At 47.3% G+C, this 244,405-nt stretch overlaps 2 protein-coding genes, 1 long non-coding RNA gene and 1 pseudogene across 5 annotated transcripts in view; 2 read left to right on the forward strand and 2 right to left on the reverse strand.

Moving 5' to 3' along the window:
• AQP8 (aquaporin 8) overlaps positions 1-8,165 on the forward strand; it is a 10,646-nt gene extending 2,481 nt beyond the window's left edge. The window contains exons 2-6 of the mRNA XM_081889006.1: positions 742-1,004; positions 2,638-2,764; positions 3,948-4,162; positions 5,273-5,407; positions 6,983-8,165. Coding sequence (XP_081745132.1) covers positions 754-1,004; positions 2,638-2,764; positions 3,948-4,162; positions 5,273-5,407; positions 6,983-7,025 — 771 coding nt within the window. The 5' untranslated portion in view covers positions 742-753 and the 3' untranslated portion in view covers positions 7,026-8,165. The remainder of the gene's footprint in view (positions 1-741; positions 1,005-2,637; positions 2,765-3,947; positions 4,163-5,272; positions 5,408-6,982) is intronic.
• A 36,082-nt stretch (positions 8,166-44,247) lies between these two features.
• On the forward strand, positions 44,248-228,928 carry PRKCB (protein kinase C beta). 2 transcript variants are annotated; one of them, XR_014163016.1, is made up of 18 exons: positions 44,289-44,632; positions 48,230-48,261; positions 113,932-114,014; positions 138,006-138,117; positions 142,219-142,347; positions 155,188-155,344; positions 156,804-156,938; positions 162,619-162,715; positions 166,008-166,154; positions 173,282-173,455; positions 176,195-176,286; positions 176,509-176,571; positions 183,325-183,463; positions 191,873-191,953; positions 192,723-192,830; positions 204,924-205,064; positions 218,446-221,012; positions 221,053-226,897. XR_014163016.1 is itself a non-coding variant. In XM_081888979.1 (17 exons), the coding sequence occupies exons 1-17, from the start codon at positions 44,442-44,444 to the stop codon at positions 228,383-228,385; spliced, it is 2,034 nt and encodes a 677-aa protein (XP_081745105.1). In that variant the 5' UTR covers positions 44,248-44,441; the 3' UTR covers positions 228,386-228,928. The 2 variants fall into 2 exon arrangements, 1 of the variants encoding a protein (XP_081745105.1); XM_081888979.1 differs by lacking the exons at positions 218,446-221,012; positions 221,053-226,897 and adding an exon at positions 228,233-228,928 and having other exon boundaries at positions 44,248-44,632.
• LOC309357081 lies at positions 84,068-86,403 on the reverse strand. The gene is made up of 3 exons (XR_014163026.1): positions 86,327-86,403; positions 84,422-84,587; positions 84,068-84,236 (listed from the first exon to the last, which is right to left on the reverse strand). It is a non-coding gene; the product is annotated as an uncharacterized lncRNA (long non-coding RNA).
• On the reverse strand, positions 134,875-135,663 carry LOC309357035 (myosin light polypeptide 6 pseudogene; annotated as a pseudogene). The gene has a single exon. The product of its transcript is annotated as a myosin light polypeptide 6 pseudogene (transcript).
• Positions 228,929-244,405: the final 15,477 nt, after the last annotated feature.

Below are 244,405 nucleotides of genomic sequence, written 5' to 3' on the forward strand. Positions count from 1 at the left end.
CCCTGCTCCTGCCCACCTAGCAGTTCAAAAGCACGTCAAAGTGCAAGTAGATCAATAGGTACCGCTCCAGCGGGAAGGTAAACGGTGTTTCCGTGCGCTGCTCTGGTTCACCAGAAGCGGCTTAGTCATGCTGGCCACATGACCTGGAAGCTGTACGCCGGCTCCCTCGGCCAATAAAGCGAGATGAGCGCCGCAGCCCCAGAGTCGTCCATGACTGGACCTAATGGCCAGGGCTCCCTTTACTTTTACCTAATGGCATCTCCAGGTAGGAATGTTCCCTGCCTGTAACCCTGTAGAGTTTCTTTCTATCAATGCAGACAGTTCTGAGCTCAATGGATCAAGGGGCTGACATGATAGAAAGCAACTCCTCTTGCTCATTTCCCAAAACTCTGGCTTGGCTGCTCTGAAGAAACGGAGTGCAGTGCCAGATGGACCTTGGCCTTATCAATGGAGGCAATTGTTGTGCCCTATTATTAAGAGGAGGGTGACTAAGTTTCCCTCTCCCTTGCGGAAGGCCAGCTCTCCTGTGTGGTGGGAGCCAGAGAGGGAACAATGGGGATGCAGCCTTGCCAAGTCCTTGCCCCGAGTCCAGAACGGAGCGCCCCATGGGAACAGCACATACAGTGGCATTTGGATTTAAGTCTTCATTGTGTCACATACCAGGGTCAACCTCCGTTCAGCTGACCTGGGAGGGCTCACTAGGTGCTGGCTGGTCACCAAAGCCTGGCTCTTCTCTTCCAGATTTGCCCAGGCATGACAGACGTGGAGTTTGGCCGGATGTCAGTCAAGGAGCTGGATTTAGAGGGCAAAAGCAGCCCCCCGCAACCTCACTGGTTTGAGCAGTACGCCCAGCCTTGCATCGGAGAGCTGGTGGGGTCAGCCTTCTTCATCTTCATTGGCTGTGCGTCGGTCATCGAGAACACGGATGGCACCGGGGGGCTGCAGCCGGCCTTGGCGCACGGACTGGCCTTGGGGCTCACCATTGCGGTTTTGGGGAACATCAGGTGAAGGAAAGAGGGAAGGTGGACTTGCAGCAGGGGGAGCGGGGCAGGAACAGGACTCTTGGGTTCTATCAGTTCCCAGGGAAGGTGGCTGTTCCTGCAAAGGCTTCTGGGAGTTTTTGCAAGGCGTAGGCATCTCCAGCCAGACCTTTTTTGGGGTGGGGTGGTGAGAGAAAGGAGGGATGGAGAGATGTGTCAATTTCTGTTGAGAAGATGCTCAACCCTGCCTCCAAGGTCTGAAGCAGAAAGGAGAGGAAGTGTTGCCTATCAGGCAACCTTGAGATGGTTGGGTACCGATGAATCCCAATAGGAGGCCAGGAGCTAATTTGGAAGGGTCTGTGGTCACCTCTGAATCTGATTGAGGTGAGGCTGCGTTCTGGAATGGGGACAGTCATATTCCAAATGTCTCCAATTCGAACTCCAGCTCCCCAGCTGGAATGGCAGTAGGGTGACTGGCCCTAAAGGGTTAATCTTTTTGCCTCTTGACGCAAGGGACATTTGCCCTTAAAACTTTGCTCTCCTTGATTAATGGAGTAAACAAGTCCCTTTCAACCAGGATGTAGGGCTGCCATATGTCCGGATTTTCTTGGACATGACCAGGATTTCAAAGGCAGAATTGACATCTGGGGGGAATTTTTTTGAAAGGTGGCATTTTGTCCTGGATCTTAGGCAAGTCAATAAAAATAAAGAAATCACTTTTTTTGGCATTTTTTGGGGAAAACCTGCTCAATAACTTTGGGGTTTGTCTTAAAAAAAGCTCAATCATTTTCAGGTCCCCACCCCAAAAAGCTTTTACTTTTTGAAATATGGCAATCCTAAACCCTAGTCACCTGTAGTTTACGATCTGTTTCTCCCTCCCTCTTTATCTGCTTGTCGGTAACATCAGTGCAGAAGGGACTTAGTGCAGAAGTGATTCTTGGGCCTCACAACAGGGGAGGTGAAAGCTCAGGTTATAAACTGTTTATGTCCTCTAAGAAGTAACTGCTGGTAATGATAACGTTATGTGCAGAGTGCACTGTGATCTTGGAGCAGCAAAGGTTGTGTGTGTCCATTGTGTGTGCCTTCTCAGCACACATTCTAGCCTGTGAATGTCCTACTTAAACTGTGGTGCCCAGAGCTAGATGCAGGACTTCAAATGGGGTCTGACCAAGTCAGAATAGAGTGGTACTATTACTTCCCTTGATCTGGACACCAAATATATTTGGATGCGCATGAGATATTTTTGCTGCAGCAACAGACTGGTAAGCTTGTTGTCTACTAAGATCCCTAGGTCTTTCCCCCCTCTCCTATATTTGTGCATCTGTCTTTCAGTAGGATAGAGTACACCAGAGTTCAGCAAACATTTTCAGCAGGGGGTCGGTCCACTGTCCCTCAGACCTTGTGGGGGGCTGGACTATATTTTGAAAAAAGAAAATGAACAAATTCCTATGCCCCACAAATAACCCAGAGATGCATTTTAAATAAAAGGACACATTCTACTCCTGTAAAAACACGCTGATTCCTGGACTGTCCGCGGGCCAGATTGAGAAGGCGATTGGGCCGGACCCGGTCCCTGGGCCCTAATTTGCCTACCCATGGAGTACACTATTCTTTCTCAGGAGCCCTCTAACAATGCTCTCTCTTCTCCCCCCTATAGTGGTGGCCATTATAACCCTGCGGTCTCCCTCGGGGCCTGGCTCGTGGGTGGGCTGAACATGGTGATGGTCATTCCTTACTGGATCTCCCAGTTGTGTGGTGGGCTCATCGGAGCCGGGCTGGCCAAGGTATGATCGGTGATGGGGCTGGATAGGGGAGGGGGAAGGACAGCATCTGTGAATGGGTGGGTGTGAAGGTTTGCTTCTTGGGATGGCATGGCATTGCCATAATCAGAGGCAGCAGCAGATGGCAGGTCTCTGTCATTCTCCCAAGCATGCCCCTCTGAAAAATGCCCAAAGAACATCAATTATGATATCTGTTAATGCAGCAGGAGCTGGGGCGGTGTGTGCTTAGGATTCACAGCTAAGGATGGAAGGACCCTTCAGTTTTGGTTCTCCCACTTTCTCATTTTCCCAGTTTGAAGTTCTGTTTTCCAGATTTCTGCAGCAATTTGTGAATTTCTTTTTTTTTTTTTAAGAAAATTTGTCATGAAAATGGATCAGCAATTGCTTGCAAATTTCTCCTAATAAACATGTTTTCAATGCAGTTTTGACACACATTTTTGCAAGTAGTATAATGCATGTTATTTTCACCAGTGTCTTAGCTTCTATGCATACTTTCCCCTAATGTGTGCAGTTTTGTAGGGTTGCCATATCTTGAAGAGCAAAAAAGAGGACAGCCTGAGCTGGGGAATGAGGCACATGGGTGCAGGTGCACGGGGCCGCTGCTGTGCCTACATGCCTGTTTCCCCAGCTCAGGCTGGCAGCAGCCATGGCATGCAGATAAGTCCAAGTCCAAGCCACCTGCACCCGAGCCCAAGTTGCCTATGCCTGCACCTGTGCCCACACCCTACCCAAGCCCATGCCGCCTGAGCCCCACCAAAACAATACAAAAATTTTAAAAAGCAAAACCCCAAATCCCGGACATTTACTTTCATATGTGAAAATTCCCCTCCCCAAGATGGTCATATTGGCCCCCCAAAAGAGGGCATGTCCGGGATTTCCCAGACGTAAGTTTTGCAAACATCAGTTGTATGGAGAACTGCGTCGCAGTATTTGGATCAGTGCAGATTTGGAAATATGGTTCTGTATTTCATTTCGTGTGTTGTTTGCCCCACTGTCAAAGGACTTCCAGTGGCAACGGTATGAAAAACAACCAACTGGTCTTAGAGACGGAGTCCATGCCATACATGATGGGACTAAAATGTGTGTGTGGGAGGGACCCAATATGTCCACATCTACTTTTGTATCCCTTGTGCATCTGAAATTAAATTTGGAAATTTTAATTTAGAAACCTCTAAATCTGTTGCAGGTGATGACCGTCTGGGAAAGGTACGACAATGCCACAGGAGCGGCGTTCACCTCCATCACCTCGGATGACCAAATCCCTGCAGCTCTGGTGGGTGAGATTGTGATGACCATGTTCCTGGTCATGACAGTCTGCATGGGGGCCATCAACGAGAAGACCAAGACCCCCCTGGCTCCCTTCTGTATCGGCTTCACCGTGACGGCGGACATCCTGGCAGGGTGAGTTTAGCTGGCATTCCTGCAAAGGGAGCTGATGTAATTCATCCCTCCCCGACTAATACATGGACTGGAACGTAATTATCCTTCGGATTTCACAATACACTGAATTTTGAGGTGCAATTCTCCTCTCAAAAGAACATACCAAAATGCATTTGTTTGTATAAAAAAGCATCAGATTGAGTCATCGCTGAAAAATTGGCTTGAGAATGAGCTATAAGGTGTGTTTGGATAGATTCAGCACATGGTTTCCTCAACCTGCATTTCAATGCTCACATTCCTTGCAAAGACATTTAGGGTTGGATCTGTTCCTGGTTGATAAAGCGGAAAGCTATCAGCAAGGGCTGTGTTTTCCCTCCACTGTCAGAGGCAGGATTCTGCTCAGTCCTAGCTGCTGGGACTTGCACTCTGGCCTTGCTTATGGGCTTCCCATTGGGGCATCTGCTTGGCCACTGTAAGAATGGGGTGCTGGACTAGATGCCTCCCCCGGTTTGATCCAGCAGCCAGGCTCTTCTTATGGAACCTCCAGGTCCAGAGGCAGTCTACCTTGATTCTGAGGTTCTTAGGAGTATTTGGCCACTGTGAAAGCAGGAGGCTGGACTAGACGGGACTGTTTTGGCCTGATCCAGCAGGGCTCCTTACGCACTTTTGTACTCTCAAGCCAGCCTCAGTGCTGACACCACACGCTCAGGGCCAGTGTCCTTCATGCAAATCCTGACAGCCTGCAGCAGATTGCCTGTTGGGTCTCCTTGAATTGCTTGCATCCGCTAACCAGAACGGACAGTTATCAAGGCAGAAAGGGTTATTCAGCCACCAGCCCTGCTCCCCATCTTTAGTGAGAGATGAGGCTTTTGCTTAAACACTGAGAGGGGCTTCAGACACCAGGATTGCTCTGTCGCTGACAGATGGGTGTAGGGATAAAATCCTGCAGCTTCCCCGTCACATATGGTTGTCGGCAAATGGTAAAGAGCTCTCGCATCCGGCCCTGAAATGTGCCCCCCTCTTGGGAAACGGCAGCTCTGCTTTCACAGAGGCTTTGGGATATATTATGGGATGTTTGCTCAGCATTGACCTTTGATACACGGCTGCTCCTTTTCTTTTCCCGCCATGCAGGGGAGGTGTTTCGGGAGGCTGCATGAACCCAGCCAGAGCGTTTGGCCCTGCACTGGTCGCCAACTACTGGGACTACCACTGGGTGTACTGGGTCGGCCCTATGGTGGCCGGACTCCTTGTTGGTGCATTGATAAGGTAGGTAGATGGGGTGTGTGTGTTCCATTTCCCAAAGTGAGGGGGCGGAAGTGGGAATGTGAGTGGATGGAAAGCTCTTGTTGTGTTGAGTGCAGGTCTTTAATGATGATGATGATGATGATGATGATGATGATGATGATGATGATAATAATAATAATAATAGCAGCATTTATATCCCACCTTCCCCCCCCAAGGAGCTCATGGTTCTCCCCCTCCTCATTTAATCCCCACAACAAGCCTGTGAAGTAGGCTAGGCTGAGGGGCGGTGACTGGCCCAAGGTCACACCCAGTGAGTTCCATGCTAGAGTGGGGATTTGAACCCTGGGTTGGATGTACACACAGGAAAAAAATGCTATAAATAAGCCAGAAATTAAATTGTTGTAACAAAAAAAAATTCTATGTAAAAATCGCATAGAAAAAATTTGTTTGCTCTCTGGTGCCATCTGGTGTTGCATGTTTGTAATGCATTCAAAGCATTTTTTGACTAATGTAGCTGAGTCCCTGGTCTCCCACCCTGTTCTGATTATGCCATACTGGCTTTCTCTCACAGAGCTTGGGGCCTCTGAATCAATGTCACCAGCTACTCATTGGGGGCCACGTCATGCTCCCAACTTCACCAGAGATTGCGCCACCCATGATTACACTGAAATGCTGAGTTCCATTCTACAGTCACAGTGCAGCCCAGCCATCCCCAACCTGGTGCCTTTCAGATGTATTTAATTTAATTTATAAACATAATTATGAAATGCTCTGACTTTTGTTAAAACAAAAACGAAAAACGGAGCAGTTTGCCGTTTTACAATTCTACATAAAACCAGACAATAAATATCATATAAAAAAGTTAAAATGGGAAAATTAGCTCGCTGTTATGGACAGATGTATTCTTAGTTGCCTGCTGATGTCTGATAGAATAGAAAAGTTTTCAGTAGGCATTTAGAAGTTGAAACTGTTGCTGAACTGCAACTCCCATCAGGCCCCTGAATCAAAGCCAAAGCAGTGCTTCTGAATGTCAATTGCTGGAAACCACATGAGGAGAGGGTGCTCTGTGTTCAAATCCTACTTGCTGGTTTCCCCCAGGTATCTGGTTGGCCACTGTGACAACAAGAGGCTGGACTAGATGGGCCCCCTTTGGAGGGGGAAACTCCCTGGCTTCTTCAGCAGTCTGCCTCATCTCTATCTCTTGAGGCCTCCACTCCTGCTTCTCATTTAGGACTGCTCTCTGCCACAGACTCTTCCCGCTCACTAAACCATTACCTCTTCTGTTTCCGGCATCTCCTCCTCTCAGTCTGCTACCTCTTCTCCCTTTGTCCACTCATCATCATCCCACCACCAACCCCCTGGTTCTGAGCCTTCCTCCCCTGGGGGTTCCCTTGGGGGTTCCCCAACCAGTCTCTCCCACCGCTCCTCTACATCCAGCCAGCCCACGACATTGGGCCACTGACCTGACCCAGAAGCCTGTTCTTAGATTCTTATGTTTAGAGTCACCCATCCTCCCCAGCTGCTATAAATGGAGCCTAGGAATGCCCTCCCCCCCAAAGTACTGATTCTAACTGGTTCATCCTTTTGTTCCTTCAGGACTCTGATTGGGGACAAGAAAACCCGCATCTTCCTGAAATGAGCATCCTCTGAGCAGGCTCCAGCGCTGGGCAGCACAACATCAACAGACCACTGCTCCAGAGCTCTCCAACAACCCTCCACTTTTCAACCTCTGCTTCCCCGTTTCCTTCGTGGCCAAAGTCTTGGGCGGCCCCCACCTGGAGGAGACAGGCAGGTTCCTGGACCGTTCTGTTGAGTGCTGCTCTCTACTATTTAAAGCAAGGGGGCTCCTTCTCTCCGTGCATTGCTGCTAGGGAAACCCAAGCAGAGAGAGTTGCTGCTGTTGGGCTCAGGGTCTGCATCGGCCGGCCACAGTGAGACCAGGATGCTAGGCTGGGTGGCCCCTTTCAGCCTGACCCAGGAGCTGGGCACTTCTTACGGTCATATGTTCTCAACGCTGTTAGGATATTGGACACAGACACCATCAGCGCCCTCATTGATCCAAAGGGTGCCTCTCCCCTGGGCAAGTTCCACTGGAATACCCTGGAGCTCTTGGGCAGCACCTGGGAATCTGCTAGCCCAGCTCACCCTCATTCCACTGGGGCTTGCACAAGACCTCGTGTAAATTGATCAGTGCGAATTTTAGTATGGATTTTCCCCACTGTACACATTTTCGGGAAGCAATTTCCCCATATATAATATTTTTGTGTGTTTTGTTTTCACTGTAATATAGCATATGCATTATTGTATACACTACAGAACAGCACTGCAAAATTCAGAGAGGTGCAAATTTCAAGGGATAATTGAATCTGTACATTTTGGTGTCTCTCCGTTTCTCCAGTTTTAGATTCAGATCTTTGCATTTCCAAATCATTCTGCATTTTTTAAAAAAAGTCCTCATGAAAATTCACCAGCGTTTTAGTGTGAATTTCTCCTAACGAGCATGTTTTGTATGCAGTTTTGCTTAATGTACACATTTTTGCAGAGCGATTTCCCCCAATACAGTGCATTTTTTGTATGTTGTTTCCCCTATTATATGCATCCCTATGCACACTTTACTCAAGCATATTGCTTTATTGATGATTTGCTAACCATTTCATATGATTTGTGTTGTATTTGTGATGTTCCAGTATGTTTTGTTATTGTTATTGTTGTTACTGTTTGTAAGCTGCTTTGAGAGTCATTTGAATGAAATACAACAAATCAGTTCGAATCAAGTGTATGCCTTTTTGTACACATGACTTGGCCAGAGAGCTGGCTTGCAAAATTTGGAGAAGTGCAAATTTCAAAGGATGGCTGCGTTTCTGTTCACAACTTGTTTTGCAAAGTACAAATCAGGTGAGTCTGCTTTTTAAATGGAAGCTGAGTCAAAGTTCTCTTCTGTCCTTACACAAGAGAACTACAGGTGCATCAGGGTGCCCTGATGGTCAGGAGAAATCTCTTCAGGGAAGTTTTTAATATTTAACGCTGTACTGTTTTTAAAACTTGATTGGGAGCTGCCCAGAGTGGCTGGGGAATCTCAGCCAGATGGGCGAGGTATAAATTTTATTATTATTATTATTATTATTATTATTATTATTATTATTAGCTTTCCTCCTCCAGGGACTCAGGCTCTCCACTTCCTTGGAGGGCAGATCACATTTGTGGAGGACACAACAGGGAACAATTTCCCCAGAGACCCGTCTTTCTCTCTCTGTCCTTCCCCAAAGCACTTCAACCCTCCCTCCACGCTGGTTGCCAAGAGTTGCTCAGAGACAGCAGCTGTAAGCCTAATAAGGTGAATCAAAGCAGAGCCCAAGGCGTGCAGATTATAAATCATCCTCAGTGACAGTGCTAATTGATTTCCGAAATCCAGGGCTGGGGGGGGGGGGAGAGACCATTGCAAATCAGGCACCACTATGGAATCGATGAAGAAATTTGGATTTGCAACAGCCTGATAGAGGGGAGCAGCAGCCCCACCACTTTAGCCCTCCTCGTGGGTCATTCTGCAACCTGGCTTTCTGTGGGTTGTTGTTTCCAGTGTTGCACACTTGCCTCATAGATGGGGGTGGAGAAATACTCCCCTTCCCTGGCAAAAATGAGCCAGTCCTCAGAACCATTTAGGTGCAATGCAAGAAGAAGAAGAAGAGGAGTTTGGATTTGATATCCCGCTTTATCACTACCCGAAGGAGTCTCAAAGTGGCTAACATTCTCCTTTCCCTTCCTCCCCCACAACAAACACTCTGTAAGTTGAGTGGGGCTGAGAGACTTCAAAGATGTGTGACTGGCCCAAGGTCACCCAGCAGCTGCGTGTGGAGGAGCGGAGATGTGAACCCAGTTCACCAGATTACGAGACTACCTCTCTTAACCACTACACCACACTGGGGAATCCTTCAACAGGCCAGGAAAAGATCTTGGGGTTCGTGTTGCCCTGAAATTGTGCCACTTTCTGAGTGGCAAGCTCTGAGACCTTGTTCCAGTTGTCTGGTGGCTGACGATGGTTGCTCCCAGATTATGCCTCTAAAATTCTTGTATGCCCTACACAACTGCCTGAGAGGCACCAGTCTGATAGGTCCAGCTTCTCTGAGTAAAGAGATGGAGGTTGCGGAAAGGTTTCAGCAGCTGAATGGCTAACTGGCTGTTTAAAGGCATGAGAGGCCCTAGCTGCAGTAGTGGGCACATAGAAAACCCTAGGCTGCTTACCAAAGAGGAGAGTGCACTTCTGATATGGGCAGAGGCTCTTTGAGATGGTCATCATTTTCCATCTTTCAAGGCAGAGCTGCTGTATTCAAAACAGATGCCCTGGCTCTACCCTTGCTGATTTTTTTTTATATACAGGAAACTTGCATCTTATGCTTATTTTACTTACACAATCACAGCTTTGTGTGGGTGGGGAAAAAATAAATCGATAAATGAAGGAGGAGACCCCTTCCCCATTTACCTGTACTTGTAAACCACTTAGAAGCCTGAATAAATAAATAAATGCAGTCCAGAAATGCACATCCTGTTCATGTCTTCCAAACAAATGCAGAGCGAGTTCACCTAAGCAGCAGAGTTTCTTTGAATAAGCAAAAGGGGGGAAGTGAGGGTGTGTGTGTGCAGCTTTTAGACTGCCTGGGCTGGAATTACCCAGATTTCATTCACACAGAAAGTGTTGTTTGGGGGGGGGGATGTTCTGATCAAATGGAAGGTGCCCAGGACCAAGACATTTCTTCCATTAAAAAGAAAGTCTGCATGAAAATCTGCCTGCGTTTACCTGCCCATTTCTTCCAATCGATGCATCTTTGCCTAGCCTAAGCATTTTTTCAAACAATTTCTCCAGATGTAATGTAGTTTTGCACATTGTTTTCATGAGTTTATGCATATCTGTGCGCGAATTTTGTTTGGAGAACTGTTTCACAAAGTTCAAAGTGCTAATCTCAAAGCACGGCTCTTTCTCCGTTTGCTTACGGGTGAATTGCAAAGGTTCGCCTTAAAATGCAATGTGAGCACATTTCTCTCCCTACCCAGAACCTTAACACTACCAAGGGGGCTGGGCACACCTAAGCCCCCCCCCCCCATAATCACCTAGAGGGAGAGAGCTAATGAGTTGTCTCATGAGGAGATGACTTTTCATCCAGATTAGCTAATAGATAGGTTTGTTTCCTTAATGGTCTTTGACAGCCTTGGACTGCTGCTGGCAACTGGCTATGGAAAATATCCTGCCTGATTGGGGCAGAAGCAGCCTGGCAGCTGGGTTGAAGCCAGAAAGAGACATCTGGTTGGAAAGAAGGGGCCGGGGATCGGTGAGGGAATCTAGAGAAAGGTTTTCTGGAGGTTTGGTTTTTTTTAATTTTAAAAAATGAGTTACGTGTGACAGCAAACACTGCATGTCCATGGGTCTCACTTCCTGTGTCTCTGTGTGTCTCAGCTCCTTCTCCCTGCTCAATTTGGATTATGGCAATTAAATACATTAGCCCACAGATCATAGCAAGAGGTCTTCTCTCTGCCTCTCTTCTTGGGGAAACAGACGCCAGAAAAACCTGCTGCTCCTGGGGTTGTTTATTGCTTGAGACAGGGCCAGCCCACCCATCAGGCAAGGTGAGGCGAATGCCTCAGGCGGCAGGATTCATAGGGGCAGCACATCCCAATGTAGATCTATGCGAGGGGGGGAATGAGATCTGTGTGACCCATGTGTGGGTAATTAATAAAAGAATCAGCCAGATACCTGGATTCCAAAACACGGGGCTCTGCTCACATTCCAGTGGGAGAGAGTCCCCAGCAAAGTTTAAAACAGTCACAGAGTTTAAGCAGCAATATAGCATGGGAATATAAGTTGTTAGACCCCTTTTTATATCCAATTTAGTTTGGCTACAGTGCTTGCCCCTCACTCTTCCCTTTTGGGGAAACAACCCCATCATGTTTTGGACCGTGAGACCAGGTGTCCAGGGCTCTTTCAACACTACCCATGCCTGAAGTAAGATTCAAATTCAGGCCAGCACAGGATAGCCTGCCTTTGCCACACTCAAGGTCCAGCTGGCTTCCAACATATGTGCAAGAACCAGTCCACACACAGAGAAGAGGTCCCACCATTAGGTGGATGGGGCAGCTTGTCTCATGCAGCGGGCTATGTTATCTCATTCAAGGCAGAAAACTGGTCAGCTCTCTGTTTCCTGAGATACGAGTTCATGTGGATTTCCTGCTCCAAGGCAGAGAGATAAACCTCTCTCTCTCTCTCTCTCCCCTCTCTCCCCCTTTCCTCCCTCCCTCTTTCCCCATAGGGCTCCCCCCATCCTGACCCCATGCCCCTCTGTTCCACAGCTGAGGACAGCACTGAGGCCACCAGCTCAAACATCTGCACAGCTGACGCTTCGAAGACAGGAGGTTCTCCTAGATGTTTTTGCCGCAACCTCTCCAAACTGGCATTGCAGCAGTCTGCGTGCTTTTTGTGTGTGCACAAAAACGCTTCCTCATCCAGTTGACCAAATACATTAATGTGGCCTTTCTCCTCCTCCCACCCCTCACTCGTCAGGTTGAGGGGGATCCCGGAGGGAGCGTGGCTAGAATCCGAGTCTTTTTGGCACGGTATTTTTAAAAGCATCACCATGGCAACGCATCCAGCTCGCTCGCTAGCATCTTCCCACAGTGTGTCCTTGGTGCTGGAAAGGGTTGCCCCCATCTCCCTCACAATGGAATAGCTCTCGATTTCTTGACAGGTAGCCCCAGACTAGGATTGCAAAGAAATGAGAGGGGAGATGAAGGACCCTCTTCACCTTGTCCCTAGGCAGAGTTCATCCTTTCAATGCTCTCAAAGCAAACAAGATTGCCCCCAGCACGACAGACCTTCAAGACCCCTGAGGGTCAGTGCTGGATAGACTCTAGGCTTCTTGGGTCTACAGTGGTACCTCGGGTTACAGACACTTCAGGTTACAGACTCCGCTAACCCAGAAATAGTACCTCAGGTTAAGAACTTTGCTTCAGGATGAGAACAGAAATTGTGCGGTGGCAGTGGGAGGCCCCATTAGCTAAAGTGGTAACTCAGGTTAAGAACAGTTTCAGGTTAAGAATGGACCTCCAGAACGAATTAAGTTCTTAACCCGAGGTACCACTGTACTTTGTCTTTTAAACTAGAACCTCAAGACCCACCAATCAGGTGCGGACGTTATCATGAAAGAGCAGGGTGCCTCTGAGCACAGGGAATTGTTTTCAGAGCCAGCTGAGCATTCCCGACCTTCACACAGAAGTCCGCTCTAGGAAACCTAGCTGCATTTCAGCAGTGTGGTGTAGTGGTTAAAGTGTCGGCCTAGAACTTGGGGAGCAGGTTCCCAATCCCCCCTCTTGGCCAATGAAGCTGGTGTCGGGGGGGGGGCAGCCACTGTCTCTCTTCCAGTCTGTGTCAGGGACTGGACTGAGGGGGGCGAGACTGAGGAGGAATTTTGGAGACCGCCCCCCTCCTCCTGAAGCTTCCAGAGAAGAGGAAGGCAGTATTGAATTACAGCAGTGGTTTGAGGATGGTCACAGCTTAGAGGCAGGCGAACAGAAGAGTTGGGAGGTGTTGGGAGAAGAGAAGGGGAGACAGAGCAGCCAGATGACACGCTATCACTGGAGAGTATTTCTGACCCCGCTTCTCCCAGAACCCGACATGCATAGAAAGTGGAAGAGCAAAGAATTGAGGAGCTCAGTTGGAGCAACGCCATTAACCTACAGAGGCCTCTCACTGTGAATATTGAATAAAGACTCGGTAAGAGCTTCCTGTCTACTTCCTTGGCTGTCTGCCGTGGGAGGGGGGAGGACTGGAACTCACTGAAACCTGACAGGGCTGACCTACTCCACAGGGCTGTTGTGTGGCTAAAATGAAGGCTTCGGGGAGAACTATGTTATGCCACCCTGAGTTGCTTGGAGTAAAGGAGGTGGAGTGTCAATGTAATAATGCATTGTTATAACTTGGGGAGGGGCAAGAGTCCTCTAAAATCTCTGGATTCAATAAAGGGTTAGAATTAAAGCAAATCCCTAAATTCCTGGGTCTACCTGGGGCTGGTGTTGAAACCAGTTTTCCCATGCCTGGCCAGAAGAACCATCAAGAAGGAACCATCGAGAGGTAATCACCGGAATGGCTGAACCATTAACCTAATGAAAGACAGAGAGAGATGCTACCAGCGAAGCCAAGGTGATATGTCATCTTGGGATGTGAATGCTCTGCACTCTCTCCATCTAGACTCGTGTTGCATATATGAGTAAAAGGTAAAGCTAAAGGATCCTTGGATGGTTAAGTCCAGTCAAAGGCAACTATGGGGTTGTGGCGCTCATCTCGCTTTCAGGCCAAGGGAGCCGGCGTTTGTCCACAGACAGCTTTGCAGGTCATGTGACCAGCATGATCTGGCACAACAGAACACTGTGATGGAAACCAGAGTGCATTTACCTTCCTGCTGCAGCAGTACCTATTGATCTAATTGCACTGGTGTGCTTTCGAACTGCTAGGTTGGCAGGAGCTGGGACAGAGCAATGGGAGCTCACCCTGTCTTGGGGATTCGAACCATAAATAAACCCTGTATCATAAAGACACCACAGCTGCTGTGCCTCATTGTCCGAAAGGAAACCCAACCCCTGGCTAAGCAGCTGAAACTCCCTGGATTCTTGCACTGCTAGTGGAGATCAGAGGTGGCATGTAACAGCATAAATCAAGAACAATAATTTAGGTGGGGAAAGTCGTTTTGTTGTCGTCGTTGCTCTGCCTGATCTCTCGGAAGTCCGAATGCCTTTGCAATCCACCGCAGATCACCCAAAGAGCTTCCAGGGGATCCCAAACTACCCCCTGCCTCCCCCCCACATGGTAGGTGCTTTAAGTTGTCTTTCATCTAATTCCTCTGGTTATCAGTAGTGAAAGCCAAAGCAGTAACACGTGGGCAGAAAAAAAAAGCTGTGAACCCCCCAAGCACAGCATTTCGATTAAAAGAGAACATCCATTCACTTCAAAGGAAATCAGAGTTCACGGGGTATCTGAACATGAAAAGGAAGACGTATTCCAAACTGGCAAGAAGGTAGAAACACAAGATCCCAGAGGCTGTGCTGTCTCAAGGCACTGGTGGGAGCTCTAGTCTAAAACATCTGGAGGGCACCAGGTTGGGAAAGGCCTGCTCCCAATGGGCCAGTGGGCGGGTGTGCCCGAGGCTGCATCATTGGAGGAGAGACGCACCTTGACATCAGCCAAACGCACTGAGAGATGTGGCAGGCTGCCTTATCTTCTGCAGCAGCAGGAGGAAGGCAGTGACTCAGAGACAGAGGAGAACGGTTTGCGCTGCCCACACAGTAGGAAATAAGAATATCAGAAGAGCTTGCAGGGGGCCCATCTAGTCCAGCATCATGGACTCACAGTGGCCAACCAGATGCCCCAATGGGAAGCCCAAAAGCAATAGGTGAGAGCAATCGCCTTCTGCCGCTCTCCTGCATTCTAAGGTAGACTGGCTCTGTCCCAGGAGGTTCACTTTAGGAATCATAAAACACAAAGAAGAGCCTGGAAGCAGCTGGGTCGGGTGAAAGGGGAAGGGGTATCTAGTTCAGCATCCTGTTCTCACAAGAGACCCCAAATGGAAGAAACCCACAAGCAGGGCCTGAGCACTATCGCCCTCTCCCCTCCTGTGGTTTCGAGCAACTGGTATTCACAAGTACTGCTGCCTTCAACCATGGATGCAGAGCATACCCATGATAGCAGTAGACATTGATAGCCTTATCCTACATGAATAGCCTTCTCTTCCATAGCATAAGAAGAACTTGGCTGCTGGATGAGCCCAATGGCCCAATGGCAAGGAGACCAACAGCAGGTGGCGCCAGAGCCAACTCATTCTAGTGTTGTCCTTCTCCCTGCCAAGTTCTGCAAGGAGGAGGAAGAAGCAGGCAGGCAGTGCTGCCCCCTGAATAGGTTGTAAGCAAGAAAGCAGGCAGGCGGGGGCTGACTGGGGGTAGACTGAGACTGGTGAGCAGCGGCAGAGCAAGCCGATCGGGCACCTGAGGCAGTACTTATGCCCTGCATCCAGGGGTGGGGCCAGCCAACTGTGGGGCAGGGCGAGCTGGGGCAGGACCCTCTGTGGGGCCTCCGAGGAGTCTGCCTGCCTCATCCCACTCAGCCACCCTACAGCTGAGGGGGAGGCAGTGGGAGGACCATTTGGGGCAGTGCGGAGCCTGCGGGCACCCAAGCCACCAAGTCACTCCCAGGAGAGATGCGTGGCTCGGGTGCCACCTGGAATTTTGTCACCCCCTCAGTGGTGACACTCAGGGTGAACCACCCCCACCACACCCCCTTCCTCTGCTCCTGCTGATGGGGCAGTGCCCTGTTTGCCCCATGGATCATCTCCCACCACAGTCTCTCCTAGAATCCGTTTCTGCAATAAGCAGATTGAATGTGCTTGTGTTTTATTCATCACACGTCTCCATGTCTTTGCTGTTACCCACTACCCTGATGCTGTAATAGCATTCTGGAGTAGGATAGGCAGGCATTTAATCTGACACATGAATGGCTGCTGAGAGAGAGAGAGAGAGAGAGAGAGAGAGAGAGAGAGAGAGAGAGAGAGAGAGAGAGAGAGGCAGGCTCTGGAAGTAGGGACTGACAATGTTTCTGATTTGAACATAAAATTGCAAGCTGCCTCCCAGTCCAGGGTGTGTGAACAGAGGTGCCACATTTAAACTGAGGCTGGGATGTCTCCATAGGGTTGCTGTGTTTCAAAAATTTCTTCCCAGAAACTGCTTCTGACTGCCATATTCCGCCTATTCCATTTATGTCTGGGAAATCCCTGGCGAATGGCAACCCAAATTAAGGTCATGCCTGCAATAGGACCCTAGGATCCTACTCAGAGCAGACCTATTAAAATCAAAGGGTAAGGTTTTCTTCATTCATTTCAGTGGGTCCATTCAACCCAAAGACACCCCTGGGCATGCGCTGAGTGCTGTTCTGTTAGCACCAGGCAATTGCAGACTCTCCCCCCAAACCCCAGTTAGCACGAATGGAGAGGGTCTCCTAACAGGATGGATGGTAAGATTTCCAGTGGGGATGCCGGAACGGCATATCTGCCTTTGTCAACATTGCAAGAAAAAATGGTTTGGCATTTCTAAAGCATGAGGTGGTGCTCCAGTAGCATCACTGATGCTCAGTTTCTCAAGATACCCATCCATGCTGGCTAAAAATATTAAATGATGGGTAGGCAAACAAGGCCCGGGGGCCGGATCCAGCCCAATCGCCTTCTAAATCCGGCCCACAAATGGTCTGGAAATCAGTGTTTTTACATGAGTAGAATGTGTCCTTTCATTTAAAATGCATCTCTGGGTTATTTGTGGGGCATAGGAATTCATACACCCCCCCAAAAAAATAGTCCGACCTCCCCACAAGGTCTAAGGGACAGTGGACCGGCCCCCGGCTGAAAAAGTTTGCTGACCCCTGTATTAAACCAAGCCTGCTTCTCTGGTCTAGCACCCTACAGATCAGTGATTCTCAGAGTGGACTGTGGGGTAGCAGAGGGCACTGGAAATGTAAATGACTATGCCTTTATCAAGTTCATTGCCATATGTCCTCTTTTTCATGGGTAGAGTCGTCATAGCGATCCATCGTTAAGAGTAGAAGCTGATAAACGTGTCCTCTTTTTTGCTCTTCAAAATATGGCAACTCTATTGAAGTACCTTGAATTGAACTACATAGTTTTAATTGGAATTTGAATAAGTGTGCAACTGATTGTAACTGTTTTGAATGGGCTTTGCGCTATTCTCTTCCTTGATTGCGCAAACTGCTATTCTGAATATTTGTATAGGATGGGGTAGCGGATAGTGGGAATGAGTTTATGGGACCAGGGGAGAAGTGACCTGAAAAGGTTTGGGAACCACTAAACTCAGTGTTTTGGATTACAACTCCTAGCAGCCTGAGCCAGCACTAAGGTGGATGGGAGTTGTAGTTGAAAACATCTAGAGTGCTCCAGGTTGGGGGAGGCTGAACTAAGCTAGCCCTGACTGTGCCCCTGTCTGTTTTTGCTGCAGTGAGGTGCCTGGTGACGGGGCCTTGTTTTTGTTACGGCTGTTTAGCATTCATCAAATAACAGATTCTCCGCTTGCAAGAGGCACACAGACGGGCGGCTTAATGAGCCAGTAAATGCAGCCTCCTGTTGCGCCAGTTTGAAAACCACCTGCTACCTTGAGCCTCAGGAAAACGCAGCTGCCCTTCAGTGTCTGGGGGCCTGGAGCAGGAAAATCAAAGCCCAGCCCTGTCCACGCTCAGTGCCATTTCCCTTTCTGTGTATGGGGTCCTGACCATGGTAAGGGTCCTCTGCCCTAGTGCAGTCATAGGAGCACTCTGCTTGCCTCCGTTGTTTTGGAAATTCCTTGCAGGGTGGCTCAAACAAAACTCCCATTCTAGAGATGGGGAGCTGAGATTTCTGTGCTGCACAAACTTGCCCAAGGCCACCCTCTGCGGACAGGTAAGAGGTGCGGCTTGCACCCTCAACTCCCAGGTCCATCACTTTAGCGCCTACATCACATAGCCATCTGCACAGGACCACAGTAGGATGTCTCAGACTCCATCGTTCTGCTGCTGGCCCTATTTCAATTGCATTCCCAGATGCGCATTCGGGCCCCATGGAAAAGGAGTCCAAGGTCTCTGGGGCCCTGCTTTGATCAGAAAGTGCTTCAGCCTTGAAGCAAAGTGCTTTTCCTCTGAGATTGTGGGGGTTGCAGAGCAAGTCCCAGGTATGGAGGGAGGGAGAGCGAGAGAGATGGAACAGGAAGGTGCAGGAGGAGAAAAGCCATTCTGCTATTTATTCTTCTGTTTTTCTCCAGCCTGGCAGCAGGGAAAATATCCTGCCCTTGTGATCTATTGCCTGCCAATGGCCCTAATTGATGAATGGGTGGGCCTCTCCTTTCACCTGGCTGTTTGCAAAGAGCAGCAGGAGGAGAAGGTCCAGCTCAGGGCTGAGTTACGGCCTGGCGCTTACAGCTGGTTAGGAGAGCCCATTAAACTCGGGGCCAGCGGTGTAATGGACAAGAGGCTCTCACACCTGCTCCAACAGCAAAATGCACAAGAGAACTCACTTGTGTCACCTTGCTGGACTTTTATGGGGGGGGGGCATTTTTATGTTCCATCCCTGTGTGGATCTGCAGGTCCTTGTGGGTGCCTGTGTATAGGAACGTACACACCTATTTATTACATTTATATGCCCCTTGATGCCAAAATAGGCTTCTAAGCAGTTCACAAGTACAAAAAAACCAATTACACAAACATTAACACATCAGCATGCATAATTAAAACACACAATAAAGGAATCTATTTTTCTTTTAGCACTCTCAGGATGAGAAACAGAGAGTGGAGATTACACCCTACCTTTTCCCCTTTTTCTGTATTTTTAAGAGTATAGTTGCACCTTGGAAGTTGAATGGAATCTGTTCTGGAAGTCCGTTCGACTTCAAAAGCATTTGACTTCCAAAGCACAGCTTCTGATTGGCTACAGGAGCCTCCTGCAGCCAAGTGGAAGCCGCACCAGATGTTCCGCTTCCGAAAATCACTTGAAAACTGGAACAATCCCTTCCGGATTTCGATTGTTTGCCTCTCTTTGCTCCATGCTGTTTGAGTATGAGTTCATCCTTCACCAATGTGGTGCCATCCAGATGTTTTGGACTACCATTCCTATCAACCCTGACATCATGCAGTTGTGCAGGCTAGGGTAGACAGGAGCTGTAGTCCACAACATCTGGATGCCCCAGGATGGTGAAGGCTGGTGTGGATACCCCTGGCAGGCAAGACTATTCTTAATGAATCCCCCTGCAGCTGGATCAGGCCAAAGGCCCATTTGCTCCAGCATTCTGTTCTAACAGTGGCCAACCTGATGACACTGGGAAGCCTGTGAGCAGGACCTCAGTAATCACATAATCCTTTTCTAAGCGCTCATGGACTGCATGGCCATCTGTCACGGATGCTTTAGTTGAGATCCCTGCATTACAGGGGGCTGGACTAGATGAGCCTCAGGGTCCCTTCCAACCTAACAATTCTAAGATTCTCTGTCCTGCAACAGCCAACTCCCTGCCCTTGCCTCTCAGCAACTGGTCTTCAGAGGAACAACCCCTCTGATACCGGAAGTGGTACACAACCACCACGTCTTATAGCACATTGATGGCATTGTCCTCCATCAATTCCTCCAGAAGCCTTAAAAAGCTGTTCAAGTTGATGGCCGTCCCTATCTCTCGCAGGTGCAGATTCCATAGTTTAATTTTGTGATTTGTAGGGCTGGGCGATATATCAATATATCATCCAAAAGCCTGTTTGAAGTCCATATCACAATATCGATTTCATAATTTTTGACCTGGCAACATATCACAAACTGTGATGTATGTGTGTGTTATGCAAAAACTATGATGCAGGAAAAACTGTGAAGCCAGCCAATGCCTCTACATAGCTCCATCCTTATTTCAGACATTGTGATATATTGGTATATTGAGATGCTTAGCTGGTGATATATCACAATGCAGAAAACCAGATATTGGCCAGCCCTAGTGCTGTGTGAGGGACTTCCCTTTATCCTGAGTGCAAGGTGTATGGTGCAAGGTGTGGGACCCGATCCACTTCTCCCACACCTTGCACCATCTTATATACCACAGTCACGTCTCCCCCTCCCCTACCTTTTTTCCAAACTACAAAGTCCCAAATGTGGCAACCTTCCCTCGTAGGAGAGCTGCTCCAGAGTCCAGACCCTTAATTGTTTTGCTTGCCTTTTTCTGAACCTTTCCCTGTTCCACAGCATCCTTTTTGAGGTGCAGCAACCGGAACTGTACACAGTATTCCAAGCATTGCCACGCTGCAGCCTACTCCTTGTGCGGCAAGCTGCTTCGAGACTCCTGAACGGTACAGCCAGCCAGCCAACCCCTACCGCCCATCCCAAATACACACACATTCCTTTCCACTCCTCTGCATGGCAAAGGAGCCCGTGGCAATGGATTCGGGGCCCACCTTGCCTTCTTGGCTGCGCCTTGCCTTGTGACCATCCTGCGCTCTTCCTAATCTCAGCTCGGAGTGATGCAATTTTTCCCTCTGATGGGTGAGAACAGATTGCCGCGGACATCTGCAGGAAGCGGAGCTGTTATGTAACTCCTTTCAGAGAACTGCCCTCTTTTCTTCCCGCTCCTGCGTTTATTTAAAGTGTTCAGAATAGTCCCTTTAAGGCGGAGGAGCAATCTCCAATCGTTGTTTTTTTCCTGGGAGCTGAGCTGCTGCTTGGGTGGGGAAGAATTCTTTCTGCCACAAGAGAACCAGCAAAGGGGCAGGGATGGAGAGAGAAAGATGGACAGGCAAGGATTCTAGACCAGCCTTCTCCCCAGGCCTGGGGGATGTTTTGGGCTACAGTCTTCATCAGCTCCATCCAGCACAGCTGTTCTTCCTTCAGCGGGGGGGGGGGGGGAATGGGAGTTATTACCATCTGCACAATCTTATTTGGCCATATACCCAAAGGGTATTATTATTATTATTATTATTATTATTATTATTATTATTATTCCAGTAGTGAGTTTGGACAGAGGCAAAAGCATTTTTTGTTAACAAATCTTTTATTGGTTTTTTAAAAAAATACAAATACAAATACAATAATCATTAGACACTTATCCAGCAGTACATCTAATGGTGTTTGTTTTATCCATTGTCTCTAGACATACATTCAACCGTCAAAAATATCACTTAGAGTAACATCTCCACTGAGAATGTGGAGCGGCTGGTATAACAAGGTCTTGATTTGGGTCATTAACATAGTTAAAGAAAGGGGGTCCATGTTTCTTGCAAGGTGTCTCTAATTGTTATGCCTCTAATTGCCCTCCTGTGTCTGGTGAGATGCTCAGACAGTGCTGCATCCCAGATATTATTCTCCCATACAGTCAGGGGTGTTTCAGTCTGGCTCTTCCATTGTTGAGCTAATTTTGCTGCGGTCAGTAAGAAGTTGCAGGGTGGAATCCAAGTCTATGTCCAAAGATAGTAGAGCTTCGGCAGGATTTGGAGAAAGGGTTGGCCTGTAATGGCGGATATAATGGAGAATATTCCAAAAGTTCTTAACACGGGGGCATTCCCACTAAACATGAATAAATGAACCAAGCTTTCCACAGCCCTTCCAACATAAAGGGAAAAGGGAGGGGTTAATTTTTGCCAGAGGCAAAAGTGGGTGGGGCCTGGAATGTAAATTTTATCTGTGTATGGTCAGCTAGTTTCTACATGCACTTTCTCTCTCCTCCATCTGGGGAAGAAAGAGTTCAAGGATAGATGCTGAAGATGCACCTCTTTGCCCTATCTTTTGACACTAGAGAGGTATATTTTTAGGAACCACCTTATTTCTGTAGTTCTAAGTTGTTGCAAACTGTTCTTAACATTGTGCAAGACTGCATTTTCATGTTAGCTAAAGGTAAAGGGACTCCTGACCGTTAAGTCCAGTCGCGGACGACTCTGGGGTTGCAGCGCTCATCTCGCTTTACTGGCCGAGGGGGCCAGCGTTTGTCCGCAGACAAGTTTTCCAGGTCATGTGGCCAGCATGACTAAGCTGCTTCTGGCGAACCAGAGCAGTGCACAGAAATGCTGTTTACCTTCCCGCCGGAGTGGTACCTATTTATCTAATTGCACATTGACGTGCTTTTGAACTGCTAGATTGGCAGGAGCAGGGACCAAGCAACAGGAGCTCACCCCATCGCGGGAATTCGAACCGCCGACCTTCTGATCGGCAAGTCCTAGGCTCTGTAGTTTAGACCACAGCGCCATCCACATCCCATAATATTATGTCATGCCATAATAGTTGCAACTCACCCTGGGACCTTAGAGTGAAGGCAGAGAGTAGTAGTAATATAATAATAATAATAATAATAATAATAATAATAATAATAATAATAATTATTATTCCAGCCAGGCAAAAGACTCAAGGAGGATGTGTATTGGAGTAATATGGTTCAATTTCCTATTAAAATCCTTTGGTATGAGTAGCATTTGGTAGTGAATCATCATTAGAAATTAGACCTTCAGTCGCACACACAGATGTTTGCAGCGTAAGAAGAATAGCAAGTAGTTTATTGCAAGACGTACACAACTTGGCTAGGAAAATATCTAGTTCTAACCTAACCAGCTAATCTAGAGAAGAACAAGACAACCAAGGTATGACTGTAGTTAAATTTGCCCATCCCTCATCACAAGGACACTGCAAAGAAAAACTCATCAGGACCCTGGGACCAGGAGGTTGGCAACAAGCACTGTTTTGCAACTTGGATGTCCTGCTTTGTTTCAGCAAGGTCTCCTCTGCCTTTAAGAACTATCTAGAGTCAGAAATAAAGGAGCTGGGCTTTTCCTGGGGATGGAAATGGGCAGGAAGTGGCTTTTCATGGCTGAAATTTTGCCTGGCTGTGAAGGCAGGTAGGTATGCAGGTGTGCACAGGATGTGGTCCTACCAGGACAAAAGTTGTCTGCCTTTCTAATGACTAATGGAATAAAGTGTTACCTCCTTCTAGAAGCATCAGTCCCATAAGAAACAGGTCTATTTGCCTTCATGTCTCTTGCAAATCTCCAGGGATTCATCTTTGCAATAGTTGTCCTGGTGAGACAAATGCATTTTTATAGTCCCATAAAACGACCTTTATTGAGTTTCAAATAAGCCAACAATATGAGAGGGGAGAGCAAAGATATTTGCTGGCAGACATTATCCTCGGGGGAGCCGAAAAGAGGCATTGTGGGATGCTTCCTTCCCCCAAGGAATGCTGGGATGTTCCAGACTTTGTCTTGCTTGAGTGGAATAAGAGAATGAGTAGGAAGGATCACTGCACGGCCCGTAATGGTGTTTTTGAGATCTCTCACGTGCACAGCTGTACCTTTCTTAAAAAGGGGTGAGAGGTGGGGGAGTGGCCTACGAGTTTTCCTCCTTGTCCCAAACTGTGAAGCCAGCAGATATGCAAAGTGTGAGCAGACACATGTGGAAGGGAAGGGAAGCTTGACCCTACAGAGAAGCCAGGGGCGCATCACAGCGTGTGCCGTTGGAGAGGCATTGAATTATGCAGGGTTTTGCTGCTGGAATTACTCGGGTACCAGGAATACTAATGAGCCGTTGCCAGTGCAGCTTCCCTCAATTAGCATAGAGGCACAATGAAGACGGATGAATGCAGCTAGCAAGATGCAGGCGCAGGAGGTTTCTCCCAGAACTCAGCAGGCCTGGAAACCAAGCTTGTCAGCAATAGGGTAGCTTTGCTTCCATGATTGGACATATTCAGGGAGGAGAGGGTTGCTGAGCCATGATGGCTTTGCTCTGCCTCCACAATCAGGGACAGCAATGCTTCTGAACACCAGTTGCTGGAAACCACAGGAGGGGAGACTTGGTCTTGTGCTTGCGTCCTGCTTGCTGGTTTCCAACAGGATGCTGGACTAGATGGGCCATTGGCCTGATCCAGCAGGCTTGTCCTGTGTTCTTAAGGTGCCTGAGCACAGCTATTGGGAGATTTGGCATGAGACCTAGTGTTGCTCAGAGGCAGGGCTTTCCACAGCATGAGTGAGGCACCTCCACACCAGCCCTTAGCCTGGAACTATAGAATCCAGAGTCTAGGGACTGGTCCACATGTTAGAAAATTGCTGTGATGTATTATGGAGATTCTCAGAGCTACTTTTTAAATTTTCTCAGTCGGTTACACCATGGTGCTGATAATGCTGAGATTGCAGGTTCAATCCTTGTATGGCACAGCTGCATTTTCTTGCATTGCAGGGGACTGGACTAGATGACCGTGAGGACCCCTTCCAACTTTACAATTCTATATCCTCCAACACCTTCTCATCTAAATCCTGGGAATCCCTCTGCCCACCATGCTGCCTTCTCCCTGCCTCTGCCAAAACAATACCTTTTTGGGGTGTTGATGCTATGAACCCCTCCATTGTAGTCTCAGCTTGTATATATGTGTAAATAAACCGTATATCTTAAGGACACCACAGTCTCTACTGTGCCTTATTCTGAAGGAAACATGGATCCTGGAGAAGCGCCTGGAACCTCTGGATTCTCACAGCACTCAGAGATTAGGATGGCATGCAACAGTCTAAGCTCGATTTCCCCAGGCATATTAAGGCCCATCTGGCTGGTCTCTGGAGTGTCTGGCAGGGGGCCTCTTCCATTATGCAACCCTTCCAATCGCAGATTGAAATTGCAGAGCCAGTGTGGTGTAGTGGTTAAGAGCGGTAGTCTTGTAATCTGGTGAACTGGGTTCAATTCCGCTTTGAGACTCCTTAAAAAGGTAAAGGGTAAAGGGACCCCTGACCATTAGGTCCAGTCGCGGACGACTCTGGGGTTGCAGCGCTCATCTCGTTTTGCTGGCCAAGGGAGCAGTGTACAGCTTCTGGGTCATGTGGCCAGCATGATTAAGCCACTTCTGGCAAACCAGAGCAGTGCACGGAAACACCGTTTATCTTCCTGCCAGAGTGGTACCTATTTATCTACTTGCACACTGATGTGCTTTTGAACTGCTAGGTTGGCAGGAGCAGGGACCGAGCAATGGGAGCTCACCCCGTCATGGGAATTCGAACCGCTGACCTTCTGATCCGCAAGCCCTAGACCCTGTGGTTTAGACCACAGCACCACCTGTGTCCCTTTGAGACTCCTTAGGGTAGTGATAAAGCGGAATATCAGATCCAAACTCCTCCTCTTCTTCTTCTTCAGATGCCAGAAATTGACCCTGCTACCTTCTGTGGGCAGAGCTGCAGGTTCTGCCTGTTAGTGGTAGCCTGTCCCCCAAAGGAGAAAGTCCAAAGAGCTTCTCCTACTTGGCAAATGCCAAATGGCAAAGAGCCCTTTTAATTACTGCACAGTATTTACAGCATAGCTTCCTAATTTGGGAAATGAAAAGGAGCACCCTGGCAGGATAATTGATGCTGTGCACACCAGGACGATCCCACTTATGAAGGGGAAATTTGGCAGCTTAAAGGCTGACAGGGCTGTCCCTTGAGCCATGATCTCAGAGCCTCCCTACAACTGACAGCTGATGTGCTGCAATGGCGCATGCTGGATTTTGGCCCCACTTCAAGGGCCTGCTCAGCTTTTTGGGTGACTGTAGGGTAGCCCCCCCATCTGTTCTACCTCACAGGGTTATTGTGAGGACAGACTGGAGGGAGGACCTCTGGAGCTCCTTGGATGGAGAGTGAGATGAAAAATGTAAGTCTTTGACCCAGGGGTCCCCACACTGATCCGCGTGCAGAAAAGAGGCGTCCCCAGGCTCTGCACCATCACTCTGCCAAAGAATAACACAGCATCCTTGAGAATGTAAACAAAGATGTACAAATGATGGGAACAACCAATAAAAAAGGAGCTATTAGTCACACTTGTAGCTCTCGGAAGAATCCTTTGCATCTTGCTCTTCTTGGCAGCTTTCCTTTCTTTTTCCCATCGGACGCCAGCCCTAGGCAGCTGCCGCTTCTGTGGAGCAGGAGGGGTGGGGAACTTCTTTCAACCTAAGGGCCACATTCCCTCATGGGAAATTTTCCGGAGGGCCACAAGGCAATGTTGGTGTGTCCATAGTGAGAAGAAGGAAAAAGCCCTGCTAGGATGCCATCACCGGCTGAATGACCATAAAGGTAAATGGACCCCTGACCATTAGGTCCGACTCTGGGGTTCTGGCGCTCATCTCGCTTTATTGGCCGAGGGAGCTGGTGTACAGCTTCCAGGTCATGTGGCCAGCATGACTAAGCTGCATCTGGTGAACCAGAGCAGCGCACGGAAACACCATTTACCTTCCCACCGGAGCGGTACCTATTTATCTACTTGCACTTTGAAGTGCTTTTGAACTGCTAGGTTGGCAGGAGCAGGGACTGAGCAATGGGAGCTCATCCCTTGGCGGGGATTCGAACCGCCAACCTTCTGATCGCAAGTCCTAGGCTTTGTGGTTTAACCCACAGCACCCCCTAGAATTAAGGTTAGTGGTTTGTTTGTTTTTTAAGGCTCAATCAAAAAAAGTTCAGCACCAAACCCCACAAGTGGCCCTAGACAGCAGTCTTCAACTGGCCCAGAACTGAGACTCACCTCTGACTCCCAAGCTGCAACATGGGACCGGTTTTCACTTGTGGTTTATACTTAATAAAGATAAAGGTAAAGGACCCCTGGATGGATTACCATATTTTTCCGTGTATAAGACAAGGCTTTTTGCTTTTAAAAAAATGGGCAAAAATTGGGTGCCGTCTTATACACAGATAGTGAACGCAGAGGGGGGACATGCAATCAATGGCAGCAGCAAGCAGGAGATTGGCAGCAGCAATTGGGCGGGTGATTGGTGGCTGCAGCAAGGCCTGCTGGCCATTGGCTGTTGCTGCAGGAATTGGGCAGGCGATTGGCAGCTGTGGCAAGTGGGCGGGTGGGCTGTTGGTGGAGGTGAGCAGGCAGACAATTGGCGGCTGCGGCCAGGTGTGCGATCGGTGGCTGTGGCAAGCGATTGGCAGTGGTGGGCAGGCGGATGAGTGATTGGCAGAAGTGACCTCCCCCCCCCAAAAAAGCTAAACAACTTAATTTATTAATTTTGAGTTAAAAAAAGGGGGTCGTCTTATACATGGGGGCGTCTTATACATGAAAAAATATGGTAAGTCCAGTCAAAGCTGACTATGGGGTTGCGGCGCTCGTTTTTAGGCCAAGGGAGATGGCGTTTGTCCACAGACAGCTTTCTGGGTGATTCAGGCCAGCATGTCTAAACCACTTCTGGTGCAACGGGACACCATGACAGAAGCCAGAGCTCACAGAAATGCCATTTACCTTCCTTCTGCGGTGGTACCTATTTATCTACTTGCGCTGGCGTGCTTTTGAACTGCTAGGTTGGCAGGAGCTGGGACAGAGCAACAGGAGCTCACTCCATTGCGGGGATTCGAACCATCGACCTTCTGATTGGCAAGCCCAAGAGGCTCAGTAGTTTAGACCACAGTGCCACCTGCGTCCCTTATACTTAATAGTCCTAATAATATACTTAATAGTACCAATAATGCATGTTGCATATCCCAAAATGGCAATTCGTGGAACAATATGCATAGTCTATGAAGTGAGAAATAGTCCTGCCAGTGGCAAGAGAAAGGCATAGGCATGTGGCTGGCCAGAAATATTTATCTTATTGAAAAAATGGCTTGTGCCTTTACCCCTGTCGTGTTGCAGCACTTGTGGAAATAATGGATAATGGCTATCTGGTCTAGCATCCTCTTCTCACAGCAGCCAACCAGATGCCCCAGTGGGAAACCCTTAAGCAGCATTCAAGCACAAGAGCCCTCTCCCCTCCTGTGGCTTCCAGCGACTGGCATGCAGACACATTGTTGTCTCCAGCTGCGGAAGCAGAGCATAGCCATTGTGGCTAGTAGCCACTGACAGCTGTAACCTCCATGAATTTGTCTAGCCCTCTTTTAAATCCATCTAGGTTGGTTACCATCACTGCCTCCTGTGGCAGTGAGTTCCATAGTTCCATCAGAACATGTCCTAGTCCAGACATCCTTTGGTCTGGTCCACAGGGAGTTTCACAAGCTTTGAGGTTTGTGTAGGATTGCAGGATTCCTGAACTTATCCTAAAACAGGGTTTACTCTGATTACGATTATTATTATTTTATCTCATCCACTCATGGCTTACTCAAATTTTACCCCAGGATTTTATGAGTGCTCATTTTGTACTGCCTTATACTGCACTTTCATTTTTCTGTTGTGTCAATAAAAGAGAAATAGAGCATATTGTTAGAAGTTATCTCATTTCCCTGCCAGGTTATGATAATAACGTGTTAACTGCCATTTGTCATTTTAGACGTGGGAGACTGACAGCTCTGACAAAGTTTGTTTTGCACTGAAATGGTTTCATTAATTATTTGAACCAAAGATAGCATTCCTTATCCGTTCAAGACAATTGTTTCTGATTTCAATATAGCGTTCTCTTTCTTCCTAATATGGACACAATGTTTGTATGCTTGTCTTACGAAAACAACAAAGGAAGAGTTATAAAAAAAAACCTTATCCAATGTTAAAATTTGCCTCTTAAAGATTTCTTTCCTCTCTTAATTTATACAGCTTAGAGTTAGCATTTGTAATCCTTGGTAATGTTGAAGGAGATGTTTTCCTTTTTGTTGTTGTCGCCTTCGGCTAGAGCTGTGTTCTGCTGATTTTCATCTGCAACAAATGACCACAAACTGGAAACTGAGGGGAAAGAAGCATACCTGAAAGATAACTGATGGGAGTTCATTTCTCTGCATACACTTTGGAGCAGCCTAGTTAGCTGCTTCTGATGTAGCACAGCATTGGTGCAATGAGGGTGATAAAACTGACCTAACTTGCCTTGTAGGCAGTGGCGTAGCGTGGGTTGTCAGCACCCGGGGCAAGGCAAGTAATTTGCACCCCCTAACCCGTGGATTTTAGTAGGGGCAGGGAGCTGCGAGTGCGAGCGCCCCCCCCAGATGTTACGCCCGGTGCGGCCGGCCCCCCTGCACCCCCCACGCTACGCCACTGCTTGTAGGTGTAACAGAGGCAGCACAGGAGAAAGGCTTTCCATACCCCAAAACTAAAAGGTGCAAACGACAAGTATTATTGTTAGTATTGTTCCTGTCACAGGGCCATCTGCTGACTGGCTGTGTCTGAAGGGGGCGGGGGTTCATCATGCCCCAACAATCCAGACTTCAATGATATTTAAGATCCACAGTTTAAGTCTTCCTGGCCCATATTTTGTCTCAAGCCCCACACTCCTCTCAGAAGCAAACCTCCATTCTTGGGTGTAGTCAGGATTTTTGTTAAGGGAGGCAGGCCTTTTGGGGGGGGGGCGAGCCTCAGTTTGCTATGTATTTTTATTGATTTAGAGGGGCAGCTGCCCCCTTGCCCTCCCAGGCTACGCCCATGCCTCCATATCATATGGAAGTGAGGCAAGTTAACCCAAAGAGAGCCTGGCCAAACCATTCCCTGCCCAGAGTGCTGCTTCCCCTGTGCCAACACCTCCCTTGGGTGCCCCCTGCTTTTAGTCTTTCTTCTGCCCCCACCTTTTCCACCACCCTCCTCCTTATGAAGCGCTTCTGTTGCTATGGAGATGCCGATGTCATGAATACAAGTAAAACCAGGGTTTCAAATGTTTGGATGCGTGCTTGTAATTTCTGAGCAGAGATTACAGCAATAGAGGATGAAGGTCAGGGGGCTGGATTAGGCATAGAATGGTAGAATAATAGAGTTGGAAGGGGACACGAAAGGCCATCTAGTCCAATCCCCTGCAAGGCAGGAATCAGAGCTAAAGGATCCCTGGCATGTAGCCACCCAATGGCATCTTCAGGTAGGGCTGAGAAAGACTCCCGGCCTGAAAACCTGGAGAGCTGCTGCCAGTCAGTGTATGTAATACAGTGGTCTAGATGGACTCGAGATCTGACTCAGTACAATGCATAATCTTCCTGATCCAGGAGTGGGAAGGAAGTGAGGCAGCTCCCTTTAGATAGAAAGCAGAACGTTCATTCTCACCCCTCGGAGAAAGAGGTGGGATACAGATGCATAGACAGACAGACAGCAGATTAGGGTGTGCAATTTAAAGCAGGCAAATTGGGTGACTTTCCCATCTTAGTTTATTTCTTCATTTAATAAAAGTTATACACTGCTTTCTTGTAAACAAACAAACAAACAAACAAACTCAAAACGATTTACAAAAAAATGGCATAGCAATAAAGTTATCAATATGAAAAGTTAAGAACAATCATTTAAAACTTTTAAAATAACAATAAACTAAGAATAAATTTAAACCACATCTACCTTCTGAACAGGCTTGCTTAAATGTTTTCAGCAGCTGCCGAGAAGAGTCCAGTGAAGGCACCTGTCTGATATCAACAGGCAGGGAGTTCCAAAGTGTAGCTGCTGCCGCCACACTAAAAGACTAATTTCTTACAAATGCAAAACATTGATTATGCGGCACCCGTGGCAGTGCCAGTTCCGCAGATCAAAGCTGTTTGAGTGGGCATATACGGGGTAACTCTCGTGCCATGTCCAACCACAATAGTCTGCTGCTGCACACCTAACTTTGAGTAAGGTTCGAGTCTTCAGTAACACTCCAAACACTTGCAACTCTCCTGTGATCACAGGCATTATGCAAAAGAAGAATATCAGAAACCATTCATGGAGGGTATTGTGACTGTCCTGCCTGTCAGCGAAGGCAAACTAATCAAGCCATAACGAGCACCTCAACTGAGGGCGTTAATTGGTCCCATGTTGCCCGTCTTCCACAATCTACATGTGGCTGTTATTGTTTTGCATATGTCGTGTCATGGGATTTCTGATGCTCAGATGATAATGGCCCAGGCAAGCTTAATTTTTTCATTGCATGGTGGGAAGGCAGGTTCCACCCCTCCCTCGCCATTTCCTATTCTTACAGCTCACCCACCCACTTCCCACCTCTGACTTTTTAATTCTGGCCTCTCCTCTGTTTCCTAGAAAGAGCAGGTAATTAGAGAATTAACTCCCTTATTTAATTATTGACCCAGAGCGTCAGCGAAGATCTTTATAAGAGATCTTTGCTGGAAAACAAAGCACGGCTGATTTTTCTTGAAGGCAGGCGGGCTGCCTTCTCTTTCCCCTAACAACCAGTGCAACATGCTGCCTTTGTCAGATTGCCGCCTTCACATCAGAAGCGGGTCAGGCACAAAAGTTCCCGGCACTTTGACGAAAAGCAACAGGATGATTTAATTATAAACAAACTCCCGCAGAGAGGAATTCACCAGGCATTTTCACCAAGAGCCGGGGAGAGAGAGGATGGGAGGCAGTTTGAAATGCAAACAAAGGTCTGGAGAAGAGCAAAGGTTGCCAACTTTCTTCCCCTGTTTTGTTTACCAGCCCGTCTTCCTGTGCAGCTCATTGAATTGCAGCTTGACCTGCAGGCCTGAGCAGATGATGCTGATGTTGTTCTCGATGCCAGGAAAAGTTTATGCATCTAGAGTTAAGCCGCTCATCAAAGGCATAGGAACAGGCCAGGCCAGTTTTTCTCCTAGTCATTTGGCAACACAAGGAGGAGCAGATGGACACTCACATACTGAGCTGAGAATTTGGGTGGCTTGCCTTCAAAATTTAGTGCAATGGGATAAGTGTCAAATGGCCCTTAAATTGCACCTGACTGTATCCACTTTTTTTGCCTTGCTCAGAAGTCCCAAGGACTGGACCACCTGGTCATGATAGTTTGCCTTTTATGGATGTCATGTACCGAATGCAATATTCCACACACTCTACTTCCCTAAGGAAGTTCCACTTAAAGGAACCTTAAGGGAACCACTTTCCATGTTAGGAGAAAGGAGGACTTCCTGGATTTTATTTTTTTTGTCATAGCTGCTGAGTTGCAGATGCACATGTTGCAAATGAGGGAGCAATCACCAAGGGCCTTCTGGTGGTTCCCTCATTGCGAGGAGTGAGGTTACTGGAAACCAGGCACAGGGCCTTCTCAGTAGTGGCACCCGTCCTGTGGAATGCCCTCCCACCAGATTTCAAGGAAATAAATAACTACCTGACTTTTAGAAGACATCTGTTTAGGGAAGTTTTTGATGTTTGATGTTTTATTGTGTTTTTAAATATCCTGTTGGAAGCTGCCCAGAGTGGTTGGGGAGGCCTGGCCAGATCGGCAGGGTATAAGTAAATAATAATAATAAAAAAAAATTTGTTGTTGTTATTACTGAATCTAGTCCCAAAGCAGCAGCAAATGCCCTTGAACCTCACCCCAATGACCCCTCATTTTTTGCAAAAAAAATTCCCTCATACCTATTCAGGAGCAGAAGGAACCATATAGTCCATCATTGGCCCTGATTATTAGGAGGCAGTATGAAGCATTTGGAGAGCACAAGGCCAGATTTGCTGCAAACCAGCTTACACCAGCCTTGTGCTCTCCAAATGCTATCAGGCCCAGGCAGCACAGCTGTAGCCCAAACCATCTGGAGGGCACCAGGTTGGAGAAATCTGGTTCAAACTTGAGGGTGTTAAAAAGGGACCGAATTTTCTTTCTGTATGCAACAACGGCAGCAAGGATACTCGTAGCTAAGCACTGGAAAACCCAAGATTTACCCACACTGGAAGAATGGCAGATGCAACTGATAGAATATATGGAACTGGCTGAGATGACTGGCAGAATCCGAGACCTGGGAGAGGAGAGGGTTGAAGAAGATTGGAAGAAATTCAAGATTTACCTACAGAAACATTGTAATTTGGTTGAATGTTAAGAAGGATGCTAGATCATAAATAATTTGGCACCATTAAATTAGATGGAGGCATGAAGATAAGTAAGATTTTGGATAATTATCGGATCATATTTAAAACTTTAGGGATTTGAACATAGGGTATCTGAAATTAGAGAAGCAACAAGAAAAAGTTAGATACGAAGATTGGAAATAAGGTGATAAATTGCTGGGAAATATTATTGGGATGAAAGTGGGAGCGGGAGACGTGAGGGAGTCCAAAGAAGCTATGAAACTATGTCAAGATATATGTGATATTGTTTACTTTTGTGTATTGTATTTAAAAAATGTCAATATATATTTTAATAATAAAAAAAAACTTGAGGAGCCTGGCCCTCTACCTTTCCCTTCCAGTACCAACAAGATGACTTCAGGCAGCACAAGTTGCAGAGAGCCCCACCCCTTCAGTGTGGGTTTGGGTATGTCCAGCCCCTGTTACCCTTAGGCAGGCAGGCAGGCAGGGCTGACCACCAGCCAATTCTTCCCAGGCTGATAACAGCAGATGTTTCCTTAGCAGATTGAAGGGCTGCATGTTTCCCATGCAGTGCCCTTTAAACGGAGATAATCCCTGATGGTAAATTGTGAGGTGGTGAATGAGGAGAGGCCAGTCCATTCCCTATGCCTGGCGCCTGGCTGAGCTTTGGGCATGGGCTGAGAGTGTGGCTGAAAAATGCAGTGAGAAGACATGAAACTGCCAAATGGTCATAGTAAATAATTTTGGCAGAAATAGATGCTTTGGACTGGACTCATCTTCTAGCAAGCTGGTTAACAAGAAGTCCATGGCCACAAACTTTCAGGGTGTGATTCTATGTTCATGGTTTGCTGTTGAAGGGGACATAAAATCTTCTGCCTAAGGAATGCCCATTATGTCAGTGAAGTTCTCCTTTCTATGCTCTACGCATGCCCTGGGGCCAGGAAGATAGTGCACCTTCCTGTCACTCTCTTCTCTCCCAGGGTGGCATTTATATACTGGAATTGGTGTGCTATTATTTGAGCGCTGACAAGTGACAGACACTTTGTGATGAACACCCCAGGTTGAGCAAGCCCCAGATATTGGGGCGGGGTGGGTGGAGGCTGCCTGCTCTGCTGATATAGCAGCAGCAGCAGCATCTCTCTCTCACACTGCCCCCAGTTTAATTGGAGGACACGCTTGCTTGCGTACTTTGCACAAAAGAAAAGAAACAGAGAGAGAAAAAGAAAGCCCTCTTCAGAAATGCCAGGATGCGAAATTGCCATGTTTTCAATTGGTAGAACGGAAATGTTTTAAATCTTTTCTTAAACACAGAAACAACAATCATGGGCCTTTTTGCCGGTAATGTAAAAACTGACATTTTCAGAGGGAAATTAATGTTTGAGGTGACATTTTGAATTGAGGGAAATCTTGGTGTACTTTGAAATGTCACTTTCTTGATCCTCCCCTTCATTTTCTTCCTTGGTTAAAGCAACTCCCGCAGGGGGACTACATACATTGCGCTGAGTGGTCACAGCCAAGTTCCCTCTCTTAGCATCAGTTCTTTCTGCATAAGTAAATTGGGATCCCTTCCTCACAGTGTAGCCTGGAAGATGATCAAGAGAGGAACCAAGGCAGCATTCAATTGCATCTTTCTAAGAGTCCAGTTCCAAGGGCTGCTTGGACAGAATTTCTGCTGGGCATGCAACCAACCTTTCATGTCTGGTATTTTATTATTAATAATTTTTTTAAATAAAAAACTTATTAAGAATTTCAAAACAAATATTTTGGGAAGATTTGGGAAGAAGGCATGAGGCTCTGGCATGGTCCTAGAGCCCTCCCACCTCCTTCCCAAAGCTGAGAAAATGCTAATAGACTTTGGGAAGGAGGCAGGAGGCCTCTAGGACACTGCCAGAGCCCCTATGCTTCCTTCCCAAAGCCCAGCACCTTGCATACCAGGCTTGCATACAAGGCAGCGCAACCCTTGGGGTGGGGGCACATCAAATTTTGCTGAGGGCTGTAAAAAATGCAAGATCTCATTGCCGGCATATGTTAGGGTACTTTACTGCTGCGAATGAGCAAATCCATCAGTTCTAAATTTCTGAGTTTTCCTGTTTTCCACATCCATTTGTGATTTTTTAAAAAAGTATTCGTGAAAATTCAGTAGCTTTTTAGTGGCAATGTCTCATGTACACATTTTTTAATACAACACAGTGGTACCTCGGGTTAAGTACTTAATTCGTTCCGGAGGTCCGTTCTTAACCTGAAACTGTTCTTAACCTGAAGCACCAATTTAGCTAATGGGCCTCCTCCTGCCGCCGCACCGCCGGAGCACGATTTCTGTTCTTATCCTGAAGCAAAGTTCTTAACCCGAGGTACTATTTCTGGGTTAGCGGAGTCTGTAACCTGAAGCGTATGTAACCCAAGGTACCACTGTACCACCTGCTGTACACAGTTTTGCAAAGTAATTCCCCCTCATATAATGCATTTCAGGGGGTATTATTTTCACTATTATATGCATTTCAAGGACACCTTATTCTACTACAGTGGTACCTTGGTTCTCAAACGTAATTCGTTCCAAAAGTCCGTTCAACTTCCAAAACGTCTGAAAACCAAGGCACAGCTTCCAATTGGTGCAGGCGCCCTGGAAACAATAGCCGACAACTGCATTGGGCTTCCAAAAAAAATGTTTGAAAACTGGAACACTTACTTCTGGGTTTTCGGCATCCAGGAGCCGAAATGTTTGAGTACCAAGGCGTTCAAGAACCAAGGTTCCACCATATATGCATTTTCACGTGCATTCCCCTGCAAGAGAGCTGTGCTGCAGAGTTCAGAGAAATGCAGATTTCGATCAATGGCTCTCTTTCACTTCAAGTGTCATTTGGAAAACTCTGAATTTAGGAAGATTCGCCTTGAAAAATTGCAGACTGAATTGACTACCTCCTCCACCCCTATTTGATGCAGCAGCCCAACAGCATGATACAATAACGAAGCGGTGCAAGGTGCTTGCTCTTGATCCTAGCATTGCTCTGCCTTGACTGCAGACTTGGAGAACAGCACAAGAAAGAAATATTTCAGCTGAAGAACACCCTGTTGACAACATCAGGCACTGAATGAGGTTTATTCCCCCTCCCACATCTTCTTCCACCTCCCAAGTCCATAGTTGCCCTGTGCTTCACCTATTGGTGTTTATGTCTTCCTCTGAAGAATCATGTATGAGTTGTTTTCTGAGGCAGGAAGAAGCCTGCCTAGATGGATCAATAGCCTCATCTGAGATGACAAACCCTTTATTCCTATTATCTCCCCCGCCTCCCCTCTCTCCCTCAACGTTCACCAAGAGGATGGTGAGAGACGATGACTTATCCTGACCTTCCCCTGTGAGATCTGCCATGTCTCTTTCCTGTTTCTACTCACTTTCTCCCTTCCTGTTCTTCGATGGGTATACAATGCTGCTCAGGATAGAACTAGATGTAATGGAAGTCATGACACTGCCACTAATTTTATTTATAAACATATTTGCAGACACCCACACACACCAAAGTGGTTTACAACAGCCAGAGAGAGAGAGAGAGAATAAAAACCACGTAAAAGATACAAAACTGGAGATCAGCTATTACAGAAATACATTTTCTTAATTGCCTTGTTCATAAAACATTTGCATGCCACTATTAATTAAATGTTAACAGTCAAAATCAGAAATCAACTATTTTAGAAATAAATCTTCTTAATGGCCTTATTTAATTATTATGATTTTTTAAATAAATAAAAGAGCAAAATTCTCATACCTAGTTCTTATCATAAGAAGAGCCGGCCTAATCCAGCTCCCTTTCTCCTACAACAGCAAACCTTATGAACAGACAAACTTAGTAAGAGTCCTGCTGGATCTGGCCAGCATCCTTTTCTCATAGTGGACAGGCAGATGCCCCAATGGGAACCCCACAAACAGGGCCTGAGCACCACAAGACCTCTCCCCACTCATCCTCCGCAGCCACTGGTCTCCAGAGGTAAGACTGCCTCTGATCCTGAAGGGATCCTGACCTTCCTCTTTTTCTCCCAGCCGCCACAGTTTGAGCCGCAGGGGGCTGCTGAGCACCTTTGCTTTGCTTCTGGACAAGTATTGGTGGCCATTATAATGGAAGAAATGTGCTGTCTTTGCTGATGCTTTCCTGCCTTACAGGCATGCAGCTGCTGCTGTCACCGTTATAATAATAATAATAATAATAATTTATTATTTGTACCCCGCCCATCTGGCTGGGTTTCCCCAGCCACTCTGGGCGGCTTCCATAAAAACCAGGAATACACTAAAATATCACAGATTAAAAACTTCCCTGAACAGGGCTGCCTTAAGATGTCTTCTGAATGTAAGGTAGTTATTTATCACTTTGACATCTGATTGGAGGGCGTTCCACAAGGCGGGTGCCACTACCGAGAAGGCCCTCTGCCTGGTTCCCTGTAGCTTTGCTTCTCGTAATGAGGGAACCGCCAGAAGGCCCTCGGCACTGGACCTCAGCGTCCGGGCAGAACGATGGGGGTGGAGACGCTCCTTCAGGTATACTGGGCCGAGGCCGTTTAGGGCTTTAAAGGTCAACACCAGCACTTTGAATTGTGCTCGGAAACGTACTGGGAGCCAATGTAGGTCTTTCAAGACCGGTGTTATGTGGTCTCGGCGGCTGCCCCCAGTCACCAGTCTAGCTGCCGCATTCTGGATTAGTTGTAGTTTCCGAGTCACCTTCAAAGGTAGCCCCACGTAGAGCGCATTGCAGTAGTCCAAGCGGGAGATAACTAGAGCATGCACCACTCTGGCGAGACAGTCCGCGGGCAGGTAGGGTCTCAGCCTGCGTACCAGGTGGAGTTGGTAGACAGCTGCCCTGGATACAGAATTGACCTGCGCCTCCATGGACAGCTGTGAGTCCAAAATGACTCCCAGGCTGCGCACCTGGTCCTTCAGGGGCACAGTTACCCCATTCAGGACCAGGGAGTCCCCCACACCAGCCCGCCCCCTGTCCCCCAAAAACAGTACTTCTGTCTTGTCAGGATTCAACCTCAATCCATTAGCCGCCATCCATCCTCCAACCGCCTCCAGGCACTCACACAGGACCTTCACCACCTTCACTGGTTCTGATTTGAAAGAGAGGTAGAGCTGGGTATCATCTGCATATTGATGGACACCCAGTCCAAACCCCCTGATGATCTCTCCCAGTGGCTTCATATAGATGTTAAAAAGCATGGGGGAGAGGACGGAACCCTGAGGCACCCCACAAGTGAGGGCCCAGGGGTCTGAACACTCATCCCCCACCACCACTTTCTGAACACGGCCCAGGAGGAAGGAGCGAAACCACTGTATAACAGTGCCCCCAGCTCCCAGCCCCCCTAGACGGTCCAGAAGGATGTTATGGTCGATTGTATCAAAGGCCGCTGAGAGATCCAGCAGAACTAGGAAACAACTCTCACCTTTGTCCCTAGCTCGCCGGAGATCATCAACCAGCGCGACCAAGGCAGTTTCAGTCCCATGATGAGGCCTGAATCCCGATTGGAAGGGATCCAAATGGTCCGCATCCTCCAGGCGTGCCTGGAGTTGTTCAGCAACCACGCGCTCAATCACCTTGCCCAAGAATGGAAGATTTGAGACTGGGCGATAGTTGGCCATACTGGCCGGGTCTAAAGATGGTTTTTTAAGAAGCGGTTTGATGACCGCCTCTTTCAGCGGATCTGGGAATGCTCCCTCACAGAGGGAAGCATTCACCACCCCGCAGAGCCCATCGCCCAGCCCTTCCCGGCTTGCTTTTATTAGCCAGGATGGGCAAGGATCCAGGAGACAGGTGGTTGGTTTCACGCGTCCAAGCAGCCTGTCCACATCCTCGGGGGTAATGGATTGAAATCGATTCCATGCAACTTGACCAGGCAGAGCTCTAGCACTCTCCCGCCCCAGCCCTGCTCCCACGGTGGTGTCTAGCTCCTTCCGAATATGAGTGAGTTTATCCGCAAAAAACTTTGCAAAATCGTTGCAGGAGATCTTGGGGTCTTTACAAAGCCCCGGTGGTAAAGGTGGTTCTGTTAAATTACGAACCACCTGAAAAAGTCTCCTGCTACTATTTTCTGCAGATGCAATAGAGGCGGTGAAGAAAGTCTTCTTCGCCGTCACTATCGCCACTTGGTAGTCTCGACGTTGAGCTCTAACCTGTGTCCGGTCAGATTCGGAGTGAGTTTTTTGCCACCGACGCTCTAGCCGTCTCAGCGATTGTTTCATCGCCCTCAGCTCCGAAGAAAACCACGGAGCTGTCCGGGCTCCATGCAATCGGAGAGGGCGCTTCGGAGCCAGACAGTCAATAGCCCTGGTTAACTCCGCATTCCAGCGGGCCACCAGGGAATCAGCTGAAAGGCCATCAACATGGGATAAGGCATCCCCTACCACTCTCTGGAAACCATTTGGATCCATTAAGTGGCGGGGGCGGACCATCCGAATTGGTCCCACCTCCCTGCAGAGGGGAAGGGTCGCGGAGAAGTCCAGTTGCACCAGGAAGTGATCTGACCATGGCACTTCTTTTGTTTCACTTTTACTTAGTGTCAGATCACCCACGTCACTAGAGGTGAACACCAGGTCTAAGGCATGTTGCCTCATATCCTTGTGCAAGCAATCAGGTTGCAGGGTTGGTGCACCTGCAGTTGGAAGTTGAGAGCATGCTCTTAAATGCCAGATTCTTCTGGCAGCAGCCAGTGTGGGACAGCAATGGGTTCTTGAACAAGAAGCACCAATTGCACCAATATAATTTTGCCCCTTTGCTTAGACTCCAGCAAAACTCTGCCAGTTCAGCAGGCAAACCTCTTGCATTCCAGATTATCCAGGGACACCTCCCTTGCAAACTTCCCTCCAAGACCCCCTTTGGGATTCGGTTTGTTCGAAAGAGAGCAAGCGCCCGAGTCGGCTTTGTTCCTTCTCGACTTTCAAGGGAAGCTTGCTAGAAAGGCCCCTTCATTATTTATCGACTAGGATGGAAGCAGCTGAACCCAAGGCATAATCACAATGCCTCAATGAGATGGCAAACAGCGCTTGCTCTTTTAACAAACAGTCTCTCCTTCCCCGGGCACATGGGCGCTGCTGTGCAGATCAATGGTGGGGATGGTGGCAGTGAGGAGAAGAGAAGATCTCGTAGGCTGAAATTATCTCTCACTCCCACTCAGCAAAGTGGAGCTGTCAAGAGAGTTCTTGCATCTATGAGTGTGCTTTTCTGTGATAATGCCATGATTGTCATTCTCAGTCTTTTGTCTTGAAGGCTGCTTCAGGCAAGGGAGGTCAATCTTGCGGAAGCCTCTTTCTTCATCCTTTTAGGCACCCCCCTTAGGACACCTCTAAGCAGAGCTGCGTTTGAAGGAGGAGGGCTGCCAACTATCCCCACACCCCCAAAATATGGTCTCATACCCAGGGGCGGAGGAAGGGGTGTGTGGTGCTGGCGGGTAGCCCCAGGTGTCAACACTGAGGGGGGTGACAAAATGCCGGGCAGCACTCCTGGGAGTGACACGGTGGCTTGGGCACACGGAGGCTCCGTGCTGCCCAAAGGGTCTGCCTGCTGCCTCCCCCCCCCAGCTGTAGGGCAGCTGAGTGGGAGGAGGCAGGCAGACTCACCGGAGGCCCCACAGAGCATCCTGCCCTGCGGGCAGCTGGCCCCACCCCCACGGGTAGCTGGTACCTCCCCTGGCGCAGGGCCCATGCGCTGCCCCAGGTGTCCAATCAGCTTGCTCCGCAGCTGCTCATACCCTCCAACATTACTCCAATGAAAATAGGGACGTCCTATTCCATAACAACAACATTTTTTTTTTTTTTACTCTTCATGCCCCACTCAGATGACTGCATCTCAGATGACTGCATCACCCTAGCCGTTCTTGGCAGCTTCCAACATATATAAAAACATAAAACATTTTCTTAAAAAACCCTTCCCTTTACAGGGCTGCCTTAGATGGCTTTGGGATTGCATAACTCTATACCTACCAACATTTCTCCAATGAAAATAGGGACTTCTCAAGGAAAAGCAGGACATTCTGAAGTCAGAAACTGGGACAGTGTCTGTAAATCCAGGATTGTCCATGTAAAATATAAGATTCTGTGGTCACCTGCTCTAAGCAACAGCTCAATCTTCATAAAGCAGGAAATGCACCTCTTCATGGTGATAACCTTCATCACCTGTAAAAATTGGACAGGCCAGGCCAGTAAAACACCTGGGGACCTTCATAAGAACATAAGAATTTGCCCTGGTGGATTAGGCTAAGGGCGACCTCTCTGATAAAGTCCAGTATCCTGTTCTCACAGTAGCCAACCAGATGCCCCAAAGGGAAGCCTGCCAGCAGGACCTGGGCACAAGGGCACTCTGCCCGCCAGCAGTCCCCAGCAACTGGTATGTGGAGACATGATGGCTTGGCAGCAGAGGTGGAGTCAACGAGAGCCTTCTCCTCCTAGTTGCCATCAATGGCCTTCTTCTCCATCCTCTTGTAAAACAGATGGCTGCTTTTCAATAAGCATATTGCGATCCAAATTTTGTTTTGTCACTTGACACACGGAGGTCATGGGCTTCTTGCAGAACTATGGGTGGACACGGACATGTGCACTCCCTGCACGTGCAGATCTAGCCCACAAGGCTAGATGAAAATGGGACCTGCTTCACACATGCAGATAATCTGAGCATTTAGCTTGCTCCTGATAACATCAGTCCTCCAATGAAGCTGAATGTAGGAAGTTTCAGGGCAGACCAAAGACAGTCCCTTTTCATGCAGTGCCTAGTTAAACTATGGAACTCCATAGCGATGGCCACCAGCCTGGATGGCTTTAGAAAAGGATGGGACAAATTCATGCAGGATTAAGCTCTGAATGACTTCTAGTTATGCTGGCTATGATTTCCCTCTAGTGTTGGAGGCAGTAACGCGTCTAAATATCAATTGCTGGAAACCACAGGAGGGGAGAGCTGCTCTTGTGCTCAGGTCCTGTTTGTGGGATTCTGGTTGGCCACTGTGAGAATAGGATGCTGGACTAGGTGGGGTCATGAGCCTGATCCAGCAGGTGAAGTTCTTATGCTGATATTGAGATGTATAGGACTTGATGGATTGTTGGAGCGAAAGACTTTGTTCCAATACGCGAGATTGGATGCCAGGCCGAGATCAGCCAGCCCTTATGGAAGGAAAAAGCCTCAGCCAAAAAAGATGATAAAGAAGAAGACTGGCAAAATAAAATACTGAATTTTGCAGGACAAGTTATTACAACTGTGCAATGCATATTTTTAAAGCTTTGTGTATAGATTCTTACATTGGTATAACTTTTGAAAGTCACTTGAAATAAGATGAAGATTTTAAAATTGGATTGTTAAGTGTATAAGGATTTGTGGACGTGCATATAATGGAACCAAGGGGGGAGTGGAAGGAAGTCAACCAGACATTTATGGTTTAATATGGTTATGATTTTTTTCCGGGGGTTTTCCCCCCTTTCCCTTTTCCATTTTGTTATATTTGGAAAATCAATAAAATGTTACCAAAGTAAAAAGGGGGGAAAAGTTCTTATGCTGATATGAATAGGGAATGAGGGATACAGCGGTGCCTCAAGTTGCATACGCTTCAGGTTACAGACTCCTCTATCCCAGAAATAGTACCTCGGGTTAAGAACTTTGCTTCAGGATGAGAACAGAAATCAGGCTGCGGGAGGCCCCAGTAGCTAAAGTGGTGCTTCAGGTTAAGAACAGTTTCAGGTTAAGCACGGACCTCCAGAATGAATTAAGTACTTAACCTGAGTTACCACTGTAATGCCTTTGAGCCTACCAAACCCTCCAGCATCCAGAGACCAGTGGAAGTTGGGTCACAGGGTTAAGGAAACATACTTTTCTCTTGCAACTAAGAAACAAGACCTGTGGCAAAGTTGTAGCTTTTGCTGCACAGTACTGTAACAGAATCAGATGGAGTTTCTGTTCAGGGGGTTGCCAACCAGGTGTCCCAGACAGCCGGGTAAACAGGTGCAGTGTTCCTGCCCCTTTAATTGCTTCATGCTACAGACAACATCACCTGTTGCATAACTGTCTGTCTTGAAGCATTCCAAGGTGCAGGGTGTAGGTTGGCATCCCCAATGAAAAACAGCCATTCATATCCTGGGCACTGCTGCTGCTCATGCAGTGGGTCTCCTGTGTAGCCTGCAAGGAACAGGTGGTGGGAAGCATCCTGCACCAGTGACAAAGTAGTGCAATGAGCGATAGCCAGCAAGTGGAATATTAGAAGTGCCTGCTGGATCCGGCCAAAGTGGAAAATGTGGTTCACATGAGACCCAGGACTTATTCACACATGGCAAAGGGGAGTGCAACAGTTATATTGGGGTTTTTTTGGGGGGGGGTGTGTAAGCTGTTCTGGGAACTTGTCTGAAGGGTGAACGGTTTTACTTATTATTTGTTTCATAAAATGTATGTACCATTTGATTGTAAACAGATACCTCAAAGTGGTTTATGAAAAAGAATGAAACAGTGAACTTGTCAGTAATTAATTAAAATTATTAATAAGCTAAAACAATAAAAAATGGTGTCAATGGGCAGGGAGTTCCCAAGTGTGCGTGCTGCTAGTCTGAAATATATATTTCTTACCCACTGTAAATCATTCCCTTCCATTGCCAATGTCTGGGGTGTGAATGTTTTGCTGCTTAGGCAGCCAAAACAGCTCTGCCCTCTCACAAGAAGTGGCATGCAGCGGAGAGGGTGAGGCCCAGCTGGCATGAGAGGCTCAGCTCGGTCCTCCCCAGCTCTGGCCGGAGTTGGAGTTGGGTTGTGCAGATCCAGCACCAGCAGACTCAGTTGGGGTGTTTAGAGTATTGAGAAAGAAAACCCAAACTGCAAAGGGGAGGGGAATGGAATGTGGACTGGCTGTTGGGAGAAGGAAAAGGAGAAAAGAAAAACTGTGTGTGATTTGGGAGATGGAATGGAGTATCCTGGAAAAGGCCATGTCTGTGGAACAGTGAACAGCAATATCATCAAAAGAGCCTGGCTGCTGGATCAGACCACAGGTCCAGCTAGTAGCCCAGAATTCTGTTCTCAGCGGCCAACCAGATGCCCATCATGGGAAGTCCCAAAGTAGGACCTGTGTACAACAGCGATCTTCCCACTTGTGATTCGCAGCTCCAGCTCTTCAGAGGCATTGAATCATAGAACTGTAGAGTTGGAAGGGACCCCAAGGGTCATCTAGTCCAACCCCCTGCAATGGAGGAACCATGGCACCTCCAAGGTGGGAGGCAGCACATAGCCTCACTGCAACATTTTGTTGCCGTTTCCTCTTGCAAAGAGACACATTCTAAGAAGCTCGGATCCCAGGGCTCAAAACGCAGACACTCTCCCTCTCTCTCTCTCTCCTTCCCAAAAGCCCTTGCTGCTGTGAGAGGTGCACTCTGCATGTGCTCAGAGGCACTCGGGGTCTTCCAACACCCTGCCCCTTCTGGGCATCCTAATATTTTGAGCCTTTGAGAAACAGGCCTTGGAGGAGGAGGAGGAGGAGAAGGAAGATAAAACAAGAAGGGGCCCCCACCGCCGCGCATCCGGAGGACGATCAGCAAAACGTAGCGAGGGGGCGTGGGCGGGGCCGGCACGTCTAGAGCTAGGGTGGGCGTGTCCTCGGGCCCCGCGGGGCGGAGCCTGGCGACGCCAGCCCCACAAAAAGCGAAAAGGGAGCGAGCGAGTGGGCGGGGCCCGGCATGCAGAGGAGGGGGCGGGGCCGGCAGGCGCGATTGGCTCCGGCGCTGGCTCTGCCCAGCTGTGGCCAGAGGTGTCGCGCGCCGCAGCAGCAGCTTCAGCACCAGCAGCAGCAGCAGCGCGGAGAGGAGGCGCCGCGGCATCCTTGCAGCAGCAGCGGCGGCGGCGGCGGCGGAGGCAGCAGGCTGGGCTGCGGGAGGGACCATGGCCGATCCAGCGGCGACGGCTGCGACGGCGGGGGCGCCGTCCGGGTCCGAGGGTGAAGAGGGCCCGGTGCGCTTCGCCCGCAAAGGCGCGCTCCGCCAGAAGAACGTGCACGAGGTCAAGAACCACAAGTTCACCGCCCGCTTCTTCAAGCAGCCCACCTTCTGCAGCCACTGCACCGACTTCATCTGGTGAGCAAAACCGACCTTCCCCCAGGCCAGGAGGGCAGGAGGGTGGGGAACCCCACTTGCTCGGCATCTCCCCCCTCCCGATCTTGGGCTGCGCCACCCCTCCCTTGCCTTTGCTGAGCCCCCTTGGCACCAGGCACCCTGGAGGATATGAAGAAGGGCTTCCTCTTCCTCTCTTCCCCGCGGTCCCAGGGCAAGCGAGCTCCTGTCCCCACTTAGCCCGGTCTCGGATCCTCCCCCTATCTCCCCTGTCCCCCTTTTCAGGGCTGCAGCCCCCGAGCCGTGTGATGCGCTTCAGACCCCCCACCCAGCGGACCTCGCTTGCAGCTTTTAGTCATCATTTCTCCTTGCCAGCTCCTTTTCCGGGGGAGGGGGAGCTTCCTCCCAACTTGCACCAGTCGTTGTACTCCAGGGTTGGGGGAATGCCTCCCCCCCGTCCCTAAAATCTCCTCCCCATATATGAGAAGACGAGCACCAAGCTCTCTCTCTCTCTGTTTCACACCCTGTCAAAGGGAGATCGCCTTCCTGTTGCAACCTTTAGCTGGAGTTTTTCTCCCTGGAGGGCCCCTTCCTGCAGGATTCAGAAGAGTCCTTTCCACCACCCACCTACCTTTGCTGCCTGGGGCCCCTTCAGATAGGTACCACCTCCACCAGCTGCATGAATGCAGCAAGCCGCCTCTCAATTGTGTAGTCTCTGTGACTCTGTTCACTGGCAAAGACCCCCTAAGTAGATTCTAAGACCCCCCACCCTCTTCTTTCTGTTGAGAGATTCCCCCTCCATCACCGTTTTCAAAACATGCATCCCGTCCCGGCATAAAAAACCTCAGCAGAGAGCCCCTTTCGTCCTCTCTGTCAGATACCACTGAGAACTGAGCAACCCAGGTTTTTTATTTTTACTGCCCCATCCATACCACAAAACATTTCTCACAATCTTGACCTTTTCCATAAAGTGCCTTCCTGCCTCATTTGTGCCCCTCTTCACATTTCAGCATGCAAGGGCATCCCCTCTCTAATGATATTGGACCTGACAGGATATCTGCAATAAGGCCCCCACCCTTCCATCATTATTGGATGCCCCACCCCATATCCTACTCCACAGTTCCATGCACCCCATGGAGAAACTTCCAGTGGCCAACAAGTAGCTAGCCATGGTGAATCCCATCCACTTTCTACCTCTCTCCATCTGTTGTGGAATTAGCTTAACAAGGTCTCCTCTCAGTCATGAATTCACAAGGTGGCCAGCCATAGGCAAGCCACTCCCTTTAACACACACACACACACACACACACACTATGTGAGTAATGACTCTGACCTACTTTATAGGGTGGTTGTTGGGGACACACCACAATTGTGTGTGTGAACACTTTGGCTATTCTAAAGCACCATACAATGCAATAATAGAATTCTCGAGTTGGAAGGGACCCAACGGGCCATCTAGTCCAACCTCAGCAAATCACAATGGCCAAGGTGCTTATCTGGGGCCCCATCTCTGGGGGGTAGTGAAACTGCCCTCCATCTTTGCAGATTCCAGGTATCCCTGAATTCTGTGGGGTGAAAGTCCCACTGTGGGAGGAAGGCAGGGAAGGGACAGGGTATGCAAAAATTGAGAGTGGGGTGTTATTGAGCATGTCCAGAGTGCCTTTATTTTTCCACCAAGTAATGGCACCTGGCATCACATGGATCTGGGACTAGGGAGAGAACAGTCGTGGAGCAGGGGCAGATTGACTTCAGTCTTGTAAGAAGGATTCATTCTTTTTAAAAAACAAAAAAACCACCCACACTAGAATTTTCGTGGTCCACCAATGTGTGGTGTATTTGCAAAGCAAGAATGAATATTTGGGATATGCTAGCAGTTAAAGCATAACAAAGCTGTGCTCAGTGAACCTAAGTATGGAGGACACCAAGGTCCACCATTCACAGAATCATAGAATGGTAGAGTTGAAAGGGACCTTGAGGATCACCATCCAATGCAAGAATCTCAACTAGGTCATACATGATAGATGTCCATCTGTCCTCTGCTTTAAAATTTCCAGGGAAGGAGAATCCACCTCTCAAGGAAGCCTGTTCCACTGTTGCATCTCCTTCCTTGTAACTTGAATCCATTGCTTTGGGTTCTGGAGCAGCAAAAAACAAGCTTGCTCCATCTTCCACGTGATGGCCCTTAAGATATTTGAGGTGGCTATTGTATCACCTCTCAGACTCCTTTTTTCAGGTTAAACATTCCCACCTCCCTCAACCGTTCCTTATAAGGCTTGGCTTCCAAACGCCTACTCACCTTGGTCGCCAGCTACTACATACATTCCAGCTTCTCAATACCCTTCTTAAATTGTGGTGCCCAGAACGGGACACAGTATTCTAGATGTGGTCTGACCAAGGCAGAATAGAACAGGACTATGACTTCCCTTGATCTGGACACTATGCTTCTGTTGATGAAGCACTAGAATAGCATTAGCTTTTTTCCTGCTGCATCACACTGTTGACTCATGTTAAGCTTGTGGTCTATATTGCTGGGTGTGAATGTGAGTCTTATTTTAGCAAAGATCCCATCAAGTGATGTGGAACAAGGTCTTCTCTCTGCACAGGGTCTTGGAGAGCTGCTGCCAGCTAGAGTATCTCAGGCTGATGAAAGCTGTAGTCCCAAACAGCTGGAGGGCACCAGGTTGTGGAAGGCTGGCATAAACACCATCTCTGACCTGGCAGTTTCCTAGGTGTGCTAGGCTAGCAAGTGGGCCTCGATCTCCCTCCTGCCAGCTCTGCTCTGGAGCAAAGACTGTCAGTTCTGGATAGACTTCAAACCCTGCAAAGGCCCCAGGAGGCAGTGATGGCCACCAACTTGGATGGCTTTAAAAGAGGATTGGACAAAGTAATGGAGAAAGAGAAGGCTATTGGTGGCTCTTAGCCACAATGGCCATGACCTGCCTTCATAGCTGGAGGCAGCAATGCTTATGAATGCCAGTTGCTGGAAACTACAGTAGGGGAGAGGGCTCTTGTGCCCAAATCCTGCTTGCTCGTTCAGCTACTGAGAGCAGGTTCCTGGACTAGGTGGGCCACCAGCCTGATCCAGCAGGGCTCTTCTGATGCTCTTTTGGAACCTCCAGGCTCAGAGGCAGTCTATCTTGGTACAGTATATAGATTTTCAGAGGCATTTTGCCACTGTGAGAACAGGATGCAGGACAAGATAGGCTATTGGATTGATCCAACAAACCATCCTTATGTTATTAAAGGCAATTCCAGTTGCACAGTCCTTTTCTGGGGCATTCACCCTACCTGGAGGCTCTGATCTCTTGGTGAGCATGGGAAACCAGGCACTATGGTTCTTCTTTTTTTTAAAGCCCCCTGGTGAGAAAATACTTTTCTTTCTATCCTCCGCCCCATCTTCTTTATCTCCCCATCCCACCATCAGTGTCACTAGAGCTTGAGAACTTCTGTTGGGCGTTGTTAGGGAACAACAGGTCTCCCTTTTTTTGGAGTGGGGAGGGCAGTTGCTGCCTGGAAGCCTGGAGGTTGGGACTGCAGTGCTTGTAGTAGAAAAGTGAATGTTTGGTTGTGTGGGTTTGTGCACACACACACTCCCTAACTTGGTGTTTTTCTCTCTTGCAGGGGGTTTGGCAAGCAAGGGTTTCAGTGTCAAGGTGAGTTACACACTATATGCATATGTGAGTGAGTGAGTGAGTGCAAGTCTTGGATGTGGTGTCCCCGAAAGACCTGAGTTCAAGTCCAGGCTTGCTGGAGACAGAGCCCCAAACCTCTTTTAAGTGGTGGGGCTCATCAGGTGTTGAAGAAGAAAGGTAGAAGCAAGCCCCCATAACCCTGTAATTTGGAGTCAAGGTCTTACTTCTTAGGAAGGAAGGAAGGACTCATCCATTCCAGATGCTGAGTGCCTCTGCGAGTATGATTGGTGTGCATGTGTCTCTGTATTACACCATTTGTTTCTACCCTATAACATAACCACTTGTCTTCTTACTGTGGGAAAAGGGACACCCACTTTGTGGGTGCTGTGTCTTGGAAGGCTAATGTGTTGTACACCCCCCCTCGTATTGCAGTATATATATATTAAAGGTAAAGGGACCCCTGACCATTAGGTCCAGTTGTGACCGACTCTGGGGTTGCGGCGCTCATCTCACTTTATTGGCTGAGGGAGCTGGCGTGCAGATTCCGGGTCATGTGGCTAGCATGACTAAGCCACTTCTGGTGAACGCTGTTTACCTTCCTGCCGGAGCGGTACCTATTTATCTACTTGTACTTTGACGTGCTTTTTAACTGCTAGGTGGACAGGAGCAGGGACCGAGCAGCAGGAGCTCACCCCTTCACAGGGATTCGAACTGCTGACCTTCTGATCGGCAAGTCCTAGACTGTGGTTTAACCCACAGCACCACCCGAGTCCCTAGTATATATATTAAAAGGTAGAGGTACCCCTGCCCGTACGAGGTATGTAAATAAGTAAGAGTCCTGAGCCAGCTTGCCTGCCCCTTCAGCACCATATCAAAATCGAGTGGTTTGCAGAGTAACTAGATTGTGGAACCACCACCACACAGGACTTAGCCCTGGAACCTGTTTGAATGTTGTTCCTTTTTTATGAGTGTTGGCCTGACTGAGATTCGGGTTGCAAGCTGGGGTGCCTCTCCACCCCCTTGAGCTCTCCTGCATGGCAACCGGCAGCCCCCGTTCTTCTGCACCCTCCATGTTGCCAGCTCCTGGGCCGTAAGAAGTGACTGATTGGCTGCCGACACCCATCAGGATGTGGGAGGCGGGTGGTGAGGCTGAAGGGGGAAGTGGGTGATGTGTTGATGTGACAGTCCAAATGTTGGGCTTCCTTTTTTCTCGGTGTCAAATCGCGTTGCAAGGGGGGCTGCTTTGAACGTGTTGTACTTTTGTTTTATTGGTCTTTCATGAGGAAATGGGTGATTCTCCTTCCGTTCTGCGGAGGGAAGGGTCCAAACTGAAGGTCTGAAAGTCTCAAAAGAGAAACCGACAGCTTGCAGGGGTCGGAGTGACCTTTAGGGTTTTCGTTTTGCTTTCCAAAGGTCTGATTTCCATTTCCGATTGTTTTGAGGTAGCGTTCAAGGTGCAGTTGAGTGCAACACCAGAGGAAGCATGAGCTGTATATCCTTAGACTGTGCAGTGCACAATGCAGATTAACCCTATTTCATTATACTCTTTTTTGCCTCAATCAAACCATCCCCAACCTGGTGCCCACCAGATGTTTTGGATTGCAGCTCTCATCTGCCCCCAAACATCTGGAGGGACCTGGTTGTCTTAATCAAATCCTGATAAACCTCACAAGGTGGTGAGTTTATTTTATGTGGCTTTCACTTTGCCTGCTGTTCGTCTCCGCTTCATTGCAAGGTGATGATTTTGTTCTGTTGTGAGCTGCTTTTGAATGGTATGTGGGTGAGAGGCAGGGTATACTTTCAGGAAATAAATAAAGGGATGGATTTCCTCCAATTTTCCAGCTGCAAGTTCATGGATGAAGTATGAATTTTAATCAGAACGAGTGTCTGCAAGTGTGGAATTACAGAGGGGTGGTTGATCCAGAAAAAAGCGGCCTATTATAAATCTGGATGCATGCAGAGGGTGTGGAACCCTATTTTATCTAAGGAAGATCATGGGTTCAAATAAGATGCAACATGTCAAAGTATGCAGAGTGATCTGTGTGATAACTTGTCAGGAGGTGCTGTTGCCATTTAACAGTATATCCCTTGGAAGAAGAAAAGTCATGAATTAAGAATTTGTAGGTCGCAGAAGGTTTCTCTTTTCATATGTAATCTACTTTGGAAATATTGCTTTAGCCACAAAATGGAGGAAATCGAGGTTCTCGTCTAAACAAAGACAGTAAGAATGCTGTATTTAAACACAGTAAATAGTTTTTATCTCTTCTCCCGCACCCCACCAGGTGTTTAAGGAGATTGGGCAATGCTTTTAAATCAATAGCTTTCCAGTTTTTGTTACTAGAGCTGAATGAATGCAGCTGAATCACTTTATGGATTGTGTGTACAAAACTGGGTCTGAATAAGATGCTTTGTGGATTAAATAACTCAATGTTGTCCTACCTCCACTTCATGCAGTCTTTAAAGACTTGAAAGGCATATTAAATTTCGACAGATTAAGGTCTGCTGATGCTTAAAAATAAGAGAGTTTCTACTGTTTTAAATGACAGAACTATCATCTCTTTGAATGATATGGCTGTGATTTTTTCATGTGTTCCGGGATTGATGTTGTATCTTCATTATTCAGTGAAAGGAGCTGAATATTTGATTTTTTTGGGGGGTGGAGTCCTTCTTATACCCAGTTACAGTTTTGAAGCATTGTTTTGGGGCTTGTTTTAGCTTCACTCCCCCTCGCCCACATACACACACCTGATTTGAGATTTTGTATAGCTTTGACCCATCCCTGTTGAATGACTGTTGAAGCCTGGTTGTGGGTGGCTTTGAGATAAGAAGGTGGATGTCATATTTTGTCCCCCACCTTGCTGCTGACCTTTCTGAAACCTTGAGCATCTTCCACAGACACAATTCTCAGAAACTTGCACGCCATACAGTTGGGTCCAGGATACCTCATGGACTGCCTAATCCCTTATATTCCATTCCAATCACTCAAATTTTCAGGGGAGTCACTGTTAGTGGTCCCCCGTGGCTCGGATATGTGGCTCATACCCACCAGGATAGTGGGCACGGTTTTATGGTGCTCCCCAGTGCTTTTTTAACCTTTAAAAATGTTTAGGGATACTCTCATTTTCCTACTCATATTGAAATACTGACCCTCAATGCAGCCAAACATAGATTCACAAAATGTTTAGGGGTATGCGTATCCCTGCGTACCCCCAGAAAAAGCACTGGTGTTCCCTTCCAGTTGAAATCAGACAAGCGTCAAAAAGCGGCAATAGGCGGGCAATTCCAAAGTTTTGGTGCTTCCGCGCTAAATGATCTTACAGCTGTGGAATAAGTGTTACGTTGCATCTGTAAGAGTGCCAGTTCTGCAGTTCAGAGTAGTTGAGTGTGCACAAGCCAGCCCTGCAAGGAAACCCTTTGGAGGGAATCATGCACCCCCACCCCCAAATCTCTTCATCTCCCAAATCTTAAATGGAACCTCGGAACACAGTTAATTTAAAGGATTGTGAGCTAATACAATGGAAGCAGGCTGTGTCTTTTGAGTGCCTGCCTTGCTGCCTGCCTCAGCGTAACTCCTTTCTGGTGCTGTCATTTGTCCCCGAAGTAAAAGCCATGGATCAGGGAGCTGATGGTTCCCAAACATCTTCTGGAGAACATGAACGCCAAAACGATTCCAGCAGGGGCCAGTTGTGCGGAAAGCTGGTGCAACCCAATTTCTGCGCATATCTCTGTATATCTTCCTTTGAACCGTATTTAATGCCTAGGACCAGGCGCTGTGCTGCTTGAATCAGTCCATGGGTTGCCTCCTTGCAGCAGCCTGGGTCAAGCACAGCAAGGATGGAGTCCGTAGCATCTGGTGGGCACTAGGCTGGGGAAAGCTGCCTTAAGAATCTGAATTGCTATGATCATTCAATTAGCCATCGATTTAAAACCAGAGTCTATGGTGTCAGCTTTTGTGCTTTACCTTTTGAGGAATTAAACAATGGGGCTCTTGGTTAGAGGAAGGGGAAAAGAGCTGTGTTTATTCACAGGTGTGGGAAGATGGTGGGGCTGCTAATGCAATTTCGGTTTTCACACTTTCTGAAACAATATGCAAACTAAAGATTAAGAACCTACAAAGAGCTTGTTGAATCCAGCCAGTGGCCCATCTAGTCCACTATCCTGTTCTCACAGTGCCCAGCCAGTGGCCAAAGCACAGCTCTCCTTGGAAATTCACCCCTCTCTGAATTTTGTCTTGCAATTTTCCAACCAAAGAATGTGTGCAAAAATGCATCCGTTCAGGAAAAGAACATATCAGGTGTATTGTATTGGGGGAAATGTGTGCATTAGGCTGAATTGCATACAAAGGTTTTTATTTGCACTGAAATGCTGTCAAATGTTCATGAGGACTTTTGAAAAACTGTGACTTACAATTTGATGCGGAAATGTGCAGAACTGAACTTTAGACTGGGGGGGAAATGAGAAACTGAAATAGTTGTCCATGCCTAGCTACGAGTGCTGTCTGGGTAGAGGAAAGGGGTCCAGCTCCAGAGGTGTCCTGAGAGGTTCTTCCCAGCCTTTGATAGTTCCTCACTTCCTCAGCTTGATGTCTTCCCTGCAACCTTTTTTCCTGAAGGCTTCACTGTCTACTTTCCCTCAAGTTCCATTTCCTGCCTACTTAGTCCTCCTGCTACTTAGTCCTCAATTGCTTCCCCACCTCCTGGGACTTCTTCCTACACAGTTTCCAGCCCTCCATCTCACTGCCTGTCCGTAAAGCCCATGCGAGTGAGGCTTTCATGCCAACCCAGCCAAACTGACGATTCACTTCCCTGGTAAAAGCCTGGGCTGTTCGCAAACATGGTGGTCTTGGCAGTGTCATGATCCCTCCAGCAGAGTTTTGTGAACATTCCATGACATCACAGCAGCTCAGCCGGTCCTTGCCCTTGGATTACCTAGAGAGGCATGTTGTTCCCGCACTTCCCCGAAACTATTTTTCTCAATCCATATTTTATTATTAATTTCGGCTGTATTTCTTTCATATCACATGTTATATTTTTCATAACAGGAGTTCAGTTGGCATCAGGGGCACACTATATTTCTTTGCCTTTTTCTAATTGCTTGAGCTTTGGCCTCTCTCTCAACCAGAAGGCCCAGCTTCATTTAACATTTTGAGGCTTTTAAATTCTCATTTTGGAGCCATTAAGGCTGTAGCTTACTTTGGATAAGAATGTGAGCTTGCTTTGAGGTTTAACCTGTGCATCTCACAGAAGCTTTAAGTGGAGTGGTCAGGGAGGTCTCGGTGTGGTGAAATCGGTCAAATGAAAAAGCAATATTGGGGTTGTCAGAAAACAGCATGTGCACATTATTGCTCTGAGACTGCTCTGTTTGCTGACAAGGGCTATGCTGTCACGGGGATGCTGAGACTGGGTGGGGTGCAAACCTTGTAGAATTTCATAGAATCATAGAATGGCAGAGTTCAAAGGGACGCCAAGGGTAGTCTAGCCCAGTGTTTCCCAACCGGTGTTCCGCGGCACACTAGTGTGCCGCGAGACCTTGCCTGGTATGCCGTGGGAGGGAGGCGGGCGAGAGGCGGGGCGGCGGCGGCGAGGATCCGCGTCGAGCCGGGGGCGGCTCCGCGGTGGCGGTGCCGAGGTTTCTCTCTCCATTCTCCCCTCACACACACACACAGGAAATAACACAGGATCAGCTGACAGGACCCGGCCAATGGGGCGGCGGCGGGGCAGCGCGCGCAAAAGGGAGGAGCGCGAGACAGCGGACGAGGAGGAGGCCGGCATGTCCGGGCAGCAGCATGGAGCCTTGCATGTCCTTTCAGCCCTGCACCCACCGCAGACCCCTTCCTATGCCACTGGTAGCTAGGTGAGGCGGGGGGCACTGGGCGCCACACCTCGGCGCCTGCAGCGTGCCTGAGCCATGCGTCTGCGGGCGAACTGCCCGCAAGCTCCGCTCTGGCCTCTGCCCACCGCCTCAGCCTCCCTACAGCTGAGGGGGAGGCTGCAGCGAGGCTCCACGCAGCACGCCCTGCCATGGCTCGCCCCCATGGCACTCGCCCCTGGCTGCAGGACGCGCGCGCCGCCCCGGGCTCCTGAGCGGCTAGCTGCGCCGCTGCGCTGAGCGCAAGGAATACGTCCTCTCCGAGTTCGGCGTCGTCTTCGTGGGCAGTGCGAACCGCATCTCCAGCTTCGGGTGGAACTTTGGCCAGGTAGGGGGAAGCCTTTGGGCGGGGGGGGGTGGAGACCGGGGTGGGGAGGGGTTAGGAGAGACGCTACCGGCGCCGTCCAGAAATGCCCAGAGCAACTGGAGCTCAGCTACGCGCACACATGCGCCCTCCAAATCCCGTTTCCCACCCCTTTCTCAAAAGAAGAGAGAAAAAATGGGTCCTGGGTGTGAAACCAAAGGACCTTTCCAGCTCCTCCTCAATTCCAGGTGTGGATGGCAATGCCTCGTGTCTCCTCCCCCGCGACCAGAGCACACTTCCTAGGCTGGTTGGACGGTCCCTGGGGGTCTTCGGGTTGCCATATTTTGAAGAGCAAAAAACAGGACACATTTGTCGACTTCTGCTTTTAGCTATGGATCAGTGGCCTAGCGTGGGGGGTGCAGGGGGGGCCGGCCACACCGGGCGCAACATCTGGGGGTTAGTGTTAGGGGGCGCAAATCAACGGGTTAGGGGGCGCAAATTACTTGCATTGCCCCGGGTGCTGACAACCTACGCTACGCCACTGCGGCCCTGAACGAGCAGGAGAAGGAGCTCAAGTGACGCTGCGCGCTGACGTCACGGGGCTGTAATGGTGGTGTGCCTCGATATTTTTTTCATCAAACAAGTGTGCCTTTGCCCAAAAAAGGTTGGGAAACACTGGTCTAGCCCAACTCTCAGCAGTGCAGGAATCACAACGAAAGCACCTCTGAAAGATTACCACCCTACCTCTGTTTACAAACCTCCTACAAAGGAGAGTCCATCACTCCACTGTTGTTGAAGAAGAAGAGGAGTTTGGACTTGATATCCCGCCTTTCATTCCCCTTAAGGAGTCTCAAAGCGGCTAACAATCTCCTTTCCCTTCCTCCTGAGGTGAGTGAGGCTGAGAGACTTCAGAGAAGCATGACTAGCCCAAGGTCACCCAGCAGCTGCATGTGGAGGAGCGGGTAAGCAAACCCGGTTCCCCAGATTACGAGTCCACCACTCTTAACCACTACACCACGCTGAACAGCTCCTACCATCAGAATCTAATGTTCAGTCAGAATCTCCTTTCTTGTAATTTGGATCCATTGGTTTGCATCTTCTGGAGCAGCAGAAAACAAACTCTGCTTTCCACCTTTTCTTGTAGAGATTTGGGTCCTTGGGGACGCAATACCTTCAACTGCCTTCTGTGGGTGGGAGATCAACATAAGAACCTGCTAGATCAGGCCAATGGCCCATCTAGTCAAGCATCCTCTTTTTACAAGAACCAACCAGATGCTCATGGGAAATGAGTAAGCAGAAGAGCAAATATCCCCTCCTGTGGTTTCCAGCAACTGGTATTCAGAAGCATTGCTGCCTTCAACTGTGGAGGCAGAGCAGAGCCGCCATGGCCAGTAGCCATTGATAGCCATCTCCTCCATGAATTTGTCAAATCCCTTTTTTAAAAGCCTTCCAGGTTTGTTGTCCATCTATGCCTCCTGTGGGAGAAAGTCTCATAGTTTAACTATGTGCTGTGCTGAGAAGTCTTTCCTGTTATCTGTCCTGGACCTTCCAACGTTCTGCTTCATTAGGCGGGGTATGCAGAAATTACATCTGAGGAACTGAAAATGGGAGCTTTGTTAGAGCGCTTTCCCCAGCCCTTCAGATCTTTAGAACTACAGTGGACGCTCAGGTTGCGAACGTGATCCGTGTGGGATGCACGTTCGCAACCCACAGCGTTCACAACCCACGTCTGCACATGCATGGGTTGCGATGTGGCGCTTCTGAGCATGCACACAATGCAATTTAGCGCTTCTGTGCATGTGCGGCCGCTGAAATCCGAAAGTAACCCATTCCGGTACTTCTGAGTTTCGGCAGTCCGCAACCCGAAAAAATGCAACTTGAAGTGGCTGTAACCTAAAGTATGACTGTACTATTCCCTTTAGCCCCAGTCAGCATGGCTGTGGGATGATGTGTCTGAGGGGAGCACAGCTGTGCTGGCCATTAGGGCTGAGCGATGTCTGGTTTTCAACATCATGATATATCACGAGCTAAATATCACGATACTGTATACTGAAATGTCACGATGTCTGAAATAAGGATAGAAATAATGAGGTGAACTGAGTAATATCCTGGCAACTGCTGCTACTTAGAAGTCTAAAATGGATACATTTTTCTGGAAGGGAGAAACCTCCTCTCCCTTGTGCATCTATCAATATTTTATATTTTATTCTATCTCTGTTTCCCCCACATCATGATTTATTTATTTTTTACATAGCATGCACGCACACATCGTGATTCACGACATATCACATGCCAAATATTATGGAACGTTTACCACAATGTGGACTTCAGACCAATTTTGCATGATGTATCGATATGTCCCCCAGCCCTAACTGACCAGGGCTGATGGGTTGTAGTCCTAAACATCTGGAGCATTCCAGTTTGGGGAAGACTGTGTTAGAGTATGCTGGTGGCTGTGATATTTTTGCTTCTCACCTGCTTTACAGAGAACTCACCAGGTTCTCTGCTTTGAAAAGCATCCTTTTCAAAATAGCTGAAGTCTCATGGAACCTCCAGGTCCAAGGCAATCTTTCTAGATTCCCAGGTCCTTCGGGGCATTTGGCCACTGTGAGAACAGGAGGATTTGGCCTGATTCAGCTGCGCAGCTCTTCTTAGGTCCTTATCTGGATGCACCCTCACTTAGTGCGAGAAGCTGAGGCATGAGACATGAGACTAGCAGCTACCTGGGAGTATTGGAGCACCCTCTCCAGGCATGGAGGGGAATGGAGTGTGCAACATCAGCCACCACCACCCCGACTGACAGACAGTAGAAACCTTTTGGCTAGTTAGACTGGGTATAATTCCTCCAGGAGCCTTCTGTTGTTCTAGCCCGGCCACCAAATCTGCTTCCTTTTGACTTCCAGCTTGTTCATTCACCCCTGGGTAAGATTTCAGGTGCAGTTTCCTGGGTTTTCTCCTTTCCAGTTTTGCTTTTCTGGGACATCCTTGTCAATAATGAGGTTGCTAATTAGCTCTTAATACCTGTTTAAAGTCTCTCAGTTGAAACGCTGGAGCAGATTGGGTTGAAACGGAAGTAATTGGAAGCGCTAATAGGTTGCTGCTAATTGCTGGCCCATGTTTGCAGTGAGCCAGGTAAAGTGTGGAAACTGTGGGGGGGGGGGTTGGGGGGAGGGGGCTTTGTGGTGTTGAGGGCAATGCCAATATGAATTTCATTTCAATTTAAAATGCAGTAAAAGAAGTAGTTCTTTGCCTACCATGCTGTTGGCTTCCATAAATTTTCTGCGATTGCACTGCCTGTGAGCAGAATCTTACCTATTATCTCCTGTGAGTTGTGCCATATCAACACAACTCTGAAAATAAAATGCTGGGGTCCCAGCTAAAGAGCTGTAGTCTGAGCTGTGCATTGGAACCAAAGTGCCATATCTGCTTCTGTGGGTCGCTGGACTGTGGGTAGCTGATGCTGTGGGGAGCTGAAGCATGAATCCCAGCAGGATTGGGACCAGAGTTGGAAGCAATGCTGGTGAAGCTCATAGGCAAACTCCGGCCCTCCAGATGTTTGGGACTACAATTCCCATCATCCCTAGCTAACAGGACCAGTGGTTTGCCTATGTCTGGTCCAGGGGTGCCGACTTGAGCAAGTTATTGGGCAGGCCAAGTAAGCCCTGCCCCCCACAATCAATCACATGACGTGGCGCAAAGACACAATTTGAATGGCAATGCCCATCAACTTTGGGGAGGCCCAGCCCCCTCAATTATTTTATGGGGCTGGAGGTGAAGGGATCTTGGCCCCTAGGAGTTGGCTCCTACAGGCAGATCTTCATCTGGCAAGGCGGCATCAATTGAGGGATGGTCTATAGCAGGTCAGGATGTGCAGAGGAAGTCTGTCCAAGGAGGACTGTGAGGGAAAAATATATATCGATGAGGTAAGTGTGCATTTGGGAAAGGGAAGAGAGCCTCAGAGAGAGCCTGGTCCATCTAGCTCAGTACTGTCAACACTGAGTGGCAGCAGCCCTCCAGGTTTTCATACCAGAGCCTAGAGCTACCAGGGATTGACCTTGGGGGCTTCTGTACTCAAAGCAGATGCTCTACTATTGAGCCACAGGAAGAACAGATGGTCTGGAGCAAGACTGGGGAGCCACATGTGCAGAGTGCCGCTGCCATCTGTATAGAGGCCAAAGCCTGAACCACAAGTATTTTTAGCCAGAGAGGAGTCATGCCAAGGCCACGGCAAATCTGCCTCTTCTCCTCCTTCTCTGCATCCATGAGTGATTCTCCAATTGCGCTAGCGAGCAGCTTCCTGCTTTTAGGGTCCTGGCCAATCCCAGCAGTTAGGAGGTCCTGAGTTATGAACTTGCCTCATTATTCCCTCTACTAATGCCTTTATTTTTTTGGCATGCCAGACGAGGGATCGTGTAGCGAGGCGGAAGCTAAGCCTCGCCTCGCCTGCCAGCCAGCCAGGCAGGCCTCCTCGGATGCTCACTTGTTTTCATCCTTCGTTCCAGAGCATCGGCGCATGCCTGAGATGCTCTCAGCCCACGTCTCAGGACTTGGCAGGTTGACAGCCGTGTCTGTGCTAATATACAACACGTTGCATTTTTTTTGACACAGCTGCTTTCCTTGGAGAGGGGGGAAAACCCACCCAAACAGTCCTCTTTGGCAAGATCCCCTCCCGCCCACAGACGGCGAGTGAGCGAGCCTTCCTTACGTACACCACAAATCCCACAGGCGGGGGCGGGAGAAAACTCGCACTGCCACATTTTGGGGCGGATGGGATTTCTAGGTTTGTGCACTGTTGAGTCCAAAGCGTTCCGCTGAGGATGCTGAATGGAGAGGCAAAACTTGTTTAAGGCCAAAGGCCGTATTCCTTTATAGGCAACCGTGTGTGTGTCACATGTCAGTGGTAGGTGGAGCCAGAGGCAGAAGTGGGCAGAGCAATGTATTTATGTATGTGTGTATGTATTCATTTTTTGCTTTACACAGAAGACTACTTTCTACTCACAATCATTCACCCCCTCTGTTCTCCATCAGCATTTAAGTGAGGCAAAAATACTCAAGGTAGACAAAACTGAGTAGATGGTCCAATGTAGACCCTTCAAGTGTCCCTATTTTCCAGGGACAGTCTCAGATTTACAGAAGCTGTCCAGGTTTCTGATTTGATCCTGGAATGTCCTGTTTTTTCTTATGACGTCCCTATTTTCATTGGAGGATATGGTAGGACATCTCGATTGTCATTGGAGTAAGGTTGGAGGGTATGGAGTTATGCAATGCCCGATCCAAGGAGATAAGTAACTATGCAATCTTTAGAAGACATCTGAAGGCAGCCTTGTATAGGGAAGTTTTTAATGTTTAAATGTTGTTGTTGTTTAGTCATTTAGTCGTGTCTGACACTTCGTGACCCCATGGACCAGAGCACGCCAGGCACTCCTGTCTTCTACTGCCTCCCGCAGTTTGGTCAAACTCATGCTGGTAGCTTCGAGAACACTGTCCAACCATCTCATCTTCTGTCGTCCCCTTCTCCTTGTGGCCTCCATCTTTCCCAACCTAAGGGTCTTTTCCAGGGACTTCTCTTCTCATAAGGTGGCCACAGTATTGGATCCTTAGCTTCAGGATCTGTCCTTCCAGCGAGCAATGTTTAATTATGTTTATATAAATGTTTGAAGCCACCCAGAGTGACTGGGTCAACCCAATCAGCTGGGTGGGGTATAAAACTATTATCATGATTATGGAATAGGGCATCCCTATTTTCAACGGAGAAATGTTGGAGGGTATGTCAATCGTCTGGCTTGGTATAAGGCAGCTTCTTGAGTTCCTATTTAAACTGGCCATTTCTGCAGAACCATGAGAACATTTTTTTAAAGGAGAAGGAATACAGGTGAGTTGTAGAACACATCATTTGCATGCTTAAAGTCCCAGGCTAAATCCTCAATGGCCTCTCCATGTAGAACTGGGAGAGTCTCCCTGGCTGAAACCCTGGAGAGATGCTGCCAGTCAGGGTGGACAATATTGTCATAGATGCTCCAATGGACCGATCCAGTAAAAGGCAGTTTTCTACATTCCTCCACTTCCTTTGAACCACCATGACGCCTATCCACAATGTTGTAGCTCCAAACATCTGGAGAGCCCAAGGTTGGGTAAGGCTGAGTTAGTTGGAGGAGTGCAATGGGGCACAGCAGCGCCTGCTTCCCCTCGGCTGCTCCTCTTCACCCACCCCATTGCTTCCTGTTTTAAGCAGGCTTTGAATGAGATGGTTCTGCTTGATGTCTGTTGAGCATCTTCTGCTTTCCTGATGAAGGTGACTTTTCCTTTTTTTAAGGGAAAGAAAGCTTTAAATTGTGCAGAATTGGAAGCCACCTGGAAATGTTTCCAACTGGCTCTGTCTGCTTCCTCTTTCTGTTTCCACCACTTGAGTTGCCTGGGCCAGCAGTGGGTGCAAAGGAGCCAACTCCTGGGGGCTGAGGTCCCTTCACCCTCCAATAAAACATTTGAGGGGGCAGCCCCTCAGATGTTGATGGACATTGCCATTCAAATGGTGTGTGTGCCACATCTTATGGCCAATTATGTGGGGTAGGGCTTAAGTGCACCCCCCAATATTTTATTCTAGTTGGCACCTTTGAGTGGGTGACAAAACCAGTGCAGCCAAGTGGAAGGAGTTTTGACTCGGGGGCAAGTGTGCCTGGGTCCAAATGTCTGTTCACCTCTCTGTCTCACTTCTGCAACTTCAGTAGAAGGGAACTAAGGGTTGCCTGTACCCCTTGTTCATCACTGGAGGCTCCTTCCAGATACCAAGAAGAACATAAGAAGCACCTGCTGGACCAGACCAATGCCCCATCTAGTCCAGCATCCTGTTCCCACAGTGGCGAATCAGATGCCTCAATGGGAAACCTGCAAGCAGGACCCCCAGCACAACGGCAACTCTTGCATCCTGTAGTTTCAGTTCCAAATGTGGATGCAAAGCATAGCTGCCATCATAGCTAGGAGCCATTGATAGCCCTCCACGAATTTGTCTAATCCTCTTTTAAAGCCGTCCAAGTTGGTGGCCATCACTGCCTCTTGTGGGAGTGAGTTCCAAAGTTTCACTATGTGCTGTGTAAAGGACTTTATGTGTGCTAAATCTTCCAGCATTCAGCTTCATTGGATGTCCGTGAGTTTTAGTGTTCTGGGTGAAGGAGAAAAACTATGCTCTGTTCACTTCCTCCCTGTCACACATACCATATTTTTCGCTCCATAAGACTCACCTGACCATAAGACGCACCTAGATTTTAGAAGGGGAATGCAAGAAAAAAACTATTTTTAAAGGGAGCGCTGAGCAGAGCCTGTATGCATCCCAGGATCTGCTCGGCGCTCTCTTTCACGAGCCGTGAGAAGCATGTGTGTGGCGCTTGCAGGCTTTTCCCCAGGAGGGAGAAAAGCCCCCAAGAGCCACACACTCTTTAAAGGGTGCATGGCTCCTGTGGGCTTTTCTACGAGGAAGGAGAAAGGACTGACTGGCCCCGTCAGTCCCTTCTCCTTCCTCGGGGAAAAGCCCGTAAGAGCCGCACGGAGCATGTGCGGGCTTTTCCCACCTGCATTCGCTCCATAAGAAGCACACACATTCCCCCTTACTTTTTAGGAGGGAAAAGGTGTGTCTTATGGAGTGAAAAATATGGTAATTTCATATGCATCAACCATGCCACCTCTTACTTGCTTATTCTCTAAACTAATTAGATGGGGAAGGGGCTCTTGCTCTTAAAACTTTGAATATGAGATCCCGTCAACAGGGAAGCTTTTGACCTTGGTGGTACCACTTCGGACATGGTTTCCATGGTGATCCCATGTTTCTTTAGGACATGGGTAGGCAAACTAAGGCCCAGGGGCCAGATCTGGCCCAATCACCTACTAAATCTGTCCTGTGGATGGTCCGGGAATCAGCGTGTTTTTACATGAGTAGAATGTGTGCTTTTATTTAAAATGCACCTCTGGGTTATTTGTGGGGCATAGGAATTCCTTCATTCCCCCCCCCCAATAGTCTGGCCCCCCACAAGGTCTGAGGGACAGTGGACCGGCCCCCTGCTGAAAAAGTTTGCTGGCCCCTGTTCTAGGAGAACATGTGAAGTTGCCTTACACCGAGTCAGACCACAAGTCCATATAGCTCTGTGTTGTTAATGCTGACTGAAATGTGAATGTTCCTAGGTTTAGGAATTAAATCTGAGCCTTTAGCATGCCGTGCAGAGACTGTGCCCCTGAGCGATGGCCGTCTGAGGAACTCAACATGCTTTGTGTCTTTGGCTTCTTCCTCTTTGGAGGCCCCTGCGGGGGGGGGGGGAGGAAAAAGTGGGTTTCGGAAATCTGATGTTACTGCTCAGAACTCTTTGTCTTTGCTTTGCACACTCTGGGGAACCAGTCATGTGAGAGCAGCTGCACAAACCCCTCTCATCTCGTGGGCAGAACTCAACTGGCTCTCTCCTTTGTCCTTCTCTCCAGAAAACCCTGCCTTTTTCTGTGAAGGGGGGAGGGGTTCAGAGAATTATTGGCAGGCACCTCAAACTACAATTCCCTAGGATTTTGAAGAAGAGAACTGTAGTGTAGGTTTAGCAGATGATCATGAACCAGGGGAAGATGGGTGTGCCACTGCTGCCAAACTGGAGACTAGAAACATAGAAAGGATGTACTTGATAGTCCTAAGAGCATAAGAACAGCCCTGCCGCTGGATCACGCCAAAGGGGGTCCATAATTGCTCAGCATCCTGTTCTCATAGTGGGTGACCAGATGCCCCCAAAGAAAAAACCTAAAGCAGGATGGGGGGGGAGTGCTTTTCCCTCCTGTAGTTTCCAGCAACTGGTACTCAGAGGCATTCTGCTTCTAACAGTGGTGGGAGAATGTATCCATCAGGCTCGATAGCCTTCTGCTCTGCTCTGGGAGCCAGTGTGGTGTAGTGGTTAAGAGCGGTAGTCTCATAATCTGGGGAACCGGGTTCGTGTCTCCGCTCCTCCACATGCAGCTGCTGGGTGACCTTGGGCCAGTCACACTTCTCTGAAGTCTCTCAGCCCCACTCACCTCACAGAGTGTTTGTTGTGGGGGAGGAAGGGAAAGGAGAATGTTAGCCGCTTTGAGACTCCTTAGGGTAGTGATAAAGCAGGATATCAAATCCAAACTCTTTTTCTTCTCTGCAGCGAATTTGCCTAACCCTCTTTTAAAGCCATCCGAGCTTGTGCCTCTTCTTGCCTCTCGTGGGAGCGTATTCCATATTGTAACTTTGTGCTGTCTGTGAAGAAGGATTTCCCTTTGTCTGTCCTGAATCGTCCAACATTCTGCTTCATTGGCGATCCCTGAGTTTTAGTGTTATATGATCATAGAACTATAGAGTTTGACCTTAAAGTGCCATTTAGTCCAACCCCTTGCAATGAGAGAGCCAAAGGCCAGGCTTCTCTGGATTTGCCCTTGATATACATCATTTCAGTATTATTATACTGAAGTAATAGAACAAGGTTATGCTAATAAAGGCAGTCTTTGTTTAGTCTAGCCTTCTCCAACCTAGTGTTTTGGACTACAACTCCCATCAGTTTCAGCCAGCACATTCAAATGCTGAAGTGTGTTTATATCTGTTATCTTGGGCAACCAGCTGGAGCCCACGGCAAGGCTATTTCCTGGGCTGTATCTCTTCAGCGGTAATGGGGGGGGAAAATCACATGTCTGTTCCCTTCTCTGGGTTTGAAAACTGGCAGAGCAGGGAGGCAAGCTCAGTGGTTAATTTTATTTTTTGGATGCACAAGTGAGGTTCTTCTTCCTCCTTTCACTGCTGCTGGGGAAGGGCTGTGGCTCAAAGGTAGAGAATCTATTTTGCATGCACAAGGTCCCAGGTTCAAACCCAGGCATTTCCAGGTATGCTTGTGGGCAGTGTTAGAAACTCAGATATGTAACTTAGGCACCAAATGGCTCCAAAGACCAAGGTTACAATTGCCAGAACGGCATATCTAGGTGCCATTTTGGGGTAAGGCAGCTCTAAAGTCTTATTTTTCAAAAGATGAACTGATTGTATTTGATTCTCAGTTAAGCATCTGGCTAGTTCAGAGGACAACCTTGCGCTAGTTTAAGAACTTTGGGAATTTAAAGAAAAGTCACCCTAAGATCCCAGGGCAGGTCACAACAATTAAAACACAATATTAAAAAGTAGTTTTAAACAACTTGCAATCACAGAAATATGGAAAAGCCAGATATTCCAAGTGTCCAAAACCAGGCTACAGAGTTTGGTCTGTAGCTGGGTGGGTGAGGTCGATGGATGGATGGATGGATGGATGGACCAGGCCTACTTCCCACCCCCACAACTGGAAATGGTACAGGAAAAAGGATGGGCAATTGATCTGGTTAAATGTATAAGGTGCCATTTGGTAATGAAGCAATTGTTGTTGTTTAGTCGTGTCTGACTCTTCGTGGCCCCGTGGATCAGAGGGCGCCAAGCACTCCTGTCTTCCACTGCCTCCCGCAGTTTGGTCAAACTCATGCTGGTAGCTTCGAGAACACTATCCAACCATCTCATCCTCTGTCGTCCCCTTCTCCTTGTGCCCTCCATCTTTCCCAACATCAGGGTCTTTTCCAGGGAGTCTTCTCTTCTCATGAGGTGGCCAAAGTATTGGAGCCTCAGCTTCAGGAGCTGTCCTTCCAGTGAGCACTCAGGGCTGATTTCCTTAAGAATGGATAGGGTTGATCTACTTGCAGTCCATGGGACCCTCAAGAGTCTCCTCCAGCACCATAATTCAAAAGCATCAATTCTTCAACGATCAGCCTTCTTGATGGTCCAGCTCTCACTTCCATACATCACTACTGGGAAAACCATAGCTTTAATTATACGGACCTTTGTTGGCAAGGTGACGTCTCTGCTTTTTAAGATGCTGTCTAGGTTTGTCATTGCTTTTCTCCCAAGAAGCAGGCGTCTTTTAATTTCATGGCTGCTGTCACCATCTGCAGTGATCATGGAGCCCAAGAAAGTAAAATCTCTAATGAAACAATACTTTTTTTAAAAAAACTAATGAATTGGCACCAAACTCTCCAGCTGAAAGCTCCAGAGCTAGATCAAGGGGTTAAGTTAGATTCCCTGAAACGATGGAGAGACTTTTAAAAGTGGAAGAAAGACAAGTCTAAGTTCCTTCTTGCAGTACAAGACAGTGTGTCTAGCACTGCAGCCTCTGTCTCTGGAGAAGTCAGTTGCCTTCTGCTGTTGGCACCCAGGAACTGGGCTTCCTTTGTCTTCTACATCTTGGCGGTTGCTCCACTGCAAGAGGCATTGTCTGTTGGCTGCAGCAAAAGGACTGCAGAGTATTAATCATTTTGAGGCTGGATGCACCAGCAACCACTTCATTGGAAACTTGACTGCAGATTGTTTTGATCTTTGCTGACCGTCTCTCTAGATCCTCCCTTCCCTTCTCTTTCTGCTGACTGGACTTGGCCTGCGTACAACTTCTCTTTCTAAATAGTAATAATTTCCAGAGAGGTAGCCACAAGAGATATATAGATATTCATTTTTAATTATATTTCGAACCTGCCAGTGTCGAACAGGTGGTTAGAGTGTCGAACAGGTCAGCATGCGGCAAAGTCTGATAAGCTACAGTATCTCAGATTTTACTTGACCCATCTACATGGCTAATCCAGGAAGAGAATAAATCATAGTGCAGGTGGGTGGGGGGAGCTTGAAAACCAATGTCAGCTAATGGGGTTGAAAGGGGGAGTTGGGGAGGAATATTTCAGCTTCTAAAAGGCTTAAAAGTTTGGGGTGGGCTGCTTGAGGTTTCCCCAAAGCTCCTATTGGCAGTGAAAGGACGGAGTGTTTCAGAAACTTCAGGCAAGATGCTAAATCAAAGAGAAAACATCAACAAATATTCAAGATGTGCCAAACGTTTCAATTTCACCCGGCAAAACTTTAAATATTAAATATACCACAAACACTAATTAATTGTTCTTAATTATTTCAAGGTTTGGCAGGTACCTGCTGTGAAACCTCAGAAGATCATCATCACAACAGTAAAAAATAAAAAATAAACTTGCTGTCAAATGCTAAATGCTACTGCGTACCAACTGTCAAATTCTGTCAGATACAGCTGGATGTCAAATACAGATGGGAATATTAGAATATCTGATAAATATGAGGCAGCAGCGTTCTTAGGGGTGTGTGGAAATCTAGGAACAATCTTTTTTATTTATTTTTTTATATCTACCTGTTCTTCTGCAATGGAGCTCAGAATAACTTCCATTGAATAGAAGGGGAGCACTTTTCAGCTAGTCTCCATACAGGAACTGAACAGGCCCAAATTCCTTAGCTCCAGCAAGGAAGCTTCATTATGTTGTTTTGGCGCTATTAAATACCAGCATTGAATTTGGGAGAAGCTTCTGTTCTTGTTGTTGGATTAGACAATTAGGTGTCTGTTGACACCTAATTAGGGCTGGCCAATAAATTGATACATTGCCCAGAACCGGTTTGAAGTCCATCTTGTCATATTGGCTTCGTAATTTTTGACCTGGCAATATATTGTGAATCGTGATGTGTGAAGCCAGCCAATGCCTCTACATAGCTCCACCCTTATTTCAGACACTGTGATATATCAGTATATCGTGATGTTTAGCTGGTGATATATTGTGAAGCTGAAAACCAGATTTCACCCAGCCGTACACCTAATTAGGGGACTAGTCATCAGGGTTTCTTTAGATGTAAGAAGAGCTTGGTTACTGGATCGGACCCAAAGGGGATCCATCTAGGGCAGCATCCTGTTCTCACAGTGGCCAGTCAGATGCCCCGCTTGGACACCCAGAAACAGGACCTGAGCACAACAGCCCTATCTTCCCAGCAACTGGCATTCCAAGCCTCTGAAAGTGGGGGTGAAATCTAGCCATCATTGCAAGTAGCCATTGATAGCCTCATCCTCCATAAATGGTCCCATTCTTTCTTAAGGCCATCCAAGACAGGGGTCTCTTGTGGGAGTGAATTCCATAGGTTTGTGGGGCGCCTGGACTTCCGTTCTAATTCTGGGGTGTCCAACATTGAATTTAGCATGTTAAAATATAAGCCAGGCTGGCTTCCTGGTGAAGTTATCGCCTGCAGAGATGGACCATTAAAAGAGCTAAAAGAAATGGGTGATGTACCATTAAGAAGGCCATTAACAGAGAGCCTCTCCCTGAGTCTAGACTCAGGTAGGTAGTCGTGTTAGTTTGATGCAGTCGAAATAAAAAAATTGTCCAGTAGCACCTTATAGACCAACTAAGTTTGTTCTGGGTAGAAGCTTTTGTGTGCATGCACACTTGAGAAATAATTAACAGAGACAAAAGGCCAGAGTTTCAGGAGGTAGGGGCAGAATTGTAGGGGGCGATGAGGTAAACAAACAGGAAAAAAGTGTCAAGCTGGAGAATGGGGGTGCAGAGCATGGGGCAGGCTGTCTGTTTTATGCTGCAGAGAGGGTCAGACACAATATTTTGGGTCTCTTCATCTATATATCAAACTTTTTTTCGGTCACAGACCAGCATAAGAGAAGACATACGGATAAAGTAAACACATAGGATTTAAAACAGGTAAAGGAAAAAAACTAGTAGTTAAGAGGTGATTATATCATACATAACTTTAAAAAGTTAGAGACAAGGACAAACGGTTAAAAGTGACTATAAGGGAGGGAGTGTGAAGGAGCACAGGTCTTGCATTTTGGGTCTAGTTTGTGGCGCAAACCATCCTTCGATGATGGTTACAGCTGTTACAGCTAGGTATGTATCATTTGTGTTTTCATCTTGAAGTAGTGGGGAGGTATAAAATTCTTCTGTGTGACATGGAAATTTATGTAGTATAGGCGAGATGAACCTAGCTCATATATCTGTATAGTATTGGCAGTGAAAAAAGGCATGTTCCATTGGATAAATGTGTAAACAAACCATATATCATAAAGACACCACAGTCTCTGCTCTGCCTTATTGCCCAAAAGGAAACATAGACCCTGGTAAGCACACCTGGTACCCCTGGAATCTTGCATTGCTCAGAGATTGGAGTGGTGTGTAATAATAGTTTAATTCTGGGCTGTGTGGAGAAGTCCATTGCTTTGTCCTGTGTGTTCCCATATTTAGCTTCATTCATTGGATGTCCGCAGGTTCTAGCGCTATGAGAGAGGGAGCAAACACTTTCCCTCCATTATTTCATGATTCTGGAGGAATGGCCACCATGGCGTAGTATTTTCCAACCCTGCTGTCTATTTTCTGCAGGGCTGACTATCTCTTGGCCTTGTGGTGGCCATTTTCTACGTTGGATGGATTTTTGTCAAGTGCCTTTTCCAAGAAGGTGATATCTTTGACCTACAGGTATCTTGTCTTTTGCAGCAAAGCGAAAATCCTGCCAGCTCAGATGCCTGTTCCTATCTTTGTGTTCCTCTGGAGGGACATTTTAAAAATAGCACTATGATTTTCGTTCCTTCCTTCCCCACTCCACCTCTCGTTCTTTGTCTCATAACCTGCTTCTGGGAAGAATCAAAGTTTGTCTTCAGGCAATTTCTGTGAAGCTTAAAAGGGCCCCTGTGCCCAATTTGCTGCCCTGGAGGAGACATGCTGTCCTAGTACTGTGCCCTCAAAATTTCAAAAACAAGGGAGCACTTTTTGTGTGATAGGATGTTGAACCAAAGGGCATGCTTGCAGGAGACTTGAAGTGTGCATGAAATATGCATTCTTTAAGAGGAAGAAGACAGACCAGTAGGCAATGGTTTAACATCTGGGGGCCCAGACTCAGTTCCACTCTGTGCCATGATGGCCTCTTCCTTTTCTTAGTGCATGGGGCTGCAGGCTGTGATCTTGACCCAGCGATGATTCTCAGAAAGGGGAAGATCTGTGAATTAGGCAGCGCTTCCATTGCTCAGACCAGCTTTCCCTAGGCTGGGTGCCTCCAGCTGTTTTGAACTATTTATGTACTATTAATTTCATAAAATTTACACACCTTGTAAAAAAAAAACCCCTTTAACCCCCCCAACCTACCTCAAAGTGGTTTACAAAAAAGGTGAAATGAAAAAAAACAACAACAATAATTGTAAATGTTGAAAAAGTTACAATATCAATAGACTAAAAGCAGATTAAAACTTGCACCTACTTTTTAAACATCTGTGTGGCCTGGTCTAGACAAGGATGTTTTCAGCAGGGACCAAAAAGACTAAAGCGAAGGCACCTGCCTGGTATCAATAGGCAGTGAGTTCCAACGTGTAGGTGCTGCCATATGAAAGATCGGGTTTTTACAAATGCGAAGCGAGTATTATGTGGCATCAGACTACAACTCCCATCAGCCCCAGCAAGAATAGGAGATGCAGGTTGCTTGTACCTTTTCCCATACACCTGGGGTAGCAGCTTTAGGGATGGTGTGTGTGATCTGAACAGTGGCTACTATTTTTATTTTATTTTTTAAAGTTAGGAGACTATTACAGGCATGTCCCAAGTCTTGCTATGTCTGATCCACAGCAGATCTCTTTCCCAGAGCTGCCAGGGACTGCTCCTGTGGCATTCAACATGCAAACTGCCTGCAAACTATTGCTGGACCCTCCAGAAATCAGAGACCATTTTGCTTTCAGTGGTGGGTAGCTTGCTTGGCATATTCTGTACATGCATCCCTGCTAATTTTCAACCAGACTTGGGTGAGAAGAGGCAAGTCTTTACTTTTGTAGCATCCTTCATGCCGGGGACTTGCTTCCCTCCCCAGTCAGGTGGTTTAATGTTACATCAGCTCTCCTTGACATTTGCAATAGCCTCCTTTAAATAATGTAGGAGTGGAAAGAAACATGGGTGATCTCCCCCTCCTTGGAAATGCATCAGCGTGGCTGAATTTAGCCATTAGCGTAAATTTACTCTAACCTCAAACTTTCCAGATCAAAATCTCCTCCTCCTCAAAGGAATGTTCTTTTCAGCAACCCACCTTCAAGGGGCTAGATTGGATGGGGAGGGGGCTATACTTTGACACACACTAAAAATGGAGCAGTTCTGCTTTCTTCAGGACATGGTTGAAGCTGTATGCGATGCGTGAAACTGTCTCTCTGAATTTTTCAAAATGAAGAAGTTGCAGTTGGTCAAAGCCTGTTTTCATGTTTATATGCCCAAACACTACCAAGGCCTTCCATTTATTTATTTGTTCATTGCATTTTTTCTGCTTTGCTAAGAGCAGGGGAGCAGGATGCAGCTTGCATGCATGCTGAACCATGTAGTTGTAATGGCACCCTGTGTACTACAACTCCCATTAGCCCCAGCCACTAGTACAAGGTGTGCAAAGGGTGCCAGGTTAGCAGAAGGTTTACCCAGTCAGTAGGTGCTTGCTTCAGTGCTAGCCATCGCAGGCTTGTTGGCATCATAAAACTATAAGATTGGGGGATTTTTGATCACGTCTTTTACATTTATAAAGATAGCCTCCTGATCTGGACCCCAAAACTAGGATTCCCAAACATTTTTTGGTCCACTGCCCCCTTGGTCCCATAAACACATCCACTGTCCTCTACCTTGCCCTTTAAAATGCATAGCGGTTTGCACAACCCACTAAGGAAGATAACAACACAATAAAACTCAAAACCATTAATTTCTTCTTTGAAGACATGCATATTTCTTCAAAATCCAGTTAAAATGATTTAGTTTAATTAAATTTATAGGCGCAAGGGCGTGACACTGATGCACACAAAAAGAAATATACGCTCTGATCTAACCTCGTAGCTAGAAATAGAAAATGCAGCAAAGAAAACGACAGGATAAATCTTTTTACTCATCCTTACTAACAAAAACTTAAGGGCTGAGGAAATTCGAAGCATAAAATATTTACATATAGCTACTGACCAAACATGCATAAACCTTCACTTACCACAGATGTATGGTAAGTAATTTATAAGAAAATCAATAGCTATTACGAATAGTCGGCTATCTTGTGACAACTCAGAATTGTAAATACAAACAAATGTGATAAAAGGAAATAGCCTTGAAAGCGATAAGAACAATGAAACTTTAAATACAAAACAAGGAAGGTGTTCCACTCTAGCCTGGCACTGCCAACATGGGCTGTCATACATCTGGATTTTCCCAGACATTTTACCAATTTCCACCTGGGAAACCGTGTTTGTATGTGTGTATTTAGTCACTTTCAGGGGGGGTTGTAGATTTTAAGAATTGCAGAGAAAGGGGCTTACATTTAAATATTAAATAGCCAACTTTCCCCCACTTTCCTTTTAACTGCTGATTCAATTACCATTGCCATTCTTTGTTCCCAAAAACACTCCCCCCTGAGAATGAGAGATGTAAGTGCACTGAAGACAGTGTGGCTCAGTGGAAAGAGAGAGACTGTAAGGATCCTGGGTTCGAGTTCTGCACCTGCAGGCAGTGGGAGAGGAGGCAAGCTTCTGAAACTTCAAATGACTGGTAGAAAATGGAGTCTTTTGTTCTCATTCTCCTGCGGTAAATCACTCTTCTGCCAATTCCCAACTGTGCAATGGGATCAACGGCAGTCTACCTTGCAGGGTGGTGGGTAGTGTAGAGGATTGCAAATTGATTCAAATGCGTGGGAAATTTTGCATAACATTATCCTGGCTGGCATGAGGAACAGAATGTTCTCTTTGCTGCAGAATACTTTAGGGACAGCGTGGGATGGACAGGTTGTACTTCAGAGAAGTCTCTTTCCCCCCTTAGTTTTCTTCTTTTTTTCGCTATCCTTTTTCCCTGTAGGTCCTTTCCTGGGTTTGGGTGGGCTGATGGCAGGAAGATGCTATGCTTAGTTTTCCAGGCTGATGCGCTGGATCCCTGAGGATCTATCACTCTTCTTGTGTCAAAAAGTTCTTACGAGGTTTTTCTTGGGGGGAGGACGGTGTCTCCCTTAAAGCAGTGACAGGATGAATTAAGGGATTCTTTGTGATTTCTACATTACATAGGGTTAGACTAGTTGATACTTCAGGTTTCTTTCAGCTGTACAATTCTATGCTTTCTATATGATATACCCAAAGCAACTACAGTGGTACCTTGGTTTTCGAATGTAATCCATTCTGGAAGACCGTTCGAATTCCAAAACGTTCAAAAACCGAAAGCTCAATACTGAAAACTCAATGCGAGGGGCTGGCAACGTTTTTGGGGCATGAGCCAGTTCGTGATCCTGCAGACGCTATGGTGGGCTGGAGTGTGCGCATGTGTGCGTGCGTGCGCACGCACGCACGCACGCACAAAACCATTTTCAGCACAGAGGAGGCATGTGCAGCTTCCCATTGGCTGCAGGAGCTTCCTGCAGCCAATGGGAAGCCGCCCAGTGTCGTGGAAGGCGGTCCCCACTCTGCTCTGCACCGGTTTAGCGTGGTGAATGGGAGTCAACCGAGTGGGCAGTGGGGGTCCATGGGCTGGTTAAACGACCCCCATGGGCCACTTCTGGGCCATGGGCCTTAGGTTGCCTAGGCCTGCTCAATACGGAAGTTGTGTGGCATGTTCGACTTCCGAGGTGTGTTTGAAAACCGAAGCATTTACTTCAGGGTTTACAGCGTTTGAAAACTGAAATGTTTGTCAATGGAGACGTTTGAAAACTGAGGTACCACTGTACGCATGTGAGAGTGACATATGAAAAACCATCTGCTTATTGACATCAACAACCATGGTTTCCTGATACAGTACATGAAAGTTCTCCAAAACTGCTGAGTAACAGATCAAAGTATTTCAGGGCCGTATGTTTGAGGGATGGGAGGCACAGAGTGATGAGCTGGATTCGAAACTAGAACCTTTTCAGAAGTGTGAATTCTCTGAATTTAAATATTCTTTGCCAAATATTCTTTGTCAGAGGTGGGATGTCTCTGAATGCTGATTGATGGGACTCAGAAAGTGGGGAGCACAACTACTCTTGCGCTCAGGTCCAGCTTGTTCCTGCAGGAGGCAGTGATGGCCATAAACCTAGATGGCCATAAACACAATCATGCATGTTAAAAAGCACAAAATACATAACAAAAACAAATACAAGTCAATAACATCCCCCTCAAACATTGAACATTTGTGATTGTGGGTGGAACGTGATTGTGTTGTGAGCTACAGGCCTATCTTTCTCTACCCCATTGCTGGGGGTGTATCCCCATCTCTCCCTCTGCCTTGCAGGTTAATGGAGGGATCACTCAACTGACTTGCATAGGGGGCAATAGATGACCGCAGCTCCAGAACAGCTGGTTCAGGGAGAAGCTCAGGCCCACCAAGTTGTTGAGGTTTTCCCCTACCACCAGCCATTTCTCTGGGTAAAGGTAAAGGGGCCCCTGACCATTAGGTCCAGTCGTGACCGACTCTGGGGTTGTGGCGCTCATCTCGCTTTAATGGCCGAGGGAGCCGGCATGCAGCTTCTGGGTCATGTGGCCAGCATGACTAAGCCACTTCTGACGAACCAGAGCAGCGCATGGAAACACTGTTTACATTCCCGCCAGAGTGGTACCTGTTTATCTACTTGCACTTTGACGTGCTTTCGAACTGCTAGGTTGGCAGGAGCAGGGACTGAGCAACAGGAGCTCACCCCGTTGCGGAGATTTGAACCGCTGACCTTCTGATTGGCAAGTCCTAGGCTCTGTGGTTTAACACACAGCACCAACCCTATTCTCGGGGTACAACTTCTCATTTTCCGCACACAAGGCAATGGAGTGATCTGTTTGCCCATTAACTTGCATTAACCACCTGTACAGGTGTATATGGAGGCATCCAAGGAAGGACGGGGAAGTGATCCTTCAAGAATCACCCACTTCCTGTGCAATTGCCACTTGTCACAGTGATGTTTGCTGCAGAGTCGTATGCAGAAGAGAAGGAAGGAAGGTCATGGGGACTGAGGACCCTCCCAACACTTTATTGTACTTTGCAGGGGTATGTGGGGTGGAATGGTGTTCTGAAAGAGGGAAAAGAGGCTGCATTGCATCTCCTTGAGAGTGACCCACATTGCAACTGCAAAGAATGTGTTGAAAACAATGAGAGCCTTCAGGGATGGATTGCGCTGCTGACTCCCTTCAAAGGAAAAGAAGCCAAACAGGTCCAGTCTCCATGGCAAGAGAGCAAGAGTGCAGTCCTGTGTGTGCATTCGGCGAGAAAAAGGAACTCTTTCCCAGAAGTTCCGTGTGAATCAGTGGCGTAGTGTGGGTTGTCAGCACCCGGGGCAAGGCAAGTAATTTGCACCCCCTAACCCGTGGATTTGCGCCCCCTAACCCATGGATTTGCGCCCCTAACCCTAACCCCCAGATGTTGCGCCCGGTGCGGCCGGCCCCCCCTGCACCCCCTACGCTACGCCACTGGTGTGAATTGATGAGGTGCACTGTAATTGTTGAATTCTTGTTAGATTCTCCTGCTTCGTTCCCGGGCAGGCATTCCCAGGAGTGTTGTGTAACTGCTCTGCAGAGTGGGCCTTCTTATTACAAAGTTTAATTTTTAATCTCCCTCCTCATTGCTTTTTAATTCCCCCACCCCTCTCAAATGCAGCTCAGAGGCTTGTCAAGCAGAAATCACTCTTACCCCCCAGCTCATCTCTGGATTGCCCAGGCAGACTCAGAACGCATCGTCCTCCTTGGAGAAGTCCCAACTGAGCACACAGTGCTCTCTGTCTCTCTTAAACTTGCATCCCACTCATCCAGAGTGTGCTGCAAAATAGGATTCAATTGGGCATCTCTGAACCCCCTTTTTCTCCTTTTACCTAGAGGAGAAAATTCAGTACCCTTTAAGGCAAACTTATACAAGTGAACCAAAACATAGCCACCCTTCAAAGCTCACAGTTGTTCAATTTTTGTGATGCGGTTCTCCAACTTTGAGGGGGGGGGGACTGTGTACAAGAAGGAGGATGTAATATGCATAAGGATTCATGTGTTAGTGAGAACATAGAAAAAAATGCACTGCGTTAAGAAACGTTGCTCATCCACACTTACCTTTTGCCCCAGAGGTCTGCGCTTTCCCAGCTTTCCCCACGGAAACCCACTCTTCTAACACTGAATTTGGGTTTTCCCTGGATTGCTGTTTGCTCCAATTCAGCAGTAAAGAGCAGATTTTCACAGGGAAAGCGGCAGGAAACTTCAAAGTGCAGACTTGTGCCTGGAAATGCAGAGCAAAGAGAAGTTTGGGTGAGCCCACTGTTAGAAGAGGGAGGAAATCACTAAAATGCTGGTGATTTTTTTGTGAAGCCTTAAAAAAATAAAGATGTGGAAATGTGGTGAACTGATTGGAAAGTGAGAGAGACTGAAACTGACAGGTGCTGCCTGGAAAAAGGAGAAAGGAAGAGAAACTGAAATTGACAGATGCCTCCGTTCTTAGGTAAAAGGCAGGTCAAGAGCTTCTCACGTTGCAGGAGGGAACAACAGCTTCTCTCACTTTACAGCCAACAAACTAGACTGGATGTAGAGTCCTCCCTGTTTTCATGGACTCCTGGAATTGCAGAATTGGAAGGGACCTAGAGGGTCATCCAGTCCAACTTCCTGCAATGCAGGTGTCTCAACTAAAGCACCCATGACAGATGGCCATCCAAACTCTGTTTAAAAACCTCCAGAGTTTTGTTTTGTCAAATAAAATCTAGCCATCAGGGCAATACAAAGTTGGTAGGGGTAGGCATAGGGAGGGATTGCTTTTAACCCCTTTCACCTTCAGGGTTTCTTTTTTCTGTACCTCGTTCCCCTGTGTGGGGGAAAGTTAAGGAGAGGAGATTTTATGGCGGAAACTGCCTCCCTGTTAACCACCCTAAACCACGAGAGCCTGGCTTCCTGATGCAGAATAGAACATCCCTATTTTTCATTGGAGAAATGTTGGAGGGCATTGCTGCCTCTGTGGAGGCAGAGCAAACTCATCCTGGCTAGTAGCCATCAATAGCCCTCTCCGCTATGGATTTGTCTAATCCTATTTTAAAGCCATCTAGATTGGTGGACATCACTGCCTCCTGCAGGAATGAGTTCCATAGTTAAGTAGGTGCTCTTGGCTAATGCTGTCACAGTCGCTGTCTTTTAGAGCCACTGCAGCTTTCACAACAGCAATGAACTTTCAAACTGCAGAGGCATTATTGAGTGTTCTCATCCAGCTATTATTGTGGGACTGGATTGAGGAATACTCTGTGTGGCTTGCAAAATGGAGAAAAGGGTGACTTAACATGTTTTGCTTCAGACTTCAAGGAACACAGAATTTTGCCTGGATACTTTTCCTTTGCAAGTGACTAAGGGCAGTGGCGTAGTGTGGGGGGTGCAGGGGGGCCGGCCGCACTGGGCACAACATCTGGGGGGGGGGCGCTCGCACTAGCAGCTCTCTGCCCCTTCTAAAATCCATGGGTTAGGGGGTGCAAATTACTTGCCTTGCCCCGGGTGCTGACAACCCACGCTACGCCACTGAGTAAGGGCTACTTTGTTTGTGAGCCTGTTCTCATGCTATCCTTGACCATGTGGCCAAGTTAGTTCTGGTTTGTGCTTAAGAATTACATTCATATAATTTCTTCCCCTGCCACCCCAGCTTTGATTGTGGGACTGCAAGTCAGGTATATCCAGGTTTTTGAAAGGCTTGCTGCATGTGCAACAGAAGCAGGATGCACAGACAATCTTGTGTGATGTTAGATCAGAGAGGGCTTTCAAAAGAACTGAGGTCTTGCAAGGAGCTCACTGCTTGCACAGGTTTTGCAAAGCTTAGGCGACCAACAAACTTTTTCCTCCACAGACCTTGAAGCTGCAGTATCCCTTTCAGCCTTCGCCTAAATACCCCAAGTAAAGGAGAGCCCATCACCTCCTGAGGCTAACTGTTCCTCAGCTGTGCTTAGGGATGTCAGAGAATTCCATTGGAAAAGGAACAGAAATTGCTGGTGTTCTCTTATCCATCGCATGTCTAAAACCAGACATCAATCCAGCAACTACAATTGGTATTTGCTCTTGTTCTTGCTTCCAGCCTGCAAATGGTACACAATTAATTACTTCCTTCTCCCTTCCCCTTGCAATGCATTTCCTTTGCACGAAAAATAGTGGAGCGGAATAGCAGAAAGATGGCATAACTTACATCATGAATCATATAAGTGTAGCAATTTTGTCACAATGGACAGCAAGAGGAAGAACGTAGTTTGGGGTGGAAGATGCACTGCAGCAGAAGGAAAATGGTGCTTCAGGTGACAAATGCAGGGAAGAATGGAAAAGGAAGCCTTCTTATGACCTGAGCTTCTAAATACCAGTTGCTGGAAACCCCAGGAGGGGTCATTCCTCTTGTGCTTGGGTCTTGCTTGCCAGCTTCCCAGCAGAGCCTCTGGCCAGCCACTGGGAGAGCAGGATGCTGAACACAGAACTCCAGATTGCACCTCCAGGTTGTACAAATCTTCATCCATAACCCCAAGCTGAGGCTTTACAGTTTTTGCCTGTGGAGTCTCAAGGCTCTACCTTATCCTTTTAAGGTCTCAGATGTGTGTGTGTGTGGTTGTGGTTGCTTTTTTTTATAATCAAAGATTCAAAGAGGAAGCTTGTTTCCTGCTGCTCCAGAGGAAAGGACCTGAACAAATGGATTCAAATGACAAGAAAGGAGATTCCAGCTAAACCTTAGGAAGAACTTTCTGATGGTAAGAGCCATTTGACAGTGAAACGGACTCCCTCGGAAGATGGTGGCCTCTCCTTCCTTGGAGGTTTTTAAGCAGGGGTTGGGTGGCCATCAGTCAGGAATTCTTCAGCTGTGATCCCTGCATTGCAGGGAGCTGGACTTAGATGACCCTGAGGTCCCTTCCAACTCCACAGTTCTAAAATGTGCTTGCCAATGTCTTCTGGCTTTTGGGTTGGGTTGAAGTCGCCTGGTGTGATTCATTCCCTACCTTCCACTCCAGTGACTCTTCTGGCTGGTTTTTGCCACTGCTTCATTTTGCAAAGACTCCGTATTGCATTTCAAGTGGCCATTCTGCTAAATAATAAAAGCTTGGCACCTCAGTGGGCGGTGGAGGCTGTTGACTTAGTTTGGTGTGTGTGTGTATGTGTGTGTGTGTGTGTGTGTCAGTCCCTTCCCTTCTGACTCTGTAGCAGTTGAAAGTCACAGGCCTTGTAATAAGTTGTATACATCATTCAGTAGAACTGGCAGAGTCTGTGGCAAGTGGCAACATCCGGGTTGCTGTCCTAAAGCATTGCTGCAGGGGTTAGGCCAGGTGGTGTCTCTCCTTTCTGATGACCACAGCAGATTGCATTTGCAAAGTTAAAAACCCACAGATTTGTGACATTAAGTGAGGAACGTAAACATCACGTTCTGATATCCTCCTTCTCTCATAGAGGGTGGCTGGGAGGACTCATCTTGCACAGCTGGGGAGCAGGTTGAACATCTGTATTCATCAGGAGTAAAGATGAGGATCTAGTGTGCATTCTGGATGAACTGGGAAGAACCATCATTGCTCAGTGATGGAGTACCTGCCTTGCAGGTAGAAGGTCTCAGGTTCAATTCCAGCAGCATCTCCAGGTAGGGCTGGGAAAGACTTCCTGTCTTCCTGAAAAGGATTATTGTAGAGTTGGAAAGGGTTCAGAAAAGGGCAAATAAGTTGCAAGGGCATAGCATGGGTTGCTGGCACCCGAGGTGGGACAAGTGTTGTTGTGCTGGTCCCGGGGGTAAGGTACCGTGGGTGTAAGCAGAGTCCACACGAAGAGGGGCGAGGTCCGAGGCAGAGAGCCGGGCGGGGAACAGGAACGCTGGAACAGGAGGCTGAGCAGGGAACAGGAACACCGGATGAACAGGAACAGGAGGCCGAGCAGGGAACAGGAGCACCGGATGATCAGGAACAGGAGGCCGAGCAGGGAACAGGAGCACCGGATGGTCAGGAACAGGAGGCCGAGCAGGGAACAGGAGCACCGGATGGTCAGGAACAGGAGGCCGAGCAGGGATCAGGAACACAGGAAGGTACGAAGCCAACAACGACGTTGCTCCCGCAACCTGGGGCCGGGCTGACTGGGCTTTTATCCTCTTCTAAGGCCGGGGGCGGTCCCGGCCCCCAGGAGCCCCGCCTCCTCTGGCCTTAAGGCGAGCACTCCTCCTGGGGGCAACCAGTTCCCTTCGCCTCTCTGCCCTAAGCCTCTGCAGATCAGGAGAGGCCGAAGGGTTACTGGGCCCTGGAGGAGGCTCACCTGTGGCCACTGAGTCGTCAAGCCCCTCTGGGGCCAGAAGGGCTTCACCTGGGGCCAGCTCCTGAAGCTCTGACACAGGTGCAGGCTCTTCAGCATCTAGGCCTTGCCCCAGTTCAGCCGGCCCTGGAGGCGGGGACTCCAGTGCAGGCTGGGATTCCTCTGGTTCATCCTCTGAATCGGAATCCCAGGCCATCACAGTTGTGCCGCCCTGGATGACTGCACAAAAAAACCAAGCGTGCATGTGTAAGCTAAAGCAAAAAAAAAAAAAATTGCATGAAAAGGCTGATTTGAAAATTCAATTTAGGTGAATTGTAATGTATTCAGCATCAAATGCTAATGAGTAGAAACAGACGGAGTAGCTTGCATAAAGCACCCATTTCCAAATACATCCTTCATCAGTGTACATAGATATTGCTGTAAGGCCAAACACATAAAACAATAATTAATATCTGTTCAGTATACCATCCTGATGAAGGATGTATTTGGAAACTGGTGCTTTATGCTAGCTACTCTGTCTCTTTTTGCTCATTAGCATTAAATAACAGACAGCATGACCAATAACATAGCATTTAATGGAAACTGCACTGCAGCAGAACTGAAACAGCTCTGGCTGAGGCAAAGAAGGGTTGCAATGGGAATCTCTGCCTTCTTCCATCCCTAATGCAGGTGCAGGGCTCTCTTGATGTCCTTAGCAACTGTCATGGTCTTTGGTCCAGTCTAATTTTCCTGGCTGCGTTTGGCTCACCTCCCATTTATGCCTGTTGTGTATAACTGCTGTATAAATGTCATTCTACCAGCTTCCCATGCTGTGGGTCAGTCATGAGGCGTCCTCATACCTGACTGCAGATCTATGCCCATGTTGTGTGGCTGAGCAGGCTGGCTTCTCAATCCATCCTTGCAGCCTGGGACTGCGCCAGGCTCTGAGCTGCCCTCGTGACGCAATTAGCATCCTCCGTGAAGGCTTGCAGTCCTTGTTGACAGTGCGAGGATGCAACTTCCTCTCATGAACGCGAATGTAATTACCCGGTGAGTGCAAGAAACAGGAGCGGACCTTGGCAGAACGCCTTGGGAGCCAGGAAATCCCTCTGGCTCCTCCTATGCCTATAGCATCGTAGAGTTGGAAGGGATCTGTGAGGGTCTTCTTTTCCAAACCCTGCATTGCAGGAATCACTACTAAAGTATCCCAGAGAGCTGGCCTTCCAACCTCTGTTGAGAAATCCATGATGGAGTCTCCACCACCTTCTGAGGGGTGTCCATTCCACAGTTGAAGAGCTCCTACTGTCAGGAAATTCCTCCTAAGGTTTGGTCATCATCTCCTTTCTTGTCATTTGAATCCCTTGGTCTTCCCCTCTGGAGCAGCAGAAAACAAGCTTGCTCTCTCTTCCACGTGGCAGCCCTTCAGATATCGGAATATGGCTCTCATATCACTCTTTAACTCCCACCAGGCTGTTTTAGATTGTAAGTGAGCCTCTTGGGTGAGCGGGGGACCCGCTTTTATGTTCATATCAATCTATAAAGCATTATGCCTATTGAAAGCCTTTCAAAAATAGCTTATAATGATGATGAATTGAGCAGATGTGGGGCTTTATAGATTTCAAAGAGCAAACTAGTAGGAGCTCTTCGATTAAAGCTTGGCTGTCCAAAAGCACCTAGCTCAATCTGGGTTTTTTTACCCTAAATGAAACTTAATTTTTGCCCTTGTGCGTATGGTGGGGGCGGTTGAGGGGGGTTCTATCTCTTCCTATCCTCCTCCCAACAACATGGTGGTCAAATGGCCATACTATTTGTGTGCAACAGGTTAAAAGCCCAGCATCTCCAGTATACAGCAGTCTTTCCCATCCAAGAAGCTTTGGACTGCAAATCTCAGGAATGCCCAGGATTGATGGAGGCTAGGGAAGCCTGCAGAGACGCAGGTGGCGCTGTGGGTTAAACCACAGAGCCTATGACTTGCCGATCAGAAGGTCGGTGGTTCGAATCCCCGCAACGGGGTGAGCTCCCATTGCTGAGTCCCTGCTCCTGCCAACCTAGCAGTTCGAAAGCACCTCAAAGTGCAAGTAGATAAATAGGTACTGCTCTGGCAGGAAGGTAAACGGCGTTTCCGAGCGCTGCTCTGGTTTGCCAGAAGCGGCTTAGTCATGCTGGCCACATGACCCGGGAGCTGTACGCTGGCTCCCTCGGCCAATAAAGCGAGATGAGCGCCGCAACCCCAGAGTTGGTCACGACTGGACCTAATGGTCAGGGGTCCCTTTACCTTTACCTTTACCTTTACCTTTACCTAGGGAAGCCTGTGCTACTGGTTCCTTTGGATAAAAGAACCCTTAATGTGGTTTAGCTCTTGACTGGTTCCCACCTACTAGGCTGGATCAGAGGCTAGAATGAGTGGCAAGGGACCTCAGAGGTCTTGTAGTCCAACCTTCTGGCCATGCTCCTGCAGCATCCCTGAGAGGTGGCCAGCCTTTCTCTCTTTTAACAAAGGGGAGTTCACCGCTTTCTGTGAGGGAGCCTGCTCTGTTGCCTAGTCAGAATTCCCTTTCTCGGGGATTGAACCCATCGGTTCAGGATCTAGCTTCTGGGGTAACAGAAAACAAATTTGAGCATGAGAAGAATGGCAAAGAGGAGTTGTCCATTGCCTGGAGGGCATGGAGTGAATGTGGAGACCCCCTGAGGGCTGCAAGGGGAGTGGGGATGTTGTGTGCATCTGACTGCCAAACTCTGCACTGCCTTGATCAAACTGTCAGGGCACCATGAGAAAGCAACCCTACATGCACTTCTAGGAGAGCCAGGGAGGTGTAGGGTTTGCATCCTGGGCTTGAATTGAGGCAAACCTAGGTTCATATTCCCACTCGGTCTTATGCTGAGTCAGACCATTGGTTCATCTTGCTCAGTATTGTCTATGCTGACTGGCATCTTTCCAGGATTTCATTCATTTCCTGGGACATTCCCACCCTACCAAGAGACCCCATGGGGAGGAGGGGGTTGAATCTGGGACCTTCTACAGGCAATCCTCTTTTAAAGCCACCCAAGTTGGTGGCCATCACTGCCTCCTGTGGGAGTGAGTTCCATAGTTTAATGATGTGCTGTCTGAAGGACTTTATTTTGCCTATTCTGGCTCTCCAGAGTTTCAGGAAGGGGACATTCCCAGCCCTACTTTGAGATGCTTATGCACATTGAACCTCCAATCTTCTGCAGGTAACGTGGGTGTTCTTGCCCCTGAGCTACTGGCCTTCCCTTTGAAATGAGTCCTGTGCAGATGTGTCCAGGTGGGTCAGTCCACATGGGCCAGATCTATCCGTCTGCCTCTTGCACCCTGTCAACTCAAACAACACCTCCAAACTGTCCTCCTTGCTGTCCCCCATAGCAAGGCAGCTTCTGTTTCTAAGCAGGAGAACTGCAAAGATGTTCTGGCAAGAGTTCTCCCCTCCGATTCTCTTTTTCCTCCGACTTAAATGATGTTGTGTGTTTCTAAATTAGGTTCTCCCCATTGTCAAAGCTGGAGTGAGCGCTATGACTAAAAGAACTTCTAATAGCAGGAATTGCAATTTTGGGGGGGTGAGGGTGAGGGGAAGCAGCAGCCCCCTCTTCTGTCAAAAGATGAGAATGTGCAGGTGTCAGAGAGTGTCACTTAGAACTGCAGCTGACGGGGGAGGTAATATTTCAGGAGATGATTTTGCAAATTGAACAAAGTGTATCAGGCTCTTCTCTCCCCAACCCCACCCCCCAAAAAACCCTCTCTCACACGCACACTTTCACCCAGTGCTAATGGAACCGTTTAATGCAGTTTCAGAGAGAGCGGTGAAGATTGGTGGAGCAGATCTAACAGATGGGAGATTGAGCAGGATGATGTGGCAAGATGATGTGAGCCCCAGGTGGGATTGCGAAAGTGCCAGGGCAGTGGGTGTGTAGCAGAGGGTGACAGAGAGAGAGAGAGAGAGCCTGGGAGGATTCTGCAGTGTTTGGAGGCTGACTAGGAGGCTCTGGGCTGGTCAAACCAGCTGGTTAGACCCAGTCTCCCAGCTGTTCGTTTATCACGTTTGTAGCCTACAGGGTGGCGAGGGCTTGTTCTGGTTTTATAGGGAAGGAGACACAACTGAGTGATGAAACACATGCTTGAAGCTCTCAGTTACAAGGACTGCAGGCAAGAGGGTTAGGAAAGCAGAGGCCATGGAAAGCCACTGCCAGGCGGTTCAGACCCAGCCTCCCAACAACCTGATGTCCTCCAGGTTTGGACTCCATTTCCCATTAGCCCCAGCTAGCTTGGCCATTTGGGGCTGATGGGAGTTAAAGTCTATTGAAGATATTAATATTGTGCCACTTGAAGAGACTGGATGCATAAGAAACTGACTCCTTTAAAGCATTGTCAAGGCCCATAAGTTTAATTACAGCTTTACTTGCAGAACTTTCTACAAAACAGAACAAAAACAGTAAACAATGCATTCAAAATATCTGTAAGATCACGGGCAAGTTTGTCATGAACTAGCAGGAGAAGGGGGAGTCAGGAAAGGATCCTGGCAAGCGATGTAGCTGGGAGCAGGACACACCGGAGCAAGCTAGGGATCAAGCCCACTTGCTGCAATCAGCATGCAAACTTTAAAAGGGCAGCAGAGCTGGGATGTTGAGCCTACTCAACTGCCCATGGTGATGGACCTCAACTTGGATGCTCCAGGATCTCTGTGGGACGGAGCTTTGGTTTGGACTTTGGACATGTGGATTGACCCTGGATGGGGAATTGACATACTGACTTGCTGCCAAGTAGGCCAGGGGTTCTGGATGAGGTCCAGCACAGGCTCAGTTTCCTATAAAATATGAAGTACAGTGGTATCTGAGTTTTTGAACAGAATGCGTTTGACTCCCGGAACCGTTCGTAAACCAAAGCACAGCTTCTGATTGGCTGCAGGAGTGTCCTGCAGACAATCGGAAGCTGTGGAAGCTGCACCAGACTTTTGGCTTCCGAAAATTGTTTGTAAACCAGAGCACTTACTTCCTGGTTTGGATTGTTTGGAAGCCGATTTGTTCAGGAGCCAAGGAATTCGGTTTCCAAGGTATGACTGTACTCCAAACAGATCTAAAATCACAGGTCTGTTTCTCCTTACAGTCTCCATTTTGCCTGCAGCTGTATTCGCTCACTGGAGAGTCATTTACACATCCTTACTTCCATAGAGCATGAGAACATAGATTCAGAATGGAGATTTGCAAACAAATACCTTCGTCACCTGATCTAAGGTTAAACACTCACCTGTTAGCTAGCAGAAAACAACAATAGTTAATTATCAACCCATCAAAGAGTTCATAGACCACTTAGTATACTCCAGTGGAATTTTCCCCCATTAAAGCCTCCAGTAATACACATTTAGACATCCCTCATTTCAAACCTGGAACCTTCTGCATGCAAACAAGTGCTCTGTTCTTGAGTAAAATGTGGTTGTTACAAGTTGGGTTTGAACTGGAGACGTTGTCCTGTGCCTGAAAAGGTGGAAGACTCAGTCGACCATCCCTTACTGGCTCTGGGCTTGCATTTCAACAGGTGACCACTGTTATAAACTTCAATGCATGGAAAAGTTTAATTAGAAGAGTTTTCTGCTGGGGTAGGAAGGTGGCCATTTCTGAGGCTCACAGAGCTCCTCACTACATACACACACTGAAGTCTGACAATGCAGAACCTCCCTGGGGACTGTTTTGCATACACTTTGAGCCTCTTCTCCCTCAAAGGGAAAAAGAGAGTTGACACTACAGCAAAGGAATCGGAAATGCTGTAGACTAAAATAGCCTTTGATAGAATTGAAGAGCCACTTCCTTTTGAGAGCCTCAAACTCTCTCTCTCTCTCTCTCTGTGTGTGTGTGTGTGTAGTGGGGATAGTGAGGAAAGAGAACAAAGGTGTTTGGGAGCTAGAGCCAGGTGTGAAACCTTACGCTTGGGGAGCAAATACAGCTCTCTAGTACTCTCTATGTGGCCCCGAACCCTCCCTTCCTAGGCCAGGCCCCCTCTCCCCAGCCACACCCCTCCCCAGCCTTGCTCCACCCTCTCTTTGTGAAGCCTTAATTAGACATACTGCTGGGAGGGGTCAGGCAGAGTGAAGATGGATGCAGACAGATCCCTCTAGGACTAGGTTCATAAGATGCCCAAATCTGGTCAAATCCCCTGCTGACCCCCCCAAAATCAGATTTGGGTTGGGATCCATGATTTGGCCCGATCTAGTGCACAACCCTAGCTACCACACAGGGAAAGAAAAATCAGTAAAATGTAAAGCACAATTAAAACATCCATTATAATCAATATACAGTTTTGTTCTGATTGGCACCAAATACAAGGGGAGAACCAGGCAATGAGGTGCGTCTGCCGTCTGCCCCCGGCATAGCAAAAGCCTGTTTTTAAAAAAGAGGATTGGACAAACTAAGGGAGGGCAAGGCTATCAATGGCTACTAACCATGAATGGGAATGCTTCTGGAATCCAGTTGCTGCAAACTGGAGGAGGGGAGACCGCTGTTGGGGTTAGGTCTTGTTTGTGGGCTTCCCTTTGGGGCAACTGACTGACCACTCTGAGAACAAGATGCTGGACTGCCTGGGCCAATGCTCTGATCCACCAGGCTCTCTTTACCTTCTTATTAATGTTGGGACTATTTGTGCTTGCAAGGGAAGGGAGAGGCCCTGCTCTGGTTCCTGCACAGCGAGCCCCTCTGCCAGTCTCAGGTGGTCTTGATAGAGAAAGGGGTACATTAGATCGCTCGGCGTTGGGCAGCATGTATGCCACATTAATGCCCACCGCCCCATTTCTGTGTGAAAGAAGCTCCATTCTCCTCCCAACCCTCTATTTCCTCCTCCTCCCTGCCAGTTCCCACTGCCCAGCTAAAGTGGCTCCTTGCTCTGAAATTCCACCCACCAACTTACCAAACTGTTTTGCTCGCTGAGGGCTTCTGGGTCTCCTAGCCTACACAAATCCTTCTGCCATTGCCGCTGGGTTGGTTTTCGGGCTGTGAAAAGACCGAATGTGCCACTTGCTCCCTTTTTAAACAACCCCCCCATCCACTTCCTTTTTTCTTCAAAAAAGGGTCCTTTTGTCCCCTTTGAAAGGGCTGTTCTTCCAACGGAGGTATAATTTCCGAGTCCCCTGTGGTGGCCATACAAATGAGCCCAACAGAAGGTGTGCATTATGGAAATGTATAGTTTTCCAGAAAAGATGGAGGTTGCTTCTGTTGAGGGTGTGTGGGAGGGATGTAAATAAAACAAAAGCACCAAGGAGCCAAGTGTGAAGGTGCTGGGCGTGGGTCTCCTTGAAGGGCTAGGGGGAACGCTAGAGAAATGCCCAGGCTTTGGGAGGGGCTGCCCAATGACTTCTGGTTCTCATCACCTCTCCTTGGCTGAGGGCAGCCCCTCTGGGTCTAATGAGACCATAAAGTGGGGTGGGTGGAGCAATGATTGATGGTTTCCCCACAGATGTGCCTTGCTGGCACCCCACTTCCCTTGCCAGTTTTTTTTCCAATGGACAACAAAGGATGCTCGACTGGCGGGAAGCGGGGGGGGGCACCAATTCAGCCCCCTATTTCCCCCACCCCCATGCACCACTGCTTCCCTGAACTCCTGTTTGCTGGTTGCTGCAATTGTGCAAAGAAAGAAACGGCCATCTCTCTTGCCCCCACCCCAAACAACAACGCCTTATTTGCATGAAAAGAGCGGGAGGCCTCAGCGGCAGGAACTCAGCTTGCAGCGCTAATGGGGAGCTCAGATTTGGAATAGCGGAAGGCAGCCAGCGTGCTATTTTTAAGGAACTGGGTGGGTGGGTAGGGGGATCAAGATTATTGACTATTTAAAAGTGAGAACTTCTGCACAGCTTTCTTTATTCAAAACTTTCCAAGGAGCTGCTTTTCCTGCTTCACAGAAGTGTCCTCCTTCTCCTTTCATGGAAGCCTTTAGCTGGGTCTGCCTGCAATAAACCAGAGGATTGAGTTGTGGGGAAGAGCAGCAGAAGCACCTGGCTGCTGGATCAGACCCAAAGACGACCCATGTACAGTGGTACCTCGGGTTAAGTTCTTAATTCGTTCCGGAGGTCTGTTCTTAACCTGAAACTGTACTTAACCGGAAGCACCACTTTAGCTAATGGAGCCTCCCACTGCTGCTGCACCACTGCCACACATTTTCTGTTCTCATCCTGAAGCAAAGTTCTTAACCTGAAGCACTATTTCTGGGTTAGCGGAGTCTGTAACCTGAAGCGTATGTAACCTGAAATGTATGCGGTACCTGAGGTACCACTGTAGTCCAGTTTCAGGGCACACCTTAGTTTCTTAGGGGCAAAATGAACAACACAGTGTCTCAAGCCACTTGTTAAATGCAGGCCCTGACAGATTCCTGTCACGTTATCTCTGGGAATGCATGTGCACAATTTAAAGTGAAGCATGGGGTGGAAGCAGGGAGGTCAAACCTAAGAACATCCTCCTGGATCAGGCCAATGGCCCATCTAGTCCAGCATCCTGTTCTCACAGCGGCCAACCGGATGCCCCTATGGGAAACCCAGAAGCAGGACCCAAGCGCAAGAGTGGCTCTCCCGTCCTGTGGTTTCCAGCAACTGGTATTCAGAAGCATTGCTGCCTCCAGATGTGGAGACAGAGCCATCGTGACCATCAATAGCCCTCTCCTCCTCGAGAACTCTCCCCCCTCCCTGTTTTGACAGCTCTATCCAGGCACACACCTGTTCTTAAATTTGCTTTAGAGATTTCATTATTGCTTTTGAAATCTGCTTTCATTTTTAATTCTATTCCTTTGGGAAAATGACTAAACACCAAGAAGAACTTTCTGACAGTGAGAAAGTGGGAAAGTGGTGGCCTCTCCTTCCTTGGAGATTTTAAAGCAGAGGTTGAATGGCCGTGTGATTCTTGCAATGCTGGGGTTGGACTAGATAACCCTTGGGGATGCCTTCCAACTCTGCAATTCTATGAAATAATAGATCCCCCTTTAAAACAATCACACTGATCTTTCGGCACTTAAGTCTTTTGTACTGCAGACTCCTGAGCTATTTCGGTTTGATGGCTTCATTTCCAGGTGCTTCCGAGCACAGAAATGTTCCTCATTCTGCCATGGTGTATCAGGGGCTGCTAGATGAAGCTGTCACTTTTTGTGAACGCCCCCCCCCCCTTTCCTGGCTACCCAGAGCCTGTAACTTCTCTTTCTGGCTTGCACAGTCTCAGCGCAGCTTAGAGGAGCTTATTGGTGGGTGAGCAGGCGGGTGGGGGGGGGTCCTCATTGGCTCCCCCCTCCCTTCTTCTTTTGCATAAGAATCCTGCTGGGAAATGGCTGTTTATGCTTCAGGGAGGCTGATGTTTAAGGAGCGTTTGCAAGGGCTGATGGGGAAATGCTTCTCTCTCTTTCTCTCCCACCACCAAATGGGTGATGTATTTTTATTAGACTTGATATATAATGGCTGCTAATAAGAACTATTCCAGCCTTCCTTTCTGCCGGGGCTGTCACAGCTTCAACCAGCAAAAAGGCTGATTAAGCAAAACATAGGCTGAGGAGAACATGGGGTGCTGCCTTATACAGAGTCGGACCAACAGTCCATCTAGTCCAGTGCTGTCTACACTGACTGGCAGCAGCTCTCCAGGGTTTCAGACTGGGACATCGCCAGGCCTACCAGTGGGGAGTGCCTGCCAGTGGGGATTGAACCTGGGACCTTCTGCATACAAAGCAGGTTCTCTGCCCTTGAGCTGTGCGCCTTCCTTTACGTTAGACATAGGAAGCTGCCTTAAATGGAGTCAGACTCTTGGTCCATTTACGCAGCTTAGTATTGCCTACACTGACTGGCAGCAATGGCTCTCAGTTCAGACAGGGAGCCTCTCCTAGCCCTACCTGGAGATTGCACCTGGGACATTCTGTATGCAAAGCAGGTGCTCTACCACTAAGCTGCACCTCTTCCATTTAGGATGATAGTCCTTCTTTAGACTACCTGCTACAGTGGGTAAAGTGACTGTGTCCCTCTGCCCCTGGATCTCATTAGGGGGCACTTACACCACATCCACCTGCCCAAAGCTAACCTAATAAGCGAGGTTTGCAGGCCCCGTTAATGATCAACTGATCCTTGGGGCTTGCAAAGTGCCTGCCAGCTTGGAACCCTTGACATCTCCCAAGAGAAATGGGGAATTCTGGAACACGATAAAACTAAGCCCTTACAGCCAATAACCTTTAAGATCTTGTGTGTGTGTGTGTGTTTGTGTGTGTGAGAGAGAACGAGAACATTTCCGTGTTCTTATGTGGTCTTTTAGCTGGTGTGAGAGGCATGGGCATAGCCAGGATTTACGTTAGGGGGAGCAGGTTTCATATTGGATAGAGAACCTACAAAAGGACTCTATATGGGCTCTTGGGTACCCCTTAAGAGAAAATCAGTTTCCTCCCCCTCATAACAGGGACCAGAAACTCAGTTATTTAAGTATTTTTATTGAATTGCAGCTGTCCCCTCCCCGTCCCACATTTTTCATTAGGACAGTGGCACATGCCAAAACATTCCTAGATCTGGAAAACCAGCCAAAAATTCTCTTTGCAGAGTGGTATGTAAATCAATCTCTTCGATTCTTCAGAGCCTGCCCTCCTTCTGAGAGAGAGAGAGAGAGAGAGAGAGAGAGAGAGAGAGAATGAGAATGGTACCATTGTGGAACCAGAAGACCTGGGCATAAGACATTCTCTAGGCTGGCTTATTTCCTCCCTTAGCAGAAGGGATCTGATCTAGAGAGGTTTTATCTGAGATTCCTTCTCCTCCCACTGTGCAGTTTGATCTCCTGCCACCCTGCTTCCTCCCTCCCTCCCTCTGGCCCCCACTGTCCCACAGCTTCTTCCAGACGAAACTGGCTTCCACAGAGACCCCCCAAACTACTTATGTGAAGATTAAGGCAAGCTTTCCAAAGGTTTGGTTTGCAAGGTCAGGGGTGGGGAACTGAGGGCTCCTCTACAGTTCCGTTTGTTCTGTGATTTTCAGTTGTACTTTCTTTCTTTTTTTAAAAAATGCTTTTTATTGGTTTTCCTAAACAAAATTAAATAAAACACAAACTCTTACATTCAACATTTTTGTATCTTCTTATTTCCCATGTTGCACTTTCTACTGCTGAATCAGAACGAATATCAGTCAGGTTTCTTCCATTCAGCAGTAAACAGCCGGTTTTCCTAGGGAAAGTGGTGGGACAAAACTAAAACATCTCAGATCCATGTCTAGAAGTCATAGGACAAATCTGGGAGAAATCAATGGACAAATAGTAGTGTTTGGATGAGTCCTAAATCTGGCCAGTAGACCAGATCCTGGCCTCCACTACCTTCCTGCAGGCCTTTATTTTTTTCTTCCTTGGCATCCTTCCCTGGCATTTTGAAATCAAGGATTTGGTTGACACTCTGAGATTTTGGATATTTGATTTATTTGGGGATTTAGGTGCTGAAAACACTTAAAAACAATTATGTGGCAGAAAATAAATTGCTGTGCCTGCGTATTTGTCGAGGAAAATGCTAAATCCCATTAGCTGCCTTTGGCAACTTTTCTTGTGAGTCCTGCTGTTCTCCTTTCACAGCAGCCTGAAACACAGAAGTGGAGGAGGCAGAAGCTTTTCCTGTGTGACTCCATTGAACTCGGTGGGACATACTTCGGAGTAGATTAGTGGAAGGGTCTCTTTTTATTGAGCTTGTGGCTCTGCTGCTCAGAACATGTCATTCTTGCTCCAAGGAGCTACAGAGTTCGACTAAAATCATTGAAGGTTGGAACAGGTCCCCTATGAGAAAAGTTGGGGCTTTTTATTGTTGGGGGGGTGGAATCTGAGGAAGGGGCACATGATTGCAGAGTCTACAAAATCATGCAGGGTGTAGAGAAATGGATAGAGAGATGTTCTCTTCTCCTGCCCATGATTCTAGAACCCGCCCAATGAGGCTGGATGTTGGGAGATTCAGGACAGAGAAAATAAAGTCCTCCTTGACATGCAGGAGGCAGCGATGGCCTCCAACCTGGATGGCTTTAAAAGAGGATTGGACAAGTTCATGGAGGAGGAGGAGGCTATCCATGGCTACTAGCCACAGTGATTATGCTTTGTAGCCATAGTCATAGGCAGCAATGCTTCTGAATACCAGTCACTGGAAACCACAGGAGGGAATGGGAGACTATGGAATTGGCTCCCAGTGGAGGCAGTGATGGGCTCCAACTTGGATGGCTTTCAAAGAGAATGAGAAAAAATCAAGGCTATTGATGCCTACTAGTTGTTGTTGTTATTATTGTTGTTATCCAACTTTTCCCATGACACAACTCAAGGTGGCTTGCAGATAAATGTCTATGTACCAACTCCGGTATTGCTGGACTAGATGGGCCCTTGGCCCAGAAGGCTCTTTTGGTGCTCTTATGTTCAAGCTATCTGACTTTGTCCTTCTCCTTCCCTGGCCCTGGATGAGCAAGCCATACTACTTCCCCTTGCACAGTGTCCCCTGTGAGCAGCACATGAGCCCAACCACAGATGTGTCCCTCTTGGCTTCACCTCTGTGCCTGTCTCCTGCTCCTCCTTCCGCTTCCCGTCATGTAGCTGTGCTCACTGTGCTGCCAGGAGGCATCCCAGACATCTTCCTTGGGGAGGGGAGAGGGTGGGAGAGGGTGACTGGAGACAGTGTTGTTGAGTAGAGAGCACCCCCTTCCACACACGTACCAGCTTCCATCCAAAGGACTGTGAGGAGATCCATCTGTTGCCCAGCATATACCACAACGGTGTTATCCCCCCCCCCCCCATAAGTCTTAATTAGCTGTGACAGGTGTAAATAATTCACAGCCTCCTGCTCTTTTTCATGCCTGGCAAATTCATATGCATGCAGTAAATACAGCCTTGGGTTTCATTCCCACATATTCTCCACTGCAGCTCCGATATCGGCTCCATCCTTTCCAGGAGTCCTCAGAAAATCACTGAGCATGAATTGGCCATGTTCTCAGCCCTCCGTATGTTTTGGGCTGTAGCAGGTCGAGGCAGATGGGAGCTGAGCTGCATTGGCTGGTGCTGAGGGGAGCTGTAATCCAAGGCATATGGAGGGATCACCAGGTTGGAGGAAGCTTCTGTAGACGCTGCTTCATCTCCCACATCTAGGATCATAGAATTGGTCTTTGCAATTCAGGAATTACATATGAAGAATCCCTGACTGCTCTGGCTAACGCATAGGCTACAGGCTGCCTACAGCCATCAAGGGGCTTTAGTGGTCTCCCATCAACACCCCCTATTTGTAATTTAAAATAATCATATTTTAAAGCAAGTTTTGACTGCTCCTATGGGTCCCCTGCTTTGAAGCTATTTTCTCTCTCCCACCAACCCTCAACTTTTTAACAAAAATGTTTTTGAAATTCCTGACTGCTCCCCTTTTTATTTTTTTTATAAATTTTTATTAATTTTCAACATATCATTTTCAACAGTAATTAAACATATTTTGACATCTTATACAATTTTTTTGACTTCCATCAATCTCATCTGAAAATTTTCCAATCTAATCTCTAAATACACATTTCCCACTTCTTCAATTACATTTAATGCATAACTAGTATCACTGTTCTGTTTCTAATTTCCAATGCTTCATAGATTTCCCCTTGTAGCCCTACTAGCATAATTTGTTGGTTACCGTTGCTCTTCAAATAGTTTGTATATTTCTTCCAATCTTCTGTAATCTCTGGTCCCGCAGGATTCGAATCCTTCCTGTCATTTTATCCAATTCTGCATAGTCCATTAATTTTGTTTGCCATTCTTCTTTCATCGGCATCTCCTCTTGTTTCCAGACTGCTCCCATTTTTAAATCACCATCATTTTAAAAAGTACTTTTATGGAGCACTCCTGCAGTTCCCCTGATATGATACCAAAATGTTTCTGTGATACCCACCCCCCCAGAAGCATCCACCTCCCTAATGTATCATTAAAAAACCCTTCAGTATTTCCAGTTTGGCACATGGGGCCTTCAGTGCTGACTCATGGGCCAATGTGAGCCTCAGCCTGAAAAAGCTTCGCCACCCGTGGTCTAAAATAGGGGTGCTTTCCAAGGATACAGAAGTATTTCCACTCTCTGCTGTCCAGTGTTTGGGCTTCCTGGCACGATCTGCAGCAAATCATTTGGCCATTTTGTGAGTTAGAAGGCAGGTGTGTGCATTCTGGGGGCTCAGCTCAAATGTGAGGGTGTCTGTCATTTGGCAAGGACCCTCCTTAGTTGCGAGTTTCACACTTGGTTCCCCACAAAGACATTGCTTTTGCAGCTTTAGAACTGCTGTTGCCTTAATGTTAAATTGTGGTATTCCGTCCCGCAGGAGGCAGTGGTGGCCCCCAACCTGGGTGGCTTTAAAAGAGAATGGGGGAAATTCATGGAAGAGGAGAGGTCTTATCAATAGCTGCTAGTTATGATGGCAGTTCTCTGCCTCCATAGTTGCAGGCAGAAATGCTTCTCTGTACCACTCACTGCGGAGGGACGTGGGTGATGCTGTGGCTTAAACCACAGAGCCTAGGACTTGCTGATCAGAAGGTCGGCGGTTCGAATCCCCGCAATGGGGTGAGCTCCCATTGCTCGGTTCCTGCTCCTGCCAACCCAGCAGTTCGAAAGCATGTCAAAGTGCAAGTAGATAAATAGGTACTGCTCTGGCGGGAAGGTAAACGGCGTTTCCATGCGCTGCTCTGGTTCACCAGAAGCGGCTTAGTCATGCTGGCCACATGACCCAGAAGCTGTACGCTGACTCCCTAGGCCAATAAAGCGAGATGAGCATCACAAGCCCAGAGTCAGCCACGACTGGACCTAATGGTCAGGGGTCCCTTTACCTTTACCACTCACTGCAAAGTTACCACAGGAGGCGAGAGGGCTTCTTGTGCTCCAATCCTGCTTGCTGGTTTCCCAGAGGCATTTTGGTGGCTACTGTGAGAACAGGATGCTGGACTAGATGGGCCATTGGCATGATCCAGCAGGTGCTTCTTATGTTCCTAATGTCCTTTTGCTAATCATCCTAGCCACTGAAGTGTTCTTTAGGCAATGGGTGTGGGATTTTTAAAATATTTTTGCTGGGGCGGGGAGCTTGAATCTGGAAAATAGAAGTGGCCTGAGTTTTTATGTGGCTGCTTAATCAGCACAAGACACACACACACACACACACAGAAAGAGAGAGAGAGAGAGAGAGAGAGAGAGAGAGAGAGAGAGAGAGAGAGAGAGAGCGAGCAATTGATCTGTTTGTTACCAAACCCACAGTGGAAATAAGAAGGAAAACCCTGAAGATTTATTTGAAGTACCTGCTGGGTATTTGGCAGAAGCAACCCACAGTGCATCTTTTTATTTGGATGATGGAAGCATGGGTGTAGCCAGGGGGGCAGGGAGGGGCAGCTGCCCCCCCTAAATCAATACAAATCAATAAAATACATAACAAACGGAGGTTCTGCTCCCCCCCCCCACAAAAGGCTTCTCTCTCCAACAAAAATCCTGGCTGCACCCATGGATGGAAATATCTGCAATAAAAACTGAACAGATTCCCCCCACCCCTGCAGCTAGCATTCTCCTCATTATGTTTAGACACTTAGCTTTCTCTGGTCTTGGTCACAGAGCACAGCTGTAGCATTTGATTGTTAATTTGGAAATCTTCCAAGCTCAAAGCTGCAGCGCAGTGGCAGATCATCTGCATTCCCAGATAGAACCCCCCATAGCATCTCCAGGTAAAAGGTAAAGGTAAAGAGACCCCTGACCATTAGGTCCAGTTGCAGACGACTCTGGGGTTGCAGCGCTCATCTCGCTTTATTGGCCGAGGGAGCCGGTGTACAGCTTCTGGGTCATGTGGCCAGCATGACTAAGCCACTTCTGGCGAACCAGAGCAGCGCACGGAAACGCTGTTTACCTTCCCACCGGAGTGGTACCTATTTATCCACTTGCACTTGGACATGCTTTCAAACTGCTAGGTGGGCAGGAGCAGGGACTGAGCAACGGGAGCTCACCCCGTCACGGGGATTTGAACCGCCGACCTTCTGATCGGCAAGTCCTAGGCTCTGTGGTTTAACCCACAGCACCACCCGCATTCCAGATCTCCAGGCAGGGCAAGAAAAAAATCCCCTGGATGAAACCCTGGGGTTCAACCACACTTATGGTATATTTTCCTTTGCGCTTTCCCAGTCCATGCCCCAATTCTCTTACCCCACCCCCTGCCCAGCTTTCCCCAGGAAAGCCCACTCTTTATTGTTGAATTGGAGCAAATGACCATTTGGGTTTTCTGCAGATTGAAATTTGCTCTTATTCAACAGTAAAGAATGGATTTTCACAAGGAAAGCACCAGGGCAAAAAAGAAAAAAAGTTGTTAGACATGGACCTGGAAAGCCCAGATCTGTGCCTAGAAATGGGGAGCAATGTTAAGTGTGGATTAGTCCCTGGAGAGTTGCTGCCGGTCAGTGTGGACAGTGCAGACTTTACTGAATTGTATTAATTGTTTTGTTGAATTTGTTGCTGTTCTTTGTTTTATTCCTAAGCTATTGTGTTTGACATTATAATGATTGCAACATTTGTGGGGTTGTTGTTTTTTTAATGCTGTTGTGATTATTGTAAGCCACTTTGAGCTCAACGTTTGTTGTTGGAAAAGTGGATTACAAATATTAAATCGAATCAGAGCTAGGTGGTCCCAATGATCTGACTTGGTATAAGGCAGCTTCCCTCCCACTTTTCATGGCTACTAGCCCTGATGGTTGTGCTCTGCCTCCACGATGACAGACAGCAATGCTTCTGAATGCATGTTCTGGAAAACACAGGAGAGAAGAGGGTCTTTCATGTGGTATCTGGGTAGCCACTGTGAGAGCAGGATTCAGGGCTAGATGGGCACCTGGTCTGACCCAGCAGCCTCTTCTGATGTTCTTGTGGTTGCTCAAGTAAGGGGCTGGGGTTGTCTCAGAGTTACAAAGGACCTGCAACAGCACCCAAGTTTAAGAACACCCTGGCCTGCAGCATCTCACCAGACAGGAATTTGCCATGATTTTCCCTGTTCCCGGCTAAGGTGGATTCACCGTGACGCGAGATCTGAAGTGTGTGTCTGCAAGATGGTTCCCTTACAGGAACACGATATGACTGAGGAAGTTCTCATCTCGGAGAAGCATCTTGTTTCCCGGGAGACGCGGCGCTCTCAAGTTCTGCAAAGGGCAGGAGGCTTCAGCTTCCGAAGTCGGCACGACTGCCTGCTTGGCAGCTGTCCTTGGGTGACTCGCCAGCAGAGCTTCACCTCGGTTCCTGTTTCTGGGTCTGAGCAGGCGGCTGTGTGCTTGACTTGCATGGCTGCTTTCTCTCTCCCCTCTTTGGGGAGTGTGGTAGCAGAAACATACGCCCTGAAGGATGAGCAGCCTCAGCCACTAAGGGCAGCATGTTGGAAGTGCTCTTCAAGGAAAAGCAGCTCCAGAGGACTCCCCTTTCATTCTGGGTGGCTTCCAACATCTGTAAAAACATAGTAAAACATCAGAACTTCCCTACACAGGGCTGCCTTCAGATACCTTCTGAAGGTTGTGTGGTTACTTATCTCTTTGGCTTGGGGATCGCATAACTCTGTACCCTCCAACGTTTCTCCAATGAAAATAGGGACATCCTAAGGAAAAGGGGGACATTCTGGGATCAAATCAGAAACTGTGATAGCTTCTGTAAATCCAGGACTGTCCCTGGACACTTGGATTTCGGTAGTGGCACCCGCCCTGTGGAACGCCCTCCCACCAGATGTCAAAGAGAAAAACAACTACCAGACTTTTAGAAGACATCTGAAGGCAGCCCTGTTTAGGGAAGCTTTTAATGTTTAATAGACTATTGTATTTTAATATTCTGTTGGAAGCCGCTCAGAGTGGCTGGGGAAACCCAGCCAGATGGGCGGGGTATAAATAAATTATTATTATTATTATTATTATTATTATTATTATTATTATTATTATTATTGGAGGGTCTGAGCTCAGCATCCTAACTGTGGCTTCCAGGCACTGGCATTCGGAAGCATTGCTGCCTTCAACTTGTAGCAGCAGAGCATAGTCATCACGGCTAGTAGCCATGGATAACCCTCTCCTCCATGAATTTGCTTAATCCTCTTTTAAAGAGATCTAGGTTGATGGTCGTCACTGCCTTCCTGTGGGAGTGAGTTCCATAGATTAACAATGCACTGTGTGAAGAGGGACTTTCTTTAATCTGGCCTGAATCTTCCAGCAGCTGACCAGAGCACAACAGCACCACTCTGTTTGCCTGTGATTCCCAGCAACTAGTATTCAGAGGCATGTTGCTTCTGACAATACAGGGAGAATTGGGCTTCTTTAAGTTTCCCATTTTTTTCTGTTCTTAAGCTCGGTTTTGCCACATTTCCAGATCAGTTTGCAAGCATTTATCAAAAGTACTCCCGGAGACATGTCAGTATGTGTGTGTGTGTGTGTGTGTCCTGAAATACACATTTTTTATTGCAAGCAGTTTTATCCAATATAATGCATTTTTGTAAGCTGGTTACACCCATGGATGCTTTTTAACGTACACCTTTGACTTGTACATTATTGTATGCCTGTTTTGTTCGGAGAACCACGTTGAAAAATTCTCACTGCAGAGTGAATTTTGGAGGAGCGCCGTGTTTCATTCTGTTTTGTTTGGGGAATTGCAATCAGATGAGTTCCCATTAAACTGTGAATGGAACCAAATTTCTCCCCCATGCCAATTCAGGGGCTCATTATGTGGACAGACAGAGACTTGTTTCGTTGCCAGGCGATGAAGATTTCCAGAGGCGCAGCAGCTGAGCTAGTTTCTTGCAGCAAAAGCAACAAAGACTCTTAAGGCACTTTAAGGACTAAGACCTCATCCACACTGCCACTTATCCCAACACTTTCCCCTTGGAAAACTCGCTGGTTACTGCTGAATCAGAACAAATGCCAATTGGTTTTTCTGCAGATTGACATTTGTTCTGATTCAGAGGTAAACAGTGGGTTTTCCCATGGAAAGTGGTGAGAAATGAAAAACCACTCAGACCTGTGCCTATAAATATACTTGGTACAAGCGGAAAGTATAATCAACTGTTTTTATTATGTAGCAAATAACTTCCGGATGCCTCATAGGAAGCCATTCACAAATGAAATAACTATTAGAGGCGACCAAGCAACTTTCTTCTGTCCATGTGCTGTTGCTTCATCTCTGATGCAGCAGAGATAAACAAGAAACAAAAACCTGAAAACCTTCTCTTGGGGCAGCAGCAGCAGCAAATGGCAATCCTCCGTTGCTTTTTCCGTTCATCAATCAACTATATGCAAACCCATCAAACCATATCTCCACCAGAGTCTGTAATGTGCCCCTTATGTAGGAACTGAGCACCCACACCAGCCTGTTGCCTCCCAGATCTTTTGGACGAAGACAGTCATTAACATAAGCACACAGGAAGCTGCCTTCTACTGAGTCAAGCCACTGGCTCTGCAGGGTTTCAGGAAGAGATCTCTCTCCAAGCCCTACCTGGAGATCCCATCGGGGATTGAACCTGGGACCTTCTGCATGCAAAGCAGATGCTCTCCCACTGAGCTATGGCCCTTCCCTGCATTACTCCCAGTCAGCATGGCTGTATGATGCTGGGACTGCTGGCTGGGGCTGATGGGAGTTGTAGTGCAAAACATCTGGCATCCACCTGGGTCGGGAAGACTGGCATATCATGTTGAATTGGGAGGGCTCATGGCCATGCTAAGGTATGGTGAGGCACTTCAGTACTTATGACTTGTACTTCCTGATGAATAAAGATCAAGCCGTCTGCCTGCTTAGGACTGCGTGTACAGGATACAACCAGCCTTGGTTTTCTATAAAATGAAATGAAATGTGGGCAGCAGCTGTTGCCTCATCATCCCAGAACCCCAAGTGTATAACCTGATATCTCAGCACCTAGGAGGGACTCATCCAGCCTGCAATGTCCATTCAGGAACTCAGTCTATAAGCAAACCTCACAGCAACAACACTCCACCTAATTGCTATTTTTTTATCACCCTGGCCTTTCAAGCAACCACCACTCTCTGCTGTGTTGTATGATCTCTCCTGACTGAGAGTTCTGCAGAAGTTGGAAACTTGCCACTTTGGGGGGATGTTTTAGCTGGTCCTCTGCAATGTAATACCCAGCTGTGGACTTTGATGGATAACTTTAAGAAATGCTCTGAAAAATGCATTGTGTGTGTATGCTCATATATCCAGGAGCAGGCCTCTGAATCTTGCTTTGAGATTTGTCTCAAACCTAAAATTATGTCCCTGCTTTCAGATCCCTGGCCCCTTTGTATTTCGGAGCTACATTTCCATCTGCTTTGGCAACTTGGGCTGATAACCTTTCTGGTGCCTGCTGAATTCTGAAAGCCTTAGCATTTTGGGAGTGAGATGTCTGTGGCAGTGCAAATCTGTTAATTTATACCCTGCAAATATGCACCTATTCCCCCAGCCCTGTATCAAGCATTGGATAGTCTGGTGGCGTCTGAAATTAGCAGAAGTCTGTTCAGTCCTTTTAATTTTGGGGGGAAACTGCTATATTTTTACTTTTTACTCAGCATCTTTTTCAAAGGGGAAATGGTCTGGAAATGTTGCTTGCGTGGGTCGATGAAGAGAAAAGCTTGCATGAAGCAACTGGTTAGCGGCTCTTGAGTTTGAGGAAACCAGGCAGTGTGTCCCTTGATACCACGATCTGCATCTTAGGAGTAATAGCAAGCAAAGAGACTCACGCTCTTGGATGCTTGTGAAACTCTCTAGGTCCCTGGGTGGTCTTAAGGGGTGAGGAGGATGTGCTTAGGGATTGGGGGAGGGGAAGAAAATGTGGGTTAACATACTAAGCACATTTACTAAGGCCCATTGAGCAAAATGAGCCTTGCTTTTAAGTAAATAGACATAAAGAAATAATAACAATAAAATAAATTATATGCCACCCATCTGACTGGGTTTCCCCAGCCACTCTGGGCAGCTCCAAACAAAATATTCAAAACACAGTAAAACATCAACCATTAAAAACTCCCCTGAGCAGGGTTGCCTTCAGATGTATTCAAAAAGTTAAAAAGTTGTTTATCGGTTTGACATCTGATGGGAGGGCATTCAGCTGCATCAGGCTAATGGCCCGTCCAGTCCAGCATCCTGTTCTCATAGTTGCCAACCAGATGACACTGGGAGGTAAAGGTAAAGGTAAAGGGACCCCTGACCATTAGGTCCAGTTGTGGCCGACTCTGGGGTTGCCACGCTTATCTCGCTTTATTGGCCAAGGGAGTCGGCGTACAGCTTCCGGGTCATGTGGCCAGCATGACTAAGCCATTTGTGGCAAACCAGAGCAACGCACGGAAACGCCGTTTACCTTCCCACCAGAGTGGTACCTATTTATCTACCTGCACTTTGACATGCTTTCGAACTGCTAGGTTGGCAGGAGCAGGGACCGAGCAACGGGAGCTCACCCCGTTGCAGGGATTCGAACCGCCGACCTGCTGATCGACAAGTCCTAGTCTCTGTGGTTTAACCCACAGCACCACCCGCGTCCCTGACACTGGGAGACCCACAAGCAAATTCAAGCACAAGAGCCCCCTCCCCTCCTGGTGGTTTCTAGAAACTGAGATTCAGGAGCATTGCAGCCTCTGACAACTAGCCCTCTCCTCCAGTCTTCTTTTAAAGCTATCCAAGTTGGGGGCCATCATTGCCTCCTGTGGCAATGAGTTCCATTGTTTAGCTATGCACTGTTGCACTTTGGATTTTCAGGGCAGCTAGCTGCCTTTGTGTGATGCTCTTGTGACAAGTCCCAGTATTGCTCATCTTCCCACTGTACAGAGATGGAGAGGCTAGTGGCCCATAATCCCCATATCAAATCGAGGGCAGAAAAAGAAACTCTAAATGACTCTCTCCCAAACTGCAATGTTCTGCCCACTAGATCACACTCTCTCACAGCACCTTTGCCTGCTTCTGTTTTTATTTTTTGCACATTACAGGACGGCTCTTGGGTCTTCACAGTCAACATGTTCTCATTTCCCCCAGGTGGAGTTTCCCCAAGGGGATAGCGTTGGTGTTCATGCATTTGCAAGTCTGAACAATGTTGCTTTCTTGCTAATTGGTCAGTGACTGAAACTGTCTGTGAGTGCCTTAGAGTTCTCTCTTTCTCTGGCCATGCATTTGGAGCACATAGCTTTCCTCCCAAGAATACTACAGTGGACTATTTATTTTTTTAAACCCTTCCAGGGTCAACAGTTGAAGTGTCCTTTGAACCCCTCTTTGCCCCTACAGCAAAAGGAGAATCTGAAGGAAGCACCTGTTGCTCCCTTGGGTATTTGTTCTGTGAGGCAAACCTTAGGTGGCGCCTGTTGACAGGAAGCGGCAGAGAAAACTAGAAGCCTGTCAGTCTCTTCTCCTCAAATCTGTAAGCTGCTTCCTGACCAAGTAAGCCCTCCACCTCTCAAAATGTTTTACAATAAAGCAACGAAAGCCATATAAACAACTGAGCCAACTAACTTACTTACTTTCTTTCTTTCTTTCTTTCATAAAATTGATAACACAGATTGATGGGGGGGGGCAGCCCTCAGCACAGTTCGCAAAGAGAACAAAACAAAACAAAATCAGTAAAAAACAAACCTTAACTTATGTATTTACTTATTAAATTTGTATACCGCCCTATACCCACAGGATTCTGGGCAGCTGGAACATAAGTCAGCAATAAAGTAAAAACAGATTAAAACATTGATTGACAATCTACATGTCAGGGTAGGCTTGCCTAAACAAAAGTGTTTCTAGCAGCTATCAGAAAGGTGGCAGTGAAGGCGCTTTCCTGATATCAATAGGCAGGCAGTTCCAAAGGGTAGGTGCTGCCACACCAAAAGATCTTTTTATTTATATACAAATGCAGAATGAATATGATGTGGCACTTGTAACCATGCCAGTTCCACAGGTTCGAAGCAGTTGAGTGGGCAAGGAGTATGCAGTAAGGAGATCTTGCAGGTCTTTGAGAAGACAATCTTGGGTGCCCTAGTGGATAAGCTATGTCACGACTCCAGCTTTGCCCCTTTGGCTTCTGGGGTTTCACAGGGCTCCACACTGTGGTGGCTGGTGCCCACCGGGACTGGCAGGGTGGAAGGCTAGGAGACCAACATTAGGTGGCACCAGAGCCAATGACAAGCAGAGCCAACTACTTCTCATTTTGTCTCCTCCCTCCTCTCTGTTCTACAAGGGCAACACCTGAGACAGAGGAGGAGGAAGCTGAGAGCCAGGCTCCGCCCCCCTGAACTGGCTTTAAGTAGGCAGGTGGGGCTGCCCTCATGGAACAGCCTTCACTGGTTCCACCATGTCCTTCATGCTATTTAACAACCAACGTGAAACAGCTGGGTGAGTTCATCCAGATTTTTGGGCTGAAGAGTCATCAGTAGGCAAGTGACATACTGCTCCACATCTCTTCTTGTATTAACCAAGAGAAGTAGGGGAACTTCTAAACCAGTATTTGCAGACAGTGAGAAAAACCACCCTTTGAGAAAAAACTGCTATCTGGAGATGTAATTGTTTCCAGCGTGAATCAATCCATTGCAAACGGGAGTAACTGCCAGCGGATTCCTCAGGGATCCTTTGGGATGTTGCATGTGCTGGCGGACGTTGAACAGCCTTTGTCGGAAGCTATTCACTTTCTCGGAAAGCTCCAGTTCCCTGGAGGGTGCAAGAATCAGAATGGATGGGAATAAGGACTTTCTCACCCGGCACACTGTTAAACTATGGTATCTGCTTGCACAGGATTTCATGATGGCCACCAGCTCAGATGGCTTTGAGGAGGGGATATGGAAATTCATGGAGGATCAAGGAGCACTGTGTTGCATTCATGAACTGCTTGGGGGCTTCCCATCAGGGCATCTGGTTGGCCACTGTGAGAAGAGGGAAGAGGGGACATGATAAAAGTTTAAAAATCACACATGGCAGGGAGAAAGTAGATAGAGAATTTTTCTCATGAATGTCCAATGAAACTGTATGTTGGGAGATTCAAAACACAGAATAATAGAATGATAAAATCTTAGAATCCTAGCGGTGGTAGGGACCCAAGGGTCATCAAGTCCAACCCCCTGCAATGCAGGAATCTCTACTAAAGCATCCATGACAGATGGCCATCCAGCCTCTGCCTAAAAACCTCCAAGGAAGGAGAGTCCACAACCTCTCGAGGGAAACCGTTCCAATGTCAAACAGCTCTTATTGTTGCTCTGCTCAGGCTTGCTCTTGGCCCTGCCTACCTCTAGCATGAGGCCCCTTGAAGGTTGTGTAGAAAGGAAGGTGGCCCCTCCGGCTGAAACATGCTCCCCTCTCCTGCCATTCACACATTCTTTGTGGTTCCTGCATTCCAGGGGATGGACTAGAATCAGCAGTTTTCAATCTGTGGGTCCCCAGATGTTGTTGGACTACAACTCCCATCATCCCTGAGCTCTGGCCTTGCTAGCTAGGGGTGATGGGAGTTGTAGTTCAACAACATCTGGGGACCCACAGCTTAAGAATAGCTGGAATAGATGATCCTTTGCCCTCCCTCCTGGTGCCTCCATTTCCTCTGATTCAGCCCTTCTCATGCCTCTATTTTCCCAGCCCTTCACTACACCTCAGCTGAATTCCAGACAGCCGGCTTGGGCAGGGAGCCAAACTACTTTGGCGTGTCTCCTAGACTCATCACAACAACACATTTATTATTATTGGTTGTTGTTGTTTATTTACAAACATGAACACACACACACATATGTTGGCAGTGACTGCCCTGTGGCAACACTGGTTTCGGAAACACAAGAGCAGTGCCTTAAGCAGATCCTTTGGCAGCCAGCTTCAAAAACTCCACATTGTGGGCAAATTCAAAGCTGCCTGCATGAAGTGAGCCCTTCTCTGGGCTTGGCTTTCTGTAGTTAGCATGATCAGAAATTGAGGTGAAGAGAGGTGCCGAAAGGTGAGCCCTGAAATTACACAGTTAATTGCCAGCTTAGAGTGGAGTCATCTGAGATGCCTGACAGCCTCTAGTGATGAAATGAATTTTGACATGAGGGTATGAAAAGCAGGCCTGGCCTTCCAGCCGCCCTCGCTGAGACTCTGTCACAAACTCTCTGAATAAAGATGCCCATTGCAAGTGCTTCTAAGAACATGAGAAGAGCCTGCTGGATCCGGCCAATGGCCCACGCAGTCCAGCATCCTGTTCTTGCCGTGGCCAGTCGGATGCCATGGGGAAGCATGCAAGCAGAACCTAGGTAAGAGGGCCATTCTGGCTTGTAGCCATTGTTTGTTTCTCCTCCATGAATTTATCTAATCTCTGCCTCCTGTGGGAGTGAGCTCCACAGTTTGGCTATATTCTGGGTGAAGAACGACTTTCTTTTATGTGTGGGATCACGGCTGGAATACTGTATCCATTTCTAGGCACCACAATTTAAAAAGGATGTTGAGAAGCTGGAACGTGGGCAGAGGGGGCAACCAGGATGATCAGAGGTCTGGAAACCAAGCCTTATGAGGAACGATTGCTGGAGCTGGATGTGTTTAGCCTAGAAAAGAGGAGACTGAGAGGAGATACGATAGCCATCTTCAAATAACTGAAGGCATGGAAGATGGAGCAAGCTAGTTTTCTCCTGCTCCGGTGGGTAGGACAACCAATGACTTCAAGTTACAATAAAGATTCTGACTAAACATCAGAGAGAACTTTCTGACAGATGTTCATTTGCTCACACACCCATTTTTCAAGCTCCCATCCAAGCCACCAAGGAGTATTATCTGAATTCAAAGCCATGCTCTAGACAGGCAAAAGCACTCAGCAGGGTACAAAGCAAGGGGGAGGAGCTGTGGCCTTGGGGAGTCGGAAGGGCCCGCTAGAGAACCCCCAGAGGAAAGGCTATACCTTTTTCAACCCTTTTCAGCCATGGGCTGGTCCACTGTCCCTCAGACCATGTGGTGGGCTGGACTATATTTTTTTTTGGGGGGGGAGAACGAATGCCCCACAAATAACCCAGAGATGCCTTTTAAATAAAAGCACACATTCTACTCATATAAACACACCAGACAAGCTCCACAAATAACCCAGAGACGCATTTTAAATAAATTTTACAGCATGTAAAAGCACGCTGATTCCCAGACCATCTGCAAACCGGATTGAGAAGGTGATTGGGCCACATCTGGCCCCTGGCCCTTAGGTTGCCTACCCCTAGGCTATGCTCTGCCTGCACCAGTTTGAGGCAGCAATGCTGTAAACCACAGGAGGTGACAGGGCTCTTGTGCTCAGAGCCTGTGACAGGCAGTTGCATTTCAATGCTTGGAAGAATGGGAACATCAAGTACAGTTGAAGTCAGAGATGTGTGAACCCAGCAAGTTTGTGCTCAGGACTTGGAATGGATAAAGCTATTCTCAGCCGCCCTCTGCCCCCTCCTGGGAATCAAAAGCAGAGAGCTGCAGGGATCTCCGTGGAATGAAAGATAAACAGATGACATGTGTGGGTGGGTGCAAACTCAGCCGTGTCCCCAATGACAGGGTTTTATGACACTGTTTACGAGCAGCTGGGAGTGATGGAGGGAGGACCACGATTTGTGATACTGCAGAAGACCCAGTGCGCCAAAAATGGCCCAGTCAAGGGCCAAAGGGCTTAGAGCAGGTTGGACCATAGGAAAAGGAGATGGGGGAGGAGCCAAAACAGATAGGAGGAGGAGAAAAGAAAGCCTGCATGTCGTCAACTCAGACCCCTAGCAAGCACAGTCTGTCCCTCCCTGGCAAACTGAGTGGCACAGAGAGAACAGGAATGAAGGGGTGGGGGCAAAAAGAGAGGTGTGACCCCACCCACTTTTTACTCTGGCTTATGACCCACCCACAGCAGACAAGTATTATTTACTTGTTTATTTGCATTTATATCCAAGGAGCTTGAGGTGGCCTACATAGTTCTCCTCCCCCTTTGCCCCCCACCCACGACAACCTTGCAAAGTAGGTTAAGCTGAGAGTGAGTGACTGGTCCAAGATCACCCCATGAGTTTCATTGCTGCGTGAGGATTTGGTCCCTGGTTTCCCGGGGTCTAATCCGGTTGATTCAAAAAACCAGTAAGGGCAAATGTTAACGTTCTAGAAAATCAGTAATCATACCAGTTTTTCTCTTAAAACAGGGAGTGTGTTAGTGTTATTATAAAAACTAAAGAAAAAAAGGGAGAAGCAGAGTTTGATCAGGATTTGGGGCTTTCTAGTTTAGAGAAAAGGGAATGTGATGGCAATGTATAAAATTATGCGTGGCATTGCAGAAAGTGGATGGAGAAAAGCTTTCCCCCCTCTCTCATGACACTAGAACTTATGGCCATCCAATGAAGCTGAATGTTGGAAAACTGAGGACTGAAAAGGAAGGATCTCTTCATGCAGAGCAGATTTAAACTATGGAACTCACTCCCACAGGAGGCAGTGATGGCCACCAACTTGGATGGCTTTAAAAGAGGATTGGACAAATTCATGGAGGAGAGGGTTGTCCATGGCTATTACTCATGATGGCTATGTTCTGTCTCCATGGTCAGAGGCAGTAGTGCTTCTGAATATCAGTTGCTGGAAAGCACAGATGGGGAGAGGGCTCTTGCCTTCAAATTCTGCTTGTGGGATGCCCATTGGGATGGCCACAGAACAGACACTGGATCTGATGGACTACTGGTCTGATTGAACAGGGCTCTTTTCTTCTGTTTTCTTATGGTTTATTTATGAATGGTTGGGTTCCAGTTCAGGTCCATCTGCATCTCATGTTGTTCATGCCAGAAAAGGCCCCACAATGGCTTCATTGATCTCTGGAGGGACACTAGGGCTGAATCTAGACTCATTGAAGAAGCGTTTCATTTCAAAGCGTTGTAAATTTAAACAGGGAAAACCGGTAGAGAAAAAACGGGACTCCACGTCGCCATCTGGCGGCTCAACATTATATTGCACATACAAGACATATCAATCGCTTTTTCTTTACCAGTCTAGCTGAGTCCTAAGTTGGGGAAGGCTGAAGTAGAAAGACAGCCAGTTGCCCTCTGCAGGCCTTCTGAGTGAACGCAGGTGGGCTAAAAGCCGGCGATTGTCCCTGGGGTGCTCATGTGGCTTTGCCCCCAGACATCCACACAGAGGCTGGCTCCACTTCAGACTTTTGTACATTGAGAAGGAAGGTCCAAAGAGAGATTCAAGTGTCCTTAGCTGAATGCATTTGGATTTGGCTTTCAGACTGTCAATGCAAGAAGGTGGATCTGGTGTGTGTGTGTGTGTGTGTGTGTGTGGACACTGGGGGCTTGCCCCAGCCCCCTCCCACCTTTAGCAAATTCCTGGCTAGGACCAAATGCATTACGGGAACCCCTATGAATAGCAGAATAAAATAAGAATGAAGACCCTTAACTGTGGGCTGCAGATAAATTCCAGCATATAAATCTTTCTTGAAGCTTGACATTGTCTGAAGACAAAAAGCTGTAATGGGATAGGTTTAATTTTTTAAAATTTCCACCCTGGAATTAAGCATACTTATATGTTGCAGTTTCCTTTTGTTAGATGTTCCTTGCCTTCGCATATTCTTTCTTGGAACATTTTGTTTTTACGGGTTGGTGTGCAATGCTCCAATTAAGAAAAACAACCAGTTCCTGAAAGTAGGCTGGTTGTGGGGTGACTTTTCTGAAGATAAATTAATGTTATAGTACTCTAGTTCTGGGGGGGGGGTTGCTTCTGCAGTACTTGAATGCAACAGCATCTCTCCCCAGGAACTGGTATTCAGAGGCATAATGCCCCCAACAGTGGAAGGAAAACATAGCCAGCAGGACTAGTAGGAGCAACCTTTGAAAGTCTTCTCCTCCATGAGTTTAAGAACAGGCCAGTAGCCCATCTAGTCCAGCATCCTGTTCCCAGCCAGATGCCCCAATGGGAAACCCACAAGCAGGATCCAAGCACAAGAGCAGCTCTCCCCTCTTGTGGTTCCCAGCAACTGGCATTCAGAAGCATTGCTGCTTCCAACCACTGAGGCAGAGCAGCACCATAATGGCTAGTAGCCTTCAACAGCCCTCTCCTCCATGAATTCGTCTATTCCTTTTTTAAAGCCATCAAATTGGTGACCATCACTACATCTTGTGAGATCAAATTCCATGATTTATGCAGTGTTCACATTTACCGTATTTTTTGCTCTATAAGACGCACCAGACCACAAGACGCACCTAGTTTTTGGAGGAGGAAAACAAGAAAAAAAAATATTCTGAATCTCAGAAGCCAGAACAGCAAGAGGGATCACTGCGCAGCGAAAGCAGAAATCCTTCTTGCTGTTCTGGCTTCTGGGATAGCTGCGCAGCCTGCATTTGCTCCATAAGACGCACAAACATTTCCCCTTACTTTTTAGGAGGGAAAAAGTGAGTCTTATAGAGCAAAAAATATGGTATATCAGGTATTCAAAGCACTGTTATGCCATTTTTCACAGGCTTCCCCCAAAGAATCCTGGGAAGTATAGTTTGCTAAGGATGCTGAGACTTGTTACAAGGCCCCCGTTCTTTCCCCAGAGTTCCCTGGGTCAGCAGCGGAGCAAGCCAGTTGGGCGACTGGGGTGGTGTGTGTGCCCTGCGCCAAGGGCCAGCCAGCCGCGGGGCAGGGCGGGGAGGGGAGGGGCCAGCCGGGGCAGGATGCTCGTCGGGGCCTCTGCGGAATCCACCTGCCTCCTCCCACTCAGCCGCCCTACAGCTGAGGGGAAGGTTGTGGGCGAACCGTTTGGGGCAGCGCAGAGCCTGCGGGCGCCCAAGCCACTGTGTCACTCCCAGGAGAGATGTGTGGCTCAGACGCGCTGCAGGCCCCGCGGTGAGTGCTGCCCGGCATTTTGTCAACCCCCCCCCCCAGTGGTGACACCCGGGGCAGACCGCCTCCTCCCCTGACCTGGGTAGAGGGATCAGCTGATAAACCACTCTGGGAACTGTAGCTCTGTGAGGGAAATATAGGGGCCTCCTAACTGCTCTCAGGGACACAGGTGGCGCTGTGGGTTAAACCACAGAGCCTAGGACTTGCTGATCAGAAGGTTGGCAGTTTGAATCCCTACGACGGGGTGAGCTCCCGTTGCTTGGTCCCTGCTCCTGCCCACCTAGCGATTCGAAAGCACATCAAAGTGCATGTAGATAAATAGGTACCGCTCTGGCGGGAAGGTAAATGGCGTTTCTGTGCTCTGCTCTGGTTCTCCAGAAGCGGCTTAGTCATGCTGGCCACATGACCCAGAAGCTGTAAGCTGGTTCCCTCAGCCAATAAAGTGAGATGAGCGCCGCAACCCTAGAGTTGGCCACGACTGAACCTAATGGTCAGGGGTCCCTTTACCTTTAACTGCTCTCAGCACCCATAACATGCTACAGTTCCCAGGATTCTTTGAGGGCAGCCATGACTGCTGCAAGTGGTACAACAGTGTGTCAAATGTGTGGTGTGCATGTGCCCACTGGGTGCTCCTTGGAAACAAGTTGCCCCAAAGTTTCTATTGCCTGGTCCTTCAGCCTCAACCAAAATGACCTGCATAGATTTCCCCAGCCCAGAGGCAGGCGATGGGCCAAAACTCACATTTTGCTATTGGATCTCATTTGTAAATGAAACGACTTCCTTTCACAGCAATCTATGTTATGGATAGAACAATCTGTGTTCCTATCGATCGCTGAAAAGGCCAAGCACTCCCAGTCAATATGAGGTGGCCATCGCAATGGTTGCTCTGCTGCTCATTGGTAGAAACAGGAAGAACAGCTTTGGTCTGGCAGCTAGACTGGATGGCGAGTGGCTGAGCCTGCTCTGGTGATGGTGGCGGGAATGGGGGATCGTGATGTGTTTGCAGTCCTCCATCACTGGAATGTACTTATTTATTTATTTTTTAAAAATCCATTTATTAAATTACACCTTTTTGCAATATATTTTGATATGGTTGCCTAGTTCTGCACTGTGTAACATTTGGCACCTAATTATTTTGCTGCCTGGTGAATGAGAGCTGCAGACTCCAGGATGCTACTGGGAAGGTGTGAAGTGTGTGCGTGATATATATTTCATGCCTTCCTTAATAATTAAACTTTGAAACAGAACCTCAAGCGCAAGGATCAGAGAGGGTGTCATATCAGAGAAGGGCCGGGTGGAATTCTGGCAACAGCCTTGACTCCTGCTACATTCTCGTTGGCCACGTCATTGCTGTCTGAGCAACAGGGCTCTCTCCAAGGGCAAAATGGCTCATTCCCTCCCCATCTCCCTGTCCTCTGGTCAACAGAGAAAGGAGGTGTCCGCTAGAATCCCTGTGTACCCCCACCCTTGACTTTAATATTTAAAGACACCCTGGGGCAAGGGTGGGTGGAAGGGAGAGATAGAGAAGAACTGACATTTGCTCTGCATTTTAAAATGAAGCGACCTAATTTGCACCTCCCTAACTACTAAACAGATCAGAATGTCATTGTCCTTTGGATTTTGTACTGCTCTGAACTTTGCGATACAATTCCTGGCTCAAAAACCATGTGGGGATGCATACACTGACATGAAATACAGATTTAAATATATTTCTTGTGCTACAGTATTCACTTAAATATTGACTTATGTAAAGACACATCCAGAATTGACACAGTCCAGAAATAATCCCTAGTGAAAGGCAAATTGGGATCTGCTTATAGATCTCTGGGTGATCACCATGACTTTCTGACTTCCAATTGTTTAAGAACAGTAACAACCCAAAAAATATTCCTCCTTTCAGTTAGGCTGCTGAGATGAAGAAAACTTGGGAGGAGGGGAAACTGTGTGTGTGTGTGTGTGTGTGTGTGAGAGAGAGAGAGAGAGAGAGAGAGAGAGAGAGAGACTGGGCTGTGAGCTCAATGCTAGTGCTCAAAATAAAAAATAAATCCCTGCTCTGAGCATATGCTTGGAGGCACTCTGGTCCTTAAATTATGTCTCCAGCCCCACTCAAAGCTGCTGTATTGCACTGGGCTCTGATTGGTGGACCTTGGGCATCTTCTCTTGTATGTAGAATGTTCCAGGTCCAATCACCAATGGCATCTCCAGGTAGAGCTGATGGAGTAAAAGACTCATGCCTTCATACTGGAGAGCTGCTGTCAGTCCATGTAGACAAGATTGAGCTAGGGGTGGCCAGCTCCCAAGAAACTGCGATCTACTCACAGCGTTAAAGACTGGCAGTGATCTACTCCCTTTTTGGGGGGTCCAGGGCAAAAATATTGAGCTTTTTTAGGGGAGCCAAACTTGTTGAGCTTCTGGGGGGGGGCAGTGATCTACCACAGACGTCCAGTGACCTATTGGTAGATCATGATCTACCTGTTGGATGTGCCTGAGATGAACTTATGATCTGGATAAGGCAGATTCCTACGATCCTAGTAAAGGATAACTATGGCTGCACATGTTTGGAGTCTGGCTACACCATCGCTAGGGAAATGTAGTGTGCCATGGGAGGCGGGAGGCAGCAGAGAGAACTTGTCTTGGTTTGGGAGTGGCTGAACCTGGCCAAAGGAATTGCCCTCTGTGTTTCCCTTCTTGACATGGCCCCTGACAGAAATGTTGGGCCCTCTGCCTCTTATGGCCTTTTGCCCCCCACAGCAATTGCTGGGGAGCACAAGTGGGGAGAGATGTTTCTGTTGTGGTTGCCTCCTCTAAATGTCCTGCTTGTTGGCTTCTTCTCCTTGGGGCATCCGATTGGCCACTGTGAGAACAGTATGCTGGATGCGACGGGCTCCTTTGACCTGATCCAGCTGCAGCCAGACACTGGGCTGTCCTGTTCTTACACAGCCTTGTGTTTGCATAGGCAAACTCGGCCCTCCAGATGTTTTGGGGCTACAGCTCCCATTATCTCTAGCTAACAGGACCAGTGGTCAGGGATGATGGGAGTTGTAGTCCCAAAACATCTGAGTTTGCCTATGCCTGCTCTGGGCTGTCTCAGAAGGCTTCTGGTGTCTGGCAAGTAATACAAATGATCCTGTTCTGAGTAATATGAGCCCCCATCTAGCCAAGCGGTTCTCTTGAACAGCAAACCACGTTGAAATGAATGCAAGCAGCTCTGGAGCTCTGCTGGGCTCTTTTGCACCTGCAATCCGCTGCCCAGGTTGAGACGGTTTCGAAAAAGGTGAATCCGTATTAGGGGCCATTGGGAAAGGAGTCAAAAGTAAAGTTGCCAAAGTCGTCATAATGCTGTTATACAAAAGAATGGTGCGACCCCATTTGAAATACCGTGTGCAGTTCTGGTTGCCTCACCTCGAAAAGGATCTCGTAGATGTGGGAAAGGGCAACCAAAATGATCAAGCAGTTGGAGCGACTCTCCTGTGAAGAAAGGTTGCAGTATTGGGAACTTTTTAGTTTAGAAAAAACGGTGAATAACAGGCTAGAAGTGTATAAAAGTACAGTGGTACCTCTGGTTACAGACGCTTCAGGTTACAGATGCTTCAGGTTACGCACTCCGCTAACCCAGAAATAGTATCTCGGGTTAAGAACTTTGCTTCAGGATGAGAACAGAAATCGTGCTTCAGCGGTGCGGCAGCAACAGGAGGTCCCATTAGCTAAAGTGGTACCACAGGTTAAGAACAGTTTCAGGTTAAGAACGGACCTCCAGAACGAATTAAGTTCTTAACCCAAGGTACCACTGTATGGAGAAAATGGAGAGAAATGTTTTTTTCTCACTCTCCCATAATACACGAGGGTCCAGCAGTGTCATCCAATTAAGCTAAATATTGGGCGATTCAGCTTCCCACAGAGAGCCAGTGTGGTGTAGTGGTTAAATCGTCAGAGTAGGACCTGGGAAACCAGGGTTCAAATTAGGAAGAACTTCCTGACAGTAAGAGCTGTTCGACAGTGGAATTTGCTGCCAAGGAGTGTGGTGGAGTCTCCTTCTTTGGAGGTCTTTAAGCAGAGGCTTGACAACCATATGTCAGGAGTGCTCTGATGGTGTTTCCTGCTTGGCAGGGGGTTGGACTAAATGGCCCTTGTGGTCTCTTCCAACTCTATGATTCTATGAAATCCCCACTCAGCTATGAAGCTCACTGGGCAATCTTGGGCCAGTCACGGTTTCTCCTCCTAACCCTACCTCACAGGGTTGTTGTGGGGAATTAAATGAGGAGGGAGGAGAACCACTTTGAAGGAAAGATGGGATTTATATGCAATCAATCAATCAATCAATGACCCAGGACAGACAAAATGCAATACTTCTTCCACCCTTGCTGATTCTAGGCTGATACACATGTAAAAGGCTTCTTGGTCTTAGGCTCAAATGAATCACCTAATGATATTACCCATCATAGGCCTTGATGCCATAAACCAGTAAAAGAGTTCTGGTTTCCACTTGATTTTCTTTAGCAGCTTGCTTGTGAATGACCAGCCTTTCAGTGCCTCGCTCAGAAAGCAAAACAAGAGATGAATAATCCCATTAAGCAACCCTTAATTGAGAATTAATTTCCTTGCTTGAAGAAGAATAGGAAACAAATCTGTCATGCCTTGCAAAGCCATGTTAAGTGCAAAATAAATATCTGGCCTGCTGGGGGATTGTAAGACCTGACCGCGCAGGGGTCCCTCAAATCTTACCCCTCCACCACCACTTAGTTAGCTCTCCATTAAATTCTCCTTTCTTTGCTCTCTCCTTGCAGTCTGCTGCTTCGTCGTCCACAAGAGGTGCCATGAATTTGTTACCTTCACTTGCCCTGGTGCAGACAAGGGGCCTGCCTCAGATGTAAGTAAACACCTCAACTAACCTCCGTCTTGTGGGGGGAGGTAGGTGTGATGTTCTAAAAACAGTGAGGGCAGGTTGGAAGAGCGCCCTGGCAAACTGTCCTTCTGCACTTCCTCCCCACGTCCCAGGCCCTTTGCCCTCTGTTAATGGGAAACGAAGTGCATCCAAAAATGATCAAAGGAGAGACAACATGTTGGTGGGATTCTCACTCCAGGTTTCGGGGGTTTTCTTTTGCTTAGCTTACTTCTGAGGTGGCTGCCGGGTGCTTGTGAGCCTCACTTCTTTCATTTTGCAGATTGTCTCTGATGGGCTGCATTTTACAGCTTTTCTTACATTGTTTGTTTTTGTTATTTTGCTTTTGAGATCTAGTGTGGCATAATGGTTAGAGTGTCCAGCTAGGAGCTGGGAGGTAGCACTTGGCTATGAAGCTCCCTGGGTGACCTTGGGCCAGTCGCTGCCTCTCAGCCTAACCTACCTCAAAGGGCTGTTGTGGGGATTAAATGGGGAGCTGGAAAAGGGTGGGATATAAATGTACCTCCTACCTACCTACCTACCTTTTATTTACTTACTTATTTCATTTGTGCCCTGCTGTTACAGCCTTGCCTGGAGATGCCATTGGGGATGTTCTTTCAATGAGGGGTGGGGAGGAACAGGAGCAGCTTGTGATCTCCCCCCACCAACCCCATTTAAATGCTCGCGCTCTCTCTGCTAAATCTTACTTTTGTTGGCCTGTCCAGGGAGCTTGAGCTGGGCTGTTCCACCTTGTTTTTTCTATGGCTCAATCTGCAGTTCTCTGCACCTGCAAGGACAGGAGCCTCCTCCTTGCCCATCGACTTTGGGCAATTTGCCTTGGGACTGTCTGGCAATTTGCCTTCACCATGGAAACGGGCTAATTTCTAGCACTGCCGGGTGATTGATCTTGAGACGCTACTGAACCTCCTTGCTCCCACAGCAGCTATTATTAGCCTTTTTGTGATGAGGAGACCAAAATATACCCTCTGGTCTGTGGCCTTACTGTCAGATTTGGGATCTTTCTTTCTTTCTTTCTTTCTTTCTTTCTTTCTTTCTTTCTTTCTTTCTTTCCATCTCTCTCTCTTTTTCTTAAATTTCAAAAAATCTCTCACTTTAGGGAAGCTTTCTGTAGCCTTTTAACCTCCAGATGTTTTGGATTACAACTCTCAACAGCACAGCTGTATGCCACTGGGGTTGATGGGAGTTGTAGTCCAAAATATTTGGAGGGCACCATATTGGGGGAGGCTGCTGCAGATTGTAAGCCTACAGGCATGGCCTGCATTGCTGTGCTGAATTTTTGTGCAGCAATTTTAGGAATAATAACAATGACAATACCAGTTTAATAACAAATACCAATGTGGCATTTGCCCAATAACTTTTTAGTGGATCAGGCCCCATGCATTCACTGATTCCTTTACTAAATCTTCTCCAGCTTATAACAGTGCATTTTCCCACCTTTGGTTGAAAACAATTAAGTTAGGAATGAATCAAGTATAATTATCATGATGATGATGATGATGATGATGAAGAAGAAGAAGATGTATATGCATCTGACTGGGTTGCCCCAACCACACTGGATGGCTCCCAACAAAAAAAAACCCATTCTACCATTGAACAGCTCCTACCATCAGAAACTTCCTCCTAATGTTTAGTCAGAATGTCCTTCCTTGTATTTGAATCCACTGATTTGGGTCCTTCCCTCTCAAACATTAGGAAAAAAGCTTGCTCCATCTTTGCCAAAGCGCTTTCTCTTTTGAGGAGGCAATCAGCAGTCCACAAAGTCTTCACCTGTACTCATTTGTTAGACTTTTTAAAGTGCTGCAAGACTTTGCCCCAGCTCACTCTCGAGAGTGCCTTTGCCTTCTGCGAGGAGTGAACAGCTGGAAGGCTTAAGAAGACATCTCCTCCTTATGCTACAATCATAAGACCACTTAATCTGCTGGAAGAAGTTCCATTAGCTGTGTTAGTGCTCTCAAGCAGTTCCTTTCCGTTTTGATGGGGCTTGGGGAAGCACATTTGCCTGGGCAGTAGGAGCACTTCAGCCTGGATGGGCTCCCAGTGGAACGTGCTCAATGGGATGACAGCAAACCAGCAATGCAGAAGCCTGATTTCAGGGCTGGGAGTTCCCCAGTTGGGAGCAGCAGTTGGTGGTGACATCAGACTGCATTTCCAAACCCACTACAGCTCCTTGGTTTGCAAGTAAAGAAAGGTCAGTTAGCCTGGTTTAAGCTGAACACTGGCCATGCAAAAAACCTCAACACACTTACCTGTGCACCAACATTCAGCCTTTACATTCTGTAGGCCCATGGTCTAGATCAGCCTTTGCCAACCTGGTGCCCTCAATATATTTTAGGCTGCAGCTGCCAGCAGCCCCAGGCAGCCCAGCTCTACTGCAATTGAAAACCTCTGGAGGCTTGCGACTGGTTGTGGAAGGCTGTTGAACCAGCACATGCCTGTGTGCACACCAGCAATCTGGTTTTAAATGCACCAAGAGTTGCAGAGGGGTCTGCTTATTGTTGTTGCTGTTTAACCACACTAAGGACTCACCCAGACTCCCTTTTGCACTGTGCATTCCAGGCACAGGTCCGAGCTTTCCAGATCTATGCCCGAGCAATGGGTTTTTTGTTTTTTTTCTCCTGCTGTTTACTGCTGAATCAGAACAAACAGCAATTGGGTTTCCCATTGATTGCTGTTTGTACCAATTCAGCAATAAATAGCAAGGCTTCCTAGGGGGGAAAAGAAGCTTGGACATGATCTACAAACTGTGCCTGGAAAGCACAGCACAAAAGTAAGCCAGGATGAGACCTACGTGTCACATTTCAACCAGGATTTGCAACAATCAGGATCACAAGGACCTCAAACTTAAAGTTCAGCCGAGGTTCTTCATAGAAATCATTGAACTGTAGAGTTTGAAGGGGCCCCAAGGGGCATCCAGTCCAATCCTTTGCAAGGATGGAATCACAACTAAATAATCTCTGCCAGATGGCCATCAAACCTCTGTTTAAAAACCTCCAACTTTCATTGACACTCCAGCTGTTTCTTTGCCAGCACAGAGTAGGATGTGCTTGATTCAGGACTGGAGAAAATGGGGTTCAGCCAAATTTTAGAATCTGTAGTCCCACAGTTGTTGTTGGCATTTGTCTGTCTCAAGAGACAATGGAGTTTGCCTCCAGGGGTGAAGTCAAACTGCTGTGGGCCACTTGTGACTATGACGGAAAACCCTGCCATCCTGAGAAACAATGCAATTTTGAGAACTGCATTTCACAGTCTTGGAAGGCGGATGGGGTGGGGGGAGCCATGAATGCAATTGATGAAAACACATGGCGTACAACCTGAAGCTGCTTTGACAGCCTTAGCTGGTTTGGAACCTCAGTAAATGAAAACTCAGGCAAGACAACATCTCCAACGTCTCTGCTTTTAATATATGTTTAGGAAGTTCTGATGTAAATCAACCTTCACAATACGGCACCATCCTGATCTTTCAGACTACAGCTCCCAACATCTCTTCTACCTGGGGGGCTGATGGGAGCTGTCATCCAAAACATCTGATTGGCACCAGCTTGTTGAGGTCTGCTCTGGATGCGTTCAAAGCTCTCTCAGCTCTTTTTCCTCTTCATTTGCGTTGGGTGGGAGTGAGGGTCTTTGGAGATCAGAAGAGGAGCTCTCTGTATTTGGGCTGCTCAGTAGATGGTTTCCTTTTGCAGGGTAGAGGGATCAGTTTGCGCCTTCTTTGCTTTCAGAGCTGGTATCAATCTGAAAATTAAGCTCCCTTTTTTTCTAAGAGCATTAAGAGGAAAAAAAGGAAAGAATGGAGCCTTTTCCAATTATCTAAAAAAAAATAAAGCCCTCATTCCTCAGCCTTGTGCTCTCTTTTGATCTGTCTGCTCCACTTCATGTCAACGCCCTTGAAGAAAATAGGCCCTCTTATCTGTGCGAGGTCTATTCAGCGTAAGGCTCCTTTGTCGAGCAGATAAAGCATAATTATGCCAACTTGGCAATGTCTCTTTAAATAAAAATTAGTCGCATCAAAGGGCAGGGAGCGAAGTTGAGAGCTTCAAGGAAGGCATCCAGAAAAGCCTCAGGGCTGCTTCTTGTCTTTGGCTGAGGAACAACTGGTGTTGCCAGGTCACCTTGCCTGACGTGTGCAGGGCTTGGGTGGCACATCAGGGCACAGTGATGTTTGCAGAAGGTCTCACAGGTCCCCCAGAGTTGTGAACCAGAGGGGGATTCCAAAGTGTTTGGCTCTCCCTGCTCTTCCTTTCCTGAAGCAGCAAAAGCATTTGCAAGCATGCAAAGAAAAGGACAAGCGATGCTTTGCCTGCTGGGTTGCTGTTAACAGTGCAGAGAAAAGTCTGCAGCCTTCAACAGCGTTGGCAGCTCTTGGCTTCGTACCTGGATCCTCAGTAGGGCCGGGCAATATCAGGTTAACAACATTGCGATATATCGCCAGCTAAACATTGTGATATACGGATATATCACAATGTCTGAAATAAGGGGGAAGCTATGTAGAGGCATGGGATGGCTTCACAGTTTCCCCTACATTGTGATTTTGGCATAGCACACACAGATATCACGATTCACAATATATTGCCAGGCCAAAAATTTGGGCACCAATATCATTATATGGGCTTGAAACTGGTTTTCGACAATATATCGCCCAGCCCTACTCATCATGATTCGCGATATATTGCCAGGCCAAAATTTATGACACCGATATCGTGATATGGCCTTCAAACTGGTTTGGGACAATATATCACCCAGCCCTAATCCTCAGGTGTTTCAGAGCTGGACCCTTGCCTTGTGAGGTGTGTGCATGCTCAGGCCTTGGGATCTCTGAGCTGGAGAGCCTGCCCTTCAGGCTGAAGGTTAGCTAGGAGTTCCCTTCACTAGCTTTGTCTGCTTTGCCAATGGCGGCCATCTACTACTGAGCCATGTTCAAAGTTCTTGTATTAATTTACAAAGCCCTGAACAACTTAGGTCAAGGGTGCCTCAGGGATCACACGAACCCTTATAATATCCCAACTCAGTCACTAAGAGCAGCTGCAGGAGCATCACTGGTCATTCCCTGAGCAGGTGAGGCTCATTTGACAACAAGAAACCAAGCCTTCCACAATGATTACCTTTTACCTTTTTAATGGTTTTATTGCATGGTTTTAGTGCTGTAAACTGCTTTGTGTTTTTTTTTAAAATGATATAATGGTATGCAAATTTTTAAAAATAAATATAAATAAATAATTTCCCACAACCCCAGCTTAGTCGTGAGAGCCAGAGGTAGTTTGGGGCACTGCAAAAAGCCTTTCAAGTGTGGCTTGAGCAATGCAATGCAGCCAGGAGGGGTTGCTGTCAGACACCTGAGTGGCTTCCAACTGGGAGCACAGTCAAGGCCCAAATCTGTGCATCTGTGTTGAGGTTAGGATGCAGCTGTCTCAGAAAGTGTTGCTGGCACAAAGAGGATTCCTGGCTGACGTTGCTTTTGGTTCCTGCTGAAGAGTCTGGGGGCTAGGTCTAGGACAGCTTTCCCCCACCTGGTGTCCTCCACAGATGTTTTGGACTGCAGTTCCCATCACCCTCAGCCAGCATGGCCATATGCATCCTGGGAGTGGTAGTCCTAACCATGTTCATGCTGCCTGAGGCTGATGGGAGTTGTAGTCCAAAATGGCTGTGTGGGTTGGGACTGATAGGAATTGTAGTCCAAAACAGAGGCACCATCTTGCAAGGGCGATTTGTGGAGGGTGGGAGGAGCACTGTGCGTGTGATGTCAGGATGTGGGAGGAGCCAAACATGGCAGCCACGCAGCTTAATGGCCGGCGGCCCCTCCGTGGCCTCCTCCTGGCGCTGTCACTGGCCGGATGCTGCTTTGACTCTCCTTCCCCTCTGTGGCAGAAGAAGGGGAGAAGAAGCCAGCCATTGGAGGCACACTGTGCTCAGCTCCGCACTTTGGCTTCATGCCAATGGGTATGTGTGCCCAGATGCTACTCCCAAAATATAGAGGGGGCCAAAAGTGCTTGAGCCCTAGGAGCCAGCACCCAAAACATCTGGTCCAAAACATCTGGAGGGCACAAAGTTGTGGAAGTCTGCTATGGGAACTTTCAGCCCCTTGCCACCAAGTCATGCGCCATTCATTTGGTACAAAAGGTGTCAATATGAGCTTGTCATAAATGCACAAACCACACTGAGGCCCAAGAGCAGTGCAGATGTTTAGCGCTGTGGGCAGCTGTGGATTTGCTGGCTGGTCTGAATTCCATGCCAGAAGAATGAGAGTGGGCAGCTTAAGCTGCTGCTTATACCCCATGTCCTTAAGCAGCCTCTGACATCTGGTTTGCTCGGCTACTTACTCCTCAAGACGCTTTGGCCTTGGGTTTGCTAGAACAGCAAGAACCTCGGGGGTGGGGGATCATAAGCTGTTGTGGTGAGCAAGTGGCCTGGTTTTAATGCAGCAATGGGCAGATCAGGAAAACGAATCTGTTTAGCATTCCCCTTTGAAGCTTCTCATTTCAACCAGCTGGTATTGACACTGCCTCGACAGTAGAGGGAGATCAAAGACATCATGGCCAGTTCAGAGCTCTTGCCCTCTGCCAAACGGATGGGTTGAAGTTGCACACCTCCATTCTCTTCTGTACCTGAAAGAGGCTCTTAGCTCTCCCAGGCTAGCTGACTCAGCTCTGGCCAGTCTCAAATTACATCATCCCAGTCATGGAGGGGGGGAGAAATCCTATCCACTTTGCATGTAAAGGTTAAGCCTACTTAATTCACACCTTCTGAAATGATAAGTGAACTGGGACTGCAGCAGCCACCCTTCAAAATTCACACTTCTCCAATTTTTACAGTGCAGTTCTCCGACCAAGTAATGTGTACAAGTTTGCACGTATAGGGGTAACATGTTCATATTGTTTATATTAGTGAAAATAACGTGCAAAGAGCCTTACATTAGAGGAAATAGATTTGTAAAACTGTGTATATTAGGTAAAGTTGCATCCACAAATATACCGTACTTTTCTGGGTATAAGACTATGTTGTTTTTTTAAAAAAAAATCATGCTAAAAAGTGTAGGGCATCTTATACATGGGTAGTGCATAGGTGGATGTTTGATTGGTTGCTGTCAAGACTGTCAGCAGCTGTTGTGCGTGTTATTGGTTGCTGCAACAATGTGGGGTGTTTGTTGGCTGATGCTCCGGCAGTTGGGTGAGCGATTGGCAGCTTCTGCAGGTGATGGGACAGACGGGAGGTGGATTTACCGACGCATGCGGGTGAGCAATTTTCGGCAATCTCCCCTAAAAAAAGCTCAACAGCTCTGTGCCATCGACCCCCATTTTCTTAATTTTGAGTCTCCAAAAAATAGGGGGCGTCTTATACATGGGGGGGCGTCTTATAGGCAGAAAAGTATGGTATATATCACGCAAACTGATAGGGAAGTGTGAAGAACTGAAGTTTGAAAAAATGAGAAACTAGCTGTGATTCCTGCATTGCAAGGGGTTGGACTAGGTCACCCTTTGGTCCCTTCCAACAATATAATGCTATGATTCTAGAAACCAAAGCCGATGGAGTCACTTAGCCTTCATTCTAACCAGAGCTCCAGAGTCTGACATGCACAGAAAGAAATGGCAAGCAGGCAAACTCCTTTTGAAAAACAGAGCGATAACCTGCACAGCCCTCATCCTAGGGCAGCAAATTGTTTTACGTTGAAAACGTGTGGTGCAATATTGGGGGCATGTTTTTATTTTCTTGAAGAAACCTTGAGGCTAAATTACTAAATTCCTCACCTGGACCTGTTGCCTTGTGGACGCTCTGCAAGCCTGTAGCTCTTTGGAAGCTTAGTGGCTTAGACAGGCTGTCACTTCCATTATGCCACCTGGCAGGGCTCAGACCTTTTGAGAAACGCTTTCCCTAATTCGGCACATCAAAGTCACTCCATCAACGTCCTTTTGAGCGAGAAGAGAGGAGGAAAGAACAGCCCTGGAGTCTGCCCTGCCCAGCAGCTAAAGGCTGGCTTCGGACGGGGAGGAGGAGGAACCCAGGTGACACTTCAGTGCCAGGGGAAGCCCTGGGATCCCCACAGGTCAGACTAGTGGCCATGAAACCTGACCAGGAAAATATCTGTGTGTGTGTGTGTGTGTGTGTGTGTGAGAGAGAGAGAGAGAGAGAGAGAGAGAGAGAGAGAGTTAGAAACTCAGCTATATAAGCTGGGTGCCAAATGGCTCCTTAAAGTAAGGTTACAGTCGCCAAAACAGAATGCCCAGTTGCCATTTGGGGGCCAGACGGCTTGAAAGTTGAATCTTTGTGATATCTTAAGGATGTAAAATGAGTTTTTGAAATTGTAATACAGAAAATTTAATAAAAATTATAAAAAAGAGAGAGTCATACTTTTCAACACGTCTTTTTGGTTCCTAAATTTCATTCTGATTGTGCAGATAAAATACAATGCATTCAATCTTCTCGGTAGGGAGGTTACGTTAAGTAATAGGTTTGAACACTGAATGTGGGGGCTTCCTGTTTCCGGTACTCCAGGAATGGAGTCTCCACCAACCCTGCAGGAGAGAGAGACAGACAGAGATAATCAGATAATGATGGGGGAATTTCATCATCTGCACTCCTCTTCAGTTGGAAGAGGAACCAGGCTATCATTTGCAGTTGGCCTGGTGGTCTGGCACTTGTTTCCCCATGGAATGCGAGGGGAGGCTAAAGCACTGGGTACATGGAGCACTCCGACTGCCACGTTCCTGGAAGCACAGCTTATCCTGTTAATTGAACTTTAATTGGAGTAAACTACAGGTGTGTGCCAGAGACGATGTGTGCCAGGGACGCGGGTGGTGCTGTGGGTTAAACCACAGAGCCTAGGACTTGCCGATCAGAAGGTCGGTGGTTCGAATCCCCGCAATGGGGCTAGCTCCCATTGCTCGGTCCCTGCTCCTGCCAACCTAGCAGTTCAACAGCACGTCAAAGTGCAAGTAGATAAATAGGTACCGCTCCGGCGGGAAGTTAAATGGCTTTCCCGTGCTCTGCTCTGGTTTGCCAGAAGCGACTTAGTCATGCTGGCCACATGACCTGGAAGCTGTACGCCAGCTCCCTCAGCCAATAAAGCGAGATGAGCGCCGCAACCCCAGAGAAACTGCAAAAACAACCCAGCTACAAGGATGTGAAAGGTTTGGATTGAGAGTGGATTTCATTTGATAGAAGAGACGAAAGGGGGAGGGGAGCCCACAGTTTGCTTACTTAAGATTTTTTTCTACATTTATGATAAGGCAACCCCCCCCCACCCAGGAATGCAAGTTTTATTTTAAGAATATCTGCACAAGTGAGGATGGAGGAAATTGGATATAATATGGAATTTAACAAAACTAGTGGAACTGCATGTATAAGAGAAAGGAACTAAGAGGGAAAGGGGTAAGAAATGCCATGCTTTGAAAATATACTGCAAAATCCTTCCTGACCTCCATTATCCACATAGGAATGTGTTTGAGATAAGGATAAATGGCCATAAATCAGTGGCAGGGAGGGAAGGAGTCTTACCAGCTACAAGAATAAAAGTTTTTGGATTAACTATCTGCAGTCTGGATTCAGACCCTTCTTCCTAGGCTGGAAAAATGGTGAAGACGACTTGTTTGCTGGAAGACAAATCACTGGACGAAGTGATGCAGTGACTTTCGAAACTGTGAGATAACAGTTTCTCCTGAGACATGATGGGAACCATCAATGGTTGCAGGAATAAAGGATGCAACACTATATATGGACGGGAAAACATCATGGGAAAAATTGTCACAGGCAGGAAAGAATAAGGATTACAGCTAAAGTTTCTCACTGGAAACTTTATAAATTCTCTATAAATTCTCAACATGAATTGAAATCACAAGATTGTTGCTGTTATATAAGGGATTATTATATCTGAATGGAATGGAATGGAAATTATTAACATTTCGGAATGCAGAAAAAAATGTAGGAGAATGAACTCTAGCATGTGAGGGGGCCAGTTTAGTTAAATTGTATAATTTGACATTTGAATAATTGGCATTAATAATTGTATTAATTGGATACAATTGGAGTTGTTATAATGAAGCTGTTATTAAAATGATATTGGAAAATCAATATATTTTTAAAAAAACCCACACTGAATGTGTGAGCTTATATCTAAAGTCAATGGAAAGAACAAACACTATTAGATGTACTGCTGGATGTTCAATGGTTATTGTTGTTACTGTAATTGTTTAAAAACCAATGAAAAATTGTTTTTAAAAAAATGGATAGAATTCTACAGGATGTGTTGCTAGTGTGTGAAAACAGTCAAGTTCCAAGGATACCCAGGCATGCACCTCCAAATGGTGGAGAGGTATCTTCACTTGGTTGCAAGTGGCCAATAACCAGGAGCAAAATGTGCCTGGTGAATTTTGAACATGTTTGTGTGTGTGTGTGTGTGTGTGTGTGTGTGTGTGTGTGTGTGTGTACAATGGTTGCTGTGACATTGTTCTGGGGAAAGCTTTAATTCACTGAAGCCTGTGTTAGGCAGAGGGTGCGAGGCTGAGCTTCAAAGCACATTCAGCACTTGAACTGCAGAGTGAGAACATCAGAAAAGCCTGCTAGATCAGGACAATGTCCCATCTAGTCTGGCATCCTGTTCTCACAGCGGCCAACCAGATACCCCAAAGGGAAACTGGCAAGCAGGACCCAAGCACAAGCATCACTGCCCCCAGCAATGGAGGCAGAGCTGAGCCTCATGGCTAGTAGCCATCTATAGCCTTTTTGTCCATGAAAAAGGATGGCAGAACAGAGACCAGGGCCTGTGTGGGACCCTGCTGGGACACACACGCACACACATTTCTGCATTTAGCAGTAACCACTCATCTCCAGACCTTGGAGCCCGCCCACCTCGTGTCCTGTTCCTGATGCCCGTCATTTTGCCATCTCCCTCCGAGCCCAACTAGTGCAACCACCCAGAGTGGAGAGCACAAGGCAAGCAAAAGATGCTGCTCTTTCCACGCTCTAAGCAGGTGAGTAGATGGTGAAAGCAAGGAGGAGGAGCAAGGTCAGGAGGTTGCAGGGGTCGGAGATACCCAGCAAAGCCAGTGGTCCTGCAAACCATTTCCCCCTACCCTCACCTCCAGATCATGAGAGATATTAGGAACTTGGTTCTTTCCCTGCTCCCCGTTCCACACACCAAAGAGAAGCATCTCTCAGAAGTCCCACTTCAGTGCTCCCCAACCTGCTCTCTGTGGATTACCTGGTTAAAAACAAAAATGGGAGAGGCAGCCAAACCAGGAGGGATGGACCTGATTGTCTTGATAGGGGAGTTGGGGTCTGTATTCATGCACATTTCAGCAGAGGCTTGACAACCATATGTCAGGAGTGCTCTGATGGTGTTTCCTGCTTGGCAGGGGGTTGGACTTCATGGCCCTTGTGGTCTCTTCCAACTCTATGATTCTATGATTCTATGAACTGGAGCAGGGCCTCTTGAAAAGGATCTCTCTTTTTTTTATAAATATTTATTGGAGTTTTTAATAAAAGAAATACAAAAATAATAAACAGCGTTACTTTGTTTTTACAAAATTTCATAACATCTTTAGACTTCCTCACATCCCCGGCTCCCACTTACATCATTAATAAGTTTTTGTCAAGCAAATTATCATCTTATTTTATAACCACTTATTTAAATACAATAAAATAATTCTCCTACAAATTTTGTTTCTCTTAATCTCTCTTATCATTAAATTCTAATCCAATTTAGTGATGGCCAATTATTTATAACCAAGCATCCTTCTTAGTATTCCACTAAATCGCAATGTTTCTGTAGATAAATCTTAAATTTCTTCCAATCTTCTTCGATCCTTTCTTCTCCCAGGTCTCGGATTCTGCCAGTCATCTCCGCCAGTTGCATATAGTCCATCAGTTGCATCTGCCATTCTTCCAGTGTGGGTAGATCTTGAGTTTTCCAGTTCTTAGCGAGTAATATCCTTGCTGCTGTTGTCGCATACATGAAAAATGTTCTATCCTTCTTTAACACCTTCTGGTCGACAATGCCCAGAAGAAAGGCCTCTGGTTTCCTTTACCTTTACATACCTTACCTTTACCTTTACATACCTTCACTTGAAAAGGATCTCAAGGTCTGTAGTGATTTGATTGGGGAAAGGTGATTTTACGGGTTCCTTAGTCCCCTGCCCCTGAGGAGCTCAAGAAGGGCATCTGAAAAAGTACTGGAGTGACATGATCGAAATGCCCAGTCCCAGTTAGCCATTTTGCACACCTGTTTCGGACAAACGAAAGCTTCTGGGTCATTTTCATGAGACTGCCTCATGAAGAACGCATTGCAGTCATCTAAACAGAATGGATGAATCTGCCAATTTTGTCTGCCCTCACTTTCTCATTTTTCCAATCTTCAGTTCACAATTCACAATTGTTTCTGCATCAGTTTGCAAACTTTTTAAAAAACTGAAATGCATGAAAATCTCAATGTATTTATGTATGCATGTATCTTAATAGGCACATCTTTGCAAGTGATTTCATTATAATGCATTCTTGTGTGTTATTTTCGTTAATATATATTTTACTAGTTTAATTTGGGCACCCTTTCCCCTATTATACATGCTTTTTGATGCACTTTTTTTTTGTTGGAAAACTGCATTGCAAAAGTCAAGAGAAGTGGGTTAAAAAAAAAAAAAGGTTGTGGTTTTGGCCATGGATTGGTTGGGGAAATGGGAGCTGCTATTCAAAATGTAAATGGAATAACCTGCTCCCCATCTCTCACCTCTTGAAATAACAATTGTGCAGTCTCTAAAAATGATAGGGTTACTGAAATCAGAACAATCTGCAAATCTAATTTATGTGGCAAAGGCTTTGGTTGGGGAGAGGAGTCTTTTTTGGTTGCGGAGAGAATTGATGTCAGGCTTTTTGAAATACTCCTCTGCTCAGCTGCAATATTTTCTGTGGCTTCCACTGCTGACAGTTTCTCTCTTGGGCTAAATATGTTGTCAACTTCATTTTCTGTTTTTGTTGCAGGATGGATTATTATGGGAAGCGGGTTGCTCCGAAATGGGCATGTGGGCAGTTTGTTGTTTCCAAAGGGGATATAATATTTTGTTTTACTGCTTTCCGTGCGACGGGGACATGCTGTAATGTGAATGTTACCAGCACGTCTCGTTTTTAATCCCATTAAGAATTGCTCTGCATTAATTGGCTTCCTGCTTTGATATTCAACAATGCAGCCGCAATGGCTACTAGTAGGCCTCAAACAGATGGTGCAACTCTGTTTTCCGTAGGCACACAACATGTGCTCCAGAATGCAGAGCTGGTGGGTGCATGCTTCTGGGTGCCTTCTAGACCAGAGGGAGCCTGTTTCGTGGCTGCTGGTTCCAAGAAGCAGCTTTGATTAATTTTGTGGCCAAACCTACGCTGCCCATTTTAGAGCAGTGGCCCTATAAAGCTGGTCACCAGCTGTGAGCTTCCCTTGCCAACACAGCTTGCCAAGGCCAGCTATGAAAGCCTGAATAGGAGGCACATACTTTCTGAAGCCAGCAGGAGCTTAGAGGCCACGGAGCCTGTCCGTTGTTCCAGGCATTGCTTCTGAGCACTCTGAAATTTTAAGGGAGCACTTTTCATGCCAGGTGTCTGACCCCTAACATGGGCTTTGGTTATTTCAGGAGTGAGGATAAGCCTGGCATTGTTTTTCATTGTTTGCACAAATTCTAAATCATTTTCTGCTGTTGGCACAGCCCAGTCCCCTGACCAGTGACATACCTTCCAACATTTCGGCAGTGGAAATAGGGACGTCCTATTCCATCATTGGGATGCGGGTGGTGCGTGGGTCAAACCACAGAGCCTAGGACTTGCCGATCAGAAGGTGGGCGGCTCGAATCCCCGTGAAGGGGTGAGCTCCCATTGCTCAGTCCCTGTTCCTACCAACCTAGCAGTTCGAAAGCATGTCAAAGTGCAAGTAGATAAATAGGTACCACTCTGGTGGGACGGTAAACGGCGTTTCCATGCGCTGCTCTTGTTCGCCAGAAGCAGTTTGGTCATGCTGGCCACATCACCCAGAAGCTGTACGCCAGCTCCCCTGGCCAATAAAGCAAGATGAGTGCCGCAACGCCAGAGTCGGTCACGACTGGACCTAATGGTCAGGGGTCCCTTTACCTTTTTTTATTCCATCATCGCCATCATCATTTCTACCTCACCCATGTGCCTGGGTTGGCTCAGCTGCTCTGGGTGGCTTCCAACACATATAAAAACATAATAAAACATTAAACATTTTTAAAAATTCCCTATACAGGGCTGCCTTCGGATGTCTTCTAAAGGTTCTAGAGTTACTTATCTCCTTGGCTCGGGGGGTCGCATAACTCCATACCCTCCAACGTTTCTCCAGTGGAAACAGGGACATTCTAAGGAAAAGCAGAACATTCTGCAATCAGCTCAGGAACCAGGACGGCTTCTGTGAATCCAGGAATGTCCCTGGAAAATAGGGACACTTGGAGGGTCTGCAATAATAAGCTTCCCTATAAGAACATAGGAAGTGCTTGCTGGGTCAGGCCAATGGCCCTTCTAGTCCAGCATTCTGTTATTAGAGTGACCAACCAGTGGGAAACCCACCAGCAGGGCATGAGGACAACTGCAACTCTCTTTCTGTGGTTTGCAGAAACTGGTATTCAGAGGCATCGCTGCCTCCAGCTGTAGAGAGCAGAGCATAACCATCATGGCTAGTAACCATGGGTAGCCCTCTTCTCCGTGAATTTGCCCAATCCTCTTTTAAGAAGACTGGGTGAGAGCGTTCTATCCCCATTTCTCCCTAGCAATCCGTACAGTTGAGAGGCTGCTGTTTCGTCCCCGGTGGGGCCGAATTGTTGGGGTTTGCGGATAGCACACTCCCTGAGCACAGTTTTCTTGGCTTCTTCAGTTGTCTTGTGCTATTGATGTGTCTACTAGTGCTGAATATCTTTGAAGAGACAATTTCTTGGCTTAAGAATAAAAGTCTGAATAGTTTAGCTAGGGTGAAACGGGGATAGAACTTCATACACTGGTTCATCAGCACCTCACAGCTACCAGGAACAACGTTAAACTTACCTTTTTCTTGAATTTTCTTGAACTTACAGTGGTACCTTGGGTTAAGTACTTAATTTGTTCTAGAGGTCCGTTCTTAACCTGAAACTGTTCTTAACCTGAAGCACCACTTTAGCTAATGGGGCCTCCGGAGCACGATTTCTGTTCTCATCCTGAAGCAAAGTTCTTAATCCAAGGTATTATTTCTGGGTTAGCAGAGTCTGTAACCTGAAGCATATGTAACCCGAGGTACCACTGTATTTAAAAACAATAAACAAAAAACTGAGTCAAGAATTCATAAGAATCTAGTAAAATCTGATATTGCAAGTTCACTTTATTTTACGTAGTTTGGAAGTTTTCATGGCACTTTGCAAGTAATTGTCTCTTTTTCACATATTTGATAAATGATGCAAAATTATTCATGAACAACTGTGTGAATATTTGTCGCCATCATGCTGGACGAGTTGTACTATCTTTATCAACGGCACAGGTAGCATTTTTCTAGCAATCCTCTTTTAAAGCCATCTAGATTCATGGCCATCACTACCTTCCATTTATCCACTGAAGGTCTTGTACATGATCCCTTCCCTCACACATTTTTTTCTTTACAACAACCTGTGAGGCAGGTTCGGCAGAGAGGGTGTAACTGGCTCAGGGTGACAGATGTAGATGTATAAATGGCATTTTTGTGTGCAGCGAGACCAAACACGGGAGAAGCTTCCTGATATAGAATAGGATGTCCGTATTTTCATTGGAGAAATGTTGGAGAGTATGATAATGGCATTACGATATCGGCAGTTTTATTTTCCATACCTCTGCTAATGATCCCTAGCTGTGTCCAGTCCTTGCATGAGCAGACAAAGAACATTGGATACAGCCCTCAGGTGTGAAAACACCAGCCTCCCACCATGAGTGATATGCAGAACCCATCTGGGAAGTTGCCCCTAGAAAAATGTAACAAATAAATGATAATGCGGTGCCCGGAATGCCTTATGCAAATGAGCAGATCTGCATACATTTGCATTGTCTTGCTTCCAGCATGCACACCCCCCCTCGTCATATGCTGGGGGAAGTGGGCCCACACATCTCAGCTGCTCCCATGGGTCTTGCACACTTCCTTCTGTCTTCCTTTTTATTCCTGCCTCCCTTGTCAGTCTCCGGTTGGCACTCTGTCAGTCAAGGGACTCTCAAATAGCAAATGCGTTCCATAAATAGTCCCTTGGAAGAATGATCATATTAAAAGCACTTCCGCACACTCGCTCCCCACCCCCACCCCCGGTAGCGAAAGAAGCATGTGGAATTGAGCTTCTTAATTTGAGACAGCCATCACACATGAATTGAGTTACCTGTCTTTCTCTGTGGCAGCTCAGAATGCTGGGCAACATTTGAAAGATAGCGGAACAGCGAGGCAAAAGAAGTTTAAATAGTGATGTGTGGCGTGGAGAAAGTGGAAAGAGGAAAGTTTTTCTCCCTCTCTCATAACACCAGAACCCACGGCCATCCAATGACGCTGAATGTTGGATGATTCAGAATAGGTTTACACACACACACACACACACACACACACACACACACACACCCTTCTTCAGGCAGTGTCAAACTGGGAAACTTGCTCCCATAAGAGGCAGTGATAGCTACCAATTTATGACATTAAAGGAGGATTATACAAATTCATGGAGCATGAGGCTATCAACAGCTACTAGCCATGTTAGCTATGCTTTGCCTCTGTGCTCAGAGGCAGCGATGCTTCTGAATGCCACTTGCTGGAAACTGCAGGAGGGGAGCGGGCTCCTGTGCTCGGGTCCTACTTACTGATTTCCCACAGGCACCTGCCTGTCTCCTGTGGGAGTCAAGTGGCTGAAGCTGGTCCTGCAGGCCAGAGTTTCCCCACCCGTCTCCTGGGAGAGGACAGCTACCTTCTGACTGAGCCCAACCACCTCCATCTCTTAGACTCCTATGTGTCTTGACTGTAGGGCTTGGGGGACCTTAAAGGGGATAAAAAAAATCCTTCCAGTAGCACCTTAAAGACCAACTAAGTTAGTTCTTGGTATGAGCTTTCGTGTGCATGCACACTTCTTCAGATACACACACTTAAAGGGGATGTGAGAATCGAAGCAGCAAATGCTGCTGTACCTGCTGGGCCAATGGGGTGCCTGGAGTCATGGGCGTAGCCAGGATTTTTGTTAGGGGGGCAGGACTTTGTTGGGGGGGGCAGACGACTTTTATTAGTGGGGGGGGGGACAGAACTGACCTGATGGGACAGTTAGTTAAGTATTTCTATTGTTTTATTTGATCTAGGGGGGAGGCAGCTGCCCCCCCTGCCCGTCCCTTGGCGACCCCCATGCCTGGAGTGCACATTTGCCATTTGCTACAGCGGATCTAGAGTCAGCGGCAGAGCATATGCCCACACTGCCCAGGGCGGGCACGCTCCTGAGGGCGGCATGGAACAGAGGGTGCCCTCCCAGGCATGGGACAGCTGCTCAGGTGCTCAAAGTGGTGCGCGCGCCCTGCAGCCGGGCTCAAAGTGGTGTGTGCGCCCTGCAGCTGCTCATGGCAAACATTCGGCGCGCCGCCTGCCCGCTACTCCCAAGCCTCCCCCAAGCTGTCAAAACAAAGGGGGAAGGGGGAATGCCACCAGCAAAGCGGTGCTGCTCCGCCCCTTACCCCGACGGCTCGGGGTAGGCTTGGGAGTTGCGGGCCGGTGCTATGCCAAATGCCACCCCCCCTCAGTGAGGGCACCAGGGGTGGTCCACCCCACCACCCCCTTCCTATGCCCCTATCTAGAGTGCAGGTTTTCTCCCAGTGAGAAGCACTGCCCCTCAAACCCAAAACTGGAGGTGGAATGCCCATCTCCTCAGCTCTGCTTTTATGATGAGGTTGCTAGACTCAAGGCATAACCTGGCTTTGAAAGCAAGCTGTGGGGCTGCTCCCAAAGGAGCATCACTTCTCAGATCACATCCCAACCAGGATGTGCCAGCTTTCTTGGGAAATAGCCTGTCCATCTCCAGATCAACCTCTCCCAACCCGGTGCCCTCCAGCTGTTTTGAACCGCAACTTCCGCCAGCCCTGGGGTCGTTGGGTTGTGGCTGAGAGGAGCTACAGCCCCCCAATGCCCTGGAGAGCGCCAGGTTGAGTGGGGTGGCTGACTGAGAGGCTGCATAGATGGGAATCTCGATCTCGTGGTCGATGAACGAGGGGTGGTGTGCCATCTTAAGGAGCCTCTCCTTCCCCTCCCCTTGTCCCTTGCTGCCAAGGAGATAAATAACTCAGTGTCGCAACAGACATGAAAAGCTGTGATGGGAAGCATCAGGGCAAATCAGGCCAAATGAAAGCGAGTGCCAGCCAGCCTCAAGGGAGTTGTTGTGGAAGGGAGGGGGGTGGGAAGACCACAAGAGAGAGACAGGGGGAGCAGATTGCTTTTGAGCGAAACTGGGTTCAGAAAACAAGGGAAGAGGGAGCTCACCTGCCTGCATTCCTGTTACAGTGGTAATTCGTTCTGGAGGTCTGTTCTTAACCTGAAACTGTTCATAACCTGAAGCACCACTTTAGCTAATGGGGGCCTCCCGCTGCTGCTGCCGCTGCGCCGCCGGAGCACAATTTCTGTTCTCATCCTGAAGCAAAGTTCTTAACCCAAGGTACTATTTCTGGGTTAGCGGAGTCTGTAACCTGAAGCGTCTGTAACTTGAAGTGTCTGTAACCCGAGGCACCACTGTACTTTCCTCTACTGAGGCAGGTGGGTGAAGGTTCTCTCCCCACACCTGCCCACTCCCAATCCTACCTGGGCAGTGGGAACTGCAGGGAAGCAGGACACAGAAGCAGCATCTGCAGGCCTTTTGCTTCTTCTCTGAGGTGTCATAGAATAGTAGAAGTGGAAGGGACCCCAAGGGTCCTCTAGTCCACCCCCTGCAATGCAGGAATCTCAGCTCGAGAATCTCTGGCAGGTGGCCATTCAATCTCTGCTCCAGTGAAGGAGAGCCCACCATCTTGAAAGGGAGTCCATTCCACTGTCAAACACCTCTTGCCACCAGAAAGTTCTTCCTAAGGTTTAATCAGAATCTTCTTTATTTCTGCTATTCCTGCATTGCAGGGGGTTGGACTAGATGGTTCTTTGGGTCCCTTCCAACTCTATATTTCTATCTGATTCTAGGCTATGGAGGGCTACATCAGTGGTTCCCCCAAGTATTGACCTACGACCTTTTCATCAAACTCAGGTTCGAGTATAAGCACATCACTTGCCTTAAAAAAGAATACTATCTCCCTTAGAAGCGGAGATTTCTCTAAGTATGTTCTGACTTAATGAATGCGCTTTTTTGTATCTGAAGGTTTGCTGAAGACAGGTTAATTGTTGTTAACCCCCATTTTCTCAGGCGTCTCATTACCCAGCTGCTAGCTCAGTCGTTAAAAGGAGCATCTTCCGAGCATTTATGAATCTGAAAGAGGTTTGCTTTGGGGTGAAGCCTCTGAGTTTTCCGATGCAATTAACTTTCATCGCTGCCCGTGCCCGATACGCTGCACTTAAGCAGGTTGAATTAAGTGAAGTTCCATTAGTCCCCATCTCCCTAATGTCACTCGTTAGCGGGGAGAGAGCGCAGCGCATTACACTGATTAATGCAGGAGAAGAAAGAGGCTGAAAAGCAAGGAGGGCCCCGCAGAGTGGACTCCGTTCAACTCATGGACATCCAGTGAAGCGGAATGTTGGAAGATTTGGGAGAGATAAGTCCTCATTCACACAGTGCAGAGTTAAACTACAGAACTCACTGCCACAAGAGCAGCATTGCTTACCAACCTAGATGGCTTTAAAAGGGGATTAGAGAAGGCCATTGAGGGCTCCTGGCTATGATGGCTCTGCTCTGCCTTCACAATCAGAGGCAGTAATACTCCTGATTACCAGTTACTGGAAACTGCAGCAGGGGAGAGGGCTCCTGTGCTCGGGTCCCGCTTGCTGGCTTCCCACAGGCATTTGGGTAACCAATGTGAGAACAGGATGCTGGACTAGGATGAGTGATTGGCCTGATCTCCTTATGTCCTTCTGTTCTTAGTTTAGGACTTGACATCTTTCCGCAGGGTCTGCAAGACAGAGCTGTTCCACCTGGCCTTTGGTTTGGACTCAGTTTGACCCTTATGTTTCCCTCCCCTTATGGTTTTGATCTGTGGGCTATTATTAAAATGAGGCTGCATTTTAAATTGTATTTTTAACCTGTATTTTAAATTGTTTCCCCACCCCCTGAAGTTTTTATTGCAATTTTACTGGTGTTAGCCGCCCTGAGCCCAGCTCCAGCCAGGGAGGGTGGGGTATAAATAAAAAAATATTATTATTATTATTATTATTATTATTATTGGTGCCTTGCTTCACATCCCTCCTTCCTTCTCACTTTTCTCATGAAGTCTTTATTATTGTTGTTGAATTTGTATCCTGTCCTCCTTTCAAGGAGCCTCAGGGATGTCTGCAAGGTTTGCTAATTCCCCCTGCCTGCTCTGCATTTTATCTTCAAAACAACTTTGTGTGCTCAGTTAGGTTGAGAGATAGTGGCTCTTCCAATATGAGCTTCCTGGCTGGGCAGCCAGCCCAAATGGTCCGCTAGATGGGAATTTGAATGGACACACATGCACGCACACACACACACACACACGTGGAAGCCCATTGCCTGAGGCATCTGTCACCAACCTGTTGCTTTACAGATGTTTTGGACTACAATTCACAGCAGCATCTGACCGCTAGCCAGGGCTGATGGGATGCCATCCTGTAGAAAAATGAGTTAATGGAGCCCAGCTTCACACCAGACATTTAAAGCATTAAAATACCACTATACACAGTTGTTGTTGTTTTTTCGTAAGACATTTTTGGGAACAGTTTATTAAAGCAACCAAGAGGAAATAAGCTGAACACTTCTGGAAATAAAGTGATGCAAGACAAGCCAGCAGTTTGCTTCCCTGCCCTTCAGGAACACCCCCTTCAGACAAATGTTGTTTTCTTCATTTCCTTAGCCCTTGCCTCAAGGACTAAACCAAGAGCTGGAGAAAGAGGGAACCCAAAGTAGATTCAGACACAGATAAAAAGGCACAAACATTTTAAGGATAAACTGGAAGAGGTTCTCGGGAGGAGCTAGAGGTGATCTTCAGCCACTCAGGACCATCCGCACCAACTCTTCATAGTTAATGCAGCCATTGCTGTCTTCATGGCCGGCCACAAGCATCTCTACTTCTTCCTCGGTCATCTTCTCCCCTAGGGTGACAAGCACATGGCGTATCTCTGCTCCCATGACCGTCCCATTGCCCTCCTTGTCGAAGACCCTCAGCCCCTCCACATAATCCTCAAAGCAGCCTTGATCCTTGTTCTTGGCAATGGTCTGCATCATGGGCAGGAACTGCTCAAAGTTCAGTTTCTTTGCATTCATTTCATCGCTCTTGGGGTTCCCCAGAACTTTCACGACTTCAGCATTGGTAGGATTCTGGCCCAGGGCTCTCATGACATCGCCACACTGGCTGTACAGGATCTTCCCATCTCCAGTTCTGTCAAAGAGTCAAAGAGCTGGAAAGCCTCCTTGAACTCGGTGGTCTGGTCTTCTGAGAAGTCACACATGATTCCGGCTGCTGGCTGTTCCTCTCGCCTGGCGCTCTGACGCTTCCACCACTATACACAGTTGTGGTTTCCCCAAAGGACTCTGGGAGCTGTAGTTTGTAAAGGGTGCTTGTTAGGAGACCCCTAGTTCCCTCCCAGAGCTTCAGTGGTTTAATGATCAATCCCTCTTTGCAAGGAACTCTGGAAATTGTAGTTATGAGAGCTCTGTTATGGTCTGACACATTTGGAGAGCAATGGGGGGGACAGTACTAGCAGTGATTCCTGCATTGCCGGGGGTTGGACTAATAATAATAATAATAATAATAATAATAATAATAATAATAATAATTTGTTTATACCCCACCCATCTGGTTGGGTTTCCCCAGCCACTCTGGGCAGCTTCCAACCAAATATTAAAAACAATACAGCGTCAGATATTAAAAACTTCCCTAAACAGGGCTGCCTTCAGTTGTCTTTTAAAAGTAAAATAGTTGTTTATTGCCTTGACATCTGCTGGGAGGGCTTTCCACAGGGCAGGAGGCACTACCGAGAAGGCCCTCTGCCTGGTCCCCTGTAATGTAACCTCATTTCTGGCAGCGAGGGAACCGCCAGAAGGCCCTTGGCATTGGACCTCGGTGTCTGGGCTGGATGATGGGGGTGGAGACACTCCTTCAGGTATACAGGACCGAGGCCGTTTAGATCAGCCTTGGCATTCCTCCCAACACTATAGTTCTATGATTCTATGAAAAGGCATTTTAGAAGATCTCCTCCAGGTCTGGATTTGGGTTTTGTTGCCTGGAGCTCTTGTCTGGTGTTGTGCAACTGTGGGATGTCATATTGCCTCTTAGCCTCAGTTTCCCATTTGTAAAAAAACAAAAAGGAGCGGAGGATATATTGCAGAGGTTTGTGCATTGATTTGGCACCATTCATTCATTGGGACGGTCTTTGATGTGCTGACAAAGTCGCTAATTGGCTGTAATATTCCTCCTTGTTTGTTTGGAAGTGAATATTGGGAATGGTTCTGAATTCAGATACCCCGCTAAAGCATCTTTTGGTGGCCTTGATCATTTTGCTCTGTAATCAATTTAGCCTACCTCGCAGGGTGATTGTGAGGGAGCAGGGGAAATAAAATAGCCCCAAGCTCCTGAGAAGAAATCTGGCATCTGCAAAAATGTGCCTCACATTATGGAAGGCGGGATAAAGGTAAAGGTAAAGGGACCCCTGACCATTAGGTCCAGTTGTGACTGACTCTGGGGTTGCAGCGCTCTTGATTTTAGGAAACCTCAAAGCAGTTTACAAAAGAATAGCACAGTAAGATGATTAGTAAAACCAACAATAGACTGGAAAAGTATCAGCCATCTAAATATCTAGGCAGTCTTGTCTAAACAAAAATGTGGGCAGCGAAGGCGCCTGCCTGGTGTCAACAGGCAGGGAGTTCCAAAGTGTAGGCGCAAAACTGATTTTATGTGGCACTTTCAGCAGTGGGGGTTCCACAGATGGAAACAGTCAAGGGGGCATATTGTCAGGCTTCAGGGAATCAGATCCCTCCCACGGTGGCAGCCAAGAAGCAGAGAAACGATAAGCGTTCTCACCAAGTACTGTATTTTTTCGTGTATAAGACTATATTTTTTCCTAAATTTTTGAAGTTTGAAATAAGGGGTTGTCTTATACACGGATAGTGCATAGTACATTTTCTTAATTTTGAGTCCCCAAAATAGGGGGCGTCTTATACACAGGGGCATCTTATACACAGAAAAATATGGTGATTTATTCAATATTCACACAGAGAGACGAAGGAGTGCAGTATCCGCTAGATCAGGCACATCCAACTCCCAAGAGACTACAATCTACTCCCACTATAAAAATTCTGGAAGTGATCTACCAATGAGGGGGGTGAAGCCAAAGTTGTTGAGATTTTTTCAGGGAGGGGGTTAATTAGCGTTAATCCAAGTAACGCCACCCCCCAATCTCTCCTATTCTACACCCCTGCATTGGCTAATCTGAACTTTCTGCCTCTGAGCTTTATGTTCTACTACTTTCAATGTTCGCCTGGTCCTGGGGGAGGCAGGGAGTCCAGGAATGCTTTCCAGGACACTGAGACTGTCAGCTATCTCTTCCTGGTGGTTCGTCTTCTTCCTATTGTTCCTCTTCCAATATTTCCCAGCTTCTCCCCACTGCAGCCTCTGAACTATGCCCTTCTGCAAACCACTGTTCTAAATCTATACTGTCCTCCTGTTCTCAGGAAGGTTCAGGAGAAGGGGTGGGGCAGCCCCCACCATTCCTCCTCAGTCCAGCCCCTGACACATATATATGGAATGCTCTTGATGCATATCAGTGACTTGCATTTATAGGCAAAGCCCAGCACTTAACCAATCGTTCCTTTCTTCTGTTTTGTCTCTTTTCTCCAGGACCCACGGAGCAAACACAAGTTCAAAATCCACACGTACTCCAGCCCCACCTTCTGCGACCACTGTGGATCCTTGTTGTATGGACTCATCCACCAGGGGATGAAATGTGACAGTAAGTCCAATTGCATTGAGAGATATATGACCCAATCGCAGCATCTGGAGTCTGATTCACAATTTTCTTTGTGGATGCAGCAAGGTCCTTATGATCCCACTTTATCACTCCAGAGTATTGTGGATTAACTGTGTTGCTTGGGTGGGGAGAGTGGGGATTTAATGCACCCGGTGCTAGACTTGGCTGGTTTTATCATCCTAGTGAAGGAAACTGTTGCTTTTTTTCCAAAAGCAATTTACAAAAAAACCGAACATTTAAAAATGAGTATAAAGACAGGATAAAACAGCCTAAAATACACAAATAAATATATATATATATATACCAACCCAACCCTCCAGACCACACCACTAAAATTCAATTGGGGAAGGGTCGTAGCCTAGTGGTTAGAGCATCTGCTTTGCATGCAGAAGGTCCCAGGTTCAATCCCCAGCATCTCCAGTTAGGGCTGGTAGGGAACACAGTCTGAACTGCTGGAGAGCTGCTGCCAGTCAGTGTAGACCAGGGGTAGTCAACCTTTTTATACCTACTGCCCACTAACGCGGTTCTTGATGGTAAAATTTCCTTACCACCCACCAGTCCTCTATGGAAGAAGGATTCAGCTTGTGCCATAGAACCCCCTACTGCCCACCTAGAATCCTGAAACGCCCACTAGTGGGTGGTAGGGATCAGGTTGACAACCCCTGGTGTAGGCAGTGCTGAACTAGAAGGCCCAATGGTCTGGTTTGGTATAAGGCAGCTTCATATGTTCCTAAAATTAAGATCCCAAAGGCCAGGGTGAAAAGGCCGGTTTTGCCTGGCACCTAAAAACAGCCAGTGATGCTGCCAGGCATGCCTCCATGGTAGGGCGGAGAGCATCCCACAAATGAGGGGCCACTACTGAAAAGGCTTTTTCTCATGTGGCCACCCTCAGCACACAAAGAAGGGCCTCAAATGAAGAACACAGGGTCCATGTTGGGAGAGGCACTCTTGAGCTATTGGGGAGCCCCATAAGGTTCACTCCCCAATGATATCTCCAGGCCAGAAAGGGAGACATCCCTGTCCGAAACCTTGGAGAGTCACTGCTAGCCAGTGTGAACAATATTGAGCTAGATGGACTAAAGTCTGGCTCTGCATATGGCAGATTCTGGTGTCCTATTCAAATCAGCCCATAATTCTGAACCATGAGGACTGGAATCTTGCTTTATTTTTAAGAGTGAAGCTATAGCTCAGTGGGAGAACATCTGCTGTGCATGCAGAAGGTCCCAGATTTAATCCCCAATGGCATCTCTAGGTAGGGCTGCGAGAGCTCCCACCTGAAACACTGGAGCGACTGCTGCCAGTCAGTGTAGGCAATACTGAGTTAGATTGCTATGCCTTTTTCGGAGTCAGGACCACTGGCCCATCTAGCTTAGCATGCCAACGAGGCACCTTCTAGATGTTATGGACTACAACTCCCATCAGACCCCTTCAGCGTGCCCTGCAGACAGGGAAGGTGGCAGTCGTCTTCCGCAGCATCTGCAAGCACTGCTTTGGCTACTGGCTTCCTACATCTCCCAGCAGTGTCCCTCCAGAATTTTAAACCATTTTGAACCTGGGACCTTCTGAATGCAAAGCAGATGCTCTAACCCAGGAGTCAGCAAACTTTTTCAGCAGGGGGCCGGTCCACTGTCCCTCAGACCTTGTGGGGGGGCTGGACTATATTTTGAAAAAAAATATGAATGAATTCCTATGTCCCACAATAATAATAATAATAATAATAATAATAATAATAATAATAATAATAATAATATCTTTATTGTCATTGCCCCCTCTCGGGGACAACGAAATTACTTGGCTGCTCCATCCACCCAGGTAGGGCACTCCACACAAAATCAGAACAACTATAAAAACACTAATTAAAACAATACAGTATAATACAGCAAATAACCCAGAGATGCATTTTAAATAAAAGGACACATTCTACTCATGTAAAAACATGGTGATTCCTGGACCATCTGCAGGCCAGATTTAGAAGGCGATTGGGCCAGATCCGGCCCCCGGGTCTTAGTTTGCCTACCCATGCTCTAACCGCTAGACTATGGCCTTCCTGCCACCTCTCACTTCCTCCAGACAGTGACAGAAGCAGGAGCTGGTCTGCTTGCTTTCTCACCAGGACGCAGCTGCTACCCTCCTCCACTGCTTGATCAATAAATCTCGTATGTTGACCTTTTCCTTTCAATGCTACCACACCCTTTGATTAAGGCCACAAGTCTCCTTATTTGTGCAGAGCTGGTGTGGTCAAATCCACCGGCGGAGGCTCTGCTGTGTTTACAAGAAAAGGAAATCTGAGTGAAGCCTCAGTTGCAAGAAGTGGAACAGGCAGCCGTGAAGATGTTGCAGCCTCATGGTTGCTGGTGTTTGTTTGTATAGCACCATCCAAGGACACAGAAGAAAACACAAGCAAAGGAGACATCTCCTTGTCTTGAGCCCCTTGCAATTCAGAATTCAAGAGCGGAGGAGACAACTGAAGGAGGGAGGGAGGAGTACAGATGGAAGGAAAGAAGGGAGGAAGGAAGGAAGGAAGGGGAGAGAATTAAAAAGGGATGCAGAATTCAGGCAGAGGTGGTGGCAAGCTCACATCAGTGATGGTGCCCAGCTGAATTTAAGGATAATTGAACATCTGAGGAACAAGAAGATCCAGGATTTATAGAATCATAGAATTGTAGAGTTGCAACGGACCCTCAGGGGTCCTGTAATCCAACCCCCTGCTTCAGTTACAGGGAGGGAGTAGGGAAGGAAGGGTTCCAGTGCTGCTTCTCCTACAATACAATTGGGGTACAAGAAATTTGGCATACAGGAGATCCCAAGGCAGCTACAGAGCCAGTGTGGTGGTGTGGTTAGAGTGCCAGACTAGGACCTGGAAGACCAGGGTTCAAGTCCCTACTCAGCCCATGAAGCACACTGGATTGACCTTGGGCCAGTCACTGCCTCACTAACCTACCTTGCAAGGTTGTTGTGGAGATTAAATGAGATGGGGAGATCCATGGACACCATCGGGGGGGAGGAGAGAGAAGGTGGAGTATAAATGCAAGCAATAAATAAATAAATAAGAATAAGCAGAATCTATTGCCCTGGTTTGCCCTTCCCAGATTCACCTGAGTTGCCCTTTGAGCTTTCACTCTGCAACAAGGAACGCTCGAAAAAAGTGACCTTTTCGTACAAAGTAAGAGCTGGACTTTTCAGAGGGGGGTGGAAGGTTCTCACAGGGAGGTGTGTGTGGAAGAAATGCTGTTCCCTCTCAGGATGAAATTGCTGTTGGGTGGGGGGGGGATCACATGGATCGGGCCTAGGAAGACCTCTAATGGTCACTGTGTAAATTACAACCTCCTCTTAAATGGTTTATTTATTGATTTTTTTATCCCACCTTTTAAACTATCTGTGGCTTTTTTAGAGTGGGTGGGATGCTTTAATGCATTCTACCTCCTGGTTTTAATGTTTGCATGTTTTTGTTTTGGGTAAGTTATTTTGTAAGTCGCTTAGAGTTGCCATGGCAAAAAATGGTGGCTAATGAATCTACTTAATGATAATAATTCTGCAGAGTAGCTCGCTGGGGCCACTGCAATGGAGATGGTGGAAGGAGAGATCTTAGAGGAGCTGATGGATGTCAATGAGGTGGGACAGGAACTCACCAGGTCTCAAGCCCACAATCCTCTAGGTGTCTGGTGGCATGTAGGGGTTTTTAGATGGTCAGACTAGGGCCTGGGGGAGACTAGGGTTCAAATGGCTTGGCTTGGCCATGAGGCTCACTGGGTGACCCTGGGCAAGTCTCTGCCTGTCAACCTACCTCACAGGTTTCTTGTGGGAACTAAATGAAGAGAGGGAGAGCCATGTGTGCTACCTTTAGCTCCTTGGAGAAAAAAGTGGGATATTAATGCAACCAAAGAACAAAGAAATAAATATAATTTTTCAGGCGAAAGGCAGGGGAGAATCTAGTGTGTGTTCAGAAATAAACAGCAGCAGAAACCTATGTGGTGTCCCATTAAAGGAGGCGGAATGCATGATATCCTGATGGCAGGCAAAGCACAATGTCTTGAACCCCATTTTGGGACCTAAAGTCTCTCCTTCTGATTCTCTCTCCACCAGCCTGCATGATGAACGTCCACAAACGCTGCGTGATGAACGTACCAAGTCTCTGTGGCACGGACCACACTGAGCGCCGGGGCAGGATACACATCACGGCGGAAATTGAAAATGAGGTCCTCACCGTCGTAGGTGAGTCTGGGAGTGGGTGGTTTGCTTTGTGGTTCCTTTAGGGAAAGTTCAGGAGCAAAAACGTCTTGCCTCCCTCCTTGCCTTCCAAAGAGCTTTCGGCACTTTGAATCCATGTGACGGGGTGAGCTCCCGTTGCTCTGTCCCAGCTCCTGCAATCTAGCAGTTTGAAAGCACACCAGCGTGAGTAGATAAATAGGTACTGCTGTGGCGACAGGTAAACTGCGTTTCCATGCACTCTGGCACTCATCACAGTGTCCTGTTGCACCAGAAGTGGTTTAGTCATGCTGGCTACATGACCCAGAAAGCTGTCTGTGGACAAACGCTGGCTTCCTTGGCCTGAAAGTAGAGATGGCTGTTGCACCCCATAGTCAAATTCAACTGGAATTAACCATCCAAGAGTCCTTTACCTTTACCTTTTATTAATAATAATCATTGAATTTATAGCGTGCCCTTCCTCCCCAAGAGGTCGGGGCAGCAAACAGATGTACAACTGAAAAGCAGAATTAGAAACATTCTTCCACCCATTGACCTCGAGGTTGCCAGGAACAGTCTTCTTCAGCCACCACCAAATGTGTGGGTAAGCAGGAATGTTTTTGAATTCCGCTTGAAAGTTAATCATGATGGAGACAGGCACACCTCCCTAGGGGAAGGCACAACCGGGGAGCCATCACTGAAAAGGCCCTGTCATGGGTCAGCACCAACCAGGGAATCCCCTATGGAAGCACCACCACCAAGGGCTCACCTGCTGAGAGGGTTTGAGATGGTTGGCATTAGGGAAGATGCTCTTTTAGGGATTTGGGCTGCAAGCCATTTAGGGCTTTATATGGTATCACTAACCCCTTGGAAGTGTGTGTTCCATGTATATGAACATAAAAAGTGCCTGCTGGATCAGGCCAGTGACCCATCCTGTCCAGCATCCTGTTCTCACAATGGCCAACCACAATGGCTGTGGGAAACCCTCAAGCAGAATTCAGTCTCAAGAGCATTCTCCCCTCCTGCAGCTTCCAGCTTCTCTTTCTGAGCAGGGGATACATTTAACCACTTCATGCCTCTTCAAGCAGGAGAATAAGTGTGTTTTATTGCTTCAGGTCTTCCCCACCTCTCAACAGCTGCTTCTTCCTCCCAGATGCACGAGCAATTGCTCCAGCCTACTGTCTGTGATCTCTGGGGTTTTGGTGTCCTGAAATGACCTTAGCATGTTTCAGATGTTTTGTCTTAGACAAATACTGTGGACTACCGCTCCTCATTCACCCAAACCAAACACTGTTCTTCAGAGCTTTGGGTCTGTGGTATGAAGTGCACAGAGGAAAAGTATTTTAGGACTACTGCACAGAGGAATTCAGTGTGAGGTGCTGTTGCTTCTTGAAGCGAGGAGTTAATTCCCACCCTCCTGTTTCTTACCATTTCACACCTGTCCTCAGTGGGAATTAGTGAGAGAGCACCCTGAGGAGTCTGAATCACATTTCCCTCAAATATAAATCTGTATGTGGTTTAATTTTTTTAAAAAAACCCAAACGCTGATATACAGTGGTACCTCGGGTTAAGTACTTAATTCGTTCTGGAGGTCCGTTCTTAACCTGAAACTGTTCTTAACCTGAAGCACCACTTTAGCTAATGGGGCCTCCTGCTGCTGTTGCGCCGCCGGAGCACGATTTCTGTTCTCATCCTGAAGCAAAGTTCTTAACTCGAGGTACTATTTCTGGGTTAGTGGAGTCTGTAACCTGAAGCGTATGTAACCTGAAGCATATGTAACCCGAGATACCACTGTACAATAATGATGCTTAGTACCTAAAAAAGTACTATCACTACAAACATAACCAGTGGTGTCAAGGTTCAGGGGGTTAAATAACCATTAATATTTCTGTAGTGGGGTCCCTGTTTCCTAGAGCTGCCCAATCAGCAGCTTTTTAGCCAATGAGAAGTCTTCTCACCCTTTGTGCCCATTGGAGCCAATCGGAGTGAAAGGAAGTTAGTCAACCACTGAGGATGGGCTCCTAGGGTCACTCCTAGGGAGAAGGTGCACAGGAAGAACATCAAGGAGGAGTTGTTGTGTATGCTCCAAAGCTAAGCACCTAGGAACACCGAAAAGATGAGGAGATTCAACTTCAAGAGAATGGGGTGCAAGTTCTGTTTGCTACGAAGGAAAACACAACTTGAAGTGTCTCTGAAATTTGATATTGGAGCATTCCAAATAATTTGCCTGTGGATGTGCACAGAAAATGTGGAGAGTTGCACTGATCTTTGCAGGGCACCCCTAACTATCATTATTGTATAATTATAACATTATTGCATCATCTCAGAGTATTGCATCATCTTAGAAAGGGCATGGCTGTGGCTACGCTTCTGAACACAACACAAAGGACTGACAGCTCATTTGACATGCATCAAAATTTAAATGAGCATGAAACTCACCAGTGGGTCAAGAAAAAATGACCCAATCATTTCACGTCCCAAAGTAGCTCCAAAGTTGAAATTAGTACCTAGCCATTCTCCCCTGTCAGAAAAGATAACAAGAAGTCCTCTTATGCCTCAACCTCAACAGCCAGCAAGTCCTCCCAAGAGTTCTTCTTCTGGATGAAGGCTCCCTTATGACGTCTCTCAGAGCTGGGGGGGGGCAAGGCAGGTAAAAGCAGGCCACTCCATGACGAACTGCATCATGATGGCAACACTCAGTATTCTACACTTTAATTTCTTTGGAGGGTGAGAACTATTTGTTTTAGCAAAGTAGAAACTTAACATTTCAGTTGTCCAAACATTCACTTGCCCACTGTCAAGCATGTTTTATTCCATTACTTCTCCCTGGTCCTGAGTGCTGCTTTGGCACTTTTTTATATATACGATATATATGATATTTTTATTGTCATTGTCCCATGCAGAACAATGAAATTGAAAAACTACATAAAACTACATAAAAACTACTAAGTTGTTTTTCCTGCACCACTCCTCCAACTGCTCAACTTCCTTCCTATAGGCCGCTTCCCCGTCTCCAGCCATGATTAAACCAACCACCGTTGTATCATCTGCGAACTTAATGATCTTATTACTGGGGTACTGGGGTATTATTTTACTTATTTTACTTCTACTTCTTCCTCCTTCTTAGAGGAGGCATGGAGAAGAATTTCATTTGGTCCCTATTTTTAGGCACACAATTGGCACCTCCCAGACTAATACACAGATTGGAGCATAATTATCCTTCAGATCTTGAAATATAGATTTTTGTGTTACCAAAATGCTTTGAAATGTGTGTTTTAGGTTAATAGATGTTTATAAATGCATACACTGAGATACACATGGTAAAATGCATACTTAGGTACCTACACAATGCACTTATGAATAAATGCCTATGACTCTGAGGTGGGTGGGTCCATCCCTCAGTACCACCCACGAAAGGTCCATGCTGTGATGGAGTGCTGGCAAAGTCATAATTTGCTGTGCAATGAGCTCCCAGCGGACGGGCGAGTGTATTGTGAGTCAGGAAACAAATATTTTTACAAGGAATGCTTAACAGTCATTGAAAGGGGGAGTTTTGGCTCATCTTGGGGGGGCAAACATGATAAACAAAAGCTGCAAAGCATGTTTCTGAGGTAGTAGTGCTGTACCCAAGCGAAGGGAGGAGTCATGAATTGCTGAGTCAAGGCAAAGCAGACTGGCTGGCTCATCTTGAATCATCTCCAAGAAATGGCAGTTGGAAGTCTGGCAATTGCTGCTGTTCCTTTTTTCAGTGCATCTGAAATTCCAGCATGTAATTTCATAGATCTGTAGAGTTAGAAGGGATCTCAAGTGTCACATCTAGTCCAACCCCCTGCAATGCAGGAATTGCAGCTGAAGACTCCCAGACAGGTGGCCATCCAACCATGGCTTGAAAACCTCAAATGAAGGTGATCCGCCACCTTCCAAGGTAGTCAATCAGCTCTTACCTTCAGGAAGTCCCTCGGTTTACCACAAATGCATCCCCTTCTCCTTGTGCCCTCCATCTTTCCCAACACCAGGGTCTTTTCCAGGGAGTCTTCTCTTCTCATGAAGTGGCCAAAGTATTGGAGCCTCAGCTTCAGGATCTGTCCTTCCAGTGAACACTCAGGGCTGATTTCCTTCAGAATGGATAGGTTTGATCTTCTTGCAGTCCATGGGACTCTCAAAAGTCTCCTCCAGCACCATAATTCAAAAGCATCAATTCTTCAGCGATCAGCCTTCTTTATGGTCCAGCTCTCACTTCCATACATCATATAAAAACATAGTAAAACATTAAACATTAATGCCTTTCCAAGTTCAGTCTCCCATATCTCCAGGTAAGGCTGAATGTAAATTCTGGACAGCCACTGTCAGTCATTGTAGACAGTACTGAGCTACAGATGGAACAATGACTCTGTGTGAGGCCCCTTCCTGTGTTTAGTCCTCCATATTTTGGAGTTGATTGGGAAGGGTGGGTTTATTTCACACGAATAGTACCATCTTTCCAGAGCAGCCTTTCTCAGCTTGCTGCCTTCTAGATATTTTTGATTTACAACTAAATGCTGGCTGGGACTGATGGAAGCTGTAGTCCATAACGTCTGCAGGGCACCAGGTTGGGGAAGGGCTCTTCTCAAGCGTTCCCTCTGGTCTTTTGGAATTTTGTTTTCCAGGAAAACACGAGGTTGCCTTCTGCAGAATAAAGCCTCTCTCTGGGACGCACAGATGTATCTAGAGTGCTCTCTTGTGGCATCGGAAGCAAAGAGCATGTGTAAAGCCAGGAAATCCAAAGGCCTTTGTTCAAAAGGACAGAAAGCATGTCTCATCTATGGTGAATCTTCAGAGGGATTTGTGGGTTAGTCATGCGGCCAATCTGGATGCCTAGATCAAGGGCATTTTTCAGCCTAGCCCTAGAACTGGAAGCCAGCCCAAGAAATTTGTGATACCCACCCTTGGCACTAGAAATTGAGAAGGTCTGAATACCAGTTGCTGGAAAGTGCAGGAGGCGAGAGTCATGATGTGCTCAGGTCCTGTTAGTGGGATTCCCCCTGGAGCTTCTGGTTGGCCACTGTGAGAACAGAATGCTGGACTAGTTGACCCGTTGACCTGATCCACCAAGCTCTTCTTAGGTTCTTATGGTCTTGCATTTGAGTCCTGCTTGTGGGTCTCCCACAGGCATGTGGTTTGCCTCTGTGAGAACAGGATGTACAGTGGTACCTCTGGATGCGAACAGGATCTGTTCCGGAGCCCCATTCGCATCCTGAGTAGAACGCACCCCGTGTCTGCGCGGCTCGCGATTCGCTGCTTCTGCGCATGCACGTGATGTCATTTTGAGCAGCTGCGCATGCGCAAGTGGCGAAACCCAGAAGTAACGCGTTCCGTTACTTCTGGGTCACTGAAGAGCGTAACCTGAAAACACTCAACCTGAAGCATATGCGGGTGGTGCTGTGGGTTAAACCACAGAGCCTAGGACTTGCCAATCAGAAGGTCAGCGGTTCGAATCCCCGTGACGGGGTGAGCTCCCGTTACTCGGTCCCTGTTCCTGCCAACCTAGCAGTTGGAAGGTATGTCAAAGTGCGAGTAGATAAATAGGTACCGCTTCGGCGGGAAGGTAAATGGCATTTTCGTGCACTGCTCTGGTTCGCCAGAAGCGGCTTAGTCATGCTGGCCACATGACCCAGAAGCTGGACACCGGCTCCCTCGGCCCATAAAGCGAGATGAGCGCTGCAACCCCAGAATCGGTCATGACTGAACCTAACAGTCAGGAGTCCCTTTACCTTACCTTTACCTTATGACTGTACTGAGTTATCATCCCATTAATGCAAGGATTTATGTTTGTGCAGCAGGACTCTCCCCTGTCTCCTTCTCCCATGCACCCCCTAAAACTGTTCTAGGGGGTTCCCCCAATCTTCTAGAGCAGATTTGGGGAGGGCAAGGAATGTGCAGGGCGGGGGGAGTCCCATTGCACAAGTGGAAATCCTTGCACTGATGGGGAATGGTTACTTAGTGCTGTTTTGGATACAAATCGGTATAGGGATTCAAATTGCAATGCAATAAAATACAATATAACAAATAAAAGAAGCAGTAAAGATACAATTAAAGCATCTAGCACCATGCAGTACAATTGCTACAATTTAAAAAATCATTAAGTGGTCCAGCCAGAGCCTCAGTGATTTTCGTTTGTGGGAGGGAAAGTTTGGGACCTGCAGATATAGCATGGTATCTAAGCCACCCCTAACCGACAGAGATCTGAACATGATTTACAATCATGTTTTAAAGCAAGAAAATTCAATATAAGCTTGAAACCAAAATTAAAAGTCAGGCCATATCAATGCATCAGATGAATATCCATCAGCTATAGCTGGCTCAGAGGTAGAGCATCTGCATGGCATGCCTCAAGTCCCAGGTTCAATCCCTGACAGTTCCAGGAAGGGCTGGGAGAGACCCCCTAGCTGAAAGCCTGGAAAGCTGCTGCCAGTCAGTGCAGACAGTACTGAGCTACATGGACCAATGGTCTCGCTCAGTGTAAGGCTGATTTCATTATTACTAATGACACTATTGATCACAAATAATTTCTCCCCACCAGGGGTCTGGGTGAAGACCTAAGTTTTTAATGGGCACCAAACCCAAATAAGGAAGGCAGCAGACATGTCTGAAGTCAGGGAGTTCCATAAATGAGGAGACACCACAGTGTAGATTGTATCCCATTTGATCCAAGTCACACCCACCTGCCCATCAGCTGATGTCGCTCTGATGGGCAGGGGACATCAGCTGATGGGCAGCGGGTGGGGTCAATTCTATCTTAGCTGCATGTGCCAGTTCCCCACAGGAAACTGGTGCACTCAGTCAACACAGTCTGTTTTAACACACACACACATCATCTGCTGATGAGCAGGGGTCAAATTCTGTCCAGCTTGGCAGGCGTCAGTGCAACCCCCTTCCCGAATCAGGTAACCAACACTAAAAAAAATCCAGTTCCAATACAAACACCTTCCATCCTGCAGGATTCATAGACTCATAGAATTGTAGCATTGGATGGGGCCCCAAGAGTCATCTAGTTCAAACCCTTGCAATGCAGGAATCACAACTAAAGAATTGGTGTTATATGATGCAATTAGCTGTGATGCGCCAAACCCAGGCAGCTGCACTCTATGCTTCTTGCAGCTTCTAGTCTGTCTTCAAGGGGAGCCCCATGTAGAGTGCATTGCAATGATCTGATCAGTAGGTTATCATAGTGAGTTGGATTAAATTTTCTTTAATTCAAAAGTAAGAAATTGCACATCTTTCTGCTTTGTTGCATCAACTGATGTGGCTAAAGGGTGAAGATTAGGATGATTGCTGAGTTTGGCGAGAGCTGGGGTGCTCTGGCAGTGGAAGTGAGGCTTGCAGTACAGCAGCGGAAGTGGGAGCAGGGGGCAGCAGTGAGTGGGGGCAGAAGACAGCAATTTCTGTTTCATCTCAGGTGGCAAAATGGGAACAGGCTGCCCCTGGGAACACCTACAACTCTGATCAACCCCAACCAACGTGGCTGGACAATGCTGGGGCTGATGAAAATTGCATTCTGAAACATCTGGAGGATGCCAGGTTGATGAAGGCTGCCAATGACAATTCAGAACCCCCTCTGGTTCTCTATGCACAGTTTTCACTGGGGAATCAATTCATCGCTCCTGAGAAAGGGGCAACAAGGAGACCCTTTCACCACCTTTAGCAAGCCTATGTGTGAAAACAAAATAACACAGCGTGCTAAGGAATATCTAACCATTGACTAGTCACTTAACTGGCCACTAGTCCCTATGACTTAATTAAGGGGTGACCTTGAATGCCCAACATTTGTGATTAAGAAAATGACTCACTTTGTGGTGCAGTCGCAATATCAGCCCGTAGATGGCAGTGCTTGACTTCCAGAATCTTTTAGGGCTTTGATTGCCTGGTGTTTGATTTCAAAAGCCACCAGAAATGGCTGGTGTTACAGCGGGAATCAAGGTCGTGTTGTAAGGCTTTGGAAAGAAAGCACCCCACCCCCACCATCTCTTTGATGCAGGCAGCTTCTCTCGGTGACTTAAGATCAGCCGAGGAGGAATCTTCTAAGCTTGCCTGTGTGTCATCTGATTTGCTTTTCTTGTTACAAATTCCTTATTACCAATTCCTTCATAAATATAGAATGTGGTATCTACGTTGTCAGAAACCCCGGTTTCCTCCTGCCCCTGAAGGTCGCGGATCAGCATTTGAAAATGTTTTAGCTGCATCTGTTGACTTCAGAGGGGAAAGACTAAACCAGGGAACGAATAACAAAGAGCCTTGTGGTATCTTAAAGATGACTCAACTTATTGTGGCAGAAGCTATGAAATCTCTTGCTCTTGCTGCAATCCACTAACACAGCCACCTCTCTGGAAATCATTTGCCCATTATTCAGGACCTTGGACAGTAACTGTGATCTGTGCCTTGTTCCCTTCTTGACTCATTCCCAGTTTCCCTGAGATCTCTGCTATCATGCTTGTCAGAGCAAGGAAGTTATAGCTATTGCTAGCCCCCAAAATAAACCTGAGACTAAGAGAACCAAGTGTGCTTGTTTTGAAAGGTTCAGAATTCTATTTTTCCCTTTATGTGTGTTTGTGCAGATTATGCCTAATTTCTAAACTACAATTCACAGGATTCTTTTCGAGGGAGGATGTGCTTTGAATGTGATCCCAAAGTCAGCTGCTGGAGCAAGTTATCTGCTTGGAGCTGTCCAACTTCCTGCAACTTCAGCCTGACTCTGTCTCCTTCCTGACACCTGCCTAAGCCATTTCCCTCGCCCCCACTCATAGTCAGGAGAAGATAGCCTAGTTTATGCAAGTATTTGGCTCCCTTCCCATTTAATTTAATTTAGGTGTGTGGAAACAATCATGGAAACGAACCCTTAAGGTTCTTCTCAAATTGTGGTTTTAAGGATTCCTTCCAACCCTTCTCCAGTTTGGATCATGGTTTAGGTTAGAGAAGGACCCTCTTTCACCTTGAAGATGTACAAATCCCAAGGGATACTGCAGTGGGTGCTCTGATGCGTTGTGGAGCATTTTGTGGTGATGGAGAGAGAGAAGTCTCCTCCTTCTCTAGACTCTCGTTGGTGCCATTGCCAGCACATCCTCCAGAGTTAAATGCAAGCAGAAGTGGAAGATTGGGAGGAGGCGTTGGGGATGGGTGAGAGTCCACTGTGTCTCACTTTCCAAGTTCTTAGGAATTGGTTCAAGTGATGAGTTGATTTCACTTTGATGTGTGGGGAGAGGAATTGGCTCATTTCCAGTTGAAATGGAGGATCAGCTGGTTGTTCTCACTTAATCTAATTGTATTAGATTTGGATTTGCTCTGTTGCTCTGTTACAAATGGTTAGTATTTTGAGGTCTTTTGTGAATTGTAGTTATTGCAAGCCACCTTGAGTGCTCTGTATAGGAAAAGGAGGCCAGGGTTAAAATATTGATACACAAATCCAGAAACCATCTTGGGAAATGTTCCTTGACTGCTGAGCCACACAGTTCGAAATCCACACATTCCCATGTTTCAGGGGAAGGGAATCCAACTGCAGAACATCCAGTCTATTCTAGTTCCACCAAAATGTCACCAACACAGCCCGGAGTCGCTCCTTATTACTTCACAAATCCCAAGAATGATCCCATGAAACTGTAGCTTGCTTGAAGCAACACATGGAAGAAATGCATCGCTCTTTGTTTTTGTCCCATGTCCCTAGGTTGCTGGCCATTTTGCCACCCGGCATCATTCTGAAGGGCAAATCCATTTGGCAGTTCAAGGTTAATCTGTCCCTTTCTCACGTGGGATTGGTTCTTCCTGCACAGACCTGATACTTGCTAATTGAATGAGTTGATGAAGTGAGTCGTTGGCCCAAACTGGAACAAATTATGCAGCAATTAGATAAACAAGCTAGAAATGCATTAATTAATGTGCACCGGCCCAGGAAGATGCTGCTGTAAGAAGGGCGGTGCATTTTCCATTATAAATATATGTGCAAATTTATTCTTCTGCAGTGTATTAATTACATGTTATAAGGAATGGTGGCACTAATCTTTCTTCCACTTGCTTCATGGAACTGACTCAATCTTCAATGCCCAGATGGGGCCACCCTCACATAATACCACTGCTAGGAAGAAGGGGAAGGCAATGGACTACATTGGCTGGGTTCTATCTCCTGGGTTTTTTCAGGATCTTATCCCTCCCTGGGACTTTGCACCATCACCTTCAGTTGCCCAAGGTGGCAGGGGGAGGCTGCCTCACAGTTTGGGAATGACTGCCCCAAGTAATGAAGGTGTGCTGTGACGTGCTTTTCCTTGCCTGTTGATGGAGGCTGTCATACATGTGATCGACTTCATGATGCACTAAGCAGAAGTTGACCCTGGGGAGTTAGAAGTTGCAGATTTGGAAAGCGCTGGCTCCTCTGTTTTTTGGAAGAAAGAGCAATGATGTAGAATAAGGCAGCCTCAATTCAGCTGGCAGTGGTCAGGAAGAAAAGAGGAAATATGGCTCATGTTAAATTGCCAACTAGTCTCTATTTCCATAATAGAAACTGAGGCTGACAGCTGTGAGCTAGTCAGAGAGGACCTGCTAAGTTGGGGTTTGCATCCCCACTCTGTGTCCGATTTTCCATCCATGTGTCTGGACTTTGTATGTTTGAATGGAGGACATAATTGATCCTCTGCAAACAGGCATGTCAGTGCAAAATATCCAAATTTCACATCTACACTCCTGGGGTCTGAACTGGAGGTGACTGTGGAGGAATGAGACCTTGGGGTCATAGTAGATAGCTCAACGAAGACCCTGACCCTGTGTGCAGTGGCTGTGAAGAAGGCAAATTCCACTCTGTGGATCATTGGGAAAGCAACTGAAAAATGAGACTGTTGCTATCGTAACACCATTATGCAATTCTTTGGTGTGATTGTGTTTGGAATACTGTGTATCGTTCTGGTCACCTCACCTCCAAAAGGATATTGCAGAGTTGGGAAAGGTCCAGGAAAGGGCAATCCAAATGGTCAAGGGGGTGGAGTGACTCCCCTATTGTCAGGTGCTGGTGTGGTTACTCGAGAGCAAACAGGCAAGACTCTGACCTGTTGTTTCCAGGCTTTATTATTAGTGCAAACTATTTACAGTGAAGAGCTTCGCACGTTCATGTCTGGCTCACTCACTAGCAGAATCTGGGCGTGGCTGATCCTTATACATCATCCAGCATAACAATTGCATGACCCCCAACCTTCTCCTCCCTTCCCTGCTCCTAAACCTACTGCGCAGAATGGGCGCTGGCAAAGGGGTGCTTCCCTCCCCTTCGGTTTGCTCAGGCTCGGTGTTGAGGCTCTCCCTAGCATCCCCTGCTCTCACCACTTCCTCTCCACTGGAGGTGGGGCTTCCCTTCTCTCCAGAGGAGGAACTGGTTCACAAGATTTTCGGAGGTTCCCTATAACACAACTGTCCTTCCACCTCTTGCCTCTGAGCTGATGGCAGTTCCCTGGCACCTAGTTCTAGAGAAAAGGCAACTAAGAGGTGACATGATAGACATTTATAAAATTGTGGATGGCATGAAGAAAGTGGATTGAGAAAAAACTTTTCTCCCTCTCTCCTAACACTGGAACTTAGCAGACATTCAATGAAGCTGAAGGCTGAAAGGTCCAGGAAGGCAGTTCAAAGGAAGGACTTATTCAGGCAGCGCATATTTAAAGGATGGAACTTGCTCCCATGGGAGACAGTGATGGCCACCAACTTGGATACCTTTAAAAGAGGAGGTAGAAGAGGTCTCTCAGTGGCTATTAGCCCTGGTGAATATACTCTGCCTTCACAGCAGTAATGGCTTCTGAAGACCAGTTGCTGGGTACTGCATGAGAGGGATGTGCTATTGTGCTTGTATTCCCTCAGGCATCTAGTCAGCTTCTGTGAGAAAAGGATGTCGGACCAGATGTGCCATTGGCCTTATGCAGGCATCCCCAAACTCGGCCCTCCAGATGTTTTGGGACTACAGTTCCCATCATCCCTTACCACTGGTCCTGTTAGCTAGGGATGATGGGAGCTGTAGTCCAAAAACATCTGGAGGGCCGAGTTTGCCTATGCCTGGCCTTATGTTAGAGCAGGATGTCCTTAGGTTCTTAGAGTTTCTTCACAAGGCAGCCCACAGATAACGTGGAGTGCAGGGATCTTTCCCAGGTACTGCAGCACCATCACGGTTGCACCTGGAAATTTCAAGCTCTCCTGCCTGTCTTTATATTTTAATGATGCCAAACATGCCTCAGCTGTCAATCCAGTTAGGCTGCAATTACCTTAATTGAGGCTTTTGACAACCAAATCGTGGGCAATTCTGCGGGTCAGCTTGGCATCAGGTAGATGATTTCTTCTTTTCCCTGTATCTTCTCGTGCAGAATCTCTAGTGGCTGCATCTCCAGGGTTGGCCTGAACATAATTTCAAAGAACTACGCTGAGTGGCTTCCATTTTGGAAGCCCCAGCTGCAGTGAAACTTCCAAAGGGGCCTTTTGCAAGCAAGGGGGTCCAAGAGTCCATCCTGCCTTTCAGGGATAAACAAGGTATGACATTAACATATGAACATAATAAGAGTTTGCTGGATCAGGCCAAAAAGGGCCCATCTAGTCCAGTATCCTGTTCTCACATGAGTTCTGGTGTTATGAGAGAGGGAGAAAATTTTTTCTTTATCCTTGGTGTTTCCAGTATGCAAATGAAAGATAGAGAGTGAATAATAATAATAATAATAATAATAATAATAATAATAATAATAATAATACTTTAATTATTTCTACCCCACCCATCTGGCTGGGTTTCCCTAGCCACTCTGGGCAGCTTACAGCACTCTGGGTGGCTTACAGGATGCCCTGGCCCTTTCCCACTGAGTCCTTTCTCTCTTCCCTTTCCAGTACGAGATGCCAGAAATCTGGTTCCAATGGATCCCAACGGCTTGTCAGACCCGTATGTGAAACTCAAGCTCATCCCTGACCCGAAAAGTGAAAGCAAACAGAAGACTAAAACCATCAAATGTTCTCTGAACCCTGAGTGGAACGAGACCTTTAAATTGTGAGTACGGCTCAATGGCAACCTTTGACATCTTCTGACGGGTTCCTGGGACTCCAACTTGAAACAGAAGGGGTGGGGTGGGGTGGAGATGGCTGGCTGGCTGGCTGGTGACCCTCTCCTTCGCTGCTGCTCCAGATTTTTGACTCAAAGGGTCAGGGAATGACCATGATGACTCCTTCTTCACACCTTTAGGGTAATAGCAGGAGTCCCAACCATGTGAGAGATGCCCATACTGTGGTGCCTCACCTGGATGCAGGTGCCACAGTGGTGTGGAGGGGGAGCCACCTTGTGGGCTCCTACTGCATGGCAGCAGAGCTTCTGATTGTTATCTTTGGCGTATAGGAAGGTGTCACATGACAGCTATTCCCTAAGCAAGGAATGGGGAACTTTCTTAGGTCATGGGTGTTTTTTCAGACCCTACACCCCAGCTGAGACCCTACTGTGGCTGGGACTAAACCTTGAAACCATTGCGAAGAGTCTGTGCACACGAGTTTGCACAAAACAGGCATGTGCTGATTCTTATGCATAGATGCAGATTTAGAAATTAAATGTCTCAAAAGGCAAAGCGACAAATTTCACACGCAGACCACCTCAGATAAATGCTTTGATTTGCTTGTGTTCAACTCCACATCAGTCCTTCTTTCATTCATTTACCCCAGATTATTTTCCCAACAGACATCTGAAGGCATGTTCAGGGAAGTTTTTAATGTGTGACATTTTAATGTATTTTTAATCTTTGTTGGAAGCCATCCAGAGTGGCTGGGGAGACCCAGCCAGATGGGCAGGGTACAAATAAATTATTATTATTATTATTATTATTATTATTATTATTATTATTATTATTATTATTCTGCTCCAAAGCTATTTAATTTGTCTTCAGTTACCCTGTTCATTACCCCAGTAAACTACAACACATCCCTCCAATTCAATTCCCCCCCAATTCCCGACCCCTCCTGGAAACACCCAGGGCCTGGGACCCCCCAGAGACCCACCCATAGCAACACCCCTGCTGAGCCCAGTTTCCTCCCACCGGTCCCTCCTTGCAGGGCTGGTGCTTCCCTAGAATGAATGGGTTGCAAATGATGCTGTGCTTTAATTGCTGAGAAACGCTAAGCGGATTTCAGAGCGAAGCGGCAGGCTCCTTTCTTCAGCTCCTCTCCTCCCTCGCACCCATCCTGTCAGCACTGCTGAGAATGCCATCTCACGCTCCGGGTTGGCGCTGATCAAAGCCTTGCATTTCAATCGCCAGGCGCTCTGAGGTCCTCCATTTGAAGGGGACCCTGTCAGGAAATGAGGCATTAGAGGAGGCACGTCCGCCGAAAACCGTGGCTTCATTTCATAGCTGCTGATTGATTGAGTGCCCACCTGGAAGGCGTGGAAGCAGCTTGCAGATATAGCTCCCTCCAAAAAGAAGATGCCTTTTAAAATCTCCTTTCCTCCTCCCTTTTGTTTCTACCAGCCAACTGAAAGAGTCTGACAAGGACAGGAGGCTATCTGTGGAGATCTGGGACTGGGACCTGACCAGTCGGAATGATTTCATGGGGTCGCTGTCCTTTGGGATCTCAGAGCTGCTGAAAGCTGGAGTGGATGGCTGGTAAGGTGGACCTGCCTCTGAAGGGGCTTGGATCAGGGCAATCACTAGCCAGCTGGTGCCCTCCAGATCTTTGCTATCTATTTATTTCATTCCATTTCTGTCCCACCTTTCCTCCAGTTAGCTCAGGTGGCATACATGGTTCTCCCCATTTTATCCTCACAACAACCCTGCAAGGTGGGTTAGGCTGAGAGGCAGTGACTGGTGCCCCAGGTCACACCCAGAGAGCTTGGTGGCCAAGTGGGGATTTGAGCCCTGGTGTCAGGAACTGGAGTCAGGCGTACGTCAGCAAGGAAAACCATAAAGCACCCAATGTCAGTGACGTCAACTCTTGATTCAAAGAAACCCAAACAGCTCGGTCCTAGTGGTTGCAGCAACCCTTCCCAGTAGGTCTTGCCCCAATGAAGCAGTTGTGAGGACTGAAGGTCCCCGCCTTCCCACCACTCTGTAAGGTTTCCCTCCCGGTTCCTCTCCTAGCAGCCTAAATCTCCGTCATCTTTTCTCTCTTTGCTCTTCCTTCCTCATTCCCCTGCAGGTTCTAGGAGACCAGGGGGAAGGGGAGCTGGTCACAGCAGGAGGGGGAGACTCCCTAGCTTCTTCAGCAGCCTGCCTCATCACTGTCTCCTGGGCCCACTCCCCTCCAGCCTCCTCTCCTGCCTCTGAGTCTGAACTGCCCTCTGTCACAGCCTCTTCCTGCTCCCTAAACCCTGTTGCCTCTTCAGCTTCTAACACCTCCTTCCCCCAGTCTGTTCCTTCTTCTCCCTCTGACTGTTTGTCGTCCTCCCACCAACATCCCCCTGGCTCTGAGCCTTCTTCCCCTGAGGGTTCCTTAGGGGGTTCTCCAGATGGTGCCTCCCACCACTCTTCTACATCCAGTCGGTTCATGACACCTGGTCTCCCACACCTGGTCCAACACTCCAAGCACTACACCAGACTGGCTGTCCTTGCTGGGGCTCATGGGAGAGGTAGTTGAAAACATCTGGAGGCCATGGTGGCTGAAACAAAACAGTGGGAGTGTATTGCCAGGGAGGGATCTGATCCTTAGGAGCCCAGTTTGCATCTGCACCAGGCAGAGTTGGTTGCAGAGAACCCAGCAAAGAGGCTTCCTGCCCCTCCCTAGGCTGAAAGTTTAATCTGTGGATGTGAAGAATGGGATTACTTGCTGAGGCTTCCCTGTTTCCTCAAATGAAACACTGTCCAAAGCAGTTAATTACTGTCAGTCGAGGCGGGCAGCGTGGGCCTATCAACTCCCGGAGGAGTAGGGCCTGTTTGTTTCTGTTTTATCTCCCTCAGCAGGAAACAGGATTTTAATTTTCTTCCTTCCCGCTCCTGGTGCTGAAGAGTTGGGTGACCTTAGCGAGCAGACCAGAATGCCTATAAAACTTCTGTGTGTGCGGCAGGTAGCAGATCTAGCTGGTCCTTCTGTGAGCTGGAGGGGGGACTCTTTCCTTGTCAAACTCAACACCTGGATTTGAGGATTCATCCTGGAAGGTGGTGTTTTGAAACCAAGGGGAACAGAAGAACAGAAGCGGAGTCTGTTGGATAAGGCCAATGACACATCTCAGAGTGGCCGAACAGATGCCTGTAGGAAGCCCACCACCAAGATTCAAGGACAAGAGCCTTCTCCCCTCCTGTGGTTTCCAGCAACTAGTATTATGAAGCTTCACTGACCCCAACTGTGAGGGCAGAGCATAGCCAAGGGAGAAAGTTAATGCCATCCTGACCAAGTCAGCGCTTGTGAAATATATTTGTGGAAGTCAAAAGGGTGATTTCTAGGTCCATTGACATCCTGGGCTAATGGCAACAGGTCCTGAAATCCCATGGATTGCTCTGTTCCAGGATGCCAAATGGGGAAGGGCTGTGGTAGCTCAGTGGCAGAGCACATTTTGTGCATACACAAGGTCCCAGGTTCAATCCCCCTGATGGCATCTCCAGGTGGGACTGGGAGAGGCACCCTGTCTGCAACACTGAAGAGCTGCTGCCAGTCAGAATAGACAATACTGAGCTGGGTGGACTAATGGTCTGGTTCGATATCAGGCACCTTCCTATGTTCCCATTTAAATCAGAACCACAAGGACTTTATTTTTAGGAAAGGGACATGGCTCTGCAGTAGAGCACCCGCTTTGCATGCAGAAGGTCCCAGGTTAAATTTGCCCTAGTGGCATCTCCAGCTAAGCCTTGGGAAGACACCCCAGCTGAAGCCCAGCTGCCAGTTAGTGTGAACAATACAGAACTAGATTGTCTTCGCTATCTGTGTTAACATCTTAGTCTCCTGATGGATACACACACACAGTTGTAAATCCACTAGTCGCTGTGCTTACTGGACCAAGACATTGTGTCACCTGAGGTGAAGATGGGGCACACACACACACACACCTACATCAGTTTCTCCAATCACACACCCCCCTTTCTGCCCACTTGAACCCTCCTTTGATTCTGATGATGGAGCAGCCTTCTCTATAGCACCTGAGGGCAGTGGGCTTGCTTAGGGGGTATGGAGGTCTGGGTTTTCAGAGTTTTCAAAGGAACTACCCGTGGAAACCTGACCAAAGCATAGGCAAACAGCAGGATGTTTTCCCATCTGCACGGCAGACAGAGAACCGGTCCGTTGACCAAATGGTTTTCCCAAAATGCTATGAGGACATTAGCAGTAAGTCATGGACCAATTTGGAATGCACTCCCATGGGAGACAGAGATGGCCACCCACTGAGATGGCTTTAGAAGAGGATCAGACCAATTCATGGAGGAGGGGGAGGCTATCAATGGCTGATAGCCACAATAGCTGTGTTCTACCCCTGTGATCAGAGGCAGTCATGCCTGTTGCTGGAAGCCACAGGAGGGGAGAATACTCTTGTGGTTGGGTTCTGCTTACAAGGACTTCCCATGGGGCATCTGGTTGGCCACTTTGAGAACAGGATACTGGACTAGATGGGCCATTAGCCTGATCTTCAGACTCTTCTTATCTTCATATGTTTTCTGCTTTGGGCTGTCAAAGCGAAGCAGGGATGGGGCAGTTGGATCTGGCGTGAGTGGAGCAGGGTTGCAAATGAGTCTGGGCGCCGCTTCTGGTTGGCACCAACCGCCACCACTGCCAACTATACATTGCTCAAGCCCCAGGAGCAGATCCATGTCACATCTAAGTCTGCTTCAGTGCTGAGGACCTTCCCTGCAGTCTGAGGAGCCGAGTTTAAGGTCTTCAGGGTTGGCAGCGATGAGCCGGAGGGGCGTTGGTTGAGGCAAGCGCGACGGGCCACTCCTCCTCTGAATTTGCCGCAAGCTCTCCGAAGGAAAACAAATTGCAAATTTCCTCCAAGCCTTCGCTGCCACCTGTGGAGCCGTCTCCAGCGGGGAGATGGGCGCACATTAAAGAGCATGTAAAATATGGTAAACAGCTCCTTGCTGCATTTTTAAAAACCGTTAAGTGGAGATCTAAGTAATTTTCCTTGTCACAGTGTTTGGCTAAAGTAAACTCCGGGAGGTGGGAGTCTCCAGTGCATTTTTCATCTCTAAAGAGCCGCAGCAAATGGAGGCGCGGAGTTGAAGGGAAGGGTCCGTCCTTGCATTATGCAAATCCTGCTTTGTTCCTTCCCTGCCAGTCAGGCGCACCGCCGCGCTCAGCCGATAATGGCCCCCTGATAAACTCTTCCTCTCCGCTGAAAAGATCTCATTGACAGAACTGGAGCTTCGCCTCCAGCGGCAGAAACTGACTCACAGCTGAATGACAATTCCATGATTCCCCGTAATTGCTTATTAGATTTTGTTTGTTTGTTTGTTTGCTCCTCTCCCTTCTCCTTTGGGGGGGGGGTCTTTGCTTTGTAGAAGGCTCTTCCTGAAAGGGTGATGGAGATACTGTTCTGGGATTGCTCAGCCTTGGAGATTAGAAAATCGCAGAGCCAGTATGGTGTAGCGGTTAGAGTGTTGGACTAAGACCTGGGAGACGAGGGTTCAAAATTCCCACTCAGCCATAAAGCTCTCTGGGTGTCAGGGACTGGCTGGATGAGAAAAAGTGGTGGGAGCCAGCTGCCCAAAAGCATTGCAAGGAGGACACAGAAGAAGACAACTTACTGTATTTTTCGCTCTATAAGACGCACCAAACCACAAGACGCACCTAGTTTTTGGAGGAGGAAAACAAGAAAAAAAATATTCTGAATCTCAGAAGCCAGAACAGCAAGAGGGATCACTGCGCAGTGAAAGCAGCAATCCCTCTTGCTGTTCTGGCTTCTGGGATAGCTGCGGAGCCTGCATTTGCTCCATAAGACGGACACACATTTCCCCTTACTCTTCAGGAGGGAAAAAGTGAGTCTTATAGAGCAAAAAATACGGTAGATCCAGGATCCTGGTGGTCGGACACTGAAGAGCAGTCTGGGGAAGGGACGAGCTGGGAGGTAGAAGCAGGGGTTTTGAGCGATCAAGGGAAGTCAGGCGAAGGAGGGTGTTCCAAGACAGGGTTAGAGGCTGAGAGTCACAGTGTGAGTGCAGACTCAGACAGAGGGGAGTCAGAGGTTGTCCCTGCTACACAGCAGCAGGATAGTCCCAGTCCATCTGGCTCTTTCCCCCCCTCTGACACCCCGCTTGAGGAAAGTCCTGTACGTTGTCGAGCAATGAGCCCTGCAAGCCCAGAGAATAAGCCCCTCCCCGCCCATGCTTTCCTGCCTTGTGGATGACCTGGTCTCACTTGATAGCTCCTTGACACTGGCTGACCTTGGGCAGTCACTGCCTCTCAGCCTAACCTACCTCACAGGGTTGTTGTGGAGATTAAATGTGGAGAGTGTATGCCACCTTGAGTGTACATGGATGCTTAGATCATTTTTTAAAACGTGGAATATAAATGACAAAAGTAAAGCAATTACCTGTGCTGTGGAGGACTCCATAAATAGTTTCATGGAGGCAGGGTGCTTCTGTGGGAATGTTCTGGGGTGCAGGAGAGGATATATTGTGAGATTATATCCTAATCCAACTTGTGCTAACAAGTTCCCAAAATATCAGCAGAGTTTATAGACATTCCCCTTTAAGTTCGCAATGGTAACGTCTGCACAGGTTCGCTAGAACCTCTATAATAATTACTCTGGTAATTTCCCCTTTGTTCCCTCTTAAAATACAAGACACGACACAGTCTTTATAAAAGTATAAAAGAGTTTACTCACGTTCTGTTCACAATATGATCCCAGAAGGCAGACAGGCTTAAAAAGGTAAAATACATTTAGAATCTATCTTGTAGCAAGATAGTCCTTATCTCCTCTCTTGGCTGGGAGCCAAGAGAGCATCCTTAGATGTTTCCTCATCGAAGGAAGATGGCAGAGAGAGGGGCATGGTTGCCTGCCCTGTGCTTTTATCATTTACCTGCACAGGTGAGGCCACACCCACCTCAGGTCACATGCGGAGGAAGTCCATCCCCAGGAAGTTTACCTGCTTGCTGGACAGACATCCCTCCCCATATTATAACATGTACACTCTAGGAATGTTGTCATTGACTGCTCCTGTGTTTACATCCCACAGCTTCCCCCTCCCATTACCTTGGAGTTGAGTCTGTCTCCAACTAGACTAGAGGCTCTAGACCAGAGCTTGTTTTTCTAGAGCTCATTTGGGTCCTTCAGCCACATCCATTGTTTTCCCACCTCACCTTGCTTGGGTTGTAGCTTCTGACTCTGGTTCTGCTTTGCTTACCCAATTTCCCCCTGCCTAGGTTTAAGCTGCTGAGCCAGGAGGAAGGGGAGTACTTCAACGTCCCCGTGCCCCCTGAAGGCGAAGAGGGGAATGAAGAGCTCAGGCAGAAGTTTGAGGTGAGCAGCCCCTCCAAAGGACCAACCCCCCAACATCCTTCCCCTGAATGAGGCATTCCAGGGGGGAGAGAAGGAGGTGTGGGAATGTTCAGGGTGGCAGGAGAGGATATCTGGTTTATTAATATCCTTCCTAACTTGCCCTTTACTTTGCAGAGTTTACATTCCCCTTCTCACACACAGGAGAAAGCTGGTTGCAGGCTTGTTAGAACCTCTTACTATTATGCCATTCAATCTGCCTCAGATTGAATTGTATGTTCCTGGTAAGATCCCCTTTTAAATCCCTCCTAAAGGAATAAAGACACCACAGTCTTATTCATAAGCAATAAGAAGAAGGTTTACTCATGATCAGGCAGAGCTTTAGGCTTCAAGTTACAAGCATATACAAATGGGTTTACCCCATATGGGAGATGAGCTGGGGAGACTGCAAGCTAGCAGTCCAACAAGTTTGCAGGACGAAAGGGAGATGGAAAAGAGAGAGAGTGGCAGCATGCCTTGGCCTTTTACCAGGTCTGGAAAGGTCACACCCACCCACTAGTAACATACAAGGACGGATGCGCCAGGCCAGGAGGAACAGGAAGTTTCGACCGGCTGAACCAAACATGTCAACTCTAGCAAAACAAGGAATGTTGTATTTGACTGCTCCCAGTGGATTACATCCCACAGGAGATTCACAAGTTGCAAAGTGTGCAGAGGAGCATAGCCAAATTGCTCAAGGGTCTGAAAACCAAGCCTGATGAGGAACAGTTGAGGGAGTTGGATCTGTTTAGCCTGGAGAAGAGAAGACTGAGAGGCAACAGGATAGCTGTTTTCAAATATCTGAAGGGCTGTTACGTTGAAGACGGAGTGAGCGTGTTTTCTGCTGCTCCAGAGGGGAGGATCTGAACCAACGGATTCAAATGACAGGGAAGGAGATTCCCCTAAACCTTAGGAAGAACCTTCTGATGGTAAGAGCTTTTTGCCAGGGGAACAGACTCCCTCGGAAGGTGGTGGGCAAGAGATGTGACTCAGGGCTACACTCCTCTAAAGTAAGGAACTGTGGACTTGCAGCACAAGACCTTGGCTCTTAGCACCATGCTTAGAGGAACAGGAAGCTTATGTGTGATGCTTGGGATAGATCTGTTCCTTCATCCAGTATCTCAGAATTTATTTATTTCATAAAATTTATACTCTGCCTGATTGGGAAGAAAAACGTGGTTTACAAGAAAAATGAAAAGATACAACAGAAAGATTATCAATAAGAAGAATTAATAGCAATTTAAGACTTTCAAAAAGTTAAAATAACAATACAGTCGTATCTTGGTTGTCAAACACCTTAGTTGTCGAACAAATCGGCTCCTGGGTGATCGAAACCCAGAAGTGAATGTTCCAGTTTTGAAATGGTTTTTGCAAGCCAAACGTCCGTGCTGCTTCCGTGGCTTCCAGTTGGCTGCAGGAGCTTTGGTTTCCGAACATTATGGAAGACTAACTGAGTTCCGGAACGGATCCCGTTCGACTTCCAAGGTACAAGTGTAGACCAAAACAGATTAAAACATGAATCAACTTTCTAAAAAACTGGGTAGGCTTGTCTAAACAAAGATGATTTTAGCAGGCACCAAAAAGAATACAACGAAGGTGCCTGCCTGCTATCAATCAGCAGGGAGTTCCAAAGTTCAGGTGCTTCCACCCAAAGATGGAGTTCTTACAAATGTGGAATGGGTATTATGTGGCACCTGTGGACAGTGCCAGTTCTGCAGATTGAAGTGGTCAAGGGGGCACAGGTGAGGTAATCTGATCTCACAGGTAAACTAGTCCCAGGTTGTTAGCTCCAGGTGAAAACACCCCAGGGCAAGGGGATTCTCAAATGAATTGGACCCTGCTACTGGCTCTTTGCAGGAAAGGAGCATTGCATCTGCCAATTTTACTCTGCGTTCCAGCTCTCCAACGGTGTTTTTGGTAGCAGAGGGAGCCTTGCCCCCCCCCCACCAGGTGATACCAGGAAGCCTCTTTTGCGGCTGCCGTGCAAACCTTCTCTCTTGCGCTCGGAGCAGCTGCCCCAATTAAACCACTGGAATCGGCTTAATGGAATTTCATGCTAGGCTGAGCTCTGGGCAGGCTCCTCCAATGTGACATATTTTTTCAGACATTAAAACGAATAAATTGTGAGATAGCTCTGTCTCTGTGCGCGTGCGTTGTTTAACAAATTGTGCTCCGGTGAATTAGTTAGCCACCAGACTGCGGTGGGGAAGGGAAGGCTTTGCACGAGGGATGTGATTGTTCACCATTCTTCCGGCAAAGCTCCTTTTAAACAGTCGGCAGGGATTGGAACGGAATAAACATTGTTTGTCCCTTTTGCAAAGCAGGCTTGATCAACCGCCATCCATATCAGACACACACATTTTCATTCAAACTTCTTTCAAAGGAGGAATCACAACCTTTTTGCCATTGTGGGACAAGTCTTTATGTCCAAGGAAATGTTGCTTTTCTTTAAAAAAAAAGAAGAAGAAGAACTTGCAGCTGAGGATCAGTGCAGGATAATGCAAAGAGCTAGGATCAGTGCTTTTTTCTTTAAAAAAATGTTTAGGGGTAATACTGCCCTTCAATGAGGCCAAACATAGATCCACAAAATGTTTAGGGGTGTGCGTACGCCCAGAAAAAAAGCACTGGCTAGGATCATGTGTACACGAGCTGCAATCATCATAGTATTTCTCCCCCAAATATTTTATTGTTGTCACTTATTTATACAAGAAGCAGACATCAATATTCGACCATCCTCACCACAGAAGCACCAAACGTCTCTTTAATTACATTCAGCTTTTAAGTCAGTATCATTTCACAAGTTGTCATGTGTTCTCAGAGGCCTTTAGCCATGTTCTCTCGATGTTGCATGTGCAATGAGAATATGCCAGGTTGACTGAAAAGTAGTGATTTGCTTGTCTGTTCGGCTCTCTCGGACGTGGGTTGTCAGCGATTGTCAAAGTCTGACTGAGCAGGGATGGAACAAGAATGTTTTGAGGTGAAAATTTGTACGGCGTATGAATGAAAAATCCGCCCAGGAGAGCAGGCACAGCTAGGTGCAGTCAAGGCTGCCTGTGAAATCATTTGACTTTGCATCCATGAGATTAGCTTGTATAGATCACTCGAATGATCCTTTTTAATTTAATTCACTGAAGCTGAAGTGAGACTGCCAATCTCCTCCAAGATGGCTGTGACGGCTTAGTCCAAAATATTTGGGAAGCCAAGGTTGTCTCGTGTTTTCACTGCTCTTTGGGAGAGGGGAAGTAAATCAATAAATTCCTTTTTTTTTTTCCTTAAGAGAGCCAGAATCGGCCCAGGAGCAAAGGCTGCGGAGGAGAAAGCAGCCAATGCCATCTCCAAATTTGACAACAACGGCAGCCGCGATCGGATGAAACTGTCGGACTTCAATTTCCTTATGGTGCTGGGCAAAGGAAGCTTTGGAAAGGTGCGTGGCTGGATGTTCCCAGGACCTCTGCCTGGTCTGATGTCTCCTGGCTTCAAGAAAGCTGGTTTAAAAGGTTCAAAAGCCCTTTTCTGCTTAGGAAGGCTTTTGGTGCTTGGGGAGAGGCGTGAGGCAATTAAATATTCTTTCTGCTGTACTGTAATCATTGTTGAGTGACTGTTTTAACTGATGGTGCTTTGGGTTTTAATGGTGATTTGATGCTTGATTATGAATTTTCATACGAGTGGCTTCGAGAGCCCGGTGAAGCCTAACAAGGAGAATATAAATTTTAGAGCAAATGAATGAATATGTAGATGCATGGATCAATGACCTGACTCAGTGTAACGTGGCTTCCTGTGTTCGTATAAACTGCAGTCATGCCACAAAGCTTTAAGATCTGATAGATCCTTTCACGAATAAAGTCTCGTGAGAATCCTAGCGCTGCAGCTACACGGCATAGACATTTTTTGTGGAGGCACCAGCCGCAAGTCCACACCACACATTTAAAGCACATGACTTCCCTCAAATAATCTTGGGAACTGTAGTTTACACCCTCACAGAACTACAGTTCCCAGCACCCTTAGCAAGCAACAGTTCCCGGGATTCTTTGGGGGAAAGCCATGTGCAGGGATGGCCACCAACGTAATGGTTTTAAAAGAGGACTGGACAAATTCATGGAGGTTAAGAGGGCTATCAGTGACTACTAGCCACAATGGCTATACTCTGCCTTTGTGGTCAGAGGCGGCAATGCTTTTTAATCCCAGTTACTGGGAATTGCAGCATGGGAGAGGGTTCTTGTGCTCGACTCCTGCTTGTGGGTTTCGCACATTAAACACACAAGATGTAACCAGCTGTAAGGTAAGCGTAAAGGGACCCCTGACCATTAGGAACAGTCGTGACCAACTCTGGGGTTGCGGTGCTCGTCTCGCTTTATTGGCTGAGGGAGCCGGTGTACAGCTTCCGGGTCATGTGGCCAGCGTGATTAAGCTGCTTCTGGAGAACCAGAGCAGCGCACGGAAACACCGTTTACCTTCCCACCGGAGCGGTACCTATTTATCTACTTGCACCTTGACGTGCTTTTGAACTGCTAGGTTGGCAGGAGCAGGGACTGAGCAGCGGGAGCTTACCCCGTTGTGGGGATTCGAACCGCCGACCTTCTGATCAGCAAATCCGAGGCTCTGTGGTTTAACCCACAGCGCCACCCACGTCCCATGTAACCAGCTGTACTTTTGAATAAATAAGGTATAATATTCATTGTGTCAAATTGTAGATTTCAACGGAAGTCTCATAAAGTTCAACAAAAAAAGCACAAGACACAGTGGATCAGTTCATTCTCTAGTCAGTTCATGTATAAGGTCCATACAGGTATAAGTATCTATTCCACCTGTCTGTTCATAGAGTCCAATAATCCACATGAAGGGTTGTTGCAGTTCCACAGAATCCTTTCACAGAGTCTAAGACAAGGATTTCCGGAATATTAGCCTTGTTTTGCCATCCTAGGCTTCATCAGTAGAACAGGCTCATTTGTAATATTACAGGATAGTGGATTTTATAGCAAGGATCATCTAGCCCAACTCCCTACAACACAGGAATCCTTTTGCCCCACGTGAGACTCGAACCCATAACCCTAAGATTAGGAGTCCACCAACTGAGCTTTCTTAGTGTACGCAACCCCCAGTTCAAAGGTCAAGATAGGAATGTGAAGGGAAAGTCACGTTCCTGGTTTGAAAGTGTCCTGGGGGCTAGGTAGACAGGAGGGGAAGGAGGAGAACAAGGAAGCAAGCTTGTATGAACTGCCCTTCTATCCTGAGGCCAGGCAGCACAGATCAGAGGACCACGGCCATTTTGCAGGTGGCGGAGCTTCCAAGATGCTCTAACCCAGGGGTCAGCAAACTTTTTCAGCAGGGGGCCGGTCCACTGTCCCTCAGACCTTGTGGGGGGCCGGACTATATTTTGGAAAAAAAATATGAACGAATTCCTATGCCCCACAAATAACCCAGAGATGCATTTTAAATAAAAGGACACATTCTGCTCATGTAAAAACACCAGATAGGCCCCACAAATAACCCAGAGATGCATTTTAAATAAAAGGACACATTCTGCTCATGTAAAAACACAGTGATTCCTGGACCATCCACGGGCCGGATTTAGAAGGCGATTGGGCCGGATCCTACCCCTGGGCCTTAGTTTGCCTACCCATGATGTAAAGTGTCTCTGAGAATTTGCTGCACCTTGCAAGCTCTTCATCAGCTATTTGACAGAAGCCTGTCAGGTTCCCATGCTTAACTCTCCTCCATTCACTGATTCCCCCACCCCTGTTTCCTGCTGCTGGTAGAGTGTATTTCAGAGAACAGCCTGACTTGGGAGCCAAGCAGTTAACACTTTGGCACCAGAGGCTGCATCTGCAAGATTAGCATTCCCCTCACTTAGCCGGAGAGAGTCAGGCAAAGCTAGATAGGAGTCTCGGTGGAGATGGCGCAAACCTGGCCACTGATTTTATTGCACTGGAAAGCCTCACAGGCCCAGAGAGGGGATGGAGAGGATCAATCAAATTAGAGGTTCCCGCCTTGTGCAAGGAAGGAGAAACAACAGCTGCTTTGAGAGTGTCTTCTGGGGCGACAGTGATGATGAGGACAGGGGGTCCAGGAAGACCCTTCTCTTTTCATTGCCCCTTCAGGGGGCAGCACTATTTCTTTCTGCAACAGGACTAAGGGCTGAGAGAGGCTGCAGCACCAGCTTACAACCGTTTTCAAGGCAGCTCCGTCAATCGCACTCTTGCAATGGCCTCTTTCCCCCTATCTTCTGGCAAATTTCAGTTCATCGCACTTCTGTGGGAATTTGCAATTTTTTAAAAAGGACCTCAAGGGAAAGAAATGATCATTTTAAACCACTTTCCCCCCTAATGCACACTTTTTTGGGGGGGTGCAGTTTTAGGACATGTGAGACCAGGGTGCAACACCCATTGACCTGATCCAGTAGGCTCTTCTGAGGCTCTTGCATTCTTACTTTTGTACCCCAAGTTGAATGCAGCTGCCTGGCAGGGCTTTCTGTCCAGACATAGAATCATAGAATTGTAGACTTGGGAGGGACCACGAGGGACATCTAGTCCAACCCCCTGCAATGCAGGAATCTTTTGCTCAATGTGGGGCTTGAACCCACGACCCTAAGATTAAGAGTCTCATGCTCTACCAACTGAGCTTTGTCCAAAGCCTCCTGCTTCTTCCCTCGTGTGAGTTACTTCTCGTGAGTAAACTGTGCTGTGCGCCAGTATCTCCCCAAAGCATGGGGTTTTGTTTTTTCCCCATCTTTTGCAGTTGTGTGAAACGGTTTGGCTTTCTGCCTGCATGGCGTCGCACATTTGCAAGCTGTACAAAGGCTACTGCATGAAACATGGGCTGCTGTAGCAAGCCCTCGGGAGCCTCTCCCACCCCCACCCCACCCCCATTTAATTCTGTACTCCGGGAAATGGCTGCCTCTTCCTCTCTTGCAGAGGTTGCAAGGAGCAAACACCAGCCCTGGGCACCGTCTCCCCATCTGTTGGGAGATGTTCACCCTTCAGGAGCCAAATTCGATTGCCTGAGCAGCGTTGGGGAACCATTAGAGAATTATTTGCAGTGACTGGAGCCCGCTCTCCGGGGACTGCTTTCATCTTGAAATATAATCGATTTTAATTTTTGTGTTTTACACTCCGGGGAATGTTCTCCCAACACATCCAATTTCTTTTTTGAATGTATCTCATTGCCAGGCAGTCTAAAGACCAAACTAGACGTGATGAGTTTGGAACCTGCATGGCTGTTGGTACCAGCTTTAGGGCGGGACAGCGAAAAGTGCTGATATGGATTAGGGCTGCAGGGAAGGGGTTATATAATTCCTCCCTCGCCCCAGTTTGTTTTCCCCCTTAAAATCACCTCCCCACACACCGAAGCTGCCATCCAGTCCACAGGGCAAAAGACTTATATGGTGATACATGAAGTTTTTGTTCTGTGGGTTGTGTTGGTTTGGAGTGAATCTCAGGCAGTGTATGTCCATGTTTTAGGGCGGCGGCGGGGGGAATGCTTAATTTCTGAATGATAACCAATGGCGACATTTTGCCGTCTCTTTTGTATGTGCTGTAATGCTTGTTTTTGGTCACTAGGTGCCACTATAGAGCTGTGAACCACTGTCTGCAATTCCCAAGCTGTACTTTGAACAAATTGTTTAGGGGCCCACAGACAGCTCCAGAGCTTTCAGGGCCCTTGGTAGGTTGCTGTACTGGGATGTCTCCTATCTGGATGGGTAGTTCCCTCAGCTGCACAGCCATCTTTGTTTTCCCATAATGCAATGCACTAAAAGATTGGCTCGCCTTTTCAGTCTTAAAAATCTTTTAAATGGTTTTTGTAGATCATGCAGTCATAGAATTGCAGAGTTGGAAGAGACCCTGAGAGTCATCTGGTCCAACCCCATGCAATGAATGAATCCTGCCCACAGCTGTCCCTGGGTGGGCTCGAACCACCAACCTTCTGATTAACAGCCTGGTGTACTGTTCCATTGCACCACTTCAAAGATCACTGAATATTGTTTTCTGTAGTTTTCAGAAATTTGCCTGGAATTTGGCATACTGATTTCATCTGACACTGTATTAGATTTTTGTAGCTTTAAAGCAGAGATGCAGAACCTCTATGACCCTCCATATCTTGTCAGACTCCAACTCCCATCATGCCTCATAATTGACGCTGGTGGCTGCAGGGGCTGGCAGGAGTTCACAGAATCACAGAATCATAGAGTTGGAAGGGACCTTGAGGGTCATCTAGCCCAACCGATGCAGTGCCACAATCTTTTGCCCAATCTGGGGTTTGAACCCACGACTCTGTGATTAAGAGAATCATGCTTTACCAACTGAACTGGAGTCCAACAAAGAATCGTGTCGTGGATTCTTCAACTGTGATCCCTGCCTTGCAGAGGGTTGGGCTAGATGACCCTTGGGATCCCTTCCAACCCTACAATTCTATGCTTCTGTGAACCCCTGCAGGGCCACAAGTCCCCCAGTCCCCACTGTATGGGATACTCCTAACCAGGCCTCCTCCGAAGTATTAAACTCAAGAGGGCTGACTCCCAGGCAAGTGGTGTTATTTTGCAGTTTTATAGTTTTATTTTTCTTTCAGCATTTGTCTTTAACTTTTATTAACTTGTGGTGTTGAATATGGGCGTACTTGTGTTACCAAATGAATGTGCGATTTCCGTGACTGCGTACGAATTGCCTATAAATAAATAAGACTGCAAAGTAAGTAGAATGCAAGAAGGGGGCACCAGGCCTAGTAGGCACTGAGACCACATGAAGCATGAGAGTTGCCCAGGTCAAAGGCAAGACCAGGAATCTGCTCCAGAGCTACTAGTCCAGAGAAGCAGATGAGCAGGCTCAGAGGTCATAGAGGCGGGCTGGATCTGATGTTGCAGATCGGAAGGATCCTGGGGCAGAGTAGATCAAAGTCAGGCGAGGTGGTCTGGAAATCCTCCCTACCAAGATGCCGATTGACTGTGTGGCAAAACAATCCATTTCCAGGGAATATAACGTCCATTTTGAACACCACAGGCCAGTGAGCAGGTTGTGGGGGGGGGAAGGTGGCCGTGTTGATTTCCAAAGCAATACCACAACAAATTGAAGCAATGTATCTTAATAACTGGCAGGGTGTTGTTGGCATTTTTCGGGAGCCTTCCTTCGGCTTGATTTGATTAACGACGGAAAATTATGTTGGCAGGAAGCTCTGCGGCTCGGGTTTATTGTAATAAATAAATCTGCAGCTTGCCACAACTGGTTTAAAATATTAGGGGGACAAGTTATTCCACACAGGGGAAGAGGCGTGGGCTGGCTTGCGGGGCAGCCAAATGGGCAGGTGAGGGGTTGCCAAATGGGCATGGGTGAACTTCTTCAATCTCACTCACAGAAGGACGGGCTGGAGCAGTAGAGCACCTGTTTTGCATGCAGAAGTTATTGGGTTCAATCCCCAGTGGCATCTCCAGGTAGGGGTGGGAGGGAACCTGCCTGAAACCCTGGAGAGCCACTGCCAGTCAGTGTAGATGGACCAATGTTGTGGATGAACAAAGGCTCTGACTCAGTATAAAGCAGTTTCCTGCCAACCTAGCAGTTCGAAAGCACGTCAAAGTGCAAGTAGATAAATACGTGCCGCTTCGGCGGGAAGGTAAACAGCGTTTCAGTGTGCTGCTCTGGTTCGCCAGAATGACCCAGAAGCTGTACGCCAGCTCCCTCGGCCAATAAAGCGAGATGAGCGCCGCAACCCCAGAGTCGGCCACGACTGGACCTAATGGTCAGGGGTCCCTTTACCTTTACCTTTTTATGTTCCTGTGTCTTTTGGAAAGGACTATAGCTGAGAGCTGCTTTATTGGATTTTGAGTTGATTTTAAGTTTGTATTCTGTTTTTGCAACAACAAATGTTGAGCTCAAAGCAGCTCACAATATTCACCATAGCATTAAAAAAAAAGAGCAAGCATTACAATCACTATAACATATAAATAAAGCAAACAACGAAGGAATGAATGCAATTCAATAATGTCATAGTAATTCAAAACATCACACAAAGCTGCTGAACGCCAGCCCTGTGCCAGATGGCATCCGAACCATGAGGACTAGTGTCTTGCAATACTTTTAGCGGGAAGCAGTAGCTCTGTGGTAAAGCACCTGCTGTGTGTTAATAAATATAAAATAAATTCATCGTTTTATTTGTATGCTGCTTTTCCACACACAAAGTCACGTTCAAAGGGATTTACAACCAAGACGACAGGAATGCATTTCTGAATCAAACGCTGCAAAACAATTTTGTAATAACACAATAAAACAACAACCCTATAGAAAACATAACAACAGGCAAAACAACAATGTTTCAGGACTCTAGAAAGAATAAGATTACATTAATAAACCCGGCAGCAAAAATGACAAGGCTGCTTGACAGTTCCACTTTGGTCCTAGGAACACCCCTCCCATGATGTTCACAGTCCTTCTCCTGCAAGGCTTCCAAAGACCTCCCCACCCCTCCTGTGATGTCGTTACTTTGGCATGCAGAGTAGCAGCCAAAGCAGCAGCCCAGGAGGTCTGCTCATTCTCCATCTCCCTTGTGACCACCTTTCTCTTCCTCCAGGTGATGCTCTCTGAAAGGAAAGGGACCGATGAGCTCTACGCTGTGAAGATCCTCAAGAAGGATGTGGTCATCCAAGACGATGATGTGGAATGCACCATGGTGGAGAAGCGGGTGCTGGCTCTGGCTGGGAAGCCCCCCTTCCTAACACAACTTCATTCTTGCTTCCAAACCATGGTAAGGATCCCCTGACGCTCACACACTTCTGGCCTAGATCCTGCACAGTTTCCAAGCCAGCAGTTCTCACACTCCACCCCCCACCACTCCCCACATGGACTACTTGAAAATTGCTGAGGGTCTTGGCAGACCACTTAATGGTTTTTCTGTCTGTTGAAGAAATTGCAGTGAGCTGTGCTGGATGCTAGGTGATTTGTAATTGAATCAAGATTAAATGCCTCCGTTCTAGCCTCCCATTAACTGTGCTGCTAATCCCCTCCACTCCTTTCAAGGGCCTCCTCCCTTTACTCCTGCCATATCGCCAACAAACTCCCCTCCACCCCATCCATCTAACTCACCTTCTGGGCGGAACACCAGGTTCCAAGAACCACAGAGTAGCCACTGCAATCACTCATCTTCCCACAAGCACCACATGGTCCATGGACCACAGTTTGGAAGCCCCTGATCTCAGCTGAACAGAGAGCATCCTTGCCTTGATCCCAGGCAATGCCGCCAAGCGATCCTGGACAACATGGGGAAGCTTAGGAGAGATGGGAGGAACTGTGTCTTGCTGGCAGGAAGAGGAGCTGGAGATGATATGTTGGGGTGCTCAGTAGATGGTGGGGGCTAAGGGAGTCCAGGGCAGAGTGGGTGGAAGGCAAGGACAGAGGCTGTGGCCATAAGGAGGACTAAAGAAGGGAAAGAGATGAAGAAGGGACCACATGGTTCTACTGGCTGGGGTTGGTGGGAGTTGAACTCCAAAAACAGCTGAAGGGCACCAGATTGTGGCCATCTGCCCTAAAGCAATGAATCATCAGGAACATCCGGTCCGAAATAAACAGAGGCATTGGGGGGACCGCTTGCAAAGGGAGCAGTCATTGCTTCTACAACTGTTTGGGGCTGGCTGCAGATAAGGAAGAGGAGAGGAGGCAGCGATAGGCACAGCGTAAGGCCCATCCTTTCAGGCTTCCTACAATGAGCTTGGAGGATTACATTGAAATGTCAGCCAGCCATTTGGCTTTGCAAAAGGCGTTTTGCTGCAGCGGAAGGCAAGTGGGGCTGGGCCCTTCTCTGCGCTCGCTAATGAAACTCCTGCATGCAGCGAAGCTTTTCCTTTTGCACATCTCTCTTTCTGACATCTGAAGTGTGTCGGCAGAGGATTAGTTCCCGGAGACCTGCCTGTAGCTTAGCGGTAATCATATTGGTAACGTAATCAAAATTTGTAGCAGAGGGTATTATCAGGTGCTGAGTACAAAGCGCTTTGATTTGGAGGAGAGCAGTCTCAGCCAGAGCTGCTCTTCCCATTTGCTGGCAAGGATGAAAATCTCAAATCTTCATCTCAAAGGGAGAGAGAATTAACTTTTTTTGCCCAGGTGTTTTGGGGCCTTTGGATTTGCCTTCCACCTGCTCCTGAGTGACCCTCCTGATCCAGGATAAAATGAGAGTGGATTAAATTTGCGCACCATCTTTTCCCCCCCAAAAGGAGATCAGAGCCTCCACAGTCAAAACAAAGACTGCAGGGAGCTGGCTTCCCCTGAGACCTTGATTCATCTAGCTCAGTATTGTCCACACAGACTGGCAGGAGCAGCTCTCCAATGTAGAGATGGAGGAGGAATCGCCTCAAATCCCCACTCAGCTCTGAAGCTCGCTGAGTGACCGGTCTCTACTCTCAACATAGCCTCCCTTACAGGGTTGCTATGAATGATAAAATGGGGGGCGAGGGGGGGATGTGTGCTGACTTATTTGTTTGTTTCATAAAAAATTATACACTGCCTGATTGCTTAAAAAAGCAAACCTTCAAAGCAATTTACAAAAAGGTGAAGCAATAAATTTGAGGGGGAAAGTGAATACTTAAAAACATACAAAAAGCTTGAGCTTGTGCAGCTAAACATATAGAAGCAGTTGTGTGTTTAGCCCCATGAGACATACAGCAGTTCCAGAATGGGCAATTTAGATCATGAAAACAGACTTAACCCCCCTACCCCCACCTTACTCATACACTTCTGCCTCAATCCAAACTACTGTACTCGTTCTCACCATTCTCTAATATATATATAGAGAGAGAGAGAGTTTTTCATTAATACAGGTAGACGCGGGTGGTGCTGTGGGTTAAACCACAGAGCCTAGGACTTGCTGATCAGAAGGTCAGCGGTTCGAATCCCCGCAACGGGGTGAGCTCCCGTTGCTCGGTCCCTGCTCCTGCCAACCTAGCAGTTCGAAAGCACATCAAAGTGCAAGTAGATAAATAGGTACCTCTCCGGCAGGAAGGTAAAACGGCATTTCTGTGCGCTGCTCTGGTTCACCAGAAGTGGCTAGTCATGCTGGCCACATGACCCGGAAGCTGTACGCTGGCTCCCTCAGCCAATAAAGCGAGATGAGCGCCACAACCCCAGAGTCGGTCACGACTGGACCTAACGGTCAGGGGTCCCTTTACCTTTACAGGGATCAGCTGACTGTTCTCTGGGTGATTTGCAGGACATTAGGGCCAATGGGGCACTGCCCCAGCAACCCTACTCTGCACCCAGGCAACACCCACCTGCCTGCTGTCTTTTTTACAATCCATTTAGAGGGTGTCCCTGGCTGCCAGCTTCCTCCTCCTTAGTCTCAATGTAGCTGTTTGTAGCACTCAACCTCTGCTTGTCATTTGCTCTGGCGCCACCTGCTGCTGGCCTCCCTGCCTCCTGCCCTACCAGTCCCAATGGGCACTAGCCGCCTCCGGGCTTCTGTTACACCTCTCTCTCCTCTTCTCTCCTTCTCTAGGACCGCTTGTATTTCGTCATGGAGTATGTGAATGGCGGCGATCTCATGTACCAGATTCAACAGGTTGGACGGTTTAAGGAGCCCCACGCTGTGTAAGTTGGATGCTCCCTAATATAAAGCTCAGGCTAAGAGGTCAAACATGGCTTGGGGGCCCCAGGGGGCAAAGGGTCTCCCTTGGGTTATGGGGGGGGCAGGCAGATGGACTTTCTCCCTCCACGCTGGATGCCCCATACTGTAATTAGATAGCAAAGCTTTCCATTTCCAGATGCCTCCCTTCGTTATCACTCTTCTTCGTCTCTAATCTTTACTTGCAGGTTCTACGCAGCTGAGATAGCCATTGGCCTGTTCTTCTTACATAACAAAGGAATCATTTATCGGTAGGTGGGCATGCTTTCTCTCTCGGGCTTCTAGAAAGGCAGCAGCAGCAGCAGCAGCAGCACCTCCCCTCCTGTTCGACAGGCGATTGGCATTGAGGGTGTGCATTCAAGGCTTTCCGCATGGGGGCGTGGTTCCTGGTGTTCTAAAAAAGCCACCAGCTTGCCTTTCGGGTGGCCATTTGGCCATCGTCCATGGAGTGCATTTCCAGCAAGCAGAGCCAAAGACTTCCGAATGCCAGTGCCTTGCGAACAAATGTGGTGTTTTGTGTGTGTGTGTTTTTCCCCCCTCCTGGATTCTGTAGGGAAGCCGACTGATCGAGCATCTTTGAGGCTTCCCTTTGCTCGTGGTCTTAAATCTTTGTTTGCTTGACAAGCCACGGCTGGCAGCTCGCAGTGCGGGGAGGGCCTGGTGCTGCCTCATCATTGACACATAAAGCTGGCACTTCAGAAGTGATTTGTCTGGAGTCTTGCTGTAAAAACCTGCCATTTGCTGTTTGGCTGCTAAACATTCCAGGACGTGGCTTGGGAAGGCTCTCGGCTGCCCAAAGCAGTAATCTATGCAGAAGGCATTATCCCACCCACCCCTGACTTCGCTCCCCACTTCCTCTTCTCTTTGAGTAGCGTTCCCCCCCAAAAAAAAAAATGCTCAGCAGCCTTGGAGAACATTTAGCTCCCTCCTGTAAACAGCTGACTGGCTCTAGGGAAAGCCACCAGGAATTGTGGGGAGGGAGAGACAAGTGTTTGACATTATAGCATATCGCACCACCACCCCAACATTTGACAGATAAAAAATAAATACACTTTGGTATCACCTGTATTTATCATTTTTTTAAAAAAGATTGCTGCCTAAGGCACATTGCTGAAAGCTCTGCTCTGCCTTCTGTATGCTGTTGTCTCCGTTTATTCCCCCCTGGCCTGTACCCCATTGAAGGCAAAGCTTTCTTCTTAATGGTACAATGGAATGATGTTGTTGTCCCAGAAAACAACGCCAAGAATTCAAAATCCATGTCGTTGGCTACTGCATGAGTGCAATGGCCAGCTGTTCCTGTCCATGTTGCTCAGTTTGTGGGGTGCTTCAAAATGCGGAGTTATCACTACAAAATGCTGCTAAACAACTGCAAAACTTTGGCACAGGATTGCAGATGATCCCAAATTTGGGGGTTTGTAGTTAATGTAAAGTAACAGTAAAGGTAAAGTACCCCTGGATGGTTAAGTCCAGTCAAAGGCGACTATGGGGTGCGGCACTCATCTCGCTTTTGGGCCGAGGGAGTTGACGTTTGTCCACAGACAGCTTTCCGGGTCATGTGGCCAGCATGACTAAACTGCTTCTGTCTCATCGGAACACCATGCTGGAAGCCAGAGTGCATGGAAACACCGTTTACCTTCCTGCCACAGTGGTACCTATTTATCTACTTGCACTGGTGTGCTTTCAAACTGCTAGGTTGGCAGGAGCTGGAACAGAGCAATGGGAGCTCACCCCATTGTGGGGATTCGAACCGCCGACCCTCCAATCGGCAAGCCCAAGAGGCTCAGAGGTTTAGACCACAGCGTCACCCTGTGTTTGATGTATTCATTACTCAGTATGTGGGGCACTGCAAAATGCGGGTTTTCACTGCACAACGCTGCACAAAAACTGCAAAACTTTGGCACAGGATTGGTGGAGATTCCAAATTGTAGGAGTTCTTAGTTAATTTGCCTGTTGCTGTGCATGCAGGGCCCCTGGAGACAAGGACTAACCACCCATCCATCACTCAGAGATTTTACTTCTAGTGATGCCCAGCAGGGAGGAAGCTGTCACCCTAAAGACTGACAGCTCTGGCAGCCCTTGGGTGTGTATGTGGGGAGGAGAGTCCCCTCTTCTGTTTTGCAATTGCTGTTGCTTGATGAAAATTAAGAGCATTTTTCTCTATTAGCAGAGCTGAACAGACAACCTTGAGACTTGCATTCCCACTGTGATTTTTGCCCCCATTGTTTGGTGGTGGTGGTGAGGGTGTTTCTGCCACATCAAAGGATCAAAGGACTGATCCTGAAGGAATTAATGCCTCATAAAGCAGGTGACGCCTGCATGTTAGGGGGCAAATAAGTCCCTTCTTATTCCATCCTCCTAAAAAAGAACCAAAAGAATTGCAGGAGTCATTCCAGGGGTGGTTTGGGCTGGGAAGAAGTGGGATACCCAGCCTTGTCTGCATGCCATTATTCCATGTACAAGCTAAAAATACTGGGTGCAAAATTGCAGGTTGTTGTTGTTGTTTGTTTTTTTAAAAAAATCAAGTTTCTAGTCCGTATGACTGATTGCCAATATAGGGTTTAATCTTATTTGGTGGTACATAGAAATAACTCATGCTTGTTTTCATTTATTTTCCCTGAGAAAAACAAAATTGCAGAATGCTTAAAATATGCATAGCATTTGTTTGGCTTTCATTACTGAACTGGACAATATCCTTTGGGTTTTGAAGCAATAACAGGGCAAAATAGCCAATGAATCAAGGAAATAACTGTAGACAAATTAAGTCATGTTTTAAACCCGTGGAACCGTTGTAGAAATGCCAGATAAATCTGCAGTATGCCTGCAAATTCTGCATTTTGTTTTTAGTTTCTATTATTTTTTAACTTTTCTGTGTTGCATTATGAGTGAGACCCAAAACAAGTGTTTAGATTCTAGAAACCGAACATCATAAGACATCCAAACGAAAACAGTTATAAATTGAAACTAGTGGTCTAAATCCAGCACAGATTTATGTTTAGTTGTTGCCTGACTCTGTGTTAGATTTCGGCCAGTGATGTAGCAATCAAACACACCAGCAGCGCTAAGCTATCACAATGAACTGGCCTTGCATGAGCCAGAAACCACAACTCGGGTGGCCAGATGTCCTGTTTTGCAGAAGGCTGCCTGGTCCAAGTTCAGCTCAAAGAAGGGGGAGTGGTGGGTAGTTGGAGCTGATGTTGCCCACCAACAGTTGAGGCCTGGAGAACAGTCCAAACAGGCCCCAACCTCATCTTGCTTTCTGTTGCTCCAGAGGGTAGGACCCGAATCAATGGATTCAGAAGGCAATAAAGGAGATTCTGAATAAACACCAGGAGAGTGAGAGCTGTTTAACAGTGGAGTAGAATCCCTCGGAAGGTGGTGGACCTTACTTCATTGGGGCTTTAACCAGAGGTTGAATGGCCATCTGTCAAGGATTCTTTAGCTGTGATTCCTTCATTGCAGTTTGGATTAAATGACCCTTGGGGTCCTATCCAGCTTTACAGTTCTAGGTTTCTAAGTCATGGATCTCAGTGGGTCATTCTTCTTCTTTTTATAGAATTTTATTAACACTTTTCAGAATACAATAAAAGACAAGCTAATCTACACAAAGGGATTTGGGTGGCGCTGTGGTCTAAACCACAGAGCCTAGGGCTTGCAGATCAGAAGGTCGGCGGTTCGAATCCCTGCAATGGGGTGAGCTCCCATTGCTCGGTCCCAGCTCCTGCCCACCTAGCAGTTTGAAAGCACGTCAGAGTGCAAGTAAATAAATAGGTACCACTCCAGCGGGAAGGTAAACGGCATTTCCATGCGCTGCTCTGGTCCACCAGAAGCGGCTTAGTCATGCTGGCCACATGACCCGGAAGATGTCTGCGGACAAACGCCAGCTCCCTCAGCCTATAGAGCGAGATGAGCGCCGCAACCCCAGAGTCGTCCGTGACTGGACCTAATGGTCAGGGGTACCTTTACCTTTACCTAATCTACACAAAGAATAATAAAAAGAAAGGAAAAGAGATAGACGAATACAAGATCTTCTCTCAGAAACGTATCTTAACTTTTTTTTTCCCAGATGGAAAAAGATGTGTGTCCCCAGCTCTCACCGGGGAGCATCCCTATCTTCTCCCAGCCTCTCACACTGAGAGATCTCTCCTTCCCTGTCTTTCACACAGGGTCCTTCAGACTGTTCATCAAGTGGATCTACTCAGGACACATTTAGGTGTGCCCTGTAGCTGATCATGGGTGGAAAGCAATTGTTGCTGCTTTCCTGCCAGAGCCAAGCAAGCTCACTGCCATTTTCCTTGGATGCAGAAAAGGACCGCTTCCTCCTTCCCCTAAAAAGGGCTGCCTCTGGCCATAACTGCTGCCTCGCATTTGCAGCAGCAGATGGGTGAGTGAGAGAGTGAGAGTTCTCAACAAGGAGGGAATGATCTCCCCCTTTAAACTTGCCTCCTGGCAGTTGCAGATCATTCCAAGGCTCCAGCAGTCCCCCTCCCTCTCCAAACACCTGCCTGTCTCCCCTAAGCCATCTGGGAGACCTCCTCCCTGCCCTGCGCCCAAATTTTGGGATGTAGCTTTATGGGTATGAAATCCAGCTGTCCCACAGCCCTGGATCCTCTGTGCTGCCTCCACAACCCAGCAGGGAGTTTGGAGAACTACCAATTCACTTATGCAAAGCAGACAGCCACATCAGTGAAGGAGAAAGCTGAAGGATGGGAGGGTGACAGTGTGGCCAGCCCTGAAAAAGAGGAAATGCGGAAATGCGTCACTCAAAAAAAAAACCAAGACGGGGAAAGGGCACCAATTTGCATACAATTTGCATGTGCTTGCTAATCTAAATGTGAAATGTGCTAATCTAGATGTAAATTACATTTAAACAGAAATACACTAGGGACTGCTACAGTGGGGAACAAGACCCCCTTTCCCTGCTCTCCCTGTCTAGGCTTATTTCTCCTTAAGTAGAGGACACCCTCACCTAGATGGCTTCCCTGTGAGATCCCTTCTAACAGAGGACTGGCTCTGAGCACTGCAGTCCTCTTCCCTCCTGTGATTCCTAGCACCTGATATCCAGAGGCACATAGCCGTTGTTAGGAGTGCCATATGCCCTCTTTTTCTAGAACATGTCCTCTTTTTCATGATGAGAGTCGTCTTAGAGATCAATAGTTAAAAGTAGATGTCGGCAAATGTGTCCTCCTTTTTTGCTCTTCAAAATATGGCAACCCTACCGTTGATAGCCTTCTTCATGAATGTGTCTGGTTTGGGCCAGTCACTGCGTCTTCTTGTTTTGAATTTTGGAACTTAGCTATGTGCTGCGCAAAGAAGTTCCTTCTTCTGTCTGTTCTGAGTTACCCAATACTCAATGGATGACTCCTTCATTCATTCATTGATTTCCTGCCTGTTACCATAAGGTGCCAGGGTAGATTACAGCATTGGAAGCAATTTAAAACCGCTTCCAATCCAGGTGGGTCCTAAAAACATACACCCACAGCTTCTAGTCTTTTGAGACATGGAGAAAACTTTTCTCTTTTGGGGTTTTAGCTCAACTCGTGCATAATTTTCCCCACTTCCTTCGCTTTCCTCTTAGCAATCATGAATCTAAATTAAAAGCCCTAAACACTGAAGTCTTTCCTTTCCTTTCATTCTAACCCCTTGATCATTTTAAACATGATTTTAATTTATCAAAAATGTGCTTAGATTGCTTAAAAATGTTTTCTATTGCTGTAAATATATTTTTATTTTTAATTGTTTTGTTTTATCACTTTGGGGTTTGCCTCCCCAGACTTCTTTTGGAGGAAGTGCAGAATAGAGATTTAATTGATAAAAATAATAATAATAACAGTTTCGGTTGCCTCTTTCCGAACCAGCTCTACAACATTCTTTTCGATGTGTGCAGCAGCCAGAACTGCGCACAGCATTACAAGTGCGGTTCCACCGCGGCATTATGTTTTCGGAGGTTTTATTTTTGGTGCACGCTTCTTCTTCAGAGAAGGGGTTCCTGCATTGCAGGGGGTTGAACTAAATGACTCTGGGGAGCCCCTCCTAGCTCTTTGATTCTACGTGCTTTGCAAAGTTCATAGATGTGCAGCTTTCAAAGGGTAGCTGGGTGCGTTTTGTTTGCTCAGCAAATTGCCCTTCTTGAAAAGATAGCTCCTGAACTTAAAAGTATCCAAAGGGCAGAGCTCGAATGACCATGTATAAAAAAATAAATGGCATGGTTTTATTTCTTATACAAATATTAAGGCACCTGGTCACTCAGTGCCTCCAGTATATGCAAATGTCTGGCTCATTTAAGCCTATCTAGAACCTTTATTCTCCACTCACTGTATAAATCTTTTATTCATGGGTAGGCAAACTAAGGCCTGGGGGCTGGATGTGGCCCAATCGTCTTCTAAATCCGGCCCGCGGATGGTCCTGGAATCAGCGTGTTTTTACATGAGTAGAATGTACCCTTTTATTTAAAATGCATCTTTGGGTTATTTGTGGGGCCTGCCTGGTGTTTTTACATGAATAGAATGTGTGCTTTTATTTAAAATGCATCTCTGGGTTATTTGTGGGGCATAGGAATTCATTCAATTCCCCCCCCCCAAAAAAAAAATTTAGTCTGGCCCCCCACAAGGTCTGAGGGACAGTGGACGGACCCCCTGCTGAAAAAGTTTGCTGACCCCTGATATTATTATTTGTAAAGGGAATCTTTGTATGAGTTAATACTTTATTATCCTTTTGGAACCGCGCTGTATCTTTGCACATTTCTCCTTCCAGGTTGTGGCGTTTTATGGTTTAGGTTTTGGAGTCTTCGTTTCCTTTTGCCATGCTTGCACTTTTGCTGTTGTTAGAAAATAAATAAACAACAATAATAATAAAATAAAAAGCTTGCTCAGCTCGAGGGGGTTGGTACTCTCATTGCTGGGGGTCGCCTTCTCTGCTCTGTTCCCCCCACCCCCCTTAAACTACCTGCCAGCCTTCTCTACCTTCCATTAGGCTTTCATAACCATGGTCTGTTTTCAATGCTGCAGTGACCTGAAACTTGACAACGTGATGCTGGATTCTGAGGGGCATATCAAGATTGCTGATTTTGGCATGTGCAAAGAGAATATCTGGGATGGCGTCACCACCAAGACCTTCTGTGGCACTCCAGACTACATTGCGCCTGAGGTGAGTAACAGAGAGAGAGAGAGACAGAGAAAGAGAGAGACCCAGGTCTCCTTGCTTACATCCATTGAACTTGTTTTGAATTTTAAGGGTGCACACACATAGCAGACACTCCACAGTAAGCCAATCCTCCACCTTTCAAAACTTAGGAAATATTCCGTGAGAAAAATACACCTAGTGCACAGAACAATCCCAAAAGCCATCTTGGAGAAACCTTTCCCAATACAGCGGTACCTCTGGTTACGTACTTAATTCATTCCAGAGGTCCGTTCTTAACCTGAAACTGTTCTTAACCTGAAGCACCACTTTAGCTAATGGGGCCTCCCACTGCGTCGCCAGAGCACAATTTCTGTTCTCATCCTGAAGCAAAGTTCTTAACCCAAGGTACTATTTCTGGGTTAGCGGAGTCTGTAACCTGAAGCGTATGTAACCTGAAGCGTATGTGACCCGAGGTACCACTGTAGTTCTTTTCACTTACCCTTCAAATCTGACCGAAAGAGCACATTTTGTGTATGAATAGGGGAGGTCTGTGACGATGGTTTCAGAACTTGGGGTATTTACAATTTCAAAAAGAATGATCAAGGTGGGGCCTTGGTGGGGCGATTGCATGGGCATAGCCCGGAGGGGGGGCAGGGGGCAGCTGCCCCCCACCCCAGATCAAGTAAAATAATAGAAATACTTAACTGATCAATCATGCCCCCCCCAACAAAAGTCCTGCCCCTCCCCACAAGAATCCTGGCTATGCCCATGGTATCTTGACAAACAGGAGACAGATCACACTCTCAAATTTCTGTTGTAGACTGCCTCTTTCTGTGATGTGCGTGTGATGCTTTTGGGTGGTCTTTGGCTAAGAGGTTGGGCAATTTATAAAGTCTTTAAAAGGTGCTACACACTATTTTTCGGGGTCCTCTTTGCTGAGGATACAGGGGTCTCTGTTGCAACATGAAAATAAATATCTTCCTTGCTTTCCTTCTACTGGTTCCTGCCTCCGTCCATTCTTCTCTGACCGATCATGGACTTAGGGGACTCAGAGTCCCTAGGAGAGTTGGGCTGCAGAAGCCAACCCCTAATTTTTCTACTACAATCTCAGTGGGTCTACTCTTGAGTATGACATGTGTTGGATATCACCCTTAATATTAATAATACGATTCCATAACTTTCAGTTTTTTAATATATCGTTTAGGCAAATGCTGTTTGTTTTAAAGGCTTGGGCTTGAAGAAATCTTAATCAATGCATCAGTTAAATTTCCATAAGTGCTCTGAAGGAAAGGAGCAGGCTTGCTTTATTTTTAGCACCTTAACAAGCCGTTACCAAGGGAATAAAGACAATTGATCCTCTGCAACAATTTAGTGGATGCTTAAATTGTTAGAAGTTACAGCCCATGGTCTCCTTATCAAAGCATGTGTGCTTGATGAACAACAAAGTTCATTTTTAAATGAGTTAGAAGCGCCAAGATTTTGGCTGCAGAATCACAAGTTGCTCTGTGTAACTGGGGCTGTGGCTCAGGGGCAGAGCACATGCTTTGCATGCAGAAGGTCACAGGTTCAATCCCAGGTGTCTCCAGGTAGTGCTGGGAAAAGACTCCCACCAGAAACCCTAGAGCAGGGGTCTGCAACCCGCGGCTCCGGAGCCGCATGTGGCTCTTTTACACCTTTGCCGCGGCTCCGGGGCGGATACTAGCGAGGGGAGGAGGCGCATTGTGCGCCCTGACACTCCCCACTGTGGCGGGCGCTGTACTGGCTATGACGTCGCATGGCAGCGGTGCGTGCGTTAGTCACACACCGTCCCGACATCACCTTCCTGCCCGCCCGCTACATTGCAAGGGGCATGTACGCTGGTCACTGTTTTGAAGGGGAGTGAAGAACACACACACACACACACACACAAAGGTAACTTGTTAATTTAACGTTTATTTCTATGAGGAGGAGTAATTCTGAGGGGTCAAAAAAAGAAATAATAAAAAAGTGACAAAAAAGTTATTTTTATAATGACGAGTTTTGCAGTTTTTTTTTCTTCGGAAACGGGTCCAAGTGGCTCTTTTTGTCTTAAAGGTTGCAGGCCCCTGCCCTAGAGAGCCACTGCCAGTCAGTGTAGACAGCACTGATCTGGATGGACTGTTGCCCTGGCTCTGGCCTGCAGTATATTGTCTACACGGGCTGGCAGCTCTCCAGCAATTCAGGCAGGGAATCTTTCCCAGCCCCACCTGAAGATGCTAGAGATTTGTCAAGGGGCTGACAGGACGATCAGGTCATTCACAGGTCAGAGAGGGAAATGAGAGGCTAACATGCAGTTCAGTTTCTTTATTAAGGAAAGGGGGAAAGTACAAGAAGGCTCATAAGGGTAACAACCCCCTCCATGAAGAAGTTGCTCGAATTGGTGTGCAGCCTCTCCTTCTCTCTCTATCCCTCTGAGTCAGGGCTCCTCTCTTGTAATCTTCTGCTACAGCAAACCCCAGGAGCCTCTCTCTGTGCCTGTCTGGCCCGTTGCTCAGCAACATGTAACATCCTTTGCGTTCTGGGAGTCAATGGGGCCAGAGAGCCTTCAGCTGAGAGGCTGTTCTATTGGTGCTATGGGAAAGATGCAGGGTCTAGCTCCCCTCAGCCATCTCTGTTGGAGGCTGCATCCAAACTGGAAACCTCATCATCCTGCTCTGTGTTGAGTCACCTGCCTGCTTCTTTCTCCCTGTGATCCCTCATGCTTCCTGCTTCTAGTACCTCCCAGCTTGTCCCCTCCTCTGAGGTGTGGCCACTATCCCACCACCAGGATCTGGGATCTAAGTCTTCTTCTCCTGTGACCTCTCTGGGGGGCTCTTGGCAGGCAGCTCCCAGCCCTCTTCCTCATCTAGCCAGTCCCTGGCAAGATTGAACCTGGGACCTTCTACATGCAGAGCAGGTGCCCCATCCCCTGAGCTATGGAAGATAGCTGTGATTCCTGCACTGCAGGCGTTTGGACCAGATGGCCCTTTGGGTTGCATCCAATTCTATAGTTCTGTGATGGGAAGACAAAGGAAGCTGCCTCATGCTGCTCTGTACCGGATCTCTCCTATTCATCATTGGGTCTCTGTTTTAGGAAGCTGCCTCATACCCGGTCAGACCATGAGTCCAGCTTGCTCAATATTGTCTACACGGACTGGAAGCAGCTCTTCATGGTTTCAGACCAGGGACTTTCCCTGCCATACCTGGAGGTGTTTGAACCTGGGACCTTCTACATGAGAGCCCAAAGTCCACCACTGATGAATTTATGGAACGAAAGTGGCAGGGCTCAAAAAGATTTGGGAGCCATGGCTCTAAAGATATGGAGTGCTGCGGCATGTTATATTGATATCCGTGGCTGGTAGCATATCAGGACATCGCTCCTCTCTTCCTCTCTCTGAGGAGTGCCTGTGAATGCTAAACCACTTTGTGTGTTCCTCCTTCCCAGGGAGACGTTTAATTACTAGGCTAATGTGCATTATTTTCCCCTTGTTCTGCCAAGATTAATATGGGAGCCTGGCCAGCATGTGGCTGGATCTCTGCACATGATTAATGCGCTTTCAGAGTAGAACAAACCATCATTCTCTCTCCCCCACCCTTGGTCGGCAACTGGGCATCATCTCCAAAGTGCTTGTTTTCTTGGCTTTTAATTCATTGTTTTTACTTTGGAACGAACAGAGAACAAAACCACAGACTGCAGTGTTTGTGAAAGTAGATGCGAAATTGGTATATAAGCCACCTGGAGCAATGTGCAAAAGGGACCTAGGAATATTTAAGGGAACTAACTAAATTGCAAGCTTTGGCCTAGCTTCTGGAATAATGCCATACTTACGCTCCCTCCAGTCCAGTGCTGTGAGGCTCCAGCAAAACGCCCTTGATGGGCGCGGACTCAGATCTCCCAAACCTTTGCAGACAAACATCAGGTTCAAAAGGACACTTAGTTGTGATTCCTGCCTTTCAGGGGGTTGGGCTAGAGCAGTCTTTCTCAACCTGTGGGTCCCCAGATGTTGTTGAACTCCCATCACCCCTAGCTAGCAAGGCCAGAGCTCAGGGATGATGGGAGTTGTAGTCCAACAACATCTGGGGACCCACAGGTTGAGAACCCCTGGGCTAGAGGATCCTCTTCCAACTATACAATTCTGCGACTCATTGATCTCATGTTAGTCCTATTCAGAGGAGGCCCACTGAAATCAATGCAGAGGAGTAACTTGGAGCCATCCATTTCAAGGGGTCTGCTCTTGAGGAGAACATGGTTGCTGATAACCCTGGGGATCTGAAAGGTTGTCAAATGAGGGGATCTCTGCCAACATTGGACCACACTATAAATGTGTTTGGGACGGGAGGGTTTGTGGTGGTGGGCAAGTAGGCAACTACTCCAAACCCTGCCGTAGACTGGAGGTGTGGGGACTAGAGACAGAGGCAATTATAACTCCCCATCAAAGGTTTTCAAAACTGCACGTCCTTCAGTTCTCTTCATTCATTTCAGTGGAGAATAATTGTTCTGATACACACAAAAGAGTGGCCCATTGTTCCTCCAACATCACAGATGTGCTCCCGAGATGAAGGCGGCCAGGAATAACACTTTGCAGCAAATGAACAGGTTTTGCACTTCCGAGCATGAGTGCATCTCATGCTTCCCCTTCCCTTGATCTCATTGATTCTGGGGATTTCTCCTTGGTGCCAAAATGACTATATTGAGTGCTAATGACAGCCAGGAGTGCAGCAAGCTCCATAAACTTTTATCTGGGCTGTTTGGAGGGATTAAAGCTTCACACCCCACTGGTGTACAAACAGTCCTCCATTTCCTACAAGTGCTTCTAATGCATTTTTCTCTGGGGTGGGCAGATCTGCACCTGGTTTCCCCCCCAAGGCTAGAAAAGAGGCAGGAACTCTTCCAAGCAAGGAAATGCAGAGGTGATGATGCTTCACACCTCTCCCCCTCCATCCTTGCTTGACCTCTCCATGTGGCCTGGACAATGGAGTTCCCTCAGTTCAATCTAAGCTGGGTGGATTCTATGAAGGTCCAACTTAGTACAGCTGCTTCATTAAAACAGCTGGAACAGGAGGCATGAATGTATGGGGACCACACTGCTGTTCTGCCGGTCATGGGCATAGCCCGGGGGGCGGGGGGCAACTGCCCCCCAAATCAATAAAATACATAGCAAACTGAGGTTCTGCCCCATCCTAAAAAAGGCTGCCCCTCCTAAGAAAAGGCACGCACCCCCCAACAAAAATCCTGGCTACGCCCATGCTGCTACTCCAACAGAAAAACTTCTTGGATTTGCAGCTGGCCAGTCCAGAGGTTGTATGGTGCCCTCTGAGATCAGAGTCCAATGTCAAACAGCTCTGCTGCCTTCTGAGTAGAGAAGCTGGAGAATCCCAATGGGAACAGGAGCAGAGATTGCTGATGTTCGCTTATTCATCCCATGTTCAGAACGGAAATCAATCTGGCGAATACAATCAGTATTTGCTGCTGTTGTTTACAGTCCGTGGATGACACATAATTGGTTATTCCCCAACCTATTTACATTGTGCTTCCTTTGCACTGAAATGAATGGTGTTGGGGGATGCAGTTAATTACAGAATTACGTAGAATTGCCCCATTGGTTGGTTGGCATCCGTCTGTCTTGGGAGGCAATGGAGGAGTGCACCTTTGGGGGTGAGGTCAAGCTGTAGGAAGGTTGCAGAGCCTGCTGTGGCCATAGAGACATGTGGGAGAGACATGTTTTGTTGCAGCTAGGGCAGATGAAGATGCCCAGTTTTGTGGCTGCAGATGCACCATGGCTTTCTTCTCTCTGAGCTCCTCCCAACAGCTGTTTCTCCTCTGGTCACTGCTATGGATATACAACTTGTCTCTCCAGGGACTGTGGTTGTCTGCAAGGGATCCTCACATGGCAGGGCTGATGTGGCCAGCCTTCATGTCATATTTGCAAACATCCTTGTGGTGCAGAGTTGGTCTGCCAATGGGCCTGGTGCTTGAAGCCAGTTCCCCATAATGTATATCCTTGGGGATCTTCCATTCTGTAGACATGACCAAGATGTTCCTGAGACAGGAGTGTGAACATGCTGGTAATGTGGGCTTGGAAGAGCACATCTTTGTTTGGACTTCTGTGCTGCTCTGTGTTACCCAAAATCCTCCTGATGCAGTGCATGTGGAAGGCATTGGGGTGTCCCTCCTGACAGTTGTAAGCTGCCCACGACTCATTTCCATAAAGCAGTGTGCTCAGCACACAGGCCTGGTGAGCCATTGCCATAGTTGCCTTGCCAATACACCTGTCCAGCTCAGCATTGATGGAGGGAATGCTGAAGGGAGATGAATAAGGTTGTTTTTATCAGAAGCTGGACTGCAGCAGAACAGAAACAAAGCCGCATGCAACAAACAGAGGATGGAATGGAAACCATTGCCTTCTCCCAGCCCTGCTCCTGAGCTTCATTGAGGCCTCCCCCTGCCAACACCTGCAGGGTTCAACTCCCCACTCAGCCGTTACCTTGGGACAGCCAGTATCTCTCAGCCTGCCCTACCTCGCTGGGTTGTTGTGAGGGGAGGCAGAGGACCACGTACACCACCTTGAGCTCCTTGAAGGAGATGGGAGGTAAATGTGATGAATAAATAATGGAAAATAAAGGTTTGAGATGTCCAAAGCAGTTGACCCGAGTCTCTGCTACAAATCGCCCAAGGAACTGCAGGGCAGAAAAAGAGAGTTATGTAAGTGGAGAAGAAATCGCAAATAAGCAGCAAGAAATCAGACAAAGTTTTGCCAGGAAAACCTATTAAGGGCCAACACAGAATGCCCCAAAGCACGCAAAAGGAGGAGGAAGAGCCTGCATTTTGAAGGACTCTGCCTCCCCCCCATTTGTTTGCCTCGTTTAAGCGTATGGGGTTTGACAAGCCTGAGGCACTGCCATCTGTTACTTAATGCAAAACCGTTTCGTCATTTATTCATCCTAATTACAGATTTCTATTCCGAAAAGATTCATATATTCAAACATAAATGCAAATCGCACGGTAATTGCTGAAAAATATACACAGCCTCAATCGTCTTCATCACCAAGAGAAGCTTCTCCCAGACCATTCATCGCGGCCCAAAAGCTCTGATCTGGGCACAAGAGTTTGACAGCTGCATGGAGTACTCTAGTTCTCTCTCGAAAAGAGGCAATATTTCTCCCAATGGGAACTTCCTTGCACAATGGCAAGGAAATGGGGATCCTCTGTGGGCACTTGAAGCAACCTCCCCAAACTCAACCATTTGTCCACAGTGGATTTTCACATTCGCCCACCTCCAGCTCCTACCTTCACCCTTTCAAAATCATATTGTGATGCATTAACATTTCCTACATGAACACCCATATTGCAATTTATGTGACAGGCAGCACCATGCCACAGATACATTGCAACAGAAAAGAGAGAGATGAAATTAAACAGAAAATAGAAACGCCTGCCATATTGCATGATCCAAGATGACCTGCTTATTGGGCATTTGTTCTGATTTGCTTGCAGGGAGGTTAGACGATTTTGCATCAAAGCCAGTGTACTCATACCACACTTTCCAATGCATTTCACTGTCACTTTTCTCATTGGAAAAAGTCCACTCTTTGGGGAAAGTGGGGGTTTTGCACAAGACCTCCCAATCACCAATACTTGTAAAACCTGGAGTTGCTAGTATGTGGTTGAATCACACCAAGAAGCAGCAGCAGTCTGGAAGCACGCAGTTTTGTGGGCAGGTGGGCAAATGACAGGGCTGGCCATGAAGCTGGCTGAAGCAGTGGCTTCAGGCAGTGGAAGTCCCCAAGGTGGTGCCCCCATGGGTGACGCACCCAGTGGCGTAGCATGGGTTGTCAGCACCCGGGGCAAGGCAAGTAATTTGTGCCCCCTAACCCATAGATTTGCGCCCCCTAACCCGTGGATTTGTGCCCCCTAACCCCCAGATGTTGCACCCGGTGCAGGCGGCCCCCCTGCACCCCCCACGCTACGCCACTGGACGCACCCATTCCAGCTCCACCACCGGCAAAGAAGCAGCACCAGAATCAGCACCGATTTCTAGCGAGAGCTCGCCGAAATCTCACAAGATCTTATGGAGCGTGATGGATCTCGTGAGATTTCATGGGATGTTGCCGGAAATCGGCACTGATGCTGATGGCAGAGGCAGCATGGTGGACTGTGTGGCTGCAGTGGCGGTGGATGTGAATTGCCCATTGGTCTTTCACAAGAAAGGAGGCTGGAGGTTCAGGAATGGCTCAGGTCTTTCTTGATAAGTGTCTAATCCTAGTGTTTGTTTGCAATCCCTGGGAAGTCAGCAGGAAATCTGCTTGTCGCTGCAACAGTTAGAATAATTTTTGCCTTGTGACAGACAGTGGGCCAAAATCCGTGTGTGTGTGTGTGTGTGTGTGTGTGTGTGTGTGTAATCCTGTAGCTCTGATGTTGTTATCAATGTCTTGCAGATAATCGCTTACCAGCCCTATGGGAAATCAGTGGACTGGTGGGCTTTTGGTGTCCTTCTCTATGAAATGCTGGCTGGGCAGGTAAGGAAATCGGACTAGGGGTTTTGGGGGGGGCAGAGGTTGTGGGGTTTTCAGTGAGGTCCAAGGGATTGAGCACAACCCAGATTCTGGAATGGCCTGTTTGGTTGAGCTTGTGGAAGGGGGAGTGTGTGAAGCAAAGACTAACAGCCTTTCAAGCTGGGGATTGAGGGCTGGTGATCAGTGTCTTGCCCCAGCCAAACCCCCAGCCTGTCTCCAAGTCTGGATGGGATCGAAGCCGTACACAGCATCACAATAAATGGGAGTTGTGTGCTGGTTGCCTGGCTTCTGGGTAGAATCCCAGCAGCATCGTTGGGTAAGCACTTAGGACTGTCATTAGGAGCTTTGCAAACTATGCAGCCATCTGTAGACTTGAATTCTGAAAGGGAAAAGGGGGAAAGAGATGAAGGAGAAATGAAAAGGAAAGGTTAAGGAGGATCAGGGTGCATCAGTTGGAGAAAGTCTGGGCAAAAAAGAAGGGGGAAGCATGTACATGCCACCTGGTCTGCTTACTACATTTTACTTTGCCCGTTCTATTACCTGCCCTTCTTTCACCAATTTGGTGAGCTCCAGATGTTTTGAACTACAACTCCCATCACTGGCTGGGGCTGATGGGAGCTGCCATCCAAAACATTTGGAAGGCATCAGGTTGGCAAAGTCAGTTCTATGGCCTGCAGACAGCTGCCTATCTCTGTGATACAGAAATGGATTGCAGCGCACCAGAACTGAGTAGCCCTAAAACTTTTCCTCCTTCTGTTCCCCAATGCTGTAGGCACCATTTGAAGGTGAAGATGAAGACGAACTCTTCCAGTCCATCATGGAGCACAATGTAGCCTATCCAAAATCTATGTCCAAGGAAGCAGTGGCCATCTGCAAAGGGGTAAGAGCTGCTCTGGGTGTGTTGGATGCACAAAGAGGCGGTTTACCTCTGAGTAATAATACCAGTTGCTGGGAAGCACAGAAGGGGAGAGTGCTGCTGTTGCACTTAAGTCATGTTTGAGGACTTCCTACTGAAGCATCTGGTTGGTCACTGTGAGAACAGGATGCTGGACTAGATGGGCCTGATCCAGAAGGGCTTTGCTTGTGTTCTTCATACAAGGTAGCAACTTGGCTTCGGATGTCTGCCATCATCTAATTCACAGGGTCAGGAAGATTCTGGGTTGTAGAGAGGTTATCCTAATTTGCCTGCAGTTTCCTTTTCAGGCTACTGAAATTGCTGCAGTGTGCATGTTCATCTGAGGTCTGAACAGAAACCATGCAAGGGAAAGCCAGCAATATTTCCAGTATTAGCCGTGACTCCTCCATTGCAGCGGGTTGGGCTAGATGACCCTTGGGGTCCTTTTCAACTCTATAGTTCTATGATTCTATTGTTTCTGTAGTCCGCATATGTTACATAAACGATTACATTATTTTCTGCATTGTTTTCGACGTTTGCCTTCCACTGAAATGCACTGAAGCTAATACCCTAAGTAATTGCATTAGTTTCATCTGTAGTGGAGAGTGAGAGAGTTGCAATAGGTTTGATTCAAAGCTGAACTGTAGCTGAACAGAAACAGCACTGACTGCAATGAACCCAGGACAGGACAGAAATTGCTGCCTTCTCAACATCCCTAACATCCCTTTCTGATTTGAGAACCAAGTTTATTTGTGTTGAGCTGAGCCCATTGACTTAAATCAGGGCTATGGGCCTTCTGCCCAAACTTCCTCCCTGTGCAAAGAATGGCTGTAGTTCTGCAGCCCATCTAAGTCAGGCCAAATGGGGCACACATTTGGCATAATTTATTCTCCTTCTGCTAGCAATCAGAGATACAAAGGGGAACCTGACCTTGCCTTTTCACTGCCAGAAAAGTGCTGAGCTCTCCTCTGGCTTTGGAGACTTCCGCACACAGTGTAAAGGCAATTTTTGCAAGCAGAATGTGATTCTCCCTCTTGAAAAAAATTAATCTCGGGCTGCACAGGGCCCTGAATGTCAATTTAACCTCAGGATTGACCATTTGCATTGCATGCATCATCACGAAATGAATGTACCATTGGGATGTGTGGAGGAGAGGGCTCCAGGCTAACAACTGGGATTATTCTCTGGGGCCCAGGGAACATTTCTGGGGGCTGAGGCTACCTCGTCAATTTGCCGCTTTCCATCTCTGATGTCCTCTTTGCTTGCCTTGCCATTTGGCCAAAGTGCTGCGTGTTAGATTGGAGGAAAAGTTGCTCAGCTGCTCCAGGTTTAATGGGCCACGGATGGTGGGAGGGGGAGGAAGGTACTTTTCCAGGTCACCTGGGAGTTGACTTTGCTCTGAAAGTGTGTCTCCATGTTCCTGTTACTTCAGCCTCCTTCTCCACCTCTGAGGCATTAATTCCTCTAACCCTCACACTTAAACATCAGCGGTGTTCTGACTCTTGTCTGATAAGACCCTCTTTCTTAAAAGCCAAGGCAGAGAAGGTGCTGGATCTGCTCAAAATGGTCTTTAACCTCCTTCCTGTCAGCACCAGCACCAGCATATCCATAACCCAACCCATATCCATAATATCCATAACCAGCATATCCATATCCAGCATATCCATAACCCATATCCATAACCCAAGGTGGGCATAGGAGAGAGACCAAGAGGATCAAGGGTCGGGAAACCAAGCCTTTTGAGGAATGGCAGAGGGAGCCGAGACCGTTTAGCCTGGATAAGAGAAGACCCAGGTTAGAGCCCCACATTGGGCAAAAAGGCTCCTGAATAGATGACCCTCGTGGTCCCTTCCAGCTCTGATTCTAAGTCTGAGAGGGGATATGAGAGCCATCTTCAAATATCAGAAGGGCTGTCACATGGAGTGTGGAGCAAGCTGAAACAGAAACAACAACAACAATATGATACACAAGAGGAGAAGGACTGGGTGGGAAGGAGAAAATCCAACTCTAAACTCAGGCACTGATTTCTAAACAGTTGCTCCTGTCACGGCCAGCTGGGGCAAGAGTTCAGGGACAGGAGGTTCCTCATTTAGCAAAGGTGATGCAATGGGCTTTGCTCCCCATCTCTCTTGCACTGAGGCAGTCTGCCAGAATGGCTGCCCCCAAGTGACAGGTGACTTTGTATGCAGAGTAGCCAAGAAAGCCAGAGGGGGCAGCCTGAGATCATTTTGCCTGCACACCCGCTCCTCTCTTCCGGGCTATGGATCCACCTGGAGGGTGCCTTGCACAAGTCAAACCCCCCCCCCCCAAATATTGATGCCAGCATTGCTCCTGTCCATTAAAAGAGGTTAAGCTGCGATGCTTTGGTGTGGGGAGTGGGGTAGAATGACCTTTCCCCCCCTCACGGCAGCTGCTAGCGTTGAAGTCGGCTATACCCAAGAGTCATTACTTTGCCCATTGTGGCTGGGAAGAGGAGGGAGGCGGGTTTGGAGATTGACATAGCGATAAAACTTCCTGTCAGTTTTATTTCCTTTCCCATCAGTCCCGGACTGAAGGCTACCAATTGGTAAGAGACAGGACTGATTAAAACATCTGCTGGGTTTTCCCTTTCTTTCTTTCAGTAATGGCCAATTGATAAGCCAACCAAGCAATTGTCGGGTGGGGAATGCGGGGAGATGACCAAAGGCTGTCTTCCCGGAGAATCCGTTCCACTGTGGAACAGTTCTCAACCATCAGAATCCCCCCCAAAAAAATGTTTAGTCAGAATTCCCTTTCTTGTTATTTGAATCCACTGGTTTGGGTCCTTTCCCCTAGATCAGCAGAAAACAAGCTTGCTCTACCTTCCCTGTGACAGCTTTTCATATACAATGGTACCTCGGGTTAAGTACTTAATTCGTTCCGGAGGTCCGTTCTTAACCTGAAACTGTTCTTAACCTGAAGCACCACTTTAGCCAATGGGGCCTCCTGCTGCCGCCGCACCGCTACAGCACGATTTCTGTTCTCATCCTGAAGCAAAGTTCTTAACCCGAGGTAATATTTCTGGGTTAGCGGAGTCTGTAACCTGAAACATATGTAACCCAGTGGCGTAGCATGGGGGTGCAGGGGGGGCTGGCCGCACCGGGTGCAACATCTGGGGGTTAGGGTTAGGGGGCGCAAATCCACGGGTTAGGGGGTGAAAATTACTTGCCTTGCCCCGGGTGCTGACAACCCATGCTACGCCACTGATGTAACCTGAAGCGTATGTAACCTGAGGTACTACTGTACTGTATTTGAAAGTGGCTATCCTGCCACCTCTCAGTCTTCTCTTCTCCAAGTTCAACATCCCAAACAGCATCAACTGTTCCTCATCAGGCTTGGTTTTCAGACCCTTTGTCATCTTGGTCTCCCTTCTCTGCACACCTTCCAGCTTGTCAATATCCTAAAACTGCAATGCCCAGAACTGGGCACAGTCCTCTAGTGGAGTCTACCCAAGACAGACTAGAGCAGGACTATTACACCCTTTGATCTAGACAGTTGATGCAGCCTAGAGTCGCATACACAACGTACTTTAGAATCACGCAGGTAGAAATTTATATGTGCATGCACACAAACATGCAGAGATGGTGACATTTTCTTGCTCCCAAAAGCTTTTGCTGTGATGTTATGAACAGTGTCAGCCACAGTGTGTGTATCCAGGATGGGGAAAGGGCAGAGATCTTTCTGCTAATGAGCTTCTGCAATGAGCCTCATTGGCGTTTGTCAGGCTTTGAAAGGGAATTGGCCCGTGGAAAGGGAGGGGGAGATGAAAACTGCATCTTTGGACAGGGCTTTGCATATGAACACAGAACGGCCTGTTTATTCTGCAGCCCCTTGTTCCAGGAACAATTGGAGAGGGATTTGCTTCTCTCTACCCAATTTGCCTCGTGAATGCCAAAGTCAGGTGTTATTTAGGGCAGGTTTAGACAGCAAAAGACAAGCTGTCTGCGTTGGCTCTTGAGAACTGTGTTTGTCTTAAAAGGACCCAGGCAAGGAAGCTGGTGTTTGGGTTCCATAGAGAGCCATTGTGCCTGTGTGTGGTCAGGAGGGGTTTTATAGAATCACAGAGTTGTCGAGTTGGAAAGGGAACCAAAGGGTCATCTAGTCCAGCCCCCTGCAATACAGGAACTGCAGATGCCACATGAGGAAGGAGTCTCAGTCCGGTGTGTGCAGAGAGCAGTGGCACAGCCAGCCCCCAGCTTCCTGCCCTGCCAGGAATCCTAGCAGGAGATGAAAACTGTAGGCAGTTCAGGCCAAGGTGCAAAGACTTCTACCAGACTGCCACTGGCCCTGGGTTCAAGGCAGCCCTGGAGAGCAAATCTAATCCTCCTTCGTTGCTGGTTGTGCTGAGATATCAGAAACTGTGGCTGCAGGGACATAGGGAAGAAATCCTCCTGCGTTGCAAGAGGAGATGGACTGGATGGCCCTTGAGATCTCTTCCAACTCTACAATTATTATTTTTTAAAAAAAAGTTAAACTGCTCTCTCCTGTTTTTATTTATTTATTTATTTATTTATTGGTTTTTCACATATTACATTACAATACAAATGTACCAAAGCCAACACCATTTCCTCACCATCCCCCAACATTTACATTTATATTCCTCAATCCATCATATTATTCTTTTCTCCTTCCTCCCACTTCCCTCTACAATTTCCCTCTACAATTTTTTGAGTCAAAGAAAGTGGTATCAAAGGTGGTGGTGGTGCTTAGATAGATAGATAGATAGATAGATAGATAGATAGATAGATAGATGATAGATAGATAGATAGATAGATAGATAGATAGATAGATAGATAATATCTTTATTGTCATTTCCCCCTCTCGGGGACAACGAAATTACTTGGCTGCTCCATCCACCCAGGTAGGGCACTCCACACAAAATCAAAACAACTATAAAAACACTAATTAAAACAATACAGTATAATACAGCAAGGAAGATTAGATGACTTTCAAAGTCCAGGCTTCCCATTCAGGGCCGAGATTGCTCTGGAGAAGAAGCTGTTCTTAAGACGGCTCCTTCTTGTCTTCATCGTCCTGTATCTCCGTCCCGATGGCAGGAGCTTACCTTGAAATCCCTGGATGCCTTTGCATCCTCTGTGTTAGGTGCTGCAAGGGTCTGTCTGTCTGTCTGTCTGTCTCATTTATCTCCCACCCTTTTTCTCCCAGGAGCTCAAAATGGCATGTACATGGTCCCCCACTCCTCATTTAATCCCTGTGAGGTTGGAGAGGCTGATGAGGCTGAGAGGCAGCTACTGGCCCAAGGTCACCCATTCAGCTTCATGGCCAAGTTGGGGAATTTGAACCCTGGTCTCCCCCAGGTCCTTGTCCAACACTCTAACCACTACACCACACTGGCTCTGGAAGCCCAGCAAGTCTTGTATCATGATCTGCATTTGACAGTCCCTTTTTTAAAAAATAAATTGTGACCCAAAGCAATATACAAAAACATACAAACATGAAAACCAAGCAATGAAAAACCCAAAGAAAATGAAAAACCTACAAACACATGTGTTGTGTGTGTTGTGTGTGTGCATGTAAGTGCATGAGTGTAGTCCAACTCTTTGCAATGCAGGAATCACAAGTAAAATTTACCCAAAATCAGAAATGATGGGTGTGGCTGCTGGGGTGCTCCAAGGCAAGATATCCAGCTCCATGGAAGGCTATTGAATGCCAGCAGCATTGGGAAGCATCTGAACTGGGTCCTCCATAACTCCTCCCTCCAGGCATTACCTGCCTGGTGTTGGAAGCCATGTGGAAGGAGCTCCCACGTCCTTTCAGTTATATTGGGAATGTGCCCAGAAAGGCGATCCCACATTATTTATGATCACGCGGAGGATGTTGCTTGCTGGAAGAGGCCTTTGTGAAGATCTCCAAAGCCTGCTTTCAGCAGAGCTGGTGGCGTCGCATAAATAGAAACACTTTCTTTCATCTTGATGTGAGGATTTTAGAATGAGCTTTGAACAATGTGCTGTTTCCAGGTGCACAGATTGCTGGCACATAGCATGCCCCTCTCCGCACAGGAGGCACAAAATTGCTGGCTTCCTCAATGTGTTCTGCAATATATACAATGCCCAGGAAAAGGGAATGATGTCCGGTTATCAGGCAGGCTGTGGGATGGAGATCTCAGCGGGCAAGGAGAGGCTGAAGGCTGCCTCTGACCTTTGGGTGCCACCAACCTTTGAACCAATGTGCAGCTTGCCTTTCTAGAACTACGTCAAAACTAGCTGGAAACGGCTTCCTAATTCTGGCAAGGCCACTGTGGACCATCTGCGATATTCTAAAGCTGCTGATCACAGCCCCACCCCACCATGTTTTAATTTCAGCTTCTCAGAAATGTCGGCAAATACATTTGGATGAGAACACAAACACTCTTTTCTTCATTCCCTCTTGGAGCAGCCGCGGCAAACGTGACTTTCCCCAGCTTCTTGTTTCTACTCGTCTCCTGTGATGGATTGCACAGCCCTACTTAGGTAGGGGAGACAGGAGGTGAAAAGTTCTGACCTTCCTTTGGGGCAGGAAGAGGGAAGAAGAGGAAGGGAGAGTTGCTTGCAGTGACATGTGAAAAGGATCGAGGGGTCTTAGCGGACCACAAGTATGAGTCAACAGTGTGGTGCAGCAGCGGGGGTGGGGGTGGAGTTCATACAATTCTAAAGGTAAAGGGACCCTTTATCATTAGGTCCAGTCGTGGACGACTCTGGGGTTGGAGTGCTCATCTCGCTTTATTGGCCGAGGGAGCTGGCATACAGCTTCCGGGTCATGTGACCAGCATGACTAAGCCACTTCTGGCGAACCCGAGCAGTGCACAGAAATGCCGTTTACCTTCCCACCGGAGCGGTACCTATTTATCTACCTGCATTTTGGCGTGCTTTTGAATTGCTAGGTTGGCAGGAGCAGGGACCGAGCAACGGGAGCTCACCCCGTTGCTGGGATTCAAACCACCGACCTTCTGATCAGCAAGTCCTAGGCTCTGTGGTTTAACCCACAGCCCCACCCGCATCCCTCATACAATTCTAGGTTGCATCAAAAAGAAGTCTAGTGTCTGGATCAAGAGAAGTAATAGTGTCACTCTATTCTGCCTTGGTAAGACCCCACCTGGAGGACTGTGTCCACTTCTGGGCACCACCATTTGAGAAGGATGTTGACAAGTTGGGAGCTGTGCTGAGGAGGGACCAAGATTATCTGGAAACTAAGCCTTTTGAGGAACAGCTGAGGGAGCTGCGTATGTTTAGCCTGGAAAAGAGGAGACTGAGAGTTGATATGATAGCCATCTTCAAATATCTGAAAGGCTGTCACATAAAAAGTGATGGAAGCTCGTTTTCTGCTCCTCCAGAGGGGAGGACCAGTCCAGAAACAATGGATTCAAATGACAAGAAAGGAGATTTCGATTAAACATGTGAAGAAATTTCTGACAGTTAAGAGCTGCTCAACAGTGGAATGGGGACTCCCAGCAGGATCATCCATGTGAAGGAATGGGGGCTAGCACCTCAGGGAGAGAGGTTCCTGTACAGCTTCTCGTGGCTATGCTAGGTTTCTACTTGAAATTATATTTTTATAAAGTATAGGGGAGCATCAAAACAGTGATCCCACAATCTCTCCTCAGATACTCCAGTCCATTCTACTGTCTCAAGACTCTGCCAGTTTGCTTGAGGGCCTCTTCCCACCTGGTTGCCACTGTGAGAACAAAATGGCTGGCCTAAGATGGGGCCCCTTTGGCCTGATCCAGCAGGGGAAACCTTATATTCTTACTGCCTCATTCTGCGACAGGTGTCAAAATCAGCACAAGGCTGCACTCCTACGTTAGCCTAGGAATAACTGAATTAGCAGCAGATACTTCCAATAAACAGCTCCTGGGCCCGGCTGTGAATTGTGCAAGTTAATTTGGTTTGTATCTACTTGTCAGTTGTGTGCAATGTATCCTACTTCTCATAGACACAAATTCAGAGCTATACACAGTACAGAGTGGTGTGGTGCTGGCCTCATATTGCCACTACATTTTGCTGGCTGCTGTCTTAATGGAGGCTGATGCCATGCTTTTGTGCTTTGCCGTTTTGATCTGTAGCAGTGTTTTAATGTCACATGAAACGTCATAAGAAACTGACTTATGCTGCCTCAGTCCATTGGTCCACCCAACTCACGTTTGTCTACCCTGATGGGCAGTGTCTCTCCAGAGTTCAGGCAAGGAGTAAGGACATAAGAAGAGCCTGCTGGATCAGGCCAAGGGCCCATAAAGTGAGAAAGCCACAAGGACTGTTACCTTCAACTATGGAGGGAGATTGTAGCCATCATGGCTAGTAGCCATTGACAGCCCCCTCCTCAATGTATTTGCCTAATCCTCTTTTAAAGCCCTCCAAGTTGGTGTCTTTCACTGCCTCCTGTGGGAGAGAGTTCCGTAGGTTAACTGTGCACTGCATGAAGAGTCTCTCACATAACATCCTTGAGCTAAGGTTGAGAATGAGGAATGTCTTATGGGAGCATTTGCAGCCTATAAATAATTGCTTTTAAATAAAATAATGGAATACACACACACTGACCACTCTCGCTCGCTCTCTGCCCACATATTTGCAAGCTTTTTTTCCTGAGCCATAAGAGCTCTAACAAAAGACTCTAAGGATGCTGAATTCTGTGTCAAGCATCACTCAGTCAGGGATGCACTGGAGACTTGCAGCTCCAGCTGTCAGGTGAAGCAGGGCTGGTTTCCTGACACTGTGCAAAGTGGTGTAGAAGCATGGATGGGTTCTATCTTGCAGGGGGCAAATGATGCCTCCGAGCTAGAGTCTGAATTAAAGCACTGTGAATAAATTGTTAGCTGTAGGGGACAAAGCAGAGCAGCCTAGAGGCACTTTAGGGCATCCTCCTCAACCAAGAGGGAGCTGGCATCCAGAACCTTCAAAATGCAGTGTCTGTTCTATGCATTGCAAGCACACGGGCTCCAAATGCATCATCCTCCCTGGTTCTGCCCATTCCCTCTTGCTGCCCTGGGATCTGAAGCCCAAACACATGCAGGAGGCCACCTGACTCCAAACCCCTCCTCAGGTCCCCATGTTTGGCATGAGGCTGCCGGTTCATGCCCTCAGCCCTCATCTTCAGCTGAAGAATGGGCCACAGCAACAGTTTTGCATATGGAAGATCCCTGTTTCAATCCCTGGCATGCCCCCTGCCTGAAACCCTGGAGGGCTGCTGCCAGCCAGTGCTGGCAATACTGAGTTAGGTGTGCCAGTGCTACGAATCTATACACAATGAGGATATTTTATTCTACGAAGCAGCACAAACTCAAGACCCCAGTGCATATAAAATGGTGCTTTGCTGTCCTTGCAAACATACTTTAGTATATATATAATAGTAATGGTAAGGCAGCTAGAATTTGCCTGGAAAATATAATTTCTGTCCCTATTGCAACACAGCATAAAATAGTCCTGAGCAATTGAGTGCTGGTACTCAGCTGCTTCAATGCATCATCTGCCCTTGTTGAAATGTAGATTGCAGTTCAGCCTTCCAGGTGTTAAGACCATATGAGAAGAGACTGCTAGATCAGGCCAATGGCCCATTTGGTCCCACATCCTGTTCTCACAGTGGCCAACCAAATGCCCCAATTAGCAGAGACATCACCTTGCCAACAAAGGTCCGTATAGTTAAAGCTATGGTTTTCCCAGTAGTGATGTATGGAAGTGAGAGCTGGACCATAAAGAAGGCTGATCGCCAAAGAATTGATGCTTTTGAATTATGGTGCTGGAGGAGACTCTTGAGAGTCCCATGGACCGCAAGAAGATCAAACCTATCCATTCTTAAGAAAATCAGCCCTGAGTGCTCACTGGAAGGACAGATAGTGAAGCTGAGGCTCCAATACTTTGGCCACCTCATGAGAAGAGAAGACTCCCTGGAAAAGACCCTGATGTTGGGAAAGATGGAGGGCACAAGGAGAAGGGGATGACAGAGGACAAGATGGTTGGGCAGTGTTCTCGAAGCTACCAACATTAGTTTGACCAAACCGTGGGAGGCAGTGAAATACTGGAGTGCCTGGCGTGCTCTGGTCCATGGAGTCACGAAAAGTCAGACACAACTAAACGACTAAACAACAATAACAACAACAGAAAACCACAAGTGGGACCCAAGCAGAAGAGCACTTTCCCCTCCCTGCTATGGTTTCCAGCAACTGGTATTCAGAAGCATTGCTGCCTCCAATGATAGAGGCAGAAGCATAGCCATTGTAGCTAAAAGCCATTGATAGCCTAATCATCCATAAATTTGTCCAATCCTCTTTAAAAGCAATCCAAGTTAACAGCTGCCACTGCCTCCTGTGGAAGTGAGTCCCATAGTTTAACTACGTGCTGCATGAATAAGTACTTTTCTTTTCTCGGTCCTGAATCTTCCAGCATTCATCTTCATTGGACGTCCACCTGTTCTAGTGTCAGTGTTTTCAACTACAACTCCCATCAGGCCACACCAGCAATTTTGAAGCTGTTGGGCGCACAGCTGTGTTGGCTGAGGCTGATGGGAGTTGTAATCCAAAACATCTGGAGGGCAGCAGATTGGAAGCGCAAGGGAGGCAGCTGTAGTCTCTTGCCATAGAAAATTTCCAGTGTTACTTGTCAAGGGCTATGTATTACTGACAGCGCTTTGGGCAGAGGTGAGATTTGCACTGGAGACCTCCTCGCTTGCGTCTCTGTCGTTTTAGCCACTTCACTGCACTTAAGTTCCTATAAGTGTCACTGGACCCAGAAAGAGGCTTGCTTTACTCACTCCACCTTTAAACCAGAACTCCCTTTCATATCCCCTTGGTTTATCTAGCCTTTTGCATCCTTGCTATCTGTCTCTTATCTTGGGGCCAGAGCCGTGTACCACCATCACCAGGATATTAATGTTTCTTCCGAGTCTCTGGGTTCACTTTTTATTTTTCCTGCCCCGCTCGCTGGAGAGTTGGGGCCGGGGGGGAGAGATGTTGCTTGGCTGCTTGGAAGGCACATCCCAGCGATAAAGAGCAATAATTCATGCCTCGTCCCTTTCTCGCGGAACGTGCCGTTTCATTAACTGAAGCCTTCGGAGCCGGACGCTGCCAATTCCCTCCCTGTTCTTGGTGTTAATGAAAAAGAGATTCTGAATGGAGATGGCTCCGTGCTAAACCGGGTGGCCAGTCTTTGCACTTAATTGCTTTTACAGCGTCAGGTTTGCAGAGATTGCCCTCAAAGTACAAAGCTGCCTTTCTTACCTCTTCATGCTGCTGGGTAAAAGCACCCCACATCTTGCCTAACCTCTGATCCACTTTCAGCTGTAGAATGGGAGTCGTTTGCATCCATTTTTATCACTTGTGCCTTCTTTAAAAGCATTCATGAACCTGAAAAGGATTGTTGTTGTTTTGTTTACTTACTTAGTTACTTACACACACACACACACACACAAAACACAATGTATAATAGCAGATACCACAAAAAAATAAGAGTAGGAAAGGATGACTAGAATTCAACATAGAGGAACAAATTTCCATACTAAAATTGAACATAATAAATTAATATTACAAGGGTCCAAGTAACACAAATGGGTTTACATTATTCCAGTACATTGTGAAACTACTGTACTCCATTTCTTGATAAAAACATTCTGTTGTTGCCTGCCCTCTCTGTGTCTCACTTAACCATGCATCCTATGTCCCAAATTGTTGTTATCCATTCTCCCATTGTTTATGTTTTCATTTTTTCCCATTTCAGACAAATAATCATTCTGGCAGCAGCTAAGAGATGTTGCATTAATTTCCTGTCCTCTATTAATTCAGTTTCTTTAACATAGACAAATAGGAAAACTAGAAACTCTGTGGGCAAAGCATAGACAGTTGTTTCTTCCATTGCCATTGCTATATCTCCCCAGAATTTTCTGCTTTTGGGACATGCCCAGAATATTTGCCATATGCCAGCATTTGCAGCTTTGCAGGCATCCCTGACTGTTCTATATATCCAGTTAAGACATTGCAGTGTCAGGTGAAGCAGAATGAATGTTGCCCACCTAACTCAAATGGTTAGCTATTTAACAAATAAATGTGTCCCCCCCCCTCTGTCTCTCTCTCTCTCCAAGCTCATGACCAAGCATCCAGCAAAGCGTTTGGGGTGCGGCCCTGAAGGAGAGCGCGATATCAGGGAGCACGCCTTTTTCCGCTACATCGATTGGGACAAACTTGAACGGAAAGAGATCCAGCCTCCTTTCAAGCCCAAAGCTGTAAGTTCCTCCCCTCCCGTCTCACTGCCACAATTCTCTTCTTCCAGCAGAGACACTCGCTTCGCATCTGCAGCGAACATTTCAAGCACTCTTGTGCCACTTTCAAAGACACCTGGGAACTGCAGTTTGTCAATGGCGCTGGGAATAGCACCTCTGCAAAGGATTTTCCTAACAACCAGTGGCGTAGCGTGGGGGGTGCAGGGGGGGCCGGCCGCACCGGGCGCAACATCTGGGGGTTAGATTTAGGTTAGGGTTAGGGGGCAGAAATCCACGGGTTAGGGGGCGCAAATTACTTGCCTTGCCCCGGGTGCTGACAACCCACGCTACGCCACTGCTAACAACTCCTTGCACCCTTTAACAAGCTAGAGTTCTTGGGATTCTTTAGGGGAAGCCGTGGCTATTTAAAGGGGCATCAGGGTGCTTGGAATGCTGGGTGTGGATGAGGCCAGTTATCACAGCCCCTTCTTGACCCAGACAATAACATGTCCCCTTTCTTATAGCCGTGACTATGTCAGTGTCCTGCATTAAGGGCTGCTTTCTGTTGACTGATTCACACATGCAGGATGTGAGGTGGTCATCCTGTGGGTGCGCAGACTGCAGGATGGGGGCTCACATGATGGGAATATCCTCCAACAGGGGTGCGAACTTGAATAAAATATTGGAGGGGGGCAGGTAAGCCCAGCCCCACACAATCAATCACAAGACACTGCACATGCACACCATTTGAATGGCAATGCACATCAACGGGGGGGGGGGCTCAAATATTTTATTGGAGGGGCGAAGGGACCTCGTCGCCTAGGAGTTGGCTCCTATGTCCTCCATACAAATATAAAATAAAATAAATCCCCAGTACATATTGGGTAGAAAAGGTCTACCCTAGTTTTCTCCTTGACATCCTAATGAAGGAGTCTTTTTGAGGGAGGCATTCAGTCAGAGATGCTGGCAGCATCCTATGAGCTTTGATTCATTCACTTCTCACCTGCAGCTGAGATGCAGGTTGGTGGCCTCAGCTGTTTGCAAGAACTGGGCCTGGGTTGATTTATAGTTCTCTGCAACTCCACAAAACGGCTGTGATGTGGGGAGCAGAGCTCCCGGCTTTCTTTTCCAAGGCAAGGCATGGGATGTCCCTGTACCCGCTCTGAAAATCTTGCCTGATACGTGCCTGTTCTCTGAGAAAGATGCGCCTGTGATCACTTTCTTGCATTAGCTCTAAGTGCGTTCGGCTCGAGAAGGCCACGTGGTGATGCCAAGGTCTCCTGAAAGTTGCCCATGGGAGGCATAGACAACATAACCTTTAGCCAGTCTATGGAAAACACTCTGCTGGTTTCCGTCTGGCCAAAATGCCATTCTTAAATCACAAGCCTGCAGAGAGGCAGGAGCAGCCCCGGGACCAGAAGTGGGGTTTCATTAACTCAGGCTACATGGGAACCTTAATCCATGCTCTGCTCACTGGGGGGGGGGGAGAGAGAGAAAGGACAGGGACAAAAGGTCCTTCCTTTTCTTAAGAGTTTTGCAACTGGCAGCCAACTGAGACTGTTAGACTTCTGAATGTTCAAATCACCATTGGCTTTTCTCACTGGCTTGTCTGTGGGGGTCTCCTATTCTGGGCCCCATCTCTGCCACCAGTACCTGAGTTGGAGTCCGTCTGTCCCCCCAGCGCCTCTCTCTTTCTCTTGGAGAAGGGGCTGAGAAAAGGTCCTTTTTGCTCCCTCGGAATCTCTAGCTCAGCAACTGTACTGTACGCCTGAATCATTCATGACGTGGTAATTCACTCAGCAGGTAAAAGGCAGGCAGGCAGCAGCTTGAATAGTTTATGAGCAGGCGCCAAAAGCCGGGGAGAATTCTTATCCCAAAGAGGATCTGGTGTTCGGCCAGCATTTCTGCACCCAATCCCTGGATAATGGCACTTTCTGCAAACTCCTAAAAGGAAAGGGAGTGCGCTCCCCAACTTCATACAACCACACTTGGAATCCTAGTGTACGGTACTGGTTGCCTCACCCTAAAACGGGTACTGAAGAGTTGGGAAAGGTTCAGAAAGGGACAATAGAAATGATGAAGAGGATGGAGCCTCTCCCTGAGGAAGAAAGATTGCAGCCGATGGGACTTTTTAGTTTAGAGAGAAGGGAAGTAAGAGGAGACTTGATGGAAGTTTGTAGAATTATGCATGGTTTGGAGATAGAAAGAAGTTTTTCTCCCTCTCTCCTAATACTAGATCTTACTGAAGCTGAATGTTGGGAGATTCGGGACACATAAAACATAATTCTTAATGCAGCGCATAGTTGAACTATGGAACTCCCTGCCACATGAGGCAGTGATGGCCACCAAACTAGATGGCTTTAAATGAAGACTAGACAAACTCTTGGACAAAAAAGCTGTTGATGGCTAAAAGCCAGGATGGCTATGCTCTGCCTCTCAGAGAATGCTTCTGTATGCCAGTTGCTGACAACCACAGCAGGGGCGAATGTTGCTCTTGTGCTTCAGTCCTGCTAGTGGGTTTCCCGCAGGCATCTGCCTGGCCGTGGCAGGAGAAAAAGATGCTAGACTTGATGGGCCATTGGCCTGATCCAACAGCTTCTTCTAATGTCCTTATTGTCAACTTCCAGTCATCTAGCTGCAGCTCAGTGGCAAAGTACTTGCTGTGCATTCAGAAGGTCCCAAGTTAATTCTCCAGGTCGGGCTTTAAGTGACTCACAACTGAAAATCACTGCCAACCACTAAGTTAGATGTAGAAGAAGAGTTTGGATTTGATATCCCGCCTTTCACTCCCCTTAAGGAGTCTCAAAGTGGCTAACAATCTCCTTTCCCTTCCTCCCCCACAACAAACACTCTGTGAGGTGAGTGGGGCTGAGAGACTTCAAAGAAGTGTGACTAGCCCAAAGTCACCCAGCAGCTGCATGTGGAGGAGCGGAGACACGAACCCAGTTCACCAGATTACGAGTCTACTGCTCTTAACTACTACACCACACTGGCTCTCCTCTGTATGAGACAGCTTCCTGTGTTCGTACATAGAAAAGCCATGTCTCAGAGGTGGAGGACATCTGCATTATATGCAGGAGGTCCTAGGTTCACAACCCTGATATTTCCAGTTAGGGCTGGGAAGGTCCTCTGGGGATCTGCTGCCAGTCAGTGTGGACAGTATTGAGCTGGCTGGATCAGCGACTCGGTATAAGGCAACTTCTTACATTTCTCTCTTTTTTTCATGAGCTGGTTTCATTATTGCTGGACTCTTCCTTTCCTCTTTCTGACTTTTCCGTTTCCTGTTCCCAAGTCGAGCACTCCCTGCATCTCTCGCTCCTGCAGTCTTTTTACTCTGAGTGCCTGGTTCCTTGTGCTGCACCTGAGAGCGGCCAGCGCTGTTCCTTGAAGCACCCCCAACCCCTCCTCTCCCCAATAATCTGACAGATTGGTTGTGTTTGTGTAGAAGTGGCTGTTCTGACAGGGTCGTGCATGGCTGATCTTTCGCGGCCATCCCTGCATACCAAGTGGCTTGGAGCAAACCTGACGCCAGCTCTCCTTGAGATAATTATGGGCTGCTGGTGGTGGTTGGTTTTTTAAAAAAATCAAATTACTTCTTTACATAGAAGCCAGGGCTTGGAGAGCCTGTGTGATCTGAAGGCAAAGCTCAGGCAAGGGGGATGCAGCACATTCTTACAAATAATTGCAAAATATATAGTGCAATCCTAGAGGTGTCTACACAGAAGTAAGTGCCTTTGCGTTCTGTGGGGCTTACTCCCCAGTAAGTAAGCATAGGATTGCAGTCTTCATGACAGAGCGATGGCCTCTTTGGATGTAGGGCTTAGATGTTTCAAAGGGTGGGATGTTAAATTGCTCCCACTGAAAATGGCAGGCCTGTGTTTTTATTGATTTATTAAATTTCTATCCCCCCAGCCTTCCTCCCTAAAGGTGTACAGGGTACAGTACAACAGAAACAAAATAAAACATACTTTATAACAATTTAAAACCATCTCAAAATGTTTAGAGCATCTGTAGGGAAAATTAAAAGCAATCGCATCCCCTCAGTTCTTTTTATTTAATTTCACGGCTGCCGTGCCCATGGAAGCAGGAATGCTTTTCCACTACTCCTCAAAGCCAGTAGTGAGGGAGACAGACGAGCCTTTCAAGAGGATGTCCTGCAAATGGGAAGCACCACTGAGAAGACCCTACCATACTGAACACCAACCAGGCAGCAGCCAGAGGCAGCCCCCAGCCAAGGGGGCCTCCCCTGTGTTGACTCTGCCCCATAACATTTGGGGCCACTGATCATGTGCTCTGACATCCCATTCTCCATTTCTTTGTGCCCTTCCCTTGTCTGCTACATCCTTGGCAGCAGCTGGTGAGGAAAGGGAGGATTTGGTCATGTCAGGGTGCAAGGTGAGTAACCCTAGGTGTTATGGGGGAAAGAGACTCAGCCCAGGGATGCTAACTTTTGGCACCATTCCTTGATGTCACAAGATTTAAATGCCTCTTAATCAACAAAAACCCCTAGGTGCCAGCCAACCTGGTGCACTCCTTATTTTTTTTATACTTTTACACTATAACCTCCACCCACCCACATAAGGCAGAAGTCATGGAGACCCGTCTAAGAGCTTTGGACTACAGATCCCTTCTGCCTGTGCTGGCAGGGGCTGATGGGAGTTGTAGTCCAAAGCATCAGGAGGGCACCAGGTTGGGGAATCCTCTTGTAGGGAGTTTCATGTAGTTGCATCCCAAGAAGTATCTTTGACCTCATCTAAAGTTGCAAACACGAAAATGCTTCCCCCACCCCCATTTCCACAACAAATGCTGGTCAAACGCCTGAAGGTTAGAGGTGGATCTTGAAGGCAGAAGTTTCTGAAGCCCTCTCATTAATTTCAGTGGGTTTACTCTGAGTAGAGCTTAGTTGGAGATATCCCTAGATTTTCTTCTGTCTTTGCAAGGGGCTGGTGTTTTTTTAATTGCTCAGCTATATAATTAGTGGGGCTGCAAGCTGTAATCAGTTTAATGGGCAGATTAATCAACTCATGTGTTAGTTGTTTAATCAGAAGGGGCCAATTTTAATGGGCAAGGGCAAACTCTTATTAGTGGGGGCTGAATGTCAAAGGCACACTTCTAATTACAAAGCCACCAGAAAGAAAGAAAAAGCCCAACAGTCCTGACCTGATAGTACTGAGTGATGGCTTTTTATTAATTTGTAAATTATCTCCCCAAAGGCAGCGATATGCAGACTTATTGATTTATATGAAGTGGCCTAGATCCCTCTTTCCTTTATGAAACGATTCCAAAGTGGCTCCCGTGATAAAATGAAATGCAATGCATTCAAAAGAAATCCAATATAACATGACTAAAGAAACCAAATTCCGACAAGAAAGCATCAATCACGGAGGCAACAGTGCTAAAATAATGAAATCTGGGAGGGAAATCCATCAACTAAAGACAGCCACATCTTGGCCAAAATTCCAGAAGGAATGTGGGGGGGGGCCTTTGAAATCATACTCAGAGTAAACCTATTAAAGCCCATGGGATTAAGCTTGCTATAATCACCAAATACCATGCCTCTTCTGGTTCTGGGAGACAAGCGGGATGGGGAGCTTGTCGCAGCAGGAGGGAGAGCCATGCATCCCTCTTCACAATGCACGGCCCATCTCTGCCTCTTGGACTTCCTCCCCTTCTGCTTCTGCTTCTATCTCTGGACTGCCCTCTGCCACAGACTCTCCCCACTCACTACTGTTGCCTCTTCAGCTTCCAACACCTTCTTCTCCCAGTCTGCCCTCTCTTCTCCCTCTGACCACTCATAGTTGTCCCACCACTGCTCCCCAGGCTCTCAGCCTTCTTCCCTCGGGGCTTCCGCAGCTGGTTCCTCCTAACCAACCAGTCCATGACAGGCTTTCTGCTTGCTGGATCAATCAATACAATTAAGAGTTTGCAGCTTGCGTGGAGTGCAGCTGGCGAGTGAAAGTGTTTATTTCTGGATGGAGCTGCATAACGCTTTGAGGAACAAGGGTCAGTGGTCACATCTCATCCGTACAAAGGGCAAAAGCTGAATTACATTCTGTGGGAAAGCAGAAACATGCTCGCGCACACCCCAGGGGTCCGGTTCTTTTAAATATGCACTGCAGCACCCCATCAAGGTCATTTCAGGCAATGGCGCTGGAGCTGCAGCTGTCATTGTGAGCTTGCAGCCCTCACATTCTGCATCTCAGATGGTCCTCGAAATCTCAGCAGTTTCCAGGAGTTTGGTTAAGGATCAACAGCTGAAGCCCTGGTAGCTAAATGCTTCACTTCATCTCTGAATACCAGGTGCTGTTGGGGGGGTGTATCACAGTGTTCCCAAACTCTTTCAGGGAGCCCCCTTGGTTCCATAAACTCACCCCCAACATTATTCAGAACAGTGGTTTGCATGGCCCACTAAAGAAGATAATAACCCAATAAAATTCAAAAGTGACAATTAATTGTAAGGTAAAGGTAAAGGGACCCCTGACCATTAGGTCCAGTCATGACCGACTCTGGGGTTGTGGTGCTCATCTCACTTTATTGGCCAAGGCCACCCGCTTCCCTGACAATTAATTGTACACTTATTCAAAATACCGCTAAAACCATTTCGTTTAACTAATTCAACAAGACTGATGTACTTGATCCAGTGATGCCAACTTTTCAAAGTTTGATAGTCATTTACAGTGCCCCAGGCCACCCCCTTGCCTCTTAGCTGCCCCCTAAGTAATCCTGCCTCCCACTTTGAGAACCACTGATGGTGGATCTTGTTGGAATACCTAACCATCATGCCAGCCTCCCCCAGCCTCATGCTGTTGAGATGTCTTGAACGACAACTCCCATCAGCCCCAGTCAGGATGACGGCACCGTAGTAATCCAAAACACCTGGGAGCTGTACTTCCCAGAACATCTGGGCAACACCAGGTTGGTGAAGGCTATGTTGCAAGTGCGGAAAGCCTTTCCTAGTACAGTCACCATTCTGAAACAGGGAGGAGGAGGAGGAGAGACACAGCCCTCATCCTTTACCGCCAGTGTTGTCAGGCGCCCTGCCTGATGTCTCTGCTGCACCAGGTGCTTCTGAAGCTAATAGGCAGTGACAAGTGTATTTTCAAAGGTTTAGCTGCACGTCCAGGAGCAGGCTGAGCTGGCAGGCGTGTGAGGCTTACAGAAGCAGGTAGAGCTTCCTGCCACACTGCTGCCTGGCCTAGGCTTGCCTTTTTCCTCTTCTGTTTTGGATGCAAAAGCCAGTTTCAAGACATGACTGAGGATGACTCCGTTTTTGGAACATAGGACCCTAGGAAGCTGCCTTATACGGAATCAGACCATTGGTCCATCCAGTGGTGCTGCGTCCTTTGCCCGCACACTGGGTGAGAGCGGGGACGAGGCATGAAGGGTTCACGAGACTGCACTGCACTGCACTGTCTGCCCATGCAGCAAGGAGCCCGGCTGGCTGATTCTTAAATTTTATACGTCACTAGAATGTAGAAAAACCTCAAGATAGTTTACAAAACAATAAGAAGAATTAACAATAAGGTAAAACTTGCAGGAAGGCAAAATAACAACAGACTGAGAACAGATTAAAAATCACATCAACTTTTGAAACATCTGGGTGTTGTTTGTTGTTGTTGTTTAGTCGTTTAGTCGTGTCCGACTCTTCGTGACCCCATGGACCAGAGAACGCCAGGCACCTCTGTCCTCCACTGCCTCCCGCAGTTTGGTCAAAAAAAATCTGGGTAGGCTTGTCTAAACAAGATTGTTTGTAGCAGGCACCAGAACGAGCACAGCGAAAGTGCTTGCCTGGTGTCAATAGGCAGGGAGTTCCAAAGTGTAGATGCTGTCCTATTAAAAAAACAATATGGACAATAGGTTGGAGGGGATTGGCCTAAAGAATCTTATAGGATGATCATTTATTATGGCCAGTAAACAACCATTCTGCATTTCATTTCCCACTCTCCAAGCCCGACCTACAAATACTTGTCCACAGAAACACTTGCCCATTTTGCTGCTAGGTAAACCTTTTTCAGGTCAGCTAGTTTTAGTGAACCTCCAAGGCAGTAAGCAAACATAAAGAGCCACCATGAATACCTCTTGGAAGTGATTCCCCATGTTCAGATTTGATCCATGGATGGTGCTGCTAAGTAGGTGCTTTCCGTCTGTCTTAAGGGGGTTGATTCCTACAATGCAGGCAATTGAGCTAGATGACCCTTGGGGTCCCTTCCAACTCTACAGGTCCGTGATTCTATGATTATGATGAGTATCACACACACACACACACACATGCCTGCATGGAAGCAAGGGCTCCTGGGAACAGCGCGGGGGCACATGAGCTGTTCAATCATTTTGATTTCCGAATGTCATTCTCCGTGAGACTTGCTGCTGTCAGGTCGGGTTAGAGGAGACGAATGTCTTTGAAGCTGTCTTCTGGGACGTGAATCATGTGGAAAAGAAGTTCTCCGCAGTTGCAGACTTGTGGCTTGTGGAGAAGGCGCTTGAAGCAGCTTTCAAAAATGTCCAAGGCTTAATAACCACCCCCCAAAAAATAGCTGCTTAAAGAAAAACACAGCCATCCAGGCAGGCAGCTAGCTACCTTTTACAGCCGTTCTGCACATCCAGCTCTTAGAGACCCTGTGCATGTTTCTTGGGAAGATAAGCTTCAGTGCACGTGCTGATAAAACTCCTCCTCTTGCAGCTGTGAGCTGCAGACTCCACTATCCAAAATGAAAATGGCAAGAGCAACCTTGCACCTTCGTTACAGGATTGCTGTTTGGCTCCTGCACTCAAAGAGGGGGGGGGATAAAGAGGGGCTCTTGCTCCTTCCCCAAACATGCTTTGCTTTCCCACTGGCCCCTGAGTAAGAGTGACACTTGTCACACTATAGAACACTGCAGAATCTCCAAAGCGTTTCCCTGACATGGTTTTAGAGATTTTCCCAATAACACTCTTTGGTAGATCATTATTGAAGAGGGAAGAAGTGCAGGCTGAGAGCTTGCCCAGCTTGGGGAAGGGCCATTGGCAGAGCACCTGTGTTGTAAACCCAAACCACAGTTGCAGAGCTGGAGGAAAGCTTGTGGGAGTTTGTGAGACGCGGGAGGATCTAAAAGACACCAGAATGGCCAGTTCTGATGCTTTTATTGAAGAAAGGCATTGGCTTACAGCACAGCAGCCTGTCAGTTCCCCTTGGCCCAGCTCAAAGCCTTCCATGGGACGGGCTCCACAGCAAGGAGATGGCCAGGCTGTAGGTGGCCGGTACCCAAAACATTACAGATAGTTCCTCTTCTGGGCTCGGAGCCCAACATCCCAGTTCCCATGGATAAGGGTACCATCAAAGCAAGCCAATTAGTATATCAAAGCAGGCATATCTGAAGATGTATGAGCCCAGAACCACAGCAGCTTTTGATTAATGAAAGGGTTATCTTGAGTGCCAACATGGCATAAGCACAGCTTCTGGAGCAGTTCACCTTTGATACAGCACAACCTGCTTTGTGTGCAGAAAGTCCCAGGTTCAACCCCCAATGGCATCTACAGGAAGGGCTTAGGAAGAGTCCCTGCCTTAAACCCTGAAAACCCACTGCCAGCCAGTGTAGACAACACTGGGCTAGATGGACCATTGGTTTGACTTTGTATATGGTATCTTCCTGTGTTCCTAGTTGGGGTATGATTGAGATTTGAACCAGGGCTTGCCTAGGAGCCCATCTAAGGAGAGACCACCCCTGAAAAGGCCCCTCTCCTTTTATTTATTTATTTATTTCAGCAGGACCAGATGTCTAGAAGTTAGCAGCCCCCACTGGCCTTAGGAAATTAGGTTCTCCTTGTGACAGGGGGCATATCCAGGTCTCAGGCTATCTGTGCTTCCAGAAACCACAAGCCAAAACACAGCATATCTGCTCTTCTCATATTTTCGATAGGCCACTTTGGGGATGCGAATTAGCTTTTGGGTTTTCCAGGCATAGGTCTCTATCCAACACTCTCTGTCCTCTAGTGCAAAGTGAGTTTTAATGTTGCTCAACAGATGAATCCGACGCCATACCTGCGCTAACAGAAACTGATTGCACCATGGATTTCGCAATCCGTTGTGCCACAAAGTTGCCAGCAACCTGCTTATGCGTTATCTCATGCAACAACATTTCACTGGTGCAAAACCAGTGGAACAAGTATATTGCTAAGTGACTTTAACCTAGCACTAGATTGGATACAGCTGCAGGTTCTAAAAGAATCCAACCTTTCCTAAGATTCCAAAAGAATCTAAGGGACTTCCTTGGAAGGTGTTGGACTCTCCTTCATTGGAGGTTTTTAAGCAGAAGTTGGGTGGTCATCTGTCAGGAATTATTTAGCTGCAATTCCTGCATGGCAGGGGATTGGATTAGATGACCCTTGGGTACCTTCCAGCTGTAGCCCATGGTAAATGTCTCTGCTGAAATCAGACCTCAGTCAACACTACCTCCAATGGTTATGGGGAGGGACTGTATTTCACTGGTGGACAAAATGATTATGCTTTTCATGGGAAAGGGTTGTGAGTTCAATCTCTGGTTATGGCCAGAGAGAGAGAGAGAGAGAGAGAGAGAGAGAAGACCTTTTTTGCCCATGACACTGGAGGGCCAATACCCCTCAGAGATGGCATTAATCTGTTTGATGGGCAAATATTGGAACCTGGTATGAGGCCACTTTCTGGGTTCCAGTGGACTCAGCATGATGGGAACAGCTTTCTGCTTGGATCTCTGGAAAGGAAGGTTGGTGGTGGGGCACCTTTTGCTGAAAGATCATGCGGTGGTCGTGGGATTTGGGGAAGGAATACGTGGACCCCAGAGTAGCCTCCTTTCCCTGCTACAAGCTCCCAGTTGTGAGAAGCTGAAGAGGCTTGACAGTTTGCAAGTGTTTGCCTTGAATAATTAATTTTTTTTAAGAGCCTGCTGTTACGTTTATTAAAAATGCAAATTGTTTTCCTTAGCAAATGAAAGTTAAATACCATGCAGGGGGTAAAAACACAGCGGTGAAAAAAACTACTGCCTGGGATGAGTGGCTACTTTTTAAAAACTGTGTGTGTGTGCGTGAAGGAGGGATTTACGGTACTTCTAAGCGCCTCCATTTCCTCTGAGGGCATCACGCCAAGAGAGCAAGGCTTAGATGGTCCGTTTGATATGAACAACAGTTCAGTCACCATTAAAGGGAAGCCATTAATGCTGACGCTGACAGGCCCTTTGATTGGCAGAGTCGAATCCCATAGAAGATGTTCTTGTGTTCCCTTAAAAGCATCCTCTCTGAGCTTGCAATGTATGAGCTAGACACTTAAAGGTCCTCTTTTCAGAGCTGATAGATCGCAACCCAAACAGCCCAGTAGGCACAGGCAAAGGCTTGGATTATAGGGATTTGGGTGGGGGGCAGGGAGATAATGTTTTCCTGTTCTCTTCTTACTTTGGATGTACTCAATTTGCAATTGCCGGCCAGTGAACAAACTGAAGCACATGGCTATCCTTGGAACTCCACACTGCTCTGAATTTTATGGTGCAGTTCTCTAAAAATGCATATCCTGGTGACAATAATGTTCAAAACTACCTTGTGTTGGGAAAATTGGTTGCAAAAAAATAAATATAAATGCTTGCATTGGTTGCAAAAAAATAAAAATAAATGCTTGCATTAGACAGAATCACGTGCAAAAATGAGCACTCTCAGGGAAATGCAAACAAATTTTCATGCAGACTTCTTTTGGGGGGACGGAGGAAATCACAAATTAATGGGAAAAACTTGGGAAACAGAGGGAAACTGAAACTATGCTGGAATTCTTCTTTAATCATTGGTTCTTACAAACAATGGCCCTCAGCCGCTGAAACTTCATTTGTCTCAAAATGGGTGTGCCGTAAGTGTTTCCATGAAATGAAATCTTGAGAACTTGCATAAGTGGTGCTGCTCAACGAAATGACTCAGCAGATGCACCAAGCTATCACTGTAATGACTGGTTGATCAAACTCTTCCTCCGAGGAACCCAGCCTCAAAGTAGACATTATAGTGTCTGCACATGCGATCTGCTGTGGGGGCGAGGGGATCGCACAACTGCAGTCACACCTGGCTTGCTATCTCGACCAGTTTGGTCCTCCCTGCCATGTGTGATATCGTCCTTTCCTCAGTTTCCTTACCTTCCAGAAGCAGCCATTCATATGAGGTGGGGAGGGGAAGGGCCTGGAAAATATGCAAAATGAGGGCTTATGACTCAATGTTACAGTTGGAAGAGAAGAAGGGTAAACAGACAGGTGTGTCACAGTGCCTAGTTTGGACTCCTTGGTAATTGAAATACTGTTGTTCTCACAGCAGATTTCCTGGCCTTGCTGAGGGGAGATTGGGGTGAACCTATGTGCCCGGAAGTGGGCAGTGGTTCTCAGTAGTGGTATCCCCTTGGTGCCTTGTCAGATTGAGCAGCCGGTTTTTAAAAAGGTAAAGGTAAAGGAACCCCTGACCATTAGGTCCAGTTGTGGCTGACTCTGGGGTTGCGGCGCTCATCTCGCTTTATTGGCCGAGGGAGCCAGCATACAGCTTCCGGGTCATGTGGCCAGCATGACTAAGCTGCTGCTGGCAAACCAGAGCAGTGCACGGAAACGCCGTTTACCTTCCCGCTGGAGTGGTACTTATTTATCTACTTGCACTTCGTGCTTTCGAACTGCTAGGTTGGCAGGAGCAGGGACCGAACAACGGGAGCTCACCCTGTCGCGGGGATTCAAACCGCCGACCTTCTGATTAGGCTTAAAATGGAGCAGGGGCACAGGTCCCCGGAAGCATGTTGCTGAAATTCCAGTCTCTCTTTTTTTTGCAAGAGGGTGCGGTCTGGGGACACCTGAGGCTGCAGCCTGGCTGAAGCTAAGCGGGTGTGAACCTGATCTGTCCCTTGGATGGGAGACGATGGAGAACTCTGTGCAGGAGCAGGATATACAAGTATAATGTGTTTGTTTTTCCAAAAGAGAGATGCCACCCCGCACACACACACCTTCCCATGCATGTGGCACATTCTGGGACAGGTACGGTATTGCATGCGGCTGGTGGAGTTCTGCAAGTAATTGCCCTGTCATCTCATCCTTCTCCTACAATTACTTGCCGGGTGGCTGGCTGACAGCTTATCAGTTCCCCAGCACCTCCATGACAAAATACTCCGCGGTTGCAATCAGATCCACCCTCCTGCCAAAGGAGTCATAAGTATTTTGCATTGTTTCTTTTTTCGTTCACCTCGTTTTGCTCATTTGGAGATACTTTGCCTGACCCCCAGGGCTGGGGGTGGGGGGCTGGAGCCTGGGACGGGGTGGGGTGGGGATGTGGCAAAAACCACCTCCGATTTTTGCATTTGGGTTGGTTTTGTGTTTTTTTCCCTCCTCCTTCCGCTTTTCTTTCCCCCTTTTCGCCACCTACCATGAGTTCTTTTTTTCCCCTTTCATAGTGCGGACGAAACGCCGAAAACTTCGACCGGTTTTTCACTCGCCACCCACCTGTCTTAACACCACCCGACCAGGAAGTCATCAGGAACATTGACCAATCAGAATTCGAAGGATTTTCCTTTTGTAACTCTGAGTTTTTTAAAGCTGAAGTCAAGAGCTAAGTAGCCATTGTAGACCATAAGCATCACCCTCCCGCATCCATTACCATCTACTCCCGGCAGCTGTTGTGGTGACATCCTCTGTTGCAAACCATTAGCCGTCATGATCTGAATTTATTTTGTGGTGATACTAGAATGACCATGTTTCAAAGACTGTGGGGAAAAGAAAAATCCTCATTTCTATAGGCTTAATAACACTTGGGATGGGACACAAGGCTTGGGAAGAAAGCCAATTTGCTTCAAAATCAGCCTGACAAAACCCACCTAGTCCTTTGTTTAGAGCAGGGGGGCTGTGGCCCTCCATATGTGGCTGGACTCCACATCCCATCATCTCTGACCTTAGCCCTTGCCGGGTGGGACTGCTGGGAATTGCAGTCCAACAACATCTGGAGAGTCACGGTTCCCCACCCTTAGGTTAGGATACAAGCAGTGGATTAATTTAATAACTTGTAAAAATCCTGCAGATGCTGCCATCCTTCTCTGCCTCTATTATGTACTTTGCAAAAGGACCGGCTGTTACTGCCTTTTCACTTTAGCAGGCTGGGCTATTTTGCTTGCTTTTACAAAATTCATTGCGGAATCCCTCCCACATTTTTTCAAAGGGTGCTATCTCCAGAAGAAGTTGGGGGACCTTTGGGAGGAGGGATCATTCAGCACACGTGAACCAGTTTCCTTTCGAGTCCTTGCAACCCGACCGAATCCAGCCTGAATGCAGATGCAGCCCACAGCCATTTTTTTTACTGCAGCTGCATAGGAACGGCTGCAGATTGCCTTTGCATTGCAAATTGACGTTGCTGAGTTTTCTCCCTTTGGTCTTGAATGTGGGGGTGCAGGAAGCACAGCCAGGATGTAGGACCCCATAAATCTCCATGAAGTGAAGGAGACTTGGGGGCGGGGCATGGCTGGATCTACACATACACAAATTGAATAGCAGTTTCTGGAGGCCACAGGAGGGGAGAGGGGTCTTGTGCTCGAATCCTGCTTGCTGGATTCCCACAGGCATCTGGTTGGCCTATGGGAAATCAACTAGATGAGCCACTAGGATGTTGGACTAGATGAGCCACTGGCCTGATCCAGCAGCATTTTCTTATGTTCTTATGAGCATTATCCCTGAGGACCCTTGTGAATTGTTGGGGAGGAGATGATCTCTTACAGAGCATTTTCAGCCTCCTCATCAAACTACAGTTCCCAGGATGCTTTGGGGGAAGGGAAAGCAAGCTAAAGGCAACATTAAGTACTTATTTACACAGCACATAGGCAAACTCTGCTTTTACAGGAGACAGTGATTGGATGGTTTTAAAAGGGGATTGGACAAATACATGCAGGAGAGGGCTATTGATGGCTACTAGCCAGGATGGCTATGCTCTGCCTTCATGATCAGAGACAGCAATGCTTCTGGAAACCACAGGATGGGAGAGCCACTCTTGCGCTTGGGTCCTGCTTCTGGGTTTCCCATAGGGGCATCCGGCTGTGAGAACAGGATGCTGGACTAGAAGGGCCATTGGCCTGATCCAGGAGGCTGTTCTTGGGTTCAACCTCCCTGCTTCCACTCCATGCTTCACTTTAAATTGTGCACATGCACAGAGATAACTTGACAGGAATCTGGCAGGGCCTGTATTTTAACACATGGCTTGAGATGCTGTGTTGTTTATTTTGCCCCTAAGAAACTAAAGAGTGCCCTGAAACTGGATCAGACCAGGGGTCCCTCAAGTTCAACGTCCTGTTTCCCACACTGTGGGAAAATTGCATACAAAAAATGTGCATATTAGGAGATACTTGCACTCAAGGCATATCCACACTCACCTTTCTTTCCTCCGTGCTTTCCAGACACGGTCCGTATTTTAAAGCTACATGTCTGAGCAGCCTTTTGTCTCCTCCAGAGCTTTCCTCATGAAAACCCACAATCCATGGAAAACCCTAATTGCCATTTGTTGCACTTCAGCTTTAAAGAGCAGGGGGGTTTTGTAGGGAAGTCTTCATGGCCAAAAAAGGATGCTCGGACATGTAACTTAAAAGTGCAGAGCTGTGCCTGGAAAGAGCAGGGTAAAAACTATGTGAGGATGAGCCTTTAAATGGTGACAAATTTTCTTGAGGGCTTTTAAAAATAAAAATAAAAATTGCAAACAGATTTGGAAATGTGGAGAAGTCGTCTTAAGATTGGATAAATGAGAACTTGAGGCGAAACTGGCAGATTTGCCATGCTGTAGCTTAGTGGTAGAGCATCTGCTTGGCATACAGAAGGTCAGTTGCCAATGGCATCTGCAGCAAGGGCTGGAAACATTCCCTTGTCTGAAACCCCAGAGAGCCACTGCTGCTGATCAGTGTAGATAATTCTGAGCTAGCTGGTCCCGGTGGGTCTGACTCTTTGCCAGGCAGCCCCATATGCTCTTCCTTAAGTTGCAAAGCTCTGGGTTGCATGAGAGAGAGAGAGAGAGAGAGAGAGAGAGAGAGAGAGAGAGAGAGAGAGAGAGAACTTCTCGCTATCCATTTTTCGTGGTTTGCAGCCTAAAGGGGCCAGCAACATCCTGCTTCTCAGCCCAGGCTGATGCTGAGCTGGTGGCAAGCAGGTTGACCAGGGGCTTCTTCCCAAGTAGAGGCTGCAGCTCAGCGTGGGCTCCCAGAGTTTCAGGCTAATTTCTAACCACACGCAGACTGATGCCTGAGCTCCCGGGAAGAAAGAACAGTATCACACGCAGGCAGGGCTGTGTCAGTCAATTCCCTACTCATAACCCATCAGTCGGCTACAAACTGGTCCAGCAAAGCTGAACAAGATGGCAGGATTTCCTGTGAATGTTTTGGAACCAATGGTCACCCTAGTATCTACCACTCATGTCACGGTGTCGACGTTACCCTATCAAACCTTTGTGGGTTTATTTCCTTTAAAGTATTTGGGGTGGGGTGGGGTGCTGTCTGTCCAGTTGCCAAATCGACAAACTCCTGTCTGTTCCACTGCGCTTTACGTGTGTCAAAAACCTGAGTATTTTTACTAAAATGAAGCTGATATTTAAAAGTCCAAACAGTATTTGTGTAACTTGACTGAAGCTGTATTTTATTTTATTTTATTGTCTCAACTAATCTTCTGAAAGTAACAAAGACTTGCCACTGGAATTCTCCTTTGCCAGTAGTGCTGGCAACCTTGAAGGAAAATGAAATGGGTTATTTTAAGACTCTGATGCTGCTCGGACACCTTTTATTCTCTCTTTGGGGGTGGGGAGGGGTTCTTCACTTACCGTTCGCTTTGAGTTGTTCATGTGCCAATTATTTTTTTTCCCCAGATACAATTATAAAATAAAGAGTCAGAAATCTTGGTTGGAGGAAAACTCAATTTATTTGTAAACGAGACTAAATGACAGAATGGTGATAGGCATGGGGGTTACTGCAGAAGAAAATTGCAAGCAGAATCACGGCTCGAATCTGTTTGCAAACAATTTACAGAGTTCAAATTTGAAAACATTTCCAGGTGTGGGTGCTCAGAATTATACTCCAGGGTCTCAGCCAGCTTTCCAACGCAACCTGGTGCCTTCCAGATGTTTTGGACTACAACTCCCATCAGCCCCAGCTAGCATGGCCATATGATGCTGGCTTCAATGTGAATTGTAGTCCAAAACATTGGGAGGGCACAAGTTTGGGGAAGTATGAACTAAACTACTAAACTTAGCATGTGAAGTCCTTAATGTTGTGAGCTTGAAGGTGTTCTTTCAACAAGGCCTTTATTACTGCTTTTATAAAATTGTTTGATGTGATCAGTTTGTGTTTTTTTAAGGAAAAAGAAAGGAAAGTGCTCCCCTCTCCAGACTGAAATTTCAGTTCTGCATTTCAGTTTGTGGGAAAGTCTATCTAAGCAGTTTTATACACTAGATAATCTGGGTGGAAGAGCCTAACAGGTACTGATGAGAAGCCCAATCTTAAAAAGCCTTCCTCCAGGAAACTCATCACAGCGGTGGACCCTTTGAGCTTCTGGGTTCATTGGGACCTTCTGAGAGAACGTAACCTATCAGGACAGGGTACAAGCTATCTGTAGCATCTACATACCTGGAGCAGCCTGGTCTGGGAGCCACGAATTCGCATCTTACAATGAAATTTAAGCCACTTGGACTTAACATGCTTTTGGATGGATCCAGATGAACACTCTCGTCTCCATTCTCCATCCCTACCATTGACATTGATCCAGTGCAGCAACTCTGAGGCTGGCAATCAAGTGGACCAGGTTTGCACAATAGGTGTGTCACTTGTCAACCCTTCTTGAGTGAGGTGGAAAGATTTGGGTGGTCCAATTAGCCTGCTCCTTTGCTGAACTGAATTCCATGCTCCCTGCCCTGTAAATGTATGCAAAAATTGGATGGGCTTCCCACTAGAAAGGGAAGGTGCTGTGACTTTGTCTCCTGCCCAACTATTGAACAGCCAGCATAAGAAGCCATAAGGCAGGCATAGGCAAACTCAGCCCTCCAGATGTTTTGAGACTACAATTCCCATCATCCCTGACCACTGGTCCTGTTAGCTAGGGATCATGGGAGTTGTAGTCCCAAAACATCTGGAGGGCCGAGTTTGCCTATGCCTGCCGTAAGGCCTAACTTTGCTCAAGCCAAAGAATGGAAGATCATACCTTTGTTCTCTCGTTCTCCGCAAAGGAAGCAGCCTTCCTTTGCTAGGTATTTCAAAACTGTTGATGATGTTTTTGATGGGGGGGCACCAAAGTGTTTGCCCCATCAGGTCCCACCTGGTCATTGCATGAGACATCAGCAGCCTGTGGTTTTGCTCTGGAGGCAGATGTCCTTGTGAGCAAATAGCAGCCTTGGGATGTATCTGGTGATGGACTTATCTGCACTTACCTTTTGCCCCACTCTTTCCAGGTACAAGTCCTCACTTTAAAGCTCCATGTCTGAGTACACACACTCCAGAGCTTTCCCCATGAAAGCTGCTATTTAAAGCTGGACAAATGGCTACTTGGGTTTTCCCATGGAATACAATGAGCTGACCGTTGCTGCAATCTTACACTCACTTACCTAGGAGTCAGTGGGTCTGACCTGGATTGCAGTTTGGGGCTGGGAGTCAGTCTCATTGCATTTGAGTAATGCCATGGATTGGTGGCAGAGCACTTGCTCTGCATGCAGAAGGGCCCAGGTTCAATCCCTGGAAGCATCTCTAAGTATGGCTGGGAATGTCTCCTTCCTGAAACACTGGAGAGCCACTGCCGGTCTGTGTAAACAATACTGAACTGGGTAGACCGGTGGTTAGGATAAGGTAGCTTCCAGTGTTCCTATTTAAATCAGCCTTCTATTCAAAATCATGAGGACTAGAATCTTACCTTAGTGGTAGACCATCTGCTTTCACTGCAGAACGTCCCCAGGCTCAGTCCTTGGCACCTTTAGGTAGGGCTAGGAGCTCCCCTGCCTGAAAAGCTGGGGAACTGCTGCCAATCAGTGTAGACATTACAGAGATAGATGGACCATTGATTCAACTTGGCAGAAGGCAGCTCCAAGTAAACATGAAACAGATGGTGCTGCCCCAAAAAAGTTACTGGGCAATAGCCCTCAGTAACATCAGTATCCCTGGTGCAACCAACCCACTGAAGACCTAAACATGCCTGCTGTCATTTTTGAAACAAACTTCTCTTTTTATCTTGGTCTCCCTTATTATCTTAAACAAGCATTTGGTAAATCTGTAAGGTATATGTTAACTCATTCTCTGAGTCTGGGAAGATATAGAGCCAGCCTGAAACTTATTTATTTCTTTAAGTGTCTGTCAGACAGGATTATTATACCTAAGGTGGGGATCCCTTAAAATGGTTAGAATCTCATCAGGGATCAAAATATAGCCTGCTTCAGCCCAGATCCAACCTTTATAAGATACTGAATGTGCAAAGAGATGAGCTAATTCCTTGTTTAAGCGCTAGTGGTAATGGGGATGGCTTGGGACAAATAGCTGAGGTCAACCAGAGAGTGATGAAACCACCAAGAAATGGGTTTGGCCGTCAATCAACTCAAGTCATTGGCCCATCTGACCACGTCCTGCCTACTGGGGTTGATGACATTCCTCCAAGGTATTTCAGCTCCTACTGCATGAATGACGCTTTGGAGGGTGTAAGAGGACCCTGCTGCAAGAGAAAACTACTCTTGGCTACTAAAGGGATGGAGCTCATAGGGGTAAGTTATGTGGTCAGGGGACAGAGCCCTGTTACAAGACTCCTTTATGACTGAAATAATTTCATGGAGAAGCCAGTCATTTGCAACCAGCTTCTCCAACCTGGTGCCCTCCAGATGTTTTGGACTACAACATCATCCTGCTATGCTCACTTAGTTTTTATCAAAGATTCTTTGACCTGAGGGTGGCAGGGATTGAATCTGGGGCCTTCAGCAGGCCAAGCAGCTGTTCTTCCTTTGAGCTATGGCCCCTCCCAATCCATTTGCATGGAATGCTCTCATGTCAATCACGGGCAAGTGTGGTGAGAACACAGCTTCCGACTTCCTGGGCCACATCGCAAAAAGAAACTTAAGTGATAAGCTGTGGCTTGCACAACTTCTCATTGAAAAGTCAGACCTTTGCAACATGAGAGTCTGTCCTCGTCTCAGCTGTGTGTCAGAAAACACCTACATTAAATATGTGATTGGATGTTTCACCCATCTCAGGGTCCTTAATAGGTGGCCATTTTGCTACATGCTCTACCACACATTAGTAGGCTGGTGAAAAAGTTCATCCCACAAAAGCTTGCTCATTCATATGGTCCTAATGACTTCAGCCATGTTGGCATTTAATCAGCAGCCAGGCAGGAGTAATGCCGGAGGCTGTGAATGCTGGTTCAGCTGCTCCAGCCCCCATAGTTTAGATGTGGGTAGGTGACAGACCTACTATGATGCAATCACCAAGCAGAAGCCTCTCTGGGAGGGCATGCTTCCAAATTCTGACAACCTTAATGGCTATAGAATCCAAGAGAAATTATAGAAAGTGGTTATTGTTTGGCAAATGTTTGTTTGTTTGTTTGTTTGTTTGTTGTTTGTTTGTAAAAACTAGCTCTGATCCCGAGAATGTACACTCAAGGGTTTTCCTGCGTAGGAATACAGGAAGCTCTTCTATACTGAATCAGACCCCTGGTCCATCTAGCTCAGTATTGTTTACACCAGGCTTCCTCAAACTCAGCCCTCCAGATGTTTTTGGCCTACATCTCCCATGATCCCTAGCTAGCAGAACCAGTGGTCAGGGATGATGGGAATTGTAGTCTCAAAACATCTGGAGGGCCAAGTTTGAGGAAGCCTGGTCTACACAGATAGGCAGTGGCTCTCCAGGATTTCAGGCAGGGTTCCCTCCCAGCCCTACCTGGAGCTGCCAGGGATTGAACTTGAGGCCTTCTGCATGCAAGGCAGATGCTCTACCACTGAGCTATGTGTGTATGCATGCACTCACCACCCTGTCTTCCACCCAATCTCTAATTGAAGGGAAGCCATATGGAACACGAGACTTTCCTAGGAACATCAGAAGAGCTTGCTGGATCAGCCAGTGGCCCATCTAGTCCTGTTCTCATAGTGGCCAACCAGTGCCTGTGGGAAACCAGCAAGCATGTTCCCCAAAACATCTGGTGGGCACCAGGTTGAAAGCCATCTAGGGTTCCCCTTTCACTGCAGCACCATTATTAATTGCAGAATAGAATTTGGGCAGGGAATCCCTGGACTGGCTTCCTCGTAGAATGTATATACATAACAAAGCAAGCGATGACCACCATTAACTAGGATGTCCTTTTGCACCAGCGCCACTGATATGAAAGGGAGTTACACAAGACTGCTTCTGTCCACAAGGTGTAGTGCAGGAACTGGGAATCTGTAGACAGCCAGATGTCATTGGCCTACAGTTCCTATTATTATCCCTGGATGTTGACCAACGTCTGTGGAATCCCAGCCATGCCCGAAGGACTACAGGTTCCCCATCCTTGGTACTGCAGAAGAAGAGAACTCTCCCCTCAGCATGCAAAACGCTCCCCTTGCTGCAACAGAGGCATTTATGCCTTGTTTTCTGGCTCCAGTTTACTGTGTCTTACAGGGATGCTTCCTTCACCAAGTCTTTTCCTAACTCTGTATTGCAAATCAATGAAATCCAATGAAACGTTTGCATGATAAGAAACTACTATGACTGCTGTTATTATTATTATTATTATTATTATTATTATTATTATTATTATTATTATTCTTCCTACTACTGCTGCTGCTATCATTTTCATCTTCATCACCACATACAGGAGAATGACTTCTTGTCCCCTCTGTAAGGGCAGTAGCATCGTTCTAGGGATATTCAATACAGTGCAAGATGGGGGGAAATTGTTTCTCTCTGTGTTGCTGTTTTTCACCGTTTCCTCCTGCAAATACACTCCCTGCATAAATATGTCACTACCTGGAATGTAAGATGTCCAATTTAATGCATGGCCTTTCCCAAGAATGTTTGAAAATTGATATATAAAACATAAAACTTGTAGGCTGTGCTGGAGAGAGGGGTTGAGTGCACACACTCTCAAAGGGATGGGAGTGAGTCTGACAGTTAACTGAACAGCAGTTCTCGTCACCAAACTCCTAGCCCCCCCCTTTTCCTATTAAAAATGCATTACATTAATAGTATTATTAATACGAATAGAAAATAAGTAGCACTCTTATATGCAATTATTGCTATAAATTTCTAGCTTCCTCTAAGTGCTGCACATATATTGTCTCTGTAACTCTCATAATGATCCGCTCCAGCAGATTATTGCCCCCAAACTACAGAAGGGGTGACTGAGGCTGCGGGAACCAAGGTATACCTGAGGCCACGTAATGATGTGTCCAGCTGGGAACTCCCAGCTCATACTTCGTACCTGCTTACCACTGAAGATAATAACCATTCTGAGTAAATGAGCATATGCCTGGGATCAGACCACAAGCCTCACCAGCTTAGAAAGCTTTAAAATGAGTGAGGCCACCTTTACTTGTGGGCAGCTTTCTGTAGGCCACATGTCAGTGGTGGGCGTGGTCAGAGTCAAAAGTGGGAGGAGCAACAGGTATGACCGTTACCTGTGTACACTTAGGCTACATTCCAGGCGCACACAAGTTTTTGGCACCCATCGACTCCAGATGAGCAAGAGGTATTATCACAATTTGGACAAATTCCAGCCCGGCAAAAGTACTCGAGGAGCATGTAGAACAGGGCCAGCAAGAAGAGCATAGTTTGGGGGGAGTCCCGGGGGCCAGATTGACCTGGGGGGGCAGTGCTTTGGCTCCCAGACCTGAGGTTCCCTATCCCTGCCTTAAAAAATGCTTTGAGAACTCAGGCTGCAGAAGCAGCAGTAGAAATCTGCTCTTCCTAGATTGTTGCGTGCACACATTTGGATTGCAACCATTGCTCACATTTTTGGAAGTAGAAAGTTCGGTCCAAAACAAGGGGATATTTATCCCTGCGGAGACACAGAGCCCACTGTCTCCCAGTGACTGCTGCAGGTCCACGGCGATGGCACATCGATATATCTCCTTCGAAATCGGAATGGCTATTCCTTCCCTCTCCTCTTCTGAGCTGCCTGATGGGTCTGGTGGCTGGTTTGTTGGGGGGGGAGTTCTCTGCCCTGCTCCCCCGCTCCATTCCCTCGGCCTCCCTTTTTAACCCTGTGCTTTTCATCCAACAGAAAGACAAACACGACACTTCCAACTTCGATAAGGAGTTCACGAGGCAGCCTGTGGAACTCACGCCCACCGACAAACTCTTCATCATGAACTTGGACCAGAACGAGTTTGCAGGATTCTCCTACACTAACCCTGAGTTTGTCATTCATGTTTAGGCGACGTGGCAAATCCTTCTGGTCCTCTGCTTTTGTAATCACAGTCCTGAATTCCAGATTGCCTTGTATATATGGACACGAGTCTTCCGGGGTTAATGGTGCATCCGTTCCGACATCCACATGCCCTCGTTGGAGAAGAGAGGGACGTCTGTCTTTGGCCACTTCTCCTCTGTGTGTGCAATATATGGTTTGTCCTTTGACTGGTCTGCAAAGGGAATAGCGTTTCTAGAATCTCTAGCTAGTTGGCTAAACTACCAATAGAGTTTTGAAACATGTCAAAGAGTATTGTCTCGAAATATCAACTTTACTACTGTCTTTGTATTTTCAAATGAAACTGAAATGCCAGTGTTTTCTTGTCTTATTTGAATGCTAAGCATGGTCAATATCCTCAGCCGTCGTGCCACAGCGTTTTGCAATGACTGTGACCTTGTTTCCCAAGATTCTTTCTGTTCGTTTGTTTCTGTTTAAGCCAGAACTGAACCGAGTCAACCCTGTTGATGTGAAGACGTCTGCTTCATAAACTTGCTTATCTTTTGAAATCTATCTGTCTTCCACGTTAGTTTCTGTCAACACATTTGGGAATTGCCCTTCAAATATCCAGGCAGGAAACTTCCAAAAATGGAATTTCTGTCTATGTTCTTGTAAATGTTGCTTCTCCTTCTTCATTTTTGTAAGGGGAAAAATGGAGATGGCCTTTTCAAATCATTGGAACCATTGGCAGTTTTAACAGTGCCCTATGATGAATTGTTTTTTAATTTAAGACAAATTTTTGCAAGTCAATAGTTATGGAAGAATTTTCAGAATTTGACCAAGTGATTGACGCTGTCTCAGCAAAAGGAAGGAGAGCTTATTCTGGTGGCTTGCCTGGATCAAATGTTGGCTAAATTAATTAGTTTTAATTTTTTAAATTAATTCTATTAAATTTTTCTTCCTCCATTCCTCCCAGGAGCTGAAGGTGGCACACATATTTCTCCTCACCCATTTTACCTTCAAAACAACCCTGCAAAGTAGCTTAGGCTGTGAGTGAGAGAGTAGCCCAAGGTCACCAAATGAGCTTCATGGCCAAGTGGGGATTTGAACCATGGTCTCTCAGGTCCTAGTCCAACACTCTAACCACTACACCACACTGGCCCTGCAACCATTATAGGTTCGAATTTTCCCTTTTTCAGGGCTTGCTCTTTTAGTAATACAAAACCTTATGCATTTTTTTAAAAGGAAAATTAGAATGTTATTTTTAAAAAATCCTTCTGGTATTTTTAATAATCAGTTTGAGAATCCTTATGGTGGAGATGCAAAGAAGATGGCACCATATTGCAAAGTCTAGCCAGAAGAATGAGGTGGACCTTCATATGGGGGTAAAAATTGAGCTTGTGCCCAAATTAGAATTCAAAGTGGTTTTCATACACACAAACATAATTATTTGTTTCTTTTCCAATTTTAAAAGTAAGGCACCATGCATGTGTGTGAGTGTAAAGACAGGAGATAATATTGTGGATCCTCTGTGCAAAACCTCATTCTCTATCCCCGTCCCAGAAGTCCTTTGGGAAAACAAAGGCTCCCTCCAGACATGAAGCTCTCCTGCCACCTAAAAGGCCCTTCCTGTTGAGATATCCCCCTTCCTGGAGGAGTACAGACGTTCAGGACAGCAGTGAATTGATGATGGAGATCAAAGCACACATCCCTTTGATCTAACCCCTTTTCCTGGGCCACCAGGGAGCTCCATATTGGTGTATGGAGTTCTGTATCAGGATTTGCATAAACTCCTACTGTGTGCTAGCTGGCCTTGTTCCCAGGTAAGTGTGCACAGAACCACAGAGCCTCAACCTGTGGATTATCTTTTGGGGACTAGGTGGCCTTGAAGGCCATCTGCATCTCAGTGACTCAGCAATTGCCATCCTCTACACCAGAGCTTTCCAAACTTTTCATGCTGGTGGCACACTTTTTACGACACAGTATTTCAGTTTTATTAGCAAACCAGAGGTTAAACTAACCCCTTTCTAGCCTCAGGAGGAACGCGGGGAGCATTTGCACAACACACCTGCACATTGCAGCTGACACACTAACATGCAGACCCTCCAAGTGTCTCTATTTTCCAGGCACGTCCCTGATTTAGAGAAGCTTTGATCCCAGAATGTCCCACTTTTCCTTATGATGCCCCTGTTTTCAGTGGAGAAAATTGGAGAGTATGGAGTTAACCCCCGAAACTGTCTGAAGGCAATCCTGTATAGGGAAGGGTTTTTTTAATGTTTAATGTTTAATCTTTTATTATGTTTCTATATATTTTGGAAGCTGCCCAGAGAAGCTGGGGCAACCCAGTATGATGTGTGGGGTATAAACAGTAAAATTATCATTATGGAATGGAAAGTCCCTATTTTCATCGTAGAAATGTTGGAGGGTATGTAATGTTTCATGACACTCAGTTTGGAAAGTTCTGTTCTACACGCTTACTTGAGAACAGGGGTGCCAATGTGAATTAAATACGGCAGGGGCAGATAAGCCCCACCCCACATAAGCAATCAGAAGATGTGGTGAGCACACACCATTTGAATGGCAATTTCCACCAACGGGGGGGGGGAGCAGACCCCTCAAATATTTTATTGGGGGGGCACAAAGGGATCTCAGCCCCTAGGAGCTGGCTCCTATGCCTGGGAATGAGTGGGGCTTAATCAAACAATCAGTGTAAGTTTATTGGTCTAGCCAAAAACCATGACAAACCTGCTGCAACAGTACCTGGTGATGAGAAGTCACACACAGAGCTGCTGAAGCACTGTAAGTCATATGAAGACTTGGTGTGAATAAGGATGGGGAAGCTCCAGCCTTCTGGGTGTTGCTGGACTCCAACTCCCAACAGCCCCAGCCAGCATGACCAATGGTCAGGTATTATGGGATTTAGGGCCCAACAGCAGCTGGAGGGCCACAAGCCCCCTGCTAGTGGTATATAGCATATTCCAAAAGTTCAAGGCACTTCACAGACAGCATCTCAATGATCCTAACAACAGCCGTGTAAGGCAGCCCATATTGCAAAGCTAAGGCAGGGTTTGAAAGTTGAGCCACTTGCATCAGGCCCACCTAGTGGATTTGTGAGTCTTGAAATTGGGATTTCAGAGTTCGCACACTAATGGTGCAACTCTGTGCATGGCCACTCAGTGGTAGTCCAAGGAGCTTCCTCTCAGGTAAGTGTGCACAGGATTACAACACTTGCCTCTACACCAGACAAGCAGGAAACCAGTGATAGCAAAGCAACCACTGATCAGCACAGTGTGGTGGAAAGGAGACATTTGAACACAAGGCCTTGGCCCACACAAGACCATCAACATCTGTTCAAAGCACTTCCACTCCTTTTCAGGAAAACCAATCTACCTAGGGGTCTCCTTTCTCTTGCTAATCTCTTGCTAATCAGCAACAGAAAGCAATTGCGTATCCGCCAACATTTCTCTGACATATCCCATCCATCTGACTGGGTTGCCCTAGCCACTCTGGATGGCTTTCAGCATATATGAAAACATAATAAAACATTAAGCATTAAAAAACTTCCCTATACAGGGCTGTCTTCAGATGTCTTCTAAAGCTTGTATGGTTACTTATGTCCTTGACTTGGAGGGGGGGGTCACATAACTCCAAACCCTCCAACATTTCTCCAATGAAAATAGGGACGTCTTAAGGAAAAGTGGAACATTCTGGGATCAAATCTGAAACTGGGACGGCTTCTGTAAATTCAGGACTGTCTCTGGAAAATAGGGACACTTAGAGGGTCTGCAATTGCTGCTTAGGTAGAAAACGTTGTTCTTCTTCCCCAAAAGTGATTTTTTTAAATCTATGGCAGCCTTCCCTAACCTGGGATTTACCCACTCTTACCTTTCCTCTGCTCTTTCCAGGCATGGTCCATGATTTAGAGCTCCGTGTCTCAGTGCCCTTTTGTGTGTGTTTTTGCTCTAGAGCTTTCCCCATGAAAACCCATTCTTAAAAGCTCACTTGGAGCAAACATCAATCCACAGAAAACCCAAACTGACGGTTGCTCCAATTCATCTTTAAAGAGCAGGTTTTCATGGGGAAAGCTTGGGGCAAAAAATAAAGCTCAGACACAGGTTCCATATGGAAGGATATCCTTGCCAACATTTTTCAGAACACTCTCTCTCTCTCTGCCAATTCACTGGTCATACACTCTTGGTGAGTACAATTAAAACACTCAAATGATCCCCTGCATGCTAAACATATAAATCCCTTTGATTAAGTGTCTGTGTTTTGGGGGCTGCCAACATTGCAGGCTCTATAAAGTTATTGCAAGGTATTCTGAGAAGCTCCCTTCTCCTGCTCTCATCATGTGAAGAAGGACAGTGGACTGGAAGAGAAAAAACAATTCCACCACAAGTTATCTTTGCCCCAGACATCCAGTTACCACCAACCTTTTCTATTCCTGTGGACAGAAGAAAAAATTCCTCCCTTTCTCATAATGCTACAATTCATGGACATTCAATGCAGCTGAATGTTGGACGATTCCAAGTGGAAAAAAGGAAGTCTTCCATGCAGCGCACAGTTAAACTGTGGAACTCACTCTCACTGTCCCACCAAAGGCAGTGATGGCCATCAACTTGGATGGCTTTAAATGAGGATTGGACAAATTCATGGAGGAGTTGGCAGTCAATGGCTACTAGCCATGATGGCTCTGCTCTGCCTCCACAGCTAGAAGCAGCAACACTTCCAACTACCAATTGCTGGAAACCACAGGAAGGGAGAGGGCTCTTGTGCTCACGCTCTGCTTGCTGCTTTCCCACAGGCATCTGATGGGCAACTGTGAGAACAGGATGCTTTACAAGATGGGCCAGTGGCCTGATCCAGCAGGCTCTTACGTTCCTAAGAGAACTGAGGTATTGTCCTTACCCCATAATACATATAGAAATAGGTGCAAGGATTATACCTGAAACTACAGCTTCAATCACTGAACAATGGAGCTCATTCTGAAGATAAGGAGGTGTTGCCCCCTCTGACCTTGTGCACACAGACACACTTCAGGGCGAATGCTTGATTGAGCCTCCAGCACATTATGCAAGGAAATCTCCCTGGAGTTCTTGCCATAGCTGGTTGAGGTCACATGATGCAGGGAAAGGAGCCAATTGTAGAGGAATTTGGGAGGGACTCCACCTCCTCCCAGCCAGTTGAAAAAGAGGGAGAAAAGAGAGGCACATGGAGAGGCTTGTCCATCAAGTGTCAAAGCTGCTCAAAATATGCTCTCACTTATCCCCTTGCATCCAGTGACACAACCCCCCCCCCAAGAAAGATTAAGCTGCCATGCTGCAAGCAAAGGAGCTAAATAAATCTCCAGCTCTGCATGGGAAGAGCATACCTGTTTTTGCCAGGAACTGACTGACTTCCAGAACATAGCCTTCCCCCTCCTCAAAGAGAAGAGTTTTTTTATGGGATCTCTCTGGACCATAAAATAGGGTGACCAGCAGGGCTCCAGGCCATTCCTAGTTGTGCAAAACTGGATTTTTCAACTTTTGCCATATAAAAAACTGCCTTTTACTGAGTCAGACCTATTGGTCATCTAAGCTCAGTATTGTCAACACTAACTGGCAGCAGCTCTCTGGGGTTTCAGGCAGACGTCTGTCCCTGCCCTACCTGGAGATGCTGCTGGGGACAGAACCTGAGACCTTCTGCATGCAAAGCAGCTGCTCTAAGCACTGAGCTGCAGCTCTGCCCCTTTATCCATTCCTGCAGTGGCAAGCCATACCCAACCCAAATCCTTTTCCTACACAACTCTTATAGGCACAGCAGCAGCACCTCACTTTCCTTCTGGCTACCATAACTTAAAAGATCAAGAGCTATGGCTGCTGTGATCCCCTTCTTGCATCAAAAGAGCTCTTTTGGAAGTCTTTATCCAGCGCTTTCACATGTTGTACTATAGGTTGTGAAACAGATGGTATAAGAAACTAGCTTCCACACCCTCACCCTTAATCCTGCTCCCTTATATACCACAATTTCAGACTCAAGATAAATTAACAATAACTGCTGTGGTACCTTGAGTTCCAGACGCTTCAGGTTACAGATGCTTCAGGTTACGGACTCTGCTTACCCAGAAATAGTACCTCGGGTTAAGAACTTTACCTCAGGATGAGAACAGAAATCGCATGCCAGTGGTGTGGCGGCAACAGGAAGCCCAATTAGCTAAAGTAGTGGTTCAGGTTAAGAACAGTTTCAGATTAAGAAAGGACCTCCAGAATGAATTAAGTTATTAACCTGAGGTACCACAGTATTGTTCTTTCCAAAGCAGGACTGCATCGCCAGTGGGACTGTGATGAAACAATGTGCCACTTACAGAATCACAACTCTTGGAATGTTTGAAAGATTTGGGCATAAATTGACTACGTAGCCACCAGATTAGCATAATCTCAAAAGACACAAAGCTTTGTCTCTTGTCCATTTTTTATGCAAGGTGGTGGGGCAATTTAGAATAGCTATCCACAACATTCTGCTATCCAGATTATTATTATAATTTATTTATTAATTACCTTCCAAACCATCATCTCAAGGCAATTTGCACATGAGTCAAGTAAAGAATTAAAAATACAGAAACAACAAATGCATTTAAAACAAAACACTAACACTAACAAGTGGACACTTGGGATAAAGATCCATTTATCCTTCTGAGAAAAGCTGTTGGAGCAATAATGTTTTCAGTTGTTTCCAGAAGTGCAGGTAGTACTCAGTAGGAATGCTACTCCAGAGAATGGGGCAGTCACCCTAAAAGCCCTGCTCTGAGTTATGGTGGAACGGGCCTCTTTCAATTGTGCAGGAGTGAGACACCTACAGACTACAGTGATCTACTGGGTGTAGAAGGGATAAGGCCTGGTCCTGTACAGAAACTTCTATGCTAGTACCAACACCTTGAACTTGCCCCTGTAGCAAATTGGCAGCCAGTGCAAATCCTGAGAACAATGTGTTATATGTTGGCAGTAGTTTCCCCCACAAGCAACCTAGCCACTGTGTTCTCCAGATGCAGCCTCCAAACTAACCCCAACTTTTAGTTTTGGTTATAGCTCCCACTGTGCTGGCTGGGCCTGATAGAAGCTGCCTACCAACACATCTGGAGGACACAATGTTGGAGAAGGCTGCTTTGGAATGTGGCCAACTATCTGTGGTCTTTGGTGCCAATACAACAATCAAGAGGATGCCATGTCAGTATAAGAGATACTGGGACACTGGCATGTAGAGAACCATGGGTGCAAATGCACAGCTTGTGCAAAACTTGGAAATCATGGCCAATGCTGGCTTTGCTGCAGAAATGTGACAGTCCACATACCAAGTGTCCAGATTCCTAAATAGAGTCCCTACTTCATAGGAAATTCATTGTGTGTAAAGCAACATTGAACAACCATGGCATCTAAGGGTGTTCTGATCCATCTTGGATTTTGTCATCACGGAGATGCAAAGACCAAGGTGATAAGGAAGGAGGCCTGGTGTGTCTTGGAGCTAACCTGAAGCAGGGGCACAGTCAGGACAGCCCTGGAGTTGCTGGTTTCAGGACCAAGGCTAGCGACCTCGAAGCTGAGGCAAAAAGACAGCATAGGCCTGAAACAACTACAATATTTTATTATCTGGTCAGCCTAAAAGTTCCACCCCCTCAGTGCTGCACCTGGCTAGCTTAAAAGACCTTTTCAGATGCAGTTATTGGCATCTACTAGGGAGGAGAACCTGGGGGGGGGGGGCAACTCCACTCTCATCATTGCTGACCATTGGCCATACTGACTAAGGCCAATGCTCAGCATCTGGAACTCCACATCCCCACCCACAACATCATCGACCTTTGCTACAATTCTAATAAGGCACAACAAGCACTGATGTGACCAGACAGCGGTATCCATGTTGGCCAACGTAGTGCTCAGAGCTAGGAAATTGCCAGGATTTTGTGTCATCCTGAAACATTGCCACAACAGCATCCAAGACCCATGGGAGAGGTGGGGGAACAGGTTCCCTTTTTGCATGTCAAATTCTGAAACCCTGAAAGCCATTTCCAGCCCTTAAGAATGGGGGAAGGGGAGTAATTTCCCTTCGTTTCGTTTGCTGCAGCTTCCTCTAGTGACACGTTTGGCTTTTGTGACACTTCCCTTAATTATGGCAACTGATGACAAAACCATCGTGACAAATGACTCAGCTCTTTTTCGAGGGTGCAGTGAAGGAAGCCTGAAGCCGGCTTCCTCCGCTTCCTAAGGTATATCTGCTTGCGTGGGCACGACACGGGCAGTGAGCGGCTCTATGCCATCGGCCAGGCTGGGCTGAGATGGGAAGCATCCAACAGAATGATTGCTCAGCCTTCCCTGTCACTTTGGTCTTGCTCATCAGAGAGAAGATGTGGCCGCCTCCTTCATGTTTGGGAAGAGTGACCAGGAGAGGCAACAGAATGACCTTCCCAAACCTTCTCCTCAGGCTGCCTTTCATTCATCTCATTTGCATTACAATTCTCTTCATTAGGCCTGAGAGGATGTATAGAAAATCAATTAAAGAACGGGACTGGCTGAGACTGCAGCAAGTCTGTTCCTTCAGCAGATACAACTGGGATTTAACTCACAGGGCTAGGAGGAATCAGAATGATATGGGTTCAAATCCCAGTTTGGCTAGGAAGCCATATGGGGTGACTTTGGACAGTCATTGCCTCAAAGCAATGTGCACAGGGGGGCGAGGTAGGTACCAGGTGGGCAACTCTGGGAGCATTCCCATCTTGCCCCCTTCCTCACCTGGCTCAGCAAAAGCATTCTGAACTCAGAAGGAAATCTCAATGGCAAAGCAGGTTTACAGAGGAAGAGGCAGGCCTTCAGATCCCAAGAAGTGCAGGGCTTTGTAGCACTTCACATTCTGCCCAGAGACACTGCAGAGCTTTTCCAAAAGTGGTGAGAGATGGTCCATCCAACCTCTTCTAGTCAGCAGTTCTGCAACCTTAGTTTGCAGTAGTGATGTATGGAAGTGAGAGCTGGACCATAAAGAAGGCTGCTCACCAAAGAATTGATGCTTTTGAATTATGGTGCTAGAGGAGACTTTTGAGAGTCCCATGGACTGCAAGAAGATAAAACCTATCCATTCTGAAGGAAACCAGCCCTGAGTGCTCACTGGAAGGACAGATCGTGAAGCTGAGGCTCCAATACTTTGGCCACCTCATGAGAAGAGAAGACTCCCTGGAAAAGACCCTGATGTTGGGGAAAATGGAGGGCACAAGGAGAAGGGGACGACAGAGGACGAGATGGTTGGACAGTGTTCTCGAAGCTACCAGCATGAGTCTGACCAAACTGCGGGAGGCAGTGGAAGACAGGAGTGCCTGGTGTGCTCTGGTCCAAGAGGTCACGAAGAGTCAAATACAACTAAATGACTAAACGACTAAACAACAACAACAAAGTTTGCAGCAGGAGAAGTTCCCAAGCCATCTTCAAAGAAACCTCACATACAATGCATTGCAGTAGCATAGCTAGGCCACTTATGGCCACAGCCAGGCTATCTCTGTCCAGAAGGGGCTACTGATACAATACATCATCCCAAGCCGGCAATGAGAACCATTTCCCCCCATCTGAGCCTCTAAAGCATTTATAGATGGTTGGGAAAATAAATGCCACTTTCAACTCTTCCTTGGTGACCTTCACATTGCTCCATGCTCCTCATGAGTTATTTTCCCTAACTGGAAAGTGTCCTGGATATGTAACAATGCCTCTTGTTCGTCTGGATGGGGACATGTGGGAATAGGCAGGTTGTCTTCTTCATGGCTAGAGCAAAGTCCTCTGTGCAAAGCTAAAAGACACAGGTGTTGTTCCTTCATGCCTCTGTCCTTGCCAACCTCTACTTTTGTAGAAGCATAGAATTGTAGAGTTGAAAAGTAGCCCCAAGGGTCATCTATTACAACACCCCTGCAATGCATGAATCACAGCTAAAGAATCCCTGACAGATGCCCATCCAACCTCTATTGCAAAACCGTGAATGAAAGAGAGTCGACCACCTTCCATGGTAAGCTATTCCACTAGTGAATAGTTCTTCCTATCAGAAAGTTCTTCCTAATAGTGTTAGTCAGAATATCTTTTTTCTTTGTTCTTTTTTGTAATTTGGGTCCATTGGTTTGGATCCTGCCCTCTGGAGCAGCAGGGAAATCTCAGAGCAACCACAGTCTTAGGAGAGACAATTTGGGAATTCTGAAGGTCAAGCAAGCAAGGATATGTTGGGGCCTGGGACAAATTGCTCAGGTGATGAGAAGTTGGTTCAGAATGGTGGGATGCAAGGAGGTATATAAATATAAACATTTTGTAGCACTTTTCAACTCCCTAGTTGTATTTTTCAACTTCCTAAACTGAAACTCAGAAGCTTCAGCTGAGGTAAAACAGCTGAGGATTTTTCTGAGGAAAACCAAGTTTTGGCAAGGCAAACAGATTTCTCCTGGCTGAATCACACATTTCTGGCTTGATTGACTATTGCAGGTCAATATTAAACAACAAAACTTAAATTCCATACAAATCACGTACACCCACAATGTTCTTGCAAAGGGGCTTATGAGTACTGGCAGGCATGTAGGCACGTTTTAAATGCTTTTGTTGATATTGCAGTATTGTGATTATTATTTTTAAATTAAATAAACAGCTGCAAATAGAAATTAATGTCTTAATATATTTGAGCTGGGGCTTACTGGAGCTCAAGCTCCTAGAATTGCTTTTCAGGATCAAGAACTCCTCCTGGAAAATGAGAAGTAAGGAATGAACATGTGCAGAGTGACTTTTCCTCATCTCCACTGATTAATCTCAACCAGTATCAGGGATTGTTGCTCGAACCAGGAACCCTGATGGCTCAGGCTGGACCCTCATCTAGTAGGACCTACCTGGGACTCAGATCCCTGTTCTGGTACAGAAAATGAAAGGGGTGTACAACTGGAGGTCGTGGAAAAAGGTAAAGGTAAAGGTACCCCTGCCCGTACGGGCCAGTCTTGACAGACTCTGGGGTTGTGCGCCCATCTCACTCAAGAGGCCAGGGGCCAGCGCTGTCCGAAGACACTTCCGGGTCACGTGGCCAGCGTGACATCGCTGCTCTGGCGAGCCAGAGCTGCACACGGAAACGCCGTTTACCTTCCCGCTGGTAAGCGGTCCCTATTTATCTACTTGCACCCGGAGGTGCTTTCGAACTGCTAGGTTGGCAGGCGCTGGGACCGAGCAGTGGGAGCGCACCCCGCGGCAGGGATTCGAACCGCCGACCTTTCGATCGGCAAGTCCTAGGCGCTGAGGCTTTAACCCACAGCGCCACCTGCGTCCCTTAGGAGGTCGTGGAACAGGTGAGCAATATGGAGCGACTGCCTGTCAGCTCCAACGCTTTGTACCCGCAAAGGACTTTAAGTCCTTGCTTGCAGCTGGGTCGATCAAGCTTTTTCACAGGCACCTCTCCTTTTCCTCTGTGGTCATAAGATCTGGAAGCATGCATAGCCTGCATTGCTCCCTCAAGACAAAGTTTTCCTCATGTGAGTGCTGGAGCAAACACTGACGGCAATTCCTTTCTTGCAGAAGTATTTCACTGCACAAATTAATCTGGCATTGATGCACATTGAGGATATATATTTAGATATATTCCCTAAGTTCATATATGCACTAATGAGGTCTGAACTGGCAGAGACTGACCGGGGGCCATGATGGATGTGGCTCAATGAAACAGTCATCCCAGTTTGCAGCAGCTGTGAAAAAATGGTGGATTCCATATTAGGCAACATTGGAAATAAATTGAAAATAATACTCCCGACATCATAATGCCTTTTTATATGTGGTGTGACTGTGGAGTCCTAGTTGATGGACCTCAAGAGGGATATTGTAGACACAGAATGGTAGCCACTAAAATTATCAAGGGACTGGAGCAGCTCCCCTATGAGGAAAGATTACAACAATTCAGGCTTTTAAATTTAGATAAAAGTGGGGGGGGGGAACAGCCATGTGTCCAAGACAGTGGTCTTCAACTGATGGGTTAGGACTCACTAGTGGGTCATGGTCTGATCTAAGGTTGGTCTCAACAGCAGCACTACTGCCATACAAAGATATGGTGAAAGATTAAGAAGTGGATCCTCAAATGCATTTTTGAGTTAAAAGTGGGTCTTGGGTCTGAAAAGGGTTCTGGATGTAGGATAATAATACACGGTGTGGGGGGAGTGGAAAGGGAGAAGTTCTCACGCTTCCTCTCTCACACACCCACACCCATTAATGTCCCATTATTCAGGGCAGACGACAGAAAGTGCTCTTTCACACAGCACGTAATTAAACTATGGAATTAACTCACAGAATATGTAGTAATGGCTACCAATTCAGGTGGCTGTAAAAGAGGGTTTGGAAAATTCATAGACGATAGGGCTACCAGCCATGATGCCCATGTACCTCTGAGTATCAGTTGCTGGGGAGATAGCAAGTAGGGAAGATAACAGTTGTGCCCAGGTCCTTCTATTCCATGTTCAGGTCCTGATATTCCAGGTTCGGCTTGCAGGCTTCCCAGGGGTATCTGGTTGACTACTGTGAGAACAGGGTGCTGGATAGATGAGCCTTTTTTATGATCCAGCAGGGCAAGTTCTGATGCCAACTCTTTGTTGGAGAACATGCTCTCCAAGTCTAGAGTTGGATACAGTCACCCATAGCCCTGATCTCATCTGGAGAGCCAGACTTCCAGGGCTGGCCTGAGCCCCACAGAGAAATGAATCACTGTGTTAATCCCAATACAGCCAGAGGCTTTTTGGTGGCCTTTATCAAGGCTGTTTCTCGGCTTCACTGTCCTTGCTGTGAAATGGGAATGATGGTGCCCTTTAACTCACAAGGGTGTCACAAAGCCAAACAAGGAAAGTCTGGTTTCTGCTTTGCTGTCAAAGCAGAAACCATTCTGCATCCATGCCTATCTGTAATTTCCACAATGCATACCATGCCCAAGTAAATAATTTGCTTTCATATCACATACATGCAGGTTTAAAATAACCCTTTAATTCTAGAGCGGTTTTGGCAGAGATGCATTTTGAAAGGTTACGTGAGTCATAATCCAATCCAAACAGCAGCAAAAGGAAGCTTAAGAAATCTAACGACCATAGGAGCACATCCAGAAGGAAACTCGGCTGGAGAGATACCATCCATTAAAGAGGGCAAGTGCCACAAAATGCCCCATTCAGGGCACCTGTGAATTTGGCTGTGTTTTTATGGGGTTTGTTTCATGGTGTCACCTGAACAAAAGAGCAAAATGCAAGAGCTAGTTTCTAGGTAGAAGCAGACAGTAGTTAGTAAGCAAGAGCAATGCAATTACCTGTCTTGAAGACAGTGTGGGGGCTAGAAGGGTAACAAAAACCTGAGAGAGAGAGAGGGTACCTGGGAGAGAGCAGGATAGGAAGGGGTGAAGCTGAGCAATGAGTATGCAGACTGAGCTTTTGCATTATGAAGACTAAGAGCCTCAGCCAAAGTTGTCTTGCTTACATGCTTCCCATTAGGGTACCTGGTTGGCCACTGTGAGACGAAGATGCTGGAATAGATGTTCTTATGTTCATCATTCAGTGTAATCCTAAATTGGAAGACATAGATATACATTGAGGCAGGGAGGGAATGTTGAGGAGTGAGGTCAGAGGACAACATAATGCCTAAAGAAAAGACAATGATAATTATATCCAAGCAAAATAGTCACAGTGGCCATAAACAAAATGCTGGTGGTGATGACACAAACATTCTAGCATGGCTAAACTAAATGACATGAACAGTGGAATAAAAACTGAAAATCTCCATTCAAGCCACAGGTGACAGAATTGAATTTCCTGTTAAACTGCAAATCAGTCCTTTCACACTGGAGTTTCCCTTTGCTCTAACGTGGCTCTTTTAAGAGACAAATTGGACTGTTCTGTGAGATTGAAATATTTTCCCACTGGTTTCTGAATATTGCCTTTCTGATGTGATTTGTGCCCACTTATTGTTTTGCAGAAAGCCTGACTTGTTGGTCTTGTGTAATCTGCTTTGCTGGCAGATTATATTGCATATAATCTACCATATATTTTGGAAGATGAGCAGGTGAATGAACACTCTGATGTTGTGGGTTCTATAACTAGGTTCTATTGCTAGGTTCTATAACAGTGTTGCCAGAGTAGATATGTGGACAGAGCTGGAATCTGGGTCCATTGCAGGGCCTGGTCCTTGTCTTTGTGTGGCTGTTATGTGGCCTGTTGTTGCTGGTTAAGTTAGAGGTGGGGGAGACATCTGTAATACCTTCCCCCAAAGGCTTATAAAAGGGAAGAATCATTATCCTGGATGGGCTGTAGATCCTTGATTATGACATTATGAGCTTAGGGGGTCAGTCTGAATGATGCCCTAAGTCCCTTCCAGTTTTTGGGGTCCTGTACCCAGTGAGGGTTAGACTCTAATGTAGGAGATTGCTGGACTGGTCAGACAAGTTTCATTGTAAGACAATGACCTTAGCCAGCCACTTAAGTGTCATCATCAGCATCCCAAAATAATAAGCTAGGTTGCAAGTGGCTGTGCCTTCCAAGCTAATGGATGGGTCTTTCCTCCACACCACCTCTCCTAACTGCTATGTAGGAGAACAATAGCCTGCATGGTCTGTGTGAACTGAGCTTAATAGCAGGCTGGAAGCGGGAGACACAGACATGCTTGCTCTGTGCTGGATCTAAAGCTTCAAATAATGTAGAAGCATTATCTTTTCAGGGTGTTAGTGTTGTGAGCCCCTCCATCTTATGATCAGGTTGTGTATATATGTGTAAATAAAACAATATATCCTAAGGACAGCACAGTCTCTACTGACCTTCATTCCAAGGAACCCAAATTTGGGTAAGCACTGGAACCCCTGGAGTCTCTTGCCACTCAGAGACTGGGGTAGCATGTAACTATTCACTGGAGTGGTTTCAACAAAGCCGGTGGGTGACAGAGAGGTGTTCTGCCATTTTCCATTATAGGTCTGTGCTACAGTGGATTATTCCTAGGCACCTGCCTGCTCTTACTAAACTGCCTTTTCACATCAATGGGTGGAGATTGTAGCCTAAGAAATGACTGATGCAAATCCTTAAGCTGTGAGCCTCTCTTTGATGAGTCAGAGCAGATGCAGTTGTACTTTAGGGCTTTGTTGCAGACAATGGATTTTGTAGCATGTTCTGGATGGGAGCTAGATGCATGTAGATACACGTCCTTAGTAGGGTTCTGATATAAAGTTGAGCTTATATATCCATTTTTAGGTCACTGCACAGTCATGTTCAGAAAGTGAGGCTGCCACCTGGATGGGTCTAGGCTCAGGTGGATGGTGAGGTGGAAGTTCTGGTGGAACAGCATAAGCACTGTGTCCAAATGATAAGGATGGGAGACAGGAACTGAGAAAGCAAATGGTAGTTCCAAGCTGGCCATGAAAAAGTTAGCAGATTGTGAAGCCATGTCAACCTCTATGGTAGTGCCACAGATCTGGTGCTCCAGCATAACTAGCCATCAAACTCTGTCACTTTATACTTACCTATAATTAACTCAGTGTGGGGAAAAACAGGCATCTCCAACCTTGTATATGGTCAGCTTAACTATTTTGAATCCTTATGGGCTGTCTGGAGAGTCGATGTGGTGTGGTGGTTAGAATGTCAGACCAGGACCTGGGAGACCAGGGTTCAAATCTTCACTCAGCCATGAAGCTCACTAGGTGACTTTGGGTCGGAGGGGGAGAACCGTATAGGCCACTTTGTGAGTTCCTTGTAGAAAAGGGGGATGTAAGTGCAATAAATGAATACGCATTTCATTTTCCTGTGACATCACTTCGCTCCATCCATTCCCCTCTGTGGGGGAAACTCTATATTTATCTACCTACAGTATATGCCTATTTACGAGTACCTTCCACACATTTAATAAAGTGGACTCTAGTTCACAAAAGCTTGTGCCATAATAAGATTGTTGGTCTTTAAGATCTCACAGGGAAACAAAGGGCTCCAAGCAACTTTGCTAGTAAACTAGCACTTTGATTTTCCCTTAGTCAAAAGTAGTGAGATGGTACTCACATAATAGTACAGGAACACAGGAAGCT

Source organism: Podarcis melisellensis (assembly GCF_964234715.1).
Source record: "Podarcis melisellensis genome assembly, chromosome: 14".
Classification (NCBI taxonomy): Eukaryota; Metazoa; Chordata; class Lepidosauria; order Squamata; family Lacertidae; genus Podarcis; species Podarcis melisellensis.

Excerpts from the sequence above, each read along its gene's own strand:
- PRKCB (XM_081888979.1), top strand. The coding sequence starts at position 44,442 with ATGGCCGATCCAGCGGCGACGGCTGCGACGGCGGGGGCGCCGTCCGGG. Across the intron at positions 156,939-162,618 it reads AAAGCTGGAGTGGATGGCTG|GTTTAAGCTGCTGAGCCAGG; the intron begins GTAAGGTGGACC and ends CCCCCTGCCTAG. Across the intron at positions 162,716-166,007 it reads AGCTCAGGCAGAAGTTTGAG|AGAGCCAGAATCGGCCCAGG; the intron begins GTGAGCAGCCCC and ends TTTTTCCTTAAG.